A 284,177-nucleotide genomic window follows, 5' to 3' on the forward strand; every position below is an offset into this window, starting at 1 on the left:
GTCACGTTAAGGAAACTACCTTTCTGCTGCGTGACTTCTTCGGGGCAAGCAGAGCTTTGTCAGTTCTTGCCCTGGCGCATTCTTCGCGTGCCTCCAGCTCGATGCGCTGCCTGAGCCTGGGCTGTCTCTGAGCAGAACAAAGGGCTGGGGGCCCGTCCGGCTTCTCCTGCACTGAAATCTTGCTGGTGCCGCTCTAATGCTGAGCATCTCCTGTGGCTCCCTCTGCACCCAGCAGCGGGGCAGGCGAGGATGGCTTCTCTTTAGAGAGAGACAACCTGCAGCCCTGGAAGTTGTCAGCTGCAAGTGGTGCTGAGGGCAGGAACTGGCCACGCACTGCTGGCAGCCCCGCTGCAACTCGCTGGAGGATCCATGCTGCTGGGCTTCCTGCAGCATCCAAATTTGCTGCTGGTGGACACCACGGAGGGGTGTGGGCTGGGGGTGGCTGCTCCTCAGGAGCTTGCCCACAAGGCTGGCATTCACAGGGCACGTTCCTTGAGCCTTTTTTGCAGGGGTCCGGAGGAGTTCTGAAGCTGGATGAGCTTCCGTGATGCTTTTCTCCAGGCGAGGCTCCCCCTGCTCACACATTTACTTGTTCCTGCTGTACTTTGCTACCCAGCTGGGGCCATGCCAGCCCCCTCACGGGTTCTGGGAATAACTGGAAGAAAGTGAAAAGGGAGCTGGTTATGCTTTGACTTACTGGGCATGCAGCATGCTCTTACCATCACCGGCACCGTGGTTGTGGCTTGGTTGCCCTTTGAAGTTCAGTGCATATTTTAATGGTAATAATTCTGAGAATTTTCTCACCAGCATACTAGGTGGTCCAGGACTAGCTTGGGTATGAGATCATGTCGGGGCTTAATCCCATATTGCACGTTATTCCTACTTTGCTACCACAACATAAACCACGAGTGCTCCTCAGAGCCACTCTGCTCAGTGTTGGCCACAACCCAGAAACCTCCCTCGCCCCTTGGGCGCTGGCGTAGCTCTCACCGCTGGAAACGGGCGCTGCTGACCTGAGCAGCAGTAACTGCCCAGTGTGGTGACTCCTGGCTGCTAGGAGTCTTTCGCCCTGATTCGACTGGCATTTAACAAATATCACCGCACCCCTGGCGATGGTTTAATCTAACTCATTGTGCCTCGCTAATGGATGTCACCCCGTGCGTTATGTGCGCTCAACAGGCCTCACTGCCCTCAGCGTTTGACACAAAGCATTTCATAACTTTGGGTAAAGAACGCTGGACATCATTGGAAATGCTCTTCCTTCCCTAGTTCAGAGCTGTGAGCAGTTCATTAAAAAGCTCACTTTCAGTGTCATAAAGCACGCATATAAAATTTCATATCCGAGCACGTACCAGCCCGGGGTTTCCCAAGCTGTTTGGAGGAGGGGATACTGCCAGCCTTTGGGCACCTGTGGCTGTGTGAGGCTGGGGAGTTCACCGCTGTGCTGTACTGGGTCGGGTTGGGCAGGGGGCTGAGGAGCAGGCTGGGCACCGGGGCATGGCGAGGCTGGGAGAGTCCACTTGCTGCTCCTGCTGTGCCCCGAAAGCATCATCATCGTCTGTGGGGACCGTGGTGATTTCCTCTTGTAGCTGCAATCCAGCTAAAAGGCTTCATTCCCAAAGATATCTCACAGAAAGCAAAACAGCCTCTAAAGTACTCTCACACACACTCCACCACCCCTCCCTGAGCCCCCCTGCTGCCAAAAGCCCCGCACGGCTGGTGCCCCCAAAATGTTAGTGGGCACCCACCTGGAGCAGTGGAAACCCCCCTGCAGCACGGGATGCGCTAACCAGCAGCAGGGCTTGTGCCAGGGCCCCGTTGCAGCCCCGACAAAGCGGTCTTATTTCTGCATATCTGTAAATTTCAGATGGAGGAATCATCATTTTTTAATGCGCCTGTCTTGCTAGCTTCCTTTTTGTGTCCTGCCGGGGGGGGAAAGTGCATTAATAAACTATGGGTTAAAGCTGCTGGTGTGAATTCTTTTTTCTTGTTCCTGATTTCTTGGAGATTAGCTAGGGATCTGCTCACCTATTTATTTGTTTAAGCTACCGCAGCCAGGCAATTTGCTTTAGTTTAGCTGGGTCACCTTCCTAGTCCCCAAAGTTTTCCGTGCCCCTTCATATGTTCAAGCTAAGGAACCGTAACCGTTTCCTTTGTTTTGTCAAAAACACACAGGATTTTCTCATCTGGCAAAGAGTTATTTTTCAGTTTTTAACAGTGCAGTGCAAACCCAGGTGCCATACATTATGGATGAACCTGGATGCAAAGATCTGGAGGATATTAATGGTATTACTTCCTTTTGCTCCAGCTACACAGCGAGGTGACTGCTCAGCAGAGATATTCCCCCTTTTATAGCCACCAGAGACCGAAACCAGGCCCTCTGCTTGTGCTTTGTGAAGAGATTGGATGCGGAGCCCCGGAGCTCTCCCACTTGCCGAAGGTGGGCGGCTGGAGCTGGTGCAGTTGGGTTGAGCGGGTGCTCCTGGGTTGCCTCACGTTTTTCCATAAGAGAAAAAAAAATCCTTTCTTTATATTTCTAATATTGCTTCTGATAATTAAAACTAAATTAAAAATGTAATTTAGTTGTCAGTGAGCAGTCTAGATGGTTATTTGGCTTGTTTTATTCATCTGAGTCAAGGCACGTTCTGTCGATGCTGCAGCTCGGAGCAGTCTCATTTCCCAGACCTCTCCCATGTGAGCGGGACACGGCGAGAGCTGTGCTGGCAGCCCTACAGTCAGTGCTCCTCGAAAGGAGGCCATTCCTCTGAAAACACAAATCATTAATATGCTTTCCTCTCTGTATTTTGCAAAAGAATATCTAGGATATTTTTCCCTGTGCATCTTGCTTTCTTGTCATTTCTCAATCTGCTGTCAGCGCAATGATCTCCGTCCGATTCTTTCCATGGCCGTGATCAGCGTGCACATGATCCTCATGGTCATCAAGAGAATTACTTTCCAGAAAGCAAAGTGTGCTCACCGAACGGCTTTAAAAATTGCCCTGCCTAATAGGAATTACTCACAAAGCTCATTAACATTTCAGTTCTCAGTTTGCATAAAGGCTGAAAAATATAGGTGTGCCAGATGGAGTCTTCTGTGCATTAGAAGTGACAGAATTCTGACTTCTAACGCTTCAGATGTGTGCTTATCTTCCTGAAATTGTTGGGAAAGGGCAAACGTAAGGAAAGCAGCTTCAGCGTCTCCGTACCTGGAGCTGGGATATAGCATGGGTAGATAACAAATAATGCTTGATGACAACGACACGTGCCATCTAGAGGGAGCAGCACTAGCAGTGCTGGGGTAGTGCTGAGGATGTGCCGCCAAAGCCCTGCACTTGTGCAGAGCCTCTCCTGTGGGTTCAGAGCACGTCACAAGGACAAGTCAGGCACTCTTTCAGTGTGATCATTATTGCACTCATATTACAGATAGGAAAGCAGGAATGGAAAAGCCAAAGGCACGTTGCATGTTGTTAGGAGGGCTACTGAAGCTAAATTAGCAGCCAAGTGGTCCCCAGCACTCAGTTCTTCCGTGTGAAGGGCGGGGTCTTCACCGCTGCCTTCTCAGGCTGCACAGCTCTGTCCCTGAGCTATCCATACTTCCCCTCATGCCACAAGGACAGCAGGAGGGCATCAGAGTGAAGGGAAGCTCTCACGGTCCTAGGGTTACAGCTACGAGCCTCAGCCGTACCCACAGGTGCAGTGGAGCTGTGCACGGTGACAGCCTGCATTTCTTGTGACATGCCGTCATTTGTCACTCGTGTAAAATTACACCAGACAAGAAATGTAGGGTTTTATGTGTTTTACTTGTTCAGTGCTTGGGCAGATAAAACCCATGGGATACAGCAGAAGAAAATCAGGCCACTTTATGCTGTTAACTACCTAATTTAATTAATGTTCAACCCAACTTCAGGATAATTGGGTTTGGGGAAAAAAAAAAAATATAAAAAGAAAAAGAAAAAGAAAATATACCTTTATTAAGACATCAAAGCATCAAAGTAACAAACTATAAGCCTTAGAAGCAGGTGAGGCTTCTGTAGGTCACCAGATATGAAACCCAAAGCAGTCACAGACATCACCCAGTGTTAGTAACCCTTCCAGTATCCAGGGCCACAGCAAGGATTTTCTGCTGATTTGAACCACTGCCGCTTCAAAACTGGTTTTCTAGATTTCTGCCTGTAGAAGTCAGATCAAAATTGGGTTTCAAAAGCTATTAGTACAAAGCATAAAGTTTTGACCTTTCTCAGTGTTTTTTTTTTTTTTTTGTCTTTTTTTTTTTTGAGGAGGAGGAGGAAGGATGATTTTTTTTCTATTATTACTTTTTGAGAGTGGCTTGTTTGCATATTTGTTTGCTGAGGGTCGGTGGTGGCTCTGTTAGTTTGTACTAAGCTGCTAATCATGCCAGCTGAAACAAGCCTGGCATTCCTATGCTCCTCACAGAGCCTCCAGTTTTGCTCTATCAACACTTTCCTTAAGTGCACTGCATTAAGGATGCCGTACGGCAGGCTTCCACCTGGAGGCAAAGCCTGCTCCTGCCTCCCCCTCCTTACTCGAAACCTGAAGTCTTCTCACATTGAGTATTTAATTTCCCTTTGTTCAGGATAAAATGATATGTAAAGTGTGTGTTGCCATGGATGCGGGGCTGCGTGCCGAGCGATCCTCCCCTTACCCAGGTAGATTTCAAACAGGATGTTCAACGCCAGCCAGCACCGCAGCACGGATGGGCTGGGGTGGGGAGAAACAACTTGCAAACTGAAGTTCCCTTAGCAAGAAAGCCTCTTGTTGAAACAAAGCGAGCCTTGTGCCCCCTGGGTGCTGCAGGGCTTGGGCTGGGTGTGCTCAGCAGCACCCGGTTCTCTCCCTCCCCTCCTCGGCATCTCACAGGGTGTCTGAAGCAAGTGCCACAGTCTGCAGCCTGCCCTGCTTTGCCCTCATCCTGCAGGGGCCAGGGATGCAGCCTGGTATTTAAACATGAGGAGGGGTGCTGAAGGGGATGGGTGATTAGGGGGTTTACAGCCTTCCCCTAACTTAGTTTTGACCCTATTTTTTCCACGCATTGTACTTGGCATGGCTCCATGTCCTTTCCTTGCAGCAGCAGTATACTTGTATCACAGCGTCAATTTGTCGTTGTAATTACCCTGGGCTGTGGCCTCCACTGGCCTGCTCTAAAATCATTTAATTTAAGTTTGTCTGAAGAGCACAGCCCTGTCTCCCTGAGCTCGCACCCAAACTGTCTCCTTTTGCTACATATTCTCTATTCCCCCAGGAGCGCATGGCTACGGCCTGCCCTTGCTCCTTGCAGCCCAGACCACAAACTTCAGTCCCGTCCGGACCATAAACTAAACACCTTTTTGATTTATTTTTTCTTTTTTTGGGGGGACCTCCTGCATCCTGCTCCTCACCCAAGCTCCCCACACGTCCCTTAGAGGCGGGCAGCGTGCTGGTGCCTGCAGCCGCCGCTCCCCCTGCTTCACGCAGCGGTGCTCTTCTGGGCCCTCCGTCCTCTGTCACTCCTGGGAGCCACCACAGCGGGAAGACGCCTTCTTTTTTCTTTTTTTTCTCACTGGAATGGGCTTTAATAAAGCTATTGTATTTGATCAGCGGCTTAGGAAACAATAATTTAGCATAAAAGGGAAAGATCATTAATGTTCACTGAACCTAGCACTCTGCTCCAGTTTTTGCTGCCCTAGAGAGACGGAGTAAACTCTTTTTCCTTAATTGAAGACTAAATAGAGTACGTTTCATTTTTCATCCCCAGCACTTTTTCCAATAGGCTTGTGATGCTCACTAATGCGTGCTGAAAGGGGTGGACCGCCTGGCGGCAGGGGAAAAATTGGGTGGGAGGGCTTGGAGCGCATAAAAACGCGCTCGCTCTTCATCAGACGGCTCCCCTGGGCCCTCGGCTTCCTCCGTGACGAGCCTCAATTTGGGGGAGCCGAGGAATCGGGATGGTCCTGATGGTCCCTTATGCCTCTGAGAGGAGGGTGATGCCCACTCCTCAGGGGCACAAGGGTTTGGGGACAGGAGTGGGGGCTTGCACTGGTGTTTGGGTGGCACCAAGGCACGGGCACCACGGGGCTCAGTGTGCCACAGCCAGGGGCGGCCCCCGCTGTCGTGACAGGGAAATATCACGAGTGGGGAAGCCATAAGCCTCCCTTCCTTCCCTCCCGGCCGCGATATCGCCGCTTTAAGCCGTGTGAGGCTGCCGGCGGAGGTGGGGCCGTGCCGTGGCTCTGCCTCACAGCAGCCTCCCGGCCCCGCCTCAGCCCGGCCATGCCGCGGGGGCCGCCAGGGAGGGGCCGGGGACGAACTCAAGTGGAGCCCGGGGATAAATCTCTCTGGTTTTGCCTTCGGTCTCTCCTGGCAGGAAGAAATGGTCTTGTTTTCTGCCTCTATCAGTCACGGCAGGGGTGTGTTAATGGACCGCTGGGATGCTTCTTGGCTCGTCGGAGCCATCCCGCCGTCTGTCTCGAGTATAAGCAGTCCCTCAGGGCGCTCGCCGCTGATGCTGCTTAGGAAAAAAAAAATGTATTTGGGAACAATCCTGCCAGCGTGCCATATGGTGGAGTTTAGGGTTTCCTCGTTTGGTGACTCGGGGCACCTGTGTGAAAGCATTGTTGCTTTTAAATTTTCTCTCTTGCTGCGGTTTGTGCTTGTTATGTCACGGGCTGGTTGCAAGAGGTTTCCGGGGCGCAGGGTGCAGTACCCGCAGCTCTGGGGGCTGGCACGCCACAGGCACCTCCAAACCTGGAGCGAGAAAGCAGGGAAGAAGCAGAGGAAATTCACCAGTGTTTCTGTACTTAGGAGGTAGCTCTCAGAGGCAGGAGGAAAGATAATGCTGGGACCACAAACCAGAAACCAAACACATGCGAAATGGGATTTGGCACTGTTTTGAGACTGGCTGGTGAACGGAGCTTAGAGCTTCCCCGGAGAGATGAGTGCTGTGGAGTGAGAAAGGCTGGAGGTCACAGTATTTGGTGGTATGGTGAAGGAGCATTCACCGGCACCACAAGATGTGCTATTAGGGCTGATTGAGATGCACCCAAAAACCCACACGTTGGTGCTGTTGTTGGAAGCCCTCAGCGCTCTTGTGAGGAGATCTCCTTCCCCACCTCCCCTTGTCTCCAGTGAGGCACCACATGTAGCCTGGTCTTTGCCCCAAGCTCACTTTGAAAGGCTTCCATACTAGCCCTGACCACCCCCATGGGCCCACAACTAACCTTCACTTGCCAACAAGCAAAAGATTTGCTTGCCAACAAGCAAAAACCATGGCCTTTGGTGTCAAAACAATGCAAAAAAGACCACAGCTCGATGATCAAACCCAGTCATCTCGCTGGGAGGTGGGCTGGCAGCTGGGATGAGCAGAGAGGCCCTCCTGTGTTCTTCCTGCACCTCAGTATGTGAGTAGGAGGGGGGTTGTTGCAAGGGGTGTCTGTGAGGGGCAAGGTTTGAGAAAGTTGCCTACTGTATGCATTGCTTCTCCCAGCCTCTGAGCCATCAGGCAACTCTAAAGCCAAATACTCCTCTGATGAGGGGCCTGGGTTTCCCCTGGTGTTGCTGATAACTATTTATGCAGAGTGGAGGAGCATCAGCAGGAGAGAGACCCAGCACACCAAGCGTTAGAGCTCTCCCTTCTCTTGAAGGCAGGTGCTTAAATGCCTTTAGGATTAGGTGGGGGGTTAGGATTTACTTTTTGGATGTAGGCATTTGAATCAGGGGTTAGTTATTTAAGCTTCCCTCTAGCAAGGTCTCAGCACATTTTTCAGATTCTCTTCTGTTAAATGCTGTAGATAAAATCAGAAAATGCTCCTGCAAAAAGCCTCCCTTAGACTGCCCCAACTCTTTTATTTGTCAGCAAGCTGCTGCCTCTCAAATAAGAGTAACATTTTTTTTTCTTTTTTTTTTTTTTTTTTTCAGGGAGTAGATGAAGCAAAGGAAGCAAATATTTCAGGTATTCCTTAAGTACTTCACACTTCACTTTTTCTCTCCTGAAGCATGCATCTTTGATTGCTTCCTTAATTAGTACTTCTTAAACCTCTCTCTGCTCACATTTATAAATAAATCAAAATATAAATGCAGAGTATTAATTTATCAGGCACTCAATCTGTGTTCCAGAGAGCAAATTTAACACCTGTACATGAAAGGACTGAGTGCCTCCCACAAGCTTCTGAGCCACTGACTTTGGTGGTGTCTGTGGAGCATCCATGAGCATCTCTCAGAGCCCTGCTTCAGTAACAATTATGCAAGGAAGCCTTGAGAAAAATGAATTGCTTGTGCAGTTGCATTTAATTTTCATTCTAGCAGGTCTCCCAGTTCACTTGGCAGCCTTTCTTCCTTTTTTCCTTTCTTTCTTCTTTTCTTCCTTTCTTAATTCATGCTTGCTTGCTTTTTTCATTCTTTCTTGGTCGTTTTGACTGAACAAAAGCAGTCCCACAAGGGCAGGCTAATGTATTCATAGTTTTGCTGCAACTTGGCTGATAGAATAAGCTGAAAAATTGCTGCCTCCCATTGTTTACGGAGAATCTTTGTTGTGCTTTGTACAGTTGAAATAAGTTCTGTCTAGTGACCTCTGCTCTCTTTCCCTACAGAACAGAGCATGTTACACTGAGCCTGGTCACACTGGAGATGGTGGAAAGGCTAAAGTTCAAGTTCACAGACCCCAAAGTAAGTTACTGAAGTGATTGCTTGTTTGAACGTTTGCTTGCTTGCTCTTGCCTTTCATTCTCCTTGATCTAAGCGTAGTATATTGTTAATGCCTATTCGAACATTGCATTAAGCTCTAATTAAGCCTGCCAATCAGAAATAAAGAGAAAGCAGGCTTCTAATATGCCTAGTGGTAAGTCACATTTTCCCCTTCAATTTTCTGACTACGAACATGCTACTGGTAATTGTGGGTTTGTTTTTTTTTCTCTGTACAGCAGACAAGCGCTTAATGAACTTTTACCATAGTGTTTACCTCAAGGGTCAGCTTCAATTATAAAATTGTTTTGAACAAACATCACATGGAAGGTCCAGACTTTGCCAGGCTGTAGCTAAGGTCGTACTGGAACAACATAGAGAAGTCAAAGAAGTTGTTTTCAACTTTTCATGCAATGTCAGAAACTGTCTTTGAAATGTCTCAGAGGAGTAACGTGATCAGGTGGAGTTAATACGACAAAAATGCCTGGAAGGTCTTTTTGGAAATAGAAGAGAAGGTGTAACATGCAGAGTACCACATCCTGTTTCTGCTATTGGAGCAAAAGCTACGGATGGTTACAGCTAGAGTAAATTCTAATTTGTTAACCAGAAACCAATAATGGCAATATCAAATGATGTGGCTGTTGAGCTTCCACTGAGGTCTTGGGATACTATTTATAAGCAACCGTAATAAAGGGAGGTGGCTTGTACTCCACAGCAGATTTGTGAAATGAAGCATATTGATAGAATTGAGATTACAATGGTTTGTACGAGAAGCTTTTCATGATTGAAAGGTGACGGGATCAAACATTACATAAAATTCCCAAATATCAGTCAGTAATTGTCTTAATTTCAGGAGGACACCAGAAGTTAGGCGCCTTATTTTGATGCAAAAAACAGGATAGAATAATAGTATAGCAAGACTAGAGCTTCCAGCTAAGATAACCCAATAGATCTTTCCCTGATTGTTTATTAACCACGATGATGGTTTCTGTACTTCTCAGCTGTTGAGCATTGTACTTTAGTGCTTGTAAAATTTGCATTGTGTAGAAATCATGTAGCAGGGGTAAGCTGATGCCAGACACCTGAAAGGATGGGGAAGAAAGTTGTGACTGGAGACATATGACTCCTCGAAGTGCTGTCCTGCTTCATGGACTTTAATAAGAGATCTCGGGCTAATTAAGCTTTAATGCTGTGGGTAGGGAAGGCTGACAGCTCTGCTCTAGCCTGACCCATGTCTCAATGTGCTTTTGTGCCTGCCTGCTTTTTTTTTTCTTCCTTCCCCTGCTGTAATCCTTATGGAACATCTGCCTGAGCCAGAAACAAATGGCAGCTTGTTCTTGGGATGCGGCGTCCTTGCTGGTATGCTCGGGTCCTGAAATCCTTCAGCGCTTTGTTCCTATAGTGCTTTTTCCCCTCTAGCTCCACGAGACTTGATTAATCCAAACGCTGAATCCCGCAGGCACTGTAGTTATTTTTAGCATTAACATTCGCACTCTGCGAAGGGTGGATGAAGATTTATGATTTTGTCTAATATAAATCTCACAGCCTTTCCTTTCGTTGCTAAAAACTTGGATGGATTCCAACAAACACCCACCCTCCCACCCCCCAGTGCCCAAAGTTGCCTTTTATTTCTCTAATTAAAAAGTTACCGGGGCAGCAATTCTGCCTGGTGACCGTGGGTCAGAGCAGGTACCACATTTTGAAGTTGTGCACATTTAGAATTTCCACTCTCACTTTTGGCTGCTAAAACTTTATAAATCTTCATACTGGAAAGAACCTTTTGAGTGCTTTCCATTTTGAGAAGGGAATGGAGGTTGGAGGCCAGAGAGAGAAGAAAGGTGGCTTAAACAGAACCTTCCTGGTGGAAACTTGCTTTATTTTCTACTTCACAAGAATTTTTTCAGTCTTCTCTTCCATTTCCTCCTGTAGCAAATATTTTTTATGCTTGACTTTAGCTGGTACTGGGCTTGCTGTTCCAAGGGCACGGGGAAAGGCTTTTCAGTAAGAGATTTCAAGAATTAATTTGACCAGACCATATTCTTCCCCGGTCTGTGAAGAAGGCGTGCAGTGAGAGAGGCTCGGTGCTGATGGCAGAGGAACAGCAAACTGCTGCGTGGTGGTGGCTCTGTGATCATTTGAACCAAATCCTTGTAGCTGCACACGTGATGCACTGCATGCCCCGTGCAGTTCTCTGGCAGGTGGACCAAGGCACAAGCAGCAGCGGGTGACCTGTGCTGGAAGAGGCTGTCTGCTGCCTGCTCTGGAGCCTGCTGCTTCTGCCAGCAGTTCCAGAGACTCTCTGCTGGTGTTCTGCATGCTACTCTTCCTGGGCTCTGCACATCAAAGCACAACTGGGCAGTTACTGCCCATGGCAGTTCTTCCCACCCATTTTTCCAAGCCAGGCGTGCCTTACTCCATAGCTGTTTCCTGGCGCACCTAAGTCTGCTTTCCAGTTTACACCCCAAAACCCCAATTAAAATGAACTTGAAGTGTCAGTAAAGGCAGCTGTAATTACCATTTATTTTCCAGCACGTGCTTAGGCGTGCAAATGTGCCCAGCTGTGCCAGCTGGGACCTGCTGCTTTCACCTTGTGTCCTCCTCCTGCTTGCAGCCTCTACTACAGAAGCTTGCAGCATTGCTTTCCAGACACCGTGAGGGCTGTACCCTGGGGCTGCGGGGGCACAGAATGCTCCTTGCTGACAAAATCAGGTGCTGAAGAAAACTTGTTACTGTCTAAATTACTCTGCTTTTCTGGAAACTAGATTTCCCTCTTCCGTGCGTTTTGTGAAATCTGCATGATTATCAGCAGTTCCTTGCAATCTGCCTTTGCAGCAGAGCTGCAGGCTTTGGGAAGCTGTTTTGTGGCTCCGGACGCAGCAGCAGTAGCAGCAGGAGAGCATCCCAGCTTTTCCTTCGCAGGAGCAGGGAGCAGGGTGGCTGTGCCAGCCGCCGGGAGGGTTACCAGCCAGGGTGTCTGTAGCTATACATTTCCCCATACAAACATGAAATCAATATGCTGCAGCAATTAACTAGACTTCATAAACTTCAGCTGGCAAGCTTTCTGGAGGCGATTCAAAAAGGCAGCAACAGTTCCTGGCTTGCCCGAGAGGGAAATCAGCTTGGGTTATTTCTTTTCTTTAACTGGTGAGGAGGACATAGGCCAGCTGAAAGGGGAGAACGCTTAATGACCTCGTATCAACCTCAATTTAAGGAAAAAAAAAAAAAGAGAAAAAGAAAAAAAAATAAAATAAAGGACCTTCTCTGTATCTTCTTCTGTGCCTCTGTTACAAGTGTACAAGTGGAGAAAACAATTTTCAAAAATCTGAATAGAATTCAAAAACAAAAAAAAAAGAAAGCCTCTACTCCCTGCCATCACCACCACCTCTTTTTTGTAGGCTTTAGTAAGTAGGTTCTAGTAACTATTTGTTTGGCAAGTGGTGATTCATTTGCCCAAAGATCTGAATGAAGCAAATGCTGTTTTGACAAGCAGAGCCAAGCTGTCAGGCTCCGTTTCCCTGCAGGCAACTGTACCTCGTGCTCCTGGTGCCAGACGATATTTGACATTTAATTTAAGACCCTCGGTGGCTGCATATAAAAGTTTACTGTGATAACAGTGATAAAGCAGCCGAGTGTCATATTGTTATATTTGACAGTCTTTTCTTCCGCTCTCCTAGTTCATCCCCATGCTTGGTTTGGGCTGAAGGATCGGACTTGAATTAGGAGAGGAGACTTAACCCTGAATTTTTATGAATTGCAGAGACCTGACTTGCAGATAATGAGCTAATCATGAATCTTACTCTGGCTCTGAGATCTCTCCCTGTCTTACCCCTAAGATGCCACGCAGAATTTATGCAGAGAGAAAGGAAGGGGTTAGGGATAATGTCAGCCGAAGAGAAGGACCTTCTGTTCATAATTCATTCAACTACTCATCTGCTCACAAAGTAGCACGTACTCTATTGATCAGTAATGCATTTCCCACAGGAAAAATGGCACTAATAGTATCGACAAGGCTGTGTTTGGACGAGGAGAGGGAACTGGATTTAAATGCATTTATTTTTTTTAAATCATCCTGGTCCACTTCCATGCCGGGGGCACGCTGCGGCTGCGCAGGCTGAAGTAGGTCAGGCTGGCTGTGCCTGTGGCCGGATGGCTCCCGCGAGGAGAGGTCAGGATGCTGGGGCAGCTTTTCAAAGCGCCTTCCCTCGCCGGTGACACGGCCGTGTGTCTGTCTGACTGGGCAGGAGCAGAGGTGATGGGCCTGGTGCAGCAGGTCGGTGGTTTTGTCCTCAGATGAAGAGCTGGTTCCTGGAACAGCAGGTACAGCACCACAGTGAACTACTTTTTTGTTTTCTTCCCCTGTTTGAAAAAACCCTGCTACCGAGATCAACACTAGTGCTCTGTCACTTGTGTTAGCTGAGCGGGGAGTAAATGCCACGGTGAGCTGTGCTTTTCATGCGGTGATTAAAATATTAGCAGTGAGTCTGTGCTGAAGATCCTTCTTGCGCGGCTGCTGGTGGAAAGCAACTGGGAGGGAAATTCTTAAGGGAAGAAAAAATGTTTTACAGTCTCTGGGATCTAACGTGCTTCCCATGAAGAAGTTACAAATTCAGTCCTACAGCAGCAGCCAGAAAGAGGATATGGATGATGTTTGAAGTCTTTCGGTTTAAAGTGAGTGGGCATGGCACAGCACGGGGGGATGGATTTCCTCCGAGCAGAACAAACAGATTCCACATCAGTGCTTAAAAATAGTGCCTGCCTGCACGAAAGCCCCCAGCTCCTCGTGTCACTTCCAGCCACCCACTTCCTCCACAATTGTCTGGAGTGCAGTTGTTTCTCTCCGGCTTTTAGCAGCTGATGAGGAATCTGAGGTTAGAAGATAGCTGTTGCTCTCGGGGAGCACTGGGGCTGCCTTGGGGTGTATGAGTAGCTTCCCGGCAGCTTCTGCTCCAGCATGCCCCCGTGCCCCCTCGGTGGGCTCTGAGAGGGTTGCTGACAAACTGGGGCTGCTTCTGGAGCAGGAGGCAGAGACCTACCAAAAATGCAGATGGATAAAGGGAGCATCAAAGTCTGCCCTTCCCTTGGGGCAGGATCACTTGCATCTGCCATTTCCAGCAGATGTTTGTCCGACCTGCTACAGAAAGCCGTCAGTGATGGAAATTCCACAATGGCCTTGTGAAGCCCATACAAACCTGTTGCTATCATGAGCAGCAGAAAGCTCTTCCTGATGTCTGTCCTAAATATTCCTGGCTGTAACTTAAACCTGCTACTGCTGGCTCTTGAATACTGTTACCACTGCAACCTTCATTTTTATTGAATAACCACGGCAAGCACTTACTCCTTATTAACAAGTGGCTTGCTCAGTGTCCACACTTGCAGAGGCTCTTCATATGAGATGCTCTGACATGAATGACAGGTTAATTAAGTAAAATGGGGGAAGGATTGGAGGAACCTGGCCACAGTGATCTAGAATAATCAGCTGTGTTACCAGCATTAGTTAGAAAATATTTTAGGTCGTAGAAAGACTGGACGATAGTGTAATTCACTGAAACAGCAAAGCAGACAGAAGATGTTTGCCAGTTTTCAGTGTAATCAGACTGCTGTAAGATTTTCTTCTCCGCCTGAATGAGCCATAGAGGATAGTGGTCCAAGAAATGTGTGAAACTAGAGACCTAGCAAAGAGGTCTGGAAGGTTTTTTTGTTTGTTTTTTTGTTGTTTGTTTTTTTTTTTTACCACTTGATACAGCCATGGGGAGCTATGACTCACAGAGAGATAGTGCTTCAACGCTTGTTTTAGAGCTCTGTGGCTCTGGTGTGACTGAACTACTAACAGCAGCATCTGCAGAGGGATGCATTTAGCACCCTATTCCCTTTTTAGTGACTAATATTTGCAATGAGGAAATAGGATATGTAGTTATTAAATTTTATTTATCTCTATTTTCCCTTCTGGAATTATCTTGAATTCCATTTAGTGGGGAAAGTAAGCAAGAAGTGAACAAATGATGGGGATATGCGGTGTAGTTTTTGTCTTCACTTGTAGCTAGACCTCGTTAGCGGGATATAATGTACAAATCTCTGTTACCATTCGCCTGCACTAGCAGGCAGAATGATGGAAGACCCAATATTCTGGGCCTGTTCCCAGGTAGGATGGTCAATATGATACCCAAAACACTCACTAGCCTGCTCTCCTGCACTGGTAGAAGCTGAGTTTTCAGCTTTGTGAACTCTGACTGCCTTGTTATGCTTTAATCTCATCTGCTACTGTCTCTAGACTTTTCACCCTTTCTTTAATCTGAAACGGTCACCGGTCACCATCTGTGATCATAATCTGCTCATTCAGAAAATAAATCCCTTCTCATGCTTGTAAAAGTACCTTATCGCAATCATCAAAGGAAAGAGAAGTCACCAGAGCACTGCCTCTTTGAGAGCTGTGAGGTGGGGATGGGTTGTTTTGTTTTTCCACCCAATCTTTTCTGTTAGCCCTAAAGATAAGAAAAAATTTGTGTGGGGTCGTAGCTCTCAGGGAGCAGGCTGGCAGAGAGCAACTTGCTTTTCAGCAGGAGTTAGGATGGACTGTACGGGAATTTGGGGAACAAAGGTTAAGTGCCACAGAAGGATGTATGCACTGAGAGCAGGTCCAGGTGAGCAGGGGATGAGGAGGTGCTTATCGGGAAGGGACAAGAGCACACAAGTGTAACAGGGGCTGTGGGAACGATGCTGGAGGGTTTCTCACTGCTGGCCCTTGTGCTTTGGTGGCATCTGTGGAGCAGAGCAGGAAGGAATGGATAATCCCACACAAACCTCCATCCACACTGTTAAACTGCACGGGTCTGATGTGTGCATTTAAACGTTTCAGGTGTTAATTGTAAGGTGACTGGGCAGCATCACACTGCAAGCCCGCTGTACAGAGATGCTCTTAGAGCATGCATTTCTGTAGCATTTCCTTACAGGGGTTTATTACTTCACAGAACAGAAACCAGGACCAGCTCCAGCATATTAAATAAATGGATATGCTCTAGCAAGATACAAAATGTTGGCCGAGCATCTACAGAAAATGAAGTATTCTTTAGCTGTGTTGAGAAAGGACTGTGATACATTAACCCTCTTTTATAGCACTAATCTACCCGGTACTCCAAGCAAGTGGCCATCAAAAGGTAAAGTACACATTGTGCTAACGAGATGCTACGCTGGTGTTAGGAGCCTTGTTTCTGAGGGTACTAAACTGCATTTTAAACAGATGATCCTTGATATTTGTGAAGGACCGTTCCTGAAACTTCTGAGAGTGGAGGATGTGTTTTTCTTTGGCTGCTTTTTACTCTCATGAGTGCCTGGAACAGCAGCTGAGAAGTTTGTTTGTCCTACAGTGTCAGCGTCTAAAACAGCTCGGGGGGTTATCCTGCCCTCTGTCAATGACTGCACAAGGTGCAAAGCAACAGAACAAAGTACTTGAGCCTGGAGATCTGAACTCAGCGTCTTGTCATCCACAAACTTGATCTGACCTGGGGAAGTCACTCAGACTGTGCCTCCGTTCCCCTAGGCTGCTCAGCGTTTGTCATTTTACAGCACCACAGTTGGGGCAAAGGCCTCTGTGTTTGTCCTCTCCAGCCTTGCAGTTGCTTACGCAGCTGCTGTGTGCCTCTCTGCCTGTATTACATGATCTGCTGCTTTTAAGTGAGAGCTTTCCTTTCTAGGAAGTGGAGTGATTGCAGTCTTGTGGGGATGCAGCTTCAGGTTGGGTATAAACCTTCCTTTGCACAGCCAGACTTTAATATATTTTTAGAATCCAAATAAAAAACTGTTAAAGCACCATTTAGAAAAGGCAAAACTGAAAAAAAAAAAAAAAAACTTGATTGCTAAGTCAGGTATCCCTCTGCATTCCCTTTTGAGCAGCCAACAAGTTGTACTGCAAAAGAGACAGGGACAATTTGAGAGCAAAACAGAATTTGGTGTCATGATCACTTGCTGGTGTGTTTTCAGCAGGGCCAAGACCCCTGTCCCTGCGTTAATTCTCTCATTGACTCAGGGGATGAGACCTTTGGGAGAATTTGCCCAGGTACGTGGAGGTGGTAGCTCAAGGTGGCCATGCCGTTTGGTGGGGAAAGGAAGAAGTACCTCTAGGTGACGAGAGGCAGGGAAAGCACGGCCTCTTGCCTCTCTTTGCTGGAGAGGAGAAACTGTGCAAGGAGCCAGAAAGACAGTGGGGCTGCGTGGCACTGAGCAGCATACTGCTGGGGATTTCTCACTTTCCTGGCTGGGGATTCCCTTGGTGAGTGAGGCCAGGCACGGATCTGGTGGAGTAGGGCCCAGCAGTGTTTCCTCACCTGCTGCTGGCATCTCTCTGCCTTCCCAGTGGTGGAGCAGAGAGCTCAGCAGAGTGCTGGCAGCACAGATCTGGCTCTTTCCATTCCTATTTTTTTTTTTACAGTTATTATTTGACAGGCTGCCATTGTTTTCTGAGGAACACAAACAAGGAAAGGAAGCTGCATTATTTTTCCGCTGTTTACAAAGCAATAAAGCTTGGATGGAGCTTCAGTGAGTAGGGAAAAGGTGCTTCACTAGCTTGAAGGCTTTTCTCCATGACATTGCAAAGATGGATCCTTTCCAGGGAGGTATCGGTGCCAGGCTTTTTCTAACAAAGAATGGGTTAACCTTTCAGTCTGGAAAGTCCCAGGTAGCCAGCAAAACGGAGAAGACTGCCTGCTTTTTCTCCATGAATGTTGTAGGTATGAGTATCCTCTAGTTTCCCCAAACACCGCGGAATTTAACTATGCAACAGTTGGAGAGTAATGTGGCAGCCAAAGCTGTTGAAAGTTGCAGCAGCCCAGCTGTAGCACTGGGTGTAGGTAGCTCTAACGTGTAAGGCACGGTGCTGGCATCTTGCTGCCGTTTTCCTGACTTCTCAGGAAACTGCTTTACAGCAGCCTTACTGCTTACAGAGCTTCCTGCAAAATAGGAATCATACTAAAGCCCAGATCAGAAATACATAGTTATTCTGCCAACCTCCCTGTGTGAAGCAAATTTCTAGGTATGTGCTGTGTGAGCATCTGAAGCTTCAAAAACAATTAGCTGATGAGCAGACACCAGTAAGTACTGCTGAGAAATACCACCAGCTGACTAGTCTTCACATTTTTATCACCCCTTCTAAATGAATGAAGAGAGAAACTAGGCTGAAAATAACATGAGGATTACAAATTATCTCAAGGCATGGCCCTTACAGTAATCAGGTTTTATTTTGGGAAGGGTATTTTTGGCATTGGGTTCCAGTCACCTAATTAAACTTCTCAAAACAACAACAACAAAAATGCATCGCCACAGCTTTGGAAAGCAGCCGGATAAATCTACTAAGAGCAAATGCAAAAATTCCTGTTCCAGGCTTGCAGGCTTCAAAACCTGGCTGTACAACGCTCCAGCGACTGCCGCTGCTGTGTGGGCTGGGACAGGGCAGGCCCTGGCTGGGAGAGGACGATCTCTTGCTCTTCTCTTTTTTTTTTTACCGCCGTCCCCCTTCTTTTCGAAACAGTGACAGCTCAGATGAGCATCCGAGATGATGCTCCCGACTTGATTCTTATTATTAAATCTCTGCCTCCAGTTGCACCTTCACTTCAATCCTTACTCCGTGAGATGAGGTGCTGAGTGGTTGCCTTTGTACCCGGCAGGAAGGCTGGTTAATAGGATGAGCGCTTCTGTGGCCAATGTGCCAGTTCGGCTGTCTGCGTGCGCTGCTTCCTGCCCTTGCCTCTCGCAAGTTTTTGCTGGAGAACGCCCTGTGAGCAGTTTTCAAGGGAACTTTCCCTGCAGGCTCTCACTGTTATCTAACCCTGTTAATTAAAAGGAAAACTATAGCGTAGAAAGCTACCTGCTGGTACCAGCCTTGCACGTCAATCGGGGTTAACCTGCGCTGGTTCAAAGACTGATGCCTGCGGATGGCATCTAGCACAAGCTGTAAAGGGTGTATTTTTCCTCTCTCTGGTCTAATTGCAGTAAGACATTTTGGTAGTACATCTGTTCAGACCACCTCAGCTCTCTCTCCTAAGCAGTTCTCAACTGATGATAGTGTTACCAAATTGTAAATATTTTGGCTGGAATTTTCTGCCTGGGATATCTCTCTCACCATGATATTATTTTCAGGTTATATTTACATTAAAACAAACAAGCGAGTGTGACCTGGCAGCCTCCTTCTCTGCAAGCTGCCGTGCCCCAGCTGCTTGGAATATGTTTTGGGGATTTGTTGGTGGAGCGGCCCTTGGGCTCACGTGTAAGCATTGCCCCAGCTGTAAGAAATCACCAAGTGTTATTTGTATTTGCCATATCGTGTGTATGCAGAAGTGATTTCAAAGTTTTGTTGCTGAACTCCAAGGCCGCCTGTTTGCTGAAAGGCTAAACCTGTGCTTTCGCTTAGTCCTGACCAGCCTGCTGGGGAGCAGAGCAAGCAGCTGCAAATGTACTGCATGCACGATTTAGAGACAGGAGAAGGAGGCAGGTTAGGAGGATTCAAGCACTTAAGAGGATAGAGGACCTGTTTTCAAGAAATCGTGCTCTATCCTTCCCTCTGGAGAAGAGCCCGTCATTGCTATCAGCCAGGATCACACTCCGCTGCCCAGAGGTGGCAGCCTGACTCTCCCTTGCTCCTGTGGCATATTCCTAACTATAAGTCCAGGAAGATAACCCAGGTTTTCTGCTGGATCAGATCCCTGTCATGGCTCCCCATGAGGTGACGAGTATTCATGGCATTTCAAAGGATTCAGGAGAAGTGGGGGAACAGGGCAGCACTTCCCTGCAAGCAGATGTCCTGCAGAACCTGTTGCCAGCGAGTATGTCTAACAGGCTGCCTCGATCCTTCTCCAGTTGGTCAACACACAGGCCAACTGTTGTTTGTGCAAGTCTTTATATTTGCCCAAGAAAGGAGGTCTAAGAGCAGGTTGGTAGGCTAAGCACTGCTGATAGCCAACGAGGATAGCATTGTGAGGTCACATTATGGTACTTTTTTTTCCCTTAGTTCCTTTTGTAGTTCATTTTGATTTTAACTTATATATGAAACATGTATTAAAAAGATCACTATTGAGGCTTCATGCTCAAACACTTGAAAGAAAAATAGTTTTGACCATAATGGACATGCTCTGAAGATGAAAGGGGTTATGGAGGGATGAGGGTTGCTGTGTCCTTTCTTGTTTGTTGCAGAGGCTTTTTCATAAAGAGTGAGTAGAGGGTGCAGGGAAAAAAAAAGTCTAAAGGTATGGCTAGAGCAGTTATGTTGATCATTACAGTCAGTGATTTCCCTTTCCCCCAAATCTACTGGATGTCTCCTTCTGATTAGTCTTAATTGAAGCAATTCTATTATTTAAACATCATAGTCTTCTTTTTACATTTTCAAACCGTTCAGCTTTGGTAGTTTCACAGAAGCTCACACAAAGACTCTCCTTTTATGTGTGCCTCAGTTCTTTAAGTAAGAAGGGGACCCCGCTGGGAGGTGATGTCCTTTTGTCCAGAACACTGAGTCCTGATATTATCACTCCATTGTCCTTCTAAGAAGACCCTGAACAGAAGAGATTTTACCTTATATCCTGCTTGGCTCAAGTACATGTAGGTAAAGGAGGAAATTAGATAAAAAGTTCTATTTTGCCAAGTCTGATTCTGTTCTTTGTAAGTACAAGACAAATAAGATGGTCTCTGCCCTGAGTACTGAAGACCCCTCTGATGCAAGGTCACACTCCTTTTGTTTGTGATTTCTTTCCTGAGTTTAGGTAAGTTTGCAAAATGCACGTAGTACTATAAGATTGCTACACGATGCTTTTTGTGGGGTGACCCATGAAGATAACTCAAACTCCATCCAAAGAGAACGGTGGTGTGTGCTTTCCTAGTGGTGTTTTTGTGTGGAATACACTGTGTCATGACTGGTGGAGACAGCTGAGTGGTTTTGGATAAGAAGCTGGTGTTGGTTTTACAAATAAGCCTTCTGGGACTGGATTCTTAGGTTCTGAGATGACTTCTAAGAAAAATACGTCTGTTTAGTACTCCTGCATGCATGTAGAATTAGAGTGGTCATGCTGTTTTTCCCTGAAAATTGCTTACTTTTGACCAGTGAAAAAGAATTGGTACTGGCAAACCTAGTCCCACCACTTATGTCTGGATACAGCATCTCTGAGGTTCACCTTGTAAAGGACATCTGATGTGACATCTGATCTTTTGATAGAGAAGTCTGTGTTCAGTTCAGGGTAAGTCCTGGTGTCTCTGGAAGCTGTTGCTTTTCTCACAAATCAGCATCTGAGGCTGCTTGTTTCTAGGACATGCTGCAATGCCAGTGGGAGGAAAAGTGGTCATGGTATATGGGCTCTGGACAGAAACTTCTCTTCAGGCAATGTGTTAAATGAAAAAAAGGTTCCTGAGTGCTCTTCATGTTTTGTGCTGAGCAATTGGAGAATCTGTTTGTAGGAGTCATTACATGAAATTCTTGGTTAGAAACAGTTTTTCGAATAAGAGACTTACTCAAAGCCATCTGGGGGGTTTTGCAAGGCAAGTGATTTACATCAAAACCTCAGCCATGGACAAAACAAAAATGCTTGCTTTGGCTAGCACTGTAACTTGTTAACAGGAAGATATTCTGGATCATGAGGATGTCTCCTTTCTGACTTCCCTTGGCCCAGGTGGTAACAGTGAAGGCCCACAGGATTTCTCTATTTCTGGGGCTCAGGCTGGGGCCTCAGATGCCACGGACCTTTAGGGGCTGGTTCTGGCTGCCCATTACCAACTGGTAGTTATTTGTTTTTATCTCCCCTTGAACATGTGTTTTGCTATCCAGTGCTGTTAGTTCTGTTATCTCAAGGAAGTGTTTCGTTGCATAAATAATGTATATTAAGGTGAGAATACAAAATACCTTTTATTGATGTGCCAGTGATATGTATATGGCAATAGTACTGAGACCTCAAATTGAGAACAGTGTGGATTTCTTTGCTATGTATGTATCATTACATACAGGTAACTTTTAATTAATTGGAACACAAAGGACGTGCCAAAGTGGAAAAGCAGTTAGAGACTGTTGTATTTTGATGGATCCTGAGAGATGTCCTATTTGGGAGGTGTGAATTTATGCACTGCGTTTCAGGCTCCTGCTCAGAAAGTGAATATTCATCAGGATTAGCAGATCCTTCTGTATGAGGTGTTGAAGTGGGCTGTCAGCGTAATGAACGTGTTGTGTTGTTCCTGGTGCTGAGGCTCGTTCCTCCATCTCCACTTGCTTCTTAAGAAGCGTTGGTTTATTGACGTGAACCCGTTATTACCTGCTGCGGCCTATATGGGCAGCCTGGGGCCGACAAGATGGACAGGGCCGCTGTAGGCCTCGTGGGTGACTGCCAGGGCCACGTCCCTCTGTCAGTCCAGGGCAGAAGAGATGTCCTTTGAGTAAACAGAGCTGGAACAATTAGAGATGCTTTCAAACACATAAACATTGCCTGATTTGGGTTTGTGTGCCTGAGAGCCTCTGCATCTCCCAGCTCTACTGCTTGGCTAGTCTGAGATGCTCTGACCACAAACCTCGTGCTGGTGAGCATCTCGTGCCTACAGACCATAGGAACTTTGCTGGGGTTTGCTGGTTAGGATGCACAACCTGCCTCTGCTTGCTTGCATGATTTCTTCTAGGACAAGATGAATAAAGTGGATTTTTCACCAAATAATTTTTTCGTAGGCAAGGTAGGAAGCCTTGAACCCATGAAAGAAGGATACAGTTTTGGGAAAGTACAGCTACTGTAGCTGCTCGTAACTTCTTTTTACTAAGAATCTAACTTTTATATTACTGTTTGAAACCTTCCTGGTTAAAATCAAATTACATGAATGAAATTTATTTTTACTGCTTTTAGCCTTGTTGTTTGCAATTGAGGTAAATTTGGAAGTGGACACTACCTGGTAATTGAACTTGTCACTTCAGTTAAGCCTGGGTAGGTCTAGCTTATCCCACCTCCACTATCAAGTAGTACATTAATTCTTAGAGAGGATTTTGTTTTCTGGAATCTCTTCTTCACTGATACAGTGGTCATCCAACTCCATTTGTGATGGTGTTTGACAGGGAACAGAGAATCAGAAGTAAAATAGAGTTTAAAATTTTTACAGGTTCTGTCCAGATAACACGTGTTGGTGTTCCTCTAGGTCTGGTAGCAAATCCGTGCTGTATCCCATGAGCCATGTAGGCTGTGTTTCTAGAGGATAATCAGGATTCACTCAAGGAAAGGGGAAAACGAGTTTCAGGGTGAAACAGACTCCTTCAAGACACAGTCTGGTATGCACTCTGCTTAGAGGCTATGTCCAGGAGTATAGCAGAAGATCAGTTATCAGTTTCAGGTGTGCTTTGTCTGCATCCCAGCTGTCCTTTGAAGGGAACAGTGTAGACTTCATTAAAAAAAATAATAAAATAAATTTGATTGAGGATATGCATTCTGCAGAAATTAGATAGAGCATGGCAGCTGGTCTGTTAGGAGGAACAGAGTACTCCACTTTGATTTCAGCTAACACTTCAGTGATACAAGCAGCAGCCACTGCTTCCTGCAGGTCCTCAGTGTCCACCTGGCAACTTTGATCACTGTGATGACAGACATCTAAAGGCAATCAAACGCCCACGTTCAATGATCTGCTCTGCTCAAACCTGAGATAAAAAAAAAAAAGTGGATTACAGCAGGAGTCAGCAAAGCATTTATTTGGATGTCAAAGATGCGGAGTCTTCTATTGCTTGTATCATTGAATATGTTCATAAACACCACTAAGTATCCAGGGTGATAAGCCATGATGTGAGTAATAAGGCAGGATAAGTTATGTGGTTATCTTTAGATGGCCACATATTTCTAGTGGTTATGAGGGGCAAAAAGCCAAATGTCTTCAGACACTTAATACAGGATTTCTGGTGTATCATACATAAAATTCTTGAGGGATGCTGTTGCTTCATAAAAACTGAAAGAGTGCTTTATCATTTTTTATAACTCAGTTGACAAATAGGGACTCCCAGCTACTCAGAGTTCTCCCGATAGTCCAATCACTTCTCTGTAATAACGCTTTCTGAAAGCAAGAGCTATTGTAGATGCAGTATTGCATGTGTGTCCCTTGAAAAAGAAACAATCTAGTTGTTATTATTACAGCCACCATTCTTAAATCATCTAGATCCCCCAAGGCCTGCGTATCTGTAAGCTTTCTCCTCATCGCCTGGATCCTGGATAGTTGGTAGGTAGATCAATGAGGGATTTTCCTTCTTGTCTGATAGAGTATCCTACTGCAAGCCAGAATTTGCATATAGATTTGATCAATTACAGTTTGAAGACTTCATATGCAGAATTCGGCTTAGGCCCATTGCAGATAAGAACAATAAAGTATAGGTCTGAGCAGTCCGTACTCTTATTTGCACAAGGCAGCCTTGATATTTAATTCCCTTAATATTACAGCTCTTCACATGGAGGCTATAAGTCATTTTGAGTAATTGCATGTCTAGAAACTCGATTTCTGGCACAGATACACATATGGAGAAATTCCAAAAAACCCTAACAAAAAGAAAATGAGACCTTTAGAAAACAGAGCTAAACAAACGAGAGGGAGATAGTAAGGCTGATCATCCTGATTGTGTGGAGATAGGAGCTGCTCCTGGTTTTTGAGAGCTCTGAGGCTGTATTTTAAAGTATTACCTTTTTGGTCTCGCTGCAGTAAATGATGCTGGGATGTGCTAGAGAGTGGTGGGTGAGGAATAGTTGAATTTTCTCTTCAAATCTGTTCCACACAGGAGGGCTGGCAGAGATGTATTAAATCTTCACTCAAAATAATTTTTCAGGGAGCTGAACCAACTGGTTTTCTTGTTATTCTGCAAATAGGCCTATCTATTAATCAGCTTCCATTAATAAATTTGCCCTTAGAGCTAGCACTCTATATAAACAGAAACCTTTCATGTCCCGATGTTATCCTTAGTTATGTTAAGGTTTGCGCTTGTATACTAGAACGTATGTGTCTTTGTGTTTTGTGTTTGTTTTTTTTTTTGTTTTTAAATGTTTCCCAAAAGGGAAATGTTATGCTTTTATTGTCTTTTTTAGTGCCTGCCCATTTCAGTGCTAAGCATTGGGTATCCAGCGTTTGGGTCAGATAAACTGCCATCCAAAATTCACTTACAGCTAGACTTCAGGCCCCTGGAGAAAGTCTCATATGACACCTCTGGTTCTATAGTCCTGGGCTGAATCCAAAACACAAAGATGTTTAGGAGAAACTATGGTTGTGACAAGGAGAAGAGAAACTTATCCAAACTTTTGGAAAATGTACAGATTGTATTTTTCTTGTTAACTTCTAAAAACCCTGTGATGTGGCTTCTGTTTTTTCCCTGACAGGTTTGACTTTTCCATGTTAATCATTTTACTCCTCATTTTGTTTTCCCTTTTCCTTCACTCAGTGAAAGCTTCGTGAAACACTTGCTGTTTTTAGTTTCAGTATTTGTCAAAAGGTGAGGAAAATTGTCCTACTTAGATCATAAAACAGTACAATTGCTGGATATGCACATATCAGGCAGGGCTTCGTCGTTCCACGCCAGAGCTTTGAAGTCTGTTCTTCACATGGGGCTCCTAAATAGATGTTTAAATTAGTGCTAAACCCATAAAGTGCCTGTTCGCATGCATGAATATCTGTGGTCTCAGTATGGAATTTTAATTTTTTTTTCATGCAGTCAGTCAGAGCTCCATAACCCAAATGAGTACCTCATGTGCTTGGCATTGCATAGTATAGATGCTTGGTAAGAATCCAAGAGAATTTACTGTTCGGGACTGGTATTTCCTGAAGGTTCATATTTTTCAACTATCATCTCAATATACACACTGTTAATTCACATAATTCTTTTAACTCCATCCTCCAAAACTCAGCTCTGCTGAAATTGAGTTCATTGGACATTCAGTTCATTGGTGTTACAGCAGGGATGAACTCAGAAACTCAGATTTGAAAGAGCCCAGCCAAGTCTGACTGAAACATTTTTTAATGCTCCAGGGAGAAATTAATTCTGCTCAATCACTTTTGATTCACCTGAAACATAAAGGGAATTGCAGACACTTTAATAGCTGAATTGAAAGACTGTTGAGTCACCATTATATCTCTGTAGTCTTTGTTCACTTGCTATTTTGCAGCTGCTTTTACTGTTATTCACTGAGTTGCACGGAAATCTCTGATAGTGGTACTATGAGATTTTTATTTCCCTGGCAGTAGGAGAATCACAGTGCTAATCCAAATCATTACGGCTAGCACCAGGGGGCTTTGCATTTAAAGAGAAGGTTGTACGGTAGAATCTGTAGCAGCGAGTGACTGTCTCCAAGTGGTAAGCAAGGTATCCTGGTTTTGTGTATGAAGCTCTGGATACTTTTCAATTGGCCTGTAGAGGACTTGCATGAAATGTGCAGCATCTGGAGTTTGAGACTTTAGGTACCTTCATAATATAAGTAACTAATAACTTAGTAAGTGGGTGGTTTTATCTCCACATTTTGGCCATGTGAACTGATCTGGATTGTTGTCTCTCATGCGCAGGCTGTGGTTCGTGAGCAGCACCGTGAACGAAGCTGCCTTGTCCTGCTCATTTCTTAGCGGATGTGCTGGCAGAAGACTTCACACATCCTGCAGTGCCTTCTGCGCTCCAGAGTGGTACACAGCCCAGCGTGCCGAGGGGAAACAGAACTGGTACTTTACTACCTTTACCTTACTACATCTGGCTAGGAACTGTAAAGGTGTTTGGGTCAGGAATGGTTTTACCATGCAGGCCACAAGCTCTCCAGAATGCAGGCATGGGCTTGCGTTAGCAGGTACGGTGCACTAACGCCCTTATAATTTTCTATGCCACAAAGAAACAACTAAAAGAACATTCAGAGGGGAGTTTTCTGTCTGACTGAAACAATAAAGAAAAGCTGATCCTTCTTTCTGCTCTTCTTTCCAGTGGCTATAAAGAGAGGAGCAAATTACAGCAACTGTGCGCTACACAAGGTCTCCCAATTACCCTCGTGGCTACAGAGAACCGTAACAGCTGTGTTATACAGTAAGTTCCAAAGACAGTTTAAGCAATTTGTTGCTGATCACTTGTGTAAAAGTGGATAATGAAGCCACCATTCTGATCTAGGAGTTTGATAATTAGTGTATTTCATCGTCGCATTTTATAATCAGTTTGTGCAGCTGTGAGAGTTTAAAGCATCTTGCATCGTCAGGTGGACCTAGTGCAGCTTTCCGACAAAGCTAACTGGTAGGCTTATGCAGGAGCCTGCCTGCTCTTTCCAAAACTAAAGGAGGAAATCATTACATGCCTCGGCACCTCGGAATAGCTATACCAGTGTCTCACTCACTGCCCCCTGATGTGTTAGCAATTGATGTTCGGATTTTCTTAGGCTACATATAGCCTTTGGTAAGGTCCTAAATATATTTGTCTGGGGTCTCCTTTCCTGACTGTGCAATTGAGGATGCAGAGGGTTTTTATTATTACTTATTGTTTTAGAGGAAAGAAAAAAAAAAAAGAATTTGCGGGGGTGGGGGTGGAAGCAGCAAATCTCTTGAATTTTCTTCTCTTCATTCAAATAAGACTCTGTGTGTGACTCTTGCAATGATGCCTGCAACCCAGACTTGAGAGTCTTTGTGTTAGCACAGGCAAGACAAAGAAATGGATTGCATGCCTAGATCTTGCTTGCGCTCCCCTCTGAGGTCAGAATTAGAATGAATTGTAAACAAAAGTTACAGTGTTTCCCTTACCCATTTCTCCTTGGAGAAAGGAAATTAAGTAAGAGACTGCATAATAATGAAAAGAAAACCAGATTTTACAATTCTCTTTCTTATAGCCAGCAGTCTGGTGAATAGTCTCAGAGAAGGGATTTGCTTTTTAAGGGCCTAGCTCGTTCTTAGCTTGACCACAGCCTTTGTGCTTTGCTCTGTATCTCAGGTCCTTTGCAATACCAGCCTACCACTGGTTGCTGACATCACGTAGACAAAGGTAAAAAACTTGTGGGATGCGTGAACATACCCAGCCAGATTTCTGTCCTGGCCCTGATGGATGGCAAAAAGCTAGCAATGAGAAGAGAGAGCAATCTACCTTATCCTAGTTCATGTAAATGCAAAAATAATAGTAATAAGAAAATTATCTCTAAGCAAAGGTGTCTTAATGGCTTTCAAACTGCTGTCCACAAGGCTTCAGTTAACCTACCAGGTAAATGCTTGAAGTGATCTGAGGTATGCTGTGTGTGTTTAGTTGGTTAATTTTGTGAAACATGTTAAATTGCGTGATGGCTTTGGTTTATATAATATAATTCCTTTCCAGAATGTTTAAGCAATTATAAATCAAAGCTTGCCTAGTGCAGTTCTGTTGCTCGGCTTTTCTCTGGGTGAAAGGAGTGGGGAGGTGAGGAAAGGTTGTTTTTAGTGTGTGCCTATTGCAAAAAAAATAAATAAAAATTGTTTGCACAGATCATGCAAGGTCATGTAATTCATGCAGTTATGATGTCCTCTACTGTATAAACACCCTGTGTAAGTAATCGTGATGTCTTCTGTAACACGTATGACTTTTAAGAATGACAATTGCCTTCTGATACTTGTTTGACACCTCTGTATGTTTGTTGACTTGATTGGAGTTCGTTCTTATTACAGCGTTCTGTAAGAGGAAAGAATCTGTCCTTGTGTTTTGCAATATTTAAACTCTGCTATGAGAAAGAAATGGGATCTCTGAAATGCTGGGTATCGTTAGGCTCTTGTGTATTTACACACCATCTGCTTCGGTACACAATGGATAGCTGATCAGCTCTTTTCTGTAGCAGGTGGTACTGTGGTGCTGCTGGGAGTGGATTATATCATTCCCAGTTCTTGACTGCTGTAAAAGGGAAGAAAACAGGGCTTGAAGAGGGTGTACATGTATTTAAATTCTTTGTAAACTGCTGCGATCATATATTGTGCTATTTAAATGCAGTACTGAAAGCATTTGGCTCGCTTTTAGGGACAAGGTTTAGTGGTTGGTACTGGTGGTAGGGGAATGGTTGCACCAGGTGACCTCAGAGGTCTTTTCAAACATTAATGATTCTACAATTAACTCCTTGATCCAGTCATATGCGAGTCTGATGACCTCAGATATAAGAATGTAAGGTCTTGTCTCTCCTCATGACAGCAGGTGGTACATACTCCTGTTGCTAAAGTGCTTGGTTCAGAAAGAATGTTTTTCTGAAGTGCTGAACCTAACAGTCTTGTCCTTCTCCTTTTTCCCTGGCAGAGCCAAGCTGAGGAATGCAGGCAAGAACACTTAATTTGTTCTGCTTTTCTCATCCTACCTCCTTTGATACCAGCAGTTCAGTTTTGAGAGCAGATGCTTTTAGAAAGTTGAGTGGGCCAGCGGGGACTGGTCACAGCATTAATGCTGAGAAACCAGATCGTTGTAATTCATTTTGTGCCAAGAGGTGCTTGTGGTTAAAATGCTCAAATGTTTGTATCTAAAAGCATGCTTAATTTTTTTTCCTTAGCCCATGCTATGCTTCCAGAGCTCCCATTAGCTTTGGCTGGACCTGTGCTTTGATTTTTGTTTATTTAGGATCCAGCTTTAATTTTCTTATGCTCAATATACACGCTGGCTTTATTTAGGCAGGATAGGAAAAGAAAATTTATAACCTCAGATGAAGTAGGTTCTTGAGCAAAAGAAGTAAGAGAACAAGACACCGAAGAGTTCTGGCATTGTTACGTTTGTTAAAAGAATTATGTGCTTGAATCCAGATGGAGCCTGGGCTGCTGGCAGAGGGAAATGTCTTGCAGATGATGGCCCTGCAGTGTTTGAGGTAGCCATGGTACAAAGGCAGAATTTAGCAGATAAGTTTCTCAAAATCTTACATGTTTGTGGGCATGGGCTCCTCTGCTTATAATCAGAGTTAAAAATAATACAGTAGGCCAGAAGGAATGGAAGCTATAGATGCTGACCCATTGGTTACTAGAATTATCTGTAATATGTATTTAATCTGAAATTCTTTCTTCTAAAATTAGGAAATTAGTGAGTGTGTGGATGTGAGAAACAAGCGTTGGCTGTGCTTTGTATTGCTTTGTTTTATCCTATTGTTTTCAGCATCTCCAGCCTCTTATCTGTCTGCTTACAGAATTGCTTGTGTACCAGTCCATCTGCTAGGTTGCATCTGGGAAAAATGGGGATTCATCTGGACAACATCTGATGCAACACTTGGAAGGCATTTGTTTACTTGACTAATGTCAGTTCGGCAGCAATATTTAAGCTGCAGGCTCGCAAGCTGACATACTGAATGGTTCATTCAAGTCCTTTTCCCACATTTCCGCCAAACTTTTACAAACCCTTTCTGTTCCGCACCGAAGCTGTCTGTTTGAATTCTGCATTGATGCCCAGTGGTCTTAAATTCCCCGGGGAAACTGGTGGCAGCTACAGACTGCGAGTCCAGCCGAGGCTCAGCAGGATGCCTCCCTTCCTGGGGACCCGCAGCCCTCCGCGTCAGAGAAATCTTGAAGGTCTGTGCTTTTGTGGATGCTGCGGTAGGAATGTGTCAATGAGGGTAACCGAGCGATGGAGAAAAAGCAGATCTTCCTGTTGATCGTGGGGCTCTTGGTCTGATAACATATGTTTTCATGTCATCTCGAGACCGAAGCCCGGAAAGAGGCAGGAGTGCTAACCTCTCAGAAGCCAGTGATGGAGCGCTGCCTCCGCAGAGCTGCCCTGCTATGCTCGGCGGTGCTAATTAGTCTGCGTCTGCTGAGCTTCCTTCTGACTCGGTCTGTTCTAATTAACACTTCCCCGTAGATTGCTGCTGAACTCCAGAAGTCTCATTCATTTGTGACACACATTTCACCATCCCGAGGAGACAAGTATATTTTGTTGACAAAGGTGCCGATAACGCTATCGGGCTGCGGTTTAATGCGTGCTCCGAGATGGAGAGAGGCGACAAGGCAGCCTGAGTGGGGGAATGGTGTTAAAAATAACACCGAGAACTGCAGCTGCAGTTCGTCTACCAGTTTGGGTGGTTTGAGCCCCAGACTGTGCAAGACTATTTGCTACAGACAATTATATGAAGTGTTTATTCCTTCTGTCCCTGCCTCTTCACCCTATGTACCAACATTAAAGATGCTTTTGTTAGAATGCGAAACTTGAGAATTATATTTAGAAATATACACACGATATGTATGTTTATATAAACACTGCATACCAACATAGGCTCTCTCTCTGTAGGCTGTGTTTGGAGTCCATATATCTTACTTCTAAACAATCATCAGGATTTACCATATTAGTTAAATATACGCCTTGAAAATGGAATACGCCTGATTTTTTTTTCCAAGTCTGCCTCAGAGGCTACCTTGCAATGGATTTGAGAAATAATTTGCGTGTGAGGCCTTTTATATGTTGGCTGTGGCAGCTGTCAGTGGGGCTGTCTGCTGCAGTAGAGCAAGGAGTAATTGCAAAAGGCAGCCTGGCTCCACAGGTACTGCTGAGATGGCATCAGTGAGGAGGTCGGGTAGACGGAAGCCAATCTGAAAGTGGGAAGTGCTGACCCAAGAGCCAGGGCATTTGGTTTCTTCTTACCTTTCATACAGGCACCTTTTCTTCTGATGTCCCGGTGGAGAAAGGGCTACAGCACCAGCCTTCTGGTCTGAGTGACCTGCTCTGTGTAAAAGTGCACACCTTACAGGTAAAACCTTTACAGCCAGTTTGTGGGGTGGGCGCTTCCTTGGCGTCCTTGGTCTTCCCCCTTCTCTGCACCTTGTGTTGTTGCCTTCTACGTGGGCATTGTGTTTTACTGCTGTGCTGTAGCATGACAAAAGCTCCTCTGGAAATGCAAAAGGCAATTTCTCTGCCTTAATGGCTAGCTCAGGATGCCTTTGCTTTTGCCATTTATCTTCAATCCTCCCTGCAACATAACAAATGGCTTTTCTCACAGCATTGTTTTCGTCAACCATCTCTGTGTTGGTAATGCTCATACACTGCAGTGTGCCAGGAAACAATATTTTCCTTCCACGTTGCTTTTTTTCCAGACTCCAGCAGTAGTTATTCTGAGCACCAGCCACGTGTCTCTAAGAAAGCTGAAGGGGCCAGTCTAAATTAGACAAGGACAAAATGAACCTTGAGCACTGGTAGAGCATGTGCTGCACGGAGCCTGCACGGATTCTTCTGAGGTTTAGTGATATTGGACTCTAGTGCTGGGTTTTACAGCCACGGGCTGCTTTTGCGGCCTCATTTACAAAGACCCTTCAATTTTATGTATCAAGGACGATCCCTGTTGTTAAAATGCCTTCCAAAAGTGACTTTGGGCACCCATTCAACCCTGGACTGCCTTTGGGGAATGCAAGCTGAGCTAAAGCTGTCTCCATTACAGTAAAGAGGTGTTAACAGGATCCTAGCAGAAGAATAAATTACAAACCAGAACAATCTGCTCACCTTACACAGACCAATACTGCGCTAATAGCTTAGCTGGGCCACTGGGGAGTAGTTGTCCATCGTCTTTCCATCTGCCCTTCTTCTGTCTCAGTTTGATTAGAAATGGCTTGAGTGGGGGCATATTGATGTGACTGGAAATGGGGATTTAACTACTGCTTAATCATCTTTAAAAGGGTTTTGCAAACAATGGGTTTTAAGAGTGGGTGTTTAAACAGGAAGCTTCCCGTTTTGAAGCAACATTTTAGTTTCTTACCGTTCTTCCCAAGTTTTCTTTCTGTTCAGCTGGGCTTTATCTTTTCCTTACCTTGTATGAGGGGAAAATGTTAAACTCTGGGAAATGTCACGGAAAAGCCTACCAGTCCAAATACCCAATCTTCTTGTGGGGATGAAAAAAGGCAAGTGGTTTGCTTGATTTGAAGGCAAGTAAAGTATTTACTCTGTCTTTTATATATCGAGAAGTAATATCACAGCTCACAGGCTCCCTATAATGCTCGTGTCACTTTTCCTGTTCCCAGTGGAAGCCATACTTTACTTTAGTAATAGAATGTATACAAAAAAGGCACAAAATAGTTGGAAACTCAAATGATAACATCTTAGCAGCTCACACTAGCTAATGCAGAGAACTCCAGCGTTTCCTGTGCTGGGACTCCTCATGGGGGGGAATAGCATGGCCTTAAAAATACCGCTGCTGTTCGTTCAGAGCCGATGGTCTTTCTCATACTGGGAACAAAGTTCTGATTCCTCGCATGCTGTGGTGAGAATAGTGTAATTTTAAAATTAAACAAATGAATTCCCAGTTTCCCTAGGCATACCTAATGGGAGACTTTGGCTTCTCTTTTCGCTTCGCTGTTAGCATTTTTATTAGAGATAGCTGACATGAGTAACGCGTTCACACTGGTGACCCGAGCAGCATCTATTTTGAAGTACGTATTTCATTAGTTCTTGTCTACTGCTGCTCAGTGGACACACAGAGTGCTTCTCCAGGCACTTTGTGGCACAAAGAACAGCTGCGATGCTTCAGCTGTTTCTTGCTTTTTTTTTTTTCAGCTTACGGATTCATTGCTCTGTAGTTGTGTTATCTTAATTTCTCTACACTTATGAAGAGACACAGGCATGCGGTGTGGGACTAGGGAGGCATGGGGTATGAGAGCACACAGCCACTCATCGTTCAGGCATTCACATAGGACTGATGTGAAGTCCTCCTGCAGTGCAGATAAACTCAGTCCTTTCGTTGCTTCTTCTTCCCCTACGTAAGACAAAAGAGTTCTGTATAAGTTTAGGCAGATCTTCTGGCTTTGTTTTTAATAAAGCAAAGTAGTAACTGGTTTTGAGAATAAATAGCTCAGTAATCACAGCTCTCACTCTGTAAGCTTCAGCATGTCTCTGACAGGCTCTTGTTCAAAACAGAACATGTGAAGTGGTCTGTTAATAATTGCTTATTGTGTTTATTTAGCGAGGCTATATTAATTTATGATAGCTTGGATTTAACAGCAGTCTTCTCTGTACATCCTCACGCTTTCATTTTCTGCTGGCATCTTTAGTGGTAGCCTACATGCCACATACTTTTTTAGCATACCTTCTGCATGTTATTTAGAGAAGGGAAGGAAGGTCAGCTCAGAACAGGCAGGCAGCAATAAAAACCCAGGTAACCACGCTTTGGTCTGTGCTGTATGACTGAAGTCACTTCCCGAAAGACAAATCTCGTCTGCTTGAGAGAGAGCCAGGTTTGTGAATGGTTTTTGGGGTGCCTGAGTACTGCTCTGGAGCTGAAGCTGGCTAATTTTGAAGGCCATGCTGTGTGGAAACGGAGGGGCTACTGCAGCTTGCGTCTCTCGTGGGAGCTTTCAGACGCGCCTTGTGGACGTGGCTGTCGGTGGAGACCCCACAGCGGCTGGGTAGGGAAGAGGTTGGGCGCAGGAATTAAAACTACACGGTAAACCTCTGTCTCTGGGTACTCGTGGTGTTTTTTTCAAGGAGCTTGGCTTATGTCAGAGAGCATCTGATAATTGTTTATGAAATCCTTGTTAGTAAGAACGGCTCCGTGCCCTGAAACAATATCCCTCTAGAGCTGCTGAACTCAGTACGAGAACTGACCGCCCTGCAATGCCTTTAAGAGCTGCGGTGAGTGCCTTGTGGTGCTGCTGGCATTAGCATCTGTTGGCTCGTGATAGGCAAGCAGCAGGAATCAGTGAGCTACTTTCTCAGCCTGATTTAAAGGTAGGATTTGACTGGGGAGTCAGGATATGATGCTCCTTTCCCACCAAGCAGCCGGTTAGCTGACTGAAGTGCTTTGCTCTGACCTAGCTTTCTGTTTAATATATTTTCATTTTAATAGTCGAGCAGAGTTTTAGCTATAAATGATCCGGCATTTCATCCAAAAATAGTCAATACATCACCTGGGAAATTAAAGCCCACAAGTTCATGCGGGCGAAATGAAAATCCTTGCAGAGCGTCATGTTTTTGTTGTTAATTTTATTTTTGCCATGGATGTGATTGACTCTTCAAATGCCCAGGCAATTTTTTACGACCACATCATTTCCAGTCTTCGAATGTTGTTCAATCCCCTTTGCACATAATTAACAAACGCGATTTTGCAAGGGCTCTTCCACTTGATGACCTGTCAGTAAGGATGGGACAAACGTCTCTAATGAGGATCTGACCCATTTTAATTATCAGTGGACTCTTTTGATTTGCATGGGCTTGGTTGTGAGGCTGTTCCTGTTAATAGGCATCACTGAAGCAATTGTTGGGATAGGTGGGCTGAGGGAGGTCTGGGTTTTACAAAAGCCCAAGAAAATAAATAATAGAGAAGGGGAGAGTGTTTTACTTTAGTGCCCAATATTAAACATTCATGCTGTTTTCAACTTTCTCTACTCCTGCTGGTATCATATGGTTTGCAATAAAATTTCATATTCGTTTTACGACGGAGCCCAGATGGCAGACTTTGTGCTGACCAAAAAAAATGAAAAACCAGATAAAATCACTTAAGTTTATCTGGGAGCTTACACTGTGGCATCTTATTCAAAACACTGTTGTTCTGTGCTGTATGGGGAGAAGGCCTAAGTGAGGTCTTAAAACCATGCATTTTTCCTCAGTAACACAAAGTAGTCTGTATCATTCTGTGTTTTTCCCTCTGATGTAGTTTGGTATTTAAAAGCTGGGGAAATGGGATTAAAAAAAATAATAAAATTTATCTTTCAGTAACAAGTTAATGAGTCAGATGCAGAGAAGAAGCTCTGCTCAAATACCTTTATACAGCTGGGGTGATGCAAAGCTCCTGCGAGCCCCCCCCAAGGATCCCCCCTGTATTGATTTGATTTCCCCAAACAAAGGGTCTTCTACGCAGGGGGTACAGAGAGCTGCAGGACTCTTAGAGGAAGGCTGCCATTTCTCCTGTCTAATTCAAATGCTGCCAAAAACCCAAAGTGGTGGCCTACATCCTTTGTTTTTGTTCTCATGTCCTGCCCCAGGCCTTATATTTGCTGAACTAGGGTCTCCGGTCATGGCACGCTTTTGTTATCAAAGCATTACGCATTTATTGCAGATTGAAGCACAGAGAAATGGCTGTATTTTGCACACACACGGTGTCAGTTTTGGCTTCCCGTTTCACATCACCATGTTGATTTCCTCAAAAAGATCTTCGGACAGACAGGTGGGAGCCAACCACCATGGATTTTTTTTTTTTTATTTGAAGACACACCAAGTTTAAGGAGGGAGCTGAGTGCCCTTACTGAGCACAGGTGAGTCAGTGACAGTGCTGTAGGTGCAGGATCACCCTGCCATCCTTCAGCCACAAGCCCTCTGTCCTCTGCAGCCTGCTCCATCTGACTGGGGAGCGCAGGCACCGCTCTCCTCCTGCCTCTGCCCAGCAGCATCCCCTCCTGCCAGGCTGTGCCCGGGCACCAGCTCCGCTGCAGTGCCCTGGGGATGCCAGCAGCTCCCGCTTCTAACACAACAGGCTCCAAACAGGCACAGCCTCCCCCATGTGCTGTGGGTTTGATTTCATGAGATAAACTTCCCGTCTTTCCTTCCCCCCTCCTCCTCCTCCCGGAGTTGTGCCGCTTGACAAGAAGCTGTTGGAATCTGGAGAAAAGCAATTAATGATGGAGTTGGGGTTTTTGACTGACATAGTAATTACGCTGGAAAATGTAATTTTCCCTGCATATTAGAGATGGGATTATTTCAAGGAGATCTCATTAATGTGCTGTTCACCAACAAAGAGCCCGGTAACCTCTCTCTTAATAAGATTAGCGTGGGGGTCATAATGCAGCAGGCTGCTAGGGCGATATATTCAAGCTTTTGTTCTAAAGAAATAAATTACCTTCTGCTGTCTGGTAAGGGCATGCGAGGAGTAGATTTCATTTAAAAAGACGGAGACGTGACATTTACTCGTTCCGTGACAGCAAGCTGATGAACCCGTGCCCACTCCCTTTGCCCAGACGCCGTGCATCAGCAGTGAGTACTGGGAACTGAGGGAGTCCGGGGCAGCGGTTGGAGGACAGGGAGCTCCCCCAGGAGCCCTCACATCAGCAGCTTTCCCCCTGAAGGCGTAGCCCTCAATGCCTGCCCCTCTCTGTCTGTCTGTAACATGGACAATAGCTGTCCGGAGCTGGTCAAAGATGAATTGGTGTTTGAACAGCTCTCCAGCTCCCCCGGTGAGATTACTGCTCCCCTCATCGGGCAGCACGGGTGCTGCTGTCGCCTGTGACCTGTTGTGCTCAAAAATGTAATGGGAAAAGGTGCTTGGTTTTAGTTTGATCAATGTGTGAAAATTCAGGCCTCTCTGGGACACCCTGTAAGCACTGCAGATGCTTCCTCTGGTAGTGTAAGCCTTCCTCCTAGCTCTGCTGATGCTTCTGGGGTGGTTTTGGGTGAGCCAGAGAGTGACACTGCTAAAAACATTGCCAGGCAGCTTTCCCCTTCCTGACTCCGCTCACATCTGTCTGCCATCTGTTTTCATTTCATCTCTGCTGTGCTGCTTGTAAACATCCTCTTGCAACGTCCGGGGCACTGACAGCCTGGGAGCTTCCCCCTTGCAGCCTGGGAGCGATGCTGACCAGCGCTGAGCAGGAAAACCAGCTGGTATTTATTACTGGCACTGCTGGCCTGCAGAGGCATCTCAGCTATGGGTCAGGAATCCTTCTCATTTTGCTAACGGTGCAGATGAGAGTCCCATCCCACCAGTGTCCTATGATAACCCTGATCCAAGCCAGCCCTGCCCCAAAAATGGAGTGGTGCCAGCTGGGGGAATCTTGAATGTCACTGTTGGTTTTAGTTGAAAGGTTCTGGTTCATTGTAGCAGAGTGCAGTGGTGTAAAACCCCTGGAGAGTTTGCCAAGGGGATTCAGAACCTCTCTCGCGTGCAAGTTGTGTGTTTAACTGCTTTAGAACAAAAATAAATAAATAAAACTTTGCTTACCCTCTTGGTTTCATGATATCTCGTTTACCTTTCAGATAATATGCAGCAAAAGAAGTAAGGAAACAGTACTTCAGATTTATGTAGGTTGTAACTCCTTCGGCACAGCAGTAATGAGCTGCGGTTAAGTATATTTTGATGCCATTTACTTCTGAGCCACATAGCACCAAGTTGTCATGTTTTTATTCACGTGCATCCATGGATAGGATGGGTGCAACAAATTGCAGAGTTGTGCCGCTGCTGCTGCGTAGTGTACTTTGGGATTTGGGCAAGGTATTGTGAGTTAAATGTTACTAATGTATGGTTTGAGCCAGGGAGAGGGTGGAATGCCTGAGAACATCATTTTGGTTGACTTCATGAGCTTAGAGCACAAGATTGTCTGTGTGCCCAAGAAATGCTTCCTGAAGGGTGTTTTAATGCCTAAAATACTAATATCTTGCTTATCTGTTTAGATGGTAAGATGGTTAAGTTAACAGCAGGGTGAAAGAGCCCTGAAGTGAGCAGAGGAGGGCTTGCAGTCATCTTTTTAGTGCCACAGTTACATTTCCTGTGCAGGAGAGAATAGTTTTTCTCTTATTCCCCAAATACCTTTCTCAAAGGCCATGATGAGTTATCAGCTCAGAGTGGAATGGCTGCTTATTCATTTTGGAGATTTTCAATATATTTGTGTCTCTCTGTTGAGTGGCAAATAGGATTTTCATACTTCTGGGAAGGGAAATCATGGAAAGAGGTCTTGTGGCCTCAGTATTTTATTGCTTTATTTTAGCCGGTTGCAGGCACACTGGAATTCCAGTTATGCTGTCGTGTCTGCTCATCCTGCCTGTGCTAACAGCACTGAGGACTGAAGACTGATGATCAGGGATTCCTTGGTGAACCTGGAAGGAATTCATAGCCAGCGTAACTTTTCACCACTCAGAAATCTCAATTCCAGATTTCAGAGGCTCTTCGTTCTTCCTACTAGTGTATCATACTTAGGTCTAATTGAAAAATAAATAAAAAAAAAAGCAAAGACTCGTGCCAAACAGTAAGTAATGCAATTGCATTTTCTGTGTGGATAAACCAGGCCAGAATCTGTGTCAGCAGAGATAGCAGTGAGTTTACTCCACTTCAGTGGGTAAACAAAACCACCGATCGTGTTTCTTCAGTTTGAAAGCTGTAAATATTGCTTCATCGCCTGCTAAAAAACTGGAGTGTCTGTGGTTTAACCTAGGATTTCGCTGTTCAGGCCAATTAACTCTGCTGCTTTTTGTTGGGCAGTGCTTGCCTGGAGTAAAAGCGCGTGTCAGTGCTCCGCTGGACAGCCGCAGGAAGGAGTGAGAAGGGGAGAGGCATGATTTCAGTGAGCTGTCGCGCACTAAGGTTAGAAGGGAATGCCTGGCCATCTCTGCTGGCATCTCCTGGCTGCTCTTCTTGTGCCAGGGTCATGGAGCCGTCCTCTGGCAGGGAGAGCTGTGTCCTGCCAGTGCAGAACCAGAACTGTCAGATTCTCCCTCTGCATCAAAAACCGGGCACAAACAAGAGGGGAAATAAACCCCAGGACGGAGCAGGATGGCTTCGTGGTTGCATTTGGAAACACGGTGGAGACCTGCATGGTGGTGCCTTGTTTTCTTTCACGCTGGGTTTGGAAGCCAGCAAAAAAATCACAAAGGAGGGTGCCCTGCTGCTGCTGAACTCTCTGCAGCAGTAATTTTGGATATTATCGAGCAATAGCAGCCGTGGCACAGCTTGGGAGTGAGTTTCTATTACGGGCTGCTTTCCGTCTGCCTTTTCAGAAATCCACGAGAGCACCTCTTTGGGCTTGAGTGCTGCGTGCATTTTTTCTACAAAAGCATTGCTGTTGAAGCAAAGTGAGTTTACAAGCATGAAAGCAGAGCTGCTGAATGGAAGTCTCTGGTGTGTTAGCACCCTGTAGCAAATACGAGGAGGAGATGTTTTCAAGTCAGTTTACCGAGCTCCTGTGAAATTACTTGTGGATGGAGTCACATTTTATAAGCACGCAGGATCCTGAATCACCCATTTCCCAAAGCAGCTTTCAGCAGGAAGCCCACGAACTTCTCCAGAAATTTCAAGGCACTTGCACGCAGAGATTGCTGCTGTGTATGAGAGCTTGAGCCTACGTGTTCCTGGCATCTGAGCTTTTAATTTTTTTAAATAAAATTGCCAAGGTCGTAAATGCTGTTGCTGTCAAAGCGCTCTCAGGAACATCAACTTAAGACAGCGCCAGCAAATGGTTGTTCCCTTTTCAAGGACAAAAAAGTAAAGGGTTTCGAGCTCTTTTTCAATTTATAGAGAAAGCTTAAAATGTAGCTCCATCACCCTGTTCTGGCCTGTCAGTGATAAAAATGAAGCTTTTCATCATCAGAACAGTAGGAAAAGACATTTATGGTGGCCCCTGTGTTTCCTGCAAGCCCGGGGAGGCTCACGGGAGCTCTGACTCCTTGCTCTCCGTGGTGAGGGCCGCGGGGTTTGCAACGTCCATAAAATGCTGGGGCACTGAGCCAAAATCAACACCGGTGGTACTGAGCAGTGCAGCCACCCAGCTTGTAGCAGCAGGGAAGCAGCACAGGCACGGGGCAGCTCTTCCCTGCCTGCCTCTGGCTCTTTTGGGGTGAGAAGCCCCAGAGGGTGAGCCTGGGTGCCCACAGGGTGCCCACAGGAGCCGCGCACCCTGAAGGAGGGAGGAGGAGCAGAAAGCCATGCCAGTGGTTCCTCTTCCCTGCCTTCTCTTTTGAAGACAGTTTGTGCTGTGAGTTTCCTATGCTCCGTGCTTTGCTGATGTGCTCTTCCTGAAGAGATGCCCTTTGAACTCATCCCAAACCCCTGCCTGAAGGGTTGCAGGGTATGAAGCTGGGATTGCCCCACATTCGGCATTTCCAGGGGAGGCTTTGGATGCCTGTCGCAGGGAGTGTTTCTGGCTAGCGAGTCTGTGCTTGTAGGCTCATAAACTTCCCTCGCATTTTTTTGCACTTAGGTGAGCTTGTTAGCAGCCAGGGCTTTGCCTTGGGGAAGATGCCTGTGCCCTTTGCTGGCGGATTTGTTGTAGCAGTGGGAATGAAGCTCGCGTGCCTTGGACCTAACCCCATCTGTAGATGAACAAACGAAGAGAAGAGATTTGGGTTGAATCACAGGCCTTCATCCCTACACGTAACTTCTCAGAGACTGTGTAAAATTTCCCCGGGGGTTGTGAGAAAGCATCTCTCTTCAGATGCCCAAAAACGAGATCGGACAAGGCCGTACCAAGCATCCTACGGGGAACGCTTCTGCTCTGGAAGTGCTCTACGAGACGTACCCGGCTCGGGTTCAGAGGTGGAGAGAGCTCCGTGGCCGTGCAGAGCGACTGGAATTGCACAGCTGAGGGGCTACAAACCACACGTGCTTGTGTTCCTCTTGGAGCCTCTGGCAGCAGCCTGCCAGCACGTGAGTTTCTCTTCAGTTCCCGTGGTGCACCCATCGCCTTGTTACTGCTTTTAGAGCCGAGGGATCCAGCAGCACATTGCTTTTTAAATGTCCTGCCATTAGGAACGCATTTGCGATTCATTGTAATAGCACTAATCATAATGAATTCATTTTGTGCTCGCGTCTATGTCATCAGCACTTGGGATTGTTGGTTTTTTTTTGTAATTCACATCAGTAAATGGGCATTAAAAGCATTATCCGTAAGCACATCGCCTCGCCAAGGGAGCAAGGGGGAAGCGTGCGAGGGGATTGGGGCTTGCACAATCCCCCGTGTAGCTGGGAGGCTTCTCCTGGCTGGAGATCAGCCCCCGGCCCTCCAGGACTGATTGACTGCTCCCCGTGACAGCTCGGGCCTCACTCACCGTGTGCATACACCAGGGGCACGGCTGGGTTGGTGCCGTGGGCGTTCCGCTCTCGTGTAGCGGCTGGCTCAATTTAACGGGCCGCTTACTGTGTCTGATACCTGCTTTGAGTTTCTGCGAGCCGGGGGAGGAGAAGGAGCTCCTAATTCATCAGAGGAACCGTCCCCTTCCTTTTCTGCAGCCTGCTCTGGGTGCTTCCCCTCGCATCAGCGGGCTGGCGGCGCGGCGATAAGCCTCTTGTCACTGGCTGAGCCCCGCAGCTCGCTGATGCAGAATCTCTGCTCGATGAGCCGGGAGAGAGAAATAATTTGGTGGCAGATGCTTGGAGCTGAGGCATCACCGAACATCCAAACGCTGCTGTGAGTCGGAGAGAGTGGGGAGGGAACAGAAGGGGAGAGGCGTGGGGGGACCGGAGCGCTCCTGCAGACCCAAGTACAGAGCCAAGTGCCAAAGGGAGGCTTTTAAATGTGTCTGCAGACGTAGACAAGGTTAGCTGCAGGAAGGGTGGGAATGTGGAAGGCCCCGTTCCCTGTTTCTTAGCCCTTTTCAGGATCCTCTATTCTTTCCCCACATCTCAGTAGGTGGATCTGAAAGCAGGAGTCCTTGGTGCCACTTGACCGTCTCAGAACCAAGCTATCCGTGCCTTCACACCTCAACCAGGTGGTGCTGGGGGTGTCCTGGACGCTGAGCCACCACACGGAGCAGGCTTTGATTTCAGGTTGGAAGAGGGAAAAGATGAAAAGCCAACGAGAGACCCGGTTTGAACCAAGGCAGCAAAATTAGGGAACGCTGAGCTGAGACCTGTAGGCTCTTTTGATAACGCAGTCACGATCTCATCATGAATAAAACAATGCGTTTCACCTGACCAATTCATCTAATAAGGACTCGCCTCCACTGGGTTCCATCATTTTTGAAGTAATGAAATCTCCGCATCACCTTGAAAGAGATAATTTGACCCCGGTGTTTATATGCACGTACACGAGAGCAATTTCTGGGGGGCAGCTGGCAGCTCTGTTGCTGCTTCTTTTCTTTTTTTGATGCAGGAGAAAGGCTCCTCCTAAGGTTTATTGGCTCAGGCAGCTAGCTGGGAGTCACGATCTTGAAATGACTCCTCTGCCCCCTCTGTGTTAGGCACTTTTTCCACACCACAGACACTGCGGTGTGGTTTGGGCACAATCGCTTCAGGAGCTAAACTGCAAAGAGGAGTCCTTAATGCGCACGGGGAGCATGTGGATGGGGGTGAAAGCAAAACAGCTGCTGCGCCTCCCATATAGATTCTTAGTTATTCTGAAAGGGCTTGGGATTATTTCCTCGTGGCCAGGCTCTTAGAGGCACTGTCCTTCATTGCTTTTCGGGTGGAAATGTATAATGGCTGATAGTCTGCTATTCTGGCAGAGGCTGGGGAGCTTCACTAATTACCTCAGATGAGTTTCAGGCAAATCGCATCTTCAGGTGGAGATTGTATATGCCTGTATATGGTGGTTTGTTTTCATGAATGCTTTTTATGATCTGTTTTTATGATCCTGCAAGGGACAGAGGAGCTCAGCCAGGGGGCCAGTTTGCAGCCCACGTCTTCTAGTTCAGCAAGTCCTTTGGTGTCAGTCTGTAAAGACACGGGATCCGAGCACTGCATGGAAGCCCTGCTGGAGATTACCGGTGGGAGGTGAAGGTGAGGCCAGAGATGTGCAGGGGAAGGAAAATATCAGTGCTGTGGTGACAGCAGCGTAAGCGTTGGTGCTAATTCCGGCAGGATCTGTGTTTGCCTTAAGGTCAGAACTGTTAACAGCAATCAGCTCCTGCAAAATACCTGGGTGACCTGGTAGCACCGGACTGCGAAGCCTGCTGAGAAAAATGTGTACCCTAATTCATCCCACATGTCCCCAGGCACTGAGGTGGCAAAGAGCAGCGTGGTGTTTTTCCAGCCATGCTCACAGGTGGGTCAGGTAGGGGGTGAAAATCAGAACAGAAATCTCATGGTGTTGACTCCTTTTGTTGCATGCTTTTTTGTTTGTTTTCTTTTAATTCCCACTCTGGCTTTGCTCAGATGAGCCAAGCTAGCTTCAGGAAACCACGCTGCAAGAGGCCCGGGGAGTTGCTGTTTCGCTGCTGGGGATGGGGCTGCTTTGGTTGACGGTCCCACCGGGGCAGTGGGCTACGGGAAGCGTGAGCCGTGGGTCCTGCCAGGGATGGGAAACGAACGGGGAAGATGGCATTATCCCAAAATACTTCATATGCTTTCTGGGGAGGCATTTTTCTAAATAAGTTCTAAGTGACTCTCCCTGTTTAAAGAAGGGTATATTTTGCAGGTATGTGTAGTCCTCACTGTGTAAAAACCAAAAGGCAGCGTCTCTCATTGGCATAGCAGAGAATCCTTTCCATTTGCCAGCTGCATTTCCCTCTGGCTTTCTTTGGCCCAAAACCTTCGCCCTAGCTGGCCTGGTGACTCACCGAAGGTGTGCTCCTGCGTCTTCGTGCCTTTGGGATACAGAAAAGGGCACCTGTGGCTGTCAGCTCCACTCTGTTTCATTAGTATTATTTGTAGAAGTGCTTCCAGAAACGGACCGGAGATCTAAGGGGAGAGTAGCTGCTGCCTGGAAGGCCTTGGTTAGCAGGAATCCGCTTACTTCAGCAGGAGCTTTGGTTTGCTTTGGTTTGGTTTCTGAAAAACAGGAGGATTTGGCCAGTATAACAGAAGTCTCTTGCCAGAGCAGCCAGCTGAGAAATCGGTCAGGCTGCGTTTCACTGTCAGCTGCTTTTTCCAGCTACATCTGAGCACATGTGTCTTCTGAGCAGCATCGCTGGTTCCTGGAAGCAGCACTGCACCCGGCTGGCCCCCGGAGCGCCCAGGCTGAGGACTCTGCTGGACACACAGGCAGCAGGATCAGGCCTGGGCTAGCTTGTTGCATCTCAGCTCGGTGCCTGCACGCGTGTCAGTACTTCAGGCAGGGTTTGCCGTCCGTAATTGTTGCAGACTGCTGTGGTTCTTGGCTGATGTGCAGGCAAGCACTAGCAGTTTTCCCCCAGCTACTGTCGTGCATAAACGCAGTTCAGTTTTGATCAATAATTATTAAAAATGAAGACATGAACAGTTGGCTATTTTAATCAGCTTCCTTGTTTCCATTCTGATACCTAATGGCTGTAGGGAGGTAATTTGTTGTCTGGTCTAGAAATGGAAAATTCTTGCAGGCTGCTTTTTTATTTATGGTCCCAGATGGGAAGCACTCAGGTCCTGAAATCCCTCCAGATGTCTCCGTGGCACACTTTCCCTGACTCTCCTGAGGGCATATGAAAGAGGGAAATCTACATCCTGCATTTATCTCTACGTGCTACCCCCTTGCCACTTTCCTCATTTCCTTAACCACATCTCTTGGATACTTAAAGGTGAAAAAAGTCCTGCATCCCTCCTTCAGTTTTTCTGCCCCGCTTGCTGTATGGTGTGAGTTGTCAAAAGAGACATTTGCAGTTGCAAAATAATCTCCTATGAATTGATGGGACCCCAGGGAGGCATTTCTGTCTTTGCTGTGAGCCACGGTGCTGCCTGCGTAGCAGATAAACACGGAGCTCACGCCTGGCCACGGGAAGACGTGGAAGGGTTGGTTATGGAGGCAAGCAGCCAGCTGACTTCTGAAACCTAAACAACATCAGATTGCAGTGCTGAATGAGAAGTGAAGCCACCTGAGTGGGTTTTGTGCTGGGGGGTTTACTGCTCACTGTCTCCTCTTCTCAGTGTTTTGGGCAATTACACTGGAGGAGTCCTGTCCACACCAGATGATTGAACTGTGGCGAACGTGACAAATGGAGAATCTCAGCCTTAGGGTTCCTCTTATTCCATACGGTGATTCCCACTTTCGACATTAAAAAAATCTATTTCAAAGAGCAGAAATAGAATTAGAAAGTGGTGCGAGCAACTGTGTAACACGGAGATGGCACAAGTAATACTGGAACAGGAAGAAAGGTTGGAGGAGACTTTAATAAAATCTTTATCAGTGATCTGTCCTGGAACCAATCACACTCTAATATTTTTATTAGTGACTTTGGCTCAGAAACTGGAGAGAGTTCAAGGAGGGAGCTTTCTGCTGCTGACACAAAGTTGTGAGGCACATCAGTACAAGGAAGATTGAGATACGGTACAAGGAGAATTGGATGACCTTGAAGATTAAGCAGTAGAAATGCTGCAAAATTGAATGGGACAAAGCACAGGGTTATTCACCTAAGGATTAAACATAGTTCACTCTGATGTAAACCAGATTCCTGAATTAGAGGGGAGTGAGGCAGAGAAGGATGTGAGTAGCTTGGTGCAGGTAACACTTGCTGCGTTTCCTTTGTCTAAAAATTCAGTTGCCTTATTACAGGAAAGGAGCGGGTTAATCTTAGGCAACGTATATTTCTTCGAAAACCTGATCTTTGCAGCATGAGATGCCAATGTGACGCATCTGGGGAAAAGGCCAGAGCAGTTGTAGCTGGAGAGAGAGAGGTGTCGACAGCGAGAGGCATGAAAGCTGTGGAGTGTTTGGGATCGCGAGCACAGGTCTGGTCACTCACGTTCCAGAAAAATGAGCTGAGAAATATGCTCCGTGGTGGTTTATGATAATGAAAAGGTAATGCAAGGGGGGGATGATTTGTGTTGCCTAGTAAAACGATGGCAGAGAGGCAGTGTGATTGCTGTCTGTAAAACCAACAGGGGGTTGCCCTGTGTGTGGGAAAGGAATAATTTAAGCTAACAGACAGCGTTGGCACAGGAACAAATGGGCACGGACTGGTGATGAATGTATTTAGGCTAGAAATGGGAATAAACTTTCTGGCCGTAGGAAGAGTGAGTTTCTGGAGCAGACCTCCAGTTCGAGAGTTTGGAACAGCATGATTTTGTTCCTATCAAAAAAACAGAGGCAAAAATTTGTCTAGTTTGAGACGGAGCTTAATTTGGACAGGGTGTTTACCTGTGGCAGGAGAAAACAGGGCTTGGGAGGAGCCTCTGAGCCCTGGGTTCGGGGACTTGTGTCTTTTATCCCAGGATGAGTGAAGAGTGAATGCAGTTGCCCTGTGTTCCTGGAGATTTCAGTTTAACATGCATAAAGCAGCATCGCTCTGAATTTGTGCTCAAGGGCAGGGTTTGACCTGGCTTGGAGCAGCTCTGCAGTGACTGGGCTTCCAGCAGACGTGGTGATGGTGGCCTCAGCACCTCCTGGAAGCTGTTAATACGTGGTAAGTCACCACGGTAAGGCTCTAGAGAAGTGCATCTGTGTCAAGCCAGTGCATCAAGGTGTGTGGTGTGTTTCTGGGGAGGGATGGCTGGGAGTGCTAGAGGGGGATGTGGGCTTTTGTTTTAATCTTCCTTAGCCCTCTTTCGGTAGTTTCCTGTCTGTCTAGCTTTTAGATCACATCAAGAAATTTCACAGCTCCCCGTTTGCTAACGGGTATAATTATAATTGCTGTAATACAGTTTGTAGGTGTTCAGTTTTATAAAAGAAGGAGGTATCTGAGCATGAGCCAAGGGCAGCCTGAGTACTCCTCTGATCTGGAGAAGTCAAGTGATTGTTCCTGGGAAGAAGACCAAACACTTAGGATTTAGCAAACAATTTATTTTCCAGGCATAGTATAAAAAATAATATTAAAAAATCCCATTTATTCACGAACAGTTTTGAGATAAAAATGAGGAACGTGTAGAAATAATGATCACAAATCTCTTTCCTGTCGCAGTTCCTCAATAAAGCCTTGCTTAGTCTGCCTTTGTCTAACTCAAACTGATTTCTAACACTGCAGGCACAGCTCGTACACTGTCATTTCCACCATTTTGAGGAATCAAATAGGCTGACATTTGATGCAGAAGCACAGCTTGGTCACGTCTGTGTGCTGGAAATCTATCAGGGCCCTGAATATTGTAGAAAATGCACTTTCAGGCAGTCATCTGGTTGAGTCCCTGCATTTTTCCCTTAATACTGTAGAAATAGACAAAGACGCCGTCTTTGTGCAATAATTCATTTTTCTTCCAGCCCTGTGTCGGCAGAGGCAGCTTTCCAAAATGCTGAACTCAAAATTTCGATGAGCGCATTCTTGTTCCAGCAGAACACCAGACGGGAGCGGCGCAGCATGGGGCTGTCTTTCACGAGGCGATGAAATGTCTGCTTGTCAGCTCGCGGGTCACTTCTGTCGGGCAGCGGGAGTGCATCCCAGCCAGCCTGACATCCCCAGCACAGGGAAATGTGAGGTGGGCAGCTCTGCAGGGGCAGCAGCATCCTTGTGGGCATGCCAGGACCTTTGTGGTCCTGCTTGTCTCCTTGGATCTCCTTGAAATGCCTCTGGTACAGAGTCGTGGCCAGCTCGGTCTTTCCTCCTCACGTTTGGATTTTTTTACGCACACCTGTGATACAAACTAAAAACAGGAAGCTGGCTTGGTTTAAGAAAGGTGTCTTTACACAAACATTTGGTGAGTGGTGCAGAAGGTGTTTGCCATCCCTAAATGTGGCAGCTGCCCTTGTCCTACTGATGCAGAACAGCTCAAGTGTTCCCCCACATATTGCAGTGGGGGAGTGATGGCTTTCAGAGGCTTCAGAATCCTGGTTCTTGTAAGAAGCTGAGACAGAATAGAAACAGCACAGGTGGTATTGGTGTTCCTAGGTCCTGTTTTTTAGGAATCATTCATCATAACACTGGATGACCCAGCAGTGCTACAAAGGTACTGAAACTATGGAAGTCAGACTGAACAGGTGAATAAAAGCAAGCAAGCACCTACCTCCCTGCCAGAGCCCCTGCGTGTGCAGCTTGCCCTGATAAAGCAGCACGTGTGTGAGTTCTCAACACTGACTCCACTGGGAGGAGACCGGAGTCTCATTAAAGAATTGCAAAGGCTTCATGAGGCTTAAATGTCTCCTGTAAATCCATTAGTGTCCATATATAATTTACTCTTCACGTTGTTCTTTCAGAGCTGTCAAATATCTTCGGCGGTATTGCACTTTCTTTAAAAACCAAAACGTGACCCGATAGAACTACTTACACTTAGAACAGTGAAACTGCTCTTTCATGAATTTATAAAATGTTTTTAATTATAAATCAGTGAGTAATTACTTTGCCTTGGCAGTCCAAGAGAAAACCATTCAATTGACCTCATCTGCTTGGCAAAGCAGCATCCGAAGGAGAAGCGGTATCCTCAGCTGAGACAGCACCACTGAGCACCGCTGACAGGAGCAAGCAGTCAGTCTAACACAAACAGCACAGGGGATAACCAGAGCCTAAAGCAATGGGGCGTTGTAGATCCCAGCAAATCTTGGGGCAAGGAACAACATGTTGGTGGCCTAAGACGATGGCAACTTAAAATGAGCAATGCGAGTTACCTCTGTATCTCCTGTCTGCTGCTGGGAGAGAGCCTGCTGGCAGTGACTTCTTCCCGTGATTCATCTGAAAGGAGTTTGTGGCATCCCTAAGGCCACCAGTGAGATGTGGATCTAGCTTGTAAGAAGAAACTTGTTCTAGCAGACACGGTGTGAGGGAGAGGGCAGAGGCTGTATCACAGGGAAAATTCCTCCGGGCCCAGTCAGAGGTATGTTATCTGGGGAGTGCAAGCATCACTGCTGAATCTGTGAATTTAATCCTTGGGGGTTTTGCCCTTCTTCCTCCCCTCCTTTCTCATTGTCCAGTCCTGATTCATTTCAGGGTATCCGCATGCACATCGCAGTCTCATCCCAAGAACTTGCTGTCAGGCTGTTAAGAGCCTCTAACATTGTCTGTCTTTGTGAGGAGACGGTCAGATCGCGTGCACACGCAAACGAGCACTGCCACACGCCACGCTTGTGCTGCGGCAGCCCATAATAAGGCAGGCCTTAGTCATCCATCTGCCTTTCATAGGGGATCTTGCATATCTATTCTCCTATTTTCCAAAAGGAACTGCAGGCAATTAAAATCATCCTGAGGTCTCCCTGGCTTCCTGCTTCTAATCTACATTCTCAAGAGTGAATGAAAAGTGAGAAAAAATTGTGGTTGGCCCCATACTTTTCAGAGATCTGGAGACGAAGAGCAGGGGAGAAAAAGAAATGAGGTGTATTTATAAAGTGAAAATTCAGAATATATTCATCTGACATTTCAAGGTCTTACTTGGGCAGACACTGATGTAGAGAACAGGTATGTGCCTGCTGTCCCTTATTTCTCTTTCCAGCCCCTTAATAAGAGGCTACAATGCTGCAATTGCTATTCCAAGTGGCTTTAATATATTTTTTACCTATTTTATCTTATTCTTTTGCTGAAGATTTTTAATGGAGTTGTTTTTATGTCGAGCCATATATTTTTATAGTACTTTTCCGGATTAAAAGAGGAAAAATGCGATGAAATAGGCTGCTAGCTTAGGCTAACGAAGGTGGGTTTGGTCGGCACTCACCATCCCTGCGGCTGGGGCCAAGCAGGCTCTTACCTCTGGAGGCAAGTGCATGTTCTCTGAGCCTGGTGCTGTGGATTGGAAATGTCCCTTCTGATTATTCCCCTTCCAAGGGCCTGCCTCAGGCCATTTGCTGGAAGCTGAGTCCCCGCGTGGGAGGCTGCTGTGTGCGGGGCCTCCATAAAGCCGGGCCCTGACCTCCCTGAGGGCCTTGGGCACAACTGTTGGACCAGCAGTCCCATTAAGAATGCTTGCAGCAGGCCTATGGGTGAAAGAAATAGCCTTTATGTACTTTATTCAGTGACCATTTGTTTCCAGGGAGCGTGCCCTTGTGTACATCATTCCCAGCTACACAGAGGTGTGTAACTGAGGTGCGAAACCAGGGCCGCGCGACATCTGCTGAGTGAGGAGAAACTGCTGCTCCTGTGCGTTGGTTTCCTTCCGATGCTGAGCGGACACTGAGTTAGGAAGGAATCCAAAGGAAATGGAGCTGGTTTCTGTGGTAAATTGTGCCTCATATGTGACCAGGAAAGGTGTCGCAATCTGAATTTTCCTAAGCAAGTGTGAAACCTCTGGCAAAGGAAGAGGCAGATAGAAACACCACTTCTGGGAGCTGCAGAGAGTGATTTTATCATCGCCTCATCCCTGAAGATACCTTTCCCAGTGACAGCCCGAAGAGAGGCACATGTGCTGTCCCTCCAGCCACTTTCCCACTTGTGAGCGAGGTGCGGGATGGCTCCGAGAGTCCCTGACCTGTGAGCGCAGGGCTGGAGCTGCCGCCTCTGCCTCAGACAGCTGTGTGGCTGCTGCCTCCAACAGGACCGAGCTGAAAACAGCCCTGGTTAGCTCACACAAAGGGAAACCTCACGCTTCTTTCTTTCCTACAGGCTGTCGGGGCTGCCTGCTTTCTCTGCGAGATACATAATGCATTCTCCTCTATGAATATTTCACCTCTTCTTTTTGCTGTTTTCTGTCGGGGAGTCGTACTGTGCCAGCCATCGCGGTGCAAGCCAGAGCTAGGAAATTAACTGCGTTCAGCAGCCCTACGCGGACATAAAGCTGAGCCAGCACACGGGGCAGGTTTCTGTTAACCCTCCTGTCTCCAGTCAAAGGTTTTCTTCTGAACGGGTGGGAGGGAGGCAGAGGGGTGATCTCTTTGCCACACAGAAAGCGAAAATTGGAGCTATTGGAAGAATTTACTGAAACTCCTTCCTTGAAGCTACGCACACATCCATCTGAGAAAGGGCAGCGTGCCTGACAGAAGCGAAAAGATTAGTCCCGGATGAGATTTAGCACAAAGCAGTTGGGTAGATTTATTAGGTGTACTCTCAAACGTGAAACTCGTGTGTGAGCTGTGGAAGTGCGTGGCTGGCCGACCCTGCGGCTCTCAGTACTGTCTGTTGCTTCTGCTTCAGGGCAGGCCGTCAATACACATAAACTGGCTGAAGTAAGGCTTGCAGCTAAAGAGATGGGGTGAATTTCTACCCCAGCTGCCTTGAAGATGTTGCCCCCCAAGAGGCTCTTCCCGGCGTGGCTGCTCAGCACCACGGCTCAGGATGGGGCCTCCAGCTTCCCCTTACCAGCACCCGACCCCTGTGTACCTAGGCACGGGCACAACCATTGAAGGACATGGCCAGCAATAAAAACCTCTGTTAAAGGAGTAGGAAAGGCAACTGAGATGGTAGCATTGTTATGAAATGGGGATTCCACATCTCTACAGATGGTAATTAAAATGCAGTAGGTTCCTGGAAGCGGCTCTGTTTTCTAAACATGAATTGCTTTGTACTGAGTGCACTTTCTACAGCAGCAGAGACTATAACTGCTGAATGGAAAAGTAATTAGCACCATTTCTATGCATGCATTTAATGGCTACACAGTAGTATTGAGTACAATAGGCACGTTTCTGCAGCAGTAGCACGCTGCAGAGATCCCAGTGTGTACGTACACACTCAGCCCAAGCTTCGTGTGGCACAGCCCCGTGTGCTCACGCGCAGTGGACGGCGACATCCCTTGGGTTTGAGCTGAGCTCCGTGGTTTGCTGAGAAAGGTGAGCTGGTCAGCAGCATCTCAGCTGTGCTAACGTGATTGCAAATCATCCAGGGAAAGACCCAGCAGAGGCAGAGCTGCCTGCCTTCCACCAGTGCTTGGGGTGATGCTCTCCAGCTCTCTGTAGCCACCGCAGCAGTCAGAGGACCAAAAGTCCCAGAGCACCAGACCCGGCTGTCGCTGACAGGACTTTCTGCAGCAGGCTGGGGGTTGGTGCCTGTGTTGTGGCTTAATGCGGGGGCATCAGCCTCCAGGCTGTGTCAGCAGCGTGTTTCAATGACTCTAAAGTCAGGCATCAAACCAAGCAAATGAAGCTGCCATTGTGGGCTAGAAATTGATTTCAGGGGTACAAAATGCAACTAGACTCAGAGCACGAACTACACGGGCTGGTGCTCTCTGCAAGTGCTAATTGGGATTCTCCTCACTGGGGCTTTGCTTGCTCCTGCTAGTTTCCATTTTCTTCTCCCTGCGTGCCCTAATGAGGAGTGTGGATGTGCCTGTGGCCCTACAGCTCAGCTCCACATCCACCTGCTGCAGACACAAGTCCACTTGTGTCTGTCTGCTCATTTGTGGAAGCAGATTTCCCCGTCTAACCTCCTTGGTGCTCGAGAAAGAGCAAACCAAGCTCTCATTGTACCTGCCTCTTGGAGAAATCACTGGACAGCCATGGCTGTGTCTTTGAAAGCGAAAGGGCTGCCCAGGTTAGGAAATTCTCAAACATTAGCTCAGCATGGCTGAGCCGGGGCGCGGGATGGTGTGTGAACCCATTCATCATCGCGGGGCAGCTGCCAGCTCGCTGACTTTAATTGGGGCCTTCTAACATTTACGCTGTTTGGAGGTTTTTTCGGTGCTGCTGATAAAGGATTTCGTTCATCTCTCATGAGGCCGTGGAGAGACAGCGGAGGTGTGAGCTTAATTCAAGGTTGCTGAATGACTTGCAGCTACTGGGGGAAATTACGTTACTCTGTATTGTTTTCCTCCTGAAATTGCTGCCTTGGCTGCATCTCTGGCATTTTTGCATATCTGTCTCCTCAAATTTCCTGCTCCTCAGACCACGCCACCCTCATGGCTTCGAGTCGTGGCATTTTTATTGCAGGTCCCGTGGAAGTGAGCAGTCTCAGCAGCACAGCTTTCCCACCTGCCTCTCTTGAGAGGCAGAGGGGGGTGGAAAGCGTGGTATTGCCAATGTAATGGGTTGAAAAATTGCTCGTCTGAACTTAGATTAAAGCTCCAGCGATCGCCTTTAAAAGCTCATTATACTTGAAAGAGCTCCTTTTGCTCACTGTGATGTGTCTGTCTGGGGGCACGCTTCGGTGCTCGCCGGGCCAAGCCAGGCACAGAGGTGGGAGCTTCCCCACCCACGTGCAAAACGTCCCCTTCACCCCTTCCCAGCCCGTGGGGCAGCTCCGAGGCCTTCACCTGCTGCCAGTGGCCTGCTTAGGCTGTGTCTCCCCATGGGCTGTGTCTCTGTCCCCTCTGGGGAGGGCTTGTGCCCAGCTTCACCCGGCTGTGTAACTGCAGTGCGAGAAATATTCTGGCAGCCACCTCCCCCCTTTGCACTCGCTGTGCTGCAAACTCACACCAGTGAGCACAGGTGAGACAGGGGGGCTGACTCAGGTCTCTGAGCATACCTGCTCTGCTTTCTGTGCCATTAATCCTATCTTCATAACTGAGTTAACGTGAGGGTAATCTGCCCCCCTTACCACAGCTTGATGTTGCGTTGCTTTTGCATCTGTTTGCTCTATCGGTTCAATTTGCAGCCCTTTGTCTGCACCGGGTATCCTTTGTAGGTCAGCTGCCATGCAGGGAGCCTACATTTGTGCAGTGCTTAATTGGTCTCTCAGCTCTTTCCCGTTCTCTACTTTGTTTTGCTTACAGAGCTCAGCCTTTCCCTCCCAGTTCTCCTTCCCAGGAGAGGAGGCAAGATGATGATGACGACATCCTCAGCTGATGGATGAGATGGATGCTGAGGCAGCGATTTGGGCTGCAAAGGAGACCTTGCAGGTATCTTGCACTTCACTCACCAGCCTCCCTCAGTGAAATGAAGAATCAAATGTTTCCTGTCATTTGACCTTTTTCCCTAGGACCCATGTTGAAGCGATGGCTGGGAAGCCCCCCTCTTCCTGCCCTCACCGGGTCTGTAAATCAGCCTGGGTTTGTTTTTTTGCTGCGTCCCTCACCACACAGTACGTAAAGCAGCATGACTGGGCTGTGTTGACTTCTCGGAGTTTCAGAGAAAAGAAAGTAAACATGAGGGTGCTTAGCGGGGGATTTTGTAAGGGGTTATGTTAGCTAGATTTCCAAATCCTCCAGAGTTGGAAAGGGTTTTTGGAAGGGGCTTAATTCCTTCTAAAAATCCCATCCTTACCTAATACGTGCTAGTTAGCAAACAATACTATAGACCTGATAATACTTGATGTGATGAACGATCTGGGGCTTATTACTGGAGCCTAGGGCTAATCTCTTCACCATGTTCATGCACCTTAGCTCCTCTTACATTCTGGGGTTCTCTTCTTGCCATAACAATGCTAACAGATTTTTTAACGATAATGAAGTTGATTCACATCCTGGGAAAAGCGCAGCTCATTCCTAGTTGATTAGTCAGATATTTTTAAATCTTTCTGGATTGCAAGTAGCAAAAGGAAAGGCAAACAATAAGATCTCACTTTAGGTTTAATACCAGTGGAGGCTGTGGATGCAGTTCAAACTCTGTAAGACTTCTGGTGGGAGAGTCTGACAAAAGACACTTTGTCTCCGTTGGAACAAATGCCACCGAATGGTGGAATTTATTTCTTAATTATTTTTCCAGGGCCCCTCTGTTTCCAGCATGCTCACAAACACTTCACATAGAGATTTGCTTCTTTGGAATGGCATGAGGGGGGACTAGCAGTGGGGATTTGCTTTCTATGCATGGCATGGTTTGCCTCGTCTGCATGAGCTCTTTCTTGTTCCTAGGATACACTTGCTTGACTTAATTTATGGGCTTGCTTTATTATTTTTTCCCTTTGGCTGAGATCTGTTTTGACTTTCCCACTAAGCTCCTTTCTGAGCAGGGGCAAAACCAACAACACTGAATTTATTTAAGTGGAATTAAAGGGCAGTCCTTGTGCTGAGGCTGGGTCTGGGCTGCTAAAGCATGCTCAGCCTCCTGAGGTGCTAAAGAACCTCATGTTTCATTCAAAAGCCAATTGCGCTGAATAGCAGAGAACCACTTCTAAAGACTGCAGTGGGGCTCTAAAACCAGCAGCACAGAATGAAAGAGGGGGCTTTAGAAAGCCATGGGATGTAAAAGAAAAAGAAAAGAGTTGATCAACCAGGTTAGATTAAGGGCCCAGTTAGTTTTGTTGCTCCAGAAGCAAAGTTTGGAAGATGACATAGTCCGTCTGCTCCTATGGTTCAATAGTAACTGGTAAAAGTGGGGGGATAGTTAATGCATGTTTAAACATTAAGAGCCTTTTTTATTAATAAAAATGAAATTCACCTTCTTGAGTAGTAATATGAATTCCAAAAAGGAATTTTTCTGTACTGAATTATAAGTTGATGGCCCTTGAAAATTCAGCTGCAGTTTGGGTCTTTGCAGACATTTTTCTTGTTCATATGCTTGCTGTGTTTTTATTTTCCTTGTTCCTGTTTAAAATGAGAAGCAAGCTAACGTTTACATCAGAACTGTGTAGAAAAGCAGAGGCTGAAGAAGAGAGCAGAGCATAAAAGCACCTGGCCGTGGTGAGCACAAGGGTACCAGACGTGTAGGAGGCACACCTGCCCCAGCCACAGGCGGTGTTTCTGCGGGTATTCAGAGCTGGCTCTGCAGTGTGATCCTGATGTCAAACCTCATGCCGTTGGCTGGCAGTCTCCTGGTGTAGCGTTGTTGTATGGGTGGGCACAGGGAACTCTCTGTGTCGGTGGGACAAAATCCCTTTCTTTTCTCCGTGTTCTTTTCCCCCAAAGAGAAGAGCCAGAAGCAGATCTCAAGAATTTACATTTTCTGCCTCTTGGCCGTAGGCTAGAATTACTCTGGGAAACGCTTCAGGGAAAGATGATTATGTCTGTTTATCAAAATTCAGCCTCTAAACAAACAAGGCAACAGGTAAGGCAAGTTAATGAAACTTCCAGCCCTGCCCTTGGAGGGCACAGATGGCTGCAGAGATCCAGTAACTCCAGAAAGTCAAAGGCTTAAAACCGCTGCTCGTGCCTGCAGGTGGTGGGTCCTAGGTCAAAACTGAAGCTCGCTGGTGGGGAGTGGCACAAGAGAAAGTTGTATTTCCCACCCTGTGCTACGCCTGCTCTGTAGATAGAAGCTCAGCCTCCGGAGTGGTTACTCCTGCCTTTCCAGCTGGCACTGGATTAACTTGAAAAACTAACAGAGCCTTTATAGAAATTATCTCCAGAGGATCCATCTGATGGTAAAGGTCCCCGAAAACTACTGTTCATAGCACCTTTACTACAACCACATATGCTGTGGGTTAAAAGTTTTTGACCTTGTCAGATGTTGGTTGTGTGCAGCTGGGCTTGTGTTTGTCTCTTCTTATTAAGAAGGTTGGAAGGGGAATGAGAGGTATAATGCAATACATTATTTATCTTGTAAGGAAAAAATCCAGTGTGGTCTCCTGAGCCTTCCCTTGCATTTTCTACTTTATCTCTGCTTGCTGAAGTCATTGCTGGTCCTGGTATTTTTACAAGTAGTGAAATTGAAAGCACACAAATAAGAAAGGAACTACACAGAAGAGAATGACTCTTGTTCTACTCGGTGCAAGTGAATTTAAAGAGATGATGACTGGATACATCCGTGTTCCCAGAGGAAGAAAGCCCATTTACTGCATTTGACTCTCTAGGAAATGTACTGGACATTACACACACGCCTGGAGATCCTTACTCTTGATCACTGGCTGGCAGGAGTTACATTAGAGAACCCAAAGCTAGCTCCTGTGAGGCAATGCCCATATCACAAGCTGAGCAGGCGTCACAGCCAGCATGCAGGTGTGTCTACACAGCAAGGCAGAGGAGTGGTAGCTGGCCTAGGTAGCAAAAATGAAAATGTAGCATTACATTTGAATTACATTACAATGAAATGAAGCATTAATGACTTCAGTGTGAGCTAACAACCGAGGTAAAGACTGCAGTGCTGCAGTTTGCACACACTGGGATTTTGCTGGGCCCTTCGTTAGAGTGTGCCAGCGGGTCCTGGTTTCCAGTCTCTGCTGGTCAGAGAAAAGCTACCACAGCTGGCACCCCCATGCCACAGCCAGCCCTTTGCTTCCTAAGGAGACCCTCCTGTCTGCCCTGAGCAGCTGGCGGGTCAGTAGGGTGCTCAGAGAGGGGTTCATGCAGATGAAACTTTTATAATTCCCAAGTCAGTTCTGCTGTGGGGTGGTGTACAAGTGCGGACGAGTTCTCATGGTGGGCCTCCACCAAGCAGATCATCAGCTGGCCTTGGGGATGGGAATTTTGTGACATTCTTAAATCACAAAAAGGTTCTTAAATCACAAAAATGGCAGGCAGAGGATTGTGGTACTTCACTGGCAGGTGCCATCGGCCACATGAGGCTTACTTTGGGCTAGGGCTGTTGTTTATGCATTTTATAGGTTTGATAACAAATGATCTTAATTTCTTCATTTAAGAACACTACCTGGGGAGCCCTTCTTATCTTTGTGGGCATCAAACTTACCCTGTAAATCTCTTCTTGTTTCCCTGCTTGACTTTTACTTCCAAAAAAAATTATTTTCCCTCCGTGGAAAGCTCTCTATTAAGTCTCTGTCTGGTGATGAGTACAAGAAGTGTCTTGAGCCACACACACCTGCGGCAGCAGACACAGCTGATGTTTCCTCCTGTTCCTTCACTTTGACATGTCTTTGGTTTGCCTAGAAAATGTGATTTTTTTTCCACGTCCTTCTCCTTCAGGAATTCGCTGCTTGTCACACCTAATGACTTACTCACTCGTCACCCTTTTTTTAGGTTGACAAATATCCTGCAAAGATAAGACAGTGGCCTTTGGAGATGTGGTGCCAGTAATTAAAATGAAGAATGCATTACAGTAAAAAGTAGAAACGTGGGTCTAAAAGCCACACTGGTATTTTTAGTGATGGGAGTAATTGAGGATTTCAGTTTAATAATTCAGTGCAGCTGAGATTAATAAATGATATGAGGTAGAAACGGTCTTTCAAGAAGAAGAATTTCGGAGGTAGAGGTAATGGTTTAATTTAGTATGTCCTGAAAGATGCTGTCTGAGTTACTGCATAATAACTCAGCGCAGTCCTAAGACTTCTGAGCCTGCTTTGTAAAGGGAGGAGCACGGATCCGAAGTGAGGACTATGCCAAGTGAGGGAAGCCATCTCGGAAGAAGCCAAAAAGCCTGGAAACCCCAGCCTGGATGCTGGTTCCCTCTGTAGCCTGCAGCAAGTCGCAAGCAAGCAGCAAGTTAAAAGGTTGCGTGCATTGCTGGAGTCCAGTCCTGCAAATCTTACAAACACTATAAACATGCTTCTTCCTACACGTAGTCTCCCACAGGGTTCATGGCCTTGTTATCTTTGTGAGTGCTGTGCCGGAGAGCGTTCGCAGGTTAAATCCCTCAGTTTGCATCGAGTCCTGCTCACCCAGGAGATCTGGTGTTGAGGCTGTGAGCCCCATCTATTTACATTCCTTGGTTTAACAAAATTTTTTGAAACTAAATAAACTTTAGGCTTCCTGGCAGTGACTCTGATGCTCAAGTCTGGAGCTTTCCACAGGCTCAGGATTAGCTCTGTGTAGCCCGCGGAGCTGGATGTCAGGACAGCTCCTTGTGTATCCCTTTAAGCATCACGGATATGTTTCATGAGAATTTTTCTGTCTGTTGTCAAAAGACGAAGGCTGATCGCATTCCCCATTTGAGACGTGAGGCCAAGCAGCCCTGAGGTCTGGCTGTGAGGCAGGCTTAAAATCTTCTGCTACAGAATAGCCGTGTGTTGGTGCTGTCCTCTGGAAACATGAAACGTGCTGCTGCCCTGTTCCCCTGTAAGGATGCAAACGTTCCTGGTTGTAAAGCAAGCTGGCAATCCTAAGTGCTTGCTGAGTCACAAGGACTTAGGAAATTGACGTCAACTTCTTTTTCGTGGCACACCATCAGAGCTGCTTCCCTCTTTGTGGCCAAAACATCAAGGCAAGTAAGTTTCCTCAGGTCTGGCCATTGTGATTCTTGTGTTTCCAGCCTGTTGGGCTCCATTTTTGGCTAATTTTTACTAGAATAGCCTCCGAAGAGCCGCGTGCGGTATGCAGCAGCAGCATGCAGCAGCCCAGACAGCTCCTCCCTGCCCCGAGCTGGCTCCAGGTGGGGGACTCCGCTCACAGCTGCGTGTGGGCTGATCCCAAAATACTCCTTCCTTCCATGTTCGTGCCTGCCCTCCGGAGCTGCCGTCCCTGGTAACAACGAGGCCGTCATCCTGTCTGAACATAACAGCCGTGCCACGGTCAGAGGCTGGCCCCAGACCAGCGATTTTGCTCCCCTGCCAGAAGATAAAAACACCGCCCGACAGCAAGATTCACTCCGGCTCCCGATTCAGCGAGATGCCTGAAGCATGTGAACGGCCCTTTGGGCTTCTCCCTGCCATGGTCTTGGTGTAGGCAGGGTTAAGCTCAGCTGCGTTATCTTGTTACACTCAGACACTGGAAAAACCATATTTCCTGTCTGTATTTCAGGTGGGTGAGCTACCCTGCAAACGCACCTTGCAGCTGGAATGCACATGTTGTGTGAAGTGTCTAGCGCTGACTTCAGCGTGCTGATTATACACATGGAAATTATTCATGCTTTCTCCCACTTGCTCCGCAAGGTTCACTGTGTACCTTGTTTATATCCCCAATTTTCTGTTCAGCACAGCGGAGGAGGGGAGCCCAAGCTCGTAGGCCACCCCAGTCCCTTTGAAGACTTGGAGGGGTGAATTCATCTGTATATCATGCGGAATTTACCAAATTTCCGTACATCTGTTTCTCGTTTTAATTTCTAGAATAACTTGAAATTATACGAGAAGGTTGAGGGAGACAGTGGTTTCTGCTGTAGCTACTCAGGTAGTGAGATCAATGAAACTGGTGATGGGAAGGAGGGGGAAAACCGGGTCCTGAATATTTTAGATTGAATCTTCCCCTCTCTCCTTACAGGGTCACATTCAGTCATCGTTAATTGGGTGTACTGCAGCATTTGGTGGGTTTGGTTGCTTCTTAATTATCTGCCTGACTGTGATTTTTTTCTCTAAGCCTAATTCTTTAGCTTGAAATAGGATAAATTTCAAAGAAAATAATATTTTGAATCCAGAATCAATCATCTCAACTTCTCCTAAATTAAAATTTGCCTAACATAAAAGACCGCAATCTAGAAACTGCATATAAAAACCTGTAATTTGGACAAAGAGGCACCACAGTAGTCTCAGGGAGAGTTCCAATCTTTTTTACAGCTTTTTACTGTCTAGGACACCTGATAAAGCTGGAAGCAGCAAGTACATTAAATACAGCACAATGGCTTATACAGAAAAGCCCAGGGCCTCTGGTTTATTCATTTTATCAGTTTAAATCGTATGATATTTCCTGTGATTGCTACAGCAGGTACCTACAAACTCCACGGTGCCACGTTAGTCCTTCAGCATGAAAATCACTCTGTTTCCATTTTGCTCCTAGACCGTGCTGTTTAAGCAAAGATGTATGGCTCAGATTTGGACTGAATTATGGTTTGATTTGTCGTGGCCTGCATTGCACTGCCTGCAGAAATAGCGAGCAGGGCTCTGTCGGGGCAGCAGGCAACAGCCTCTGGGATGAATCAGGAGCAGAGTAAAGCTGATGGGTCACTAACCCAAGAGCAGAAATAGCTTCCTTCAGGCACGGCTCGTTTAGGTGGTGTCCCCAGGTGAGTAACAGGAGCAGGAGGAGAGGGGCCTGCTGTTCCTAGGACGTGGGTGTAACTGGATTGAGCAGGACGGGTTGTATGGATCCTTTTGCTTTTGGTCTTCAGATTCTCTGTTTCAGCAGCTGTCCCTAACTGCAGTTGCATACCTCAAGCAAGGCAAGGCATTGAGGGCTGTTCTCCCTGCTGCTGGCTCTGTGGCATGAGTGATACCATGAGGAGAAACTGAGGCACAAAGTCTCTGTGATGGTCACAGCGAGGAGCAAAAAGTTGGGCCTTTGACTTGTTGGGTTGGTTCCTTCAAGAAGATGGCTCCAGTGGTCTGCTCCCTTGTTCTCAGCATCAACACACAAGTTTATCAATAATGTTATTGCTCTTACCTTAGGAGCATGGAAGCCCACTCGTTATCTGGAGCTGCACAAGGACACAGCAGAAAGATGACCGCTGCCCTGCAGAGCCCTCAGCCAGAGCCCTCCTGATGGCACGGTGTGCTCAGCAGCAGCCACACAACTCTTGTCTGCCTTGCTCTTGCTTCAGGTTCACCATTTACACAATACCAGAGGAGAGTTTGGAAGGAAAAAGCTTTTAAAATGGTGCTGTTTATACCTTCTGATTCAAACTTGGCAATATTCAGCTTGGCCACTGTTCACTGCTAGTACTTCTGGCCTACAAATGATGTTGCCCAACTTTTTTTAGGCGTACAGATCTTAAATATCCCCTTGTGCTATTGAGGTGTTCAGCACAGGTATGCGTATTTTTGCCTCCCTGCTGAAAAGAGCATTTCCCATTAATATTGCCACTAAAAACAGACAAACAAACAAACAAAAAAACACCTTCAACTTGCAAACTGGCATGAAATGGAAGAGCCGCAGTGGAGATTTTTGCCACTTCTTTGTAGATATTATGAACTTGGCTTCTGAGACTGTTGATTTGAACTCCAATTAATTTCTGTAAAGACCACAAATCAAGTCGTGTCATAACCAGAGAGCATGGTGCGCTATCATTATTGCTGCAGTCTGAATGAACCTGAGGAGGGAGGTGATCAATCCCAGCATAATTGCCAGTGTCACCAATTAATTGTTCCTGAGCGGCCGAGGGCCTTTTACACTGGCAGCATGTCAGTCTCAGAAATTGCAAGGCGATGCGGCAGCCCTCAGGTGGGATGAAAACATGCTTTTGAGCAATGTAAATTGTTGGCAGCGGGCTTTGCTTTGAACGTGTTGCTGCACTGCTCTGATTTCACTGTGCAGGCAGAGGTTCCCTGCTCAGCCTGAACCTTCCCAGCACCGTCAGGATCAGCCTCCACTGAGCCCCACTTCAGCCCCGTGTTTAAGCAGGTACTTAGAGCTAAGCAGGTGCTTAACTCCTGGTGAAATCAAAATTAGTTGGATACTTAAGGGCTTAATTTAGAAATTACCCCAGTGAAACCCATCCGTGCTCCGGCCTTAATCACACGAGTTGCAGGGGAAGGCAATCACGCAGGAGCAGCACCTGGGCTGCCAGAAAATTATCACAGTCTATACTCTCCAATGAGAGAAAACACAGCATATTATTTATAGAAGGTTTTAAAATATTTTTATCACTTTTTAGAATGAGGGCTGGCCTGAGCACGTTAGTAATTGTGGAGTTAATTCCAGCTAATTGGAGTTAATTCCAGCACTGATCTCCGTGGGCCTCTGTGTCTCCACCTGTACAATGGAGCCCATAAGGGGCCAGCTGTGGCAGCAGTTTCACTGTAACCTGTTGCTCTCTGCAAGCCCTTGGTTTGGTTTGCATTCAACCTTTTTCCTTACTCCCATCTGCTGAACACGAATCATTCATGCCCCAGGCTTACGGAGCCAAGGTCACTTTTTCCTAACATGACTGTTTAAAAAAACTCAAATTGTGTCATGTGGCATCAATTTAAACGCAGTTCCCAGCTAATTAGTCCGGTAAAGTATTTATATTTGCAAACAAAGAATAACTATGATATTATCCCAGTGGAGATCTGCAAAGGAATTTGGGGAATGCAAATGTTGATAATGGTAGTTCCTGTGCTACAGTTAGCCTGAGGGCCAGACGGCTGCCCTGAAGCACACCCCTCCGGGTGCCAAGAGCTGCACACAGGACAAAAGGCACAGATCCCATTGCAAGGGGAGAGGCCAGGTTCTGATGTCCTTTCTCTGTCAAAGTTATCACAGGGTATTTCCCAAAGAAAGACCAGGAAGAATCCCAAGAACCTTAAATAGATGAAGACTGGTAGGTTTCATTTCTTTTTCTGGGAGAAGGTTGTAACTCTTCCCCCCCCCCTCTCTTTTTTAACCTGCGCCTGAGTTGCTAACTGACCAAATCTAGTAAGATAATTTGGCCTGGTTGTGCAGATACACCCCCACTCTTACTTCACAACACAGATTTTTAGAAGCACAGAACAAGCTGCCTGTCCCAAATGACCAACAGTACGGTGTCGCTTTGGTTAGGCTGTGTTTCAGGAGGCACGCAAACAGCCCGTCAGATTGAAGTACTGTCAACATCAGCACTATTTTTAGTGGACTTGGAGACTCTTGAGGGTGAAACAAGCCTTGTTGTAGAAACGACTTTTTCAAAAAGGCAAATTCTGAAGTGGTTTTGGTTCTTTTTGCTTTTTCTGGATCTGTATTTGGAGCCTGTGTCCTAAAGAGCTCAGAGGCACTGGCTTTCAGCTTTGCTTGCTCTCTGAGCCCATGCAGCAGTTACTGGAAAGTCAGAGCTCTGGGGTGGCTATGAATGAAGCAAGGAATGTCCCCTCTTAATGACAAAGGTAGAAGGGAAGAAGTATTGCTTGAAATAGACCCGGTAGCAAGCTTTCAGTATGGCTTAAGCACTGCTGCTCCCATCATGGCTGTACTCACTTGGCTTCTGCTCTTGTGGGCTGAACATAGACATGAGCCTCTGCAAGAGGTTTGTTTCCAGCTGCAGGCAGCCTAAGAGTCTCAACCTGCTGCTCCTTAATTATCCATTGTGTTGGAATGAGGATAAAAACCCTATGTGCCCTTGCAGGATGCTCTGGGTCCTGAACTTGAAGTCCTGCAGCACTCTCTCCATCCTGCGCTGGTGCTCCCAGGCATCTCCTTCCCTCCTGTCCCGGCTCTGTAGATAACCCCAATAGGAGCTGACACCCTCCCGACGGCCACATCACTTCTGTTTAAGGCACTGGAAGCTGAACGCAGGCTGGCAGCGCTCACCCTGTTCCCTCACGAAGCCCTCAGTAAGGAAATCTCCAGGCGAAACAAAGCGGTTTGAGGAGGCTCAGGATTCACTGTGTCCAGTTTCCTTCCAGCCATTGCATCAGACAGCTTTCTGGAGACTTGATCTGATTACACAAATCTAAGGTGCTACTAATCGCTTGACACCTCTCTGGTCTTTATACGTGAAATGGGACTCAAAGCAGGGGAATTATTGGCGTGCATGAGAGCACATTTAGTATCCAATTTCCTCTGCTGGCTAGGAAGCCCTACAAGATGGTGCTCCTACAGCGAAGGTGCCACAGATACATGCTGCTGTTGCTTCCTTCCCCTAGGGCAGTGTGATTTCTGGTAGAGCTTCCCACTGTGAAGTACTTTGCACAGAGGTGAACATGGGCTGAGGAAGAAATGGAGTGCTGTGAAAAGATGCCCAAGGCACCTCATTACCCCAGACCAGCAGAGCAGCACCACAGCCAAGCCCTGTTTGTACCCTGGTGTACAGAAGCACAGAGGGGAGACGAGAGCTGATGAACCTTTTAATTTTATTTTAATAATAAATTTTACCTTATCTGGTAGAGCTGCAGACGTTATTCTGAACCCTCCAAATGCCAGATCTTTGTTTAAAACTCACCTGCTTGCTTTACCTCCCTGACAGCTGATGGCTCTCATAGGTCACAGAAATCATCTGCTGTGGCAATGCTCAGCCTGTGCCTCATGCAGGCTGGCAGTAGCGTCCTGACATCTGCTGTCAGTGAGGCAGGCAGAGCCTGTCACAGGAGGCTGCAGGGGAGAGCAGTGCCAGGCAGAGGAGTCACGTTCACCTCTGCTTCTGCTCCAGCCAAGATGGAGAAGAAACATGCTCCTTCCCCTCAGGCAGCTGGAGGGGAAAAGAAACCACAGAGGACCACAAAACCATCGCAGGACAACATCTGCCAAGCCTGTGCTCTGCCTCTAGCAGGCGGGGACACAAGCAGATGAAGATAATGCTGTGTGGCAAATTCACATCAGTTGTTCTGCGGTCTGCTTTCACATGCAAGGAATTAGGTGGAATCCTGTGTGAGATCAGAGCTGACAATTATATTTTAAAATGGAAAAGAAAAAAAAAAAGCCCACAGAATGTTTTAGGGACATAACCCTGCTCATCCTGCTCCCAGCCCTGCCAGTGCTCTCCCTCCACCAAACAGGGCTGAGTGCCTGAAAGCCACCTTTATGCAGCTGGGGCAGCTTTTCCCATCAGGCAAAGCTTTATTAAGCAGACAGCGAGTGCCCAGCTTGGGAGCTCTTTTCTTAGGCTGTGGTTTTGAGGACCTTTTTCCCTAGTTACATTTTATGCAAAAATACGATGAAATCCTGAGTTTTTATTTTTTTCTTCAGGGATTTCTCAGTTGATAATAAGCCTTCAGCCTGATTCTAGCAAGAAGCAGGCCCAGCTACCAGCTGGGGTAGAAAACCTGAGGAGCGCACTTTGTAAGCCCCTACCCATTGCAGGTATGTGGTTGTTTCTCTTGGAGCGGTCTGTGAACCAACCCCTAGACAAGGTTTTTTAAGAGCTGGTAGATAGTATATTTCTGTAGCTTGCAAAACTGGCAAAGGTAAGCGAGAATTGTTCATTTCAACAAGGGAGAAATGTAGAAGTGGTGTAAGCAAGTGTACCTCCTTGCAGGAAGCTTTTGCCTTCTGTAGCTGTAAATGCTTATTGGGGAAAGAAGGAGAAGGTAGCAGAGAAAGCTGACCACTCTTTTTGTAGCAGCCTTATATTTGCAAGCCAACAGCAAGCAAACTAGCACAGACACCTGCCTTCAATCACTGGCTCACAAATATTTGAATTGGCCCTGCAGGCTTGTGCTCATCTGTCTGAATTAGCAGCCAAGGGAAGGAGATGCACCTCTTCATGTGTCCTTGGTGTCCTGTCGTCATACGCATGAGCACTTTTGTGATATGGGAGTTTATTTTTGGATGTGATGCTCCTTTCATCTGCGATGTTGTGCCTGTGTGAGGGCAGCTTCTCAGCACGGCTAAATGAGGTCTGCTCTCAAATTCTTCATTAACTTTAACCTCACTTGCTGTTAGAGGGGTTTAATTGTGATGTGGTTTAGTGACAGTGTAACTAGTGGTAGGGAGAAGAGGTGGACCCTGCCTGGGCTCCCACTTTTGCTCAGTATCCACTTTCCAGGGAGTGTTCAAGCTGTGCCTGAAGGATGCCAGGCGCCTCTGGAAGCTCTCCAAGGCAGCCTGTGGCACAGCTGCAATTCAGCAAAGGCCAGGGTGCGTGGTGTGTGTGTCTCCTTGGTGAATAAATTCACTGCCTTTCAGCTTTCCCCAAGATTAAATGAATGTTTAATAATTACTTCTTGCAAGGCTGACAGAGAGGAGTGTTGAGAGGGGGCAGATTAAGGCGATGTTAAATAGCAGGTCCTGCCGCTGGAAAGCTGAAATGTGATTTAGGCCAACAACAGAGAGGAGACCGCCCACCTGTAGGAGGGATGCTGCGAGCTGTGGAGAATTTCAGTGCAGCTGCTGAAGCTCCCCTGCTTTGTACTCATCGCTTTGGGCCGGGCTGCGTGTTTTTGGGGACAGCAAGAGCAGCTGCCCTTTCTGTGGTTGTAAATTAAGATGTGGTTTGGGGGTTAGCTTCTTGTTTTCTCTCCTACAAAGCTGCCCACCAGTGAACAGCTTTCTCTGGGTGCAGAAATGGACCCATGGGGCAAGACCCAGCAGCTGGGCCTTGCCCTGACTGTGGGGCTGCGGCCTCCCAGAGCTGCCGAGGATTTCCTCCTCTGTGGGCTTGGGCCTGCTGAGATTGTTTATGACCCCTCTGAATGGGAAATGTGTGTGACAGGGCAAGACAGAAACAAAATCGAGTCCAAAGAGACACAGGAATGGGGCTTGTGGGATTAGACCAGGCGGGTCTGTAGGGCTGTATCCCGCCCTGCTGCTCCCCTGTCATCCATGGTGCTGAGGGCCGTGGAGCACCCGGCCCTGGCCACCACCTCTCCACAGGCCGCACCTGGCAGGGTCTCAGTGCCTGTGGTGCTGCTTCAAAACTTCAAATTCCTTAGACTTTGGGAAAGCCCAAATTCACATGCTAATCTCCGGGCCCCTGATGATGCCAGAGTGGAACTCAAAAGGGAGCTCAAAAAACCCCTCACAAACTAAACAGGTTTGAAAGAGCAGCAGTAATGAGCGGACCGTGTTCGCAGTGGGTGGCTCTGTCTTTCCTGTGTAGCCAAATGTCAGAACCACAGGCAAAAAGATTTATTGCTGTACAGTACAGGGGGAGGCCATGGGGAGCCACAGCTCCTCCTTGCTGCTGCCAGCCACGTGGGGAGGGTGCCCCAGCACTGGCTACCGACAGGGCATCCCCCCTTCAAATAACACAGGATTGCACTGCTAAGTGCTAACAGCTGAGGGCTTTCCACGGGGAAGTAAATAAATGAGGAGCTGCCCCCTTCCCTCCACCCCACTTGTTGCAGAAAAACCACCCATGGTGTGTTTGGGGGTGGAGGGTTGGGAACAAGGTCTCTGATGTGCAAGTCTGAAGAAATTAAAAATGATTAATCCCTCCCTGACAAGGTGCATGGCAAACTGCTTTGTCTTCAAGTGCCAGAAGAGGAATCATCCCTCTTGAGAGTGTGCCCAGCTGCTGGTGCACGCAGTCAGGGGCTGGGGCTGTGCCTGCCATGCCTGGCCTTGCCCTGCTGCTGCCATGGATTTACGGTCTGACCCAGGTCCAGAGCGCTGCTTCATGTCAGCAGCTGGCTCCCCAGGGGCAGTATCCATGTGTGTGGCCCTGGGTAGAGGCTCAGGCAGATGGCTCCTGTCCCTGATGAGCCACACTGCAGAGACAGAGTGTCCCGGAGCAGCCACAGATGTCTTTGGTGCTTGGAGGGGGGGAATTGAGGCACAGAGCAGCGGCTGCTGCAGCAGTGTCAGAAGCAAATCCTTGCCTGCCTCCACCGGGAAGGACAGGAGCAGCATTGCCCTGTGCCCAGCTCTCGCTGCAGGCAGCTTGGCTGAGCCTGGGTTGGGTTCCTCGTGCCTCAGCACGGCCGTGGCCCTGTAGTGCCCCCAGCCCCCTTTGAGCAGGGCAGCTCAGAGGGTGTGCTGGGATGGATGTCAGCTCCCTCTGAGCTCCTTTCATCACTCAGAGGTGGTCATTAGCTGCCAGACCTGAGGGCATCTCATCTCCCACACCGATTCCTCTCCTGGCTGCTGATCCGGGTCATAATTGCTTCATTTTTTTTTCTTCCCAGGGCCAGGCATGAAGTAGACTGAAAATGAGTAGAAAGCTGGGGTCAAAGGAGGAAGAAGTACAAACCCCCAAGGAAAAACATTTCTTGGTTAATGAAGTGTGAATCCAAACGCGAGGGAGGGGATGAGGACCAGCAAGCTACCAGGCAGTGTTCATTAAACCTGTGAGTACTCAGAGATGTGATGAGGGCCATGGTCCACAAAGGGGCCAGCCAAGAGGGAGACAGTCGGCTGCATTGGGGCCGCTCGCCTCTTGGTTTCTCTCCTCCTTCTCTCCAGTTTGAAAAGGAGGAGAGGGGTTGGGATGGGGTCGGTCTGTGGGGTGGCTCACAGGTTGACGTGGTGCCTGTGAGAACAGGGTGAGCCATGGGGGCTGTGAGGATATCAAGGAGCTACCAAGGGGTAGCACAAGCATGTCCCTGCTGGGTGGGGGTGATGTGGGGGTGCAAGGAGAGCCCTGCCAAGCAAGGCTGCCTCTCGTGGGCAGGGGGGCTGCACAGCATGGCCTGTCACACAGCTGGCAACCCAAAGGGATGCAGAATAAACCTTTCCCATCCCTCTCTGTTCTGAATCTTGTGGGGATATCAGCAGAGAAAAACAACCAATACTGAAAGGATAGGAAGGGAGTGAGAGCTCCCACTAAAAGGCAATAGATTTCCAAGTGAAAAGTGTTATTTCCATGGCTTCCTCCCCATCTGCAGAGCAGACAAGACAAATATGGCCTCATGTTCACAGGTGCTGGGCACCCATAAATCCCTCCCGCTTTAGCGGGTGCTGCAGATGCTCGGTTCCTCTGCAGAACAGAAACCAGGTCATAAATCTCTCCTTCTACCTGCGTCTTTTTCAAACTTTTTAATTAAAACTCTGCTGTCTATTGTTTCTGGGGTCTGGAAATTAATTGTCATTATTACGGTTTAAGGCACTGTTGCTCAGATCCTTTTGTCCTTCAGGTGTGTGGTGTGATCAGAAATCTGGAGCATACCTCATCCCTGCTGCCTTAAGGGAAAAAATAATCCATTTTTAGAGTTCACCTTGCAATGGTCATGAGCCTCGTTAAGCTCGGTGCTGCTGCAGCTCCCCTCTGATGGCTGGTGGTATTTCTGTCAAGTTCCCTGTGTAACTGTGCTAGACCTGCTCTGCTACTGCTGGGAAAGCCAGGCCTGTGAATAAGTGAGAACAGAGAACCGGGCAAGTGACATGAGGTTGGTTTTCAGTTTGTGAACCTGGATGGATATTTTCCCAATATTTTACGTCCATCTTCCACCCTGACTTTTCTCCCCACTGCTAAGTGGCCATGGCCATGGCTCACTCAGCTGTTTGTGGTCTATTTGGTGCATAGCCCTCACTGTCTTCTGTGTTTCACCAGAAGCAGCTGGTGAGCAGCACACATCAACACACACTGGGCCACTGTGGCTGTATCTTAGTTTCTTGCCTGCTTTTCTGTGCGTTGTGGGAGGATTTCTGATCTGTGTGCTCTGTATTTCCAGGCATGCTACATGTTCACAGGCACACACATTCAGATGAAAGACAGTTGTTTAATGCATTTTCTGCATCTCCATCCAAAATCCAGCAAAAATAAACATATCTCGAGAGTAAAAGATCCCTCGGTGTATGTTAATTGCAGCTCTTCCAGATGCAGCTTTTCTTCACCAGCTTTTCCCTGTCACTTTGCTCTGCCACCTTCTGTCGCTGCTGGGCTGCTCCGTACCCTCCTTGCAGAGACACCAAGCGCAGGATGGAGCTACTGCTGTTCCTTAACATCCAGTCTCTTTTGACATTGGTGATTCCTGTGACATGGCAGGGCTTCTCTGGAGTGAAGGGCCAAACCACACCACTGTTGGAAGCCCTGTGTTTGCAGGGGACATGTTAGCATTGCCCCGTGCACTGCTCCCACGGGCAGTGAGGGCAAACGTGGCACTGGAGCTCTGTAGCTCTGCCCATCTCTATCTGATGTTGTGGCTGTTGAAGAAAGCATCTAGATCTGAGCAGCAGCAAACAGGTTTCATCTGTTCATGTAAATTTTTATAAAATGCTTACAGGGGAACAAGCAACAGCTGTCGTTTACCCTGTGGTTCATATGTACCAGCACATAACCCCTGGGAGAAGGGAATGCTGTCACTCTGGAAAGCTCTGTGTTAGTAAATTTACATGGGAAAGATACGAAGGAAGATAAAATATTCTTATCTGTAGTTGCAGGAAACCAGCCTTGGTGGCCCATTGAGTCCCTTCTCTATACTCTTTAAAACCTTCAAAATATTTGCCTTGTAGCCTGGAAATGTCCTAGCAGCTTGTGGAAGAGAGGAGCAGAACGCCATGGCTGCCTGTGCCTGCGCCTCCACCCGGTGGGCGGCTCTGTAGGGACACAAATCATTTAAAATACCTCTAACGCAGACTGCTTTCTTTCTTTTTTTTTTTTTCTTACTAACTAAAATGACTGAAAATGAGCAAGATGTGATCCTTGAGTTGGGGTTGCAACTCAAATCTAATCAGCCAAGTCATGAATTGGCAGCAGTATGAAATGAAGTCAACAGCTGATCAAATCATCAAACAAGCACATACAAGATTTGAGTAATGAAGCCACACAACATATGGCAAATTTCATGAAACAATGAGCACTGCTCTTCCTTACTCCAGCTATGCTTGTCACTTGCCCACGCACACTTTCTTTCTCCTCTTCCTTATCTCTCTTTTTTTCCTAGGAAGTAACTGGAGAAGTGAAGGTAGGTTTGTTTGTTCTGATCCAGTAAGGACCACCTGTTGATGAGGGATGGGTTTGGTGTAAAACCACCTAAGGAAATAGGAAGAGCTTGCAAAAAGGGGCAGTTAGAGTTTATTCTTGTTATTATATACACCGTAATAGCTTTATTAGTTGAGACTATTCCATAAGATAAGGTCAGGGTTATTCGGAGAAGCAGGATGGGGAATCACACAAAGTGTCCGCTTTTCTTGAGAGCTTAGAAAAGGCCCTGATGCATTGCACCCCAACTGGCTGCTGCAGCTTTTACCTGGGTTTAGCTTTTACCAGATCTGCTGCCTACAAACAGCTCGGATGCAGCCAGGACTATGTGGGCTGTGCTGGGGGGTAAAGAGCAGCAGCACAAGTCGGGCTGGAAACCTGATGGCCATCCGTGGTGTAGTTTGGCTTGAGGTGTTTGGTGTGGGGGTATAACGAGATACCTTGTGGTGATTAAGCTAAGGAAAGTAGGTGCGTGTTGAGAGAAGAGATGAATGTATAAAAAAAAGAAAACCAACATAATTTGTCCTCAGCCACCCTCAAACTCTTACTGACCTAACCAGCAGCTAGCTGTCACAGTATCTACTTTTCTCATTGAAAATTATGTCAGCTGTCTGTGCATAATGCTTCCGCTCTCATCCAGACGAACAGAAGTGTCATGCACGCACGTGTGTGTGATCTCAAGGATTTCAGATTCCTGGGGAAATTCAGAGACAGAGCATTTAGATGCTCTATGCCTGCCTTTGTACTGCTGGTGTAGTTTACAGGCTCTCACTGTCACAGTGAAATGCAGCTTAGCAAAGACCCCTCGGCAGTCCTAGCTCCTGGACCTGTGGGTTGTGTGCTTGTGTGTCGAGCTGGGTCCTGTCCTCCTGTCTCACACTGGCTGGATCCTGGGATGCATCTAGTGATGGTTCCCAGATTGCCACCTATCCTCTGTGGGTAAGAAAGCACAAAGACCCTTTGGCAGGTGGCTCCTGATGGCCATGGGCCCAACCAACTCATCAATGAGCGGTTGTGGGTGGGAAGCTGCTCAGCCCAGGTGCTGCTGATGGCCTGGGTGAGCTACCTGCCCAGGGCTCTCTCATGGCCCAGTGTTTCAAGCAATCTGAGCATGGGATCAAGTGGCACTTGAGCTGGGTGAATGTTTTTGTGGTGAGCCCATTGGTGTCCAGGGCATCCGTGTCCTTGGTTGTCAGCTGGGAGTTCTCCAAACCCCTGTTCAGCTGTGGGGATTTGAATTTGTATTAAGAAGGATGGAAAGCCAAAGGCTCCAGGCGAGTTCCAAAAAATGCCAGATGCTCAGTGGGTTGATCCATCATTTATTTCTAGCATTTGTCATCCTGGAGTGACTCTGCTGTGAAAACATGAAAAAGCCAGGTCCCTGCTGACTGCAGGGCAGCAAACTCGAGATTCAAAGGCATGGCAGTGAAACTAAATAAAATAAACAGAAAGAAGGCAATAGTGCACCAAAGGCATCGATCGCAGCAAGAAAGTTTCAGGAAGTTGTTATGAAGGAGGTCAGGAATGTGCTGGAAACTTGGGTCACTGTCTCAAAGACAACTGCAAACGAGCCAAGGTCGTTGCTACTGCAGGACAGCTGGCTACAGGGAAAAAATTGGGTGTAGCCCTGCTTCCTGCTGCTTGGGGCCTTGTCACCGACAGCCAGGGGGAGGACAGTCATTTTTGGGGTGACCCCACCTCCCTGACCACCACTGCTGCAGCCAGGCAGGGGATGCTCTTGGTGCAGAGCAGTGGCTTGTGGTGTCCCTCAGTGTTTCTACTTCTCACTAGCATCACAGCCTGGCCCTGGGCTCTTATTCTGTGTCCACACCTTTGCTACTTCAAAATAGTAAGGCCATAAATTGCTCCCCATCATGTTTGCAGAGGGCGCGTAAGCAGAGCTCTGCAGCTTTTGGAGACGGATAGTCTTGTTAATAAGAGGGGTGAGGTGATGGTGTGCTAGAAAGATCTCCAGGGGTGCATTTGCCACTCTTGGCACTTGAAAGGTGATGAGCTGCTAAATCAATCTCCCAAAAATATCACTTAGGCCAAAGTGGGTTGGTCAAAGGTGGTCAAAAGAGTTTGCAAAATGGTCCTTCAGGCTTACACACTGACAGATGGAAAATATAAGGTAGAAGAGAGTGGGAGCAGAGATTTTAAAAGCCATGAAGGGGCAGCCACATCAGCATGCCCAGCCACTGCAGGCCTGTCCAACTGTAATGCCATCTTCTTCAGCCTCTTTTTGCACCTGAAAAAAGAGGTTTCACTTGTGGAGAACAAAGGTCTGAATGCAATTTGGATAATTGTGTGGTGGAGGGATAGAGCTTAGGTAGGTGAGATTGGTAACAGGGGAAGAAACAACCTCAAAGTGCTGCATTTTGTGGTCACCAGCATCTTTCTCTACCTGTGTATGACCACTGTGTTGACATTTCTTGCCTGAAGTCCTGGCCAGTTCAGAAGATGTTTACGGGCTGAGGGCGCATGCCTCTCTCCAGGGTGGGTGCAGGCATTTCCTCTGCTGCGAGGCATCCGCCAGCTCCTCCAGCAGCACGGGGCTGGGGCTTCGCCAGGATCCAGTTGCCATCTGCAGGAAAGAAGAGCATCTCCCATCTGTGCTGGTATGAATTGTTCTCTGTTCCTCCCACTCCAGTCTTTGCTGCACAGGTGTGCCGTGCTTGGGCTGCAAAGAAAAAAAACACACAACTTTTTATCTTCTTGCTGTAATTGTGCTTTGTGAGTGTGTACAGCTGAAGGGCAATGTGCACCTGCTGGTGCAGCCTTCAGACAGGCCCGTTTGCTCTCATGTTGAAGTGGGAGATGCGAGCAATGCCACATTTGGGCAGCTGTTGCGCGGAGGAAGCGCTGGTGTCAGCTTGTTGTGCCTTGCTCCTGCAGCCTGGGTAGCAGAGGAGCAACCCACGCCGAGCTGGAACTCCTGCCAACAAAAAGCAGTGGCCCGTGGGTGAAATCCGTCCTCTGGGGCTTGGAAATTGGACTCTTAGGCAACCCGAGTGCTGTGCAACCCTTTCTGCTAGGCAGAGGTGCATTTTTCTTTTTGTGTGAACACAACCGAAAAATCATCTGCCTTCAAAGGATTTGTTGTCAAAATGCTTTCCATCTGTGCGGCATTCTGGTTGTTATTTGCTTTGGTCTTCTGCTCCTGAGGGGTTAATGAAGACGTGTGTCTCTCCTGGACTATTTCTCGTCTGCAGAGGGGCTGAAGATGCAGCTTTGTTTTTATCTATGACAATGTAGTCAGATGTCCTGATGGCTGCAGGCAGAGCTGGAAGCAGCTTACCAGGCCAGCTGATATATCTCCCTCCCGATGCGAGGTTCATCCTTGAAGGGCAGTCCTCATGTTTTAATCAATATGATATATAGGAGCTTCGATTACTTCCCTTGCTACCTCCCGCTTCTCTGCTGTTTGCAAATCCTAGAGCTGGCTGGAAACCCTGAGAAATTTGTTCTGCGTTCGTAGCGTTGGCAGTGTGGGGAGGTCTAGTTCTGGTTGCAGTTAATGCCTGGTAAGAGCCATGCATACAGATTGTTTGGAGGTTTGCTTTTAGGCTCTGGCCAGGCTGGGCTGCTCTGCCACAGCGTGGCTGCCGATGAACACAGGAATGTGTCCTTTGAGTTTTGCCTCAAATGGTGAAGTTCAACAGTTCCTGATCCCACAGAGGCCCAAAGTGTTACCTTGCTGCTTACGGAGGTGCTGGGCCAGCATCGAAACCTCCCCAGTGCACGTGGTTGGTGCAAGGTGTTCATTCGTGGAGCATCTCTTAAGTAATAATAACACAAGGTGTGTTTCTTAAAAAGAGAGCAAGGTCGGGTTGTCATCAAGGAGAGCCCCATCCATGCTGCAGTGCTGGACACCAGAAAGACAAAATTTGTATGACAATTTCTGCAGCTGCAGCTCGTGAGGACCACGGGCCCTGCTCCCAGGCTCCGTGAGCAGCACGGACGATGAGGGTGTTTTATCTCCATGGGAAGATTAATGTCAAGTGTGAGGATTAGTTCTCTGCAGCGCAGGAGATTAAGTTTGGATTTTGCAAGCTTTCCCATTATCGGCTTTCTGCTGGGACGATCCCCACGCCAGTGGCTCGCCTCGCCATTTCCCCCAGCTCGGCTGGTGCTGGTCGGCGGGGATGTTTGGGGACTGGCCTGTGTCTGTCTTCAGACCACATCGCTCTCCTTGCAGGCTTGGTCTGCGGGACCCCACAGACGTGTAACCCAACCAGCAGCGACACCAGGAGTGTGCAGCCCCTGCCCTGTCCCCTTTGAGCCAGCACTGAAGCAGTGAAATCTGAGAGCTGTAAAAAATGCGTTTTGACTTGAGTAATCAAGAAAGTGTCAAAGGAAAGGCCCTGTTTTATTACGAGCTATAAAACACAAGGAAAAGGCCCCATTCATTCTCGCCGGTTTTATTTTTAATAGATTTACTTAATGGGTTGGTGCAGAGGTAAATATATGTGTGCATAAAGAGAGCTTCAAAACGACGGTGCCCATACTAATGACCCCTCACAATGCTAAGAAAAACAGAGCGTGTGAAAGTGCAGCTAGCTCTCGATCTGTCAGGCCAGTTTTTATTTTGCAAAGCCGGTCTCCAAACCCCAGTCTCCAGCTGTAACTCCTTGCCCTGCCTCCCGAGGCTTCCCCTTCCCACCCCGGCACCAGACCAGCAATCCCAGTACACGTGATGAAGACCAGGGGAGCACGTGTAGGAGCAGCCTGACCTTCTGGGCAGGGTTTTAGGGGTTTTCCTGGGGGGCAGCAGGGCAGTGCCCTCGGTGGGGTGCTCGGCTGGCGGTGTGGTGCTCAGAGCACCACCACACATCTGTGTCTGCTGAGGTAATGTGCTGATGTGCCCTTCCTAAAGCAAAGAAAATAATCTCTGCTAACCTCTCGAGCCCTCTATTGTTTACTGGAGAAGGCTAATAGGAAAAAAGGAAGGAGACAGAAAGAAACAAGCCTTGAAATGAAAAGAAAATAATTGCATTGGATGGGATATGAAATCAGGGACAATATTTTTCCTCCCTGCTATAGGCATTTATTTTTACTAGTCGAGTGCTGGGATAAGGAGACATTGTTCTCCTAACGCAGTCAAAACAAATGTAAGATTCTCAGTCTGACATTGGAAATGACGGATGCTTTTGCAGAAGGCTGGACTGGGGCAATCCAGCTCAGTATCGCTGTGTTCGCTCACGTTTAACTCGCCTCCTTCACGTCCACATAGAAGAATCCCAAACAGGCAGCTCGGGGTACTGCCTGTCACATAAATGTGAATATCTGTGAATCAGAGCAAAATGCGTACAGAAACAAAATGCCTTAAATCTGCAGTATTATGTAAATTTTCCTAATTGACTTTGTTAATCAGTAGGGCTTTAGGAGCTACGGAGAGCTGTGTGCTTGCAAAGGAGAGCACTAAGACCCCGAGCTCAGAGGGAGCGCGCTAAGGAAGAGACTCTCTGGGAGAACAATAACTCAGCCTTCAGCTTCTAATAATTTTAGAAAAGATTTCATGGCCAAACACTCGCATGTTGGGGATTACCTAGCAGCAAATTATATGACTGTCGGCAAACCAAATCGTTTTGAATAGGGACGAACGAGGCACGTAAGCTGAGTCAGAAAACTATTGTTAACTAATCGCTTGTCTGACCTTAACTGCTCCCTAATAACAGCGTGTAGATGCTGGGTGTCTTAGATAAACGCGTATAATAATATAGTGCCTGTTACAGAAAGACCAGCAGCGCCTCGTATTTAGGCTCCTCAAGTTGAGAGCAGCATTAAGCCCTGTGAGATGGAGCCGGGGCTGACGGCTGTCCTCTGGTTATCTCCCTGCTGCGGGATGGACCAGGTGGGACTTGAGGTGCTGCTTCGGTCCCCAGTTCCCCTCCAGTTGTCCTCCTGGAGCTGGTGTCCCACAGCCCCTTTCCTCCCATCAGGGAGGTTTCGGCTTCTCCGCTTTTATGGGTTTCGGCCACCTGAGCCCTCCTGCTGAAGAGCACCCGGCTGTGGGGGGAGCCGGCAGGGGCAGAGAGGCTCTGTGATCACCTCAGGCACACGCGGGGCTGTTCTCCCAAGCACGTCTGTCGTGACAGCATCGCAGGGGCCTCGGTCATGAGTGAGGCCTTCCTGGGGCCAAGCACGGCGCTAGCACACCGGGGAGCGGTCGTCCAAACAGACAGAGAATAAAAGGGAAGTGATTGCAAAGAAATTCTAGGGTTAGCTTTTGGCTCCCGAGAAGGAAAATGAATGGAATAGGATATCCTTTTGGTTAGCTAATATAACTCGTGCTGGAAAGGGTTGCCAGCACTCCAGTACTCTGCCAAGGCCGAGACTTTTTGGGGTAGTCTTACAGCACGAAATTGTTTTCCCATTCCTGGTTGAATTCCCCCTCTCTCCTCGGGATGCAGGTTAAATTCAAAGGTGTCTTCTCCATTTTTAATAACCGTCTTGTTTTTTTCCAGGTGTCTGCTTTTGCATTTCTCTGATGTTTCCTGTGGGGATTTTCCTCCGCGACTCCCTGCGATGACACTCAGGAAGACAGACTGCTAAATATGAATCACAGATGCTCTGAAGAATTCCCTGACAGCGCTACCAAAAGGGAGGTGGAGGAGGTAAGAGTTAAGGGCAAAAAGTAATATCACAGTGGAAGAGATTTTTTCAATCCTACATGCTGCAGGAAAGAATTTTGTTAATGGAGTGTTACAGTCTTTTGAGTGTGTCCCTTTCCCAGAAGGATTTCTTGGAAGCTCGTAAGTGCCTTCGGTAGGTCTTTGCATATAGGCCATACGTCTCTTGTGTGGAGGACGTGGAAACTCTAGCTCCTGCTTCAGAGCAGAAGGGCAGACCCTAAGCATTGGTTTAACTCTTTCATGTTTTATTTGGGATGGGATTGATGCAAGGTCTATTATAACATGCTGGACAGAAGTTGACTTGACGTGGTGATTTTAAGCTGTCTGATGTTAATAGCTGCTTGTTTGTGTTCTTGTTGCCTTGCTTCCTGCTTAGTTACCACGTGCTTTAAAGTATTGTAACGGACCTGATGTGGGATCAAGTCATTAACTCCTTCCTTCTCTGTACAAATAAGAAAAAAATTATGCCCTCCTGCATTGGTGTGAGATGAAGACAGGAGATTTGTCATGATCAACTAATGCTATTGCTAGGATCCCTCTCACTCTTGAAAAAATACTTTATAATTTTTTTCCTCATTTTAAAGTCTTCAACTCTGTTTGCCCTAGATTTTTCCCAATTTTATGTTTCTTTACCCATCCATTTTCTATAATTTATAATCCTGATTGATTGTATACCATACAAACTTGTACTCAAATGTGTTTCTAAACTGGAGCTTCTGTTTTGTGCAGAAATCAGAGCAGGGAGGGCTGTCTTTTAAATGACACTTCTTAGTCGGTTTTGGGCCAGTCTAATCTGACCTGCCACACCTCAGTGCGCGTTGCAATTTAGCCATTAATACTGTCAAATTTAGAAAGAAGAACTGACTGATTCAAACATGAGGCTTTGAGGTGAGGATTAATAAAGATAGTTCCCATTTTCATGCCATCGCAGCAGGTCCAGCTGCCAGCATTTCAAACAGCTCCACTAGGGCCTGACTTCCTCTAATGTTTGCAAGCTCAGGGCAGTGCTCCCTGTTTATGTCACTAAATTTTTACAACTAACCCAAAGGAATGCCTATATGGCGCTCTAGTCACCCTTAAGAGGTTTCTAATAGTACACTGAATAAATAAATGCTCAGCAGTTAACAAATAACCGAAATCAATCAACCCGATGGCCATGTACAGGCAGGAAAAGCACGTGCTAGGTATTTGTGCAACATCTAGCGCAGGACTGTAAGTATAATACAAACAGTAATGAAAGTATTTCAGGAACATTAGCCCCAGCTTCTAAAAAAATGAACCCTTTGGGCACATTTTGTGCTCCGATCCAAATTTGCATTGGTTTTATATGAAAAATAAAATACTGTAAAACTGGAGCGACAGCTTCTCTAGCAGTGGTTCTGTGGTCTTCCTCTACACCCATGAAAGCTGTACCCTGTCTCTAGAGGTCAGCTGGACAGTCTCTTACATGATGCCTCGTGTACTGTGAGTATGGAGTATGGGCAAACACAGCTTCTCTCAGTCAACGACACAGCATGGCACATTTCACAAACATCAGCTGTCCCGCAGTGGAGCACACACTTACTTCTTTTGTTGGACAGAGAAGAAGCAGAGGCTTTTGCAGGGGGAGATGCACAGGGCAGGTGAATCTGCTGGCAGGAGAGTTTCAGGTGTGACTGCACTGCTGCGGGTTCTGGTTTGCAGCACCATCATGTGTTTTGCTGTTGGCCCTGCTGATGCTCCCAGCAGCCTCTGGACCTGCAAACCCCTTTGTGCTTCTGGTGTGTGAAACAAATACCAATGCACGCGCAGGAGAGGTCACTTTGGATTTCCATACAGACAGGTTTTCCTTTTTTTCTTTAATGAGATTTCAGGAGAGGGCGAGGGAAGGTGGCTGATGGAACACTATTATGGAGCCTGTAATTGCTTATACAGCTCTCCAACCTACCTGCTCTAAGAGGAGTGTGAGGGAAAAGGCAAGGGGCTGCTGCTCTCTAGAGTGTGGTGGGGAAGGGCAGGGACACAGGGGGGTGAGGGATGGAGAAGGGCTCTTCTGACATTGCATGTGTAATCTAATCTAGGCCATAATCATTTCCTACTGGCTCAGCATCAGTCACATCGTTAGCCTAACGCTGAAATTAGATCTTGCCCGTCAGTGACATTTGCTTTCCTATCTGGACCATCTCCATACTGCAGCACTTCCTGGCTCAATTCATATGGGACCAGCAATCCCAGTTATGTCGATCCAGACATAGCAGAAAGCTTTTACTGAGCACTCCCTGCAGACCAGGGAAACCATCAAAGTGAGTGTTTCAATATGCCATTGCTCTCTTGTGTAAAATAAGAACAACTTCACGTTACAATTTGGGGTCTTACGCCCTTCCGACTCCCTGCATTGATCACAAACAAGCAACAAAGACTAAAAAGGGATGTGAAGAATATCCCGTATCGAAATCCATGCTATAGCTGTGCCTATGCTGCATGCAGTCTGGGTGAGACAACCGGGCTGCTGGGCCAGATTCCTGCAGCTGTTACTCCGCTTCCCCTGCTGGCAGTAGGACCACAGAGACGCAGTACTGCTGGCCCCTGTACCACACCTCTGGCCATACAAGCCTGGGATGTGATCTTACTTGTTCAACTCTGTTTGGCCAGCTTGTTTCTCACTTAGCAAGACTCAAAGTTTTCAGAAGTTGTGGCAAGGAAACGGGAGGTGCCCTTTCCTCGGATCAGCGCTATTAGAGCCACCACAATGACAATGCTACAAGCACTGAAGTTTTCCCTCTGTCCTGTGCCCCAAAAATGACCCGTCATTCAGAACTCCTTGTAATAACCAGAGACTCCTTCACACTTATGAAAATCAGAGAAATCTGGACAAGTTCCTGGTTGGATCATAAATTTCTGCTGAGTCTCCTGCACTGCCCAGGGTGCCGACAGGTGAAGCCTAGAAGTGCTTTCTAGGAGGACGTTATCTGTGAAGAGCAGTAGCCATTGAAAAGTCTAAGCTTTGGACAAACCCCAAGTTCCTTTTGCTGCTTAAAAATGGAGCGTTTTAAACATTTTAATGTAAGCAAACATTCGATTTACTCTTGGTAGCAAACACAAAATGACTAAATTCACAATTTAAAAAACACCAGCAGGGTTTCCAGTTAGGAACTGCAAACGCCATAAAAATGCTCTTCTCCCATCATCTTGTTGCCTTGCATTTCAGGAGGGCTTTGAAGAGCCAAGATGGGTTCCCTTTTTCACCTCTTATCTAATCTTGAAGTCCCTTTGTGGTCAAGACCGTCTTTCAAGCTCTGGGGAGGTTTGTCTGATTAAGGACCTCAGGGTTCAATTCCAAAAGAATAAATTTAAAATCCAGCACTCAGAAAGTGCAGTTTAGCTCAGGTCTTATTTTCGCGTGAAGGTTTTAGGATCCTGGCTATTCCATTCCCTCCCAGCCTTGTATTTTTAATGACTTCTCTGCTTCTTGCTGCGTTCCCTCTACCCTGTATACAAAGGCATCAGTGTGAGATAGATAGCACAAATATTTTGAGAAAATATTAAAAAAATAAAAATCCCACATCTGCACATAAAAAGAGGCTTTCATGATGTGTTTTTTCATGACCTGGAGCAAACGAGAGACGCTCAGCTTTTAAAATAGGTGTTAAACCAGTGCCATGAATTAAGCTGTCAGACCTTCAGGTGGCACAGATAGGTGGTGTAACATTTTACTTGAGCTGGGGATTTACACACGTAATGCAGTTTTATGGCATTTTCCTGCAAATTGAACCAAATTGTCATCATCCAGACGTATCGATTTGCCTTTTGTTATTTATTTGTTAAAACCTCTTTAAGGGACAATTGGAGCTAAACTGCTGTGGTCCTGCTAGGGGATGCGTATTGATCTGGGCATTCATTTATTGATTATCTACTTTACTGCCAAATAATCCTCTCTTGTTTGCTTGTCTTCACCTGCTTTGGATTCTGGAAGCAGACTGGAAATTTCACACACTGCCCATTACGTTAATGGGAAGTATTGATATGCTAATTGTCCGGGAGGTGAGCAGAAGAAGTGGGAACCACATAATCACCCTGCTGCTCCACTTCCTGTCTATGATTACTGATTTTACAATCATTAGCTGAAAATATTGACATGTTGGGTAATGAATAAAACTCACATCAAAGAAACAAAATTACTTTTGGAATTAAAAAAAAAAAGAAAGCCCGCAAACACAATGGATTTCTAATCAGTCCTTCCAGAAAATGCGACTCCTCGGAAGGTCAAGTATAATAAAACTGCGAGCTGAGGCGGTGAGAGGGGTGGGGGTGAGGAGCTCGCAAACAAGAAGACCTCTGTCTGGCTTTGTAGCTAGGAACTGTAAGTACAGAACCGCCTAATTTATATGTACATTCATAAATACGCGGAATGGCAAGGAGGCAGGTTTTTGAAAGTGCTTTTATATTGCAATTGAATCTGCTAGGGTAGTCCCTGCTGCTCCAGAGAAGGATTAAAAGGTAAAACAGGCATTGAGACTTTGCATCATCATCTCTGATTTTGAACTTTGTCCTTTGCGTCAGATTTGCTGAAATTGGGACTTTGCTGGGCTTGGGGAAGTGGCGTAGGGATGTGGAGTTGTCTGGATGGACTGGGGCAGCCACGTGCATGGGGTGGGCAGGGCAGAGGAGTGTGAGGACTGCTCTGAAAGTGCTCCAGATGAAGTTTAACATTGGTTAGAGTGAAGTGGGGAGAAGGGAAGCCAGCTGTGTCACGGTGGGCAGAGCGATAAGCCCTGCTTTTGGGCAGTGCCCTGGGATGTGCTGCTCCCTGCCATGGCTTTGGCAGCAGGGGAGAGCTCGCAACCCAGCGCAGCCTGGGTCGGTAACTCTGGAGCAAGCGGTGCCAGCATGGGCACAGTTTGTGCTGAGAGCAGAAGGACAGGGCTGAAGTTGTGAAGGCCAAAGTTATGCCCTTGGCATGGAAAAGGCGAGGAGAAGGGCCTTGGCCCACCCCAGGTCCCACCATCAGAAGGATGGGAGGCAGGTGGAGGAGGCCTGGCAGAGCATGGGGGCCTCCCATCTCCTGGAGGGCAGCTCCTCTGTGCAGGCCTGTAAGAAGGGCCTAGGCAGGAGACAGAAAGGTTGGCTGTGCAAAAGAGAACAACCTCTGCTCCGTCAAGGGCACAGACAAACTGACCTAACAATGCCTTTTCCATCCGTAATTCCTGAGTCACACACAGGGAATGCCACTACAGCCACAGCGGGGCCAGGTGGGAGCTGCGCGGCAGGGGGCTCTTTGCAGGTGGGTGATGGGCGAGGAATAAAATGAAGAGGAATGAGCCAGAGCTTCGGGGCCTTCCCTTTCCATCGCACTGGGACAGAAAGCCCAGCAGCTAGTGTAGAGCAAGGAGTGCTGCAGTTTCTGTGCATTTTGTAATATGCAGAGCCCACAGCCTGGGGGCTCACGGAGAGGAAGAAGGGAGGTTAGCACTTAAGCTAGCTGAATTTGTACGAGCAGAACATCCCAGATCAGGTCTGCCATAACACACTTTTTTCTGGATGCTCATTAAAACCCTCTCTGCACACAGAAAATAGAGCAGGTCGGATCTGCAGAGACCAGAGCTGGCGTTAACCATGTGCGTGCCCCAGGCAGTGCTCTGGGAGCGGGCAGGCTGGGCACGGTGCCTCTGAGGTGCTGCCCCCAAACCTGGCACTCCTGGGGCACCAGGAAAGGTGCAGCCAGGTGCCTCCTGCAGCCGTGGGCTCTGCTATCCACAGTGTGAGGGGATGGGGAAGCTTGTTGCTCTCTCTGAGCTTTGTTGTGGTTGGGTTTGCTTTTCTGAAAGGGCTGCCAGTGGAATTGCATGTCTGAAAACAGTTCCTTATTTTTGTGATGGGTACCAATGCATCAAGGCATACAGTTTTTGCATGTTAAGATGTTATCAGAGAAGCGTGTGAATGATATGAGGGAATCTGAATGCCTATTATGGCTCCTCCTTTGAAAACTGATCTCCAGCTCTGCTTTCTAAAGAGAATAATGTTGCAATATTCAGGAGAGCTTCAAGCTTGATGCAGAGCTAAAGATCAAAACACTCTGAAGCCATAATGGAGATGAATCCTAATGGATAGATGGATATAGGGTGATATGCTAATACTCCTGTTTAACTTGATAGATGTTAATGGTGATGACAAATTGATAAATGTATTTGGATCTACATTTATCATTTTGCTGCAATATATTAAGAACAGGATTACTATTATTTTGAATCCATCAAAAGCTGTTGCTAAGCACAGTGCCAAACTCTCTGGCTTCCTAAGTGGCATTCAGTCATATACAAAACATTGCAATATATTATTACAAATTTTTATCCTTAATTAACATGTTTCTGAATTTTCATCATCATTTTCATCAATCCTGTCAGTGGGCATGACACATATAAATGACTAGAATTAATTTTTTTTTTCAAAGCACTATTTCCAGATTGAAGTCAGCAAGTTTAGATTGCATCTACAGGCATTATTGCATTTTGCTTCTGTGCCTCAAAACAGTCCAAACGCCCTAAAAAATCAACCGCTAGGTTATAGGAATGACTGTGAAATTAAATAGGAGTTGTATACAGAGCTGCTTAGAAAGGAGAAATGAAAAAGATCTGAGCTTCAGCTTACAATGTGCAGAGTACCATTACCTCCTTAGCTCCTGGAGAGGTCAGGTGCTTGTGGAGGTGCAGGTCCTCTGCAATGTATTTACAATTTGTCCCTCAGAGTAAGGACTGGCACGTCTGCCAATGCGAGATGAAGACACTCCACAGTCTGCTATAAGCTAAAGAGAGTAGTTCTTCAGTTAATAATTGGCAGTCATTAGCTATATTTCAATAAATACCTGCATAATTTTACGGTGGGAAACCCTTTAAGTTATCTGATACCTTTCATGCAGGCATCTCAAAAGAATATGTAACTAAAAGGGGTTTAAATCCCACGATCCTGGTGGCAGGCTTGCAATACTAAGCCTAAATGCTTGACCCTTTGCAGCAAAGTAGATCGGAGAATGAACTTAGTGCCAAAGCCAGATACCCTCACACCTATCCTGCTGTCACCAGACACCCAAACTTTAAGAGTTTGCTGAGGGAACACCTGACTTACTCAGAGAGATGGGGATGTTTATGAAGTAGAGGGCTGATGATTTCATTGCAGAGGGTAAAGCTGCATTTGGAAATGAAACACCAGCAGCACAAACCCTGCATCTTTTAGAGCAGTGAAGGAAGCACCAAAAGCTTTGGCTGGTAGCAGTTGTGCTCATATAAACGAGCCTCTCTGACAACTTGGCTCGGAAGAAAATTTCCCTTTCTAGCCTTCAGTCCTCATGCACAGAGCTACAGTCAGTGGCACTCTCCTAATGGCTCTTGCCAAGCCCACAGGCCAAGCACAGCTCTTCGTTACTCTGGCATCATTCACTGCGACGCTAATAAGAGGAAGGAAATAATCTTTTTTTCAGGGTGCATCTCCTTGTTTGTTCGGACCATCTTTCTCTGCTGGTGCCCTGCATTAGGCTCAGGGAACCCAACCGCAGTCTGTGCGCCCTACAGTCACCCCTTTCTCCTCGCAGCCCCCCTGTGCTGCAGGCTGCCTCAGGGCGCTCCTTGCCCCCATGTCCCGCAGCAGAAACCCCTCAGGTGCGGAGCGGGGCCTCGGGGCGGCCTCGGCGGGGCGGGGCGGCAGCGGGCGCCGCCCCCGGGCCCTGCCACCACCGCCACCACCGCCTCCTCCTCCTCCTCCTCGCCCCGCTCCTCCCCGCCCCGCTCCTCCCGGCCGCCGGCTGCGTGGGGGCCGGGCCGGCGGCGCAGCCCCGGAGCTGGCGGAGCGGCCGGGGCCATGTGGCTGCTGTGGCTGCTGCTGGGCTCGGCGGGTGAGTGAGGGCGGCCGCGGGGGGCTCGGGGGGAGGGAAGGAGGGCGGCGGGGCCTCCCTGCAGCGCCTGGCGGGCCGGGCTGGGGGCTGCCGGCCTCCCCTGCCCTCCCCTTCCCTCCCCTCCCTTCCCCTCCCCTCCCTTCTCCTCCCCGGTGGGAGCCCGGCCCCTGCTGGGGTCGCCCCTTGCAGGGGGTGAGCCCTCGGTTACGCGGCGCGGTTTCGTTTTTTAAGGGGTGTTTGTTGTCGTGAGGAAGTTTGGAGCCTCCCTGCTCCTGCAGCAGAACTTGGCACCGGGGGGTGCAGGGGGGAAATTGCTGAAATTGGGGAACTTCTCAGGCTGGGGGCCCCGCTCACGGGTATCCCAGCAGAGCCGTACTGGGGAGCCTGCAGGAGCAGCCTGGTGGTGTTTATCTGCCTGGTGTTGCCTCCTCCCTCACCCAGCCCCATCACGCTGCCAAACCATGGCCCAGCCGCTCGCAGGACGGATGGGTGCCCACCTGCTGATAGGACCTGCGTGCAGCCTCCCCATCAGGTTAACACACAGGGCTCCGTGTCCCCAGCGCCCTGTCTGGGCAGGGGGAGGCTCCCCAGACCCCAGCCCGTGTCCCCTTAGGGCCCTGGGCACGCAGCCCCAGACCTGTTTCTCATCTGGGACTCAGCGCTGCAGCCCGTCCGATGCTCTTGCACAAGAGTCGGGCTGCAGTTGTTTAACCAGAGCCCCTGGCTTACTTTGGGGCAGATTCAAAGAGTTTTCTGAAACTTCTTGAACGCCTTCAGTTTTGCTTTTGAAGGCCGAAGCATTGGGTCTTCGGGGATTTCTTAAAAATGTTTCTTCCTCTGTATGTTTTGGCACCCCCGTAACCTCCCCGCAGGGACAGCTAGTTGGTCTTTGCCCAGCCTGCGCTCTGTTTTGGATTTTAGTTTTGATAACTCCTGAAAGTATTTCTTTCCTTTTGAGTCTGTTTTGGGTACGGATTGGAAACTTTGAAGCCCTGGGGATCCATTTCAGTTAACAGAAAATAAATGCTGATTCCAGTCTGCCTAAACAATCGTTCCTGGTGGCTTGCACAAGTAACTGGTGGCTTGGTTCGTGTCAGTGAAGACTCGCAAGGCAAAGTTCAATACTTTATTTGCATCTTTTTTCTCAACAGTGTAGTTGGATTGAATACTGCTTTTGCTCCTGGAAGACCTTATCTGCATGGGAAAGGTTGTATCTTGTCACGATACCTGGTGTGAACTCACACAGGGCTGGTTTAATTTTACTGAGGGCTGATTAGAAAGAGATTGTGGATCTGCGGCTGCAACCTCTGCTCCCAGTGCAGGAGCTCCTCGCCTGCCTTGCTTTCTTTTTCCACTCCCTACCTCGTTTCAAGTCCTATCAAGCTCCCACATGCGAGCACACCCAGGCTCTTTCATCTCTCTGTGCTCTTGCCCGTATACCCAGGTAGTGCTCGGCTCCAATCCCATCCCTCTGCCGTCTTAGTGCCGCGCTCAGACCTGGTTCCCAATGCTTTACGGTGGCTCCGTGTCCTCTTGGGGGTTCCTGGATGTGGGTTATGTCCATGTACTTAGGAGTCACACATACTTAGCTGAATGAACTGCTTTAAAAAGGTGTGATTACAAAGTGAGCTGAAAAGGAAGACTGCGTTTCTTCTGACAGCTACAAAACTTGTTCCTGTGTGGGTATGAGGTAGTCTTGCAAACTTCAGCCTTCAGCAGGCCGGGCAGTCAGACTGCAGCACACAGCTGGAATGCCTACGTGTGGTCTCTGGGATGTCACAGGCCATTGCGAAGACCTTTCTAAATATATGGTATAGGTATTATACCTCTAAAAATACACTCAACCTGCTCTGCTTTAGGGGGAGGCTTTTTTGTTCTGCTCCCCCCAGTCTTTTGAACTAATGTTGTTGGCATCCAGACCTTGTTCCATACAAAGCGTGAACGTGCAGGGCCACGTGTGCTGTCGTCACAATGTGCCACTCCATCTCAACAGCTTGGAAAAGAAACGACACCCCCAAAACCAAGTAGGGGTGGAAAAAAGCTGGGGAGTAATGCTACCCCCTCCGTACTCTGCATTGCAATGCCCGCTAGCTTAAAACTTCTGTACGCTGTGAAGGAAATACCTGAGATTTCCCTGTGCAGGTGTTCATTTGTGCTGAGGTACAGAAGTGCTGCCTTGGCGTGGAATTGCCTTGCTGAAAACCTCCATGTGCCGCATGGGAGCTGAAGAGCTTTACAGCTCTATTGCCTTATAAAGAGAGCAAGAAAACCACTCTGTACTTGGAGACACACGTCTGTCCTGTGTGTACAGTACATTCATTTCATATTCTTGATGCAGCCCTCTTAAAAACTCTCAGACTGGGACTAGTGAGTCAATAACCAATATTTTCCTCTTTCATCACGCAGGGAAGCTGCAGAGGGGTGTAGCACAGGGGCACGGGAGAGATGAACAAGGATTCCTGTAGTAGCTTTGGCAAGTCAAGAAACTTGCAGCTTGGCAGACTAATGGAAGAGAGGTGTTACACAAGAGGTGTTGGATATTTGCTGGAGGAGTAAACCCGGCTGCAGGAATGGTGAGAGCAGCTAGAGGGGCTACCTTGGTGACAAGCTCCACGTCCCTTCTGGGGGGGATGCCTGGGATTTCTAGCAGGAGACGGGGCCCACAGGCAGGTTCTCCCAGGTCACTCGCTGGTTATGGGGCGTTTGATCCCTAAAGACTTCTTTTTTTAGACAACTGGTACCCTGCTCCTTCTGTTGCTGTCCAAACCACCGTGTGGTCTGTCGCTGCTCCCTTTGCTTTTGGGGTGCGAACAGTTGCCAGGCTCCACTTTTGTAAGTACAGCTTTTGATGCAAGGACTCAAGTAAGCAGATGATTATTTAGTGAGTTTCACGTTAATGTCAGGGACTTCTGATAATGGCAGGGAAACAAACCTGTCCTTGACAAGGGGTTTGTAAGTTTCCCGTTGCTGCTGGGCTATGAGGAGTTGCAGGGCCCAGGAGCTTCCAGCCACCCCGCATGAGACAAGGTGATCTCAGCAGTAGCCTCGGCTGCCTGGGCTTGGGAGGCTGAAAGTCTGGCTGCGATGTTGCAGTCACATATTGGGATAGGAAGTGGAGCCTGTTAACTATAAAGCAGGTTGCAAAAATGCACCTTTTATACAAATGGGGAATAAAATGTTTAAGCTGACCATCAATCCACAGAGCCTGTTGCACCAAGAGGCTAGCAAGCTCTTTGGATGAAAAAAAATCATGGTGATAGTGTGACGCGTGTTGTGACAGCAGGAATCTGGCATCCCACTGCCATTTGCATGTTGCCTGTCTACCAGGTGAGGAGTAAAATGGCTCCTCCCTTTGCTGTAAATGTGGAAGGCTGTCTGGGAGGTGATGGTTTGCTAGACAGCGATGGTGGAACGAGCAGACGTTCAGGCATCCCTCTGTTTCAGGGCAGTGGGCTGGCAAGGACTGATGCAAAATTAATTTATCACCTGGGGACAGACTTTGGTTTCTCTTTTTTGCTTGTTTGCTTAAGCCAATAAATCTGAGCAGAACAGCTTCTGTGACACCCTGTCCCGTGCTTGCTCTCTGTGCAGGCAGAAACGTAGCAAGCCTGAAAAATCCATAGCGTGAGGCCTGTAGTGATGATAGCCATGCTTTAAATTTCAGTATTTCTGTTGTGGGAGCTACGTGATGACTTTTGCGAGCTGGTAGGAAGCCTTGGAGGCTGTCATTGCTCAGTTGCCCTACCTGTTGCAGACAAGCTGTGGACGTCCTACCTTTGGTGGCAGGCGCTCTGCAATGAGTATTTAAACTGGTGTCTTCAGAGCCTGAACTTGGAAACAATTTTGTTGTCAGCAGGTATGTTTTGAAGGTGAGGAAGGAAAAAAAATAATCTACATCTTAGTAGCTGGTTGTTCTTTTTTTGTTGTTTTTGTTTTTTATCTTTTAAATATTAAAGCAAAACTCTCCTGCTCTGGCAAGATCTCCTAACAAGATATGCTAAGATGCAGAATGGAATATTTCAAGTGAAACCAGTTCTAATGATGAGATGCATTTTGAAGTGTCTCTAAAATGAAAAACTGAATGACAGACTGCCCTTTGCCTGAAATGTAAGTAGATCATGGCTGAGGGTAATTTTATAGTCAGCCATTAGTGTAATCAGTTTATCGTAAATTTACTGAATGCTGAAGAATTTTTGAGGGGGAGCTTTGTATGTCATTATAAACAACAACAAAAAAAGGGCAAACAGTTCTGCAGAAAAACATTTAACTAAATTAACATCTCCTCTAATGAAACTTTTAACTTACACATGATGAATGGAAGATTCAGTCTGAGAGTTTTACACTGCTTTTGGTGTGGACTAAGATTGTGTATCCAGATCCTTATTTGACAAGTAAGAACTTGTTAAGCTGCAGTAACTTGATCATGTTGAGTCTGCTATTTTATTTTTTTTTCTAATGGATCTTCTTGCGCGGTAAACCTGTGAGATTAGGAGCCAGTTCAAGCAAGCCTTGTGTTGCATGCAGTGTTTTCCATCAGGTCAGAAGGGTCCTTTTCAGGGAAAAAATGATGATGTAATGCTAATTGGTTTAGGTGTGTGTTTGTGTGTAGTTTAATTTGCACATGTGAGGTAGTGAGGAGGTTTCTAAACAGAGCCACTGCTCTCTTTGTTCATGCTTGTTCTCAGCTGCTGGCACAGATAGCTGCATCTTGATTGCAAAGAAACCTGTGGAGTTAGATCTCTGATTGAGCTGCGGCTCAGAGAAACATGCCCTTCAAAGTCTGAGAGCAGAGAGAGGCTCCCTGGGAGGGCGAGAAGTGTGTGGAGGGGCTGGGGAGAAATGTGGTAGGTAACCCGCGTGGCCCAGGTGAGTGAAATAAGCATGGAAGCGATTTGCAGGAGGGCTGCTGGTCAGCACCTTCACTTTTTTTTTTTTGTGTTTCTCCTGCAATGGCCGGACCAGCTGTGAACTTGAGCACAATTAAAACACACTGAGTAGAGCTGCTTTGTGCATGAGTAAGCAGCGGTGTGAGTCGCTCAGTGATACACCTCCGGGTGAGCAGGGAACCGAGGTGCAGCGATGTGGCAGTGGCACTGCTGAAATCCTCTCTGCTGTGAGGGTGAGCCTTCGCCCAGGTGTGCAGCATCAGCTAGGGCTAGGGGCTGGGGAACCCCCAGCAGATCGGGGAGCTCCTGAATGCCTGGTAGCCAGGGCATTCCCGTTTTAAAATGGGTATTGTACCTCTCAGGAGGCCTGTGAGGCTTCATTTATTAACGATCGTGAAGTGCTTAGGCTGCAGATGATTAAAGTGTGCTGTTGTGTTTTTGAAATACCATTTTTTCTGTAGGGCCCAAGATACAATTATTCAATTTTTAGTGGTGTATCTTTTTTTTTTCTTTAGCAGAGTTCCTGATTTCTTTCTTCCTTAAATTAAAGAAAAAATCCTCAGGTTCCACACCTTGCTGTGGGTCTCTGCTGTTGTGATGTTCCCTGTCGTCCTCTTAGACATTTTTATATTTGATTTGGTTTATTATGAGGGGGGAGAAATAAATGGAGATTTGTTTTTTCTTTGGTTCTGGGTTCTTTTTATTGCAAATATCGTTTGGAGACTAACTGGACCAGTCAAGGTAGGTTAGATGAGGTTTACTTTGAAATAACTGCATTTGTGGGATGAAGAGTTCACTCAAGAAAATGTTACTTAAAATTGGTTTTATGGGTTTTTGATCAAGAACAGCAAGGTTACTGTAGCAAGTAAGTTGCAGTCCCATTAGATATTGAAGTGTGAATTCTGCCTGCTGAGTTATCACTTTCTCCTTCCTGCCCTGTTTCCTTCATTCCACGGAGTCCTTCTCGCTTTATATATATTGCACAAATTTATTAGCTAAATTACGAGCAATTAAGATGACACACACCTACAGCTCCTGGCAGAGCCCTGTTGCCAGCCAAATCTGTCAGTGGAGGACGGGCGCTGTGCTGGGCAGAGCACCTCAGCTCTTAGTGCAGCGCCTTGTTCTCCGGGCTGTGCTCCTGACCACGGCGTGACTTTCACACAGGTTGTTGTATTTTTTGGTTTTGGAAAGCAGCTCTTTGTTCCCAGCCTTCCTTCGTGCTATTGGCACTGTGGATCCCTAATTTTTGCCAGGAGCTATGTGCTGCAGGTAACTACAGACATGCTTCTGAAGTGCAAAATAGCTCATCTCCTTGACATGTTCTGTCCACCTGGTAGGAGCTGGGGACAACGTAGGTAGTGTACTCAACACTGAGTTTTTCTCAGGTATTCCTCTTCCCCCTCTTTCTTCTTTTTTTCGTTGTTGCTGATATGATACAGATTCTTCAAATGGAAGAGTTTCAGGTTTAGCATAACATGAAACGTGATGTAAACACGCTGACATAATTATGAAAATCCATACAATTGGCAAGTTGCATGTTGTTTTCCTCTTGTAAGGCAGAGCAAAAGCTGGCAACTGGTAGCCTGGAGGGCTCTGTGTGCAGCCCGCTGTGCCTCGTGCTGACCCTGCGGTTGGTGCCTGCTGGTTCCCTTGGCATAGAGCGTGGTCGTTGCTCCCATGGTGGTGTTTCTGAGTTTGGGGGCTGCAACACGGCCTTCTGCTCTTCTGCTGCTGTTCTCCTGAAACAAGAGTAAGTTATTTCAGGGGCTGTGTCTTTCCATAAGCTTAACTAGCGCTCTACAGCTAAGCCTAGCTGCTATTTCTTTGCGAATCCGTTTCTTGTCAGATTACAACTTTTTTCCCTTTCTCTCTCTGCCTGTATCCCTCTTCTCTCGTTCTGTAGCTGCATTTTGATGACTTAGCCTCCCTCTGCTTCTCTCCATCCCTGAATCTTCTTACCTCCCTCCTACATGAACCTTGGTAACCCATCGTCTTCTTTCCTTTGTGCCTCGTGAGTTCACCCAAAATTGTACCTGTTGGTGCTAGTTGTAGGCACAGGCTTCCTCCTCGTTCCTCTATACTTGCTTTTAAATGGAAAGCTGACACGTACACTTGTTGTTCCTATACCTATGTGCTAAGATTGTATATGTAGGAGGGCAATATGCTTCTGTCGGCCTAACTTGCAGCTGGGAGTTGTCTTTCCCTTGCCTCCTGGTGCTCTGTGGTGCACACTGGTGTCCCAGTTCGTGTTGGTAGTGAGCAGCACGTCGAGACACCGCCTTTACCAGGCCGTGCTCCACTTCATCTGCCTTCCGATTTGGATCTCACACTGTGTATTCAGCAGAATGTGGTGTCACTGATAGAGGAACCTTTGACACACAGGATGAGCTTACAGTGCTGAACCTGCTCCTTTTTATCCATACTTCCCCTTACCCAGCGCTCTGTGAGGGCACAGGCTTGGTGCAGCTCCTGCCGTGGCTGTGCCTGGCGGTGTTTGCTCAGAGCAGGCTGCGGGGCCTTGCTCTCCCTGGCTTCTCGATGCTGTTTGACAGGTGCATTGTGCCTCCTGAGCAGATTAACGAATTGCTCGGTGATTAGTTATGAAGTTCAGTTAATGTTTACTTGCCACACAGCGCAAGGTGTGCCTGTCTCAATGGCTCAGAGTTCTGTGGATGTCAGCACTGCTGGAGAGGCTGATACCGAATGTGCCAGACCGCTTCCTCGGGCTGCTCAATATGCAGAGAATCCCTGCGTGGCTCGGTGTGCCAAAGCACATCAGTTCTTCGTGGATAGATAAATTAATAGACTCGGCACTTAAAACCTCGGAAGGAAACACGTTGCAGCAATGACAATGAGCTTCAAAGGCAAACGAACTCCTTCAGCTTGCTAAGCTGTCTCCTGTCAGTGGCACAAGTTGCCCTTGTGGCTAGGGCTGAAAATCGGCAGTTTCCAGAGCCAGGTGGGAGTGCAGGCTGCTACAGCAAATGCTTGGTCTAACTGCAACCTGCATCACGTGCGCTTGGTCTTGAAGAGAGCGGCCGTCGACCGGAGGAGTTCAGGGCTCCCTGAGGTTTGTCATGATGCTGCTTTTGGGGCTGGGGATCTGACAGCCTTCCATGACCCAGACAACGCTAAGAAACGTGCCTTTTTGGGGACCTGGCATGTTATGAATCAGAGCCCACAGCGTTGCTCGTTTGGGTGGCTGGGAAGGCACAATACAGACGCTGAGATCGAGATCCGCTCAGGCTGGCAGGATGCAAATGGCGCTTGGCAAATCCTGGAGTCTGGAAGAACTGTACTTACTGCTTAATCAGTTTTAAAAGACTGTGTCATTAAACTAATTAGGCATAATTCAAAATTGGCTAACAGAAGCAACAGCAGTGTGTTTGTGTTGATTGCAGTCTATTCAAACTCGAAATAGGCTTTTTTTTTTTCTTTTAAGACAACCTTTTGAAAGGTGGAAAGAAGGTGGAGAGGGCCCAAAAAAATCCACGTGGCTGATGTTAGTTATGTGTCTTAATGAAGTGCTGGCTGAATTTCAAGTGCAGGATTGTGACCAAAATAGAAGCCTCTCTGGAACAACAGGTAGAATTGTATTAAAGCAAAAACAAAAACATGTTGAACTTTTAAATGAATAGAGCACTTGCTTTACCGTGTAACTGAGGTCTCGCATGTTAAACCTGCCCTTTATTTAATCAAGTCCTGTTGGAATTCTAATTTACGTTCTCTAAGAAATTTTTGTTTGCTGGCCCCTACTGAAAAGGTCAGATCTACCCCCACTTGTTTGGCATTTTCAATCTTGTGGATGTACCAGTTTGGATGTCAGCAAGCGTGAAAGCAGGAGAAAAAGGATGCCCTGTAATTTTTCAGTCTCTGAGCTCAAAAACAAACCACAAGTATTTGTCCCTCTTCAGTCAGCCTGAGGACTCCCCTGCTGATCTGCAAGCAGTGCATGAGCTTCAGGAACCAATTCGTTTTTGCTTCTTGAAGAAAGAACCACCAGGTGCAAAGAACAAATCGGGAGTGTGCTTCTGGCCAAAGATCTGTGTGACTAACAGAGTGACAGAAGATGAAAATGGTAGATTTCCTGGTGCTATTTATAAAGTTCATAAACTCACAAATTGGCAGTACCTGTTAAACCCTAAAAATCTTCCATGAGGGGTGTTAGCTTCTGAATTGCAAGTTTGAGGTAGAGTGATGTTCTCAGCTCTTTTTTTCCTATAAGGACTGCTGGCAGCATCACATTCTGGCTTTTTTTTTTTTTTTGAAACATTTTTCAGTTGCAACCTTTATCTTCCAAAAGAGAGTCCAGAACAGTTGCAATGACCTTATTTCATACTTGAATTGCGTGTCCATTAAGGATAAGAGCACAATTTTTCTTCCTCCTTCCAATTTTCATAAAACATAGAAACAAAATATTTTATAGTATGCTTTCCTCTTTGCACTGCAGCTTCATGTGAACTTTTGAAAAGACTGTCCTTTAAATAGCTAGGATATGAGTAGGTATTTCATGGAGAACTGCTGATTCGGGGTTCCTGGCTGTTTGCTCTCCTGAAGTAAGCTATTACCAGTATTTGTCTCTTAGTTACCTGACCAGAGACCACCCAGATTTAGGGGTACATGATGGCATTGGCTTGCACAGCTATACCTGGTCATCAGGCTCACCTTGTATACGAGGTAGGAAGTTCCTGCTGCTGTTGCACAGACTATCCCTGGTAGAGACAGCGGGCATTTCTGCTCCGATTCCTTGAATCAGCTTTGAAAACTTCCAAGCTTTCAAAGTTAAGGGCTCGCTACTTGCTAATGGCTGCTAGATGAGGTAGACTTCAGAGTCTAATCGGATTGGGTGTCCTTAAAATTTCTAATGGGATCCTTGAAAATCTGCCAAGGGACTATCTAGGCTTTCTGATGAATTGTTTTAATGGAGCTCTGGCTTGCTATTTGGTTAACAGTCTTCAGCGTAGCCTCAGGCTGCTTACTTTCCAATTTTCTTGTGTTATCTGGAGATAAATGTCCACCTTATTGGAGCTTAATAGCCAATTAGCTGAGTGAAATAAAATCTGAAAATACAGAAAGCGGTTCTGATCACTGGCAGGATATTCTCGTCCTAGCTGAAGCTGAATCTGGAGCTGCTTGCCTGGTGACTGCCGCTGCTCCTTGGAAGTGGTCTCAGGAGGAAGCTGTGTTCAGCCTGTAAAGCACGGCTTAGCTGATTTTTCCCTGCAGTGCTGCTGCTTCATTTGTTTGCTCATCAACAGTTGCAAAATTAGACTGGCCACCTCGGTGAGCAGACTTTCCCATTTAAGAAGCAATCAACGTGACTTCCTCTGGGTCTGAATAGAGCCCGAAGAGACCTGCATAAGGCCTGTCAGATCCTGTTAAAATTAAACCTGCATGGCTTAGACTTCTGAAATATCTGGTGATTATCTCTGCTTTGGGCAGGAAGCACGTCTGGTAGGAGATACGTCAAAGGGAAAGTGCCTTGGGAAGCAGAGCCCTCCTTCCACCTTTTCAAACACACAGCTCCTTGTACCGGCAAGGGCCAGGTTTGCAGACTCGAGCATTTCAAGGGACTGTATTCCTGTAAGAAACCTAACTTGGCACAGATTTAGGAAGTATTCCAGTGTTGGTTCAGTTTGGAAGGACTGTGTTGGCCTGTTTTGGAAAAAATGTGCTATTGGAGTGCTGTAGTGAATGTTTTGGTTAGAGAGTGCCTGGAGTGAGAGCAAGCTCAGCTGTCAAAATCAAACCCTCGTGTAAGCAGCCATAGGAGGAGCCAGTCATTGCATGTTTCCAGGGTGAAATTGTTTTGGAGAAGGTGAAACACACAGATTCCTCCTCTGTTTCTAAACAAGCTTCCCAGGTTGTTCCTTTCTCCTCCAAAGCACGCCCAGCATTAAACATAAGTGAGTGTAAGTATGTACACGTGCAACAGAAAACCAAAAATTAACACCATAGCAGGGGCCCAGTGAGCACAAATAAAAGAGGGCAGTTAATTTCTGTCTGTGCAATGACTCTAATTTACCAGGTTCAGGGCTCACTTCCCTCTAGAGTCACTGTGCAGGCGGTCTCGTTGGTACTTGGGCAGGTGGGGGCTCAGGAGGTGAGGTTGGTGTGTTGTAGGGGGCTGCTTGTTTCTGAATCACAGTCCCTGAACGGGGTTTTAGCTGCATACCTGCTCCCAGATTTCTGCATACGCCTTTGCATGTTTACTACCGAGGAATAAATTATTCAGGATATGGCTGTGGGCTTTTGATATTGATACGCTGCGCTTCTTTATGATGCTCCTTCAAAAGCAGTTTGCTTATTTGGAAAGCTGCTGATCAGTGTATGTCTTCAGGTACCCATCTCCTCAGCATCTGAGCAGCATGGAAACATAAATTATGGATGCCTGCAGCATTCCCGTGGGATAGGAGAGCATTAGTAATCATTAACAGATAAAGAAAGCTGAAGCCAAGGAAAGCAGAGTAATATGATCACACGAGACATCTGTGGTAGGGCTGAACCCTGTCTCCGGCCTTCTCAAATTCCACCCAGAGAGCTGCCCTTTCCTGAAAGGGATCCTGTCGGGGAGGCTGGGCTGTGCCGCAAGTCCTGGCATTAATCTGCCTCCTCTTGAAGTCACAGCGCTGGCATTCCTGCCGGGGAGCAGGTCAGGAGTCGGCACACTCGACACAGGTCAGAGGAGATGGGGCTGCCGGCCTGAGGGGCTGAATCCGCCCTGGGCCCAGCTCCACGCTGCTTCTGAGGGTGAAGCTCCAGGAGAGGCTGAAATAAGCGAGCATAGCAGCATGTGGGGCTGGCAGCTCCACAGGTTGGGTAACAGGGTGTGAGGTGAATGTCCACGTCACCCGCTGCCTGTTTGGTTTTAATGGTACAACTAAATAAAGGAGCAGGAGTGAGGTGTGGTGGGAGTGGGCAGAGTTCTCTTTCCTACACTACTTCCATGCATTAGTGATGGAAATGGGCCTGTGGGGCATTGCTGGCAGCCTCAAGTGGCTGGCAGGACTTTTTTGAATCCAAGACTCAATTCCTTATTTTTCTACTGGGCTCGTAGTTGTATTTATTTGCATTACCCAAAAAACAAACAAACAAACAAAAAAAACCAACCTAATTTGCAGGCATGTTCTGCACAGACTTGAAGTTTCTTGAAATAGTAGGGCTTCAGGACCACCTTCTCTTCCTCAGGGCAAATCCTGCCACTGAACATATGTTGCAGATCACATTTTAAGTGTCTTTTTTTTTTTTTTTTTCCCCTGCCTTCCCTTTCTGCTGCCCTTTCCTTTGAACAACAGTCTTTTTCCTCTGAAAAAGTGGTAGGTTGTAGTATTTACCGAAATCACTCAATTTGGTACATGACGCACTCGCAGTGCCTCTCTGAAGTGCGAATTTTTTTTTTTTACAAACAGGGAGAGTGGGACACAAATCAGGGTGTTGTGTGATCATGTACAAACAGAGCTGAGATAACAGCCCGGAGATCACGGCGATCCCTGGCAGGCATAACGTGAGGCGAGGCCCTTGCTGTGCCTCCTCGTGCCTCGCCTCAGAGGGCGGTGCCGCTCACCCACCTCAGTTCCTTTGGTTTCATGAACGCTGGGAAGTGCTCAGTTCCTCAAAGCGAGCGCTATCAATAATTCATTACCACTTAATTGCCGGAGCTGGTTTCTGATTGATTTGGTAAGTGGGACGTGAGGAAATGGAAGCGTCCCCTGTCAGCCTTGCTCCGCTGCGTTGGCAGATGCTTCATGGGGGAGTTGTGGAGTTGTCCACGTGCCTTCTCAGTCTTCTTCCTTGCAACTTTTATTTTTATTTTACCCTTTTTATGTGAGGATCGCACTTCAGATCCCCCTGTCAGACATAGCCTGGGAATCAGGCAGGTTCTCCTTCCTAGCCATCAGCATTGCCCAGCCGTGCCAGCCTCCTGCATGGAGAACGGCAGGTTTCTCTTCTGGCAGCAGGTTGGATGCTGGAGAGGGGAACTTTAAAAGAGATGTCCAGGAAAATGCCTGGTGCTTGTTTTTATTAGCATAGGGTGGTCTCTGTACCGTGCAGGATATGGAATAAAATAGAAACGAGGAAGCGGTGCGGTGTGACCATCTTACACGCCTAGAAATGAGAGGTAGGAAAGGACTTCTGGTTTGTCCGAGTAGTTTATTCCCTAGTGCTACTGTAAGCTTTCTTTTTCTTTTCCCAGCTCATTGTCCTGTCCAAAGGTAAGCGGGTACACCAGGACGTGAATCACGTTATCTTCTGATCGCTTTTAGTTCGTTATCGTAGAGAATCTGAACTGCTTAACACCTGGCACAGGACTCAGCTATGTGAATCCTTCCCAAAGGCTGTGCTGTGTCCTAATAAATAGCACAGTCTCCAGAGTATGTGTTTTATCTGAGTCTGGTTTGCCCAGGAGGCACTGGAAGGGAGTGTATTGCTTTTTTTTTTGATATGAACTTACATAGATTCCAAACAGATCTAGCTCTATCCGAAACACACATCAAGAATTATTTTATGATTGTTTTGTACATCTCTGAGGCTGTGTGTCCAGATTTTTCTGCTCTTCAAATGAGCCTACACGAATGTGTTTCAGTGGGTCAACTCCCTGCTTATGTGTCGACAGCCTGATTCTCAGAAAGGAGTCTTTGTTTTCAGGTGTTCAGGTGTCTTTAAACTTCATGGAAATGACAGGGCTGGAGAGAACATCATTGTCACTGAGCTGCTTTGTGGGATTTCCTAAAGATTACTTCATTTCTTCAATTTCCAGTCAGCAAGTTGTCTTTAAAAAGTGTTGGCTTCTAAAACCATATTTCAAAAGATGAAATTTCATTGAAACGGAAGGAAGTTAATCATTTCAGCCAGCTGTAATTTGTTCTGTTCACACAGTGTCACTCTTACCTCTCTTCAGGGGAAGAAGAGAGTAATTGGACATAAAAGGTGCTGCTGCTTTGAGTGAAGCTGCTGTTAAAACTGGGAGTTTGCCTTGCGTTTGGTGTGGATGGGATGTTGCAAGCAGGTGTGCACCTGCATGGTGTGTTCCTAAAGCTGTGGACAAGTTTTAGCATTGCAGTATGTTTTCCCTACCTTAGTTTTCCTTTATATTTTTCAGGTAGTTCACAGGATATAGAAAGGCAAGATTTATGCATGTTCATGTTATAGACTAAATCGTGTTCGAATGTGTGAAAATTAGTTGCATAGGAGGCTAGGAAGATGGGAAAGACCTATAATAATCACATTGCCTTTTCTTTTTCTTTTTGAGTGGTATATATTTAAGTAAAATGAATTCAGTTTATTAATAGACCTTCACACGTTAGCCCTTTCTTGAAGGGACTAACCGGTGAACAAAAGAGAAGCCCTGTTGCTCAAGCAGAAAGCAGAGTAGAAGAGCAGTGCTTTCAGTATAATGGACAACTGTGCAGTTAGTTTTTCCTGCAAATGCTCCAGTTACATGGCCATTAGCAGTTACATCATTAATGAGGCACTGCTGAGGGAAGCCACTTTGGGCTCTCCCCTCTGTGTGGCAGGAGCCCCTTCCAGCCGAAGCGGTGCGAGGTGCAGACCGGCTTTCCTTGGACTCACAGAGGAGAACAGGGTGAGTTGTTGGTGTCTTTCACACACCTTGGCACTTCTAGTTCTTGAATTTTCTTCTACATTACCATGACCATGGGGCATCCTCTTCCATGCAGGCCAGCACGGTTGTCCAGCCAGGTCGCTGCCTCCTGGCCGTGCTCGTCCCGTGCCCTGGGCAGTGCCGTGTGTTGTCTCCCACAAATGTCAGGGTTGGAGTAGCCGTCCTGTTGAGTTGCTGTGGCAGTGTGTCACACAGCATTAGCCTTTCTGAGGACCATGAGGAAAGGAATGTTTAAGAGGAGAGCGTCCCTTTTTTGGAAGCATCTTAAAGGACGGTGACGTTTTTCTTTCATACAAGATTAAAAAAGGTCCCTAATTCATGGTCTGTGTCATCTAAACGCAGGATTCTTCATCTCAGCCAAGTATTTTTGCCTTTGTAAGGTTGACTTCTGTGCTAAAGTACTGATCTCCATGCACTTTGTGTCACTAGCATGTTACAGAAGTAGAAGTGAAAGGTAAATTTAGGGAAGATTATGTCTAATTGTGCTAAATGAAAGCCCCCTCCTACTTCCTTTGTGGGAGGAAAATTGTTGGTGCTTAAGTCTGCTCCTTTTCACTTTTTCCTATTTGCCTTGCATCTTGCCTGAAGTATTGGATCTCTTTCTTAAGCTTTTAACTGATTTTCAGAATTCACAGCAGGGTCTGCTGCCTCAAAGAGCTTTGCACCCTACCCATGAGGCCAGTTTCTGTGATCCTAATGAAGCAGATTCAGAGAAGAGAGAAAACCTCAGTATCGATGGTCTCAGTTTACGAGGCTTTTTTTTTTCTTGTCTTGAGGAAAAAAATCAGTTCTGGTGACAGCATCGACACTTGGATATGATGGCTGGCAGAAATGCAGAGGCACGAGACCTTTGCCTTTTTTGCTGCCAGCCTGTGTGAAGTGGGGTGTGAGAGGCTTGCTGGTGGTCTGGCTTTTTTTTTTTGGCAGTGGCTGTCAGTCTAGCACAATCACCTGCAGAGTACCCTTAAACCATCCATTATGTACAGTTCTCTGAATTGTCTTCTGAATTTCTTGTAAGGTGTTGTAATGTGTGGGAAGGACAGGAAGGAAAGTGCCAATGTGCATGTAAGTGGTAGCAGAGAGCCGTAGCCAGAGCTAGCCAGTTACTGGTTTGAACACAGTTGTTAGAAAGAAAATGCGCTCAGGTTGTCCTTTATTCCAGACGTGTCTCTTCCTTCTTGCCTCATCTTTCCCAGATTTGATAGCTGCTCTGCAGAAATCTTGGCATTGCTCGGCACAAGCAATTCTCTGCTCATTGACCTAAAAGAAATTACTGTTGAAACTCAGCAGTGCACAAGCTGTGCTGCCTTTGTCATCATGCAGTAAATACAGTGGGTTTTCTTGTTATTATTTCTAACCAGAGGTAGGGAGAAAAATAAACAAGCTTTCCTGAAATGTGATATACCTTTCTTTTAATTCTGATTAATCAAATAACATTCTCTACCAGTAAAATAAACACAACGTGTGAGACCCACCCAGTTAAATTTACACCCTGCAATTTTCAGACATTCATTGCCACTAAATGGCTGGAGTGACTGGAGCCAAACACACCTGCTTTGCAATTACATCCGCTGGGTTGGTATTTGTGGCAATGCCCAGCTAAGCCAATGAGATGCAAAATTAAAAATTAACCCTTAATGGCAACATGCTGAAACTGCTTCTTCGTTAGCATAGTCATTAAGGCATTGAGGAGCCCTTTTTATGGTCCATCTCAGGAGCTACTGCAAGTGATGACGCTTGCTTTCCTAGATCCTTGAGAAAAGATTGGGAAATCCATAAACTTAATGGATCCCAAGTCTCAGTTTGGTTTTATTTGAAACTAAGCACATCCTCACATCCTGTTACGGAACCAAGCAGATAGGCATTTTGAGATCAAAAACTTCAATATTGAATATTTAGAAGTCATGTCTTCTGCCAAGGTATCTTGAGTTCCCTGTAATATTATTGACTTTCGATTTTGTTGAAGGTTTTTGCAAAATTATTGAGTCAGTTCTCTCCAGGCCCCACCTGCAACTGCAGGCACTTCCCCAGCTCATCGGTTTGCTTCACAGCTCCTGGCATTTGCCAGTTTGGTGTTGTGTGTCAGGACATGCCTTTGCCCCATCTTCCTTGGAAAGTACGCCTTGCAGCCTGCATGAATACGACAGATGCCAGGGGGAAGGTGAAGCTTTTGGGGATCGTTTAACCAGCAAAATGATGCATGAAGTTATAGCAAGGTTTGAGAGATTCCCTGCATTTTGGCACATTTTAAGAATACCTGATGCAAAAAAATGTTGAGTGAAGTCTTAAAAGGTGGGAGCGGTTTTGTAGTTAACCAGAAACTTGTTAATTTGTGTTAACTCACTGTCTGTCCATCCTACTAAAACACATCCAAGTTTGGAAGCTGTGTGTGGTTGAAGTGAGGCACCCAAAATATATGGATAATTCTTCCTTAGCTGGAGTGTACTATGAGAGTTTTCAAGATTTTTTGTCTAATAGGCACCTTGAGTGTGGTAGCATAACTTTTTTCTTATTTTTTTTTCTGAGGCCAGGATTGATATTTAAGAAGCGGGTACTACTTTTCTTTATTGGATACTGTTCAGAGGATTTTAAGAAATAAAGGAAATGGAGTTGGCAGGAATCAAAGAAAAAAGTGGAAAAAGAAGAAAGCTGTTACGTCACGCAGACTAAATCCTGAACTGTTTCTTCTGTGGCTCCAGAGACTTGGGCCAGAGCTCTGCCACAGTTGCCTCCAGCTCTCTAGGGGGAGTGTTCAATTTTCTCATTTCTTTCTCAAACTTTCTCAAAAGTTTTTATGCTTTATGCTAAATCTTTTCTGCTCATCTTTGTCCCAGTATTCTTCACTGTGGTGTTAAACGTAGCAACTGTTGAAAGAGCCAAAATCCATGACTGCATGTATTGCAAACAAGCCCGACTTCACTGCAAGCTTGAAAGCATTTTGTAATATACGGTACGCATGGATGGTGTCTTGCTGTGGCAGTGTTTGCTGGGAAGAATTGGTCACAACAGCCTCCCAAAAAGATGGCACACCCACACTGCCCACCCCACATTAACTTCCCCCTCTGCCTGGGGGCACTGCACGGGCTCCGCTGTAACGGAGAAACATAATTCCTCTCAGCTTCTGCTACAGCGAGTAAGTGAAATAGATAAGGTGAAACTAAACTCATGTGAAAGGAATGAGCCTCTCACTTCAATATAATCCCTGCTGTGTATCTTCCTAACAGCATGTTTCCCATTGACAAAATGCAAATGCCATTTATTTTTCTGCTATTGATTTGCTTATAGAAAGCAGCAGCAATCTAATCCATGCAGCAAATTCTGAGTCGCTTTATCTTCTGTATATATTTTTATTATTACTGCATAGAGCACATCAAAGAACTCGGTTTGAACGGGAGAAAATCACATTTTAGATAGGTGGTTATAAAAACTGTTATTTTTCACTTGAAGTGATTATTTTCTAGGTCTCTGGTAGTGATTATGGGAAATTCCCAACTTCAACTAAATAACCAGTTGTATACATCTGTCATGCCCATGTCCCATCCTATTCTCCCATTTAACTTGCTCTGAGGCTTGCTGAGTGGAGGGCACAGGACCAGAGCTACCAGAAAGGGGAAAATGTGCACCATCTTTTGTAAAAGAAACCTCTGAAGTCTAAAGTAAAAGCTAAGTCTCTTTGGATAGACCTGGGACATGATGTTTGAAGAGGCTTGGGCCTTGTGATGTCTTGCTGATGAGTCAAACCAGTATGGGAGCAGCAATCTCCAAAATATTGTGAGAACGATGTGAAAGTCCTATATTATCTAAGAGTGATGTTGGCTGTGCCATGGCTTGCCACGTTTTCAGTGTAGGGTGGCTAAAAATTAGCTGTTGATAACCCAACCTGGTGATCCTCTGAAATCACGGCTCTGTTTTTGCTTGTTACTTCAGAATTGGTTTTTGGAAAGGTGCTTCTGTCCATTTCTGTTATCACTGTGGCTGGAGAGGAACAGTTTGCCTTTCCCCTTGAAGCTTCAAGCATACTCTCAGTTCCCCTTGCACCGTGTTCTGTCACCCAAGTCATGTGGCATTTCCAGGTCCATGTTTGGCCTTTTTTTTGGTCTCATCTCTCTGTTGGATTTACATCCCTGTTTGAAGAGGTTTACCTCTATTTCCAGCTGATGTTCTTTCCAGGACCAGCAGTGCCCTGTCTCCACAGGTAGCGCGCTGCCACAGGCACCTAGCGCAGTCCCTCTGCTCCTCCCAAACTGTTGCCTTTCCTCAGCTCTGATTGCCTGCTGCTAACTGGTCCCCTAACTTTAGCAGTCGTTTCTACGTATTGTTTGGAAAAACATTCTTGTTCCTCTTCCAGGCTTTTTTAGCAGCCTCAGGAGAGAGGTTTCTGGTCTCCTTGTTTCTGTTCTGAGGCCGGGACTTCAAAGCAAGAGCCGCGTTGCCTTCCTGGGGCAGGGGAGCCCGCAGATCTCTCTCTCTGCACTCAGATTAAAATCTTGGTTATCTGTCATCAATCTCCTCACACTTGGAAATTAGCTCAGTGCTGTTGAGTGAGAGGCTATGGGCTTTTTTCCTTCTCGTTAAGGACATTGTCACTGTTTTGTTTTTGTCGCCCTGGCCTGTCGGGGACAAGGCCTCTCCTGCGCTGCTGGGCCCTGAGGCGTGCCCTGAGGCGGGCCCTTCTCCTGCCAGCCCACAGCCACGGAGCTCCCCTTGTTATCACTGCCACTCATTGTCCCATGCAGTTGTGCTTCACTGATGTGCAGTCAAGTCCTAAGTGAATAAATTAGAGGAGAATATTATCAGAAATTCATCATTTTGTTTGCTCGACTGCCTCTTGAATCACTTCATGCTTACACTGAGTTTGCTTTCAGAGCCGGGCACGGTGCCCTCTCCCCATAGCTGCCAGCCTGGGTAAGGTGTCAGTGTGGGATCCCAGCCTCCTCCACCTGTGGGCTTACTGGGACACAGCACAGCTCATCTGCTTCTGGCACGCGGCTGTCTGCCTTGCTGGGGAAGAGATTTTGATGTGCAGCTGCCAAGACGATTATTGCTCTTGAAAACTGCTCGCTGCTTAAAGAAGAAATTGGAGCACGGTTGTTAGGGACAAACAATTTTATTAGACTAAGTGATGTCTTTGGGGTTGAAAAATGTAGAACTAAGAACTAGAGGCTTTTGTGATATCTTCATTCAGGCTTGCTGCCACCTGTATAGGAGTTTGCGCAACAGGATATCAAGAAGGGAAGATGAGCTTATAGCCAGGGAATGGGGAAAAATGGGCTACTGAGCTCTGATTCAGATCAGCTTAAGCTGTTGAGGAGATGTACCTTTAGCTAGCTAAGCACAGCTGTGTACAAGCAGCAGCTATGATAGGTTTGCCATTGTGCTTCTGCCACTAACCAGCATCATTCTGTCGTGTCATCCTTTGCTGTGTTTGGAGTCTAAGGTCTCTGGAGGTGCACAAGTTGTTTTGTTCTTCTTGGTGGGAGAAATATTCTTCTGCTTACCAGTCATCAGTTTCTCTGAGCCACTTACAATGTGTAGCTCATACTTAAACTGCTTTCACTTGCAGAGGTTGATCCTGTGTGTGATCGGTGCGGTGCTCTGGGAGAAAGGAGAGCAGAAATAATGAATGTTCTTACGAGTGCTCAGCAAAATGATATCTCCCTAGCATCCTTCTGATTGAGCAGATAGATCAGCATTCTCCTTTGTTACTGCTTTTGCTTTCTTTCCTCTCCTATGTTCTTATTTCAGATTCAGGCACCGTTGCTTTCATATGCTGGGGTGTAGAGAGGGCTAGTGCTTCCAGTATGAGCTACCAGCACTGAAGATCTACAGTGCGTTTTATGCCTGTAAATTACAGCACACTGAAACCATTCGATGTAGTGAAATGCTCCTAGAGCATCTGTAATAAGAGTTGTTTTGTTTGTTTTTGTTACTGTCCTTTACTGGTATAGGTTCACAGGTAACTGTTCCCCCTCCTTGCCATTACTTCTCATAGGAGCATCTTTTAAGTTACTGTTACATGGCACAACAGCACAGATTGAGCTAGCACTTGAAAGTGGGGAAATAAACTAATACTGAAATAAGTTGTTTTCTCCAGACCAAATGGCCATAGGATTTTTCTTACGTCTGGTGTAAGCCTGACCTACCAGAGCCTGTTCAGCTAGGAAGGCTGGACGTCCTAGAGTTTGCTAATCGTCATCTGTGAAGGTGCCTAAGTACAGGTAATTCAATACATGTTTTTAAGCAAGAAAATGTGGTTAACAACAGCATTTTATGACCTGTTGCATCTGTGTAGTGCAAAAAACACTGAGAACCAACCTTGTAGAAGTAAGTCTCAAAGAGCAATTTAAAACCTTTGATCTTTGAATATAGTGGTTCAGACGTTGTGACTGGGAAACTTAAGCCTAATTGTTCTAGGTAGGTGTGTTGTTTTTCTAATTTTATTTCTATTGACAATGCAATATTGTGTGAGGGGAATTTAAACTTAGCCCCTTCCGATTGTTAGGAAAACACAGCAGAGAAGAGCTCGGCCCTTGTTGTTAAATGGAATTCCCACTCACCAGGTTTGTTGTTACAGGCTATTTGGTTAATTTTGGTCACTGAGTTCACTTTTTCTCTGGATCTGCAGACCTGCTAAGGTGGTGTTTGAAAATTGTTTCTTCACCTACTTGTCTCAAAAGCATGTACCCAAACTGCACTGATGGGATTCCTCCAGGCTTTGCAGCCCTTCATCAAAATCCCTAATATAATTTCTGTTCAAACTTTGTTCTTCTTCTTTTTTCTTCCTATAATTTAACTGAACAATGTATTTTACTATTTTCTTAATCTTAGTGTTCACGTTGTATGAGATTTACTGTCCTGCTCTGACAGCTGTCCCTACCGGTTTACACAAGCTTATGATTTACACTGGGCGATGCTGTCGGAAGTGTTCTGCTGCCAAGGAAAACGTAAAACAAAGAGGGCTGTGTTTGCTGGGAGAACAAGTAGCTTGAACCTAGACACAACAGCAGAAAGTGACTATATACAGATCTGTACGTAGCAGTTTGGTTTCATCACGCATGAATATTTAAAGGATTGATTTATGGGTGACTGCTCAGGCCCTGTGCTGCGAGAGCATTTTAAAATTTGATGTCCTGTTGTGTTTTGCAGACAGCATGGAGTTGTCTCGGTGGTCTGAGAAATAAAGGCAAGCGTGTATTTAATTTCTTAGGGAAGGAAGATCCTTGAATAAACTAAGACTCAGTGGTAGTATTCTTCCCCCCTCTAAGATGTTTATCTGTTGATAGGAGCCTGTTTCTTCTCTCCCCTCCCTATCAGTAGGCCAGGCAAGATTAGTTCTCTGACTTCCTGCTCTTGAAGAAAGGAGAAAAGAATCGGCCTGGAAATCTTATCGTGAGGTGGATGTGGACCATGAGTATGTTTCACTCACCATATCTTATCAGCAGAGAAAGCAGCGAGATGAGACTGGTGGAAGGAGATTCCACGTGAAGAGCTGCTGTAGATAGAGGAATGTAAGGCTGCCCTGACTGCGAGCACTGTCGGTGTGCCCAGAAGGGGGGCTGCAGCCTCTGTGGTGGGTCAAATGGTGGGGGCCAACTTCCCAAATGGTGGAGGCTGGGAACTTGAGCATGAGGTCTGCTAAACTGAGATTTTCTGTAATAGTATGGGGGGAGTTCGATATGAAGCTGTGATAAGATCCAGTTGTTTGGAACATAAACAAGAGTGGGATTACTTACTCTATACACTCTCTTTATGTCTGTGCCCTGTAAGAGAGTAATTTAGGCTGTGGTTTCAGGATGACTAGTACCAGATGAGCAGATAGTACAGGCTCGCTGCAGACAACCTATCTGTTCAGTTAGATAACACGCAGCAGCGTTGGCTCTGGGAGGACAGATGATGTTGAAGTGTTCACAAAGTTTACAGTTTTTGCTGCTCTCCCCATCAAGCTATACAAAGTTGGGTTGATGATGAACCGGAGCATGGAGCTGGTGTGGTGGCACTCAACTTCCTTCTCTCGGATGCTCGGTTCCCCCTGGGCTTGTCTCTGGGGGGCTGCTCTGTGCACTGGGGGGCTGCCTGCTTTTGTTCAGCTGCACTGCTGGAATCTCCTTTGTGCCACTGAGCGTCATCTGCTCTTTTGTGAGAGGGGATGGTAACCTGTGGGTGAGATGAAATGATAAGAGAAGATTGAGTGTTCCGTAACCTGAAGAGGATGGCTGGTGGAATATATTCTTTGTGTTTCATATTATTATTATTTTATATTGTGTTAACTTTCCGTTTAAGTGCCCAGAGATAACAGAGACTTTCAGCTCTTCTGAAAATAAAAAGAACACGTAATTAGGGAAAATGTTTCCAACAATTAACATCCTCTGGATTGGAGGGTGCTGTGTAGGTGCCTGTGCCAATTTGCTGTGCCGTCATGGTTTTCACAGCTTGCTTAAAATCACTCGGGGTGGAACTGGAGAGGAGTCTGGGAAAGACAAAACAATCCTAAATTTGGAGCATTGATCTTGCTCTGGGGGTGTGGTGCGTGTCTGGGGATCTTGCTGGGGAATGCTCCTTCTTCAGGGTGTACCCAGCTCAGTAATCTAAGTAAGTAGTTCTGCCTCTCCTCCTCTGTTGAAACTTGTGCTAGTTTGGGGCTGTGGATGCAGTCCTTGTTCACTCTGTGCTAGCAGCTGATAGCCTGCTTTTCTTCCACCACACTAGCTGTGCCTAGAGCCCACAGACCTGGGAGATGCATTATTGCTGCTGTGTACTCAAGCAGCTGCACTGCAGACAGACAAATACGGGGGCTCCAGGGAAATGCCCAGTGCCCCAAATATAGGATCCAGCCACCGAGGCTGTAGGATTAAAATAAACTTGTTCACCTCAGCTCCCTTTCTGCACTTGGTGTTGCAAGGAAAAAGCAAGTGGTTGTTTATTAGGGAGTGATTTAGAGGGCTATATTTAATTCAGGATTTCACATGGCTGAGTGCTGAATGGCAGCCACCTGCTACGTGGAATGTGCCAATTGCCTCAGCTAGTACCTTAGGATGTTTAGAAAGAGATATCCCTGTTATATTACCTATGGTGGAGCTGGTGATGTGTTAATTGCCCTCCAGTTCAATAAAAGGTGTCTTGCTGTGAGGAATTAGCAGGTCAAGGATGGGCATCCACTAGAAGACTGACTTCCTCAGCGCTGTATTTCTGTATAAATTGAAAAAAGCTACCCGTTCCATAGAAATGCTGTTTGCATTGACTTTGGTTTGCCTTGGAAACGTTTGGTGTTTTCATCAGAAGTCTGCTTTCATCTGCTGCTTTGGCTGGGCCTGATCTATTTTTAAGTCTTGAAAATGCTGGATGCAGAACTTACTGCATCTCAGAGATCACAGCTGGAAAACTGAGGGAGGGGAAGCTGAACCGAAACGGTGAGCAGTTCCTCGAATTAATCACTAACTTACCTGCTGCTCCAGCGAAGAAACATTTTTGAGAGCTTGTATTGCAGTGGAGCTGTCAATCTGTCTTTACAAATAACCCTCATAACTTCTGATGTTGTGTAAGCAATGTAATCATCAGGCAGTTTAAATGAGGATAGGGGAGGATAGGGATTAAAATTGTTCAAGGGGATTTGAGTTGTCAGATAATCACTGGCAGGTGTCCTTTACTCCTGACAGATGGCTTAGGTGTTGTCAATGGTTTCACAGCAGAGCAAGAACGAGCTTGTCTTACTCTTTACTTCTCAAAGCCATCCTGAACGTGCACGGGGATGGTTTTCTTCTCTTCTGGCAAGGTATGTTTGCAGTAGCGCATAGGAAAGCAAATCATGCCGAAGACAAGCGTTTATGGGGATCTGTGAGATACACACATGCAGCTGCAAACAATTGTTTGGGTGATATCAAAGGTGTTTATGTAAGAGATGAAAAATAAACTTAGTTCTTGTTAGTGTACGTATCCTTATCTGCCGGTGCTGTTAGTGGACACTTATGCTCCATGTACATGGATCCAGCATGGAACGTGCCTCTTAAAAGCTAGTGTCTTGTTTTCATTTGAACAATGGGTAAATTGTAGAGAAGAGGTTGAGTAACCCTGTCACAGACTTTGGGCAGCTGCACTAGTCCTGATTTCGGTATGATCTCAAATACAACTCATCAGTACTTTGGGTTTCACTGAGCTGTTACACCGCGTCGCCCTTAACTCCCCCGGTGTTCCCTCGCTGACCACACACCTTTGCAGCCAGTGAGGTTTGTGCGTGTGTGTGTTAAACTGAAGTTGGTATGCGAAACGTAATGTGTGGAATTTCTTCATGCTCAGCTTTTGAGTTTCTTTGCTGGATGCATCTGTGTTGGTAGACATCTGCAAAGGAGATGTGGATTTGGCGAGTCAGATGCTTCATATCAACACGAAGAAGTATGAAAAGATGCATCTGTCCTCACCGCCTAAATCCCCAGAAGCAACTGGACCTGAATGTAAATATTTGTAAATAGTTTTGCAGTCTCTGAAGAAACAAGTCCTGTGATATCCTACCAGGCACTTAGCACTGCTTGTTTGCTGTCTGAGATGACTGAGGAAGATATAAAAACAGCTGTTGGAGTCTGCAGGTATCTTAGAATCAGAGAGTATCCCGAGCTGAAAGACCCACAGGGATCATTGAGCTCAGCTCCTGGCTCCACAAAGGACCACCTCGAGTTTCTTCCAATAAAAATAACAAAAAAGCCCACAACAGAATATATATCCCTATGTTAACTAAAAAATAACATTTTTTAAAAAGGTTCGTAACTGTTAAGTCATGAACTGAGGTTTTAATCACAAAAGAGGAAGTTCAAGTAACTCCTGTCGTCTTTAGTTGTGACACTGTTTGCTGGTGAGCAGGTACTGGAGGTGTCTTTTTGATGTTGTCTTGTTGCAAATTCCAGCTACTGACTTGTTCTAGGCTCTTTCTCATGTTGTTTTCACAACATGTTGCAGATCTCAGTGGAGTGAGGACAGATTGCTGATGCGCTGCCATCAAACCGGGTGTGGATTTACACCAGGGAAGGGAGCGATCAGGAAGAAAGGAGGAATTCATTCAAGTATGGAGCGTACTGTGCATCCTGTGTTAGGCAGGTAGTCCTAAGTGCCCGTCCAGCATCACAGTCACACGCCAGCCTGGATCAAAATCAATCTCTTCGTGTTTGGGAAATTTTGCAGAGATCCATTGAAGGTATCCAGGGAGGATTCCCACAGCAGGCACGTCAGGGGTTTGGCAGTGGAGTTCATCCACTTCATCCTCGGTGACAGATCTTCTCTGTAGAGGCTGAAGTTACTGCCATCATTCATGAGGATGCTAAACCCATGAGTGTCTTGTATTTCTTCCTCAAAAGCTCCTTGGCCAGAATGACTGCCTGTTCTTCCTGATTACGCTTTCTGATACAGACACAGCAGTGTTAGCAGCAGCGATCTGTTCTGTAATGTGCACTTCTTTGGAGTGCTTTCAGGTAAAGTGTCGTGGTTTTTTTTTTTTTTTTTGGTGAAAGATATCCTTGACTTGCTTTGTTAATGTAGTGTGAAGTGTTCAGTGTGACTTGTCCTTTTATTTATTTATTTTTTTCCTCTGATTCTCGTTTAGCAAGTATTAAATATTTAGATGCCAGCGTTTTTGGAAGTGGCTGCTAAAACAGATTGGCTTTCCTTACTCAGTCCCCTTCAAAGTGAAACACGAGTCCCTTTTTTTTCATTCAGCCCAGATGGTATGCTTTTTAAAGTGAGCAGTGTGCTGCAGTGAAAATGGACTACTTCTTTCCCCTTCTTCCCCTCCTCCTTCACTTAACCAAACACATCCGTGCAGCTCATATTTGGGCTGAATTCAAAATTAGTCAGAGAGGCTGCAGGGTAAATATGTCAGCTATTGGAAAGCCAGCTCTGCCAGATTGAAGGAATTTCTGCCCTGCCAACGAGCAGCGTAGCAAGTTGGCTGCACAGAATCTGACATCTCTACAGACCTCACCAGAATCCTGCTTCGGTCCTCCAGAAGAGGGGACGAGGTGAGCTAATCCTGTCCCTTCCCTGCAGGTACCTCTGCTCCTCCCCACGTGCTCGTACACTCAGCAAGTGGGCAGGAGCATCGCATTCCTGCGGGCTGGGAGGTGATGGCCACATGGAGGATTGCCTTCTGGGCCCTGAGGGCTTTTATATCCGATAGGGGAGGCTTCCAAAGTAAAGGAAGCAAAACGAGCTGTAGGATTTAAGCGGTTCCATGTGTGCCATCGCTCTGACAGCGCTTTATCCACCTTTGTTGGAGAGGGAGTAACGCACGTAGCCAGTTGCTGGGTGCATTGACTGGGACTGTGAAATTGCTCTGTCTGCAACCTGCGACTCCATTCCAGCAGCAGCTGAAGGTTACATTTTAAGAGAAAGTGCTCGTGCTTTGAAATGGGATCGAGTCAGAGTTCAGCCTTCCCATTCCGCGACAGAGCCTGCGCAGGGCTGTCAGCGAGTAACTTAATCTGCCTGTATCTTTTGTTTCCTGTTTAGTAAAAAGGTTAGTGCTCCATCCTGACTGTAGCAGAACATTCGAGGATATATTTATCGTGTAACAAAGGAAACATAAACAAACAGCTTAATTTTAAACAAAAATTGGTATCTGTTCTTGGCATGCCCCTTCAGTTCAGTAGGGCTGGAGTACAGCCTTTATTTAAAGGTATTGATGGCTTTTTTGGGGCATTGTTTCTGGGTTGGAGTCTTCTTCTTTTTGAGACCTAAAACATTCTTCAATGGTTTGGCTCGGTCTACGTTTTTCATTAAAGAAGCACGGAGATGCAGAGACCGTGCTGAAAGCCTTTCAGGCAAGACGCAGCAGCAGATCTGCCAGGAGCTGAACTTTGGTTGCTCTGTGTAGGAGGTGTTAGAGTCTTTGGAAATGCATCCAGTTATCACGTTGTCTCAGGAATACCGCGATGCTTAGAGGGGAAGACGGTTTTCTAGCTAGGGCAGGTCTAGACCTGGCATCTGTTGTTAGCTAGCAGCTTGCCCAAGGAGGTCTTACTGGAGTGTTGACAGCAGGGGGTTCAGTTTGAGAGGTGCAGCTTGCACATGGAAGTGGAGCAGGTTAGGGGAGAGCTGTAGGCAGGAGGATTAGACAAGAAGCTAGCAAAGAGCAACCACACGAATGAGAATGGCACCTTCTGATGGTATTGCCTGAAGGTGCTGCTGGTGCTCAGGGTTTGAGAGAACTAAATCCTTAGTGATTCTTAGTTTGCTTGTGGCACTTGAAACACCTTCAGTTTACAGCAGAGGTTTAGTCTTAGCTTGGAAACTAGTTTTGTCAATCTATATCTGTAGCATTTGCAAACTTGTAAGCTTGCTCTGATGGTCACTGTTTTGTCAACTACGTGAGAAGTCTGCCAGTGGTACCATACTGACAGGAAAGCTTTTTTTTTTTTTTTTTTAAGAGTGGGGAAGGAGCTTAGCTTCTACTCCTGAAGCTCTTGGACGTGTTATAACGAAGTTAAGAGTGTGGCACATTGGCTGTGCCTTTCCATGGCAAGGAAAGTCCCGATCTCTCCCGTGTCTGGATGTGCTGAAGGCAGCCCTCGCTGTGCAGTGCCGGGGGAGGTTCCTGTGGTTGCAGGCAGACGTGGTGTTAGCCTGCTGGGGGGTTGCTAACGGGAGGTTGGGGAACGCCAACAACTTCTCCTTCTGTGCAGCTGCTTGAGAGCGGTGATTGTGGCTGGGTGATTACTTATCAGGTACAGGTCAGTGACACAAAGAAGGATTTGAAAGTTCAAGGCCAGGTTTGAGGAAAACAAAAGCAAAAACCCACCCCACGCTTGTGGGTTGAATGTAAAACTGCAGCACGCAGTTACCAGTGATGCTGTAAGGCTGCAGATGCCCAGGGGTTGTTGGTGCTGTATCTGATCAGCATTTCCTTGCAGGACTAGCCAAGGACAAACCTTTTTCATTGCTGGTTTAGGGACTGGGGCATGAAGAAGGGCTGGGCACGGCTCTTGCTGTGTTGCTGCTGAGCCAGAGCTGAGTTTCCCCCGTCCTCACCCAGAAGCAGCCTCTCTGCGTCGTGGCACAGAGCAGATCCACTCTTCCTTGGGCAGAAGAGGAGTGATGCAGAGAATGGAAGCGATAAAAGCAAAAAGACACGAAATTGTCAGCTGCGTAGCCTGGGCTTGCTTTTTGCTGGCTGTCGCTTTCTTCCTTCAAGGTGCTAATAGCAGGAGCATTGCACATGGCTCGAGGTGTGTGGCCAGTGGTTAAGGTTGCCACATCTGCCTTGCAAGCCTGTGTTTCCACTTCGCTTCTGAATTACCTTGTCTTTCAACAGCTCGGGGCAAATTTCCATTAAGGTGTCTGCTCTGTGCTGGCAGAGTCTTAAAACATCCCAGGAGAGCCAGGCATTTGCAAGGAAGGAAATTTGAAAGGAAATGCGCTGTGTGGGGCAGAAATAGGCATAAAAATACTTTCCGAAGCATTCCTGTCATGCATCTTGTGAAATGGTGATGTAAACCTTAGCAGGGTTGCCTGTGCTAAGGGCAGAGTGTTTCACTACGCCGTGGGGGAGCCGTCTCCACCTGCCTGGGTCCGGAGCTTCAGGAGAGCCTCGTGCTCAGGGGCACGCTGCTTTGGCAGCACATTTCTCCAGGTACCGTCTGCACCAAACCCCTTCCCCTCTGAGCTGCAGGACTGAGCTAGGAGAGGCTCTTCCCTGAACGTGGTGGGGCCAGCAGCCGTGAGCTGCCAGGAAGGGTTTTATCTCTGGTTTTTGGTGGTATGTGTGCTTGGAGCACACTGCCTAGGACTAGCCTGGGCTATGGCAGAGGAAGGTGGGAGAAGGACCTTTCTCTCACCCTCTGCCTTGTCTTGCTGCTTCCCTCCAGATCGATGCCTTGCAGTGCCATTCGTGCTGCAGTTGTGTTGGGAGTGTCAGTCCTCTTGCACAATCTCCGAGCCCAGCCTGCATTTTGGCCCTGTGGATGAATCTCTTTGCCTTATTAAAATATTTGTGCCATTAACTTCCTTCCCTGAGGTTTATGTTTCTGTAAGCTGTGTTCCCAAAACAACCAAATTTGGAGGCACGGTAGATGGAAATTACTGGCTGGAGCTGTTACAACATTAAAGGCAAATCTATTCTCTTTATCTCTTGCATCCTCCTGCTATCCCCTCTCTACTTGGCAGCCTCTCCAATGTGCCAGTTGCCTTACTTGCCTGTGGACAGATGTGTAGCAGGGCATTAGGCTAAGACCAAGAAGCTCAGTTCTGACTTTGACCAACAGCCCCATGTTCGAAACTTAATTGGAAAGCTGGTATGAATTAGTCAATGTGCTACGTAGCTCCTAGCCCTTGGGTAACAACAGCAACAAAAAACACCAAGTAATTCTGCAAGCTAAATGCCCATCTGACAGAAGCACGGGAGTGTGGAGCTGATGTCTTGTAGCCTCATCTGTTTTACTGAGGAATTAGAGAGCTTTTTTAGCAAGCCACTTTGACCTGAGGATATGCAGAAGGCTAAACATACGTACCCAGGAGGAAAATAGCAAGAAAGAAATCAGTAAAATGCAGAGTGTGACTGGAGAACCGGTGAAATCACGATTTAAGGAATGAAGTGCTACCAAGTACTGTATTTAGGATGCTGATAGGGTGATGAAACAAGATAACCGGCGTCAAGATTGTTTGCCTGAAGTTTGTTCTACTGCTGATCAACATCTTGCTCTATGACTGCTTCTGCTGTCTTTTCTGAATGCCCTGTAAAGTTTCTGTTTCTCGTTGTTGTTGTTGCAGAGAGCCAGCTGTTGCCTGGGAATAACTTCACCAATGAATGCAACATTCCTGGAAACTTCATGTGCAGTAACGGGCGCTGCATCCCGGGGGCCTGGCAGTGTGACGGGCTGCCAGACTGCTTCGATGACAGTGATGAGAAGGAATGCCGTAAGTGACCCCTGCTGTGACCTTGGTGTGCCTGACACCACAGGGCTTGGCTAGGTACCAGTACTGGTGTGTTTGGTAGTACACTTTAAGCAAGCAATGAAGTCACTGCCAGTTTCTTAATTTCTTTATCGTTTGAGGAGATATAAGGCCCTTCCTATTGTTTCTGGTCTTTAAGGTTCTGTAAATTGGCCAATTTTAATTCAGTGCTTGGTAGCAGGTACCTAAAACCCTACTCACAGATGGATACACTGAGACAGGCTTGACCTGTGGCTCTTCCAGTGGAAGACTGCTGCCCTGTGTGTTTGCAGGGATTCAACATAAAGGCCTACATAATAAAGACCTTCGTCGTGTACTGCTCTAAATTGACCTCCGCAACCACCAAGAGAAGTCCCTTTTGTTTCAGATTTTAGCTGTATCCTGTTACTTGTGTTCCATTCCTGTCAAATTGTAATTCCTCGCCCTTTGAAACTTAATAGTAACTTTCTGCAAAATAAAGGGAATGAATTGGCTCATAATGTTTACATGTTTTAATCCTCCCTACAGTGCTCCCAGTTCTAGAGAGCTTAAAAAGGCTTTGTGATTTCATCTCTTTGTTAGCACTAATTAAGTTTTAGTTAGTATTCTGCATCATTTAGTTAGCATGAAACTTTCTGGGCTATGCGGTATACGCAGACAGCAAAATTATGCTGCAGCATAACATCATGATATGAAACCTGGTTGGGAGGGAAAAACCCTCAAATGCCATGTTCTTCTAAAGTGTCTGAGAAGTAAGTTAGTGCTTTTTGTCTAACAAATGTTGCTCCTTTACGTGTGTGCTTTACAGAGGTTTTTATTAATCTTAAGCCTCCTTGAGAACCTTACCTTTCAGCCAACACGCTTCAAGGACGTCGTTAGCTTCACTTGTGGAGCAGAATAAAGAAAGAATAGCTTCTTCCAAATTCAGTTTAAATGCTTGCTTCTTTAATTTGATGCCTCACCTTTAATTCCAATTTTCCGTCCCTTTCAAAATAAGGACTCTTTAATAACCATGCTGTGGAAATCCACATACATAGTCCTGCTTTAAACCACTGTGCTTTTTTCTGCTTCTAAGGCATTAAAAGTATCTGTATAAAATATCTGATCCTTTGTAGTCTTTCTAAAGCATCAGACCTGTGTTGCAACATTGAAGACAGGTTAATTTATTGTTGTTGTAAGGATTGATCAGTTGTGCCTATCTTTTTAAACCCTAGCAGAATTGTTATTAGGGGGAGCTTTGACAAGAATAAAAAATGTCCAGAGTTCAACGTGCACCTTTCGGTCAGATGTTCTGATGACAGCAGCTGCGTGACTTGCAGGTTCCTTATTACCTAGCTGTTGAATATGCTGCTGGCATGGCTTTTGGTGTGCTGCTTAAAACGAGCTGAATGAAGGCACTTCTCTGTATTCGTAGGATGCAAACCCAGAGGTTTCTGTCTGTCTCCTAAGAATATTGTCATCCTCTGCCTTGCAGGAATTTCACTTCTCTTTGTTAGACTAGAAAATCATAATAAAAATTTACAGTAATCTTAAGGAAGATTTTCTTAATGAAGACTGGGCTGGACGTTTGCTCATGAATCAGTAATGGGAAAATACTCCTCATGACTCGCTGTTCGGAAGCCTTCTTACCAAAATCAGTTGGGTCTAGTGAATTGCAGGCAATAATGAACATAGTAACTGACAATAAAATATAAATAGCTGCAAAATGACAGTTCTTACAAGTTATTCTTGTCATGACAGACTCAAATAAGCCTTACTGATCTAGGTTATGTTGCAACTATGAATTTCTGCGGAATTTTTCTTCTTTGGGTTTTTCATTTAAAGACCATCAACCCACTCGATTAGCTAACAGTTTTCAGGACGAGCATCCTTTTGATCATGCCCAAGTTAATGGAGGTAATTAGGCTGCTCTTTCTTCTTCACATACATCTATCTGCTCTAACTGATCACCTTCATAAATGTAAAATTAGCATGGAAAAGAGACAACGGAGAGCAAGGGATTCATATCCTGTGCTGGCTTGCTGTTAACAGGTCAGATAAGCCAAAACAGAATGGAAATACTGCTCATTTGAATCTCCAAGCAAGAAATTAATATTCATGCAAACAAGGCTCTGTAATGCATCCAGAGAGCTTCAAGCTGCCTGTTTTGCATCTCCTTCCTCTCTGTTGTACTAGGCAGCTTTTAACAGTCCCTGTTTGTGGGGTGCTACACTGAGTGCCTCCCCAGAGGCATGGGGTGTGTGTGTTTGCTTTCCTGTTTAGGACCATGTCAGTGACCACAAGGTTCACAAGAGAAATGATCTCGTCACCAGGGTCCCCTTCATTGGCAGGTGTGGCAAAGGGGCAAGAGCTGTCCCTGGGAGGCAGAATTACGTAGTTATGGAGGAGGCTGGAAAGGTTTCGTGGTGCTAGTTGTTGGCTTATGTCTGAGTTCAGGAGGCTGATTTTCTGTCTCAAGGATGGATGATCCTTCTAACCCGGGAAATAGCCCATTTTGAATCCCACTAAACACCTAGACCTCTAGACTTGCTAATAGCCTAAGAGGGCCAATTCAGTCTCTTGTATAAGTGGGTATAGTGGGTGCCACAAAAAAAGTTTGTGCGGCTTTTATGATGAATTTTGAAAATGGGCCAGCTCTTCTGAGATACTCCTATAGCTGTCACCAACCAGTCTCTTACATGGTGATGGAAATTTGCATCAGCTTCAACAACTCAAAAGTGGTGGTAGAGAGTTTCTAGGTCAGAGCTAAGCACTGAAAGGCATTTTGTTTGGGAACGGTGGTGGATGAAAAATCACTTCTCCCTCTCTCCAACCTGTGCCAATCTGTAAAGAGAGGCTCATGGATGAATTGAGGCTGGAAAGGTTTCTGGAGGTCTTTTGGTCCAGCTGCCTGCTCAAAGCAGGACTAGTGTGGATGGATCAGTCTCCTAGAGCCTTGTCTGCTCAAGGGCTGAGCATCTCCAAGGATGGAGAGTCCACAGCCTCACTGGAATCCTGCTCCAGAGTTTGTGTATCCCTACTAAGATTTTTTTCTTTCTTTAATATATGATCACTTCACAGTGATTGAAGCTGAAGCAAGCAACTTCTAAAGATAAGCAGTGTGGTTAATGTGCAGGTCCGTAGCATTGGGGAGAGAGAGGGTGTAGGAGCCTAAGAACTGATCCTCTGGGCTGCAGAAGCAGCAGTGGGAAATTGAGGAGCTTGGCACTCAAGATGTGAGTGTGTCACGTCTGGCTGTGTCGCTGCACCAGCAGCAGTGGTTAGCAGTGCCAAGTTGCTTAGGAGAGGGCAGCCGTGCCTGAAAGTGCTGTTCTAGGATCGCAAGGCTTGAGGGACGTGTGTGTTTGTGTGTAGGTAGAACAGCTTTATTTCATTTTAATTGTTTTAGGCTAGGCTTTGTTACCTTCCTCCTACCAGGATAGGGCTCTGCTTACTACTGCGTACCTTGCGGCAGAAGCAGAGCCCTTTGTTTTCCGCTGAGATGTTGCTTTGCATCAGCCGAGCTGTTGATAGTGGAGACAAAGCCGTAGGAGTTGCATTAGCAGCACGAGATGGCTGAGTTCCCAGTGTGTTACTACCCTGAGCCGTGCTTTAAGCTGCTTTGTCTGTGATTCCTCATCGACTAACTGCTTCACATTTAAAGGCTTTAACCCTGCTTTAAAGTGTTTGTGTGTGAATAGGAGCTTGCTTGCTGGATTCAGACGGTCCTGCAGGCTGATATCTCTGAAGTGAGCTGTGTTTTGGCGTGCCCACGGAGGCAGTTTCACACGTGTGCTGCCAAGTGCGACGTCCTTCCCTCCCTTTTGGGTTGCTGTATGGTTGAACACGGGTGCCCAGCACCATCTGATGAGTTCCATTACTGTGCCATTTCGTTCCATTTGCTGCCCTTCGGAGATGAAAACTTACAACTCTGCGGTTCTGCTTTTTGTTTTCTGCAGCCCTGGTGTGAAAAATGCTGGTCTGGGTGTGGAGGAGTTCTGCAAAAGCAGGGTTATCAGTGCTTGGTCCACTCGTGGCTGCCCTTCCCTCTGTTCCACGTGTGCTTTTTCTGTCTGCTGCGTGGAGGACCTTCTCTGTGAACCACGTCACTTTGCTTGTGGGTTTTTTCTTCATCTTCTGCCTTCGCCAGAACCCGTACCATCTGTCATGTTCCTGGCTTCCTCTCTGCCCTGACCTGTGCTCAGTTTAACACTTCCCATGCCAGCTGTCTGTACACTGTTTGGCACGCTGAATATCTTTACTCTTCCTTCTGCCATGGTGACTTGGCAGCAGAAAAGCTTCATCCAGTTTTATCCAGGCAGGAGGGTTGAGAAAAGGCTTAAGAGGGAGGGAAGAAGCTGAGACAGGGACTTGTTGTAAATGAGAAATGCCTCTCCTTGAAGCAGAGCATCTCTCTGGCTCTTCCTCCAAGCCACTAACTGGGCTTGGAAAGCAACTGACCATGTCAGTGTAAATGTTCACAAGTATTTCTTGTTCTCAGCAGTGCAAATAACTTCCTTCGGAGCATCTCCCAAAATGGAGAACCTTTTTGTAAGTCGTTCCCCCAGCTCTGCCACTTCTCACCCGTTGGATTGTTGGCTGGCCTGCAAACTCGCATACTGCTCGTGCAGTTCTCCTCTGAATGCTGGTGGGCTTGTAGTTGCTGCTGCTGGTGCTCTGTAGCTGTGTTTGTGATCTGTAATGGTGGCTGAGGCTCCTCTGGACAGGAGCAGAGCCCTTACCAACAAGACTTCCCTGGGGAGCGTGCAGTTGTTGACTGCACAGCGCCTGGATCCTGCTCTGGCTGTATCCCAGGCGTGCGTACACCTGGAGCGTGCGCTGGCACAGGTCTAGAAGATCCAGAGTTACACCTGAGAGAATCTGAAGAGGAAAAGCCTAGAAATATTTTTGGACATTTCGAAGCATTTTGAGGTGAACAGAGTATCTGTAATGCTGTCCGATGTTCCTGCGGGGCGAGGCCTCCATCCCGCTGCTGGGAGGGTTTTCTCTGGGAGATTGGGGAGTACAATACTGTTCTTAGTTCAGCTCCTAATGTACTCTGTCATCTTTGTTTCCTCCTTTCTTTGCTCTTTTGTACTCCTTTGTATTAGACTATTACGGAAAGAACAATGCAATCACTGAAAACGGCTTTTGTCAGCTAATGAGCAACAGCTAGTGGAGAGATGGCATGTTGCTGCCTTTGTCAGCTAACGAGCAGCAGATGGTGCAGATTCAGAGCATGGCACATCATCCGTGCTAAGTGCCTGGCATGACAGCAGCCAGAATGAGAGGTACCAAACACCCAGAAGTCTAGATTTTCCTTCATCGCTCTTCCAAAAGCCATTTCTTACAAGCCACGTCGGTGTGTTCAGCTGCGAGCAAGTCGTGGTGCACAGTGAATGCAGTGACCAGCTGTCTTAGTCCGAGGGCTGAAGGCTTTGGGGCTAGAAAAAGGTCTCACACAAGGGCAGCCTCGGGGCAGCGGTTTCTTGTGTTAGGAACTTACATATCTCATGCATTTCTGTTTCCAGTTGCCGCTGTTTCTTGCATCAACCATAAAGGCTTTGTTCTGAGAGATGGCAGAGCACTAGGGCATCACTGGTGCTTGTGAGACTGCTGCCAACAGCCTGACCTGTGCAAGCTGCTGGGAGCTGGCCCATGCAGGAACACCTGGGACTGCAGGAGGAAAAGGCTCAGTTTGTCGCCAGCAGTTCAGCAGCAGCAGATCTTACTCTGGTTGTCCTTCAGACAGTTGAGAGTCTTTACATGCAGGTCTTCTCTGTGGGGGAGAATGTCTTCATTAACTGAAGTGCTTCATGGAAACGGGGAATGTTAACTAGTGTTCCCCAGGCAGGTGTTGAGGCCACCTGCCAAGTGAGCTTCTGCTGAGGGTCCGCCTTGTCTCACCTGATTGCAAAACACATTCTTCTTCAGACAGATTCTTCTTCCTTAAAAAAGAAGTGTTTTCTGGGGGAACTTCTTTGAGCAGTGTGTAGCAGGAGTGTTTTCTTGACCTATTTGTGTTTTTGTGATCGTAGCCATACTTCCATTGCCCTTGCAAGCATTTTTAAATCTTTGGCAGAATAATACTTGAGGTAGCACTGTAGTTACTTGTTCATTGCTGGGATGCTGGCATATCAATCCTTTATTTCTTCTTCTCTTGTATGTCTCTTAACCGTGTTCTTGCTTTATCCCTGTAGAGTTTGAGTTGTGTGTTTATATATAAACACAGTATATTTTCACACTCCACTCCGTCTATCTTCTCTATATTGGGTATATTTTCAGTTCCATGTAATCTATCTAAACGCACACAACATTTTATATAAATGTCTTACAGTCTCAGAAGACTTAATGAATCTTTTGGTGTTGTCAGGAGTGAGGGGGTGGGAGGTGCGGCACAACGACGCTTGCATCATTTGTACCTGTTTCTGTCTGCACTCTTGCTCTTCACTGACCTTGCATTGGTGGGGAGTTAGGCTGGGTTAGCAGTACAGTGCAATTTGGAAATACAGGCACCAGTAACTGTTTTTTAGTTTCCCAAAGGTTTCCCATGCGTTTTTGTTGCGACTCCAATTTAAAACCCACCTACCAGACAAATGTTTACTGCTCCCTCTGGTGTTCGCTTCCAACGGGTTTCACTGCTCAGCGTGTCCAGGAATGGAGTCTCTGCAGGGAAGTGTTCATAACAAACAATTGCACACAGTTGTGGATAAGACAGAAAAAGTCTTTTTGTAAGAATGCTGAAGGAAACCCACACTCTGCAATTAACAGCCCGAGTTTCCTAGATTATGTGCTGGATCTTTTCCTGGGCTCTGAAACCTTTTCAGTTGGAAAACCAAAAATCTTGCAGAACAAAGGCAGGTTTGTGCAGTTTTCATCTTCAGACCGGCACTTCAGATGTATGTTGACTGACTTAATTACATTCAGCTTCAACAAGAGGTAGTTTATGAAGAACTGTGGGTGTTAAAAGCTAAATGATGTCAGAGGGATGGAAGGCTTTTTTCCTCTTCAAAAAGCCTGCTGAAACTGAAGTCATAACTGATGAAGGTGCTCTGTGGTTGTGCAAGCCCAATGCAGGCAGCAGTAGGAAGGAGGAGGACTGAGAGAGAACTGTACCAGCATAAAACACATGTCATGTGTGTGGAAGTCTCAGGTTGGCATGGTCAAACTCCTTGTCCTGCCCTCTTGCTGATGCAGGGTAGGTTTCAGAAGAGGTCCTTTAGATGATTTGTGCTTCTCACTGCTTTAAAAAAAAAAAAAAAGTTTCATGGGGTTTACCCTTGAGATTAGGAGCATGCTTCAAATCTCTTCTATGGGAAGATTACACACTGGAATTACATTAAGGCACATTATGTACTCGTGTTTTTCCCTGTGTAAGTCTCAAAATTAAAATGGCGAGATGGATTGAATTTACTAATAAAGGGTCATTGCTCTTGACCCAAATATTTCTGGTGACAGTCTGGATTTATGTGTTTGTCCTCACCTCTCCTTACGCTTTGCTGTGAGAGCAGTCACATTCATGACATCCACAGCGCTAAGAATAAGTTAGCAGATCTACTAGCTGCTTTAAAAGATGGAGAGAAAAGGTCTTGTGGAGAACAGTGGGTTCTGCGATCTCTATAAGCTCTTTAATGGCTGCTTATTACCATCCTACAATTATTACAGCTGCAGTTGTTTTGCTTGGGGTTTAGCCACTCAGCAGAGTCAGCCTGATGAATGGCTTTCATGTAAAGGAACAAAGGGCACAAAATAACTCTGGCTGCTATCCTTTTAAATACCAGGCTTTAGGCTCAACGAGCAGAGCTCAGTGCACTGGAGAATGAGCTGCAGCGTTTTGTTAATAAGAAATGTCTGCCCAGTTCGGAATTAAGATCAGTAAGCTCTAGGGATTGTCCAAACCAGCCGAGATCTCCTAGAAATGCAGCAGCAGGCCAAGAGTCTAGAGTAGGTTTAATCCTACCCATCTGTAAAGGCTACTGACTTGGTGGTGTTTAATATATCAGTGGTCACCACAAAGCTACTCATAAGGCATCAGCTAAAGCTTGGTGTTAACTAAGGGTAATGCCTCAGAGAAAGAGGAGGAGAGAGACTTTCAAGAGACACCTTTGGATCCCTAGGAGTAAGATCCAGCAGTGCATGCCTTCGGCACCTTCTTGGACTCCCCATCATCTCACCTGCTGCAGTCTCTTGCTGCTAGCCAGGTGCACTTCTAGCTTCAAGGGGTTTCCATGGGTGGTTTCTGATAGATTGAGATTCTCTCTTGCTAGCTAACAGCTTATAATAGCGTGAGCTAATTAGTTGTGACGTGTGTCGTATTGAAGCTCATCACATTTTGGAAAAGATGGATAACAAATAATTGATACTTACAGGTAAGTGATTTAGCAATCTGTCACTTTTAAAAATGGAACTTCAGAATGAAAATCACTGTGACGCTTATGAGGATTTTATCTTAAGAGTCTGACACGATGCAGAAGTAAGTATTAGAGCTGGGCACGATGCAGAAGTAAGTATTAGAGCTGGGCTTGTGCTCTGTAGTTCTTCAAACCCATACCCGCCACTTCAGGAGGTGTGGAGTGGCTGTGACATAGCTCATGGTGCTAACAGGAGGCTTAGGTGGCTGCGACCTTCAGGCGTTGTTTGTGTGCAGTTCTGGAGATGTGACGAGCCTCTGCTGTAAGTGAATGTGTCCAGAGACAGCTGAACGGCTGATCTGTGTAAGCGAGGTAGCAGACAAGTACTGGCTGATGTAAAGTACTCTGCAGTCCCCCATGAGCATGAAGGAGGATGGCATAAGAAGCAAGATAAAGACAGAGAGATAAATATAAAAGCAGTATGTTAAAATAACTAATATGATTACAGGAACTACAAGACTTCAAAACTCAGTGTTCCTGCTAATAAAAGACATGTGAAATAGTAGAAGTATGAAGTGCCTCTTTTCTTTTTTCTCCTCTGAGGGAATTATCTGGAAATTTAACTTTCCATATCAGCTGGACAACAGTCTACCATTGTGGTCTCCTACTTTTCCATTCCATTTCTGTAATAAAGCCGATAAGTATTTTTTTTTTTTCCTCAACTACTTACTTTTTTTTGAAAATGTGGGATGAGAAAATGTAACATCAGGACCAGAATGAGTGAAGAGAGCTTGCAAACTGGAAAGCTCGTGCCAGTCACAGTAAAAAAAAAAAAAAAAAAAAAAAAAAAAAAAGCTGCAGCCAAAGTAGATTTTGTGTATTTATGTTAATGGAGTAAGCATTGTCATGCACTAGTTTTCCAGGCTGACAGATATTGTGCAAACAACAATCTTACAAAACTATACAAAAACAATCTTCAGTGGCCCAGTTCTTATTTACAGTCCCGTAATAATGTGTGTAAAAGGCTAATGAATCTAAGGTATTGCTGAATAACTAGAATCTATAGCAGGAAGTTAGGAGTTCTTCTGTAAAAGCACTTGTGCGTATATATGCACAGAAAACCTCTGTCTTAAGATCAATGCGTGCTTTTAGGCGTCCTTGTATTTTTATTTATGCTTCCTGGTTGACCTGACATATTTGTTGCTTAATGCTAATGCACCACCTGCAAATAATTTTCAGATACACCTCTGAGTTCCCAGACCCGGGAAAAACTCCTGGAGATCCAGGAAGGAAACCAAAGCTCCTAAGGAAACCCGGCTTCAGAGGCAGAACACGAGTTTTACTGAACCTTTGCCTGCAAGTCATCAGTATATCACGTTGTCACTGCTTAGCTTCCACTGCCTCACACAGAGCAATGTTTTGCACTGATGCTTAAAATCTGGGAGGCTTTCAGTAATCATCCAGCAGTTCTTCTGGCTGTAGTGCTTCTGATCTTTGGGAGACTTTGAGCTACACCTTGACTGTGCTGCTTCTAATGTCCTGGCTTCTTGATCAGTGCAATGCAGGTGCCAGCCCTGCTTGCTTATTCCCTTTGGAAGATTAAAAAAAATCCAGCTCAAATGACTGATTGGGTCGCTTGGTCTGAGTCTTCCTTCCAATTGCTTCAGTGGAACAAAAAAGCTGATGTGATGGAAGGGTCAGGAGGGGATGGGGAAGCATCTGGCCACAGGAGCAAGGAAGGACTCGGGGGAATCAGGCAGGTCAGGTCCCCAGCGCCCAGCTCAGTCCCCTCAGAGGCCTGCTTTCCCAAGGCTGCCCATGGCACCGTGGTGCTACTCTGAAGGCCCACAGGTATTACTTCCTTCTGCGTTTTTCTGTGATGTCTTATCTTCCAGAAGTGGAATTTCTCATAACAAGTTCTGAAGTGATTTGTGAAGTGTTAGACGGCAAGCCTGAAAGCTGAAAGAGAACCCTGCTCTCCCAACCTGCAATACATTTCCAACATGAGGCTGGCTTTGCCATTAAGCCGTTACTGTTTTTATGGACCTTAATTTTCCCCTCCAGCAAAATGCTCTTTCCAAAGCTGCTGTAGGTAAGATACCCCCAAGAATCCAGCCTGTATTACAGCACTCATGGGAAGTGAAGCAAAAAGGGAATTGGCTTCTGAAACCTCGCTGGCTGCCTTCAGGTGTACGTTCACTGCCACAACTCGTCAGCAATCAAATGTCAGGGCTTTGCTGGCATTCATGCGGAGTGAGGGGGGCAGGCACAGAGGTGCTGTATTTTATCTTGCGTTCATAATGCAGAAACTCAGCTGGGAAAGGAGAATCATCATCTTTGGCAAAAGGATTTCTTAACTGCTCTTTGGATGTGCTGCTCTCCAGGATGTAAAAATAGCTTGGAGTGCCATTTAGCCAGCAGAACCACTGGAATATCAGCTTTACTGAAGTTTTTTAGCAAATTTCTTAGATAGGTGACAAGCATCGGGATTCTTAAACAAAGCTGAACTTTAAACAATGCATGAAATGAGCACCTGCATTAATTGAGAAGATGCTGCAAGCCAGCTGCTAATCTTTCTGTCACTTACTGAGATGGCTCACAAACTTGGAATACCAAACTAGAATTAACTCTTACTTTCATTCATGATTAAGCAACCAAACACTTTGAGTTAGTTATAATACCGCTTATAATGAAGTAACCACGGTGAACATCTCATGTGAAGCTCAATTGCAGAAATTTACACATGAGTAAGGGCAAATGCAATAGCAACTAGCATTTGATGGCTTTTTATGTAAAGAGATCAAAATGGTGTGTGGCGCTAAGTATTTAATCCTCCTGGTGGTCCCCTCTAGATGGGGGTCAGTACATAGCCGGTTTGGAGAGCTTGGAGCTGGGGTGGGTTTGCCAGCTGGGAGCAGTCGGTGGCAGGATGCAGCGCGGATCAGGCAGCTACTGCCATGGATGGGGTGAGGGATCCAAGTCCTTGCCACACACATGTCCTCAGGAGTGTTTCCCCTGCTGCTGAAGTCCATTACTGCCTTCTGTTCTGCTTATACCAGTCCTGAACTGGCTTAGACTTTGTGTTTGTCCATGAAATTATTAAAGAAAACATTACTTTACTCTTTGACAAGCAAAGGCCACTGTCTCCACAGTACTCCAAAGCCTTCTCTTTTTCCCCTTTTCAAAGGAAGCAGCTGATTCTGTGGTAGCTGAGTTGTTTTTTGGTTTTGTTCTTGTTTTTTTTTTGTTTTTTTTTTTTTTAACTTTAGTATTTTTCTTTCTTACTATAAACTATAATGTAAATCCTGCCCACGTAAGCGGGTGATGGTTTATTAGGTCGGAGGCAACCTCTGATGTTTCCTGGGGGATTAGTTTCACTAATTTTTATAAAAATGTTGCTGCTTTTAAAACAAGCTGCTTGTTAGGCTCCCTTTCTGAGTCTCAATTAGCAGTTTCTGACTTGCAAGTTTTTCACATGAGTGGTTAAATAGGGAGCAGAGGTAAGAGTGCCCCAAGGGCTGTTTGTAGGTGCAACAAACGCTCTGTAATGGCTGTGTTTTGGATCAAAACTCATTAAGGTTTGTCTCGAATTGGAGAACTTCTGGTGTAGTAGACTTTTATGTGGATTTAATACTGGAAAATATTGCTCGAGTGCTAGCTGTTTTCTAGATAAGAAGAAGCAAGAAGAGGAAGTGAAACTTCTCGTCGTTCTGCAGGGCTGCCCTGCTGGAGGGTTCAGTGAGCCCACGGGTGATGCATTGGCGTGCTGTGCTGAGGTGGCTGCCCGAATGCAGGTAGTGGTGGCTTCCCTGCTGGGAACCAAAGTGAAAATAAGGCCCAGACAGCAATTAACCAAAGTTAGTATTAGCTGGGTTAGCATTTGTAGCAGTGCTTGAAGTGAAAGGCTGTCTTGGTGTCATCCTGCCTGTTACGTTGTGTTGGAAAATCAATCCTTCTCTGTAAATTCAAGTTAAAACCCATTTTTCCAAAGAGCGAGGAGAACTTGAAGAGATGGCTGTTCCTGTCTCCTTCACAGAGTTGTCACTGAAATGCTGTGTGTAGCTGCTCCTGGACCCACAGCACCGTCTGATGTGGCTGCGGCATCCATCAACACAAATTAACCTCAGGGATGCGTAAGGTGGTTTGCTATCAAAGCCAGGAAAACACCTGTGGCCAGGCAGTAGTGAGCATCCGCACACAACAGTTTCTGTTTAGAGAGTTGCTCTTGCATCTAAGTCCTCAGGTTTTGACGAGCTGAATAAATCCCCGGCCATGGCTGGGTTGAGCCGTGTGGGTGTGAAGCAGCACGCGGCTGTTTTGCCTGATTGCTACCTGGGGGGGTTCTGAGGCAACAGGCTGATTGCAAGGATGCTGATGCTGAAATGCCGTGGAGTTCACTCCTAGCTGCAGGTTGTCGCAAAATGTCTGCTGCTGATCTGCTGCATCCTGTTGTCCTCGCTCCAGATTGCAAAATGACTGAGACGCGTTTCAAAATAGAATTGTTTGTAGCGGTAAAAGAAGGAAATGTGCTTGTCCTAGTGGCTGCATCGTGTGGGGTATGTTACGCGCTATCTTTGCATCTGCTGTGAAAAGAAGGGAAATGCCGGAGGTGTGGTTGAGCTGGCTCAACAGTAAAGGTTTGTCAGAAAGTTTCTTCCCCAAAGCTTCATTAGCAAGACTGTGTACTGGCTTCTGTAAGAGAAAATTGACTTGTTATAAACGTATAATGGCTTCTTTTCAAGCAATGTCTCATTAGAGTGACAAACAGATCTAAATTTTACTTTCTCAAAATAGTAGTTTAGTATCTCCTCACAGTTACATAAGACTTTTTTTCCCCCCCAAGAGGTTGGCTGTACCATTTTGTCCTGGCAATATCCCTCAAATCTGTAGTCCATGACTGCAGTTCACTTGCTGATATATAGAGAAATCATTTGATGCCATGCTGCTCAATTGCCGTATTACCTATGGAAAGCAAATTGCTTGCCCATAACTGAAAAGGATTTGTTATAACCTTCTAATCAGGTTAAAAACCTTGTAGCCAAGTCAGGGGTGTCAGAATTGCTGTTGTGCAAGGATGTATCTATATGCAGTATATGGTTTCATAAAGCATATGCTGAATCTGTGTTTTTTTCCCCCCACTGTTCATCTTTTTGCTGAGAAATAATAAAATGGATTACACTTTTCGAAAAATACTTCTGTTTCACACTTGGTCCCCTAAAGATAGTAATATATTTTTCTGTTAATGCTGTAGAGCTGTGCCTGCAAACTGTCACACCCTCGGTGGGAACGTACAGCCGGTCCTGATTGGAAGTTACCAATATTTTTTTTTTTTTTAGAGCCTTAAAAGAAGGGGGTGGGAGGATGGGTTTCTGCATAGCATAAGGAGCGAGTTCACACACTCGCGCACATAACTGCCAAAATAGTTCTCTTGAACTTAAGTAAATCAATCTGGGGGGAACATTTGGCAAGCTTACACTGTGGCCAGCAGTTCTCTGTGAGCATCTTATCCCCTTCCTTCAGGTTCGAATTTCAGGAGATGAGAACAGCGTGTCAGTGAGGAGCAGAGTTTCTTCCCATACTTGCAGGAGTCAGGGGAGGCTGCTCCTGTGCGTGCCGGATCAGTGGCACCTTTTTCTTTAAATACCATGGGAATTCCATTTTGTTTAATGGAAATACAGATTCGTGTTAATGTTTCATTCCTGGGTTGCTTGTGCCATGACTAGGTAACAGCTGAAGACAAGAACCGAGGTGAATCTCTCCTTTTCCACCCTAGGTTTGGGGTGGTTTTGTGCTTGTTATAGTTCTGCAACAGATTTGTCATCTGGATCCAGAGTGGATCCACTCTTTGAGTTGCCTTTCTTTAGACACAGTTTTTTAAGTTGCTGGGTGTTTTTTGTTGTTTTTTTTTTTTTTTTCCTGTTTTCCAGGTGTGGCCTTCATTTCTTTCCCCTTCCCCTCAGCTCGTGGTCCCTCAATTTCTTAGGTTTGGGAGTCCTGGGCTCAGGAGCATTTGCCAGTTCCTTTGAAAACAACCAACTTCTCCCTTCTCTTTCCCTTGGCTGGTGATAACAGCAAGGCTAAAGAATAAAGAAGGTCAGATGATCCACATGCGTCTGTCCTTTTTCACCGCTCTTCTGCCATCTCCTGATACCCAAGTAATTTTTTATTATCCTGAGCCCATTTCAGCCAAGTGTGACAGAAGGATATAGATTGCAAAGATAATGATGTCCTTGAGAGCTTATCAAGACTGAAGTCACTGAAGGAGCCAAATAAGTAGCTGCTGTTACATAAAAGTGAAGCTTTTCACGTACCGATCTGCCTGAAAACTTGAGGCCTGTGCAGCAGAAGACACAATGATGCGCAAAGGAGAGGAAAACCTTTTTCATAACAGTCGTGTAATGGGAGTAGGAATTGCAGAAGAGTGCGGCGGAGAGTGCAGCAAATGGCTTGAATCCACCACAGGCAGGCATGAGCCTGCTAGATGTATCTGTTAGTCGTGAGGGAGCCAAAGACCTCAAGAAAACGGATAGCCTCGTTGTGTTCAGGGTAGCATTGCAGAACGAGAAGGTGCGTTTTTGCTCGGGAAGAAATAATTGTGTTTTCCATAGGAAGTTTTGTGAGCAATGATCAAACAGCTCTTGCCTGAATACCTCGGGAAAGCTCTGCCAGAGGACAGCGAGGATGTTAAATTGGAAATAAAGCAGAAATTCCCCAGTAGAGGTATCAAGAGTCTCAGGGTATGTGGCTTGGACTACGTCCTCATTTTTCCTGCATTTATACCCAGCACATGAGCAATACATTTCGTATTTGGAATTGGGCTTTGGAAGGCAGTTCTCTTAGGGAGTGAGCCTTGTGCCTACCAGCTGCTAGCTGTGTGGCTAGTGAGTCACAGCGGCACTTGAAACGGTCCTTTATCTCTTCAGGGTATCTAACATGAGAGCACCTTTGAGTTGGGATTGCTTGGTGTATGTATTATGCTTGCTGCAAGTATGCAGAGGTGCATTTCTTTTTTGTTTGCTGTTATTTCCTTCCTTCAGGGGTGAATAACTATATAATAAATTTAAAAAATAAAAATCTTGTTCTCTGGCTTGCTGTTTCAAGAGGAGAAGGACGAGCTAGGAAAAGGTTTAAAGAGAAAATTTTGAAGTAAGCAGTAGTCCAAGCAGTGCGTGCATTAATCAGTGTCCTGAATAGTCTCTCCCTCTTTTTGATGGGGTATTGGGATGCTTTGGACAGACAGACAATGCATTTTCCAGAAATAATGACTTCTTTTGTGGTCACTCCAGCTCCCTTTTCCTCCAGATGTTGTGAAACATTAAATACTGCTTATGGTTTGCCTGGTGTAGCTGAAGGGAACGCACCAGATGTGCTTGGGGCCTTCACCAGGCGTGCCTGGGGCCTTCTCGCCTGAGGGGAGTGGTGCGGGGTGGGTGGATTTTCAGTGGTGGCGATATTGGTCAGAAACTTGATAGCCTCCAAATTCAGACCCCAAATTGTGACAGAAGTAAACCTGCTTGAAGAAACAGGATGCAGGAGGTGCTAACAGAGGCAAACCCACAGCTGCTGCTGCTTCACCCTCCGTTTCTTGGAACCATTCGGGCTCAAAATACTCGCGGCTGAAGGAGGAAGCTGTCCAGAGGCAGCCGTTTGGGCTGGGGTGTGTTCTGTGATGTGGAGGAGATGCTAGCTTTTAGAAAAAGGGGAAGAAAAAAAAAAGGGCAAAGCATTGGGAACCTCTTTATGTAGGAGCATTGGTTGCCTGGTTGGCGTGTCGAATGCTCCTACGGCCGGCTTGCTTCAGTGCCGGTCGTGGGATCTGTTCCTGAAGTGTTTGTTTTGTTGCTTTTGTTTGAAGAGGTGGGGTATGGCACGGCCTCAGACCTTGTGGCTACTGAATTCTTTAGCTGAAATCAGTCTGCCACAAAACTCCAGCACGGGAGTTGCTCTTTGAAGCTGTGTGAAGCATTCAGGGGCTTGAGTGTCTTGGCTGAGGGTTTGCCATCGCTGGTGGTGTTGAGCACGGCAGCTACTTCAGAGTAATTTATCACCTGTTTTCCTACAAAGTAATGGTTCCTTTTTTTTTTTTTTCCCTAAGTAGACCTTGGATCTTGGATTCTCTTCAGAATGTGTAGTACTTGAATATCTGTAACCCAGTGATACATCCCATTTTACACTCCATAATCCTAACTTAAAACTACTGGTATAATAATGAAGAAAAACATGTAACAGAGGAACTTGTAGGAATTTGCCTTGGGAGGCCACTAAATCAAGCAAGAGTTACTGTAGCTGTGGTTTGAAGCTGTTTATATGTACTGCACTGAGTGATGGAAGATGGCTCTGCTACAGCTGCACTTCGTTTTTATCCCCGCAAGAGAGGTTCCCTTCCAAATTAAAACGAAGCTGCTTGTCCCCATTGAGTATACTTTGTGTTGTTGTTTTGTCTGTACTTCTGTGTTCCCTGACTTTGTCCTGACCTTATAAAACTGCCCACGTTGTCGGATTGGTATGCCATATGGCTACATAAAAAGACTGCCTGCCACCGCCATCTCCAGATCTGTCACATCTCAGAACCTGGGAGTTGTAAACACGTCTTGTACGTTTGGTGTAGAACTAGGGAAAGAAGGAAAAATTTACACAAAATCCCTGAAGTTAGAGAGCTGACTTCTTTCCTGTTGTTCTCGTGTGAGTGGTCTGCGTGCGGCCTCACGGCCTGTTGGCGTGCTCCGTGCTCGCCTCCCTGCCCTCAGCCAGGCTCTGCTTTCCAGGGCACTTACTGCAGGGTCTGTGCAGAAAATCAGGTTGTGTGCTAATCTGAAAAAAAAAAAAAAAGGGAAGGAAGAAAAAAATCTAAATTAGGTTCAATTGTCTTTACTTTGGGAGTTGTTTTTTTCTAGGCTGGTGATAACACAAGACTGCACTGGTGCTTGCCTTGAGCAATGTGGAGGAAGCATCTGCATTACTCTTGCTCAGGGCAGTGTTCCCTTCTCCCTGCCATGAAGAGTTGCTGTGCAGTGAAGTAAAAAAATGCAAAGTGCTTGAGATCAAATGAGATTCTGTAATCATTTGTTAAACATGTTTTGATGCCATTGTTAGTATTTAGTGTTATGAATTGCTGTGTGAGTACAAAATAGAAATAGATGTGGTTTATGTCCTGAAGAGCTTTATAATGAAAGCCATACGATAGAGAGATGTACAGTAACAGATGCAATTCATGCAACTCATGTTCCCTTTGCACCCAATTTTATATAATTTTCTATAAAATTTATGTAATTTTTCTATAATTTTTCTATAAACTATGCTAAGTAACGGCAGTGTTAATTATAGCATTTTCTTTTTTTGAATATGACTTTTACAGCCTTAAAAGTACTTTAATTAAGGTTTCTTATATTTTGTCTTTTCACAAAGACTCTAACTCACTTCATATCTTTCTATTCCCCTTTCCCTCTCTGGATGCTTCCTGCATCTTTATATGCCTGTCTTTGCACGTTTCTTCCTCCAGATCCCAAATTCTCCAAACTTGCTGCCATGTTCATTATCCCTGTCTGCCTTGGCCTCTCCACGTGTAGGCTTCTCTGAGCACCCTGTACTGCTACAAAAATGTCTTTTAACCTTTGTAAGACATTTCCCTAATCTTCACCCTCTTTTGTGCCTTTCTTCTTGCAGCAAAAGCCAAGTCCAAGTGCGGAGCCACGTTCTTCCCCTGCGCCAGCGGCATCCACTGCATCATCGGCCGCTTCCGCTGCAACGGCTTTGAGGACTGTCCCGACGGCAGCGATGAGGAGAACTGCAGTAAGTAAAAAGCACGAGTGAGAGCATGTTTTCTTTTACCTTATCTATAGTACACAGAATGGAAGCCTAGTTAGCCTTTAGCTCGAGTCAGATAACCTAGGTGATGTGTGCTTTCTTTGCTTTTTTGAGAGAGTCTCTCAGTTGCATCAAATGTTGATAGTGTTAAGAAAATAAGTCAAATCTGCCTCAAAAGGAAATGTAAGCTTTAATTCTCACCTCAGAGGAGTCTCATCAACCTCCTTGCAATAATCACTGCCTTACCTTCATCTTCCTTAGGACGTGTGTGTGTTCTCTGATCCTGAAGCACTGCTGTTTGCAGAAGGAAAGCTGCAAATCTTCCCTTCCAACCTAGTTACTTAGTTTTGTCAGGCACTGGCACTGCCTCCTACAACTTGTTACAGGGTGTATTTTCATGGTTGTTGGTTCAGCAGCTCAGATGAGACTTATGCAACAGAACAACTGTCTCTACAACAAGCAGCTCAAGACTGATGGTAGGGTGACATCCAACTGCTTTGCAAACCACTGCATTTTATAATGGCAGATGGCCTAACTAATGAAGGCAAGGTTTCACCTGCTTTCATCTTGGTTTTGGTCGTGTCCAATTTCCACCTACACATACATAAACACTGTCTTTTTCATTAGTATATTCTCCACCTCTTCTTCACTGCATTTTTTTCCCAGTGTAAGTGGATGATTTCTTCAGCAGTGTTTTTTTTTCCGGTTAATTTTAAGATGTTTTCTGAGCCAGTCATTGCTACAGGATGGAGCCTGTGCTATTGCGTGCATTGTCAAGCAAAATCAGCAACGCTCTCAAAATGTAGCCTCTCACTGCTGTCAGAGATAGAGAACCATGTGTGAAATCTACATCACAAAAACAGGGCTTGCCTTAAAAAAAAAAAAAAAAAAAGACATTTTAAGGATCCAATCAGTAGGAGTGATCTTTTTCTAAGGTCTAGCTCTGTTTTTTTTTGTACTTAATGTCTGCATATTACGTTAAGACCCATTTGTGATTTTGAAATGAGATTTAAGCTGCGTGTTTGCTTTTAACAGGTTCTCTGTGCTCAAATGCAATTCACATTGGGCAAATAGTACAAATATGACAAAATTGTTTAATTTTTATTTTCCCTTTTCTCGTCACCGAATAAGATTAATTATTTGTTTATCAGAACATTTAGACTTCTCTGTTTATACGTGTTACCAAACAACAAAAAAGCAAAGAAAGGGTTGTTTAGTGAAACAGGTTCTTGGAAGGAGAAGCAGGTTCTCAAAGTCTGATGTGCCTGCCAAGACGCAAGCTTGAGCTCCTGAGTCGCTCAGCAGCTTGCAGGGAAGTCACAGCAGAGATATCATTTGAAGTACTACTTGACTTGGGCTGAAACCCTTGCGTGTGGCTGCATAGATCCATTTCCATCTGTAACTCTAGCAGGGATTTATCACAGCAGTAAGGAAAGGTTACGTTCGATCCAGCAGCCCTGCTGCTATTATCAGGAGCTGGTAAAAGCCCTGATGTTGCGTGGGTCTGTAGGCGGAAGCTCGAAGCAAATACTTGCTCATTCTCCTGTTGGAGCAGGCTGGGTTTTTCCTTTTAATGTCATTTAAAGGTCAGGAGGAGGCCAACAGACACTGGCTTTCAAAGATAACAAAAGGGGCAGTCTTTGCCGTGATCTATCACTGTCTACTTCTTGGAGGACTTGCCTTTCTTGTTTGTGTGCTTCCCCCACATGTTGAGGTCCCTATGGCAGCGTGAGCATCCTTTAAAGGTGCCATCTGTTGTTGGTCCAGAGTGTTTTGGCTCCTGGGAGGCTGTGGCAGGGAGATAGCACCTCTACAGCGGGGATGAGGGTAGTGGAAGAAGATCGAAGGCTAGGGAAATTACACTGCAGTCATTGGGTTATACTTGAACAAATGGGTTATACAAGCGTGCTTTGAATATCTCTTAGGTAGTGGACAGACAAATGACAGGTTTCAGTTTAAAACAACCACCCTGGAGATAGTTATGAATTCCTCAATTTCTCATGTGCTTGTGGCATGTAGCTCCAACAGGGCCTTTCAGCTGATAACAACAGGCCACCGATCTTCCTTTTTCTCTTTGCCATTTAAGCGCACTCGTGGTATTTTCCAGTATACCTGAGTGTCTTGTCACAGCTTTGCTTATGTAGAGAAACAGCGCTGTAGGCCCTGAAGTGACCTGCAAATCAACATGCTCTGCAAGTACACGGCAGTTCCAGACCAAAGGAGATTTGGCATGTTCATAATAAATGTGCTTTTGGGGAGCTGGAGGAATTGCCCAGATGTAGGGAGTGTTTGTTATGTATACTGCAGATTACATGCGTAGCAGACTTTAAAGGTCTTTTTTTTTCTTTTTATTTTTGAAAGACTCTTTAAGGGCAGTTCTTACTTTAAGGAATAAAAAAATAGGAAGCCAGTCAGTATTTGGGAGCTGTAATCCCCTTTGTTATTGTGGCAGAGAAGCACTTTGAAGCAGACAAGGCATCTAAACAGCTTTTTAAGATTTTCAGTTGGAATGCTGCAGTCGGTTTCAGTCACCTCATTACCAAAAGTTGGCGGGAGTTCAGAGAAGAGTGACAAAAATGATTAAGGGACAGAGAGATTGATTTATGAGGAGATATTAAAAACTGCTAAATTATGCATATCTCAGCTAAGCCATGACTACGCAGGAAGATAAGGCTATCTACGCTGTATGTGCAGGGTGCAAACATTGTTCAAGGAGGGATTACGTAGTTATGTATGCTGGGGGATAGCTAAGGGTAGAAGGATGGAATTAGGAAAGAGAAAACAAAGATGAGTATCAAGAAAATCTCCTTGGCAGTGAGACACATTGAAGCTGTGATGTAATCTCCCAGAAATGCTGAAACTGTGCTGCTTCAGGTTTGTAAATGAGACTAGACAGAGCAGTAAATAAGCTGTAAGGTGCTAGGTTTGCAGTGGGTGAAGAGACTGCTCTACCTAAATGAGTCTGCCTAAATACTGCTCTGTTCTTACTGAGCGTGCATTCACCTAACTCACAGGGCCTTATTTTCCTGAAAGGATTTTCTGGGTGTGTATTACCCTCAAAAAGGAGTTTCAAATTCAAACTGAGAATTTGAGAAGTGTCAACGCTGCCGTTGTATCAATTCCAAAAAGCAAGTTGGAAAAAACAGAACCAGTGGTAAATTAAACTCTACACAGCAGTTCTCAGCCGGGACTGTTGGCTTATAAGACTTGAGCTAAACTGAGTTTGTCATAAGGGGAAGCAAAAGGCAGTGCTGCTTTCAGTTTGTCTTCAGGGTGAACAAAAGCTGAGCACAGTGCTTGTTACAGGGACTCTCATGAAAGTGAACAGAAGGCTTATCACGCTGTGGGTGGACTAAACCTCTGTTAATTCTAATGAATCTTGTATGAATTAGAAATTTCATCTCCCTCTGCTCAGAGAGACAAGGTGTGTTTGATTGCCAAGTTACTCCCACGTGTTCAGTGGATTGACCAACTGTTGCATTGTGACCTGTTGTTGTTGATTGCTTAACGGCTATTTCACTGCCCGATAGGAGAGTCTCTAATGAAAGATCTCACTTTCTCTTTTCACAGCAGCAAATCCCTTGCTTTGCTCTACTGCCCGATTCCACTGTAAAAATGGTCTTTGCATTGATAAAAGCTTCGTCTGCGACAGTCAAAATAACTGTCAAGACAACAGTGATGAAGAAAGCTGTGAAAGCCCTCAAGGTAGGCACAGGGTTTTCATTCTAATCTGCAACATTATCCCAACCCCAACTAATGCGGAGCAGGCACAGTAGAAAATATGATTCTGTTGGCTTGCTCTGTGTTTGCTAGAGCTGTGGTTCCCTGATCCTGCAAATGAGTGAAACACCGTGCATGTTTGTGTGTATGCGTGTATTTCATTATCGGTGTTCAGAGGACTGTTATCTTTCTCAGATTAATAAAAATGCACTTCTGCTGGAAGTGTTTATAATCTGTCATCCAGAGCTCGCTGAAGTTGCTGGGAATGCATTTAGTGACTTCCAAGAGAGACGGATTGGACCCGGAGGGATCAATAATACAACTTCACTTTGAGGAAGTTTGGTGCTCTGTCTGTTTACCATGAGTAAGTCCATGCAGGCTTAAAGCTTTGGGTCCTCGTTGCTCAGTTATTTTCTGCAGGGTATGTTTCACTGTGGGACAAGACTACAGTGAAAGAACACATTCCTACCCATTTTAATTTCTGTTTTATGAGGAGAAAAAAAATGAAGTCAGGAAAAAAGTTTTTACTAATGACTGAAAATTGTTTGTATTGAGCCTGGTGAGAATCTCAAAACACAATCTCTGGCATTTTTCTTTCTTTTCAACTTTTGCTCTATCTCTGCATACAGTGTTCCCCGCATTTGTTTTCTGTAACTTAGTACCATGGTGCTTTATGAAACATGAAATATATATGAATGACCTGAGGGTGACGAATGATGTGTATCAGGCATCAGCTGCTAAACGTTTTCATGTCTGAGTTACTTCTGAGAGACCAGAGTAGAAAAAAAGGGAGACTGGGTCGATGTTTGCAGGGATATCGCAGTGCGCTGGGACCTATAGAGAGCAGGATACATGAAGGGAGAGATAAGGCAGGGTATGAAAGATGAAATCTGAGAAATTGAAGGAGAATTACTTCAATATTTAGCTGCACTGATGATTTAGTCCTTCATGAAAGAGAAAATAATTCAGAGCTCAACACGGTGATAAATATTCTTGACAACTCATAAGGGAAGAGGGAAAACAAGCAGCAGCGATGTCAACAAAAAAGGGTTTACAGCAGTGGTGTGTGATGAGCTCTGCTGTGTGGTTTCTCTGCTTAACCTACGAGCTCTGTGTTGGGCTCGGGATGTAAAAGCTGACTGGGTCAGCCTGGTACTTGCCCAGCTTGTGTCACGTCCCGGAGACGTAACTCAGCTCAGAGAGAGCCTCCTGCGCTGCAGTTGTCTTGGGGAAAGGGAAGGGAAAAAGGGCTTGTGCTCTGTATTGCTACTGCAGTAGTGCTGCTGTGCTGAGGGGTGAATTGTTTTTCACTATGGGCCTAGGGCAGCCTAATAAGATTAATGTGTGTGGTAAGGTTTTGTTGGGTTTCTGCTTTTTTGGCATCGGTAGCTTAAAGCAGCAGTGTTCTTTTCCAAGGTTGGGATGGCTGCTTCCTCTGCAGATTAATTGGCTGGATTGCCTCCAGGTTGTTTGTTGTCATGACAATCTGCTTTTGGAAGTGACTGTCAGGCTCAGGAGAAGAAAAGAGCTGTATTTCATGAAGCCGCTACTTTGTCTTTATCTTTGGTCCTTCTGGAAAAGTCAGATTAGTAAAGGGGGTTAAGCAAAGCAATTCTGCCTCCTTCTATGCATGAAAGAGCCCCCACACAAGGAAAAAGGAATTCTTTCATTAGGACCAGAGCAGCAAGGAGTTGTTTTTATTTATGTATTAAAAAACAAAAACACTCAAAGGACAAAATTGGGAATAAGGAGGTTCTGAGGTGAAATTCTGGTTGTGGGGTGCGTGTGGGATTGTCTCTCTCCTTCGGCAGTTGAAGAGCTTCCCGGAATTGCCATTTCCCCATCTGTAAGTGGGATACGTTTGTATACCTGTCTTTCAAAGCGAGGATTAAACAGTGTAATGTGCTCAGCTTCCCATCTGAATGTAAATGAAGATTCCCTCTGGAGTTCGCAGCTATGGGTATGTCAGTGCTGGCTCCCAAACACACCAAGTACTTTGTGTTAATTGAGAATTAGAGGCTACAGTGGACAGTCTCTTTCATTTCTCTCAATTCTTTCTATGGTAATTTATAATTACCATAATTATGATGAGTTTTGTGTTAACACAGCACCCAAGAATCCTGGTCATTAACTGGAATTTGAGTGTTCTAGGTGCTTAGGGACAGAGCAAAGCAAATCTGTAGGGCGTTGTAAAGGCAAGATGGAGGATTTTCTTTCCACCAGGCATGTTATCATGTCAAATGTAGTAGCTTTAATTCAGTGTAATTGAGTGCGGTCTGACATAGGAGATTGCCCTTGTGTGCTACTTTCCTATCTAAAAAAATGTTGATTTAGCAATCAGTAAGCTTTTGAACCACTCCCTGTTGTATGATAGTGTCATTATCGCCATTTAACAGATGGGGAAGAAGAGGCACAGCTCAGCTGAACACAGCGCGGGCAGAGTAACATCCGGGCTGGTGGCAGAGCTTCATCTCTGCTTGTCTGCTGCAGGGGAATGTCGTGAGGCTTAATCAATGTTTGCAAACTGTTTAGAGATACTATGATAACATGTGGAATAGAAGTGTGAATTATTAATTGGTACTTTGCTCTCCTTCTGCTCTTGGGTATACTGACAAGTTTTCTAAATTAACACCCCTTCCTACTCCTCCATGGACTTCAAAGGCCTCCTTTATCCTACTGTCATTTCTGGAAGGCTCCGGTAGCATGTCTGGTTGGGTTGTGTCAGGTGCTCCTTCACTCATAGACTTCGTTTCAGTCAAGCACGGTCGCTCTGCAGGCTGGAAAAGAGGAGTGAAACCCCCTTCTGAAAAGTGTGTCCCATGTCAAGGCCAGGTCAGCACTTCAAAATGCACCCTCCTTGATGGGTACTGGCTTTGCTTGAGTGCTGTGAGTTGAGGTGAGCCTGAAACTGTGGTTTTATAATGATTCCTTTCAGTCAGAAATAGGGGTGGGTTTGTCTGGGGACAGAGGCCCCAAGGCAAAAACAGGAGGAAGGTCAGATTTCTGGAAACACGTTCCTGCCCTTCTTTCTCCTTAGCACTTGTTGCACATCTTCAGGGTGCAAGCAAGTGCTGCATATCTTAAAAGGGTCTGTATGTCATGGGGGAAAGGGTGAGTTTAAAAACTTAAACCATGACAATCTAGAAGCAAGTCAGATGATTCTGCTCTCATTCCCAGCATGGGTATTTTACCCTTGGGCTGCTGTGGTAATCCTCAGAGCTGTTCCTTTAGTCCCACCCCAGCCACACTCCACTTGTCTCTGGTGTCCAGCACTGAAGTTGAACGGCCAGACTTTTCCCGTGGTCTAGTCTGTGGTACGTTCATCCAAGTATCCGCCTGGTTTTAGGACTGGATCTCCATCCACTTTTTTCCTCTTGGAGCTCTGAGTCCCTCTCATGCCCTGACTCCACCGCTGGTGGTAACCCAGCCCAGCGGCCTTCTGCCCAGCACGGGGGATTCCCCGCTCTCTGCCAGCCATCCACCAAACTAGAATGGAATTCCTTGTTCTTAATACTATTCAATAAACGTGCAAATTTGTTTAGCTTTATGGTTACCTAGCTTATTCCTTTAATTGCTTTTAATCTGAAGGTGTTTTCACAGTGTTTCTTCCTTAAAATTCTCCTCCATTTTGTCCTGTTGGGCTAGAAAGATTTAGCCCCAACAAAAGCACACTGGCTATTTGAATTCAAACTCCTCTTCCTTTCACGGCCCTTCTTTTCTTTCCTACTAAGTTTGCTAAATACCTTTATTAGCCTTAACCCTGTTGCCTAGGAAAGAGGGTTTCTTTGCAGCCAGTCCACAGTCCCTGGGGCTGGGGCTGGCTTCAGGAACGTGGCCACAATTGGAGCTCCGCAGTTGTTGGCAAACAGTGCCGCCGCGGTCAAGTTGCACACCACGTGTTTTGCAGGTGCCCTACATTTGCACATTTGTGCTACATTTCTGCAATATATTTGGCAACGGCCACTGTCGCGCATGTGGATGCTTCCTTATTTAGTTTTGTGTATTTTTAATTGAATTCTCATTAGGATTTTGATGTACCCCAATATTCTAAAACAAATTTAGAAGCGTACGCAGTTGCCAGAAGTCTCTGATCTTTCTTCCGTGGCATATATAAATTGCTTGTGTAAAAACTGGCAGCATGCTGCAAATTGAAAAATCTGACCGTGTCAAACAAGCTGACAGCCAAGTGGAACAAACACTCCAAATTTCAGTGATACAACACAATACAATACCCGACCTATAAACACCACAAAACAACTAGCTCTCAGAGCAACCTGCTCCGCGTGGAGCTCGTAGCCAGCCCTTTGCAGATGGCAAGCAGAAATCCTGGAGTTCCCCAGTGCTGTGGTATCACCTCGGCTGCCCAAAGCTGGGTCTGGCTGCACGCGTTTCCCCTTATCGAGTCTCTCTTTGTCTCATTATTGACTCAGTCTGTAAAGTGGAGCTCAACTGGCAATTACCGTGTGTCAGCTTAGTCCAATTCAGCCTACAGCTGGAATTTAATACTCGGAGGCAGACTGAACAGAAGCACAAACTTACGAAGGGATACAAATAAAATGTCACTGGATGTTTTATTAAATCGAAGCGGTGCCTGAGCATATTTAGCTCTCTAATAACCCTGTTTTATAACACTTGCTGGATGGAAGTCATCCTGTCAACCATGTGTTCTGTCTTTTCTCCATTCCCTGATCAAGTTCAGGGTGCTGCTTTCCCTTTTCCTCTCCTCGTGAGATTGTTTGAGAGTGTTTTTGTCAAAAAGCAGACTGATGCCTCTGTGTGGAGTAAGGTGAGCTCCAGGATGCCCACGTTGGTACTCATCAGTACTGGCATTTTGGACGGCTGATCAGTTCGCCTGTGAACTGGTTCCAGCAGTGGGTTTCACACCACAATCCCCGCTGCCTTTCAAGCCAGGCTTTTCCTTTGTAATTTTTTTTTTCCATTTAATTTGAACAGCAGGTAATAACACAGAGGTTTTAGATGGCCCCAGCCCAGTTCAGAAGCATGGTGACTTCTGAGCAGGGCAAGGAGAGGAATCCTGACATGACTGCGCATGGGGGCTGTGCAATTTTGGGAGTGTAAAAAGCTGCAGCAGGGGTCACAGGGAGAAGCCTGGGCAGCTGGTACGAGTGTGTTCGAGTTGCTGCGCCTTGCAGCTCCTGCAGCTTGCAGGGATGGGGAAGTTTGGTGCAGAAGTGGCGTACGTGCCTGGGGAGGAGCATTGCGGTGCCCCTGGGCACTTTGACCTAGCGTTTTGGCAGAGTAACAGAAGTGCCAAAATGTTAGCCCAACGCTGTTGGGAGAGTGCCTATTGCACTAAAAGCAGATGTAATGTATCCACAGACCAGCAGTGACTTCAGGTCTCCAAACTGGCAACAAAACTTTTATTTTTTTTTCTAATTTTTTTTTTTTTGGTAGCTGGGGCTGAAATTGAGGTTCTCAAGCTAGGTTCAAAAACAGTGCATGAAGGCTGTAACCATGTATCAGCGACTTTGCTTTCAGCCAGAGGCTGATTAGGGAATTGAGGCTGTGAGTGGCATGTTTTTTCTCACCTGTGCAGAGACGAAATAAGAGCTCTTAACAATTGTGTCCAGATATTTTTATCTTCGCTTTGTTACATGTGCCTCATTAACAGCTCCAGAAAAAGGTGATGACATGAGTATCCAGTTTCTTTGCCTGTGCTTCAAAACTTCAAAAACAGGTGATAAAATGTCACACTAGAGGAAGACAAGTTTAAAATAAAGGACATTTTTTCCCATTGTTCTTCAGGCTAATTAAATTCTCCCTTGAGCTCTCATTAGTAAAAATCAATTCCTTTCAAATACTATTTCCCCAAGATTTTAACAGCATGTGGGTGTTTGAAATACACCATACGTTTTGGCAATGTCATGCAATGTCCTGGCTGCTGAACTGCATTAACTTTTCAAAGGTGTCGGTGTCATTTAATTGTGGGGAAGGCTCCTGTTGCAGAGCAGTAGGCACAGCCCCCTGGTCTGTTCGCTGGCAGAGGAGAAGATCCAGATGAAAGGCACACAGATTGATTTTTGACTCTCTGTAGAAAGACTTCAGTTTCAGGTAAGGTGGAAAAGGATTATAATGTGTGTATTTAAAACGAAACCTGAATTCCTGTTAGCACAGTTTCAGTACCAGGAGGATCTTTTGTTGTTTTTGTTGTTGGAAAAAGTCATTGTCATAGCAAATGGGAGAAAAGGGCCACAGCAAAGGTTTTGTGGTTTAGGGCCACCGCACAGATTTTCTGGTTTAAGTATTGAAGAGTTCTCACTAGCAGAGTGAGTTACCTTGGCCACCTCTTCATTTTCTAGCCCTAACCTTCATTCATCAGACCTGGCTGCTTTAATTCTGCTTCCGAGCCCAGCCTAGAGCTGGTCTGCACGGCTTTCCTGCCACGTCTGGCCCATCAGCCCTGCACCTTCCTCCGGGTGGCAATCCTTGGTCTTCAGCCTGACTGTTGGCGTTGATCTGAGCTAGCTGATAACGCTTCAGCATAAATCGAGCTTTGAGACCTATCTGTGTTGGCCATGGCAGCAGAAAGTCTAATGCTAATTTAACCTCCAGTGCCTTCACAAATCTTAGTTTGGCTTTCTTGTGTCTGTAACCACTAATTAGAAATGATTTCCTAAAGGGAATGACAGGGGCAGCTTGCTACTTTAAGAAGTTTGTGCAGGAAATTGAGCGGAGAGCACAAGAATTTTCTTGCTCCTTAGGAGTTGAGTTGTTCTTTTTGTCAGCAGCAGGATTACATTGAAGATCAATTTTGCTGCTCAGACCTGCGTGAGCAGGAAGAAAACATCCCAGAATCTTCTGTGTGAGGCTTTTGGGTTTTGCTTTTTATTATTATCATCTTTATTTTTATTTTTTTTTTCCTGCAGCTGCTGCAGTAAAGTTGGTGGATGTGGCTCCTAAAATGTCAGGCTGCAATGCTGTCCCCAGCTGAAACTAGTTTTGCACATGGTTAAAATCTGTATCTTTTCACAGCTTCGGTTGTATCTGGGAATAATTTGCGACATGTGAGCTCTGTCAAAGCTCATATGGGTGTTCTTACTAAAATGTAAAGCCACAAGCAAGTCCACATGACCAGGTGTAAAAGTTAGTGTCTATAGGCAGAGGTTGCAGCAGTTTAATACAGAATCAATTATGTAATTGACTTAAATCAGCATGATTTCTGTGTAGACAGTCCCCAAGAGCAGGGTTACCAAGGTCTGTTGAAAAGTTTTACTGACATCTGCTCAGCAAGAATAAAAGCAGTGCGGCTGGGTCAGCCAGATGTCTCTGCAGCTAGAAGCTGTGCTGATGCACTGCACTTGCCTCGTAGGAGAGCAGTGAGAAATGCAGAATTGCCCTCAAAGGCAGAAGACCCTGTGTTGGGGGGACCTTGTTAGGTCTGGACAGCTCGTGTCTGCTTTCTTGAGAAGTTCTTGGTTAGAATAATTATGTGTTTTTTTTGTTTTTTTTTGTTTTTTTTTTTTTTTGTAAGAGGCTTTATGTAGCTGGCATGGCCACAATTTTACCTTGCCTTCCAGAAAATACAACTTCACACATTTTAAGATAAGGGAGTGGGAAGCTGTATGTATTTGAGGGATACCTCACAGCTGTGTTGTTATTAACATTGTTAATAACAATGTTGTTATTGTGTGGCTACTAGACATCTCCACGTCTTTCTGGAAGAAGGAGTGGGCATGAAAAGCTGGTTCCAGCCAGGTCAGTGGGAGTGTTAACTTTCTGCAGCTGAAGCAAATGGCTTTTGTGCCTACTGCAGGTCATGCTTCAGTTGCTGTACCAGTCTGCTGTGTTCACTGTGGAGAAAAATTGCTTCAGGGTGATGTTTAAAACCTAAAGAAGTTGCCAGCTGGGGTTCCAAAGAAAGGTATTTCACGCTGCCTGGTCTAAAACTAGCAAATGAAACTTGATAAGCAAATGGATTACCACCACAAATAAAGTTGGTTGCCAGACTTCAGATTAAACCAAGACTGATCTCCAGTCAAGCATTTCAGTACCTGTAAATCTGTGAAGGATGGGGCTGTTGAATTCTTAGCTTTACCTTCTTCGCTGCTCTTGCGTTAAAACTCAGGTCCCAGAGTCTGATCAAGCTTTCTTGGAAAGCTGGGCACCACAGCAGGCTTTCTGCCTACTGCAAGTTGTGAAGTGGTGAGAGACACCATGCCAGTCTTCAGTCTGTGTGCTGCTTCCTCAGCTTGCCAAACTAACTCAAGCTCCCATCTCACATTACCAGATATTCTGTGCTAATTTGCTGTAAAAGATTACGTTAAAAATCCATATTTATAAGGGATGTTAAAAACATAAAGCAATTACATGGTTTTCAATTACATAAACATCAACATGCAATGGGAATTAGAAGCTGAATAATTAATTTTCTGTTCATTTGTAATACGGAGTTTATGCAAACAGTAAAACCTGGAGAACAAGCAGAGGGAGGAGTGCAGAGGGAACAGCGAGGGAGTGCCATCACGTCTGGTCTCCAAACTAGCTTTTAGTATCTCTGTTCCAATCCAGATCAGATGTCCAAGTAGATTTTGGCTGCTGAGGAAAGCAGCGATCTGGTGAGAGCATCTGGTGAGCACTGGGTGCAGAAAGTTGTGTTTGTACCTGTCCTGTTAAAGGGGTGTAGCTGATTAACCGTTACGGGCCCGGTTGGATTCAGAGTACTGAACCAGTCGGACATTCACCAAAACTGGGGGTCCGTTCGGACATTCACCAAAAACGTAATAACCACCTGGGGGTCCGTTCAGACATTCACCAACAATGCACTAACCGTCTGGGGGTCTGGTTAGATTCAGAACACTGAACTATCACGGATAACCACCCTCACCCTAGTCACATTAATGAGAGCTATCACAATGCAATCAAGTATGGTTTATTACAGCAACAGATAATCAGGTTCTTTTGGATTGCCGGTGATAGTGACTATCTGCAAAAGCAAGCTAGTATGCATGAAATACACAGGTGTTACAGGGGTTCTAGGTGCGGGTTCTAGGTGCGGGTTCTAGGTGTTCTAGGTGTTCTAGGTGTTCTAGGTGTTCTAGGTGTTCTAGGTGTTCTAGGTGTTCTAGGTGTTCTAGGTGTTCTAGGTGTTCTAGGTGTTACAGGTGTTACAGGTGTTACAGGTGTTCTAGGTGTTACAGGTGTTCTAGGTGCGCAGCCTAGAAATAAACGCGTTAAAAGGATCAAAGACTCTATAGAGATTTATAAGCAAATATTCAGATCTCACCCAAAGGCGTCCCAATGGGGGGGGAAGAGAGGCTCAGCCCGTCGACTGATCCCAGGAGTCAGGAGGTCCTAAGGATGTTGTATGTCCTTGGGATGGTATCTCCCCTGACGATGGTATCTTCCCTAACATCCCCTCTCTCTTGGGCCAATTTATATTATTTTCTATCTTTTAGGTGGAGCTTGAGTGGCTCTAGTCAAGCCTATCTTAGTTATGATTGGTGTAAAGTTTTCCCGTTTCCGTTTAAAGTAATAGGCTCCGAGAAATTCAGAGCGCATGCTCAGTGAGGGGTGGTCGCACCTTGGAGGCGGGTAGCTTTTGGGATGGAGGTGTGTTTTGGTATTATAATGATATTATAATGAGCAAAAAGTACACTAGGGTACAGCATTTGTCAAAACATGACAGGTCTTTGGCTTAGGGTGGCAAAAAGTGCAGCTTTGTGCACAAGAACAATCGAGGCCCCACCTGATTACAGAGCCTAGCCGTGGTGTCTCCACTCCACTCTACGCTCCGTGGTGTTCCTTAGAGCTAGCACACCAAGTTTCCCCAGCGCGATAGCATCTAAGGTTGGGAGCCTAGGGAATGCTCAGATAATGCAGTTATGCCCTACCCTGAAAGCCTCTTCAATGCTGTACCTTTTCCTTAAAAGTGTGAATGTTAGTTTTATTTTCCTAGTTACTTCAGGCATTTACACCACAGTACCTACACCCTGTAGTTAATTAAGTAGTACTTATATTATCCTGGCTGAAGGTTTGGAAACTAGGGTGCATTTCTCATGTCCTGAGCACAGAGGGAGCAGCAGTGACAGCCGCCTGGGTTCTTCCTCCCGTTGACCTGGTTGACTGTGGGCATTTTGGGTAAACTTTTGTCGTATGCCTTATCTCTGTTTTACAGAGGAAGAATGCCAAACTTCTTACTTCTGAAAGCGTTATGAAGGATTATAAAGTAATGTGAGGAAAATAAATATCATGAATCATTTCTGAATATTATCTGTCAGCTGCTGTGCACCTGCAAGTCACTGTGAGGTCTGGGCATCGGTGCCAAATTACATCCTCCCAGGCTTCAAAGCAGGAGCTTCAAGGTCTGCTCTCTCCCTTACCTTAATTTATTTTAATAGCATTATTGCACCACAGTAAATGCAGCAATTACCAACTAGTTCTTAAGTGGAAATAATTTTGGGAATCCGATGTTCTGGTTAAGAGGTTAGGTAATATGTTTGACTGTACTAAAACCTCAGGGATTTCAACGAGCATTTTCCATTTGTTCAGCTGCTTATTCCTAGATCCTCATTTCCCTTTCCTTCCTACGTGCTGAATAGCTAGGAAGCACCAACCTCGTTGTAGTGAGGAAAACACTTCTAAGATTTCTTGAGATAGGCTCTTCCATGGTGGATGGTGCTCATGATTTACCCTCTACAAATGAAGACTTAAGGTTTGTCTTCTAAAGGACAAGTTTTAGGACTGAGAGTTTTCTTCAAGAACGCTTTAACTGAAATTTGAAGTATTATGCCAAATGATTTTGAAGTCCCTGGTGGCTGGAGCCTTGCTGACTGGTTTGTGGGGAGATGGCTTGGACTAGGCTTTAGGGAAAGGGATCTTACATGCAAATATATGGGAAGCTTTGCAAGGCACTGAACCATGTGAGAAGCCATAGCTATAGGAATATTTTACGGGAAAGAGAATGCCCTTATGGTGACTAACTTGCTGTCAAATTTAATTTCCCTATTTTACACTCCAGAAGTAGAAAACAATAAACATATGACTTGAAGAAAACAATGCTGTGAGGGAGGTTATTTCCTTGGTTAGGAGCTGGATGACTACAATCAACCAGGAAGAGGCAGGGGGGTGAGAAGATCCTATGTCCATTCAAAAGCTAGCAAATTCCAACTAATTTTTTTCTGCTCTTGTTTATGCTTGCTAGTAAATCCAACTTTGGCTGACCAGGCCCCGGAGCAGGTTTGTTGGTGATCAGTTGGACTGAGAGAACCGTAAGAGTTGGGCTCAGACAGCAGGGTGGCTGCAGCAGGTACGGGAGGACTGAAGCAGCTGCTGTGATAAACGTGAAACAAGGCAGTAGTGTGCAGAGCCTGGCTTTCAAACAGGATGGAGATGATGGGAAGGATTTAAGTTGTGTTCCTAGTTTATAAAATTGTGTTTTGTGTTACGAAAGGATCACTTGTCCTGTAGTCTTGCCATTTGCTCTTCTGTGGTATCCAGCTGATACAGCGTGAAGACTGAGAGGGTGGTAACAATCAGCCCTTACACCTACCCATACCATTGTTTTTGTGATGAATCAGATGCCAAGGTTTACATTCCTGAGCCCGACATCTTATTCTTTCCATTGAGCTTGCAACACCCGTGTGATTGAATCCCTGAGTGTTTGTACAAGCTGCTGCTAGGCTCTCTCTTGTCTTCCAGCCTGCCCTTTTCAGCACTTCTTGATTTATAAATCCCAGGAAGTTGATGATTAGTTGGTGGCAGCGAGAGATCAGATTCTAGTTATGACTGATAACTGTAAGAAAATATCCAGAGAGTACTTTCCTGGCCAAACTGGATGTAATTCAGGCCGCTGTACGTGAGGGAATCTGGCTGGAGGTGCCTGAGGAAGCACACTGAGGCATTCTCGTGGGCTGCCCTACTGCAGCAAGGTGCAGCCTGATGCCTTTGCAAGCTGTATGGCTTGTCGGAGGTGGAAACCAAGCAACGTGGAAAAACATTTGAGAAATGAGCTAACCTTCTAATAATGAATTTTCCAATAAGATACAAGAATGCTTTTGTTCTCTGCCTTTCTTATCTGTACATCAGTCTTGAGTTCAATCTTTCCTGAAAACCTAGTATAAATACAGAGCAGAAAAAACAGACTGAACATGTTCTTCCAATTTTGTGTTCATCATTTTAGATGATGTCAAATTTGTGCTTCTCTCTGGTTTTGTTTATTGCATTCTCTCCTATAAGCCATCCCAACCATTTCCTCTTGTTAGTTTGCTTTCTTTCTCTCTCCAGTTCTCGTCACGTTTTCTTCATGTGCTTGGTTTTGGCTTTTGTTGACACATCAAACAAGGGGAACTCTACATTAAGCTGAATTCAGACTTCGGTCACCTACACAGAGTTAAAATACTATCAAATTTTGTTGCTCTGTTCAAGTAAATCTTTCCTATTCAGTACTTATGTTCTAGTGTCACCCTGGAGGGGTAGGCGGTGGTGTAGGCTTTGAACACACAAATTCAGAAAACAAAAAAAAAAAATGAAGAAATCATACATCTCTGAGAAGACTGGATAGAAATTCCTTTATTCCATACAGCTCTCTGATATGGAACATGTCTCTTGTCTCTGATATGAGTGCCAGATAGTGGCCCTCTGAGAATATCATCCAGCTGGCGGTATTCATAGCAAATGTGCATCTTGTTTATAATTTCAACAGACTTAATGCTACAAGTTCAGTGGAGTCTGTAAGTCACAGGTAAGAGTAGGAGTCAATTCCTGATCCAGTTGTGCTAAAGCTGTTAGAGCAGGAATTTCCTTTCCACCTGTTTTACCCCATGATTTGTACTACGTATGCTTTATTGCCTTGATTTATAGCATTTGTCATCCGACACTGCTAGCGATTCCATGCATGCGGTTTGCCAGGTGGGAGCAGCCTCCTGATGCTTTTGCCATTAGCTCTGAGCTTTGGCAGCAGTGTTTTCCTGTAGGACACCGGAACCCAGCACGTGCAGTGGAAGGGGGAATCTTGGAAGAAGCTGCTGCATTAAACTTCTGTTGGAGAGGGAAGTTTCCACAGGAACTAGGCTAACAATCTACCTCCTGGGCGCCAGCTGGGAGCGACCAGTTGATCAGCCCTCTGCCACATGCAGCGCATGGCAGCAGACGAAGCATTGCAGCAGTTGGTGCAAAGCAGGAGCTGTCCTATATCAAAGGGAAGAAGGTGAGGAGACCCTGCAGTATGGCAGAAGGCAGGCTCCTGCTGCAAGTCATCTTGCATCGTTCGTCACGGCTGTGCATCCATGAGTGATGTGTTGGAATAAAATCTCCCCTGGGTTTCTGATGTTTTTCAACCACAAGTCTTCTTCATTTGGAACAGGGTTGAGTGCTCTGCACTGCATTTCCCTAAGCTTTTCCATCTCTGGAGCTGATTGAGGAGAGCAAAAGGGGGAGAAAACCACCAACAGAGGAAGTCATCCTTTTTTGCTTCCTTGCTGTTCCAGACGCTACAAGACTGCCTCTCCAAAACAGCTGCATTAACCTTATGGCTGTTGCCTCTGGAAGTGTAATCCCAACAAATTCTTCTCTCTCTCCCGATGTGTTCATCTCTTCTCTTGGCTGTTTGAAGGGGTTTCTTTAGCTTTTTCCTCTTCTCTTTCCTTCTTGTCCCTTCTACTTCTATGCTGCATACCTCCATCCCTTTCACACAGGGAAAGGAATGTCTCTCTTATGTAGGTGCTGTGGTTATGTTTCAGCAAGAAAACCAAAAGTTGTGATGGTGGATTTTTTTCAAAGTACCTGTTCAGATGTACAAATAATGCCAATTTTAGTAGGTTCTATGCTCCTAGGCATATCTGAACACACCACCTTTTTATGTAAGATACAGATTTTTAAAAAGGAGGTAAAAAGCAAAGCACTGTAGAAAACTTAATGCAGGCAGAACTGTTCTCCGCTTGGGAGAGCACCAGTTTGAGCAGACACCATGTGGACTTTTGTTTCACTTCCCTCCTAGATAGAGGCTTCAGAAATGATCTCCTCTCCTTGTCAATTCCATTTGCCCTGTGAGCGCCGCTCTGGCAGGCTTTGTGCAGTGCAGGCTTCAAATCCTCAGGTAGTGAGGATTTCATTGCGGTTCCCAGGTGATTATTCTACCTGCAGTTCTCACAGTGAGCTTTCCTGCTCTGACTTCACCTCTGCTCTAGAGCTCCATAAAACTCTTTGAGTATCACATTCCCTGCTTGGTTTCTGGGCCCCTACAAACCTGCAGTGCAGGTCATTTATTGCAGATAGGGAATGACTCTAATCTTTACCTTTCCTTTCTGTTTTATATGGAGAACAAACTCTCTAGTTCTTAGATATACCTGGAACCCAAATCAAGGAATGGATTTACCTCAGGTTTTGTGGATGAAGACTGATGTTGAGATTAAAAACCACCGCCGCACTACGTTACTTCCACTCTTACTGTAACCCATACCATGAATGTGCACCATGTGTTAGTGAACACCCATTCTGCGTGCGTTTTTTATGAAGGTCTCAGGCTGGTTGTTGCTGACGTTTGCTAAATTACTCTTGCAAGAAGATTCTGCTTGTCCTGAGACAGGGTCAGGTAGGACTGAGCATGCCTTCTGGCTTGCTAATTTTTCAGTGGTGAGATCAAGCTGAATTCATGCCCACTCTGTCATTAGGAACCTATTAAGCTGTTGCTCTCTGGCTTCATCTTTAAATGTGGACCTTACTGTTAATATTTGGTGTGTGGTTCGTGATGTCCTCATTGCTTTCTGTCCTCTGTTTTCTGTTTTTGTTTTTTCCCAAGTCTCATATGTTTGCATAGGTGCATCATTTCAGAGGAATACAGGAGGGATGCAGATGTTATGACTTCATTTATTTATTACACTGTTTGGGCTTTTTTGATCTCTGGATCTCAAAACAACATTCAAATAAGGATTCTCTTTCATTTTTCTTGGCACTGGTTTCTCTCCCCATGGATGGAAGTGACTTAAGTTGGTTCTCACAGTCAGTGACTGATAATAAAAACATGACTCCACCCTCAGTCTAGTTGAATTTATAACCTATTTCTGTTTTGCTAGATCTCAATTTCCAAGGCCTCCTTCTGCCCCGCACAGCTTACATTTAGAGTTTCAGGCTGAATGTGTGCCCTGTGGGCCTGGGAAGGGGAAAGCTTTGCTCAGGGCTTCCCTTTTCCATTTTGCTTGGCTGTCCCTTAGCCAGAGCCCACCCCAGTGCTCAGCATGGAGGTGCATGGGGGGGCAGGGTCCAGACCCTTGTCCCCTGCCTGGCCAGGTGGTGGCCAGGTCTTTCCTTGCTGGGGACTGTGCCTGGGGCTGCAAGCTAAAAGCAGCAGCTCTGCGGCAGCCCCAGCAAGTCCTAAGACAGTATCTATTGTCATAGGCATTTTAAACTGCATGAAAACATGCTTCCTTTCTTCTCAGGAAGCACATGCATGTCTTACTTGCCAAGTATTGCATGAAATGTCCAGAAAGAAGATCTGGTTAGGAGGAGACCTTCCTTGGGAGGGTAGGAGAAGAGGAAGATAGGATTTGTGGGGTTTTGTTGTTACATTTTGTTTTTGTTTTGGTTTACTGCTTTGAAACTACACCTATCACAGTTTATAAAATACTTAAATCTGTCTGCCTACTGGCTCATTAGTTTCCATTTCAAACCTGGATATAATTGACGTAATTTTATAAATAATGAAAAAAAAATAGAAAGTGTAATACTACTTGAGGGACCTCGTTCTTCAGAGCATTATGTATATCACTTTCTCTGCCAGTTCCTTTTGCAGAACGGTTTATTTGCAGCTTCAAAGTATTTATACTGCTTAAGAGCAGTGTTAAGTATCTTAATTAGCTTGGAAAATGTTCTGGGCTTTTTTGTTCTTTAATATATTTTAAAGACATTTTCTGTGGTGAGACTTCAAAGTGCCACTTCTGCAATTCCTTTGACTGTGCAAGTGAGCTGTCACATTCTCCAGAACTGCAGCTACCTGCTAGCATTTGTTTTGCTTTCAGGACATCTCATCAGATCCTTTTTTTGCAGACAGGCCCACAAGCCACGTTTGAAAGTGTCAGGAAGAGCTGGTGCCACATCACTGAGCCATTTATAGCAAAGAGGAGGGAGAAGGCTGGAGGGAAGGCTGTATGCTTTGTTGGGGTGCAACATGTTAATGGGCTGCGTACATCCCCCTTGTACATTGCCCAAAGATAAAGGGACACCTGCCCAGAGCCTGGGGTCGGCACAGGAAACCAGGCCCTGTCCCATGCTTTGGGGGCTGTGCTCACCCCTCCAGTCCTCAGCACTGTGCATTTTGTTGTTTCATCCTAGTGTTTCATTGCCAGTTGGCGAGCTACTGGGAGATTTTAATAAACGTATCACTGCTGGAAGAATACACTGGAGTGTTAAGCAGAAACTTCTGAAGTGGTAAGTGGGCATTAGAAGTTGTCAGAGGGAGTTCCTGGGGCTGTTTGCCACTAGAGATGGCAGACAGCCTTTGGGGAAAAAGCAGCGTGTGGTTGGTGTGTTTTTGGCTCCATTGGTGCAGGAGCAGTACTGGAAAAAGCAGAAAAGTAAACATAAGTGGGAGATGAGACCCTTTCCCACTGTGCTGGCTCAGGGAGAGGAGGGCGAGGATTTCAGGGCTGTCCTGTGGCAGGTAAGTGTGGGTGGCGAGTGTTGGCATGCTCGGAGTGGGCGCGTTTGCAGAAGATGGCGTCATCCTGGCTTTTCCCAATTCGTTCCGTCCTGTAGCTTAGCCACGTGTTCTGCCAGCCCTGCAGAAAGCCATGGCCTCTGCTTCCACCAGTTCACGAACCTCACAAGGAGGAGGCAGCTGCCTGCTGCCACTTGGCCGTGCTCACTGTTCGGGCTGTGGTGCCGGCTCTGCTCGAGCCCCGCGCTGTGGTGGAGGCAGAGGCTGTGCCCGCTGAGGTGGGGCTGGCACGGCGGCAGCGGGTCTTGGCAAGAACATGGTGCTCGTTCCTACAGGTCGTAGTGATCTTGCTGTACTGACTCACAGTCAGGTAGATAAACCTATTACTGCATCTTTTTTCATGTTGCTTATGTTTTTATCTGTCAAATGTGTGTTTTTAAAACGCAGTATTTCGTGTAGGCCTCCAGAGCCCGGGCTGGTTCTCTCCATGCTCAGTTGGATGCCTTTTGCTTCCAATTTTTCCTCGCGAACTACCAAAAATTAATTTAATTAGAATAACTTGCTCAAAAGAAACGTGTTTGGAGAAGTCCAGAAGGCTAAGTGGGAGTCTGAGTGCTCTGACAGAAGCCGCTTTGCTCTCGGTGAGCGCTTTGTGCTGTGGCAGTTCTGGTTTTAGGTAGCTTGCCAGGCGTGTTGCGTCGAGGGCAGTGGGCACAGACGTTGTAATATGAGTCCTGTGAAAAATGCCCAAAATTAACTGCAGATCAGGTATTGAAACCTTGAAGTACAGGACTGTATTTCAGTCAGAATGAAGCCTTTGAACGTTGCAGAACCTTCTAGCGCGATGCTGAGGCTTGCTCTAAAAATGGCTGCCTAATCCGCAGAACTCCTGTTTCTACTGTTCGCAGCAGTTTTCTTTTTCTTTCCCTTTCTTTCTCTCTTCACACCATCACGTGCATCTCAGGAAACTCATATACCCTAATCCTATGCTTGGCCCACGAGACCCAGTGAGCTAATAACCTGAGAGTAAATTGCTGTAGCAACTGCATTCACAAGTATCACGAACAGCTTCTTTAAAGTGGTGTTTGATTACTTGAGACACAGGTTTCAAAACATTAAAACAGCTTAAATAATTACTTGGCTAAAGCAATGAAGTTCTGTGAATAAATTTCATTTTTTACAGACCTCATTTTTTTCCTTTGCAGAAAATGGACAAGAAGCCTGTATTAAAAAGTAATTAAATCCGCAACCCAAGCAAGACAGAAAATTCAAAATTTAATGCAAATGCAATTTTTTTCATTTTTTATATGATTGTTGCCCATACACACACACACACACAAGTATGCACATCATTAGCATTGACAAAGAGCTGATGGTTAACTTTGAAATTCTTGGTTTCCAGGAGTTTATCTCACAATCTCATTATGGAAATGCATTATTTTTTTTTAACTTGAGCAGTTGCCATGAGAATAAGTGTCTGTCTATAGCCCTGCATAGGATGCATCCTGCAAAAGCCAGGCAGAACTATCTGTTCTGTTGAAAGGGAGTCATGTTGCTTTGATTTATAATTAATCTTTAAGAATCTAAAGCATCGTGACAGTATAAAACAAACAAATCTGACTGTCTGACAGTGGTGGTTGCCAGATGAGGCAGTGTCCCACATTGCATTGTATGCATGGCACTGAGGCTTGGTGGACTGCTGCTGTGTAATTGCTAGCTCTCCTGAAGAAAAGGTGTGTGGTGTGTGAGGCCATGCTTTGGTTGAAAATATGTAAAAAGGAACATGCTTTAAGAACGTCTATCTCTGGCTATCTGGTAAAAATTGAAGAAAAAAAAAACAACAAAAAACAGTATTGGAGCCTTAATTTTGCCATACATATTCAGGACGTGTTTGTGGGGAGGGTGATACTTGACAAAACCTTATTCCCCTCACTTTTGAAGGCCAGCTGTGCTTGTTGTTGGTTACACAGCTGATCAACATGAGGAGGACAGAGGGTAACTGCTGAAACCCAAAGCCTGAAGCAGGGCAGTTGCTGGAGCTCCTGCTTAAGGTAGTTGACCTACCGAAAGGTAGAAGAGAAGCCTTGGTAAAGTTTACTATGTGGCTGTTTTCCTCCCCTGGAAGTATGCTTTTTTAGAATGGATCTGAACAAACTTCAATCAGAAAGGAAAGGCAGAAGTAGGGATGGTTACAGAGAGCCGGCAGGGGCAAGTGAGTAGGTGGCGGCCTCAACAAAACACCCACCACCAAAAACCCTACACCCTTAGGCGAGATTGTTGCTTGGTATGAGATAAGATTTTTGTGTTAAAGTAAACAGTCTTGTTTGTCAGTGAAGAACTTTCTTCCACCTCTCTGTTGTGCCCTGAAGATGGGGTATCTCAACGCTAGAAGACTTGTAGTTTGGTCGTTACAGAATATTTAATAAGCTATGTATAGCTAGAGATGGCTATCCATTTTCTAATATGAATTCTTTTCATTTTCATGTGTATATATATTTCTCCAGTGCAATGAGAAGGCTTAAACCTTAGAGTAACATACAATACCTTGATGATTACTCAATATAATCTCTGCAATATCTTTATCGTGGTTTGGTTTGAATGCTACTTTGCTATTACCAGTGCTACAGCGCATCCTTCTGATAATGCATCTTCCTTCCTTCTCACACCAGCAAGGTAAGGACCTGAATTTTGTTGGCTTGGTCTTTGCAGCCAGATGCTGCTAATAATACTGCTTCAGAGGTGAGCCATCCCAGCATCTCAGCAAATTCAGTCTGGCTGTCAGCACGGTCACCAGCCAGGGCTCTGCCTCATGGAGTAATATCCTCATCTGTGACGGGCACAGCCCTGTGGGAATCAGCAGATCCGGATCAACTCTGCTGGTGGTGGTTTCTTTTGCATGGCTTCATGGCTTGATTCATGCATATGCAATTCACCACCATGGATTTTGACATTCAAAACACTTTTTTCCTGGTCTGATATAGTCATTGCTTTGAAATCTGAACTAATGTTTGGACTGCTTCCCGTGTTTTGCCCCAGAGCTGGCGGTATACCTGTTTCTTCATACTTCTATTACTTGAAAATGGGCCACTTCAGACACCTCCCTATGTGAAAATTGAGCTAGATCTTTCTTAAGATTAACCTTAAAATTAGAAACTTTGCACTTGAATGTCTAAGTTGTGTGTAATTTGCCATGACTACAAGCACATAGTCTCTGTCATGGAAAGGTGAAACACACCGAGCCATTCCTGAATAAGTCTGTCTGCATTTTACCAGTTTTGTGCTCCCATTGTACGGGTAAAGAAAACAAGGTTCTGTTTTGGCTGGGGTTTTCTAGTGTTTTATAGGCACTGTGTGACTATGTGTGGTGGTGTCATGCTGTGTGTGACTGTGCTATCTGTAATGTATCTGTGCCATGCCAGGCTTACACCATTTATACGCGCAGTTTCTGCTTTGCTACCAAAGGCATCCCATACATTCTGGGTGTGGTTTGTGTTTAGAATACTATGGCACAGGGAAGATCATTCTTCTTTGGACTACACGTAGAAAGCTCTGGAATAATATGATGGTTGATTTCCTATCGGAACAACTTGCCATCTCCTCTGTCACTCCAGAGGATAATGTTTTCCCTTCTGGTTCCCATTACTGTAATTAGATGCATTCAGAGCATTCTGTTTCTATCTATTAACAAGTAACCACGTGGTTGATTCTTGGCTTGCCAAGCAGCCACTTTTTCCAAAGGAAGCATGTATTTTACGTGAGTTTTCAGAGCAGCTATGTAAACAGAGAGGCACAGTAACATGCAGCTTGCATGCTAACTTTTGGACTTCTCTGAGCACTGCCTCCTTGTGCACCTCCCTAGCTTTCTGGTACTGTAATCACTGGTTCCCATGCTACGCTGCTTGCGTGGATGTGCAGAGCACTGGCTGTTTGACTTGCCAAGAGATGTTTTTGTATCATGGGGATTTTCTATTGATCAGGATTTAGTGGGAGGCTGACTTGTCTTTCTGAACAGATCGCTCGTGTTGGGGAAAGCTGCTGACCAAGGGTATTTTTAGACACTTAATAATCCAGAGAATGTACTGTCAAATATTTTCAGTCTTTTTTTCTTTCAGTTGGTATCACGTCAGGTTAACATTCAGCTTGTTCAGGACGTGGCTGCATCTATTGGCACTATTAATTCTTTGTGTACTTTGCCTATAATAATTGCCCATAAAATTTTAGTGGCTGTGATTATTTCTGTACCCTCTGTTTCTTTCTTTTCCTGATGGAAGTGGGTAATACTGCTTCTGAACCACAGCAGAATTGCTAAAAGTAGTCAGTAGTTCTTCAACAAACACACACACAAAAAGCCCCTGCTTTTCAGTCCCAAAGAATTAAACTCGATGCCCATGGATAAGGTATGGATGATAAATGCAGCCTGCCTTCAAACTCTCCTGTTTCAAGTTGGTCTCAGCATTAATTTTGGATTTGTGTGCTGCTGCGGCAGCCAGCAGTACCTGCTCAACCAGGAGCTTTGTTGTTAGTCTTAACGCTGAGTTTAGTCAGCTTGAGGAGGCCAGGTGATACCTATCCAGCACGAAGTCTTCAAGCACAGTCACTTACTCATTTTCAATGAATTTCCTCAGTGCAGCGAGTTTTATTCCAAACCAGCACTTTGTATGATGTGGCCAAGGTGGTTTTGATTTCAGATTACTGTCTGCGTCCCCAGGAGCTGCACTGGAGATAGAGCTGCTCAGCAGAACGTGTCTAATCCAACACACGGGTATTTGAAGCTACACAGATGAGCAGAGGTTTGCCGCATGTTCCATTTACTGAAATCCTGAGCTGAAATTGTCCTTCTTGCCTGAAAGGAGGAACCCTCCTAATCCTCAGAGATGTAAAGAATGATGATGTAATTTCATTTCTTCATCCCTAACTCTCCAGTTCATTGTGGCTTCAGGATTTGTTGTGGTTTGTGATATAGGCCAATGGCAAGGGAGATGAGAACATCTCTGCTGCTCCTGCCAGCACGGCCAATTGCTTTGCTGATGGACTCCAGAGCAGGGTGTCGGTGATACGTCTTGTGCTCGTTGTAATCTGCTGCTGTATTGATGCTCTGGCTGTAACGATCCCTCCGTACGAGCCTCTTTGTGGCTGGGAGTGTTCCTTTCGAGTCTCGGTGGAGCCCAGCTCAATGACTGCGTCTTCCAAAGGATTTTACAAAGGAGGAGCAGAGCCTGTGGCAGGGGGCTCAGCATCTGTCACAGCTTGGTGCTGTGACTCGGAGCGCTCACCGGCTGAACGCACAGGGCTCTGCCTCGGTGCTGAACTGCTCAGTGCTCATAAAGGAGGATCTGCATTGTCGGCAACTAATTTTGCAAGTCAAAAAAGGTGTCATTTCTATTTTCAGAAAGACTTCTGTTATGGTAGCTGGAGTATAAATATAGGGATGATCTGTCAGTGGGCTTCTTGGCATAGCTCTAATTGTCACCACAGATCATAAAGGTAAGGATCAAAGAAAGCGTCCTTGCCACTTGGGCCATCCTAATCAAAGGACTGAGAGATTGAATGCAGTTCCTTGATCATCTGTGATCCTACAATGCGATTTACAGCAGGTTTCTGCCTTGATATTTCCTTTTTTCTTTTTTTTTTTTTTCAAATTTTAAAATAAGAAAAGTGCTCCTGCATCTCCCAAAGATGTAATTGGAGATTATATAAACTTTTTGTTGATTGTTTACTAGGGCTTTCTCTTAGATAATGAGAGTTGCAGCAGTCCAAAAAGTTGAGATTTTTAACATTATTCTATGACACCCAAACCAGCGTATTCTAGCATTGACTCACGTTTGCGTGGTGCTTGTATCTAGCTAGTTGTTGAAGGATGAATGCGCTAGACATCCCAGATTTATTAGTGTCTCTTAGTCATCATGTTGCTGTGTTTGTTCAGTATTTGCCGAATGACAGACATCAGCAAAAGCAAGGGCAGCGTTTGCCCTGTCCACCACAGATGCAAGCAAAGCACAGACCTGCCAATCTACTAACTCTTTTTCTAGCAAAAGTTTGAAAAGAAAAGGGGCAAAGAAGAGCTGCCTTTCTTCTTCTGAAAGTAACGTGCGCATCCACAGCTCCTAAATGGCTAGGTTAGCACACCTTGTAGCGATCCCCAGTTGTGTGTGGCTGTTCTGCTGCAGCAAGATGAGAACTTCAGCCTGTGTTTGGACTTTACTCTTGATAGATTTCGTGATGCCCATCTTCAGCAGACTCTCACTTGATCTTTGATCTTCATAAGATTGTGACCATGGGTGCTGTTTTACGTGCACATTATGCCTGTGTGGGTTAGAGAAGTGGGGCTGCAAGTTTAGATTTAACGTCATTGTTTTTACACTCCTCTCCAAGCTGTCAGAAAATAATGACAGGTGATAAACACACAGTTGTAAGCATCTGATCACAGGCACTTAACAGATTTATTATTTGATTTAGTGTTTTCAAGAGGCAGAATAAATTATTTTTAATTGCCAAACCATTATGTTAGTAGGAAACACTTTTGTTCTTTGCAGTCCGAAGATTTTCTTCCAGCAAGTATCTCTTCATGCTTACAACCATCACAACTGACTTATTTTTGACAGCATACATATAAAATAGGTTCATCTCTCTCCTTATGGGCTCTTACAGGCTTTACGTGAGGAGGAGAATCATTTATGTAATTTTAAGCTTGAAAGAGTAGCTGTAATTTCAAGTAATTAAAAAAGAGGGGAAAAAAAAAAAACACCCACCAAAACTCTGTTGTAGGTAATCAGTCAACTGAGTGCTGACAAAGGCAAAATCTCCTAGGCATGCTGTTTGGGTAATGCTGTTTGCACCTTAATGTGGTATCCAGATCCTGCAGCAGGTTACCTATTTGCTGAAAGATTGTATCTCTGTCTGCTTTTAGCAGCAGGTTTTGTGTTACCTACACAAGCTGCAAAGCAAGAAATTACTGTCTAAATAGAGCAGGGCTACTTAGAAATGGGAAAAATGCATTTCATTGAATTTTTTTTTCTAAATGAATTGTGGCAATATCTTGCACTGAGATCTGAAAGCATTTATGGCAGTGGTCTTACAATGCCCTGTAGGTGCATTTTAGTAGGCTGCCTGAGCATTAACATCTGGCCTTCTAGGATCCAGAAGGACAGATAGATGCTGTCACAAGTTCACCTACACACTTGATGAAGTCGATGAAGTACATGTTGGGAATCCTTTTGTCTCTTGGATTTACTCTTGGAAAAGGCTAAGAGCCAATGCATGCAGTTTCCCAGGGCATCTACTGCAAGGTGTGTTGGAGTAGGATGATGATTCGTGTGCTGGGATCCTACTGTATGTTTTGGGATTTCATTCAAGTTGTGCTTCTGCTAGCAGATTATGTCAGTGAGAGCACAGAGCTTGTGTATGTGGGGTTTCCCAGCAGATAACAAAACTTCATTACCCAAAATGCAAAACAGAACTGCTGTCTGACTGCTGCGTGGATGAGGTGGGGGGATCTTTCTGCATGTGCAAACACTTGTGTACTTGTATCACTCGGCTCTTAGAAGCGCAAGAAACAGATGTATGGAGTTTCCCTTGCTGATCAATACAGCCTGGTGCTAACTTTTTTATCCTTGTTTTTAACACGACTTTTTTATCCATTGTTAATCCTCTTAAGAAATTAGAGGACAAGAAGATCCAGTCACCTCTGAGTTCCTAGAAGGTTACACATGAGAGTTGTATGGAGAAAACATGGAGACAAGGATACTATACACATCTACATTTTGATCTCAGAATACTCACTTTGATCTCTAAATCTCTCCATAAAATGTTTTTTATTCGCATCTAGCAAAATATGAGAACATACCCTATCTTATCCCATTTTGTATTTATACGTTTTCATTTGATATCCACCTGGCAGTTGGTAAAATAAGTATCAGAATCCCAGAACATAATTTAGTCACTGCTTTGCTTCCACTCTGCGAGTGAATAATGATGAAGTTTGTCAGTTGTCTCTTATTCTCTGTGCAGTTTTTTTTTTTGCTTACAGTGGTCGGAAACTTAAAGATTTCTCTGTGTTTGAGAGAACGAAGGGCTTAGGTAGGGCCTATTTTTGACATACAGTTCTAATGAGTCTAGATATTTTTGTCCTCTCTTTCCAATGTAGTTTTTCATGGGTTTGTGGTTTGTTTGTTTTTTTTTGCTTTTGTTTTGTTTGTTTGTTTAAAAGTTGGTGTGCATTAGAAAGGCAGATTTTAGTTCTTTGAATGGTTGCCTTTATTAAGGCACTGCTCATCAGGAGGAGAATACCTGGTAGCTCGAGTAACGCGATGCATTACGAAGGGATTCACAGGATTCCTTTTCAAGAGCTAAGTTTACGCTCATTCAGGGCATCTCTTACAAGTCAATGATATAGAAAGAGCGGATGTCTAGTTTTAAGTTAGTGAGGAAGGGCCAAAACTTGAAGTAAAACACAAGATGTAGCACAGAAGAAGGTGGGACTGAGGTTTTTTTTGTTTGTTTGTTTTTTAATTTGACAGGATAGCTTTTGTTTTGTCACAGCAGCAGGGGAGGAGTCTCACTGTTAGTAATTAACAGCAGAAAGAAGTGTCTGGTGTTCCTGAGAAGGCTTTTACTTACAAAGCAATTGCTTTGTTGGTCTCTTGATAATGATCATGTTCATATGGTTTGGGTACATGCTGGCTTCTGTTTTCCTGAAGGTGAAATACGCAAGCCCCTGGGAGTTTGAGGGGTGGTGCAAAGGCTGTGGAGGTACCAGGGGACAACGACTCCTTGCTCTAAGCCCTGATGATCTGAAGGCCGTATGCTTGCGGTGTTCCTGTCCCCCCTCAACTCCACAAAGATCATCCTGAGCTTGTTGATTGTTTTTCTAATAAATACGTGGGAAGAAGCTATTTTGTTTCGGCACTTACAAAAGTTGCTTGAGTCTGCAAGGACAATTAAAAGTCTTCTTCCATTCTGAAGACACTTCTGAAGTTTATATGATTCTGTAAGTACTGAAAAAGAAATAATATATAAAACACATCGTGCAAAACATATGTAGAACATGGGAGATAACGCAGTTCATTGATGTGAATTCCATATGCAGTGCTGCTCATCAACCTGCTGCTGTTCAATTACTTTGGATAACCAAGTGAAACAGTCCTCAAGTTACCCAAATTTGCCATTGATCATTTTATAAGATGCCAGTAATTATTTATTGGATAAATGTGATAGAAGTACAACCTCTGCTACTTGAGATCATCAGTTCAAAGACACCAGTTGATGGAAAATCCAGCAGAAAGGGTCAGGACACTGTGTGAGGTGAAAAGATTACCTCAGAGTATCATTTTCTAAATAGAAAAGGCCAAGCGAGAAGAATAGAGGTTGCAACAATTAATGGAATTTATGGTAGTCAATGACCAATAAAGCAGTTAGCTATTACTGCCTTTCCACATGGTAAGCACACTTTCAAATGAGTATGATTTATCACGGAGCTTCCCTACCTATCTCTGTAATACTAAGCGAACCAACATCAGCTTGGTCATCAACTCCACGGGGAAGGCTGGATGCTGGCGGTGACAGCAGTTGTTTGGGTACTGGTCGTGTGTTGTGTCACTTTGGTGGGACACCGTCCTGAGCTCCTCAGAGTCTTGTGGGCTTAGAATTGCCCCTTCCTTGAAAAGCGGTGTATTTTATAAAGCCTTATACCGTGAGACATTTTGGGATTTGCATTTCTTGATTTCTTTCAGTGTCTGTAGAGGTGTGGAGGGAGGGAAGAAGCAGAAACAATGCAAAGAATACCTACATTAAAATTTCACTAATGCCAGATAAAGTTGTTATCTTCATAGGCAGACCTGCAGCGTGCAGCGGTGCCCCCCCCCATTTTCATTTCCCTTCAGTCAATGAGAAGAAATGCCCGCAGGAGCATCCCCTTTGCTTTGAGGGGAAATGTGCTGAGAGGAAGAACCATTACGTTACCTCTCTTGCAAACGCTCTTTTCATGGGCCAGGTGAATTTTGTCTTATAGAGGAGAACTGGTTGAATCTTTTCCTCATTTTTCCAAAATTAAGTATCAGTCATCTTGAGACAGGAACAAGTGTTGGGCATTGTGAGATGGAGCTCTGAGGTGAAGGAAAATGGAGCTGTGCAGCTTTGTCTGTGAAGACAGCCTAATAATCCTACCAAATGGTAAGTTAACCTCATCCATACGTGTACGTACTGAGCCTTAAATAACCATTTGACAGCTCTTGGGTCACTTGATCTCAGCAGGAAGGAAAGAGGCAGCTTCCCTTTCATCATCTAGATTGATTTTGTCAAAGTCTGTCTGTCCTAATACCCCTTTCCTAACTGGAAACTATTAGCTAACCTGTAGGCTGTAAGGCTGGCATCACGTGCAGATGGAGGCTGCCTTATTTTAACAGCACGGGATGTTAATAAACTTACATTTGCATGAGTCTGAAAAATGAAATGTCCATCTCACTTCAGGCTTCAGCAAGTGCTCTAAGTTCGATGCCAATATTGGAGCATGAAGCTCGTACAAAATACTAATCGGTGTGACAGTATTTGTTCCACTGTGAGAACTTGTCAGCTGGCCCCAAGGTTTCTGAGTGTGTAAGTAGTTTAAATTGCTTTGTATTTGTCGCTGAGATGAATTTTCCAAGACGGGTTGCCCCAGGGGAATCAATATTAGGATTACCAAAATGTTAAGGACCTGCTCTCAGCATAACTTACTCTGTTTGAAATGGATAGCAAGTCATCTGGTATTGTTGTAATTAATACTGTGTAAATGAGATTAAAATCAGCATCAGATTAGTGGCTAATGGGAGGCCCCTGATTGGAGCGAGTGTGTCTTCAGGGGCAGGGGAGAAATCCTCCGAGCCAGCTCTGCCATGCAAACCCCTCTCTTTGTTCTTTCCCACGTTTGCTACCGTGCTTTGTGCCTGTGCCTGAACTTGCAAGCTCTCATAACCTAGAGCACTGTGATACAATTAAAGAGCTCTCCTTGGAGGAGAGTATTTAAAAACGGCCTGCTAATCTCCGCTAGCAAAGATAAACCTGAAACCAGAGAAGATGGTTGAAATGTATAGCTATTAAAGGGTAGACCTTACAAAACTTCCTACCTAAGGGTGGTGAAATTGGTGTGTATTTATTTGTCCTGCTCTCATATCAAGTCCCAGTTCTGTCTGCTTTTTCTCACAGGCTTGCTTTATTGTTCTTCGCTGCTTGCATTCAGGTTGCCGTGCAGCTGGCTGACAGATGAGGGGGAATTGCATTTGTTTTTCTTTGAACAAACTGTATTAATTAAAATGCCTCCCACCGGGTTTGCCGTTTGCTGTAAGTAGCACATATCATTAGCTTTTAAAAACCAAGCGGATCATAAACTTAAGGCTGGCTTTAGCCTAAATGCTTTCTGATTCAAAATGCATAACCCCGAGGCAGGACACTAAACTTGGACCTGGGTGTCCCGCAGAAGAATGTGGGCTTTTGTTGAGGGGGAGGAGGCTGTACCCGCTGGAAGGGGGAGAAAGTTGCTTTTTAACCAGCAGAGTAGGTTAATTGTTTGACCAGAGCAAACAGAAGTGAAAATGAGAAAGGAGCAGACTGTTAAGGCGGCATGGTGTGCCTGAGCCTTTCTTACTGGAGAGCAGAGTGCCTGGGAGGTTTTCTTCCTGCCAAAAAGAGCTCTGTAATAAGGAGCAGGCTTTAACCACGGCCAAGTCGTGGCTTTCAAAGTGCAGGTCTGTGTCCCGTTTCCAGCCTTTCACCCTAGGTTGGAATATCTTTCTAGGCAGGTGAAAGAGCTTGCCTGCCTCTTTCTAGGACATTTTAATGGCCGGGAGTTTCCAAGTTACTGGTGCGGTGCAAGGAGGAGCGTGCCAGAGCTGTTCCTGCAGCGTGAGAAACTTCGGGTCCCATGGGAAGAAATGGATTGGTTTCTCTGTGGGCCAGGAAGGGGTGGAAGAAAAAAATCAGGCGTAGCTGGTCTGCAATAAGAGACCATGGACATGGAAACGTGCTCTGGGTGCTTCAGGAGAAAGTGTTGTTAGGTACAGGAGGAAGGCAGAGGCTCGGGCTGTGTCTGTCCAGCATCTGGGGTAGCGCTTATTGACACGACTCCTTGAACTGCTAAAAATAATTGTGCCGTGTACAATGAAAGAATGAATAGCAGCTTGCTGCTGCTGGAAAAGAAGGCATTTCTAGGTAGTATTTAAAATGCTTATCTTACACCAGAAGCCCTAGCACGGAATGTATTGCCATGGCAAACGCCTGTACTTTGTGGCATGCATTCCCTGAGTGTCAGTAAATAGAAGAGATGAAATTTGTCTGCTGGGCTTCAGATTAAGAGATGTTTCCCTTAGTTAAGGAAGTATTGGCCTGGGGTGATGTAATGCAGGATTTATTTTTTTTCTGCTCAGCCCACTATAAAAAATGCACTGCATTAGGAAGGATCATTAAAGAAGGATGTGCAGTTCATTAAGTGAAGTTCTTCATATCCGGTTAGCAAAGGAACAGCAACCAGTAAGCAAATGAAGAATTGTACCTGGAGTTTCAGCCAAGAACTGCCTCAAAGACAAAGTCATAAAGAAAGTTTGTTGCTGATCTGTCCCCTGTTGTTTAGGGCCACACTGCTGGTAATGGAGACGAGAAGGACGCTTGCTTTCGCCACCGAGGCCTGGCAAATAGTTATTCAAAAACATAAAATAAAAATCTGCATAGGTTAATGGGGATGAGGTGTTCTGTTTCTGCTCCCGTTTGGGCAGGGCAAAGCAGTTTGTCATCCGCCTCACACCTCCGTCTGGTCGGGGTGCTCCCAGCAGGAGTTTGTTTACCACAGCCTCCCAAGGTGCAGCACTGCCATGCACAAACAGGATTAAATTCCACCTGAAACGGAGCATTTGCATCCACTCGCCTCAAAAAGAGCCAGGCTAAGCTGCTTTTCCCTTTCATCCACTATCACAGTCAAATCTTTGTCCAAGGGTATGGAACACATTGCTGCCCTCATCCTAAGGTGATTAAAACCAATATGCTTTAGGAGAGAGCTGTTAAGTGTGTGTCCTCAGGCTGTTTGTGTGGAAACACTCTTTTCCTTCCTTTCCCTTCTTTGCAGGAGAGTATTTGAGAGTCTTTGGGCTGGCGAGGGTGAGACAGAGGCAGGATGCTGCAAAGATGGCTGGGCAGGAGGCAGCTGGGTATGCCAGCTTGTGCATTTGTAGGTTGCACTGCGTAGAAAACCATGAGCAGTCCTTGGGTGAGAGACCAGAATTGGCATCTCCTGCTTCACAGGTGAACCCCTCTAATTGCCAGGCCGCACATCACAGCTCAGGTAGGCTCGGTAGCTTTGGGGAGATCAAAGGGCACGGGTCTGAATTCCCTTGAGCAGTTCAGATCCCACAGGCCTGATATCCTTTGCTGTCAGGTGCTGGTGAGGGAGAATAGAAAAAAATAATCTTGTGTTAAATGTTGAAATGCTGCCGTCCTCCTGTGGAATTAGCATGCGATGAAGAGCAGGTGAAGTACCTGTTCTGTGCAATCAGCTTCGAGTTTAAAGTCTTTGTATAAAGCTGCCGTATTGAGAAGAGGGCGTGCAGCACAGAAGTTCTCATTGATTTCCCCTTCACCTCTACAGATTGTTACTTCTCTACTAGTTTAATTATTGTCCTGGGAATGGTCTCCTGCTGCTTATCCTTAAAGCGTCGTGGTTTAATTACCAAGCACAGAAAACCCCTCCTTTACTGAAGTTTGGCAAGTCACTTTCAAAAAGATGCAGTTTTTTCTATTCTGCAAAACCTGATTTATTGGTTAATATCCCTCGGAGGATGTAGAAAGCGTCATCCGTTATGTTCTGTGGGGCTTTGGTTTTTTGTTTTTGTCTAGACAGTGTATTAGAGTAGGGTTATAAAGATACTCAGGAACATCTGCAATTTGTAAATGCGAGAGGGCCGTGTCACTAAGTGCCTTCTCAGCCGCTGTCTGTTTTCCGTGGCGCACGGATGGTTTTCTTGAATAGAGGCAAATGCCTGCTGTTATCTCCTAAACAGCTTTGGTGTTCAGCTGCTCAGGTATCAGTGAGCCAGCAGTGGCTTTTGCTGCTTGGGTCCTGCCCAGAACCAGAATCGCAGTCTCCATCTGATCGAGTCTTTTGAGATTCTCGGTCCTGAATCTTAGTGCAGAAGAAGGAGGCAGATGTACGTAGCTTTGCTTTTACAGAGGACTGGAGATGGGTGAGGTGGGTTTCAGGCTGCCAGCAGACAGTGTGGAAGTCCCGTTTGGACATAGGTGAGGAGAGAGCAGAGCTTTTTGTGATCGCGTTGGCCTCGTTCTGCACGTTTGATGGGGAGCACTCCTTTGCACGGATGCTGTGTGCCTTGAAAGACTTCTGTCCCTCGGGTGCGGTGACTCTCACTTCTGGCTTGAAGCTACTTCCTCGCTTTCCCCTTCTTTTTTTCTCTTCTCTGTAGCACCTGCCATCCTCTGTGAGAGCTCAGGCTGTTTCCCTTGGAGTGATTTGACCCCTGGCTGCGGTGCCAAGGTGTCTGTGTGAAGCGGTTGCTTAGAATAATGAGCCAGAGGAGAAAAATGCCAGTCAGAGCTGAGGATGTTGAGCGACTTCTGACATTGAGCCCGCTCCTACTGAAGTGACAGAGCTGGTGCTGAACAGGCCATTTCCCTCTAACGGTCCTCTTCATTTATTTCCATCAAGTGCTCAGATGTCATAAATCTCAGGTGTATTTGTACTCACTTGTTAAAGCAGCACTTCTCTGAGAGCGCGGTACTGCTGGGAATGGCATTTCACTGTGCCGGAGGGGACAAATTCCTGTGTCCAGCAACTTGCCAAACTGAGGATTTTCCATTTGACTGAGGTTATCCCGCTAACCTTCACTGGGTCTCAAGGGGAAGCAGCCTCTTTCTAAGCCGCAGCAGCAATTAAATCTGCATACCTACTTGACCGATTTGATATTTAATTAAAGCAGAAGTATTATGGTGGGTAGTTGAGATAAATGGCAGTCAACATTTGCCAGACTGACATCTGATTTTTTTTCCTTTTTTATTTCTGAGGTTTTAAAAATGAATCTTATTATAGTATGTAGTTAGTATAGTGTGTGCATACAGAAATCCTTAGAAAATACGGACTAGCCTGAAATGTCCCTGGCACCTGTTCTCCAAGTTTTGAGTAGGATGTTGAAGGCTCGCTACGTGAAAGATGAAGTGTACATTAAAAAAAAAAAATAAGGAAGAATTGCACACCAAACCATTGGTTATGTTTTTGTGTGTGTCTGTGTAATGCTATTGCTAACTGTTAGCAGAATGAGGAAAAGCTATTTAAGAAAATGTTAGACTTGATTACAAAGCTTTGTGATTTTAAGTGACTTGAAGTATTTAACTACAGGCAGTCCATAAAGGTATTCAACTGAAGTTAATTTTGCATCTCTTTTTACATTCGACATGGTAAACAAGCAGGGGTTTTTCATCATTGAATTTCAAATTATTTCTGGAAGAGAAATTGTCACTTTGTGGTACTGTAACCAGGTCTAGTTTGCTCAGAACCCCCTGGTTCACAATGCACACGTGGATCACAGCTTCAACAGCTCGTAGGGTACAGAGGCACAGAACAAATACCAGGCTCATTTCCTGCACTGGTAAGGGATCGCTGATCATAGCTCTTTACAACACTTACTGAAAGTGTTTTTTTGGCATTCTTGGGCTCTTGACTTTCCATGCTTTTCTTAATTACCTTTTTAATTACTCCCTGTCTACCCTGGGAACTCGCTATTTGCTCTACACTGAGGAGTTTTAAAACAGGGAATTCCTTTCGGCAATTAAGGTTCCACCTTCCTTAGGGTAGCAACTCCAGTGACTACAATGTGTGTGTCTCCCTGAAGTGATGAAAATGTGTTTGTCTCTTACTGGAGTGGTGGCCCAAGGCTGCTTTACCCACGTGCCCCCTCATACAACTTTTTATTGACTTCAGCACTACTGTCACATGCTCCAAGAGGCAGTTTCCCACACAGGAGATGGGATTAAGTGTCTGGGATCTGATTTTTGCTGCAGAGAGGTCCTGAAACATTCTGGTTTTATTACAACTGAGGTTGCTTGTATCGATTTTTCTTGATACCTCATGTATTGACATCGTGCTATAACTAAGGTGTTCCTCTCCAGCACTTTGCGTCTTCACTCTTGGTAAGTAAAGGAAAAGTCAGCAGTAATGAGTCCCTTCTGTCAGGATAGCTCGCCCTGCGGATCTTCACCACAAAAGACAAAATTTACCCATGGAGCTGAGTTAGGTAAATGGCCTGGAGACTGTGGAGGAGTAAGGAACAAGTGCTTTGTCTGCAAATTTCTCTTGTCCTTTTGAAAGCCTACTATCTGATGAGACATTGTCAAGTTTTCTTAACAGAAGAAAAAACTTAAATTTGATCAAACCCAGAAAGAAATCCTTTAGAATTAGGCTGGCGAAGATATTTGAAGAAGAGAGAGGCTGACTTTTTTTGTTGTTTGTTTTTCATTGATGAATTATTTTAATTGGCCAGAAAGTTAATGTTGACATTATTAGGTAGCAGGGATATGGGTTTAAATGAAATAACCTTGATAGCTGGCTGATTCTCACAGGGCTGTGTGGTGCAGGCATATTACTGGTCCTGTTTGACCACCAGTTGTATTATGGAAACCTCTGGGGTCCCCATCTAGGGCTTGTCGTAGGCAGCAAGATTTTATGTTGTACTGGGTCCTTCATAAAAGGCCTATCCCAAATCAGTACACCACCACACGTACAAATGGAGCAGACCACCCCAGGAAATGAGGAGACCCTGTTAAACATTTGCTTATAGCTTTGAAAGACTTAAACTGTTTATTTAAAAATTTGCCACATGGAACATGTGTTCCTAGGCAATTATTTTTCTAGGCAAAGTCAAAAAAAAATAATCAGTCAATTATTTTTCTAGGCCAAGCTGGAATTTGGCTTTCCCATTTGATTCTTCCTTCCCCCCGCCTCCCAAGAGAAGGAATATTTTCAGATTCTCTTGTTGAACTGGACATCCAAAATCATTAGTCGCCCTTGAAATATTAGGCAGACTGTTTGAACCACAGACAAGAAACAAAACCAGCGTTGAGCTTGATGTAAACTGAGTGTGGCACTGATGGAGTAGCTCGTGTCTCGGGGGATGACATGCTCATGCATCACATGAGATGGCGAGTGGCAGTGGGCAGGCTGAGTGTGCTTTGAACAGCACACAGTAAATATGTATTAAGCTAACAGTCTCTTACTTTAAAAGCTAAAATTTGCAGTGCTCCGTGCTACGTTACTAAAAGCAATTAAAAGAACATTCTGGTGTATGGCACCATCAGAGGTAAAAGCACCAGGCTTACAAGAATGACTTGGTTTGAGAAATTTTAATTTTCAATTAAGCTTGAAAGGACAAAGTGCAAAATTAACTAACTTGCAATTAATTTCAGTAGTAATTATGTAAAAAATTCCAGGCATACAGAAGATGAGAAGCGTGGCATAATTAGTTGTGGAGGTTTTTTTACTCCTGTAATTACAGTGATGAATATGCATGAGGCTGTTTGGGGAAGGGAAGCACAGCAAGCAATTGTATTTAATTAAACTTTTAGCTGGCTTAGTTATGAAGGCTGTTCTTTGTTTTAATTCCTTCAGAACTGCCGTGAAACTCGTGAGGCAGGGTAGTTGCACCCCAGAGTGTGAAAATGGCCTTTTAGGATCTGGTTTTCCCATGTAGAGGTCTCTAAGGTCATCGGTCACTTCAAGAGTCGTAGGTAACCATTATGTTTTAATTCTCCTGCTCTTGAAACTTGTGTGAAAAAATCAAAGCAAATTGCACCGTTTCATTGTTTGGGTGTTCAGAAAGTTCAGAGAGAATGCCGTAGTGTTGCACAGGTGAGTGCGAGTTCAAGGAAACAGCCTGATCTTTGAGAGCACCAGGAAGGAGTGACTGCGCTTCACTCAGTGATGTTGGGATCAGAGTCGGGCCTTTAGCCTCCAGAGGTCTTTTTGATGGGGTCCTTATCTACAGAAATAGAAATTAGCTGAAAGATTAAAGGAAAATGGCTTGGAAAAGGAGAGAGGAATCATGAGGAGCAAGTGTTTGTGTGTGTTTTTCCCCGATACTTTCCAGATGTTTGATATGTTCCACTTAGTCTAGAATCTGATTTGATTTTATTCTTTTTTTTTAGTATTTTCATTCCTAGTACACATCCAGTCAAGTTTTTAATCTCATATGTAGACATGCTAACTCAATCTCTGTCTTGAATGATGGACACTTTAGATTACATGATACAACATACAACATAGTGCTGGGGAGGGCAGCTCTGAGTTGCTTGAGAATAATTAGGTTTGCTTTAGAGGAAAGCAATAAAACTACCTCTTCTGTGGTAGTAAAGACAAAGTAAATCCCTATAAAAGTATGTGTGGAGAGGAGGGTATGTGTGATGGAAGCTGAGAAGTCCTGCTTCTGATCCTGATGTTGCATTCAGCAGCTTCAGGTAAGTCACTTTATCAGTGGGAGCCTTGCTTTTTAGGCGGGGAGCATGTTTGCCTATCTTGTTGCATTGCTGTAATGCTTTTGTGATTTCTTTGTCAATACTTGAAGGAAGAGTACTATAAAAGAACCAGCACAGTTATTTGCATATGCACTATCAAGGAGTAGCAAATGGTTTCGTGTCTTACAGTTTGAAATTACACGTCCCAGCTATTACAAAAGCTGCTCCCAAGAAGCTTGTCCCACATGATGTGGTTATTCCCCAGCACGTAATTCTGCACACTCAACCAGCTTTTGTTTATAGTCAGGCAACATTGTGTCACCTATTTACTCTTGTATCTGTGAAATGGATTGTTAAATTTGTCCTGTATCTATTCCCTCTTGCCCTTGTTGCCTTTATTTGTGGTCTGCCCAGCAGTCTAAAAATGAGTCACCCAGCTTCGTTTTTATAACCCATGGCTATTATAAATACTTCAATCATGTCTCCTCTTAATCATCTTTTCTCTAGACCGAATAAATCCTACATTTTTTCTCTTGATATTTAAGCTCCGCTTCCCCATTCATCATCTTTGTTTCTGATGCTGTACTCTCACCAACCTAATTCTGTCTGTCTTCAAGTAAGCTGGCCAAAATAGGATGCTACAGTTCAAACGTGGTTTCATTGGGGTTTTGTGGAACCATGCAACAATACTTTAATATCCTTTGCTTGTGATAAGCCAGTTTTCTATTAACCTTCTTTACCACTGCTATGCATTAGACCAAGAATCTGTCAATAAAGGTTCATTTTCATGTGACACATTCGCTAATTCAGGGCCTTTTAAACTATGCTTAGCTGTACTAATCATTATTATTTGCCTCCGGTCCTTCCATACAGAATGTGAACTGTAAGTATGCCACCAAAAACCTCTCCATTTGTCCTTGCGTGCAGTAATTATCTTGACATTGTTATTAATAATTATGATTCCTGCTTCTTAATGCAAACGTTAAAATACATTTTTCTTTCTTGCGTTGTACACAGATGCTTTTCATATCTGGGATTGCACAATTTAGTATGACTAGTTCAGTCAGTCAGCCAGGGTCAAAGGGAAGATAAATGTTTCCCCAATCTCTGTGGAAACAAAAAGCAAGACTTCATCTTCAGTGAGAACAAATCTGGCACTCTCACATTCATTAGGCTGTGTTTGTCAGTGCTGAATAAACAACCTTTCATCAAATGCAGCAATTTTCTTCGTTCTGTAATTAAAGATATTTTTTGCTTAATTTATTTATGTGAAAACTTGCTGAAGTGAGACCAAAATTTTTACAATGCATATTTCACAAAGAGCAATGAAGGTTCTGGAGAAAGTCCCAGGTACTATAATATCTTGATTTACTGTCTGAAATGTTACGCTGGATTCATCTACAAAGGAAAGATGTCCAAGTTTCCTTTGCACATGAAAGGAGGAGATGAGCTCCTTCTTCCTTTATTAATGCGTGGTTAGCCTGGAAGGCTTGTACAATTTATAGGTTTGTCAATGAAGTATGAACTTCCACTGAACTTGGCAGTGGGATGAGATCATGCAACAAATTAAATAAAATTATTTAGGAGAAGATCCATGGTCATTGTTAGAGGGGTTTTTCAGTCGTTTTTTCTGTTTCTCTCAAGACAGATTTGGCAAAACTAGTGCTGGCTTGTCAGCTCGCTCGGAAAAATAACCCGAATTTGGGTATTGTGGGGTGTTGTGGGATATTCACTTGGCAGGGTCTGTTGTATTTTGGGCTGCAGGCTAGCAGATATATTCAGGACTGTCTCAGGTCTCAGGGGACCTTCAGAGAGGCATCTTGACCATCGTTGGCTGACCTAAAGTCATCTTTATCTCCGTTATTCTTGGCACACGTACCTGCTGTGTTCTGAAGGTCTCTGAAGAGACCATGTTCTGAAGGTGATGCAGGTGTGGGGTCTCTGGAGGTGATCTACTCTCATGCTTTATTTTCTCTCCTTGCCACTTAGAAAGCTGCCTGTGACACCGAGCTACACGCACGGCTTAGGAAGTTGACAGGAGGTCGCTGTGGGGCTTGGCCTTTTGGGGTAGGTGGCTCAGATACAACCTGGCTTGACTGAAAGCTGTAGGATCTTTGATATTCTGTAGAAAAACTTTGGGAAACTCTCCTAAGGACATAAAGGGATGTTCATCCACGTGAGGAAACCACAAGAACAGGCAGGGCAACCAGAAATCAGAGAGCATGAGGCACGGAGGCACATGGTGGTATTACAGCTACTGCAGCTCAAACACAAGGTAGCAGCTCTAATCAATTAGACGTATGAAATAAAGATGTGATCTCTCTTTTTATTCATTCGGGACACTTCCCTGCAGCTTTTGAAGGCGCTGAGTTTATATTGTTAAATCAGGTATTTCGATTTTCTCTCTCATTTCAAACCCACACCAAAATGCTTCTGTATTTGAAAATATTAAAAGCTTAATTCCCATGTTTTCTTCAGCTTGAACAAGCCTGATTCTTGCAACCTTTCATGGTAGACTGTGTCTTCAGGACGTGCTGTTCTCCACCAAACTGTCTTCTTGTTGGTTTTTATTGGTTTTGTTTGTTTGAAGTGCGATGTCCTGAGCTTGCTAAATCCTCCAGCAGAGACACCCTGCGAGAGCTGAGCAGCGTTGGGGTTGCATATTTCATCGCCAATTAACACCTTATTCTCTGCTGACACCTGACTGCATCTGCCCCAGACCATTTCAGCTATTATTTTCAGATCGTTTTGAATTTTAATCTTGTTGAGCAGGGCGCAGGTAGCATTGCCTAACAGTGAACTGAGTAAGTGTGTTCTCTCTGCTTTGCCATTTAGGTAGGTACCAAACACCAGCAGGATGAGAGCAGAGCCCCTTGGGCCCTTCTGAAAAGCTGCCTGGTTTGTAGTGAGCCACTGGCAACCACAGCCTTTGAATGGTCCCCTCCCACTCCCTATTTTCCCTGTCACATTTTCTGATCAAGTGAGATTTGAGCAGATGATGAAAAGCACAAGTTTATCTTCTTCTTCCTGGTGTTAATGCCTTCCAGATGCTCATTGATGTCCCATTTGTACGCTCTCACTTTCAAAGGCAGTTTTTTCTTTCTTTTTTCCACCTTGCTTCACTTGCTTCTCTTTCTCTTTCTTTGATTCTATTTTATTTCTTCACTTTTTTTTTTTTTTTCAGACTTTGCTGTCTGTTCTGTGACTTGGAAAGCCAAACCATACTATAACTGCTGTCACAACCAATTGTTGTCATCTTTGCTGTTGCTTTTTAGCCATTATTTCCCTTTTTTTTTTTTTTTATAATATTAAAGGAAAGATTTTGATTTTGATTTGCAACCGAGTATGACATTTGTTGAGACCTTTTTAGTGGTCCATCTTGAAGACAGTGGTGCTTGTAAGGAAGCACTGATTATAGAACAATTGGGATGCAAAGTTGGGGTGTCTCCGAAGCGCAGCATCCTGTCTTGGCATGAACTGTCTGCCCAAATGCGCTCCGTCACTGAGGTCTTGCTTTCCTCTTTGGCAGGCAGAGGCCAGGGCAGCCTGCAGGGCTCTGGCTGGAGAGGTTTTGCTGCAGGTTTCCTATGTTGCATCCCAGATGCAGTCAGTGGAGGGGTTTTGGGTAGGTACGAATGGGTGATGTGTGGTGTGCTGGGATGGTGTCTAGGTGACCTAGCAGGTCTTGTCTGTCTCTGCTTTCTGCTTTGTTTTTTCCTCAAGGTCACATCCTGCTAACAGTTCCTAAATTGTTAGGACATGTGGTGGTGGTTTTACAGCTCAGCGCCGCACAGCTGCTCTCTCACACTCCCCAAGTGGGATGGGGGAGAGAATCGGATAGGTAAAAGCGTGAGAACCCATGGGTAGAGATAAAGACAGCTTGCTTGGTAAAGCAAAAGCTGTGTGCACAAGCAGAGCCATCCCAGGAATTCATTCACCACTGCCCTGTGGTGTGGGGCATCCCTTCGGCCAGCGTGGGCCAGCTGTCCTGGCTCTGTCCCCTCCCAGCTCCTGGGGCACCCCCAGCCTGCCCGATGGCAGGGCAGCTCGAGGAGCTGGAAAGTCCTTGGCTCTGTGCAGGCACTGCCCTGCAGCAAATGAAAAGTGGGTGAGTTGCCACCACTACATGTATTTTCATCAAAAATCCCAAACACAACATTGTGGGAGCCACCACAAAGAAAATTAACTCTGTCCCAGCTAAAACTATGACAGCTGCGTGGACTGCTTATCTGTTAACATTTCTTCCTCTTCACAATTCTAGCAAAAATGGGATTCGTAATAGTAATATCTGAAACAGAGCGCGTGGACTTCAGACTAGCAGTTCTTCAGAAAGTAGATCCTTTCAAATAGTCCTTGAAGGATTAGACTAAATTTAAAAGCTGATTAAAAAACTTACTTTGCAGTGTATCTAAATCACACTTAAGCTAGCAATATTCCTTGCAAAGTACAGCTGACTCTGCAGGCTCCATAAACCCTGCACCATGTCTCTTCAAGCCTTATTATCCCTCTTACACACCAGCTGTCCCTACCAATACAGCATCTAGGAAGAAGTTAATGTGCATGCTCTCGCTGAGCAGCGTGCCTCTCTTCTCACCAACCGCTGGTAGAAACTCTGTAAAATGCAATTCATCTGCCTGTCCTGGGCAGCATCCCACGTTCAGCTTTTTCCAGGCGTTTTGCTGAAATAACATGCATTTTTTTGCAGGCATGTGGATTTAGATCAGCCATGATAGCAGTATCCGTTTGGCAACATGGTGTAACCAAGCTTCAGGGGCAACAGGTGATAAAAATGCAAACATTTAATCTGCTGATTTTCATTCTAATTAATCACATTTTTGTTTTGACGTGTTTTGTTGTTTTCTTCTTTTTAGGTGCTAAAGCAATTGCAGGGAATGTCAGCTGAGCGTTTCATGGCAGCTTAGATTCCAAACTCTCAGGGTCAGACGGGAATAGGAAAGGCAAGCTCACCCATGGCCTTTGATAAAACTATTTTCCTTCATTCTTTCAACTTGAAACTGCGTAAGATCTCTCAAAATGAATCTAGGTAGTGCGTGCTACTGTGCTGGCAGGGAGCAGAGAGTTGATGCCGTGTCCAGGCTCTTACCAACCTCAGGCTTCTGTTACGCCAATTAACCTTTACAGAAGGCAGGACTCTGCACTTATGCATAAATTTTCCAGTGTTCCCAAAGATATGACAAGTGAACTTTCCACCAAATACCTTTATTTAGTTAAAGAACTAAAGATGAACCTGATGTTGGAGACTGACTTTGAGTCCCCTTTGGTCTTCCTGTTTGAATTCCACAACTCTGTAAACTTTTCAATTGAAACATTTTTTTTTCTTCTTGTTTTTATGCTGTTTTTAATCCAAAATATTTTAGAGCCTAGGTGATTATGGATATTGCCTCACAAGAACCTTGGTGACCTTGCTGAGGTTTGGTCGGGGGGTGTCCTGGAGACATCTCGTACACAGGTGACAATTTTGTTCCAGCTGTAGGACCAAGTGCTTTCTGTTTCATTATTTTTCACGTTAACTTTAAAGACTATACAATACTACTCATTAATTGTATGCAGAGGATTACACAGATAATGCAGATAATCAGAATCTGGACTCTTTGTGCAGCTGGGGAATGCTGCTTGTGACGTGCACAAGGCAAGACTGGAACATCTCCTGGGAGATGGGGGGGAAGGAGCAGGCTGTGGCACAGGATCACTGGCTTTTATCTCCAGTTTGGATGCAGTGCTGGGGCTGGGGCTGGTACCTGGGATGCTGCTGGTTGTCACAAGTCTTGACAAGAGCCCGTTTGTCACACAAAGAGAGCACGGTTTTTCTTTGAAGCAGTTTTTGCTTTATTTGATAAGCTTGGGCCAGCAATGCCATGCATTTCAAAAGAGCCTTAGATGCAGTGGTGCTGTTTGACATTTTCCTTCTCCAGAAGTGTTTTAACTAGGTGGCTGGGAGGGGGACAATGACAGTGGAAGCCCCTTGAGCTTTCAGTGCATCAGGCTCTTGCTGAGGGACATCTTTCTTTCATAAAACGCTGTTAGGAGAAATGTGCAGTAACAAACTCCTTGCCAGTCCCCTTGATTTTGATATCCCCTTTTCAAAAGAGAAAAAGGAAGCCAACAGGAGCAACTAAACCCCTCTACCTGGAGAGGAGGACTTTGGTAGGAGAACGTTCATCCCTTTTGTGCTCTTTCCCTGCTTTTATGCAGTTTCTATTCTGACTGTGAATTAATAAGCAAGTGACAGCAGCCTTTTGGGCTGGTATGTCCAGGAAGTGCTGCTTAGATCAATGTCGGTGAATTGCCTTCCAGTAACACTTCTTTCCTCCTTGGCTCCCATCCAGGTGCCAGGCCTGGCCCTTTTGTTTCCATGCTCAATGGCACGTTTGGGCTTTGCAGGTTTTTACACTGCTGTCAAGTTAATTTTAGAACTTCAGTTGCCATGGCTACTGCGAAGTATTTCTTAGTTCTCTACTTATTTGCTCAGTTTGCTGCTTTTTTTTTTTTCTTTGTTTCTTTCTTTTCCTTTTAATGTTTAAACTGCGATGTGTGAAGTGCAGTGGAATAATTATCCAACCCTGCAGAAGATAAAAAGGAGGGCACGTGAGAGGTGAGGCTCCTGATCCTCAGGCTGATGACTCAGCTGCTCTTTCCGCAGCTGCACTGCCTTGAAAGCGTCGTCAGGGTGAGGGGCTGCAGTCTGGGGAGGAAGGCATGGGTAATGGACTCACTGTGATGCACTGGTTTTGCTGACTAATGCTGTCTGGAGGTTCATCTGTGCTTTGCTGGCCAGTTGTACGTCTGTCCATGTGTGTTTGTGTGTCCTCTGGCTTAGCCATCGCCTTAAACTCTGCTGGATGATGGCCATCATCTTGCTCAGAGCCTGGACAGGACATAACACAGGGAAATCCTCTTTCATTACTAGAGCTTCAAGGTGCTACCCTGATACCAATAACGCTTAAAAAAATATAATTATGAATGGGTAAGAAGCTTTCCATAGCAAGATGTCCTGCTCTGTTTCGGCACTCAAGGTCACGAGTGTCTCTTCAGTCATCTGAAAGAACAGGCAAATACAGAGCACGCAGAGCTATTTAGGATTCTGATTAGTATTTGAAATGCTTGCACTTCTGCAGAAGGTGTAGTTCTCAGTTCAGAAGGTCCTGAGAGCCCTTCTACAGACCAGGAGCTGTGGGGCAGTCTGCAGGGTGGTGGATCAAGACAGCGCAAAACCAAAACATCCCATCCGTGCATAGCTTCTGTCCCTCGGAAAGGGGCAGCAGTGCAGAGGGGCAGTAAAAACTACATTTTGCATGCTCTTATCATCACTGTATCCAGCATTTCTCAAATACCACGGTCAGCACAGGCTGAAACACAGAACAGCCTGGGGCCCTTCCAGGCCAGGACATCTGTGCAGTTCGGTGAAGCCATCGCTCTTGGAGACATACCTGGAAGGAATCGGGGGCTTCAATCTGCTCATTCCCTAGAAATCTTCTGCACTTGCCAGGTAGCTAATAAGGTGTAATCATACTGTGTTATTTTGGCCAATACCCACAGCTTGTGTCTGTTCAGCACATGTAACACCTCTATTAACAAATCTCCTCTGTGCCTGAAACAGAGAAAGCCAAAGCAGGACAGGAATGCTCCTCCTTCAGTGCAGTTGAAAACAAATCCTTCTCTCAGGTGTCTAAGGGAAATATGAGGCTGTTTGGGGGAGGGAGAAGAAACAATAACTGAGCATGAAACTGCATGAAGCCAAGGGCCTGTGCTGTCTGGAGGAGACTGTATTTGTAGCTTGGAAAAGGACAGTCGGGGGAGTTAGAAAATAAATGACAAGGTTGGAAAGGTCATCACTTGGACAAAGAATATTTTGGAAGTCCAGTGTGCAAGATCTATTTAAGGCTTGTTTTAGTGGGACATCAAGTCATCAAAGATGAGAAATTCCAGGTTTGGAGACTTAGCTGGACGCCCTGGGAAGTACTGCAGCACAGAAAGTAAATGTAGGGTGGGGGCTCTGCCCGTCTGGGTTTGATTTCTGTCGTCTTTCACCTTCCAAGCTGCAGATCTGCTCTTTAACCAGTTGGAATTTAAATGTGTTGTTACAGTAGCGTCTTTGTTGGAGATGGACCGTGACTTGTGTTCATTAAGGCTACAGATGTCTGCTCAGATTATGTATTTCAAAAGCTTTTTCTCTGATGAACTGTGAAAAGCCAGGCTTGAGCAGAGAATTGCGAAAGATAAAATAATAGCCCCTCATCCCAGCGTCTGGCAGGCTTAATGCAGTTACTCAGATCTTTTTAAAAACTTTGAGACAGCAAATTTGTTCACAGTCAATAAGATGGCCCTCTGAGCACAGCCCGTTACGTTTCCTTTATCACTCTTTTCCTAAATTATTCACAAAGGTTTTTACACTCCAAAAATCTCCAGTCTGCAGATTCAGCATTTCCCAGGTAATAAGGTTTAATAGGCATAAGTGGCATTGATAAACTGTTTATACGTGGTGTGATTAGAAAACATAGATCTTCTTCAGGGAAAAAAACATGAAAGAATAAATACGCCATGAATTTCAGCTAAATTAGACTGCCTGCTCACCTCTTTTTTTGGTGAATTTGCATTTAATAGAAGAGCAGACGAAACTTTTAAAACCTGCCTGGATAAGACCTGCTGCTTCTGGGAGAAGATGACTGAATTCAGCTCAGTGACTTCTGCGATGTGTAAACATTTGCTGAAAGTTACTGGAGCAGAACGAAAGGCTTGCAGCTTCTTTCTGAAGCAGTATTGCATGTCCAGCTAAGATTTCTCAGGTGTTGTGTCTCACCTTCTCCCTCTAAGGCACACAAAATGTGTCTGGCTTCATACAGCAGTCTCAGCTTCCCGTCATTCCCTTCCACACCCCTGTGTGCTCTCACACTCCGCAGCGAACTGGGATGACACATTTTGGAAGCAGCTGTTTGCACCCCCTTTCTCTCTGTGCAAAGCTTTCTCCTCACAGTCAGAGGCGCTGTCAAGGCAAGGTTGTAAGAGTAGAGGTATCATGTGTACCTTCCCTTGTATTCTGCACGTTAGGGGTACAGAAAGGCTGAGGCACTGTGAGGGCATGAGAGAAGGTGCTGAATCACCGATAAGTTACTCATTTCAACAGGATTGGCTAATAGAAGAAAAAGCATGCTCTAAATGTTTCGTGTAGTCAAAACTGTCTTGTAGTTCTGCTGCTTCCAGGTGCCCTAGAGATTAGTTGTCTCCTTCCAAAATAATGTTCCAGAAAGACCATTAAGACAAATTCATTTCTTTTCTTTGCACAAGTGTTTTCTCTAGGACTGCAAGTCAAGCACTGATGACAGGCTCAGGTAACGTTACTTTCATCTTTTACAGCTTTTCATTTCATGATTTTGCTAGGGAAGGAGAAGCCAAGATATAACTTGGTCTTGGTTTAAACTGCACCACAATGGAATACCCCTGGACTTCAGTTGTGACTGTCTTTTGCTAAGAGATTTTAGGATTTTGTGTTTTCAGCCAGGAAACTCACCTCCGAGGCAAGAATAAGTTTGTTTGTGTGGTGGGAGAAGAAGGTATTTCAGTGTTAGTCAAATCTTTCAAGGCAGAGCTCTGTTTCTGGGGGTACGGTGCACTCTGTGGGTATAGAAACTGCCTGTTTGGGGAGCTGGATTATTTGTGTGGGGAGAGAACATCTCAGGCCAAGTACTCGGCACTGCCCTGGGCTCAAGAAAGAGCACTTGACAGACGCAGCCTGATTTTTTCCGTCTTCAGAGGCTGTATCTGTACTCCTCAGTGCAGCATCACGTTAGGCATGCACAGACTCTCTGAGCTGATGAGATGCTGAGTTAGATCCCCAAAGCAATACCCGCAGTGCAAACAAAGCCTTCGCCAGGGAGCGCTCTTCCAAGCTGCACCGTCTTGGCCATGCTTGTGGTTCAGAGAGATCTACGCTGCCCTTAGACTGCTCTTCTTCTCAAAGATACAGTGAATTAAGTGGGAATATGAGCAATAAATCTAAAATCCTGAAAAGGAGCAGACCATTAGTGGCAAACAACTGATTATCCACAGTGATCCCAGAGATTCAAACCTGAATGTTAAGTGCAAACTTACCCCACATCTTTGTAAGATGGGCAGGTTGCTGTTGTGTGAAAAGGACAATAAAACCAGATGAAACAAATGCGGTTTTTATTTTTTTCTTCAAGTTGTCCTAAAGCTGTTACAAGATCCCTCTTTAAGACATCCGACTTCTGGCAAAATGTCTTTAGATCTGGAAGCTTTCCATGCGGGACCTAGAAGACGCTATCCTAAGCAGGCAGATAACCCGAAGAGTTTTGAAAACAAGTTGACACACACTTCACTGCTCTTTTCCTTCCCTTTTAATAAGATGGTGATTATAAAGAGAAGGGGCTGTGTTGCTGCAGAGTGATCCCAGGGTAACTAATTAGGTCTCATCAAGTCAGCAAAGGCATCCTGTTCTCAGTCCTATGCCAAGGCACCGTAACTGGTGAGCCAAGCTGAGTGCAAGTCCTGTGCCGTGTTACTGGGGTGTCATGACACGTTTACCGTCCTTGCACTGGAGAATCGCAGGCGGTGGCGTTCATCCACGGATCAATCCTTGCAAATCAACTCGGTGCTGTCTTCATAAGGCTGATCCCTACGCTGGCCCTTGTCTGTGGTATGTGACAAGCCTTCATGGCTCAGCTGGTGAATTTAGGCAGCGTATTAGAGAAGCCCTAGCGGTATGTGATGAGCTGTAATTAGATTTCCTAGTGCATGTACGCTCCTTTCTTCCCCTCTGCTCCGGTGCACATTCCTCACGCAGGCTTTGTTCGCTTTGCTGAGCGAGGCAGAGCCCTCGCCTTGTGCGGTGACAAGGAGATCTGCTCTCTTTCCAGCACTGTTGTGTGGGGGAATAAATTTATGGTGTGACACTAGATATCATGAAAACTGGATGATTCTGTGGTGAAATGTGGCTTGCAGCTGGCCCGCAGAGCAGCTCTCTGATCTGCAGTTAGTGTGGCGTCATCAGTAAGGCACGTCCACTCGGAGCAGTAGTTCCCTTTGTAGTCAGTCACTGGGCCAGTGGTCATGCTCTCTTAGTTCTGGTAAAGTCTTTCTTGCCCTTCTCATCCCTTCTAACTAAAAGCTCTTCTGTTCTGCCAGGTATGTTGTGTATCTACTTCATTATTTTGTTGCTGGAGAAGTTTGTAAGTGGCTCAGCTGCAGTCGTGAGTGACCAAGAAATGTTTTCAGTCGATAGGTGAAAGAAAGGAAAAATCATGTATTAAGATTTACTGTCCCGGCCTTCTGCTGTAGGGAATGAAAAATCTGGATAGGTTTTTGTAGTTGTGTGGATTTTGGAGGGTCAGGGGGTTGGGATTTTCTGTTTGTTTCTATTCAGCCTCCTGTTTTTGCTTGATTGAGGAAGGCGAACGGCTTGTGTCAGAATAACATTGCTATTTTTGTGACTGTAAGGGGTTACAGCCTCCACAAAAATGGAAATTCTCCAAAAAGAGAAGGTGATCCTTAAACGCTGTTTGGCTTTGTCAGCAGGGTGCTGAAGTGGAGTCAGGAGAACGTGGTTGCTGGATCTGGCGCTGGTCTGAAGTGTGACAGTCGCATCGGTGTGTCTGTGGCATTTTGCTTCTGAGTCTTTCCTCCTTTGCATTTTGTTGGCTTTCTTATTTTTTTTTTTTCCCTCCTAAGATTTTCATGCTGTTCAAGATCCACGTGGATGTTGTCCAAAGCCAGCCCATTACCTTTTATTGCTCTGGGCCAGGAGCCTGGGTAGAAATTCCTTCTCCTGTATCGTGACTCCGAACAGACCCTATTTTAACTTTTTATAACACTTGGTAACTGCTGCTTCCTCAGCGCTTCCTGCACATAAAGCGTTGACTGCGTGGTGTGTGAGGGACCTCTTCTGATCTGGTCTTCATCTCTCATCATCAATCTTCCCTCTACCGCTGCTGTTTGCAGCCATGCTCCTGCTCCCTGGCTCTCTCTCTCACCTTTTCCAACCTTTCTACGGACCATTTCCGTGTCAAATTGAAGCTCACTTGTGTGATCTGTCACGGCCTCAGCTCCAATCATGTTTGACATTTCCTCATTTTGTTATACCCTGACCCATCTTTTTAATTTGTTTGTTTTTACCATTCATTTCCTAGACTGCACACTTTGCTTTGAAGCTTTCACACCTCTTACTGGTATCACAGCTTACCAGGCAGACAGCACTGTTTTTGTCTGCAGTTCCAACACCCTTTCTCCTTTTGCGTTTCTTCCAGCAGGAGGTCTGCTGATCACAAACATCCAAGTAAGCACACCTACCTGAGCACCTACTTGTGTTTTCTCTAGTATTTGTTTTGGACTGCTAGATCTCCGGGGCGGAGCGTGTAGTTCCTAAATTTTTTTTATAAACTCCACGTAACCTTCAGCTGCACTGCCCGTTATCACTAAAATTAAAGATCGGGCTCTCAGATCTCTGATTCTAGTGTGCTTTGCAAGGTATAAAGAGCTAAGGTAGCGTGCTTGTGTCCCAGAAGTGGATGTTCTAACCTGTGGAAAATAGTTACGATTGATAGGCAGGGCTGTGGGAGATACTCTCAAGGTGGTGCACGTTTCATACCGGTGTGTATTTTCCCGTTCTTCTGATTCTCTCTCGCTGTTAGTTTGTCTGCAGGCACTGAATGCGAGTGAAGATGGATCAAGTGATGGCCATCCAATCTCTGAATTGCATGCGAGTGGTTTTAATATGCTCATTTTCTTTCCATCCAGAAGAAGAAAGGAAAACTTGCTTTGTCATACAGCGTGCTAATGGGAAGCACAGCGTAGGCTGAAGAACACAATTTTATCGTGAAACTTACCTCAGGCTTCCTTCTCTTGTCTTGCAGAGGCTGGCAGCGGACAGGATTACGTGACCTCAGAAAATCAACTCCTCTACTACCCTAGTATTACGTACGCCATCATCGGCAGCTCCGTCATTTTTGTCCTCGTGGTGGCCTTTCTTGCCTTAGTCCTGCACCACCAGCGAAAACGGAACAACCTCATGACCCTGCCGGTGCACCGCCTGCAGCACCCCGTCCTGCTGTCCCGCCTGGTGGTCCTCGATCACCCACACCACTGCAGCGTCACGTACAACGTCAACAACGGGATCCAGTACATGTCCAACCAGGCCTACCACAGGCCCGTGGATCTGGACTCTCCGCCATCTTATTCAGAGGCTGTGCTAGACCAAAGGTATGTACATGGGAGCCGATTCTGTTCTCACCAGTTTCACACTGCTGGTTGCAGCTCTGTGAATGTGTACTCATGCTTCTTGTTTACCCTTATTATTCCTTTTGATGGAGGTACTGTGTTGCTATTCTGTCAGGTCCCCTTGCTCTTATTAGTATTAAAGGCATGTAAGGCAGACGTAGGTCATGCTCTCTCTGCACGTGCAGTTGAGCACTGCAGGACAATGCAAAGAAATGTATCGCTTCTCTCATAGAAATGTCCTGTGCTGGTCTGGAATCAAAACATGAAAACTGAGTTTGGATTTTTGCCCAAAGCCAGCTAGGCTGCAGGACATATTATTGAAAAGGAAAAAAAAAAAAAATGACGCTGGAGATGAGTGATAAGTATATGAAGTTGAGATCTGCATTTGGCATCAAGAAACTGTGTTGTCCCTCTGCTCTGTACCACTTCCCCTCTCACCCACAGAAAAGAAGTACTCAAATAGAAAGCTCTATTCTTATTTTAAGTAGCTGAAAGTGCTTTGAAGCTTTGTGGGTGTGTTACTTTTTGTAGCAGCGATACTGGTTTTATTTGTAGGTCATTAACCTTTGTTTTAACCCTATCTGTAAATCCTTTCCAAAGAAAACTGCTGAACTGACATCCTCAGTGCACAAAAAGGGCATGGTATGAACTTGGATGATCCAGATCGTTCACTTGCACTCTGTCGGCATTCTTTAGTGCAAACTCTGGGAATGATAATATAATAATTTATGTTCCTTTTCTCTGCTGCATTTGGCAGCAGCTTCCTTGTCTTAATATTGACATTCATAATAGTGATATCTTTTCATTAGTAAGGACAACTAAATGAGCAGCAGTCCAGATTGTAATCGCTTCGCACCTGGGCTGATACAAACCATCAGCAATTTCAGAGCTAATTGCTCCCGAGACCTCACATCAGTCTGCTAAGCCCTTCAGTCCCTTTACTTGTTTACTTCCAGAACCAAAAAAAACAATTTTACTGAATCCAGTGCTCATTTTGTCTATGCCTACTTAGCAGTTGCTCTTCATGTGATATCATGACAACAAAAATAATTCGTCTTGTGTAGAATACAGTTCATTATTTATTTGTAGACTGTAAGCCATTAATCTCTGTCACTTAACAGAGGTTTCTTCAGAGCTCTCTTGTGTTTATATCTATATCCATAGCTATAAATCCAGCACTAAATTTACTTACTTTCTCTTAGAGTGCTTTCTCAGGTTGTGTAAATGTTACAGAGGGAAAATCTCACCTCTTGCAGCCCTCTTTGAGGGTGAGCCAAGACTTGTTCGTAAACACATGAATGAAAATCCGAGTGTGGCTTGTTAAGCAGGAAGTCATCAGCTGTGTTGCATTTTGACCAGAAACCTTGGTACCTGATGGTGCTGTGGAGGTTTTGGAATGACATGAGTGCTGTAAGGCACCGAGGTCTGTTTGAGATCACCTGATAGGAGTCATCACAGAAGTGCCAAGAAATACTGCTCGTTTTATTCTTAACTGAAAAACTCTTCCATACTCCATGCCACTGTTTTCAGTAACTCTCACTGTGTTGTGTGTCTTACAGCAGACCACCTTGGTTTGACCTTCCTCCACCCCCTTATTGCTCTGAGTCTGAATCCCCTAATCAGCCAGATCTTCCTCCTTACCGCTCACGGACGGGAAGCTTGGTGAGCACAGACACCCCCGTGGCTGGAAGCCCTCAGGGCACGGACAGCAGTTGGAGAAGAGATGTCCATGACAGCATGGATGGCCACAGGACTCTTCTTGAGAGGACAACAGATCCAAGTGATCCTCTGGTCAACCATGTTGATGAAAGAGAAGTGTAACTGCTCCAGCTTGGATGCCCAGTTGGGATGGGCTGGAAGGGATTTACTTTTTCTTGTCTATGTTGGTTAATCTGCTGTTTCTAAAAGGTTTTGGGCAGGAATGTGTCTCAGTGATGACTTATTTGAATCCATGTTAAGTTAATTTTTTAATTCAGCATTTTGAGCTCATCAAAGACAGAGCTGGAGTCACGTCAGCTCTCCACAGTATTCTTGCAAGCAGGTTCCAGTTCAGACTAGCAAGAGAAACAGTGCTACGTTGAAGAACTGATGCGATGTATTTCTTGGAATGTGTACTGTATATGAATGTATATGCGTGCATGTATAATGTATACAGATGTTGCACACAAAATCTATGCCAGAGAACTCTTGTTTGCAGACTGTCCGCTGCCTTGTGCGAGCCCTTTCTTCCTACTGTCAAGTGCCAACTGGTGGTCGTTGAAGCACAAGAGGGGCAGTCTTTCACCTTGGAGGTCTGAAGCCCAGTCCTAGCCCACTGGCAGTGCTCAAATTGCAGAAAATGCTACAGTTGACCCTTCTCTTCTTGGCCTGGAACATTCTCACTCTGAATGTAATTTTCAAAGTTTAAACTTGTGAGGATGCAACAGAACAGCTCTCTAAATGAGCAAACAAGCACGTGTTGTTTTTTTTTCCCAGATGCTAGTATCAAGGCCAAATTTTCATGGACTTCCTCAGGAAAATCACAAAGGTTGGCTTATCAGTCAAATTTCACGGCTGAGCACAGAGGCACTGAAGCTTCTCAACAAACCAACGCAAGACTTCTTTTCAAGCATGGCAAAACAACATTGCTCCATGTGTTTCTTCTTGGACAAACAACAACAAAATACCACACACACAAAAACCCAGAACGCTTTTCCAGCTAGATCTTAAACACCAAAACCATCCTGAAGCAAATACCCAGCGTGGAAAGCTTCAGTGTGAATGACTAGTTTGTTAATCTTTGAAATAACTCAAAGCAGGTGATGTAGTGAAAGGTTTGGGGCTTGTTAGCATCGTCTAGACCGTGCCTATGTACATGAACGGATACACATGTTTAATACTCTATGTATGTAAGTAGTGTATTGCATAGGTTTACTTCTGTTTGTACCTGTAGAACTCTAAAATTTCAAAGTTTCTCTTACGATATTCTCTATGCTTTTTATGGTTTGCCATTATTCATATTCATTTGGTTGAAATTCTGGTCTTTTCAGAAAAACATTGTCTTTTTTTTTTTCTTAACTCTTAGAGTGTTCTCCCATGAAATGTGTTTCAGTGCACAGTGTTGAATCACCCTTGAGAAAGCAACTCAAAGGTAAAGGTGTTCAGAGGGAAGGTAAGCTGTGAATTTAAATGCCACCGCAGTGCTGTGCTTGTGCTTAGTATACAGAAAATAATGCACTGCCTTTCTCTTGTCCAGAGAGAAATTGGCCTTGAAAAATTATTTCCACTTGTGTATTAGGCACATTTCCCACTTCTCTTCCATGTAACGAACAGTGTCATTAAACAGGATTTTCTGTTTAATGGAAAGGACATAAACTGTTTTCCCACAACCTCTGCTTTTTTCCACCGTATCTAAGGTAAATTATTTCCCCCAAAGGTTAGATGTTCAGGACTCAAGAATTCTTGAGCATGGCTATATGTGGAAGAATGTCTCAAGTTCAGTCTTAGTTTCCACACATAAACCTGAACTGGTTTTGTGATATTTTTTTTTTCCATGTCAACTGACATGGTATGTGGGAGGCAGGCACCAGAGGGATTTACAAGCAGAGGTCCTTTAGGAGTGAGATGGCACTGTGGGGAGACTGTAGAGCTCTAGAGCTTATGGTCTTGGCTTACTCTGGAAACAAATTAACAGCAGCCTTTTCTTATGGTCTTAGGCAGCCTATCCTGCAGTGCACCGGAGAAGCAATCCTTGTAAAGCAATGTGTAGTACTGGGGCAGATTCCACTCATGGTGGGAGCTCAAGCAATGCAGTTATGCTGTCCTGCACAAAGCAGGACCTTTCTCATTAATCACTCCTTGCAACTCACCAGGCAGGCAGCTGTTCCTGTCACACCACAGATGGTTGTTCTGTGTTCTGCAGGTGGGTTAAACTCAGGTACGTAGCTGAATTTGTGGCACAGGGGTGAGCACCAGGCCCTGGCGCCGCCTTGCCTTTCTTTCGGGTTCTGCTCAGCCTTTTGTAAGAGCTACATAATACAGCCTCAGAACTGGCCTTAACATTTTTCTGTTGCGGTTTTTAAAATGTTTTATACTTTCAACTGTACTATTGAAAAGTTTGCAGTGGTTTCGTTAGAGTTTTATGTTTCCTGTTGAAGTGCCCTAAAGCTACACTAGTGAAACTAAATCATTGTGTCCAGCATAAATCATGTGGCAGGTAGCCCTCAGGCAAGCCTTCTGTGGGGGGCTGCATTTCACCATGTGTGTTCAGAGTCACCAGGGTGTGTGCAAACCAAACATGTTTGCCTGTGGCATCTGAAAAACATTGCCTTGCATTGCTAGGATGTAGGAGAAGAGTGGACATAGCCTGCTGCTTCTGTCTGTGTCAGTCACTGTTATACATGTACATATTTATATATATAAGATGCTCTTTCAGGCTGTATATATTCATGTAACTTTTGCATTAAGATAATCCATTTGGACTTTACAAAAAAAAAAAAAAGGAAAAAAGAAAAAAAAGGAGGAAAAAGCATTCTAAATGGTGTGACATTTTCCCTTCCAGCTAAGGGTGTATTTATCTTTGTACAGGAATCTTTTAGTTTTTATGCAAGTTATAAAAGGAGATTGTGCCTTTCTGATTGAATGTTGATTTGCTGGGCTGTTGACTACATTCCTGGGTGTTGTTACATATCATTGTCTAGAGATCCAAAAAGAGAACCAAGTCTTGTCTTCCTCTCTCTTGTTACTGTTGGGGACCATTGACCTTGGAGGAGTACAGGAGCTCAGTACCTTGTTCCAAAAAGGACATGCCAAAACTTGAAGGAAGGTTTTCATCTTACTCCAGTTTCCTGGTATGTAGAACAGATTTGCTAGCAGGTTGCTTTGGAAATTGCTGTAGTATCACACAGAAATTGTTTATAACGTGTCACTTTTGGTAGTGTTAATACATCTCTATACTGCATTATTCAGTGGAATCTTTGGAGAAGCATGGTAGCAACAACCACGCTGATTAAATTAAATATTTCATTGAAAATCCTGCAGTTCCTTGATCTTCGCCTTGTAAGGCTGAAGCTAAATGTTCATGAAATACCACGTAGTAGGATTTCTTTTCTGTAGCCAGTAAACTTGGAATTAATCATTCCATTGTTTGCAATTGCTCTTAACCTTTGAGTTTGAGGTGAGTCCTCCAGGAGCTTTCCTTTGTACTTAATATTTAAACAAATGAATGGTCTTTCAAAGATCTATTCTCGCACAAGTAAAACAGATTAAAGTTTTCCTCCAGAGCCAAATTCTGGTTCCATATCTGTGTTGAATAGTGACCACTGGAATGAGCAGTTCCACTCAGAGCAGGGATTAATATATTTGATTTGTTTCAACAAAACAATTTGAAGAAACGACTGACTGCTTGAGGTAAATGAAGGAATTAGGTTTAGCCTGTTAGAAATAAGATTTGGGTTATTTAAAAAAAAATGAAATTAAACCTCAGAAGTTCTGAGTGTGTGTAACCTCTGCTGAAGTCAGAGTGCTGTGTATTTTAAAATTAGGCCATTAGTGAATCTGCTTGGTAGTAATCTGAAGTTCCTTGTAAGGCAAATTGCAATTTACCTCTCTGGTGCTATTGTGCTAATGGAAAATTGGCAGTAGTGTTTTTAAAAGAGAGCCTCTGAATAATTTTCTATGCTCTTGTCTGCAGTGACATACATGACAACACTGACTGCAATGCGATTTTTAAAAAACTCTGCATTCGTTCTTCTCCTCCTTTTAAGTCAAATCAGTTTTATTTACACCACTTCACTTTGATACAGCTAATAGGGCCCTCGTGATAGATTTAGAAGTTGGGTGGAGGAAAGAGATGATTCTCATTTTAATTAATGCTGCAGCTTGTTAATCTTGTGCGTTTTACTTTTTAGACATCTTAGAGAAGACAAATGGTTTTAGTAGATAAGAAAAACTATTAATGATGAAAAGGATAGAGGGACACTGGTTCTGAATTTAATTTTTAATGAATATTTAAAAATGTCTAAATGAAGGAGGGATTTAATGCTGTATTTTTAAAGTGGTGATCAAATGGCACGTACTGTTTTTAACTGTTGCTCATTGGTAGCTATTTCACATATGATGCCGGGAACTAAAATTGTAAGACAAGTGCTCTTCTTGCAGTTTGTACTAGATCTGAAATGTATTGTATCAGCACAAGGCTGTAACTCACTCGTGGACTAAAATATGTGACTGCAGAAAGAATTTCAATACCATGCTGGATTCTGCTCGAATGTATCCAAGTACAGGATTGTGGCCTTCATTTGTTCTTTTTTTTTTTTTTTTTTTTAAACTGATTTGAGGTTTTTTTTCAACTTGAAATTGAGATCTTATGTAAGAGCTTTAAGGGAGGTTGTATGTTGAAACCCAACCTTGTCTTAAACTTTTGTAAACTGGAAATATTTGAAAATGTATTCTGTATTCCTGAATAAAGTCGGTGTTTTAATACTGTTCACAAGTGCAGGTGTCCCCTGTCTCATCAAGTCTCGTTTGGGTTAGCATTACAGCCGCCTACCTGAGGTAGTCTCCAACTTCTGCATTCCTTGTGAAGTTTTGATAAATCGGTGTGGGTTTTAAACACTATTTTAAGAAAGGAAGTGATAATGGAGACCCACATGTGCATATGTGTATAAAAGCATACTGATACGTATGTCTCATATTTATAAAGATGAAAATTGCTTAATTTCTTTCTTATCTTCCCATTCAGTTTGTGGTGTCAGAGAGGAGGCCCTGAAGCCCTGTTCAGTTGCTCTCTGGACTGTAGCAAAGCTCCGGAGACCTTGGCAGAGCCCGGTGCTCTGTGTTGGTGCTGCATACAGATTTATCAGCAGAGCTGCAGGGCCTTTAGCATTAGCTTCTACCCCCCTCTTTCTGCCTGCCCCTTTCCCACCACGTGCACCCCCGGTACAACATCCCTGTGTATCTCCAGCTCCGCGATCCACGTGCCAGCCACGTGAGCCAGGATCAAGTTGAGACGCTTTGTGGAGGGTTTGTGTCTGGCTGGAGTCCCACATCGGGGCGCTTCCCCCAGCACACGCCTGCTGCGAGCACCGCCGTCATCGTGGGAACTGCTCAGCCCACCAAGCCCAGACCCACGTTGTGTCTGGATCGTAGCCACTCTTCCTGCCGAGGTACGTGATTAGCCACACTCCTCTCAGAGGGCTAGCGTTAAGAAATACCCTTTCTATTACAAAGTTATTCTCACAGTCTGAAGAAAATGGCTCCAAATACCATGTCAAAATATTTCTGTCTCAAAAAGAATATGGAGGCTGACATATTTCACTTCCATGACTCATCTCCACTCTCTACCTTGGCAAAGGCATGTCAGTTTTATCATTATCCCAGTTAATTAAGTCACATACCCTCACCAAAATGCTCAGACAGTAATCTTTGTTTGACACTGGCAAACTGCCCCCAAAATAAAGAGCGGTGGATTCAGAATTCACTCCAGCACCGCAAGGGAGAAGGATCTGTTGATGCTGCCACAATGCGTCCTCTGCGGGGGGGGAGCTTGGAGCCGGCTCATTCAGTCATGTCCCAGCAAGGGCTACGCTTCAGAAATGTTGATTCAGAAGACAGCCGCTTATGAAAACAAATAGCATGCTCTCCAGCTAAGCTCCCTGATTAATCATTTTTATTCTTTCTGCTTCCAATTTATTTAAAGACCTTAATTTTTACACCTCAAAAATTAAATATGCAGTTTATTTCAGCAGTGATTTTATGGCGTCTTTTCTTGCTGATTTGTGGCAGCCTCCTAATCTTTCAGCCTCGGTTATCTATTGGTGAGAGAGCTAAGAGGCTTTTCACCTTTTGGGGAGCTATAGTCCAAAATGATGTGCTGTTATTACTTGAAGTAGAGGCGTCTTCATGTGGAAATTCACAGCTCTTCAAGTGCGCTTTTCAAAGGAGAGTTGAGGGTATGCATATTGCATAAAGCCCTTTGGAAAAGTACTGGATTGATCTCTCTAGGGAATTAAATTTTCTGTTTATCCACAAAACATAGTGTGAATAGCTAAACTGAAATGTGATTCTTTCCTTCCCAAAATCCCAACAGTTCCTTAAGGCCACATGGAGGGGACTGCTGCTGATCCGGCCCTTAGCATTTCTGTGGGAGTGCACCCAAAGAGTTTCAGTCCTACAGTTGCTGAAGACCACACAGAAGACCACTTTTTTCACTGAGAACTGATTTGGGACCGTCAATGCCTATGTTCTTCTCAACAGCCAGTGTAGAGGCAAGTACTTTTTCCTCAGTAGATCTCACCTAAGATTAATTCATACCAGTCACCTTGAGGTAAAAACAAAACAAAACAAAATCTCATTACTTAATGCCACAGCCTGTAACTCCTTCAAATTTAAGTGTGGTCATTTCTCAGCACAAAACCACAAGAGCCTTCATCAGTGTAAGAACAATAGGGGTAATAGTCTAGTTTGACCCAAAAGTGCTCGTTTCAAGAAAAGCACCCTGGCAGTGTCAGTTTGATTGAATGAATGAGTGGTCTGTCGCATTTGTGTGGAATACCTGCTGTTTCCTTGACAAATGTGAGCCATGTCACAGCACAGTGATGAAGAAGTATGATGTTTTATTTGACAGAGTAGATTTTTCTTCTCGTTTATTTGTGACAGGGTTATCTTAGAAAACGCTGTTTGCTCAACAATGCATCCAAAGTAGCACTTGCTTGCACAGCTTTGGGGTAGGGAGAGGAAGATCTGGTTGGTTGGTTGGTACATGTTAAACCTCCATAGGGGTTATACATCTCCATGCATAGGAACACTTATGAAGTGAGAGACCTGAATTTTTCACATCACAGATGAACCATCTCCTGTGACTGCTGAATGTGCAATGAGAGGGACAGTACAAAATTTACTGCACAATACTTTCTAGAGAGGGGCAGTGCTCTTCATATAGCCTTTGCTGTGTATTGTGGCCTCGTGCTGTAGTGGACCATGGATGTGCTCACTGAAACAATCCTGATTCAGGTCACAAGGAGATAGCAGGTACATTTGAGAGGATTTATTTGCAATGGAGAAGGCTGTCTTTCCAGTGTATCGTTATATGTGGGAGGATTTTTCCCTTATGTTTAATGAAAACTGGTGTTTCCAACTTGTCTTTTGTTTCTATATTCTACCTGTTGTACGTGAAGAAGTATTTAAATGCTGCACGGTAAACATGTTTGCAAACTAAGAAAACAGCATTGATATTTGGCTGTTTTCTGTTTACTCAAATATGATTCAAAGGTGAGAGCAAAAATTCTTCATGCATCTGGTTCTGCATTTATTGGTATCCCCTGGTAGGCTGTGCAGAGCAGAGGAGCCAGCAGAACCGATGAATTATCCAGAGTGGATTTGGAGAATGCTCTGCTTCAGAAGTAATGGAGCTGGCTTAAATACCCGCTTCTGAGGTGTCATGTTAGATATGCTGGTTAAGACATGGATTAGGTGAAATAATACAGTACCTGAGCTTCTACAGAAAGAAAAGAGCGTGCCCACCTGAGAGATGGAGCAGGTTTTCCTTAGCAAAGCCTGTCTCCAGAAGCTGCTTGGCCCCAGGCTTCGAAGTTCCTGTGCTATGAGCCCTGGTGGGCCTGGTGCTGAGACAGCAGTCACAGCTGTGAGAGCTGTGGTTGTTTTTTTGCAGCACATCTTGGTCTGTCTGGTATGTGAAAATAACTCTGGAATGATTGTCACCTTCCTTCAGGAAGCTAGATAGAAATCCTCTGGCTTCTTTGCTGCAGTCATGCTTCTCAAGCAACTAACTGCTCTTGTTACTCTTACCAGCTGACTCCTCTTTTCTCTATTGCAGGGGTGTGAGAAAGATTTGCACTCTTTTGTAAGTGAGAACATCTGAAACAGGGACAGATAACAAGATTGGTTTGGGGAACAACAAAACTGTCATCTTCCAAGATCCAGCCTCCTGACCGTTGGGTGTGCTGTCTGATCCAGCCATTTATAATCTTCTGAATCCATTCAGTTTTACAGAAGCGTATCGCTTGCAGATTTAAGAAAAAAGACAAAGGGAAGTCTGGACCTGCAGGTAACTCTTTCAAGTTCTCTTCTTTTTCAGAAAAATTAGGACAGCAGTAGAAACAAAAATTTAAATTCTGTATTTTTGCCTAACCTCTAGGTACTTGTTTGCATTATTTATATTTGCAGACTTACTGAAACAATTATTCTGTATAGCTCTGCGTGGAGGCTTCTGTTCTAGAATAAGTTTGCAATTAATCCTGAGTAGGTATTTTGGGAGGTTTCCACAGGTTAACAAATATGAACGGACTGTGAACATCTCCCAGAAGGAAGCTAGGGTGTATTGCAAGTGGCACGCCATAAATAACGCTGATATAGATGCAAACTGCACTTTGTGTGTGAATCGTAGGGTTATGGGTGCAGGGGCAACACCTTGCCAGATGACTGATGCCGCCAGCTTTTGCTTTACACCATTGGAAAGGGAGCAAGGGGGGAAGTAGGAGGAGGAGATGTTGTTTTTAACCCAACTATATAGGTAGCCCAAAGTGATATGGGAAACTACAGAGAGAAGAGAGCGACCCGGCTGCCTTTTATGCTGACATTTGAAAAATGAGCTCAAGATAGAGCTTTGAAGGGTGGCTTGGTGATATTATTTAAGAAAAAGAAGAAAGTCCCCACTTTCTTTCCTTGATACCAGTAGTGAGAATGAGATGACTAACGTGTGGGGGAGAGAGTGGTTTGAAATGATTTCTGGATTTTTTTTTTTTTTTTATCCTTTGAAAATTTAGGTGAAGTTAATTATGGAATGGCAGCAGTGTCTGATCTGAAGCAGGCGCTTTCATCTCACCTCCTGCTTTTAAAATCGCTGCGCTCTTATCTCTGCTTGGAGGAAGGGGCATGGTGGGGAGCGCCCCGGTGCTCTCATGGCCTGGTGGTGGCTGGATGAATGAAAAGCCTTGCAAGATCGGGGCCATTAAAGACTGCAAGCAAAGAATTAACAGGAGCTTAGGAGCAAATTTCCCATGGTGATGGTGACCAGAGGAAGAAAAAAATGTGGTCTGCAAAAGACAAAGAAAAAAATACAATAACGTAATGAGCACAATTGCCTAAATACTGTCCCAAAAAGGTTCTGTTTAAAAGGAAGATGAAGCAGGCAGGAGCTTGGAGATGCGATGGGTGTTTCCCCTAATCTCTGTTCGCAGTCTCAGTCACACAGATGCTGACATTAACCCTTCCCTTTGTTAATCAAGCCTCGGTTGCAACTATTACTCGTTATTAAGAGCCTGCCAGTGTGCCAATAGCATTTTTCGTGTGTATTAATCTGATGAAGCAAGCAGAGGAGCTCAGTTTCCAGCACAGGTCAGGTGTGGTGTGCGGCACGCAGCAGCGAGGGCTGAGGTGGGTGTTGTGGGTCAGGGCCCCACAGAGCTGGTGCTGCCACGTGGCGTGCTGGGTGGCACCAGCAGCTTCAGGGTGCCAGGATGTCTGAGTGACCCAAAGTGTGACTGCATAGGCACACCTGAGGACTTCATGTTCTTTCGAAGAAACAGACGCTGTTTTCAATGGAAGCAGAGGCAGAACTGAGTTTAGACAATCACCTCCAACTGGTTCATCCCTTGCCCTGCTGAGCTGTGCTGAGTTGTCTTTTGATGATGATTGTGACCTGCTGCCCTACTTCTGAAGTAAGAAAGCCTTTAAGTAATTAATCACTCCTGGGATTTTTATTTTTCAGGTCACTGAGACAAGATCAGCATGAGAGAAGATCATGGACCGCTGGATGTTTTCCCACTGAGGGTTTCAGGCGTCTTCCTCTTCCAGTGACTGCGTATGGCAGCTGAGACATGGGGTAAGCCAGTCTGAAAGCCCTTCACCATGTCATGGGATCCAAGCATGCCCTTAAACAGAAGCAAAGTGGTTCATCTTTACCAAATGGACCGTGACAGATCCAAAGGGAAAGAGGAAGAAGTGAGAGGGAGGAAGGGAGAAGTAAGATTTAGGTGGTGTTAAGGCTGTGATATCTCCTAAAGCTTGGAGCTGTTGCTCTTTAACATGAAATGTTGTCATGAACGTGCTGCAGTCCAAGAGCAACTGACTTCCCACTGCCAGCCAAGCAGTGAGAGGCCTACAAAGGGCCCCCAGAGGTGGTGGGGAGCCTTCCCTCTTCTGCTAGGGAAGTGTCACTGGGTCTGTCTGCCCCCATCTCTGTTTATTCTGCGAGTTTAATGAAGGAGGCCCTGAAGAATTTCTTGTCATACTTGGGCCCATGGCTAGATCTCTGTCAGCTTCCCGTTGCGTTGCCCCGTGGTGGAGACCTGGTGCTTCAGCACGTGCTCAGCCTGAGGGCTGCGGTCTGCCATGGCAGTCCTTTTACATCTGCTTACGGGACTGCTGGGCAGTGCCCTGCCGACAGAAGGTGACTCAGGCAGTTAAAGACCATCACTGAACTTTTCTGGGACGTTCTCACAGCCCAACATCTGCCCGTGGTTCTACCAGAACAGGGGATGAGGCAGCCTTGTATGGATTTTGTACTGTCCTGTACAATGGGTTTTGTCCTCTGGCTTGCAGCAATGGAGCTGGTCTGGGCTCCTGCACTGCTGTGACTTGACCAGCTGCTTGGTTCTCCTGTCCCACCAGAGCTATCCTGCCTGTCCTGTCTTTAGGTGGCCTGTGGGAAGGAAGCAAGCGTCTCTTCAGAGGCAGCAGGTTGGAGAGGTGTCTCCCAGCAGTACATCAGCTATGGCTTGGTAGCACCAGGCATCCCTGGGGGTTGAGGCACTGCTTACCCTGTCTTAATGCAGGGATTTGTCATAGTCAGCAGCCCGTGCAGATAGAAGTGGGAGCATCCTTCTCTGTAAGAAGCCCGGGTTCAGGCTGATTATCAGCATGTTAGTTACGACGTGTTTGTGTTTTTCAAGTGTCTTGTCTTATCCGGTAGGAAATTATAGCTTCGGCTCTAGTCTGGTGAGTCTAGGAGTCACAGCCTAAGGAAGAACCTTTCAAATCCAGGATCTGAAACTATAAAACATCTGGGATGGTTACTGCTGAGTTAATGGCCCAGTGAAGAAACAAATCACTGTGTGCCACTTCATGCTTCTCATCTGCCTGATCTCTGTTTTTCCCCGGCAGTCAGGCTGCCCTCACTAATCAAATGCAATCCAATATAATCAAATGCAATGCAATAGTGTCCTTTTCCTTCGCAGGCCGGGTTTATTTTTCATCCTGTGCTACAAGGGGGCACATGGACATGAGGCTGAAGTCATTGCTGTCCATCTGGGTCAGCAAGAAATGACTCGGATCTTTTCCTAGATCAATGAATCGCCATCACGTCCCTGCAACCTTGCACTCCCTGCAAGAGACAAGAAAAATCATCCTTTGTCTTCTGTGTGGCACTGGCACTGTGGCTGAAAAATGCTCCCCTTTTTATGCCTGCTTATTTTATGGCATTGTGCATTTTTCTCCATGGGCTGTGACGGCCCTCTCGTTAATCTAATGAGTGCCCGCCCGTGAACCGCCAGCCCGGAGCGCTCGCTGCTAGGTTTGACCCCAGTGAAGGTGGGATAGAAGGGCTGGTGATTCTGGGATGGTGTCCAGCAGGAACACCGTGCTTCTCTGAGAGCTGAACACTCGGATAAATAAGTGAATCCATCGAGGATTAGCCTGGTTATTTACCAGCCTGTCTTTGAAACATGTGAAGCATTTCTTCTTTGGTCTGCAAGTAGAGCAGTGATTCTCAGTTAAAGGTAAAAGAGGAGGGGAAAGAATCGAGAAATTGGCATTGGGGTGCTTTTAGGCAGGTCTCTGAAAAACGTCAAAGAAAAGCACTTTGTCATTTTCCAGTCGATGATGTTGCTTCCAAGGCTATTAATTGCTGAATGTTGAATGCCCTGCTAAATACACACACCCCACAGATGAGGCAGCTAATGAAACAAACAGATGGCGATCCGAATAGAGTAAAAGTACATAATAAAGATGTGCTTTGAAACAGCCAGACAGAGCAAATCATGCAGGAGGTTGGGAGAAGGAAGGTGATGCAAAACTGAGAACAAACCACCACCACTCCTCGTGTTATTCACCAACTGGACCAGCATGCAAGTGGGAAGGTGTTTGATGATTTTTCATAATCTGATATTAAAAAGAGATGTTTTGTTCTGTCCTGAAAGTGTTGGGGTGATAGATAGGGAAATAGAGGCTTGTCCAAGCACGGGGGTCAGGCAGTGTCTGTGCATCTCGCCGCTGTCCTGGGGGCTGCGTGTATTCACAGTGACATTTGTTTACTTTCTATTTTAACATCGCCTGGGGGGAAAAAAAATTGTTTGCCTCCATTCCCAAACTAATGCAATTTGAAATGTTGTGCTAGAGATTCTGGGAGGCCTGGGGCAAGTGCTAAAACTGTGACCCTCTGGATATTAGACGGTGTTATAGCAGGCAGAGTATCTTTCTCCCGGAGTCAAGCAGAGGGCTGGGAGAGCATGGCTCCTGGGCTGGCTGCCTCCCTCCCTCCCCTCTCCTGCTCCCTCCTCACCATCTCTGGGCTGTCCCTACTCCGTGCCAGCGGGCAGGCTGGTACTGCAACGTGCTGGCCTTCCAGCTCTGCTTTCTGGAGACAGCAGAGCGCTTTGTGAGCCATGTATTAAGATTTATGAACCTCCGTGAGGAGGCAGAATGACAAGAAATAATTTACTTCCAAGTCCAAGGTAAAGGCAGGTAGTGGGGAAGCCCGTGAGGGATGCTGTTGCTGCTCACCCCAGATGCTGTTGCATCTCCCCTTTATGGCCACTTTCCTAGCTCCCTGCAGCCCGTTTTGCTGGCCCTTCCCACGGTGCTGGAGGCAGTTTCTGAGCTGCTGGGCACTTTGGGAAGTTACAAGTGGTTCGCTCGGACTAGGATGAAATTCCTCAGGGTGGGAAGAGGTGAGGTGAGGTGACACCTTTGTTTCAGGCGTAGCTACTAAGGCTGGGAGGGAAACAATGAGATTTAAAAGTACGTTTAGCTCCAAATTAACCCCTCCCTCATCTGCACTCAGCTACACGCAGGGTGACAAGCAAATCAATAGTCAAGACAAGCACATCTCCAGAGCTTTGTTATTTCAGCATCTGACATTGTGATACAGCCAGTAAAAATTAATTGTTCCCTTCTGTTGGCTGAAGTCTCCGCAGCACCCTCATTAGCACACAGCCAAATTTTTCTTTGTTCTGTCTTGCTGGACTAGAAATCTGTTTTGTTTGCTTGGCTTTTGTTTGCTGTGAACAAAAGGCTTCCTCGTGTCTCTTGTGCCTCGTTGCACCCCGACGGGTGGAGGAAGGCAGAGCCGTGTTCAGCGCCTCCATGATCATCAAAGGACAGTTTTGCAGCCTGCCTGGAAGCATCACCTTGCACCTTCCCCTGCTCTGTGGCAAGTTCCTGATTTGTTCCTGCACCCTTTTCTCTGATCATTACAATTGTTATGATCACATCTCCCACAGAGGAAATAAATAGGAGCCCCGGCTGCCCCGATGGCCCAGCTTGCTGCAGCTCAGTTCCATGCCAAAACAACTGTGACAGCTGCTCACTCTCGCAGAGAAACTTTAGTATCACGTTGTGCTTTCTGCTAGGTTTATTGAATAATAAATATGTAACTTAAGAGCAAATTCCTCTTGTCCTCGGCACAGCATCCACTGCTCTCTCTGGAGAGGACTGAAACAACAAGCTAGCCCTGCCTTGAAATCACGCAGACTGCTGTGCAGTCCCTGGCAGAGAACTGAAGCATTTCAGCTTCTGTGAAAGCGAGGAAGAAGCGATGGGTCCGGCTTTCATCCTCCCGTACCTCACAGGCAGAGAGAGGAGCCACAGCCTGAGCTGCGGGAGCAGGACAGGACCAGTGGCTTCTGGCTGGCGTTTCAGATGCCCGCATTGTCCGTACGCCCTCTGGAGAAGAGGGGTCACAACAGGGAGATCTCCCAAAGCACCCACGGGATTGGGAATTGCAAAGTGTGTTCCAAAGGGTGCTGCTGCCCTGTGCACGCTGAATACACCAGCACTAAGGCTCGGCCTCCCGACAGGCTGTGTCAAAACTTAGGTTGCCTGCTGTGGTTTTGAGGACAAAAGCTGGGATATCGAGCACCGAGAAATCTGAATGTCTAGGCCAAAGCACAATTAAGGCACGGTTGTTTTTCATTACAAGGAATTAGCTTTTTGCTGATGTGTGCATCATGAGCCCAATACTGCTGACAGAGACGGGAGAGCTGGCTTCTAGCTAAAGCGAGGTCTCCGATTTACCCCTGCTTTCGCTGCCTGCCACGTGCAGCACAGTGGCAGCTGAGGCATCCAAGTAGCCATCAATTAGTAAGAAGTGTTGCCACCTCTTTGGAAACAATAGGGAATCATCACAGTAATGCCTAAAAGTGAATTTTGCTATGCTTTAGCAGACTCTTGGTTCCCCAGCTCTGAGTGTGGTAAAACCTCCAGGGAATGGTATTAGAGGCTGGTTTTGTTGCCTAGGCTTTCCTAGAGGTTTGGGTGTGGTGCAATGGCTTTTAACCTCTTCATTTAAGCTTGCCTTTCTTAGACAAACCTTTTTGTGGTCTTCCAGAGCCTTTGCAAAGGGATGGGACCATGCAGAAGGACTCCAGAACAGCTGGGACCTCTCCAGCCTTCCAGAAGTGTTCCTGCACAGCTCCCCGAGGACGTGTGGTTGCCCTCTGGGATGGCAGGTGAGAAGGAGCCTCTGCAGTGCAGAGAGGAGTGCTGCTAAAAACCTTTCACTGAGGTAAAGGCTTGGGGGATGTCCGTAGGACAGGTGCAGTGGGCCTGGGAGCTGAGCTGGAGTCCAGGAAGGCAGTGAAGACGTGGCCAATGTAAATCACTCAGGTTCTGTGTCCTCTCTGCAAAACCTTCTCATCTCAGCGCCTTTGGCAGGAGGTGTCTGTTAACAACTACACAGCACGCAGCTTAAAACGTGATGGTTTGTGCGGGTAAAGCCTGCTGTGTGTTTGGAGAGGCTGCACAAGAAAGGCTTGGGGCTGCAGCCTAATGCTAACCCGTGGGAGGTTGCAGGTTGTTCAGGGTCAAAGTGGAGGCAGCGTTGTTCATCAGGTGGGTGTGAGCGGTTCAATTTCACTGCGCCCTTTCAAGCAGCCTTGGATGCTGTGAGGGGAGGCAGGCAAGGAAACTTCAAACATGTAAAAGGCTGCTGAAAAAAGGGAAAGGATCATTTGTTCTCCCACTGCCAAGTAGAAATTGGCTAAAAATTTAGATCCAGGCTGGCAACCTGGGAACATAACTTTGTTTAATAATTTTAAAAAGTAGAGGGGCACGGGGTTGGGAAGTGTTTAGTACCAGCTCAGAGAAAGAGGCGTCAGAAATGACCTTTTATCAGTCTCCTGCTGGAGTTGGTCTGTGGAGACCATCAGCCCAGCTTTCTGCCAGCTTTGATGTGGAGAGATGAGAGATCACACTCATTCACTGACCCTGTCCTCGTGGTACATTTGCCGGGGCGTCATTTGTGGAGAGACTTTCGTGCTTAGGTGCTGTTTTGCTGTTCTTTCTAAACTTTCCCTTGCTTCATGCCTCTCGGCTTATGGTGTGGAAAAAACAGAGAACTCTCTAAGCAACCTTTCAGTAACTTTGAGCAGTTTCTGGCCTGGCCTCGTGACACGCAGGCAGCTGTTTATTTATAAAGGAAGCTATGCAGACATGGCAAGGAGTTGGCCGTTGACCCTTGCAAAGTGTTGTAATAAACTGGTGATGGAAGAAGGATAGGAAAAAATCAAAGCAAGTCTTTACATCAAAGGCAGAGAGAGGAGCTGCAATTAACATGGTCAGATGTGGGAGATTCAGCAGGGGAGAGAGCCAGTACCAGAATCTGCACTGATGTCCCCCCTGTCCAGACCCTATCAATCTTGCCAGGGAATTTGACAGGCGAGGAAAGTCAAAGAGCAGCTGAGGGATTCCGAAATCAAAGGACTTTGAAAGCTGGATCAGAGAATGGAGCGCGATTTCCCCATCTGCTTTGAATTTATTGTTGCTAATGAGGAAGCAGCCTCTGGTCTGAGCGAGCACGCTGGACCAGAGGGGTCACTCGACATTTCCATCACATTCAAAGGAGGGTATCGGGGGACTTCTTCCTCCACGTTAACCCTTTCACAGTTAAGCACATACAAAAGAGCAATGTAAAGTGAGGTGGCAGAAGGGGAAATACATGTTTACTGCTTTCAAGTTGACCAAAGAGGTCAGTGGGGTCCTGTTTGGGTGCCTGACTGCTGGGAGCTCCTGCAGGCGGAGCTGAAAACCCCAGCACCAGTCCCTGCTGCTGACCAGCTCAGAAGCATATCTGTTCCTTCTGCTCTGTCGCTGAAGTTTGCCATGCTCAGTCTTCTCTGCAGAGCCAAAATTACAGGGCTGTGAATCCGAGACCTGCAAGTACCTTTGCTCTGTACGTGTAATTTATGCACAAAGCTGGGAATGGTTGAGCCGACCAGGTATTTACATCCAGGCTCCCCATCCCCTTCAGGTCAGGTGCTGTCCCCTGGAGCAGAATGTGTGTGACCGGGGCAGGCCTCTCTCCTCCGCCCCCCTGCTGCGTTTTCTAAGCAACGGGGACTGCACAGTGTGTGGGTGCAGGAGCAGATGAGAAAATTGGCTGATGAGCCTGAGGCAAGCATTGGAGCTAATTGTGAGGCCTCTCGCATCCCATGGGAGTTAATCTTGAAATTGGCTGTTTTACATACCAGACGCTGACCTCTCCATCCCAGATTCCCCAAAACCTTTCTGTGCTTTTGCTGCCCTTTGCTGCCCACTCATGCTGCTGCCATCACATTTGATGTTCCCTGGCTCCTCCTGATAAAGTTGAAGGCACCAAAAGCCGCGGGGATCTGCTCGCAGAGGTGGTGATCCTTGCCCTGGGCTGAGCCAGTTGTCGCTTCAGGCTGCTGCTCACCTGCAGGGCAGGAGAGCTGGAGGAGACTCACAGAGCTGCAGATCTTCAGCAGGGGACAGAGAGTGCAAGGCAAAATGTTGGTGTGAGAGCTGACTCCCTGGCATACTCAAGGAGCTTGTTTGTGCAAGCTGCTGCTGCAACAGGGGCTCGGTGGCTTGCACGCAAACTGCATCTTGTCCTGAGCGCTGCAGAGCTCGGAGCCCAGCTGGCTGCTGGGGTGGATGCTGGTTGTGAACAGCTCAGGGTTTGGGGCTGGGAAACTCGCAGTGTGGGTGCTTGGAGTGGGTTCACCTCCTGTGAATCCTTTTCTATTAAATTTTCTATTAAATCGTATTAAAACACAGCATGCGGTGAGACACATCAGCCCTGGCCATTCAGGAGGCACAGCACGGCCTCACCTGGCACTTCCAACCCAACCAGGTCCTGTCTGACTGAGGCATGGCAGAGGCAGCTCATTTTGAGAGACAAAAGTGTCTTCCCGGGCTGTCCGATTCTCTCTGGCTCCCTCTTCTGAAAACACCGTGAGTTACTTTTCATTCCTTTCCTTTCCTTTGTCTTACAGAAAGAATCTTTGGGTGCTGTTGTTCCTGCTTTAGTTCTTTGTTCCCCTTACGCCGTGCCGCTGCAGTGATGTGCTTATCACACTCCCAAAATGCGCTGATGTGGACGCTTGCTTAAATGTAGTGGACTGAGTGGCTGAACCGGGAGGTTTTGGGGAGCTCAAAGCCCTGGGCTGACGTTGCTCTTGAAGGAGTCACCCACGAGGAGTCCCGGTTTGCAATCAAACTCAGGTGCATGACAGTGGCTGCTGTGCCCTCTCCTTCTTACTGCTCCTCTGAAAGACTTTCCCTTTCCTGAGGTATTTCTTCCCTGGTTGCCTCCCCGACTGTCAGGGTGTGTGGTTTTAGGGTGATCCATCATCCAGCTTCAGCAGCGCCGTGCTGGGTCTCTTAGCAGCGCTGCTGAGGCTGGATCGGTGGATTGCGGTCATGTAGGAAATACCAGACAGAACAAGGTCCCAGGGTGGATGCAGGGTGCCGTGGCCATTGGTTGCTGTGATATTTAGGATTATGCTTTCAAGTGAAACGCTGGGAATTAGCGAGACAATGAGTTTTCAAGGACATTGTGTCTAGTGGGAATGTTTAAACCCAGCAATATCCAGTCGATAACGTAACAGGATTAAAGCTTGTTGCATCAGAATCAGCACAATTTTGTTGCCAACTAGGAGCTAGGCACAAAAGCCCTTATGCAGCAGTTAATGGTCTTATCTGGAGACCTTCCTGCTTACAGCCCACTGAATTGCAAACACCGACCGACGATTTAAAGCACTGCCTGGCGTCAAAAGCTCCTCTCTGAGCTGCCGCCCAGTTGGTGCTGCTGCTGCACCAGCTGGAGGCAGGGCTGAGTGACCCAGGCACCGAAACCGTGGGCACAGACACGTCCCGTGTGCGCCCAGCACTGCCTGCCTCGGGGGGTCTGACCTTTCGGGGGCAGGCTAGGATTAGTGGGGATATTTTCAATGCAAGCTGTGTTCTTTCTGGTGATCTATAGGTATCGATCCTCCAAGCCAAAGGTTTTGCGAAGTCTAATTTTGGCCAGGTGTTAGCAATCCGTGGACGTGCTTTGAAAGAGCAGTGTGCTGTAGGCCAGAGGTGCTCGCAACATGGCAGGGGGCGGCTTGGTCTGTGCTGTGGTGTGCTTGGGGTGCTCCCAAAGATGTGAGAGGCAGCAGCAGTCTGAGGGGCTGTTTCAGGGTTTTAAAAAAAGGTTTGTGACATTTTCTGCCCAAGTCGAGACACGATAGATCTCGAGGGGATAGCAATGGACCCGTAAACCTCTCTGTGGGCCGGCCCTAATGAAGGACAACACCTGAGCATAGCTGGTTCATTGCAGGCCTTTCTCCGTCAGGTGTGGGATTTCCAAACATCGTAAATGCAGTAATAAAAGTGGGTTAATAAGGCAATAAATGGCAATCATGAGGTCCCTGGTTGACTACAAGAAGAAAAAAAAGAAGTCTATATTTATTTCCCTGCTCTTCTCCACCACTGAGGTGCTGCTGGATCTGCAGGCTCTGCAGGCCCCTCCTAAAGGCCTGCCCAAGCTGTACTGCCCTCCAGGACAGATTAATCCTGTAGCAAATCCCACAGCAAGGGCTGGAAAACCAGGCAGCTCCAACCGAACCACCCTGGGCAACAAGGACCTAGCTGTGTGGATGAAATTTGTGTCCATGAGTCAACCTTGGATCATCCAGGCTCAGAGCACTCGGAGGCACCACAGCCCCCCTGCTCTGCAGGGGCACATGCATCACAGGCAGGAGTACTGCGGGAATTCAAATACACGAAATTTCTTACAACCCAGCCAATTCATCTCCCCAGTCACAGACGAGTGAAAGGAGAGGCAAGGCTAAAGCACAAAAAGCACTGGAGGCAGGGAGAAGAGCAGGGGCTGTATTCGGGGGAACCATCTTGGTGACTGCTGCTTGCTGAAAGCAGCTGCCAGCTTACCTGGAAGGTCTGAAAGCGAGATGAGGCAAACGGGGCCTCTTCCGAAACAAACAAATGTGCTGTTCCTTCGCTGTGGCCTCTATTCACAGCTTCCTTCTGAAGCTTTTCCATATGAATGAGGTGGAAGGACAAACTTGTAAAGTGGGTCAGGGAGAGGTGAAGACTTGCTCTCAGCTATAAACCCCAGCAGGACACGACTCCTTTGAAGAGCATTGTAATAATGATTTAGGTTTAAGTTCAGGAGTCAAAGCCTGTTGTATTTTCAAAGCTGTGTGGTGCTGTGCTTCTAAGGAACCGGGGAGAGTGATAAATTCTGTAAAACACTGTTTTCTTTGTAGGCAGCAGAAAATAATTTCTGCTGCCTGCGCTGTCATAGGGAACACAATGCTCTGGCATTGACATCTTTTTCTTGGCAGTATGCTCAGCACTCTTGTAAGTCCCTTTGCCTACACACTTCAAGAGGCTTAATACCAAGCAGATTGGTTAATTATCCCATCTCCCCTAAAACAGGTGTGACTGGCTTCCTACCTGCTAGGCAGGAGACAGAGATCAGGTGAGCCTTTGCACAGACAGGCAGGCAGCTCAGAAGTCTGCACTTCCACTACCACCGAGGCTGCCCTCTGCAGTTTTCCTGGGGCCCCAGAGGTGACAGCAAGTCCCCAGGTCCTGCATGAAGGCCGGGCCCAGCACTGCACACCGCTGCCGTGCCTGGGGAGCTGCAGCTGCTCCCCTGGGCCCTCTCTGTTCCCTCGTGCACAGCTCTGAGCAAAACCAGGCTGAGAGCCGGAGCTGCAGCCATGCCTGCCATCAGAACCAGCCCTATGCTAGATGGTGCTCCCTCCCCAAACCCTGCTAATGTTAAGCTGCCTCTGCTTAACGATGAGTATCATTAGTGACCAGGGTGTTTATTTTGTATGCAGTCATCATCCCCAAAGCTATTTCCCTCTCTTTGGAGAATTACCAATAAATTGAATTCATCACCTGGAAGTCGAGTTCATTTTCAGTCACTAGCAGACTTCATAGCTCTTTTCATTGCTTCAACGGAGGCGTTAGGAGAGTCTGTGTATTATTTTTTTTTAATTTTGAATGTTGGCACTTTCCATTTATTATTATTGAATTCTCGAAATGGGATGATGTCCTTTCAGTGCCAGAGTGCGGTCTGCTCTGGAGTGGAGGATGACAGTGCGTTCTGATACAGAAAGATTTGTTGGAAACGTTGGGGAAGAAGAAGTACACGAATTACTTCTCTTGTTGGGAATAGTCCTGGGATCCCTTCATCCCTGCAGGCTGGGTGAGCCCAGAGGGAGGGTTATCGCAAGTCTGTCAGCAGCATCTGAAGTTCCAAGCAAAGGGCTCCATGCCTCTGAAAATGGGGCTGCAGCTCCGCGAGCTGTCTCTGGGGACTCAATCCATCCATTACACTGCACAGATCTGTCTTACTTATCTAGCAAAAGATAAAAGACCACTGCTGTGTCAAGCAACGAGCAAGCCTGAAATCTGATCCTGAAATAACTAAACTGTCGTGTTGATGCATCACAAACAACAGGCGGGATCCGTGTTGTTATTGATGGCAGTGCTGGGGGCAGCAGCGGCACGCTCTGAAGGCGAGGTCTCTGCCTCACAGAACCTGCGGTCTCAAGAGGTGCTGGGCAGACTGGGACGGAAGAGAGGATGACAGTTGCACCTTGGTTAGATTTTTTACTTAGGTTTGCTTTTATTTCTTTTTTTTAAGCATAGGATAGGTTTTTAATTTGTTTCTTGCCTGAGGACAAGGTAAAAACGTGCACAGCTTTCATTTCACTTCCAGGGTCTTTGCTTTCCTGGGAGCTGTCACCACACCCACAAGGGCGGCTTTGAACATGGCTGTTTCAGTGCCTTGCATATTAGCCAGGAACTTCGAAGTTGGCACCAAAATGAGAAACGAGGTCACTGGAAAGCGATGGATAGAAACGGTAAATAAGATTGCTTACAGGGCTGATGTTGCAGACGAGTGATGGTGATGTTTGAAGTTTGCCATCTGTGCCCAGGCAGAGGAAAGCATTCCGAGAGACAGATGGTCAAGGGTGCTTTCATGCCGTCCTTTTCAGAGAGGGGGGAAAAAAAAAAGTTGTCTTTAAATCCTTTAAATCCACGTTTCAGCTTCATGTTATGCAGTGCACTCAGTGGTGGTTTTGTGTTTCTTTCATTTCATTCTGATCTTCTGATTATTTACTTGTCAGCAGACACGTCTGCACAGATGCCTTCAGCTGTCTGTTGACATCCAAGTCAAACTTTTAGATTTTCCATGACTTTCTGCCTTTCTGGTTTAGCAGAGCATGGACTAACAGGGAGTGTTATTAGTGGATTTTCCCCAAAAATAATCAAAAGTGAGGGTCAAGTGTCTTTGTGGGCAGATAAATGAGGGGACTGCAGAAACAGGCCTGGGAGTGAGGCTCTGAGGCCTAAATCCCACAAAGTGCTCGGGAAGCAAAGTACTTCTGACAGCGCGTAACACGCTGATTCTGCTCCTAAATCTGCAAGTGAACTTTATTATCCAGGCTGAGCTGTGCAGAGCAGAGGCAGGGCTCAGCACGCCGTGCTGACTTGTACAGCGCTTTGTGTGGAAGCGGCGATGAAATTTGCCTCAAGTCTTCCAGGTACAGAATGGGGGCTCGGACACCTCTGGAGCTACAGGCACTGATGGAGTTGTAAAGACGTCAGCGTTGCCAATTAGCCCGATTCCCTGTCAGTGCAAAGGCCAGGCGGGGGTGTACTGCAGCCTTCTCATTTAGGTTTCTTATCTCATTCTTACAGCGTGGTCCAGAGCGTCAAAGCAAATTCGATATTTATTTTTTTTGTGAGGAACTAGAAAGCCTGCTGCCAGGCCCGGATTTCCAATGTAAAGTTTTGCCTGCATCTTATTTGCATGGCTGAGTTATAACACTCTAAATTACAAACAGAAGCACTGGCAGACTCTGGCTAACAGCTCTAATGGATGCTATTATATTTCTGCTGCTAGCTGGCGCTGAACCTTCACTATCTCATCAGCATAAAGGGACGCTGTCAACTTGAAAAATCGTGTCTTCCTTGGAGGGAAAAAAAGCTATACCTACAATTGTTCCAAGCCTTGCAACAGCAGTAACTAGGAGAGAAAAAGGAGGGGAATGAGATTCTGGTTAATTGTCTCTGCTCCGGGTGGTTACTTGGGGCATTTGACAGCACTTTTGGTGAGTCAGTGTTGCTGGTGTGCTTTAGCACCTCCTCTCCAACCAGCCAGACGATGCCTTGATGCCTTTTGGGGAGGGAGATACTGTTGTCCCCAGCCTTGTGTTAACACCAGCAGCAAAAGCAAGGTGAAGAAACATCAGGAAAATGTGCACATACACAGAGAACAGACATCAGCTGTGTAGGACACCATTCATTGTGCTCAGTACAGTACAGGATTCAAAAATGGTCTGCAACATGCCTGGGTGTGAAGGAGCTCTCCCCACAGCCCCTCATCTGACCTCCTTCTCCAGACATGGTTTTTGCAGCACTCTTTGCTGCCATTTAGCGACAGAACTGGCACTGTTTGAGCTGGGCCAGCTCTGACATATTCCAAGTTGTCAGCGTCTCTTTAGATACAACACTTATCTTTTCCTTGTGGTGCCAAACCTGTCCCTGGAGGAATTTGCATCTAACCTGGCTTTAAAAAAAAAAAAAAAGGAAGGATTCCTGCTTCTTTGTGATAAATGACTGGTGTGCTGCAGGGAACCATCGCCTGCTGGCATCCCATGGAGCGTGCTCTGCTCTGCTGGCATCCCATGGAGCGTGCTCTGCTGCCTCCCCCCGCAGCGGTGGTAGCAGATGACAGACCTTTTGCTAACCTGTGCCTGATATCCCTGTCGCCTCTGTTTTGCTGCTGGAGCAAATGGCTCTGTCGGGGCTGTTGCAGGCACCGATTGCTCCCAGCACAGGCTGCTGCTGCCTGCGGGAACTGCTGTGGGACAGCGAGGGGAGACCAAGCTCGCCATCTGCTGGGAAAAAGGCGTCTATGCGTCCAGCAAAGTTTTGTGTCCTTCCTTTCATTCTCCCTCTTTTCTTTGTCAAAGGCTGAGCTTGTAGCAGAAGGTGTTTCTCAAACGTTTAAAATGGCAAGCGCTGCACAGTGACTGCCCTTTGGAGCACAGGAAAACAACAATAGCTACAGCAGATGATCTGGTTGCTGCCTAGTCACGGTAAAACAAACACCTCAGTTTTCATTGTTGTGTGTCGCTTCAAAAACTGGTGCCTACCATGAGGCTTGAATGGATATCTATGGATTTTGGGGTGTAACTCCAAAATTCATGAACATGTTCTCATCAGGCTTTCTACAGAAGTCCCTTTGCTGAGGTTTGCGAGGTTTTACTCACCAATGTTGTGATGCGGGTGTAGTGCCCGTAAGCAGGGGGCCTGATGGATGCAAAATGTTAGAGTTGTTTGAAAAGGCTGGGCAAGATTACTGGATGCTGGGGCGGCGGGGGAAACGCAGGTCTTCTGCTGTAATGCTGCAGGACTGTGCTCGTGCAGTGATGCTCCTGATGTGGGTGTTGGAAAGTGGCAAACCAACAAGGGGTCGAGAAGTTAGAAAAGGAACTGGGGAGGTGGGATTTCCCGTGCTACTACTGATTTACTACAACCTTGTGCACCTACGTTTACTCCCTACAGCTTAGTGAGATTAATCTTGTAAGGAATATGTGGTAAAGATTAGCATAAGCATTAACTTTTGTACTTATGTACAAAATTACTTTTGTAGGGTTTTTGCTGTTGTTTTTATTGAAATATTCTTTAGCCTGTAAACAAAATTATTAGGACTCAGAATTACTACAGTCATAAAGCAGCTGAGGAAATGATGCTGCTAAATAAATATGTTGTTCCTAATACCAAGAACTGACATTAAGCACAGCTTCTGTGATATTTGAAAGAGTTCGTTTAACAAGAGATCTCTCTCAGATCTGTTATCAAAAAGGCCTGTTTCAGCCCTTATCTGGTCAGGGGGCCTGTCTTATATTGTTAAATATAAACTGTTATCTCCAGTGAAATAATGAGATACCCAACGTGTTGTGAAACTGACATATTGCACTAGAGACAAAACTCCAAACGTGCCATTGTGTTACCAGTAATGTTTTAGAGTGAAAGACTAACACCTCAGTTAAATACAAAGCAAAAACTTTATAGGTGATAGTTTGGGATGAGCTTAAATGTGCAAATTTCACACGTTGAACCCAAAATTTAAACACAGAGTAACTATTACAGCTTTACCAAACTATCATGAATCTTGTAAATTCCTCTGCTACTTTAAAACACTGTTTAGAGAGCATTATGATTCCTAGTTTCGACAACTGATGGCCTTTTTCTTATGTTCTTCATGCTTTCACCCACATCATCTATAGAATTTTTAGCCTGAATGCCCTAATGTATAATTTTTTTTTTGTCACTTTGTGGTAAGAAGAAGCAAAATTTAATTTTATGAAAGTAGAATTTCATGTTTCAAATGCTTTTCCAAGACTTTGATACAGCTAGGTCCAACACAGTGTCTGAATTATGAGTTTACCATTTAAATTGAATGTGCATACTTGTATTTTACAAACAAATTTCTCACTAAGAGAAATTTTCTTAGAGATAACTCATTTTTACTTTGCTTGGTGTAACTGAGTTTTCACTTGACAAACAGTGTATGTGTAGGTGGTGTTTTTCTACTCATCAAATACTGGAGTTTTTGCGCTCCACTTCACAATGAGAGCTTGGGTTTTCCTAGGAGGAGGAGTTCACTCAGGTGATTCACTTACGACAGCTCCATTCTTTATTAATGCCCTTGGACCAGACTTCTCTAGAAATGAACAATCGTGGTGACCCCATCCAAGGGAGATGCAAACTGTAAGTACACAATGGCCAGTGTGATGCTGAAAGGCACAGAAAATAGAGCTTACTCTGCTTAGTTGTCACAAAAGCAGGGGAATTTCACTGTCTCTAAGCATAAGGGAAAAAGGGAAATCTGGAAGAGAACTAAGCTAAAGAGGAAAGTGTTGGCACAGGAACAAGCCAGTAATAAACTCACGCTGAACACATTTAGGCTAGCTTTCCAACCATCAGCAGTATGTGGAGGGAGGCTAAAAAAATGGTTTTAAGAGAGCAATCATGTTATGGAAAAAAATCAAATTGCCTGGAAGAGCAGGCATGCTATTTTCTATCTGTGTAGCAACCTCCATAACTAGGACTTTAGGAACATTTAATGAACTACTCTTGCTGGTTGGGTAATGACAATCCTACTCAGCCTCTCTTATTTTAAACATCTTTTTCTGAGTGGTAAGTCTCAGCTCTTCTTCGCAAATGTGCTAAGAACCAGCAAAAAATGCCTAACACTTCATGTAAAGCTTTGAAGGCAAGCTCTCTTGTAGCCTCCTACATCTTGAGCTAGAAAATACTGGCATCTCCTTGCAGAATGACTTGAGAAATACCTCTTGAAGTCATTAGATATTTGGCATACCTCTGATTCAGCGGAGAGCCTCCTTTATTAAATCTCCATGAGCACTTTTTAGCTACCTGCAGATAGAGCTGATCAGACACTGGGACAGCCTCTTCAGTTCTAAGACTTTTCTTCACAGCTATTCTATAGTTGTGTAATGGGTTTGTACGAGGACTGCACCTATCAGTTCTTTATTTCATTAGTCCTTACACCATTTTGGCTTTAACTTCAAGATTTACCTCAAAGTCTTCCTGTGTATTGACCTCCTCTGCTCCTCTAATATTACGAGTGCTTCATCTCATTATTCACCTCCTCAGTTGTTCCTACCTTCTAAAATAAATAGCTTGATATATTTGAGATTTTTAAGGCTACGCTGGAAAGCAACAAAACTTCCTAAGATTGAAGAAGTCGGTTATAAACATCATCCATAGCTTGAAACTTATGGAACAGATTCTTGAGTATCTGTCTTGTCCCTTTGGATTTCCCTGTTAAATAGGAAGTTTACTGGGTTATCCTGACAGTGCAAGTGTTACGATCTTCGCTAAGTGGACCCTAACACAGGGCTAATACCCTAATACAGCTTGTGCATCAAGCTGTATTACCTCAATCTTCTAAAAGCACTGGCTTTATTTACATCTGTATTCTAGCCGGTGGGGAGATGTGTAAAAATAATTAACAAAACATTGTAGCTTATGTACACATCCCACTTGATTTCATGTTTGCAAACACGAGAGATAATATTTTGTCTTGAAGGAGAGCCAAATGTTTTATGAAAGGTGGGACTTCACCACAAACAAAGCATTTGGATACAGTGTTCCAGTTCGGTGCCTTACACCAGATCATCAGAGAGGTGAGTCTGCATTTTGTTCATTTTCTGTGCTTACAGATGGGGAAGTAAAGGTTTAGGTCAGGGTCGTTATCTGTACCTAGCACAGAGCTAATATGTGTGCTAAAAGGTGCCCTGTTACTAAAATGGGATAGAAAACAGTTTAAAAGATGAATCCATTTGAACAGGAACTAAAGAATCCCTCTTCAGCAACAAAAGTGAACATCCATTACATCAGCCTAGAAACCAGGCACCATCACAAAAAGGCTGAGATAACCCAGGACAACATCTCTTCTACGCAGAAAAGGACTCCAAAAATCAATTAGCAGTTCGTTTTTTAATTAAACGGAGATTTATACAAACAAATAATCAGAACACTTTGGGGAAATATAGGCACCAATTGCCATAGAAAGGTTTCCTACATCTCAGACAAAGGCCATCAATTCTTCACTTTCCCAGTCTGTTTTTTTCTGCAGGGAAAGCAAAGCCCAAAGCCTAATAAACCCAAACATGAATTATCTGAACTCCTTTATTCTTTTCAGACAGAAGGAGGAAATTACTTGCTGCTAAAGATGTACAGACTAGTCATTTTGCAAATGGTGCTATGAAGCTGATCAGAAGGGAATGTGTTGTAGCATAATTGCCCTATTTCAAAGCATTATCCTGTAATAACAGTCTGCAGCATGGCTGTGCTTCATTGAAAGGGAGAGAGTGCTACATCTAGCATGCACCTCAGTGCATGCACATTCCAGAGGGAAGTACCCTCCTTGTCTGCTAATGCTGGAAGGCAGCCCATTAACCAGCTTGAGCCTTTTAGATCCTAATTTCAGGGCAGGGAGATAGCTGCAACCAGTGAAACAAGTGCTATTTGCTATTTCCAATTACGACCCTTGTGATTAAACCAAGCTCTGAGCCCTTAAATCCTTTTCCAAAATACAGACCAATTTTTGTTCAACAACAGTATGAAAACACTTTCTGGCACCAGGCCAAAGGAATGTGCAAGTGTTAGCTTTTCAAAAGCTATCTTATTAACTCAAAAATATTATTGATTTTTTTGGGGGGGTTAAAACAAACCGTGTTATACAATGCTGCAACGTAGGAAAGCTGTTGGTGTAGAATACTTCCCTTCCTGGTTGCTGGAGTTCATGTCCTTGGGTATTCATTTGTTTGCAACAGCAGAAAGTTGGTCCCGGATCCTTCCTAGACCTTCTAACATAGTGTCCAGTGTTTCTTTACTCAGTTCCACAGTCAGTGCAGAAACAACAGGACTATTTCCACATAAGGCAGCATCTTCCTGAATCTGAAAACAGGAACGCAGTTGTTAGGTGTATGAAAAATCCATTGATGTTTTTTCCAGTGCCACTAGGAAAGTCAGTGCTTAATGGACAGATTAAGAAAAACTTGGCATCTAGCTCCATCCTGAAGCCCAGAGCCCATTTTCTTGCTGTCAGCCTTACCCGTGGAGTGCACTCCCTTTAGCAGAGCGCCAGTAAGCACATTGAGCCGTGAATGTGGGGGAATTCTGAAGAGCCTCATGGCAGGAAGCCACATCCCTATCAGAAGCATCTTAGCAGATACCCCACACAACACGTAATCACATCCCACACACAGAAATTAATTGTTCCTCCTCCTCTGAAGCCTACCCATCCCATTTTTACTGGTTTGGGGGAATCAAGAGTTCTGTAGAATATGAGCATTAACTTTGGCTATACTCCCCGAATGACAGACGGGGACAGTGATGGAAATTATTAGTAATCAGAAGACATCTCCCAACTAAAACATACTGCTGAGTGACTTAGAACTAAAGGCCAATGGCTTCCCTGTAATTTATCTTTCTTTCTGTAGAGAACAATGGTGGCTAGGCACAAGTACGCTGCTTTCTCTCATCATCATGCAAAGAAATCTCTCCCTCACCACAAAAACATGGCTTTCATTGCAGAGATCATTCCCAGGTTCTGCTGTATGTCAAAGTCACCTCTGAGAAAGTCTGTGAATTGCTCAGGGGCCTCACTGCTCCTACCCTTCAGGCAGTAAGCAAGCACCAGATGCCTGTCCAAACTATTTTGTGCTGCCACTGGTAAATCAGGTGTTGGACTCAGTTATTTTGGTCCTGCACAGGTCCTGACATTACCTTTAACTGCAGCAGGCAAGTAGGGACTGCCATTCTGTTGATTGTGTCTGACGATGTCTTGATGTCCACCCTCCAGTCCATGTCGACCAGCCGAGGCAAGGAGACTGAGGGATTAAAAAACAGGGATCAATTAGGCCTGGCAGCACACGATGCCTCCAGAACCCGTGCCTGTCACCATACACATGCCTCTCTGCTAACAGAATCCTGCTGGCCCTGTGAAAAATGTACGGCTGTAGTGCTACTACCTGGCTTCACATCATTTTTATGTTGTAATAAGCCAGTCAATAAGGCCTCCGCGTGACGCTGGAATAACAAACAGGATTCTCCATCATCACAAGCAAGGATGCTAAAACGCAAGACAAGCACAGCTAAATTCACAGAGCAGCTAAAAGAAGGGGAGCAATAAGTTATCTTCACCTCTTCATACCCTGCTTGCAAGACTCAGTGTTTAATCATGAGTTACTGTGGGACCTGCTATACTCTGTTCTGTAACTGGCAAGAAAACATGTAGGAATCTTCTTAAAAACCAAGCAGTACAGAACTGGGAAACCGGAACCTTCACACGTCCTGCCAATTTGTTAAAAATATTGTAGTTTCGGTTCCATCCTAGTTAGATCTCGCATAAGAGAAATCATTCAGGAGTCTGATGCAATATCGACAACCATAGTGCTGGGGCTGCAAATTCCATCAGCCTTCCAATGGGAAGGAACAGGTCCAACTTGGCTGCCCTGCCAGGAAACTTGTGCAGCTGGCCCTTGCTGAGAAGAGATGGGGACAGTCACTGGTGATGGCATCTACTTAATGGAGTACTGCACATTGCACTACAGACCCTCGTCATCCCCACTTTGCAGCTGTTGCATTTATAAGACACACAACACCTCTCGCATCTTTTTTAACTCTATTTTCTGGTAAAAGCTGAGCTACGCTTCTTGCGTTCAACAGTGCAGCATCCAATTTCCTGGGCAAACCAGTAACTTCTCACTAGAAGGAAGTCCACACTAGGGACATGGGAACAATGGCAAACCCTCTCAGTTTGAAACAGGCATTTGCAGCTAGCAGGCTTAACTACTGTGTCAGAACAAATGAGAACCAGGCACACAGGGAAACATTGTTCCTGTGTAGCTCAGGCTTTTGAAATGAGTCTGAAAGAAAGGTTGGACCAACCCCATAAAAGATGTGTAGAGAGATGATCGTTTATTCTTAAACTCAGTTTAAAATCTCAGCTGCGGTGCTTGCTAAGTTTGAGCATCTTTGCAAAGCCTTGGCAAATAACTGCTGGCGGTCAGGTTTGGTATCTATTTAAGGGTATCAGAGGGGGATGAAGAAGCAAAGACTAAACCTGTACTGAGTGCTGCAGAAAGAACTGTCCCAACAGGCAACTGCAGCCTGCCTGGATTCTGCATGCCATAAGGTGCTAGTTTCCTCCCTGAGGGCTGATCCCATGTGATCCCAAGCCTTCCTTCTGCTTCCTGGTGCTCAGAGGAATTTGTCTTTATCAGGGGAAAGGCTCCTCCTCCCCTCAGAACTCCAGGGGGCACTGCAGAATTGGCTGCTTTGCTCTTGTGTTTGGAAGAAATTCCAGTTTACAGTCCATCAGGACCAGCACTTGGCAGTATTTGCAACAACATAAAATGCATCTGTTTAGTCTTGTATGTTAATTTGCAAAGATTGATTGTTGGCAGCTTGGAGGGACAGGAAACCATCCACATTTTCAGATTAACACAGAACTATCAGTTGGAATGTTGGTTCTTTAAAGCACTGCCTTGGCCCCTGTGTAAGATGTGTTGGATATTTCATGAATATAACATTAAAATAATCCATCATTTCTTAAAAAAATAAATTACAACAGGGCTAAATCTAATAAATACAAAAACACTTCATCTCGAAGCAAAGCTCCAGGAGCCATACACCCAGCCTTGCTTCTCCTTTGTGCAGACCTAGCTCGTGTGTCGCTGGCATGTCATGCTTGTTCTCATTTCCTCTAAGGCATGATAGTGTTAAGGATACAGGAAAAAGCACTGCGTGTCTTGGCAACGCTAGAACAATGTTTAGACTAAGCAGCTGCTGTATTTACTGTACTAGCATTATGCAATAGTTTCCTCCCCCTCCCTATTTTCTACCATTTATACTATTAAGATTTTTGAGGGACAGTGGTTTTCCGGGTCTTGCTATAGTGTTTACTTCTTGGACATCATCTCATCTGCAGGCTAAGAGAAAGGCCAAGAGGATCTATGCAGACCTCAGAGTACTCCCGTTATGAATCAGCTCTCATTTCTAAGTGCTACGGCTGAAAAGAAAACCTCTTAAGGGAAAAAACAAACAAGTATAGCTGTGTGGAACACTTAACTAGGAGGTTACTCACTGACTGATGCTACTGATAACATTTGCACGGCTTAACTACATCACGCTTTAGAAAGGTGAGGAAAAAGCAAGTTACAAGTGTGCCACATCTGGAAGAGAAAGAATGCACAGAAGTGACTGAATGTGCACAGATAAGGCATTCCCCAATACAAATGTATGCTTTGCAGCTCATTGTTGTTGGCTATGGACATCATTTAAAGACCTGAATTGGGAGGTCAGAGTGCTTCATATTCAGAAGTTCTGCAAATACTTGCCCCATCCAGGCTGCATTCTGCAATGTAGCAACAGCTTGAGCATTAAGTGAAATTGCTAGAGGACTGGAAACAATTTAGCACAGACCTGAATACAAACTTACTGGCCTCTCCTACGCTGAATGATGCCCCAAGCATACAGCTTCATCTAAGGCAAAGGGTGCTATCTTTGTGCTGCGCTGCACTGAAAATGCTGCGATGCACAGTGCTGAACTCCAAGCTCGCTCAAATGACCTCAGGAGCGTTAATTTTATCAGAATGTGAGACGCTACTTACTCTGACTTGCTTGTGCTTCATTCCTCCAAGCAGAGCTGTGAAAAGAAGGGAAAAAATGGTATCAGCAATGGGCTCAGCCCGCAGCGTGCCCAACACGGCCAGAACCAAAACCCCGTGCTGCCAAGCACCCACGTAGCAAACCAGGCGAACCCACCTGAACTTCCCAACCGAAAGCGGCCGGTAACACTCACACGTTCTCCAGGATTATCTTAGTTAGGAGGTTCTTCAGGTTTTGGTGGAAGTCTTCTGGAAAGAGCGCCAGGACATCTTCCGCCCTCGTCAAGCCGCGGTACACGACGTGCCTGGTGAGGCTGTGCAGGGCGGCCACCAGCTGCAGGACAGGCAGACGGGAGAAGGGGGCTCCAGCCCGGACAAGGAGCAGCCCCCTGCCCCCTCCACCCCCGCGGCTCGCCTCCACCTCGTACCCGGGGCCACGGCTCCTACCTGCGCCGCCTCCTCGGGGCTGGCGGCGATGGCGGGGCAGGCGCGCTGCGCCAGCGGGCCGAGCCCGGCGGGCGGGCTGGAGAAGCAGTCCTGGCACAGCTGCCGCACGGCCTCCTTCGACGGCGCCTGCCGGGAGCAAAGCGGGACGCGCTCAGCCGCCGCCGCCGGGCAGGGAACGGCCCCCGGCAGCGCCGTGGCGGCGGCCCCGCGGCCCGCTCACCTTCAGCAGGCCCCGCAGGGCGGCGAACTCCCCCTCACGCAGCGCCGCCATCTTGGCGCCCTCAGCGGGGGCGGGCGCCGCGCCTCAGCTCCCGCCCCGCCGCCATCTTGTTGGGGCGGGGCAGGGCGGGCACGCCGGGCGCTGTAGTCCTGGTCCTGGTCATGGTCCTGGCTTTAACGCGGGATAAAAGTGAAAAAACAAAACAAAACTGAAAGCTGTGAAGTGTTTCAGCCTCAGCTCCCCGTCCGTAAAGCGAGCTGCTGTAGCAGTTATCGGAGCTGAAGTGCAGGATAACGTTTTGCACCGAATTAGCGTGTGTCCTGCGTCAAACTTTACAGACCCACACTGCAGTGCCCTTTCTGAAATACCTGACGTGATTTTTATTTATTTTTTTTTGGTCATTTCTGTCAGTGCAATGAAGAGTGAAACCAGACCCAGAGTTATACCATGTGTAGCAGCTTAAACCACCTCACCACAAGGGTAAGGGTGGCACCGAGAGGTCTCTGTCTGGCTGCAGGCTGCCCTCACGGTGTGCTCCTCGCTGAGAGGAAAACCACCTGGCACAGCCGCATCAGGATGGCATTGTGCTGGCCCAGAGCTCACGTGCTGCTGTGCAGCTCCAAGGAGCAAGAACACGTGCAGAGCAAACCAGCCTCCATCCTTCGAGAGCCTGCAAGCGTTTGGGCAAAGTCTGCTCTGCGGCATGCACAAGGTAGGATGTGCGCCATGCGAGTGGTGCATGGCCCGGGCTGAGGTCAGAGCCTCGGGTACCTGGCAGTGCAGTCGTGACCTGTGTCAACAGTGAGATTGCTGGGGTGAGAGCAAGCCCTAAATTCTCCCTTCTCCCACTTTTCCCTCTCGGATGTAATCAATTGTTTACTGTCAGTGCAAATCCCTTTGTTGGATGCAGAGTTTAGCAGTAAACATGCTGTTTTCAGCCAGTGGGAACTGGAGGCAAAAGATTTATCATAGCATTGCTGTAATGATATGGACCATTACCTTAGTAAACTGTGTGCGTTTTACACTTTATAAAAGATATTCAAATAAATCATCTTTCCGAGAGAGAAATTGTCTCTTTTTTGTCTTGTATAATTCACAGCACATCTGGTGCCAGGATATCTGTGTAATCTATGGGCTTTCTCATCACCTTTTCTGTCAAAACATCTTCATTTTCATTTGCATTGTTCTCCTGTAGGCAGAATAATGCATGGTAAGAAATGCTAATGGGATGTCATTTGCATTGGGCTCCACAGGTTTGGCAAAGTAAAGGGATTCCTATTACTTTCTCAAGCTGGGAAACCTTGAAGAGCAGTAGAATCCAAAGGGAGAGTATTTTATTTTCTAGCATTTTTCGTGAGGAACAGGAAATGAGTCTCAGGGGGAACAATTCTGGGGGTATGAGTGTACCATCTGTGGCCTCTTCAAATTACTTAGTATGATTGATGAGTTCAGAGAGCTGCAGTATACTCGTGCTGCTTTCTCTAGCGCTGTGTTACCGATCAGGTTAGCCCAGTGCAGGCAGTACATTGTGGAAGGCTGAAGGTCGGCCGTATGGAGTCTTCTGAATGGAGATGCCTTCCTGGGAGAACTGATGTGCTGCTGAACGTAGGTGGTAGGACTGAGTGGGCAGTGAGCCTTGTGGATGCCATTTGCTTATCCAGGTGGCAGAACTGTGTAGCTCCTTACCCTGATCGGAAAAGGAAAAATAGCTACACGGGATCAGATTACAGGAACTGTGACATTGTCTGTTCCTTCCCAAGAGGAAGAACCTGAAAGATTTGACGATGGTCCCTCTTCCACTGGTGCCACAGCTGTCATTTCCACCTACACAAATACAGCAGTATCTGCAAGCTACATGTTAGAACAGACCAGAAGGTGAAAGGAAGGAGGTCCTCGTTTTTGTATGCAAAGTAAGCGATCTACACAATTGCATCGCAAAGGAAAAAAATGTAGCAGTGGTTAGAGGTCAGGATTTAAGAGCCAGGGAACTGGAATCATGTTTTTCTGATTCTGCTTCAGCTTTCACATGAAGCCAGGTAGCTTCGTTTTTGTCACCCAAATGACAGGAAGGTAACGTAACTTCTGTGTCATGTGAAGCCCTGCATTAACAAATGCGGGCATTTATTAACATCAGCAGTGAAATTAGAGGTTGTGAAAGCATAAACTGGATGCAAGTGGTATAAAAAGGCAGCACTGTGTTACAAGCTCTGGACAAATAAGCCTAAAGGGAAACAAGAGAACTGAATACAGGATATCACTTAATCTTGTAATTGTATCATTCATCTCTTAAATTCTTCCTGCTTGTTTTGTTTACAAACCCATAAAACCAGCATTTTCTACAACCAGAGGTAAGCAGAATTTTTCTAACTGCTAAAGCTTCTGAAATGCCATCCCCTGCTGAGGAAGACAGTCACCAAGTTTTGGCAGGGCTCTTCTAAAGCAATCACTTTAAAACACTTCCATAAAAGTCAGATTGATTTTGATGCCTAGTTAAGGACTTAATTGTACAGAATAACTTTGTCAGACAAAGAGGTGGAGGGATGCAAAGGGCGGCTGGGGGCGGGGAGCAGAGGGAGTAGATAACTGTTACTGCTGTGAAGAAGGATAGGCAAGGCAAGGGAGAACATTTACCCGTGAGTCACATATTCAGAACAAAGATACTGCCTGCCAGTAAGCACTGCTGGCATCGTGCTGTATTTGTTCTTCAGTCCTCCTCCTATTGTTGTCATTTCCTCGCTGTGGGGACCTTCTAATTATGAGGAAATAACGACAGGTTTGATTTCATATCGAAATCAAAGCGCTCCTTGTGTAGCACATGGGTGGTCAGAAGCCAACAGCAGTGCTTAGTTAACATGCCTTATCTGAGGATGAGGAAAGTTTTGTTTCGGTTTGGTTTGGTTTTGTCACCGTTTTTCCTTCCTTTCCTACTGTCTGTAGCTGTCCGCAAGGACCAGGCCTCCAAAGTCAGACTTCCTGAAGCAGCAGAGGGTGAAGGGTGAGGTTGCATCATGTAAGAGAAGCTGGTCCTGTGATCAGTGTGCTTATCACGAAGTTTTTGAGAAACACCAGCTCAGTTATCTGCTCTGCCAGAGGCAATTCTCTCTGAGTGTGAAAAAAAAATCAGTTAAAGCAGCGAGGCAGCGTGGATGACCTTCCTCGGTCTTCTCACAGCCCTTTTTTTCCATGATTTCACATCTGCATCACCCAGTGGGACCCAGCTGAGAGCTCTGAGCCTGCTGATGCTGTTGCTCAGCACTCTGCAGGAATTGGCTTGGCTCTCAGGCTGCTGTTTGTCCGGTCACTAAGCTCCGGAAAACTAAGCTCTGCTTCTGTGTAGGGCAAATTCACTTCTGCCTAGGCCTGGGTGATGCGGCTGTAGTGATTTGGAGCTCTCTTGGTTGAGCCAGCCTGGGTATCTACAAAAAGGAACAACAAAAACATTTCAGAACTTGTAATTCTTATGGGGAGAGAGGATTGGTGACCTTCTTGGCTGGGATTGACTTGAATGAGTAGGGAGAAGGGAGGTGAGGTGGGAAGGGATGGATTTGGAAGGGTAGTTGGGAGGTTTCTGGGGGGAATTGGAGACTTCCTGGGGCTTGGAGTAGGAGAATAGTTATTCATTTGCCTTTTCAGTTAAAATAGCAAATTATCTTTGTTTTCTGTATCTACTGCTACCTGGCTAGCAGGCTTCATGGTCATGAGAGTCTTTGTGTCCTCACAAATTCGTGTGGTTGTAAGGGAACATGGGTAATTACAACGGGCAAGAAGCAGCCCCAGGGAATTGCCTTGTTATCAGAAGCATAGGCAGCTCTCTCCACTGGTCTCTGAGGTATTTAAATATCTCTGAGGTAATTAAATATTCCTACCTGGAAAATACTGGGAGGAAAGATAGGGAAGTTGCTTGTCTGCCCTTTTTTTTTTTTTTCTTGATGGAGAGAAACTGCTGACCTGTTTTTCAGAGAAAGAGAGAGAAAGGAGGGGGAGCTAACGGGAAGAGCTGGGTATATCTCACGTATGAAGCACTGCAAGAACTATGTGTATTTCACATCCAAAGTATTTCTCTTCTACAGAAGTCAGCTATGGTGACAGAATAAATTCCATGAAACCGCAAGACAAAATCAAGAGATGGAAAACTGAATGGAAGAATTTCAGTAAGTCTGTGTAAAACATGCCTTGTATTTTTAGACATAGCTATATAACTCCAATGACAGATAAACACTTTGCAAAAATGTCATCTTTGTTACAGTCCATCAACTAGAGTGAGCACCCAAAATAAATGTAGCTGAGAGGGAATGTGTTGTGAGGAAAAAGTCAGTCTTGCTGTTCCTAACAAGGTAAAAAATAGACATAATAAAGCAAGCAAATAACTTGACAAAACCCATTTTGCCAGCTTTTTCTCTCTCTCTCTCTTTTTTTTTTTTTTCTTTCCTTTAAGATGTAAAAAAGGAAAGGAATAAATTTAGCTTCCTTACAATTTTTGGTTGTAGAACTTTAACCTTTTACGCTCCAGGAAAAGATGCTGACAGTTCTAGCTCAGTTTGGCTGTTCAAGGCTCCCTCAGAGAGAAATCCTTGGGATAATAAGGTTCTGATGGGAAAAACGGTTAGACTTTTCCCTGCATTTATAGCCTATATTCGTTGGAGCATCTGCTGCAGAACAATGGTTTCTTCTTTGTGGGCTTTCTGCTGCGAGGCAGGGCTGTGCTGTATAACCGCACCCTGCTGGGTGTGTGCAGCTTCCCTGCTGCAAGGAAAAGTGAAGCTGTTCTCCTGCCTTGCCTAAAAAGAGCTCCATAGTAGGTGATTCTGGGTTACAGAGCAAGTGAGATAAAGCGTGAGAGACATCTTTTCCTTAGTTACTTCTGCATTATTTGTGTTTTTAACAGTGTTTCTTTAGCAACAAATGAACAAATAATAGGAAAGAAATTTTCACAGAGCATGCATGCATACTTGGGTTTACTACTACTAGCTGCCTGCTTCTCATCATATTCTCCAAACAGGACTTTCCTGAAATGTCTCCAATTTTCTGAAGTCCCCTTTATACCATCTTACGTACTGATGGATGTGTTAGCCTCTCCATGCCAGGGCTAGGACAGAAATTTCTTTTACTGTTGTTGTTACTGGGAATCATGCTTAGATGTTTTTTTCTGGTAGGGCAAATTTCCCCCTAGATGTTTGGTTACTTCTGTACTAGTGAACTAAACAGTGACAAAGAACATTCCTAAGGCCATTGCTGTTAAATTTCTCATGCTGTTCTTGGCATTGTTTCCCCTCGTACTGACTGTCACTCTCCCAGGCAGCTCCAGGGTTTGGGTCAGGAGTTAGCAGGGACTAGGAAGTAACCCCAGTGAGCGGTATGTGTATGGCCACCCAGCCAAAGAGGCTGAGAGCTACACTGATGAAAACTGTCCCATGTCAGTTGGTCTTTGCAACAGAAACCACTCCAGAGCATGTTTAATTTACTGGCAGCATGTTTAATTTACCAGCACAAATCGAACTTTCACATTCTTATCTTCGCTTCTTTTGCTCCAGTTGCAATGAGCTTTCCAGAAGACTTGGTCTCTGTTTAGTCCATCTAACCCACGACATGAACATCAGTCAGCAGAAGCTACAACAGTCCTCCTAAGCTCCTGTGCCTAAGGGCAGAGAGAGACTGCAACACATAAGCAGGCATGAAAGGTTAAAACCCAGGACTTTAATCTTCCGATTATGAAACCCATGTTATTTTAGGCATGTTGGCAGAGCTCTGTAGGGGAGACCAACAGTGCAGTGTGAGGCATTTCTTCTACCCGTGGGTTATCAGCCCGCAGGCTGACTACATGGATTAAAAATAAAATAAAATAAAAATTGTCTTGCATTAAAAAAAAAAAAGAGAAAAGAATAAGGAAAAGGAAAAATGGGCTTTGCCTGTACCTTTTTCTTTCATTTACATTTGTGTCACAAGCTAAGAAGCTGGTACAGCATCAACAGCATCCTAATGCCTATAAGAAAAATCATATTCTTAGTAATAAAATTGCTTGTCCTTTTCTAAATTGGAAGACAGAGGTCCTAGCTTTTAAATTAATGCAGCAGAGGCATGGCATCGTGTATATGTCAGTTGAACTGGAGGTAGGCTACATGGTGACCAAGAGACAATCTCTGTACCCCAACCAGATGGCAAGTAAGTCCTGCAGAATTTCAAGGCACAGGATTTTAGGATGGCCACCTATCTGCCTGTCAGCAGTTACCCACTCACAGAGGAGTCATCAGGAGAAATGCCTGTTTGTGCAGCATCCACTGCAGTGCAGGCTGACACAGCTTCAGGACACCTTTGTCACCAGCCAGAGGACTTGAGGGAATGGCCTGGAGCTGGGACAGGGAGGGTCAGGCTGGGTGTCAGGAAAAGGTTCTTCACCAAGAGGGTGGTCGGGCAATGGGACAGGCTCCCCAAAGAAGCTGTAACAGCACCAAGCCTGCTGGAGTTCAAGAAACCTTTGGACAATGCTCTCAGACACATGGTCTGATTTTTGGGTGGTCCTGTGTAGAACAAGGAGTTGGACTCAATGATTCTTGTGTGCCCCTTCCAACTTGGGATGATCTGTGATTCTGCAGTTGGATAGGAGATACTGCATGGGGGTATTTGTGCATCAGGCATACCTTCCCTGCTGGCAGTGCTTCTCTAACAGCTGTATCCTATAGAGGGTGAGAGGCTTGGAGCTATGATTTCTCAGGACACTACAGCAAGATTTGTTACAACTTGCCTGACAAAGTTCTTAGATTTCTCCTAGGTAGAAGATCCACAAAACTACTTGTATCTGCTTCTGTGAAAAATTTTGAGATTTAAAGATAGAAAACATCAGGCGAGTACTAAGTATGGCTGTCTTTTTGAAACAAAGCAATTAAAATATTGAAAAGTTATGCAAATAATGCTACTTGACAGCAACCTTTGAATGTGCATTGATTTAAAAACCTTTGCAGGCACAAAACCAGGGATCTTGTACTGAAGTTCAGAGACATTGATTGGTCTGCATGATTCAGGAAAAAATCTGTATTGATCACTGCACCTGACAGATAATCCTTGCCTTAAGGACTTGTCTACGTTCGACTCTTTTCCTCTTGAAATTTCCACTATTTATGTCTGTTGGTGAATCCAGATTTTGGGAGCATAAGAGTAGGGTAGAACCGTTGGAAGCACGTTGCTGGCATCAGCAGTGTTGGCCTGACTCTGCATGGCTTTGTGCCCTGTGCATTGTCAGTCTGTCATTTGTTCCAGTGGCTAACAGAGGTCCAAGCAGTGTAGAACTGAGATCTTTCCTGGTCGCACTGATGTGGCATTTGGCTCCAGCTCTGCTCACTAGGTAGCTGTCATCCTGACAGATTTTGAATGTTCTTATGAATTTTTTAGGGATGGACTAAAACCACATGGTTATTACTCAGGTTTGTACTGCTCAGCGTCAGTTCTCAATCAGCTTTCCCAGATGACAGTATTCCTTCTTCCCTGCCCTCTGTGCTGAAGCAGCCAGCGCCTTCCCAGCTTCAACTGCTGATACTTGAGACTCTTCAGACGGGACTGCTAATTAGAGGATGAGACCACTGCTGACAGATGCAATCTGTAAAGCTCTGTGCTAACAGATACTCTCCATGTGCTGTGTGTGTGGACACTTGTGTGTATTAAAACTGGAAAGTGAGCAGCTTAGCACTCTTGTGAAGAAGCCACTGCACATTAGTCGCTCATCTAAGGTGTTTTCTCCCCCCTGCTGCAATATTGTCCCTATAAAATTTGATAGACCGGTCAGACTGTGTCAGTTCTTGCGCTTATGAATGTGTTCAAACAGCAAAGTATCATAAGAGCTAAAGGAAGCTGAACATTTTGCAGCAGAAAGCATTTGGCCAAGCATAATACCGAGCCTTTACAACTTTCCTTATCCAAGATCTCATCCAGACTTAACAACTATGCATTAATGCTCACAAAACTCCTGGGAGAAAACTTCATGCAACGTATCTTACAGCAGTGGAGCTTCATTTGCTTTTTTAAAGCTAATTAAAGCATTCTTTGAAACATTTTCCCCGAGGTGTTCGCAACCCCGACAGTGTAGCAGAGTCAGTACTGGCAAGACAGAAGGGCAAACCACCAGGGACAAAAGTGAGACATTTAATCTCTCTTGTAAAAACAAAGAAGCAAACAAACCACAGAGCTGGCAAAGGATAAATACAAAGTTTAAAATTCATGGAAGGGGACATTTCTCTCCTTTTAAATACATTAGCCTGTTGCTGTCGCTCAGCGTGACTTGGCCATGCTGAGGTTGGGCGGTGAAGCAAAGGCCAACACCAGTTTGGGCTCCCGGCCTCCCCCTTTAATGTGGCTCCTGCCCCACCCTGCCGGTCACAGTATGGGGGAGAAGGCAGAAAGGGAAAGGCTCGAACCTGTCAGAGTTCATTGGTTAGCTGCAGCTGCCAGAAAGGGCTCCTTCAAGGCTGATATGTAAAACAGCAAAACATAAACGTGCTGTTCAGTTGCATGGTTTCTTTCTTCCAATAGAGGCACTTACCTCCAGCAGGCAAGTGGTTAGTAGGTTCTGTCACTGGAAAACATTACTAGCAGGAGAGTAGTTTCTGTGTAGACAGTCCCAGCCACTCTGGTGACCTCTGGCCAGTTTAGGCCTCAAAACTGAGTGAAACATCAAGGGCTGACTCTGAGAATGCAGTGATGCCAGTATCAACAAACAGACTAGAAATATTTCATCAGTTTAAAATTCTGTATTCATTACCAAGTCTTGCTACAGCACAGCCCTTTGGAGTCAGCTGCAGGCACAAGCCAAGGTTATGGTAATGCAACCTGTAACTCTGCTTAACCATTTTTATTCTGCTCAAGTTTCTTGCTTTCCTTCCACTTTTCCAGTCAAAACCCCACTTGATCACCGTCTCCTGCATTGCCTGCCTTAACCACTGGGTGCCGGGGGGCCTCCCAGCAGGGAGCCTCTCATGCTCTAACTCATCCTCCTGGGATGGGAATGCTGCCTGCAGGTAAGCAAAGGCTTGTGAATACACCAGTGCAGTGTTCTTCAAAGCGAGATGTAGGGTGTAGAGAGCACAGAACTACTCATTTTGTAATGTGAATTGCTTGTAAATTTGCAGGGCACTGTACAAAATGCTCCAAGGAAGAGGCCAGTGTTCAAGCACTTCACCTAGATGTGGTTGTGCTCAGTTTGTGCTTGTGATAAACGCAGGCTGTTAGGTGTGCTGTGGGCAGTGGCAGAGAGAGCTGGCCTCACACACTCATAAGCTTCAAGAAACTGGCTGGTCTTGTGGCTTAGGCTGCCTGCAGAGCTGTGAGGTAATGGCAGCTGGAAAGTTGAGATCTTGGCTGCAACAAGAACCCCATCAGCTCATTTTGTGTCAGAGCAGGTAACAGAAGAGTCACTTCTTTAAATTGCATCTTAGTAAGGAAAAGGATTCGTATCCCATTATCAAGGAGTCAGTCAGGCCCCTATGGTTGCAATTCCTGCTTTTTATTGGTTTGAAATTGTGATTACATAGGGCTTATTTCTGCCTTACGGGTTGGAATTGTCTTTTTGTTCTGTGTTAATACATGTATACTGACCAGTTCAAAGAAGTCCAAGTTTAAGCAATAAGAAATAATAATCAAGAAAATCATAAAACCTCAATTTATTTCAACAATACCGTCATCACACATATGAAACAACAACAAAAAAGAAAACAATCAAAAAGAAGTTTCTTTCTCTAATTGCTTTGGGTGGCTTAAAACCCAGACAAGATGAGGTACACCCCATACACTCAGAAAAATCTCTGTAGAAATGCCTCAAAACAGACAAGAAGTACTGTAAATACTAAGAAACCAGAATATAAATGATATCCTTCTTTCTTCTGCTCTACCTCATCACAACCACATTCTTAAATTGCTAAGGCATCATAAGGGTAAATGTCAAGGTAAATGCTGTAAAAATGCCCTTCCCTCTGTTATTAACATCGCCATGGACTATTAAAATTAAAGGGCACTTTAAAACATAATTGATTTTTCATTATTTATCTGCTATTGCTTAAGTGTGGGTAGTGAATCCCCAGAGGGAGTGTTTCATATATCCTAGATATATCAGATATTTCGCCTCTGGCCTTTTAGAAATAGCAGAAATGTAGTGGTGTTTGTGCACCTACAATTTCAGGACATGAGCCAGCCTCTAGCAGATGAGACTACAAAAAGATGCTTCCTGTAGGCAATCTATTTGTTACTGTCTTCTGCCAATTTTTATACGTTTTTCTAAAATATCTATTTGTGACCATGTTGTCACTAATGCTGTGGTGAATGCTATGTCCACTCTGTCATGGAAACTCCTAGCTCAAGTTATCCTGGGGCAAGAGCTGACTTTGAGCCTCTTGAACCTGCCATGGCTGGCCAGTTGTGTCTACAGCCTTGGTGTTTATGGCTGTTTGCACACATATACTGGGAATAAAGGCTGGATAAGGACCGGGGCAGTACGAAACAAAATGGTTTTATGTAGTCAAAAGAAGAAATAATTCCATTTCCTTACTTGGTACCGACCATAAATTAAGAGCACATTGTTTGCTGTGATAGCTCTATAATTTTGTGCTTATATTTCTGGTCACCTCAGAACAGCAGAAATTATCTAATTAGTTTAAGACTTCAGATTATGTTAATGCCAAACATTATGCCACAAACAAATTGAATTCCTGTAGCTCTCTGCTGGCCTCTTACCAATGGGATAAGAAATATGAAATAGTACAAAATAATTATCTTTCTTTTAAGGAAAGCTCTTCGAGTGGGGCATGTGAGGTACATGGAAAGAGTCTTCACCCCCAGCCCACAACATGTACTACACAGTAAATGAAGCATGTTTAACAGAAATTAGTGCCAACTTTCACCAGAAGAAGTACCTGTTACCATTGTGTATGCGTTCGTTGTACCTCACAGTCCTCATTGCCAAAAATGTGGTTTGGATGGAAACATAATGAGCTATGTTTGAAAGCACGGGAGCCCTCAAACTTGCATTTCTTTTGCCAGCATTATGCCTGCATTGGGACTGTTTTAGTCGAAAACAGGCTGGAGTTTTTTGGCGAGCGTTCTGCAACAGGAAACGCCAAGCAGAACAGCCAACAGACAGCTAAAATACCAGCACAAGTGCCCCCAGGGCCAGCAGGGCGTGAGCTCTGCCCTGGAGAGCACAGTGTGGTTGGTGGAGGAGAGCTTCTGTGTGTGAGCTGCCCTTGGCAATGTAACACGGGGCTGCTGTACCACGCCTTGGGGAGCTGAGGCAGAAATTGCCCTGTTGACTTTGCCTGGGTCATGGAGAAACCTGGTAGCAGACAGAAAAATAATATTAGATTTTTTTTTCCTGGCCCCACAGGGACTACACTTTTACTAAGCAAACACAAAAGCTAGATTTGCCCCAAATGTAAAGTATTTCATTTCACTTCAGTCTCTGACAGCTTTTGATGTCCATTTTGCCTTTCCTCTGCAGGAACCAGTACAAGTTCTGTCCTGCTTAAGAAAAGGAGCAGACTGGGAAGAACCAGGTACATTAAGATAAAAACCAATGTGCATTTTCTGAACTGGGGGACGCTGGCTCTACAATGGCTACAGGCACCGAGTAATGAGAATGATTAGTGCTCTTGGAGCTGAAAACAAATAAAACTGTTTCCCATGTGTTCTTTCATGATGCTTCAGGCAGCGCTGTCCTGGCTGCACACACCGTGCTGGCTAAGGGGGAGAGAGCAAGCTGGTGGAGATGGGAGCTGTCATTGACCGATTATTTTTTGAAAGCACAAAATTCTTGCTTTGGTTACTAAGCCCCATTGTTTCTCACTGACTTAATGTTATTTAATTGTTGGTTTATTTATTTATTTTTATTCAAAATGTGTTATGGATGTGGCTATCTGTGGTGTTTCAGCAAAAGGACCATGCAGAATGGAGCTTGCAAAAAAACCCATTCTGTTGGGACATGCTATATGTAGTCCTGACCCCTCAGCTAGGTAGGTTGATGTGATAGCCTGGATCTTTTGCCATGCCAAGCGGAGCACCTAAGTATTGGTGTGCTTGTTGTTTTGTTTCCTGCGAGATGGTACATCCGGCAAACAAGCTGACTTCATTCCTTTTCCCCACAATGACAGCACTGTGCACTTGAATGAGGCCACAAATCAGCATCAACAATGGGATTCATGCCTCGTGGTACCAGAGGTTGCACTGAAGGGGTGCTGATGAGTGTCGCAGCCTTAAGAATGGTGCAGCTGAACCTAGAATTTTGTTGTTATTGTTTTGTTAATCCTTTATTTTTTTTAATGCCTGTTGTTTAAACCAAACTCCCCAATATTTCTCTAAAAAAACATCTGCTTCTTACAAGTTTATAAAACTACCTTAGTTGATAGGTAAACCCAGTGCCTGTGAGCCTAATATCATCTCTAGGAAGTCATTCCTTGGCTTATAGCTACTGGTGTTGCCCTGTCATTGGGTACTTGGTTGCTTTTACCCAAGCCACGTACCTTCACTGTGAAGGATTGTGTTGGCAGAGCACCCGCTACCTGGGAGCAGGAGTTCAGAGAAGACAGCTGCAGACATGGCTTCATTGGTAGAGTTTTTCTCTGGCAACTACATGTTTGCTGAGGATTTGTGTCAGCTCAGAAAGAGGATTTATTCATACAACAGAAAGGCTGTACATTGGTAGCTGACATTTATAGTTTCAGTGTGTCTGTATAGAAAGCTGTGATTACACCAGGCAATATAAATATAGTAGAGCAAACGAGGTCTTAACAGACTCTCCAGTTCTGCCTGTAACTCTTCACGCCAGTGCTACATGGGAGCACTACTGCCTGAATCCTCATGTTGTCACGATACTTTGCCAATACAGAGTGATGTAATGTTGTGCAACTTCATTATGCAGTAGCACAAATACCGTGGAGCTGTAGCAGTGCTTCCAAGAAAAATTCCTTCCACCGGGAAACATGATACTTAAATCAACACAAGCCCAGGTTTTTGGTATTAAGTCAAATTAGCGACACCAGCTATTCTGAATCAGCGTGTCTGGAAGTGATGCAGAGTGAATTCTTGTACCCTGGGATACAAACCATTACAGTTTAGACAAGTACAGTTACTTAGTCCTTCAGGAGCTGTGCCCAGAGGCAAGAGCTTAAAACCAATCTGAAAACAGCAGAACTAAGCATGTGTCAGTCATTTATGCCTTTTCTCTACATTGTGGTTGTAACCTGTAGAGAATTAAGGTAAATGTGGGACAGAATATCAGAAACCCTGTTGCAGCAGTCCTGCCAGAACTACTTATGATGCGTCCTCATTGGTGTGAGAGATCTCATGTCTCCTGGTCAGCTCCATTTCCTGTTTTGTTTTGTTTTGTTTTGCTTCTCGGGCTGATTTTGGAGTGCATGGAATAGATTATGTTGCAGTGAAACTAAACTGGAAAGTGTTCTCAAGAAGTGTACTTAATGTGCTCTGACCTCAATAGGTACTCAGCCCAGGAGACCCAAATGAAGATGGTTTGAATTAAAAAAAATCTTCAGTAACTATAATGTGGATGTCAGATCCTCAGCATCAACTCTGTAGCTCTGCAGATTGTTGGTCTACTGAACTTTACAATGCAGATGTAACCTCATGTGATTTTCAGCAGGAGGTGTGAGAGCCTGCAGCTGGCCTCTGAAAATCAGGCTTCTAATTTTTTTGTTTATCTCACCCATGTATGAAATGGACTGAGTGAAGTTTCTGTTCCTCCATTTAGTCATCAGTGAGGTGGTGTGTACACTGCAAATGCCGTGTCATTGCTGTAAATGTAGAAGACATTCTGATAACAGTGAGGAAAAGGTGTCACACTTTGTATTTTATAGCCCCAGAAATATTTTGCAACATATATAACTGGTAAACACTTGCAGTTGTTGCAGCCACTTCTGGAGTGGAACATGTCAGGTGATTTATGGCACACAAAATTGCACTATACTTGTAGGAAGAGAGAAGAAAAAAGCAATTGCGTAAGAAATCCTACCTCCTAGGTAAAATCAGCGTATTGCAGCCCAAATTGGATTTAGTCTAGTATTGGCCTCTGCTTTTATAGTAAAAGTCAGTGTGAATTTTTGAGTACTCAGGATCCTCCCTGCTATGTGTAATTGGGAAATACAGTGTGGAAATTATCTAACTCAGTAAACTGAAGAAAGGGTCAGAACTAGAAAAAATGGGGCAGTAAGCAAAAATCCTTGATATTTTTCCTGTCTGCTATTCTAAAAACAAAGAAATAATCATTTGAGATACTAGTTAATGTAAGGACTTACATTAATAAGTACATATTAAACAGCATGTGAAGAAAGTGGGATGTTGATTAGTTATTAAATATATTATTAAATATGCTGCATTTTCAGCAGTTCATTCTTTTTTTTTTTTCTTATTAAGCAGAAGGAAACAGGAAGCATAACTCTTTTGGTATCACCGCTGTTTTGAGTTTGATTCAACTAGGAAAGAAAAGTCTGGAGTAAAAAAAAAAAATAATTAAAAAAAAATAAAAAGAAAAGCCCTCTTTCCTTCCTGGAACAGGAAATATGAAAATAGAAATAGTCTACTTCCAAATCCTATGGAAAGAGGTGAAAATATCTCTTTTTTTTGCCAAAAGGATTCTACATTAGTTCTGACAAGTCAAGTATAGTGACCTAATCCGTTTCAGCTGTAAATATGCTTATTTGCTTTTTTTTTTCTTAAGTGTCATAGTAAACACTAAAGCACACAGAGATCCTAACTATCCTGATTTTCAAGATTGCTGTCACATGCTCTCAAACAGTGGTCTGTGAACCCTGGACCACCATCCCTCCGTAAGACATCTGAGTACAGTCCGTGGAATGCTTGCTGACCTCCACCTGCTGAAAGCCAGTTTGCGTTATCAGTACTCCAGTTAAAGTAACTACAACATATATTTTTTTCTAAAATAATAGCATTTTATTAAATAGATGTCAAACACATTATTTATTAATCTCCAGATTGCTAAACACCAGCAGCATAAAAAATGTTCCAGAGATTTCCTGTCCCCCTTTGTTATTTTCTTCCAGAAAATTAGTCGGGCTGTTAATTACAAAAGGTTGAGAACTGCTTTTCTTACGCTCCAGGTTTGGGCTCCAGTATTGATTCTGAGTTAGAAATTTCCTGTCCCAACTCTCTCTGTTCTCTTGGCCAGCTTACGTAAAGCCATAGCTTGAAAAACTGATGCCTTAGATTTTCAGATGTCCAAGGGAAGCTTAATTTTCAGAACCAGATAGATTTCTAATCCAAATAGGTATGCCTCAAATACTGTGCAGTTCAAAACCCAAGCATCTTGAGCCTCAAATTCTAACATTCTCCTTCCCTTGGAGTCATGATATTTCCCATGTTTGTAAAACCATTCCTATTTCTCAAGATAAAGGAGCAGGAGTGGATGTTTGAATTGTTTAGGTCTGGTACATGACTTGACTAAAGGAGCAGTCGGATTTATGGGGGCTTGAGGAAAAGATGAACCTCTCCCAAATGCTAAGGCCAACTCTCCTCTCATCTAGTGCAGGAAGATTTCTTCCAGAATACTTTCTTACTTGCATTCAGCAGCATGCATTCATCTCTTCCAAATACAATCTACATGATTAGCTGGAACTGAGTCACCCCCAGCCTAGGGCACAGGATACAGGAGGATTTTATTACAAGTTAGGTTTCCTGGAGGGAAGTCCAGTTAAAGAGGAGGCTCACATTCTCCCCAGTCTATTGTTCAGTCAGACTGGGACCCTGGCCTTTTCTGTTTATTTATCCAAACAGCCCCACCGCCTTGCATACTGTTCTGTATGTGTACAGTAAACACTGGAGGCTCACTGTAGTGGTAATAACATGTTGCAGCTATAAGCATCCATATCTTCCTAGGGTCAGCTGCTCATCTGGGCTCCTTCTGCCCTCCCTTCCCTGTTGCCAGGCTCACACAAGAAGGTACGTGCATACAGCCTGTATCCTGTGCGCACAGACTTTCTTTCCCCTGAGCACTGCTGCCTGCTGGAACTTTCATCAGATGAAAAAAATACCTTTCTGTCAGCAAAATATCTCTTTCAGGGGTAAGGGAGGTGACAGAAGAATTCATTGCTCAAGTTTCTGTATTTATTGCAGATTTTGGGGGGTTAAATTTATGATTTGTATTTATATAGAAAGGGACAATGTGGAATTGGATTATGGTCAGTTAGAATCAGCTTCACCATCTTTGCAGTTGAGGCAGTGACTACATGTTTGGCGACAACATTGCTTATCTCATCTTAACCCAGTTATTTCCTTTTGCCTCCTCCCAGAATCAGGTGCCATCATTGTGCCATGGAATTTTCCTCAGCAAGACATCTGCCCTTCACAGACTTGGACAACACAGACATGGAAAGAAATATGTCTGCAATTGTAAAGACAGAGTGAATGAAGAACAAAGAACATCCCTTGCTAGCTTTCATTTGGCTAACACAGGTAAAAATGGTGGTGGAGATCCTTTCTGGCCATTAATATGGTACATTGCCTGCTAACTAAACACAGGGTACCTGGGGTCCTGGATAGTCTGCCTGAGCTGAGATTTACGCACTTAGACAGGTTGCCAGTTTTCAGTTGCTTGTAACGACAGCAAAATTAGACTAACCAAGAATCTCTGTCACTGGTAGAACTACTCATTTATAAACAGGTTGACATTCATGGTGAAAGTCGGATCTGTCTGACGACATGTAACTGCATACCTTTCACTTTTGCCTTTCACTTTTGCCTTTCACTTCAAAAATCCTGCGTAGGCCTGAACATCACCTCTTTCTCAAGGAGCAACCCCATGCACTAGATAAAGCCTTACACAGTATTTCTTCACGAGGAGAACAGGTGAGCATCAGTCTATTGCTATTTACATATGTGCCCTACTTGATAGAGCTACTGACCTGTGATGTAACGTAGTGCTAGCCCAAGCATTGCATTACTGATGTCTCGTTAAAGGTGTTTTTTCCACAGTTCAGGACTGTGCCTTTCCTTAGCTGTGACCTCAGCAGGTGCACTTTGTGTTGCAGAAAGAGGATGTGAGAGAGGGCATGTGCTCAGGGCATAGTACGCTTGGCACTGGTGAGTGATAATCCAGCATAAATTACTGTCTAATTGAACTGGTTTTGCCATTTGGATTTCACACATTTCAGCAAGGTGTGCAAATGGTGGGGAAGGGAGGCCATTTTATTTGTTGTATTTTTTTGATTGCAAAGCCTGAGTGTTGGCCTTATGTCTGTTCTAGTGAATTGGCACTGCACACACACACACAGACTTGGATTTCCTTTATGAATAGCTGAAATTCCAGTCTTGCCTGGCACAAGGGTAAGTTTCACATAAAGAACAGCCTCTGTGGAGAGTTTTTGAAAATAAATCAAAAACCTGAGAGACTGAGAAAAATTCTGAGAATTGGAGATGTGACAAACCGCATTGCCCAGCTTCTTACTGGCACGGTTAGGATACGACTCTCATCCACACAAATGTACAGTCCTAGACAAATTCCACAGCTGGCACTCAAACACCCAAGTAAGCTCTCTGCAGGAGAGCATGTCTGTACACACAGCCATTTGGCCACCGTGCAGTACTGCTCATAAGCAGTACGAATACACGCATATGGGCTTCTTTAGTTCCATACATTCATCCTCGCAGTCACAAGCTGGGTTCCACAAGCACACAGGCCCCACTAGCTTACAGAATTCTCATACGCAGAAGATTGATGCTCAGTCTGCACCCTCATTTAAGTGAAGTAGCTCTTCTGTCATGTTATATCCTTTCTCCCCTACAAATACTACCCATCTCAGCTATGCTGGTGTAGTTTATAGCTTTTTGCTACAAAAGAGCTATCTCATAACAATAGATAATTTGGGATCAGAGGTGTCTGATAACAGAGAGGAATACTCCTTGGAGCTGTCATTCACTTGACCATCCCTGTAGTTTTCACAAGCCATGCATATTCTGGGGATTTGCATCTTACTCCGTGTATTCAAATGCAGCCTGTCAGTCAAATCCCTCCCTTTGTGCACCGAGCCTTCTCAGCCTCTCTGCTTTAATCTTAAAACATAGCCTCACTCATCACTTCTGTGCCACTCTAGAGTATCTATATACATAGAGTTTAACTGGTCAAGAAAAAGGGGTATAGTTGCAGAGTTTACAACACACTAACTCTGATAGTCCCTTTCTCTTTGAATCACTGAGGGTTTTCTTCCCTTCCGTGCCTCACCACAATATGCTCTCCCACAGCATGACCCCTTTCCTGGACAGACAAACTAGGATCCTTTAGTTACTAAAGGCGTTGTCCAGTTTAGCTCGAGTAGTACTGCTAAGTCTGGAAGAAAGGACCTGGCATTTGTAGCAGGAGTCAAGAGTAGAAGAGAAAATAAGCACTGAACTAAAAACCAGTAAATTCAGACTGTGGCACCTGGCTGGGTGTTGTAGTTCCTCCCATCATCAAGCAAGTTCCAGGCATCCCTGGGAGGTGGGGATGATTTGTCAGTGACTGTTCTAGTTCAGCAGCACATGCCACGTGACAACAGATGAGAAACCTGCTCAGAGTGGAAAAGGCACGTCTGCCCATCATCCCACCGGTTGTGGGAAGGCTAAAATACACACATCTGAGCCACTCTGATCACTTCTGATGCAACACATGACTTCTTCTTGGCCTCTGACTAAGCTGCTCCTTGTGCCAGTCAGCTCAGGAGGTGAATGTGTCCTTCTGCTGTGTTCACACAGAATCATTGACTTCAGCTGGCTCTCAGAGCTACATAAAAGCACAGCAGTGGTGCTGAATGCATTTAGACATTTTAAGGGAGAAAATCTGTACTTCTGACTGAGAGATCTACCCACAGTAAGTGGCTTTCACCACATCGGAATGCTTCTGTCTCAGCCATTTTATACCCACAGAGCGTAGCATGGTCAGCGAGCAAGATGTGGGAAGTAAAAAAAAGACAAACCAAAAACCAACAGATGAATCACAGCAAAGCAGGGATGAATACAGGAAGGCACCTTAGAAGCCTCTTGTTACTAGAACTGTGTGATTTGGCGTTTGTTCACCAGTAAGTCATCTAACACCTAGTGATTCACTTGTTTTGCCATAAGAAAGATGCCTTATACCACATGCCTTATACCACGTGCATACTCTTTTGGGTGTGCAGCTCTGAAAGAGAATATAACCCCAAGCTGCTGCCAGCAGACAGCTGATACATGAAATGTCAGAACTCTGTGCAGCTGGTACCCGAGCCATTGGCCACCTTGCCAAAATTACTTGCTGCGGTGACCTCTCTGCTGTCACAACTGGCAGGTCCTGAACGACCTGAAAGTGGCCCCATAAATCAGGCTCACAAGCAGGCAGTGCTAGCAGCAGAGGAACTTGTGTCGCTGCTTGCTGGGGTCTTCCTTGCTCTAAGGGCACACGCTGAGGATCTCAGCTATCCTGGGCTCTGAGGCTGGTATCACTCATCAGCTCTGACTAATTTTACAGAAAATAGTTGATTTGGAGTGGGTAGAAGTGAGGTATGAGACCTTCACAAACAGTTCTCAGTGAGGCAGGCAGAGACACTGTTACAAGCATGGTTCCTCCTTGCCAGTTTTGTCAGAAGGCAGAGGAAGGAGAGAGCGAGTAGAACAGCAGGGACTTTCTTTGGCAGGGCTGAGAGCTGTGGTGATAAGCAGAGAACTGTCCAAGAGAGGGATGGAAAGTAAAAAGTATCACACCCGAAGTGAGAGTCTAGGGCAATGATATTTGTAGCAGTACTCTGCGTGGGTATGAGTGAAGACCCGTATCATTTTTGATAGCTGAAGGAGGGGGTATCACAGTAATTTTGATACGAAGTGGCAAGTCAGGCTGAGATGTATTGCTCTGTGAATAAATAAGGACATTATTTGAAAGAAACCACACAAAGTATCTGGAAAATGTAGGCATTGTTCAAATATGAGAATCTAGAGAGGAAAGGTCTGAAATGAAGAAGCAGAAGGGTCATATCTTATGTATATATATATAATATTATAAACTAGAAAAAGAAGTGCTAGGACTGGAATAGAGTACAGCCATGCACTGGTAATTAATTTTTTCGGTGTGTTATTACCTGGAGACAAGATGAAGGAAAAGTGACCAAAACAAAAGACCCTCCTTCAGGAAGATAAAATGATGAAGCAATTAAGGAGGTAATTGCTCCAAAATGCAGGACAAAAGGATTTTACAAGAGGGCAGCAGTGTGTTTCAGAAATGGCCAACAAACACTTCAGAGGTGGTGGGAGCTGAACTGAGGATTGACTGAAACATGGCATTTTGAAAATTTTACATAACACTCAGGTCTAGAGTATCGAAATCAGCTTTGAGAGGATTTAGGATGGATGTGTAGGATTCTAAGTAATTAATTTAAACATTTAGTTTACTAATTTTGGGGATAAAAGCCACAGGGAGATGGAGATGCTAAAGAGACAAAGTCGGGGGTGGGATGGGAAGAATTAAAGCAGGAGGATGGAAAGAAGGGTTTGTTCTGCTTGCTCATCCCCTTTGGAAATTTATAGTATGATTTCTAACAGAGGTCAGTATAAAGCAGGCTTGTTGCCACTCTTTTTGCCTGACTGTGATTCGTGGTATGACTGTAAAGCATCACACACAAACATGCTTCAGTTCTTTTCTTCATTTAGATCTTCTCTCCCTGAGGGCTGGTTTGTTTGTCTTCTCCATCGGAGGTTTGCCACTGACGTGACAAACAGCACTCCACGGAAGAGTAAGCTTTAGAAACACAGAAATTGGAGATGGAAAATTCCTCTGTAAAAGATCAACTAGCCCACTGTGCTTGGTAAGCCAAGGCATAAACACTAGCATTGTGCTTATTTAAAATACCACAAGAAGAAGTGTTCCTGAACAACTGCTCCACCAGGTAGTGCATCTTATAGCCAAGTCATTGTAACAATACTTATCCTAATCTTCGGTGTCTCATTTCATCCTCTTTTCTCCTTCTTCACAATAACAGTGCTCTTACTTCTGCAGACTCCCACGGTGCCTTATCCCATTCCTGATTTTTGTAGCATTGTGTCCTATACCTCGTGCACAGCACAACCAGATGTGTTTAGCTCTTTCAGCTCATATGACAATGTCTGTAAATCAGTCCTTATCACTCCTACTTTCTAAAAATGTGTTCCTTTATATTTGTAAATGCCCGTCTGATGAGATGTTCAGAACTGAATGCAATATTCCAGGAGATTATACTATAATACCACTAACACAGGCCTTTGTTACAGCTTCTGTTTATGAAGCATACTGCCCATTGTGATTTTTTGCTATTTCTGTTCACCCCCAATCCACCCATCATCTCATATTACAGGCATGTCTAATTTACTGTCTGCTGTCCTGCTAGTTTAGGTCACTTTCGGTGTTACAGCTTCTGAGAATCCTCCTTCCCAATGAATAGTTGTGATTTGAATTATTTCTCTCCAGATATAATAGAGATGCATTTTTTTTATTTCTGTGGAATTAGGTATTGTTTCCTGAACCTCATTTGTGCCAGAGCTTTGAATTGTAAAATTAGTAGAATAATGTACTCTCAACCCCATGCCTTGGAGATGTTTCCCTCCCTTTGCTTCTCCGAGTTTGAAACCATAAAAATTGCTATTAACAAAGAACTAAAGAAAAAAAATATGATCTTTTTGCATGAGTTCTTTGAGCTTCATAGCATCACTGCTACATGGAGTTTCCTCTCTGCTGCTCAAAGAGAAAGGTGAAACAAATTGTTAGACAATTTCCACCGTGTCACTCCAGCACTGCTACACTCATTGTCCTCACAGTGACTGCGCTGGGATAGGAGGTTGCTGTTCGCAGCACATCCCCAGCCATCTGCCCCACACTCCTTGCTAGAATCTGCAAGTTAACCTCAAGCATAGCCACTCCCTAACCCTCTTCTATCTAAACCATCCACTTCAGTGGAAGGCAATTTTTTATTGCTTGCTTGCGTGCTCTCTGTCTCACTTGCTCATTTGACAGCTAGAGCAAATGCGTGCTGTCCCAGCAGATGGCAAGGGAAAGAGACCTTTGGTGGCTAGAATAAGAGCAAACTGAGTGATGGCAACCACTTAACCTGGTTCAGCTGCAGCCCTCAGACCCTTGAAAATCAGTGCCAGAATTAGGAATGTTTTTCAGATGTTATGGCTGTCCTCATTGCCCTGCTAGACCACACTGTGTTTTGTTCCCCAGAACTCACTTCTGGGAAGCAGATCATCTTGAAGACCTGTCAGATCACACACACAAAGCCATGGCTCTATGCTGTGGATTCTTCCCATCATCAAGTGCATTATAAAACAAGCCAATTAAAGGTCACATCTGTTAGTCACAACTTTTGTGGTTTGGCTCTTATTGAACACCAAACTGTGTGAGAGCAGGACGTGTGTGTGCTTGAGGCTGTCTTGCTATCAAGCGTGCTGCAGAGAGGATGTGTGGTGTCAGGGCAGAGTGTCAAAAAACAAAATTAAGGCTGCAGCTATTTTTCACATATCCGTTCAATCTGAATGTTAGTAGCAACATCTTTGATGTTGTCAGTTTGCTTGCTTTTCAGTTCTTCAGGATGATGCTGTAGACTTGAGCAAGGCCAAAGAAGAGAAAATTCCTTGCACATAAAGTGAAGAACAGTTCATTCACACCACTTCTTGGCTCCAGTGCTTCAGCAGACATTTGTAAATTATCACTTATCTGTGCAAAGCAAGGATCTTTCTTCAGAAACCATATTATTTTCTTTTTGGTCTCACCAAAGCTTAAAGAGAAAATTGAGCTACTGAAGGTCGTTTTCCTCACCTCTCAATCTAGCAGACAGCTCTTTTCTCATCAGATCCCTTCCACTGCAACTCCGTCCCACTCAGGTAAGCTTTAGGGCAGGAGTTACCTACCTCTAGAAGTTAGGTGGGTTGTTTTGGGCAGCACCTTTCATAATCAGCTGAGGCAGAGAGTCATTTCCAGAGGGCAGTTCTTCCTAACCTAACAGAGCTGTCTGACCTACGTGAGGTGAATTACCTCTGGACATGCCTCTTTCCCCACTAAAGGGGCCCAGACAAGTAGATTACAAGAGGTTTTGTGTACTCTTAGGTAGATAAAGTTGGGTAAGATGAATCCCAGTGTAAGTCTTTTATCTTTCTCTTCTGTGCTAACATTTCTAATGATCTTTCTTGTCTGTCCTTGCTGTGTATTAAAGTCTACCCAGTACATACGCTCCTGCGTAAGTGACAAGGGCTGTCTCCTTTACACAGACACTGAGGCCTTGCTGCTTCCTAAAGAGTAAACTAAAGTGGCTCCCACCTTCTTCCTGTTGTGGTGGCAGGGATCTTTTCGTCTCTTTCCTCCATCTTCTCCCACAAGCGGGAGTCCAGCCATACAACAGGATGCTCACAGTAAGTCTGTGTTGTGGCAATGATGTCTCCTGGTGGTAGTCTTGAAGCTAGAGCCCCAGGGGTCTGGTAAACGGCTTTCCCCTCCTAAACGTGGGGTCTCAGACCTCTGCATGTTCAGGTGTTCGTCCCACACCTGAAATGTATTTTCAAGTTGTGAGTCATAACCATGTGAGTTTAAACCTGGGGAAAGATGCTGGCTTGTACACTTTTTAAAAACAAAACAAAACAACAACAAAAAACTAGCAATTTTACTATGCTCACATAATGTCAGAATCTGAGATCTGTCCCAGGGTCTATACTGCTTTTACCTGAACGTTTATTTCTCACACCTAACTTCTAAAGTTAGGTAACTCCTGCCGTAAAGCTCTTGCTTGTTTTTTCTTGCAGCGTTTCTCTCAGATGGAACACACCGCTGACCAGGTACGTGAGGTCACCATTTGCTTCGTGTCTAAATTCTTTAGGATCTTTGCTGGCCCACAGAGAACAGTTGAGCTGTGATAAACCACACCCTTGCCTCTCCAGTCTCAGAGCAGCCGTCACTTCCCGGCCCTATCACGAGCCACCGATAGGAGACCACCACTCACACTCCATTTCTGCAGTGCTGTCTCTGAAAAATTAGCGATTGTTGGCTTGAAAAGCAGATGCAGAATGAACGACAATTTGTGCTTTTGATTGCTGGTGGATTACCAGAAGCACTAAAACTTTAAGTGCTGGATAGACACCGGCTGTCATCATGTGCCTCACTGCCCTGGGACTGGAAGCACGTTTCTGTATGTGCTCATATAGCTTGTCAGAAGGCAAGTTCCAGGTTTTCATGTTCATAAGAATACCTCCGATTTGTGCAGCTCTGGCAGTACCAGTGGGCAGTACGTAAGGTTCGCAGTGCCTCAGTGACTCTTTGTTTTACACATCTGGAGATGGAAAAGGAGGGACAGCCTCATGAGAACACCACTCCTACAAGGACGTGTGGCGAGTGGTGTCATCTGAGCTCCCTGCGTCTGCTTCCAGAACGACTCAGAGCATCAGAGGATCCCAGCACAGGCTGGTGGGTTAACCCAGAGCTTCCAGAGTAGCACCAGCTTCTCTGATGTTCAGAGCAGACCCAGCCCTGTTGTAAAATCATGGTTTGAAGACATAAAACTGTCTGCAAAAACAGTGCATTGGGTTGCCAGGCATCAGCAACGCTGCGCACTAATTCACATAATCCTCTTAAACACTTGGAGCAAACGACACTGTCCTATTGATTCGGTCTTCCTCCTTCAAGCACTTCAAATCTCAGCACCTTAACCTAAGGGTTTGCTCTCCAAAAGTCACTGTGACTGCCCGAGTTATGCGTTTGATGCAACTGCTTGCTGCTTGCACCTACTCGTGTCTTTTCTTTAATCTCGTGAACTTTTCAGCAGTTTCCTGAGCGATACCTGCTGCAGACGGCGACGGCTGAGCAGCTCGCACTGCCACGGGGCTGCAGGAGGAACCCCAAAAGGTAAGGCGAACCCCAGCACGCCCCAAAGGCACGGCCACTTCGTGCGACCCGGCACGGGCCCCCAGCCCCCCCAGCCTCCCCGATTTCTTTCCCTCGAGGGCTGAGGGATCCAAACTGCGGGGTGGGAGCCCGGGGATGGGGAGGGAGCCGCTGCCGCAACCCCTCGGGGGTGCCCGACCCGGCTCGGCCCCCCGGCCCGGCCGCCTTTTGTCTGGGCGGGGAGGAGCCAGCAGAAGGCAGATCGTAAAAAAAAAAAAAAAAAAAAAAAAAAAAAAAGAAGGGCTGGCCGGGAGCCAGGAAGTGTAAAAATCCTGACCGGTTGGTGGCAAATTTCGCCAGATCGCGGCGAAGATCGCAGCGCGTCCTGCAGCCCGCGGCGGGCGCGGAGCGGGGAGCGGAGAGGTGCGGAGCAGCAGCACGGGGAGCAGCAGCACGGGGAGCAGCAGCACGGGGAGCAGCAGCACGGAGCAGCCAGAGAGCAGCCGGAGAAGCCAGAGAGCAGCCGGAGAGCAGCCCGGAGCAGCCTGGATCAGCGCCCTTCGCTGCCGCCCGCCCCGCAGAGCGGCGGGGTGAGTGCGGGGGACGCCCCCGGGGTCCCTGCGGAGCGGGGAGCGGGGGCAGCGCGGCCCCAAGGAGGGGTCGTGCCCGGGGGGACCCGTGGGAGGCGGCCGGGCCGAGCCCAGCCGTGCCGCCGGGGCAAGTTCTCCATTTAAAAAAAATATTAAAAATAGCCCCTCCGGCTCCACGGTGCTGCCGAGTGAGTCATTTCCAAACCGAATGTCTCAGTCGCAGCCTTCCCCCCGGGAGACACAATAATTCTGAAACCGGGGGTGAAGGGAAAGATATTTTTTCCCTCCCCTCTTTTTCTAAATAGATTGAATTAACGCGCAGCCGCTGCGGAAGACAAAAGCCGTGAGCAGCGGGCTGCCTGTTAAAAAAAGTGAGGCATAGCTCCATCCTTTTCCCCCTTCCCTCGGGCCTCTCCCTGGTGGCGATGCCACCCGCGTTTCCCTGAGAAGCGCTGGGAGCCTCTGTGCCCAGAGCTATCCGTTTTTGTGGACGAAATCTGCTTTCTGTTTGTTCCTTCGGCTGTCAAACCCGTCCCCTGTCCCCTTTGCTGCAGGATGTCAGCTGCAGCCAAGGGTCCTGCCAGCAGTGACCCCAGCCGACGCCGCTCCTGGCTGTCCGTGCTGGAAGAACAGTCCAAAGCAGGGCTATTTTCTTCTGCCTTTTCCAGTCATATGATGATTTGTTCATGTAAGCAGGCTGTCTCGAGCAGAGGGACTTTTTGTTTGTCAGCAACAAGTGCTGAACGTATTTATAGGCGATGCTGCAATTCTGTGGTATGAGAGGTTTCAGTTATGCAGAACTCGAAGGTACCTGGATCAGAGTGCAAGGGCTGTTTACATCTTTCATACAGCGCTGTGTGTGCATGCATATTTGAAGCATACACCCATAGCTCTTATTTCACGGTGAGGCAGCATGTCCTAGATACAGAAGCTGATGTGTAGGCTATGTAGTTTTGTTTTGTTTTGTTTTTCTAAAACAGAAGCTGCAGTCCGACTGTGCAGTAGTCACCAATGGTACAGACAGACCATGGGAGACAAGGCGCTGCGCTGTCCTGATGAACTGGCTTTCCTTAAACTCGAAAGCCACCAAGCTAGGGGTAAAGTCCTGTCCTCTGACCCCTGTGAAGAACTTTGTTAGTGCTTTGGCAACAAAAAATGACCTAGAGCTGAAAATATGTACAGTAAGATATGCCAGCTATTTTACAGCCATGTGAGAGATGTTGGGTTTGAGGATACGATCTGTGGCAGTAACCCAAATCTAATGCCACTGCTGTCCTGGTAAGTAGAGAACTGCGATGCAAAAGCACTTTGCTTTCTTTTTTTGCTCTTTAGATTCAATTTCTTTTATTCATGCTATTTATATGCCTCGCAGCCAGGAGAGACCACTGTGACTGATTGACTTGTCTCACAGGGTGCAGAGCGCTCAGGGATTCCCGCAGCAGGTCTGTGACTTTTCATTCAGCTGTAACATGCAGGAGATTCATCATCTTAAAAGTGCCACCAAAGTGCTAAACTGAAGGACGTAAATACAATTATTTTGTGTTCCAAAACACACAAAAAAAGCAGACTTAACAGCCCATGTAAATGAAAATTTCACAGTAATCTAAGACAAGGTATGCTCACGATACACAGCTCATAGTCAACATATGGCATTGTTGCTAAGATTTTAGTGCCGTGGACTTTGATAACATAGTGGAGGGAGGAAAACGCTTGGGCTTGGGTCGAAAATCAGCTGCTTTTTGTGAAGCAGCAGGTAAAGCTTGGGAGAAACTTTTCTAGAGGTGGATTATTCTGTGTTTGCCTATAATGGGGCTGTTCTGAATCTCTGATTGAAATAGCTGTCCAGTCAGGTAGGGTACATTGCACTGATGGGACTGCAGTGCCGAAGGTGGACAGGGGAGTTCAAGCATACAAGCCCGTAGTGAAATCTCTTTTTTTCATGTCAGTTTAGTAGTGTTTCCTTCTGGTAGTTTTACAGCAGCTTTAAGGTGACAATTTAGCTGTGTATCACATTTGTCTTCAGCCTTCAAGATAAAATTCTCTGTAATTATTTTCATGCAGTATGTTTATGTACTGTTTAATGTCAGCTCAGACTCTGATAACACTTCCAAGGTTCACTTTTAAAGCTCAGCTGGAGCACAGGTAGCATCAACTGACTCCATTACTCCTTCTGGAAGAATTTGAACACCCTAAATTTCCAGCAATGAAAGACACAGAGTAGGTGAGACAGATAGTTAACATTTTATTTGAGAAATGAATAGATGTAGCTTCCTTTCTTCTGGAAAGAGTGGAGGGATGGGAGTTGAATAGATCATCAAAGGCTTAGATATAGCAGGCAAATATGCTCTAGAAGGGTATCTTTTAAAACTCATTTTCTGGGCATCTGTAGTTTTTGTGTTCTTCCTTTCCCTCCGTTTCTCTCTCTCTCTCTCTTTCTGTAATGTATGGCCTTTTGTATCCACTGTTTCTGCTGATGTGAATTCAAGCATAAATATACATTGACTAAGTATGTTCTGGGTTCCAGGGCTTATTCAGTAGGGTGTAGCAACCCATTCTTACCCCGTGAGATAGGGCTAAGTGTAACTCAGGGGAAAGAAGATTGTGCTGAAGATTTTAGCAAAAGCTGTGTGATACAAGACCTGGCTGAGGGTGGGCTGTAATGTAAAATCAGGCTACTTAACTACTGTGTTTTGTAGTCCTAGGGTTAAAAATATGGGGTGTACTTCTGTTTCTAACAACAACAGTAGGAACTTTGAAAACAAACAAACAAACAAAAATGAAAACAAAAGGAAAAAGTATGAAGTGCAAGAAAGCACGGGGAAGATAGATTGTCATTCTACTTGCAGCATAGACAGTTCCTAAAGTAATTGCAGTTGCTGATGTTTTGTTTGGTCTTAAAGAGGTGTATCTTGCCAGCTTCCTGATTAACATTCCTAGAAAATTAAACATGTCATTGCATTTAGACTGAGACAACTTTTTGCTTCCCCCGAGGACCTGTGTTCTCCCCTCCGCCTCATCTTTTCAAAATGAGTGACCTCCTGCCTGGTGCCTTTAGGAAAGCATTGCCGTGGCTCTCCTTTGTCTGTTCCCCTCTAGTAACTTTATGAATTAGTGAATTTCACTGCATTTGACCAAAGAAGGAAAAGTCTAAAAGGATAATGTTTCTCTGAGCTTTGTGAAAGCGTTTTTAGTGCCTCTGCTGAAGGAAGGGCTCTGGGGAAGGTTATCCCCTCCTGCACATGTGAAACCCAGGAGGGAGCGTGATGTGGGAGATCAGGCCTGGTTTAGTTCTGCTGCTCATGTAACTGGTGAATATGAACAGTTTATTTGTTGAACAGCTACATTTTTCATTCCCACAACAGCCCAAAGCTTCTCCATATGGCGAGCAAAACTGCTATGGTCTCTACAGACTGCCAATGTACTTTATAATTTGTTTTGAAATAGTTAATACAAGTATTTCCTGATTTTTGCAGCAGATGCTACTGGGGAGTTATTGGAAACAGGTTGAAGCTGCTACAAGTTAATTTTTAGGTTTGAAAACACATTTGTCAATTCAATCTTAAAGCCTTTGCTACAGCAGAAAGCCTGATAGCTTGCTCACACTGTTGTCATTCAAGTGATACATTCCTGGCCTGCTGTGCTGCAGGAGGGATACACTTAGTGCATCTACCAAATGCTATTCCCGACAGTGGAAGGAAATAACTATTTATGTGTGTGTCATCCTTTTTTCCTGGTATAAATGTTTTCATGCTGTTGCTTGTTCCAGTGTAGCTGGGCTCATTCAAAGTCATTCTGGTGATCAGCAGAGTTTAAGGCTTCTAGGCCTAGGAATAAAATAGCCCATTGAACTTGCAGGCAGCTTTGAGGACTGAGCAACTTGGAGTACTATTTTCTTATTACATCGGTTATGGTTTTTAGGGGGTAATCACATGAGCAATATATAGTATAGAACTGGAGAAAAAACAATGGTGACTTTAACTTTTCTGTTGGAAGCTGGCTGCATCGTTATGGGTGAAGCTCCGTAGAGGGATGCAGATAGGCTTTCAGTTGATCAGGAAACGGTGATACCTCTCCATTTGTTCCCTCTTATCCCTTCCTCCTCTCCTGTGGATGTGGTTCTTATTTAACCAAAGACATGAGTGTATTTTTTCAGTCCCAATTCAGTCCATCAGTTTTATCATTCTGAAACTGCTACGTTTCTGCTTCTTGCCTCCCCTAACTAGGTTTTTGGTGTGGTTGTTACTTCCATGGGGAGCACAATAGTCTTCAACCAGGTTAAGTCACTTGTTCATGCATCTCATTCAAATTGGTATCTAACTTCACACTGATCAGCTCAGTGATTCTTACGAGGTGTTCTCTTCTATTTTCCACCCAAGCATTTCAAAGCGTTTTATGAATGTGTGGAGCCTTTTAACAGCTTTAACAATTTTCTCCATTTCCGAATGTGAGTTCAAAGAATTAAGTATGGTGTCTAAGATAATACAGAAAACCTGTGATAGAGAACTAAGTAACTTTGTTGTCTTAGATGCTACTCCTATGTTATAAGATGCTTCTTTTTCTGTATGTTCTTTCCTATGACTTGATCTCTTTAGTCCACATTATACTGGCTTGTTCTGTGCCAGTCCTGTTTTCATATATATATGTTTGTAAGAAATTGTACAATCATTTGTATAGATTTGAATTTGTCTTACTTCTAACAGGCTGTCAACTCCAAAGGGGCTGCAATGGTCTCCAAATTACAGAGAAGCTTTTCAGACTGTGGTGGGCTCTAAGCAAAGGTTATTCCCCCTCCTCTTCTCAGATATTTCCTCTCACTCTAACCAGAGTTTCACTTTGAGTTTCAGGTTTGCTTTAACCTCAAGGACTCAAAGCACAACTAAGTGGAAACCACGGAGTTTCTTTTCGAATGCTACATGGCTCTGGTACCAAAGCCAAGTTAGAGAGGTCTTTCTGTTGGGTAATTTGTTTGGGATGCATAATGAAAAATGACATGATGTGGCTCCAGTTGGAGGAAGGAAATATGCAGAAGGAAGCAGGGACCCTGGGCTCATTTGTGAGAGGTGGGTGAGTAATGGGAGGATAGGGAAAATGAGATCTTGTTTTGGGTTGTTAAAGAGTAGCAACAAAATTATGGCTATATGGGCACATAGCAGAGGGTCAAATACACTACTGGAAGGGGTGTATTCCCATATTTTGCAGTTGCCACTTTTTTTTTTTTTTAATGTACTTAATCTCCATACTTAAAATCTATCAGGTTTAATTAAGGATAGGTGAGCACAGTAGAACACCTCCAGACTCTTTATAGGGCACCAAGTTGCTGCCTTCATGGTGGGTGGCCCAGCAGAAGAAAAAATAAATTAAAAATTGACACCTTTTGGTACTGAGCCAGCTGCGGAAAGAAGAGGTAGATCAGGTGATTCCTCGCTCCTTACAACAGTGTGGAATCCTTTGAAAAGTTTCATTAAAGGAGCTTAGAGGTATGTGTTTCTCTGGTGAATAGGATCCTGGCTTGGGACGTGGAAGACCTGGGTGAGTCATTTCACTGGCTTTGCAGCTTCGTTTCCTCAGCCAGAAAATGGAGATAATGATTTTTACTCTCCTTATTAATAATCCTCCTAGAGCTCTCGATGAAAGGAGCGTTTTGCAGGGCTGAGTGGCCCTTCCACCCGGGGCTCAGCCTGCCTGCGCTGCCTCGGGGCTTTCCCATGGCGCGGCGTGGGGCGGGCAGGCATCCCCACGGCGCTTGGCACTGCGTGCACTGGGGCCAGCCGGGGCTGCGAGGCCGGGAGGTGTGTGCTGGGGCTGCAGGGAGTGCGCTTTGGCTGGCTGAGGTCCTGCCTTTGCCAGCTGGAGTGTGCTCCGAGAGTTTGAGGAACCGACCGGGTTCCCTGCGGGATAGCAGCTCGGGCACAGTCCGGTGAGATGCTGGGGCTGTGGTTCTCGATCGCAGCTTAACGCCAGTTTGTGCTTGCTGAAGTTCTGAGCTGGGCTTGGCACCGGGATCTCAGAAAGAGGCAGCATTAACATACGGGTGGAAAAAGCTGTCTTCTAAAGGTCGTAACTCGAGTCAGTCCTGCTGACAAGACTGCCAGACCTGAAGGCTGCCCTTGCACCTTCCATTTTCCTCTCTGAACTGGGAATGTCTCTTAGCAGGGGCTGTGCCCCCACTGCTGGCATGAGCACAACCCAAGATACATTGCTACGTATCTGAGGGGCTGCTAATATGACAAATTGTCCACGCTCTGCCTTGTTGTTCTGGGGTTTGATCCAAAACACAAACGCCAATATTCAGATTCTTATTGCTTTTGATGGGCTGCGGGTTAAGCACTAAAATTTTCATGAATCAGATTTCCAAAGGCGTAATGGCATGATGAGGATGTAGGAAAGACCGTGCCTTGAGACTGGGATCCAGCCTGCCTTCAAATACATTTTTAGACTCCCAGTAACCTCTGACATATATAAGACACATCTTCTGATCAGTACTGTCCAGAAGGAAATTTATTAGTTATGGGGTGAATCTCAATTTGCTCATCTTCTCTCTCTCTGAAAAGCAAGACTTTTTTTTTTAATTATTGTTATTAAGAATCGGAGCAACTGGGAGCTATAAGAGGAACCAAATGTGTTGCAAATTTAACGGTAGCAAATGCTGTCTGCTTTCTTAGTTCTTAGTTTCTAAGTTCATGTGTGTGTGTAGTTGTGATGAATTAAAAGCCTTTAAGTTACAGGTTGTGCCCTGTTTTTCCACTTCTCAGTACGGCTGTGTAACAAATAAATGAGGGATTTTTGTCAGAAATAGTGTTGGCTTGAGAATTTGCTAGCTGAACTGAAAAAAGGGTTTTGCCAATCACGTAGTTTGTTAAAGGTTTACCAGGCTGGAGGGAGAAGCAGCTAGTAAGAATCTAGATAGTCCTCTGTGTACTTTTGTGTCTGAGGTGGGGTGAAACTGCTCATGATGGATCTGTAGGTTTGTCAGATGTACGGTCTGATTTTTCTTAAGATTATGCTTCTTCCATGCCCAAAGTCATTACAAACAATTCTGGCACACGTTGCAGTATCCAGACTTGTAGGCCATCAATGTCACAATTGCAGTGTGGGGGCTTTTGGGTCCTTGGCCCAGGATTACCAAGAAGATTCGTAATTTGGAGGAAATGCTGCCAACCTATTCTTTGGGTTATACTTTTTTTGGTTAGAGACAGAACGAGGTGACAGAACTACCTGATCTTGCTTTTCCTCCAGACAGACACTGGTGTTTTGGTCTGTTGGAAGGAAAAAGTCTTTTCATTAAATCATTTCATAATGGATTCTCTGTTTGTTTTCATGGCTAACAGGAAACAAATTACAAAAATTCCTAGTTTGATGACTAATGTTTTTATATATGTCTGTATCTATCTGTGTGAGTGTGTGTGTTGGAAAAAGATTTGTCTCCTTGTTTGATTCCTCTATTGAAAGATTCAAATTAATTCTCAAAGTGTTTACTCAGATGTGATGAATTAAAAGTGGATAAAATTACATTGTTGTCAGATTGCCTCATAGTCCTGCTCTCTCCCTCAGTTTTGAACACTGACATCCAGCTCTGAATCATTTGCTCACGCCAAGACCTTGGTTTTACACAGTTGACATCTGCCTTGTTAGGGATTTAGCAGGTTTTGATAGCCGAGTTTTGAGCTGACAATCACAGATAAGTGAAAAAGAGACCGGGGTAGGACAGCTGGAAGAGAAGGAAGAGCAGTACATCGTCCTCTGACTTACAATAAACTCCTTGCCAAAGGTTTTTGTGCCCTTTGTAATAAGTGGTGAGAGGCAGTGCTGCCCGGTGGCTACAACAACTGGCATCCTGGTATCTCCCTTCTCTCTGTGGAAGTGATCCTGGTGTCTCCCTTCTCTCTTTTTCTCTTTTAGTAACTGTATCTCTAAAGCTTTTTCTAGTTCTGTGGTAGATAAATAGTAGGACCGTGATTATTAGATGCAGGTTTTGTTTTATGATCTTCTAAACCACTTTAATCTTGGGAAGAGGAGATGTGACGGAGGTTGGACTGAAGGCCTCTAGGAGAACAATAACCATTTCTGAATAGTTTTGCATAATTCTTTGAGAGTTTTCAGGGCAAACTGGAGAGGAGAATTTTTCCTTGATGTACTTAGCACTTTGCCTAATAGCGTTCATTCCCACTAGATGAAATAGCCCAAATACCACAAGAGCTTCTTACTAACCTGAATTAATGCTTCACTTGCCACAAGGCAAGTTTTCTCTCAGCAAAAAGGAAGAAAAAAACCCAACAAACTATTGAATGCACAGCACGGACGTTACCAGCAAACTGCTAATGGAACGTCCCTGCAAAAATGGAGCAGCATTTACAAGGGTGCCTCGTTCTTGGGAAAACTTTGAGTGGAAACAAGTTGCTGTGAAAGGAAGATCTGGTCTGATGGGAGTGTGGGCGACAGAGTGCTTCTGCAGCGACTGCCGAGAAACTACATCAGGTCAGGGTCTGGTTCGGGGGCTTTGTTGTAGGTGCAGGTGCCTGGGATCTGCAAAATGCAAACATGTTGTGCCAAAAGGCTGTTTTCCAGTAAACACTCTCTTACCTCTTTAGGAAGTTCTGAAAATAGTCCAAGCAGGCTGTGGGCATGGGGAGAGGACACTTCTTCTCACAGACCTTGGCATTTCGGTTCTGGTAACAGGACTGTCAGTTATATTTGGATACCATTTGGCTAGCTGGCATCCAGAGGAACAGTTTGCTATGCCTGCTATCTGACAGTGCCATTTTAGGTAAGACGGGAGAGATTTGTATCTTTGAATCCTGTAGAAATTAAATTCAGACTTTGGATCTGGCCTAATGCTGAAGATTTTTTTCTGAAATTCCTGATGAGAAACTGAAATAAAGCTGACTTGACAGTAACACGGGATTGCAGACTGCGAGGCTGGGAGAAAAATGGGGAAGAGAGACGTCTTATCTGCTCCTCACAGACAGGAGCTTGTTATTATCTGTCCGGGTGACTTTAGCAGAGGTTAAGGAAAACAACGTGTATGTTTCCGCGAGCGGAGGCAAGCACGTTCCCTTGGTAAGAAGTATTCAGGAAATTTGCCGGGGGGCCCCGCGTTCTGCTGATGTGGAATCAGTCTCGTAAATCCGTAGCCGAGCTCAGGAGGGACCTTCGTGATGGCATTGCTTCACCTCCGCACAGAGCGCGCCCAAGAATTTCCTGCACGGAGTTTGAATCTCTCTGTGTAGAGGCACGAGGTCTGCTCTCCTGATTTACACTTCTGAATTTAAACTGTCCCCTTGCAGCTCAGTCTAACTGAAATTAATAGAAATGCAGCTTTATAAAACGCTTTCTTTGCTGGGGATAAGGGTACTTGTATGCAGTTACAGCCTCTGGAGCAGGGAGAGGAGGTTTGAGGGCTAACACAGGCATCTTGACCACTGCTTTCTAGCCCTGTTAAGTTTCTATGCCTTCTCTAAAGTAACAAATACCTTATTATATAGCTCTGAAAATACATACGCTGTTTTCCCTGTATAAAAAATGATTGAAATAGAAACTTTACTGCACTGCTGGCAGAAGTCAGCTGCCACTCTTTCAGCTCCTCATGCTGTCAGCTTTGGGACTTCAAGATGACAAATACTGGCACGATCACTTGTTTTGCAGCAGAAGCAGCCATTACACTGACTCTGCCTCCCAGACACCTCTTGGTGTGTTATGAGAGACGTCTGCCCTCAGCTCTCCAAGGTGCTGTAGCTTTTTTCCTCTGACAATTTCTGATGTGGTTAGAATTGCCAGGCGAGACATTGCTGGTGGATTGAAAATGTGTGGGCAACGTGCAGTGAACTGAATATTGTTGCAAAATGCACACAAACAGGGCTGATTCGGTTGTGTTATTTTATAATTGTTCTTAGTTTGTAAGCGTTGTGGTGGGTTTGTTGTTGCTGTTGTTGTTTGTTTTTCTAATTGGAAGAGAGCAGCCACCAGGTCGGCAGCTTGCTGCCCTTTCAAGCAACACCTGTCAGGGCTCCGTGTGCTTCATGAAAGTCTGTCTGGGCTTTGTCATCTCGTGAGACAGCGAAGAGTTGACTAAAGGTCTACCCAAACCGTACTCAGCTTGTGGGGATAACAAGTGTGTCTATTTCTTGAATAGCAGCACGAATGACAGCACCTCACGTGCCTAATAAGTGAGGTGTTTGCTCTGTTTTCTTGTGTAACATCCCCGGCGGCGGGGCCTGTGGTGGCCGTGGCCGGGCTGAGGGCTTTGCTCGGCTTCACAGCGGGTGAGCAGAACCGAGGAGGCGATGTGGAGGCAGGGGAGCTGAGGTGAGCTCAGCACAACATGGGGCTGGGCTGGCCACGTGGGAAGAAAGCTGTTCTTTTAGATGTAAAACGGTTAATTACAGTTTGTGGAGTGCAAAATAATGTCCTGAAGCTGAGCAGGAGCTAAATTAGAAGCACTGTGCAGATACACAACATGCCTTCAGCTGATCGTATCTCTTTCCCCCACTGTGCTGAAGATGTAGTGGAAAAGAGAAGGTTTTGCTTTACATCTTCCATGTGCAGTTCAGTCACACAACTGTTTTTCTTTTTCTGTCTCTCTCTTTTCTCCCACATCTTCATTCTTCTAACTGCCGGCTGCATCTACTGCTTGTATTCGTCTGAAGTGGGAAGATTTTGAAGTGCAGAAGCTTTGCCAGAGTTTTTGTGTGGTTTTTATCCAAGTTCATTCTAACTTATTCTGTTTCTGTGGTTTACTTGGGGCTACGTATTCATCTATATGGAGATGATGATCAGAGGGGAAAGTACGGGTATTTCGTATTTGGCCAGCAACTACTTCTCGTTTTATAGAGAACTAAACAAAGAAAACAGTCCTGCTTACTCTCAAAATATCTGCTTGTCAGACCTCTTTCACAGAAGCTCCTTGCTGTATCTTTTGGTAAAGGACTGATAACGAGTGAGTTTTACTCCCTTGCACAACCCTTCTCAAAAACCATAGTGTTGGTCTTTTCATCTTTACTTCTGTTGTTCATATTTTGTCCCTTTCTTCTTTCTGATGCCATAGATTTCTTTCTCTCCAGTTTCTCTGGTTTTATACTGGCTGAATGGCTGATTGTGTTTAAAAACTATTTGTAAAGTGCCTCTGGCTGAAGAGTTTAGGCACCTCTGCTAATAGAAGTGGGAAGAGAGACCACGCTTGTTTTTCTGGCTGGCTGTTTCAGGTTGTTCTTTAAGGGGCAAGATGGGAAAGGGAGCTGCTGTTGAAGAGCTCCTGAAGATTTGCCCAAGTTGGCTGCTGGTGGGGTTAGGATATTTTCACTCCTCCTTTTTCTGTCTTACTCTTTTCCTTTCTCTTCACTTTGCAGGACTGCTTCAGTTCTTGCAGTGCAAGTTCATGTCACCAGCTGACGTGGAGAACTGCTAGCTGAGGCTGATTCTTTGCTTTAGTTGCAGGCTGAGTCCTTGGATTTGACGACTTGTTGATGCCAGTGAGATTCACACGTGGACCTTCAAGAGGAGAGACTTTCTGACAGCCCTGCTCCACTCCGCCTGACCCTATGACTGGGGGGTTCACCATAGCTCCATCCTTTGCTGTCCAGTTCCACAAGATGGGTTCGTTCAGAAGGCCACGACCTCGCTTCATGAGCTCCCCTGTCCTCAGTGACCTGCCACGTTTCCAGGCCGCCCGGCAGGCCCTGCAGCTCAGCTCCAACTCGGCGTGGAACAGGTGAGCAGCACCCGCTCAGGGCAAGCCCTCCCTGTGCAGCAGCCCCTCCGCAGGGACTGTGCCTGGCTGGTCTTTGTACTTCACAACATTTATGGCCAAGCTTATTTGTTTATAAGCACGCATGAGCTTCTGGCATGCCCAAGCTTTAACAGCATTTAAAACCTCTTTGGAGGTGACCAGTTAGACCTAGGAGCTTTTAGCCAGCCTTGGTTTTGGCCAGTATTTTTTGGAGATATTGTTTTGAAGCAAAACAGAATTGCTCTGTGTTAACAGTTCCTTTTTCTTCATTACCTTTTAGACGAACACATTGTTATTAATGTAACAGAGGTCAGTTTCTTAATGCAAAGCAGGCATTTACTTGCATATTATGAAGCTTTTATTACGGTCCAGTTCTTCCGGGCAGGTACTAAGCGTGTGGCTTCTACTTCTACCAGCACCTCATACCGACAGTCCAATCCTGCCTGCAGTGCATGTCACGCAGCAATGGCCACTGGAAAAATGATGTGTAGGGTGAAGTGTGAGGTGTCCTGAGCTGATCTAATGGCCTGCTGTTACCAAAGTTGGGTGTTCTCACCTTTCCCTCTGCTACTTTGCAGCAGCTCTGTGCTCTGCCCTTTCTCTTGCTGACCTAACTCAGCTTAATGATGTTGCACAGAAGCAGCCCAGCAAAATCCAGTTTTGTGCCAGGATAGTGACCTGAGGTCAGTGAAGTGTACAAGTGCCATGACCTGCTCACAAAAGGGAATGCCTGTCAAGGGAATGACACCTCCTCTTGTTGGGTGTGGCAAGCTTTTGGACCTGGCAAACCGTCCTGTATACTGTCACTTCATCATTTCCTCTACACCGATCCGAGAAGTATTAGTTAGAAGATCCTCCAACAGCTGTTACCACACCTTACAAGCATTAGCAGGGCTTAAAGTTGTGTCTGACTGAAGTGATACTGGCTGCAGAATGTGCTCCAGCACAGGCAGGATCCTGCCAAATGCTGCAGGCTGGGTGGCTCAGATAGTCCTGCCAGCATTACTGGATAATGCAATGTGATGTGTTTGGCAGATATTGCCAAAAATCTGTGTCTTCTCATAGCCACTAGCCTGCAGCACCTAGCAGAGATCCCCTAAATGATCTTTTAAAGATATATTGGTGTCCCTATGATGACTTTCCCTTGCTTACTCTAGGCACAGTTTAAGGTTGGTTCTGCTCTGTCTCCTGTGAGAGATGTAGGTAAATAAGAGTGATGATTTCCAGGGGAGAAAAAGTGGAAGTATTTAAGTGCAATTAACCTCTCCACCCCGTTATAACCACTCAGCTTTTGCTGGCTAGCTCACGTTGCTCTCTGTGTTAAATCATACTGGCGGCTGTTATTTATGGATGTTGTACTGTCTCGTTTCTTTTTTGGCAGCGTTCAAACAGCAGTGATAAATGTGTTCAAAGGGGGAGGCTTGCAGAACAATGAACTTTACACCCTCAATGAAAATATCAGGTAGGTTGCTAAAATGTGTGGAAAAATTGATTTTTGTTGCTGCTTGTTCAGTATTTGCTCGGTTTTGTTTCCTTACAGAACTGTAGTTAGAGGACATTGCTGGGAGGAAGAGGGGTGGGAGCAAAAAACTCTTGAGAGTTTTGAGCTATCTGCCCTCTTTTTTGCCATTGGGTGGAGCGAACAGCATGGGGCTTCTGCGTGATGTTTCTCCAGCTTATGTGGATGTGTAGCTTTGACAAGTAGAGGACATGTATTGACTTGGATTTGAAGGGTCTTGCCCCTTCCTAGGGAGTTTTCCTGTTCCAGCTCTTTTATTTCTTTTTTTTTTTCCTTTCTCTTTTATTATTTCTTTTTTTCTTTTTTTTCTTTTTTTTTTTCTTCTCTAAAGCTGAATTTCTCAGAACCACAGAGCATTTAAAAAGAAAGTTAAACACAGCATTTCATATAAAAGCTTAATCTTCATATGATGATTGCAGAGCAAGACCTGAAAATACAAACCCTGAAGATTAAAAAACTAGAATTCTAACAAACAGTTTCTAGCACTGATAATAAAAGTATCGTTTTTTTATTTTAGGCAGCTCTCGTGGTTATCTGTGGTTTCATTCTGATTATTTGGAAACTTTAGTTAGCAATAGACAGGATTATAGAGCAGATAAAGAGCAATCTATTCTTGTGCTGGTTCCAAGTGGTGCTCAGAGGAATATTGGCAGAGGTCATGAGTGTAGTCCATCCTTGCTGTCTCTTTCCAACTCCATCCATACTCATCCATCATGAATGTTGTCATATGGGTCTCAACTTCCACGTTTGTGTGCTTGCCCTCTCCCTATTGCATTTTAGCTGTGTGCCAAGTTAAAGTGTCTATTAGGGCCAAGCACTTACTCAGCAGCAAACTACCCCTTTCCCTACTTTCAACATAAATGCAGCTTGCAGGACATGAGACTCTGTCCTACTTGACCTGGTCCCAAAGGTGAAAGCTTCATAAAATCCCTTTTGACAGCTGAGTAAGGGCAGTGTCTTGTGCCCTTACTTAACAGTATTTAAGTATGTTCAAAGCAGAAGTCATCAAGTTAGGTTTAAGTACTTGGCAGCAGTCTAAATCCTCCATGGGATGAAGATTTCTGTATGTGAAAGGAAAACCAAATGTCATAAGGCTTTGGAAACACCCTAACCCACAGCCCACTGGCAGACATGGGGACTGGCTTTGGGTTTTGTGGCTCGTCTCCCAGGCTGCTGCCCGCTGGGGTGGCTGCAGCCTGCTTTCCCACCCCAGTGCACCCAGGTGCCTTCCTTCCTTCCCAGCCTCGAGGGGAAGAGGTATGCCGGAGAGAAACAGCTCGCTGGCTGGGCTTGGTCCCCGTGGTTGGACCTTGCTGTGTCTGTGCTGATCACTGAAGTCAGGCTGCACTGTCAAGAGCTGGGCGAAGAGCAGGAAGTTCTTTGTGAGACGCGTGTGCTTTGCAAGCACTTCTGGTGGTGGGATGGGAAGTTGGGCTTTCCACTCACAGGCAGCACTTGGAAGCACTCACCTTGAAATCCATGATTGATGTTCCTACAGGTGCTCTGAGCACTGCTTACGTCTCAAAATGTCTCTCTCTAAATAGGCTGCATAAGCATCCGAGCAGCTTGTTAGCCCCACACTAGGGAGCAGAGGACGTGCATCTGCACGTGTGTTTGTGCACACATCTGCAGCTGCGCACCTGCGGATCCTGACGGAGCTCCCAACAAAGTGTCAGTACTGGGCGCGCGAGGTGAGCTGCTGGCCTGACGCTGGGCAAGGAGCCAAAGCTGTCAGCCTGCTCTTTTGTGCCATTAGATTGAGCTGCTGCGTTTTCCTCCTTTGTATTCCTCTACTCAGATCATTAGTGGGAGTTCGCAAATGCGGTACTTTAGTAGTCACAGACTCTGCACAGTGCTTAATTGCTTGACAGTGGAGCACAGGAGAGTTTTAAAGTCATAATGACAGGCCCAGAGACGAGCAGGTGGTAACATTTTGCTCTGGATCGCTGCCACAAAGTTTTTATCTTGCTGTGATTTGATATCATCTCACTGGATACTTTTTTTTTTTTTTTTTTCTCCACTGCTCTGAAAGCTGGTTGTGACAGCAAGAGGAAATGTCAGCAATGCCATCAGGACGTGGGCTTTCAGGAACGAAGGGGTGACCTTGCCATGGTTAGGGGGAGACTGCCCCAGGTTCTCTCTGGAACACAAGCCTCTGGTTGCAGGTGCAGATGATCCAACTGAGGGAGCCAAAGTCCTGCCAGGGGCTGTGAATTAGCTGATCAAAAGCCCTCAGGAGTCTGCTGAAGCCAGTAGAAGAGAGTCTCACAAACAGGCCCTCAAAGATTTATCTGGTTCATCCATCTCATAGACATAGAAATGTGCTTTGGGGTGGGTGGGGTGAATATCACTGATCTGAGAGAGAAAGAGTAGAGGTGTGTTTACATCTGAATAATAAAGAAGTTTTGCAAAATGTTTGAGGGCGAAGCTCAGTGTCAGGAGCTGCTTTCACAGAAGGTTAGAAAAAAGAGCTGTAGCTTGTTGGTAAGATCCCAGCCTGAGATCAGGATGGTCCCTGACTCAAGCACTCTTGGTAATGCTTCACTTTGGTGAAAAGTGAAACTCCTAAAGCAGCAGAAAATGCAATGTTTTGCAGAGGGAAGTGTTGAGCACCTCTTACATTTTAGGCAGAATTTACTGCTGCGAAATTTACCATCACAGTTACTGAAAGCTGAAAGTTGACATGCTCTGAACTTTGTGAGTTTTTTTTTTTAATGCTTCTTCTGATTTAAAACAAACTTGTTTCTCATAGCAGAATTTTGAACTATAAAATATATATAGGGATTAAAAACCTTTATCATAGTCTGATTTAAGATCCAACAGTTTTTAATTAAAAATACTTGTTAGGAGTGCCTTCTGCTCGCATGTACGTAAAACAGTTTTTGTTAAATTCCTAGAACTCTTTTCTTGAAAACTGTGCCTTTTTAAAAAACTATTTTTTAATGCAGTTGTCATGGGGAAACTGCAGTTTCTGCTTGCATTGTTTACTTTGTTGCTCCTCTCCTTATCCACCCACCTTCTACTTCCAAGAGAAAAGGAAGTATTACGTTGGAGAGATGTGCTATTTTCAATGAAACGAAAGGTTGCTTTGTTTAAAGAAAAATCAGAAGAAACGATGAATTTCAAACTAAATGAAAACTTGAAGTTATCATCCCAGCTTTTTGTGGATTTGGGGGTGTCAGTGCTGTTTTTTTTTTCTTGTTCTAAGTGCATGGCTTATAAATAGAAGAGTTCAGGGACACGATTTCATTCCTTCATAATTTTACAATAGCTTTTGTAAGCATTAGTAAAAAGTATACTTAGATGTAAAAGAAATCTAAATGTGGCTACAATGACACATTCACATATATTCATGTATCTTTGGCGTGACTGGTAGTAAAGCGGGGATATGCCTGTTAGAAATGACCAGCAATGGCTGCTGCTTCATGGATGTGTTCCTTCTGTCTACAGACGGCTGCTGAAGAGTGAACTGGGATCCTTCATCACTGATTACTTTCAGGTAGTGTTACACAATTTACTTGCTTACTTTAAGATTTGGTCTCTTCAGCTTTGTAGCATACAGAACTCCTTATTACAAGCACGTAGCCTACAAGTTTCATTTCTGTTTTTGCACAGAAGGTCCTGGAGATCCTGATTTTTTTTTTAACATGGACCATATAGCCATGAGGGTAACTGTATGGGTGCATATGCTAAATTAGGAATGATCTTCCTTTGCACTAAAGAAAGGCTGCTAACAGCCTGCCACGGTCAAGAAGGAATTCGCTTATTTTTTTTTTAAGGATGGGGTGCCTATTCCTAGTTTCTTTCACTCTATTTCTGTAGTATAGAGAATTCTGGAGTAGGTTCTCTGAAACAGGGGCCAGCAAAGGGGAAGAGAAAAGATAACGGCTTTCTGTTTTGGAGGGGGCAGGGAAGGAAGTCCCTATCAGCAGGAAATCAACCTGGTTACTGTTTGCCTTTTAGTCCTATAAATATAAATGCAATCTATGAAAAAGCAAAAGATGAAGGATGAGGGAAGACCTAATCAATCACAAATCTGTTATTGCCTTTTCCTGATACTGTCCAGATAGACAGAAGTTCACGTGCAACCACATCAAAGCCCGTGTAAGATGATTTTGCGAGAATGCTGATGGCTTTCAATATTGCAAGTCGTTCTGTTGATTAAAAAAAAAAAAAAAAAAAAAAAGAAGAAGGAGGCTTCTGAAAACAAGTGGGATTTTTGTGTCAGTTTTATTCCCTTTGAGTAAGAAAGAGAGAATTTCAGTACTTTCTGAAGTGGCTGACACCGCTGTGTAGCGTGCCAATAGTTTAAAAAGGGGAAAAAAAAGACTTGTGTTGTTTCCTATCAGTATTAGATTACTTGATTTAAAAAAATCCCCCCACACTTCTGCTGTCAAGTGAGAAGCAAACTCCTGCGCTGGGGGTAGTTACGTTTCACTTCTTTAGGCCCTATCTGCACAAGTCATTTACTGGAAAGAGGCAGCTTCTGGTGGGACATTTCCTAGAATGGGAGCACAGCAGAGAGGTGGTGAGCCCGTGGTACAAGCCTGTAGTACAGTAGGCTGAAGTGGAAAGCTGCTGCTGCTCCAGCAAGCTTGAGTACAGTTGAAATTTTGCAGCTAAATATATACGTGGCAACTTGAAATCTGAAAATGCTTCATCAGGCACTGAGCTACTGCGGTGTTAGGCAAGGCGTGGAGGTCTGGAATAAGCAGAAAATTTCCAGAGACAGCTTTGTGCGTCTTGAGGACTGAGCAGAGCACGGGGCCGTGCGTGTTCCTGAGGGATGCAAGGTGCTGACGCACGACTGTTATCTGGTTTTCAAGATTCAGTGCGTACTGGAGAAGGCCTGGGTGGCTTCCAGCACTGACCAGATGCAGCTGCATTGTGTTGCTGTGCAGGACAGGTCCAGCGTGGCCTGGGGACCGGACGGCTCTGAGTGCTGGGGTTTGGATGCTTTTTTGTTCTCTTCCTCCAGCCTTTTTTGATCATGCCAGAGCCAGTGGTGTTAGCTGATGCTCCTTAGATCTGGTAGTTGTAGAGCTAAGGACTGAAGAGAGTGCTTGCTGCTGGGGGCCACGCTGCTGGACCTGCTTTGTGTTGCTGCTAGCAAGCAGGAGGCACCTGAGCTTGTCCTGGGAGAGGGAGCTTATCACCAGCACTGTTTCCTGCAAAAGCAGGAGTAAAAAAGTGCTCTTTCACCCCAATGGCAGGGCTGTATTACTTCACTGGAAGGCCGCAATCACCATGCATATACTCAGCACTGTGCTGTTGCAGTGGCCTTTGCCTTAGAGAGCTTGCAGTGAAGGGATTTGGCTGCAGTCTGTTCTGAATTTGTTTTTCTGTCAGTCTGTCTGCTCACACTTGTGCAAATACCTCAGCCTATATGGAGCAGTTCAGCTGCAGCTGCTGTTCTCCCACTGAAGTCACTGGGACTAAAATTTATTTTGGGGGGGATTTTTTTAACTCTACTTTAAAAGAAGTAACTTGGCATCCAGCTGACTTAGCCTGAAGCAAAACTCTCAGTACTGGCAAGACATGAGACAAACAATATAAGATAAAGGCTATTGTAGGAAATGAGCTTTTCTCCCCGCTCTGAGCTAAGAGGCAGGAATATTTCTGATTCTACACTGACAGCATGTGCCAATGGTGGAAGTTACCATTCCCTCCTGAACGTATTAGTAAAAATCCTAGGGCTGCGGAATGGAGCAAGGCTATTCGTGTGCCAAAGAAGAGCTGACAAAACTATTTCATTTGTCTGTGGATTCTGTTTCACTGTTGATGCCAGCTGATTTAAAGATATATTGCTGCACCAAATGAGCAATCAGCCTGTTTATTTGGCTGAAAACAAAGGAAAAAGGGGGGGAAAAAAAAGAAATATATATTTTTTCTGTTGGGTCAGCTACCTCATTTGGGCTCCCTCTGACAGAAGGGAGGTGATGGGAGCAGGCGACCAGGGTGGGGAGAGGAGTGGAAGCACATCTTTTGGCAGGAACTTCCTCCTTCATCTCTTAAAGCCTGTCAAGAAACTGTCCTGAGATCCAAATTTACTCTTCTTTTAGGCTGAAATGAACACTGAAAGATCTGCTCTCACGTGTAACCAGGCAGTTTTAAATACTCTAGCAGCAATTCAAACATCTGATTGGATCATGTAATACTTGGACATGACAAAATGACTAAATATTTTCCATTTCTTATGCCACAGCACTTGTAATGGAAGCCACTAAGCTCATTTTTGTAGAACACATTTTCCATTGTTTTAGAGTCCTGGCTCTTACATAATGTATATTTTATACCCATACAAACACTTTTTTTTTTTTTATAACCATTGATATCTAAGACTAAAATGGAACAGAGCTTTTTTTAGTGAGACAAAGCTGCTTTGGGGATCAATTTGAACTGATTGCTCACAAGCCATTTTCACCAGTGCTTGTGGAAATTACCAATTTTTAGCTCATGAAATTGCTAAAGGCAAGCTTAGGAATCTGATGAGGTTTAAGAAGTTGTTCTCTGTGACCAAACCTTCATCATACCAGAGTCTGGTTTGTATTTGAAAGAGAAATGTAATTCCTACAAGGGTTCTGGTGGAAACTCAGATGTTTCCTTCTGAAGGAGACGTGTGTTTATAAATCTGCTGCTTTAGCAACCCCATTAGATATACAAGCCGTATCCTTGGATCAGAGTCTGAGTGTGAATGCCAGAGAGCTGGGGCTCAGCACACTCGGTATTTGCTGCAGATCTGCCTTAACGCAGTGCTCCCACGCTCCAGGCTTTCCAGTGCTGATTTTGCCCATGACCTGATGCTGTCAGAGGTTTCCTGCTGCTGCCGAGGGGCACTCTGCATCCTCTCCTCTCTCTGCCCTGCTCAGTGACCCAGCAGCTGGCGGGCAGCGAGCTGAGCCGCAGCAGGGAGGAGTCCCCTGGTAGGTGGCTGGGGTTTGGAGGAACGTGGTGTACTGGGGACTGGGGCATCTGGGGCAACTGTAAGATTTTTCAGGTAGGTTCCCTTCATTTTCCTCCTGTCTCACCCTTGTGGTTATGAAGAAGGTTTCTGACATATAAAATTAGCAAGCATTGGTAAATTGATGCGTTCTCTTCCTGATGCTGCACGCAGCCTGAACCAGCACCTTTGGTGAGGATCAACTGTTTCTTTTCACTCTCTGGGGCTTGTTAATCTTGAAACTCACAGAGGAAAATGGAAATGTTAGCCATTTCAGTTAACTGCTGTAGCAGAACTGCCTGCTTTGCTCATGTTAACTCCAAGCTGTCTCCTCCTAAAGCAGAGGTACCCCATCCCTGCTGGGGGCTGCGCGTGTGGGCCAGGAGCCCACCGAGCCATTGCCTGAGTGGGCAGCTGAAGGAGGCGAGTTGGATGTGTTTGCTCAGTTCCTTCGATGAGAGCTTTGGCATCTCAGACACAGAAGTGAGGCTATTACATAATTTCCAGCCAGTTGCAGTGGAGGGCCCCAGGAGGCAAGAAATCTTGACTCAGAGCTAGGCCTGGCTTTCTGTTTACATGCAAAACCATATTAACCACAGTGTACAAGACTCATGTCACTGGGGTGTCAAAGTCAGAACAACAAGATCAGAGTGGATAACTGCGAAAGCAAGTGGCAACAGCCACAGCACAAGCCCTGACCCAAGTCAAAATCGATTTTCTGTCCCCCCTTAGCATCATTAGAAGCACGGCTGGAAGGGCTTCACGGGCAGCCAGCAAGGAGCTCCTCTGCCAGGTGGCCCCTTCCTAAACCCCTGCTGCATCCCTTCCCAGGACTCTAGCCTGGCCGGTGTCTCTTGATGCTTTTTCTCCCTTGAAAGCCTGCTTTTTAAAGTCGTGCCAGCAGCAGCAAACATCGTGTGTCCCTCTGTCTCGCCCAGTCAAACAGAAAGCTGTCGTGCGTGACATTTCTCTTCCTGGTGCCAGGCTCCAATTTGTGCCCTTTTCACCGTAAGGTGAGGAAAGTTGTGCGGGTTTTGAGATGACCGTGGCTGCTTGGTGCTTGTTCAGAGAGCACCGGCAGCTGGAGCCCCTGCACGAAGGCAGGAGGGACCTTCAGCCTGCAAGGGGCTGTTGGCTCAGGCTGCTTGCTGCTGTTGTCTCTCTCTGCTCTCTGGCTGGGCTCCCCTGGTCAGGCAGGCCTGCTCATTGCTTCTGCTTCTCCTGGCGCTTTCTAGGACAGAACTCACACGGAGCAGCTCCAGAGGCTCCGCAGCGACTCCCAGCTTCGTCAGCGTGAGGGGAGGCAGCTCGCCCCCTTACCGTGAGCCCAGCAGAGGACCCGATCCTGGGTGGCACTGGCAGGAGATGCACCTGCCTTCAGGCCCCGTGCACCTCTGCTCCGTGGACGTGCATGATTCACTGGGTGTTACCACACGAAACTTCCTGCGGGGCTGCACCCAGGGCTGTCCCGCAGCGGGGCTCCGTGCGGAGCCGTGCTCACAGCACCCCACTGCGTGGGCACAGGCATGGGATTTTCCTGTAGCCGCTGCCAGAGCGGGGACATTGTGGTCTAGGTTGCAGCAGTGCTGCCCACTCGTCTGCCTGGTCTGCTCTCCTTCTTACTCCCCCTGCTTCACTTTCTCTTTTTGTGTGGGGTTTCTCTTTTAATCTGTGTTTTGAGCACAGCTATCTCTAGAGTCTTTTTTAGGACATTATGTCATTTGTCTCCTGCAATTTATTCTCTATGTAGGATCAAAATGACCTCCCTACTTCTATCATCATTTTCACCTCTTTCTAGAAAGAACAAAATGGGGACATGCTCCAGGTATGAAATTCTGCAGCTCACAGCAATTTGCTTCTCTTAAACACTGGAAAAAACTTGGTATGTGCTTGTGTGCTACTGGCAATAACTGGTTAGAAAATACCAGGCAAATAAGTTTGGATGATGCTTTTTTCTCAAATTAATGTCAGAGCATCCAAGAAAGAGTGGCAGTATGCCTGTAGAGCCTCTAGAAGTGTAGCTTAACACTGAATTACTTAGCCCCAGTTGGTTCAAAGGGGGAGTTTGCATTTCAGAAATGGTGAAATGTTTAGATGATAAGCTTGTGTTTTGTTTTGTTTTCTTTTCTTTTCTTTTTCCATCCAGCAAGATCAGGTCAATTATTTCAAGTTTGCTCTGGACCAGCTTACTTCTGTTCTAAGCTTTTGTTTCTGATTAATGAATTAGTATCGACTTGTTAATATTAATGTGGCTTTTAAAAGTCATACTGGCTGTGTTCAGCCTGGAGAGCTGAAAGGAAACTAAAATTTCTCTGTAATTAAATGGACGTTCAAGTAAACTTTTTTCCCCAAGCATGGTGGCTTATTGGGAAATAGTAATATTTGGTTGGTTTGGGAGAATCCTGTTTTGCCTTGCTGAGGTTGCTAGTCCTGCTGCTCAGACAAGATGTGCCATCTCCTGGGACAAGAGATGTTTTCTCGATATTCTTCCTCGATGTTTTCTGTGGAGCTTTGTCAAAACCCACCTGGCTGCTGTTGCCCACCTTGTGCTCGAGTACAGCCGAGCAAGGCCCGCTAGCGGCAGGGCTGCAGCCCGGAGCAGCTCCTGCTGGCTCTGCATGAAGGTTTTGCTCTAGCCACATTTACGAGCGGTGGACCCGAAACAGCTCTTGTGGTTTTCTGCGCTTTGTGAAAACAGGCGGCTTTCAACCTGTAGGATTTCACCAGTTTGCTTTTACCAGCTGCAAAGCACCTCTCTCCCAATGCACCAGCAGCTGCGCTTCCCTGGGAGGTCAGCTCGGGGCTGTGCTTTGCAGGGCAGGCGCGAGAGAGCACACAGTGGGGCCAGAGCTTCGTGGTGGGGAGCCGAGGAAAGCTGCTTTGGGAAGGGAGGGAATAACTGCTTCCAGTTGGCCTGTGATTATTGCACGGAGCTGGGAGGTGGCAGCTGAACTTTTTCAGATAAATGCATCCTTCAGGCTTGCTTGGTGCAAGTCTTAACCTGGTCCTGCTTGTAAATGTAACATTTATTTTCCCTCTCAGCTCTGTGCCCCTCTATTGCCTCAGGAATAAAGCAGTAATGAGACACGTAACCTAGACAAGGTCTGGTGCAGGCCTCCACTGGGGCTGCATTTATTGAATTGTATTGATTACTTAGCAAGCCGTGTAGGATTGCTTCATGAAAAAGCCTGTCTTGCGTGATCTGAGGGGGTAATGTTTGGACTGAAGCCATTATTAAGCCCGTGACTTCAGTAGAAAAGACAAAGAAATAAAATTTCCAGAAAATTTTAAGATGGGGAGAAGGGAAATGATTTTTTTTTTTTTTTTTGGTCGTTGATGTCATTAAAAAAACTAATTCTCTGTTCCATAGGAAAAAGGAAAATTAGAGGGGATGATTGAACCATCTGCAGTAACTGTGTGCTGGGGAACTCAGCCTTTTCTTAGAAGCCCTAAGAATGAGATTATGCGACCCGTTTAGCACATGGAAAAAATGAGAGATGTTTCATTAAAACCATCATAAATTCTTTGTATCCGGCTAATGATGAATATAGCTATTTTTAATTGATAAAACAGTGCTGCCCCTGAAGGTGTGCAGATGTATCTGCTGGCAGAGCTGTAAAACACAAAAATGACTCTGAAAGTAGAAAGCATCAGTAACGCAAACTTACAACCAAAGTAGCTGGAAAATTGTGTCTACAGTGCTCAGGAAGAGTACGTAAATTGAAACCTAATGTTCTGGTGCAAACAGAGAAGGCATTCATATTTCTGGAGACGCACACAGGAAAATAAGCGTGACATCCTCATATATATTTATATATACCTTTTTATCATGTAATAGTTTAAAATGCCACATTATTAAAGACTAACTGTAAATTTTCCCTGCAGTATATAAGATCTGTAATTACCTCGAGCTATAGGTTGGAAAATAAAGGCTTGACATATTTTACTAATAAACAGAAAGCAGTTGGGAGAATTAAAACGCAATATCACTGCAAGCATTACCCTATTGATCAGGCAGAAAAACATTTACAGTGTAAGCGGCTCTCATTTTTTCTTTTTTTCCCCATATTTTTTTTTTTCATTCCAGATTTCTTCCTCCCTCCTTTTTCACACTTTTTTTCTTTTTTTTTCCTGGAAAGTTTTCTAAGGCTTTTTTTGTGTGTGTGTGTGTGTGTGTGTGTGTGTCCAGAGCCCGACACACATAGTCAATTATTTCTGCCATCTAAAATCTGAATGGAGAGCCCAACAATTTTCACCTCTCTTTCCAAAACCTTTATTTCTGCTAGAGAAAAGTTGCAAAATAGTTACCTTCCTTTAGCTGGCACAATGTTTGGAAGCACTGCAATTGTTTTCACTGCATCAACATCTTCATCCCACCGCTGCTGGTGTCCCTGCCCAGGAGCCAAGCTGCTCCCAGCCGCCTTCTCTCTGCAGCTTGCCCCATCCTTTGGCAGCCCCCTGCTCCCTGCTCTGGTGGGAACTCGGGCTTTCCCTTTCTCTCAACCCTGACCCCAGCCTTAGTCAAGGCTCCCAGGCGCTGCCCAGATGAAATGTTTCTCACCGACAAGTTCCCCTTGCTCCCCGCAGTTTCCTTTGGCAGCCTGTTGTCACCTCGGTGATGATGACTAAATCAGAAAATCGGCATCTGCAGGGAAAAAAAGAAAAAAACACAAAAAGAGTTTCAATCTGCGGATATCGAAAGTCCGGACAAGTGGGCTTTTATTTATTTATTTTCAGAAGTTTCTGCTGGGCAGGTGGGCACCTCTGCGTGGACGTGGCAGCAGAGACCAGAGCCCGCCCTCCTCAGCTGGAAACCACGCGTGACCTAGGACTTGCAAGCAGCTGCTCTGCTGTCCGTAGCATTACCAGAGCGCTGTGTTGGCAGGCGCTGCGTTTTAACCACGGTTAATGAGAGTCATTTGTACACTATTCGTGAGCAGGTTCAGAAGGTCGCATGCAAAAGTCCTTCGGGCTCCTGTCTCCCTGTAGTCGCCTGTGTGCAGAATGGCAATTTCAGCGTGTTCCCGTGCCAGACAGGACTGTTCAGGTCAGCTCTGATTCCTGTGCTGGAATCGCTGGTGTTGGTGGATGGGAGACTGGAAATTTTTAGTAGTTTGACTGCCCTGCACGGATAGGATTGCTTTTGCACTTGTGCCAGCAATAGGGAAGGTCAAAGTCTTGTGACTTGGATGGGCAATTCAAATACGGCTTCATCCTGTGTGATGACCCTAAAGTGCTCTGGTTTTGTTGTGTAACTTATTTAAAAGGAACCTACATTCTACGTCTAAAATGTTCTAAATATTTTTGGTTTCAAATTCCAAAAAAGAGAGGGCTCCTGCTAGCAGGACTAAATTAGCTTAAACCAAGCATGACCATTGACTGCTTCCCTCTTGGATGCACAGTATGGTATTTAACCATCACTGCTACTCACGGAGTTCACCACTGGTACAACGGGTGGGCAGTCCTCCCTGTGTCATGACTGAAGTCTGGAATCACATAAGGGGATTCCCGACCAGTACAGTGCATCCCGAGATGTTTCCTTACTGGTAGGACATATGGGGGTGTCTCTTCGGTCCATTAGCCTCAATCTACTTGCAAAAAACTTTTGATTAGAAACGTTACTTAAAGAAGAGCCCTTCCTTTTCTACACATTTCAATGATACCTGATGCTAACAAGTAGGACTTGTAATTGGAAAGTTTTTTGCTTGTTCTGGAAAGTGAAGTGCAAGCAGAGAATATCACAGAGCAATGTTTCTTTTTTTTTTTTTTTTAATTACTTTTCCCCCCTTCAGCAGTATCTCAGTTCAGTGTAGTTTCTTGTTGTAGGGGGGATGCGGAGGCGTGCTGCTCTCTTTGCTGGGGCTGTGACCTGCTTGTGTGTATCATGACCAGGCTGGTGCATGGTTACAATGGGAAGCAGCTCTGATGCCCAGAGCAGCAGCACAAGGGCAGGTTTGTGATATGGCAGCTGTCAGGAGGCCGCAGCACTGTGGCAGAATATTGTAAAGGCAATGTCCATGGGGGCTGAGAACAGATGTGCCTTGCTTCTAGGCTGATAAGGGGGCTGAGAGGTGCAACTTTGACCAGGTTAGCCATTAACAATAAAAGCCAGAGGATGAACATGAGAGAGCAAGAGACCTCTGGATATTGTGTGCTACCCTGGTATTGAGTCCTTTCAAAGGCTTTATTTTCTATCAGTATGATCTCTGTGGTGGGACTGAACCTTTGGGGATGCAGTAATAGCATGTTACCCTTCTGCAGCTCCTTCCTCTAGGATTCTCAGAGCATTTCAGAATAACTGATTTTCCTCATGCTTTTGGGAGAACAAAAAGGTGGGTATCATTTTTTGCATCAATTTTACATTTGGGGAAAGGAGACCTGAATACCTATCAGATATTTAGAATTACAGATATTAATTAATTAATATCTCGTTCTGTCTGATCCGTGATAGTTAAGACCATCTACAAAGACTGTAGCTCCTGCCTCTTTCTTCTGCAGCTTGACACGGCACACTGAGATGATTCAACTGCTCAATATAGGAAAAAAAAAAAGAAAAAAGAAAAAAGAAAAAAGCCTCATAGAAAGGGAGTAGGTAGGGAAAGACAGAAAGATGTGGGAGCTGAATCGGCTTACTGTGCGGGCAAGCAGTGAGCTAGTGAAGAAGGAAGTGGGACTTTATGGTAGCATTTGGCCTTTTGATCACCTCTGTCATATGGCTGAGGTGTAGCTAATGGGGCTGCACTCTAGGTTAAGAACCATTTTATTTTCTTGACTCCCTCCCCATGACCCGGGACAGGGTCTTTTTGGCAAACAGTGTGCAAAGCTCACAGTGAGACCAGGTCTGGTGGTGGTGCTGGGAGTTAGAGCTGTGGCATGAGTAATCGTTGGATAACTGCATGTGAAGAGGGTAACATCTGAAAAAAACACATATTCTTCCATGTTTATTTTAAATCTTGGAAAAGGCAAATGCGTGTCTCTCTCTTCTCTCTTGGCAGAACCAGCTCCTTGCGAAAGGCTTGCTGTTTATAGAGGAGAAGGTTAAGCTGTGTGAAGGCAAGTACAGAAAGAAACCCGTTTTGGAGTGGGCTCTTGGAGCGCCCTTTCGAATCACACTTTGATGTTTGGCCAGAGGAGATGATTTGCATGGCTGAAATGCCTGCAGCCCTGTCTGGTACCGTCTGAGAGGGTCACACAACCTCTTGGGGGCCAGGCTGCACTCAGTCTGTGCTGTTTATGGATGGTGGGCTGTTTGAATACCCGTGTGGCTGAAGCCACATCAGCCATGGCTTCACCACAAGAGCAGCAGTGTGTGTCCTGAGTGACATTTGACCCTGAGCTCAAATCAGTTCTAGGCTGGACACGTATCCTGCTGCGAAACTGTGCTGAGAGCCTTCTACCTGGTATTTCCCAATGTGATTCGCAGCTCTGCAGTCTGGCAGTTTGCACTCGTGGAAGCATGATTTGGGTTACAGCAACACTGTGTCATTATGCTTTAGAGAGCTGAACCAACAGGCCTTGTGTAAACGTAAAGAAAAAACGGGCACTGGGATGGGAACGAGGTCCTTCAGTAAAGAAGCCAACCACAGATGAAGTTCTGCCCAAACCACTGGGGCACAGACGCTTGCTACCACAGAGCCCATGGACCAAGGCCAGCTTGGAGCAGTGACTCCCGGGGGTGGCTGTGGGGGGAGTTAGTCATGCCCTGAATGCCTTCCTCAAGCAGAGAGTGCTGCTCAGAGCACGGCTTTATTCAAAACCAGGCTGCCGTCTGATTTGACCCAGTTTTGTAGCCTGTAGGGAAGATCCCTTGCTAATCGTCACCCTGCTGTATCTGGGTCATTAAATGCCAATCGATGCTTATAATTTCGTGTCATTATTGGCGCTGGGTTCCTCCACGCTGTTCTTCATCGAGGGAGCTCTCCGTTTGGCCAGCACGCTGTGGGACCTTGATGGAGCTGTGCGGTTGCCAGCCTCCTGCTTGGTGTGTGCTTCTTGGCACAGGCTCTGTAATGCAGGGAAGAAAAGCAGAATTGTGCATTTTCATGGACATGGGTGCCTGTTCTGCTGCTGCCAGCTCCTCAGAAAAGGCACCATGCAGCTTATCGTAGGTTTTGTTTTATGTGTATTCATATAAAATTGTTCTGATTTCTGCTTTAGCATGAAGAAGATCGAGTTCCAGCCTGCAATAAGCTGAGAGCAGCCAAGGAGTAGTTTGCAGCTGCTCAGATAGATTGGTCAGGATAAGATTTCCCAGGCAGACAGCAAAACCCCCTTCCTGTGCCTCGTTTTTGTCCCCAGTTTAAAGTAACACCGGAGCCACTTTACCTGTGCAAGCTGGCATCTCTGCAGGAGGTGACTCTTGTCACCTTTCTTTCACAACATGTAGGCTTGTTCCAGGCCTTGTGGTCTCAGCAGCAAGAATTCGCACGCGCTTCTCAGCTTGTGCTGTCTTCCTGGAAAATTTCTCCCGTCCCAGCACTCAGTGATGGAATCATGTTCCTGCTGCAGGGCATGGCAGTGTTTCACTGTGTCTGTTTTTCAAATCTCATCCTCTTATTTAATACAATTTTTCTTGATACAGCCTGTCAGAATCTCAGTGCCTGTAGGATTAGGATTTCTTGAAGGAACAAACCATTCCCCTTCAGAAGGAAAAGGAGTCTATGCCACTTCATTTCTAGCCCCACATACCAAAGCATTACAGTCGTGGGGAGGAGACAGAAGAGGGAGAAGGTTAAGAATTCAATTCATCTGTTTCCTGTTGTCTTTTTCATTTACGGTTGGTTGTTACGGGGGTGTTGGGTAGCTGCGTGTGTGCCTGGAGCTCCAGTTGTGAAGCTGGTGTCATATCTGAGAGATGCTTCCCTCTCAGCCCTCCTGCAGTCAGTGAGGTCTCTGCTGGAAAGGAAACATCTGCAGAAGCTGGTCCTGCTGCCTCTGCCCTCCGGCTGTGTTGTACACGACATGACCCATTGCCAAGCACACTGAAAGCCTGCATGGAAGTCTCCAGATGGGGAAAACACTTCAGCACACAGCAATAAGGCTCCCTCCAGTTGCAGTTTTGTGTGTGCTCCAGTTCCTCATGTAAGCTTGAGGCTGAGGCTCCAGACCTGCCTTGAGCAGCTGCTTCCCTTGCTGCTCCTTGAGTCTTGACTGCTTGGGAGCCCCGTCTGAGGCTCTGTGAAAGGTGTCCTGGAAAATGATTTTGCCAGAAAACTGATGTTATTAAACATGGGTCTGTATTTGCACCTGAAATTTCTGAGGGTTTTATTGAAAACTTGAAAAAACGTTGCAAAACTTTGGCCTTTGGGGTTGGAAAAATCCCCTAAAAAGCTCAGGGGTTTTTTTGGGCCTAAATGCTGAGAAACATACAGCTCTGTAACGCAAGCCTAAGAGAATAATTTAAAATGTCTATACAAACTATTATGTTCAGTAAAGCATTTTTTGTTAATAATAGGCTTTTGACCACAGTTGTATTCTTATTATGGGAGTCATGAGTTGCATAACGTAGTCTGCCTTCATCTTAAATATCCACTTACATTTGGGGATGTTTGTTGGAGGCGGATTCACAGGAGGGGTAACCACAAGTGGATTTCACTTGGGAGCCTTCCAAATTGCCACGTTTGAGGGGAGAAGCCCTGAGAGGAGCACGGTGGCTTTGTGGCTTGTCAGAGCAGTGGGGGAACAGCCTGCAGGAGTTCACGACTTCTGTGGCTGTGCTTGAGGCTGCTGGGATGCTGGAGAGGGGTTGGCTTTAATAAATGGTCCAACTCGGTTGCTGCAGGACAGCTAATGCTGGCTTTATGCACTGTTAGCATGCAGCCCTGCTAGTTTAGTCATTAGCTAATTTGGTAATTTAGAACAGCGAGATTACCCAGTCCTTTGCTGGGGAGGTAATGCCTCCTCTTGAAGTCATTCTTCCCACTTCTGTTGGAGCTGGTCTCACGTTTTGCTCGGAGCTGTCCTCTCTGCAGTAAGTGACGGAGCAATGCGTGGTTACACCCTTGTGTCCCTGTCAGCTAAGGCAAAGTTTGGGTTTTGTCCCCTTTCTGGGAGGAAACTGGGAACATGAAGGGTGGGTTTGTATCTCTTACCTGGGGACACAGAGGGCAGTGGGAAAATTCAACCTGATTTTAGTTTCCTTGTTGCTAAAGCTCTTTCTTTCTCCCAATCTCTGTTTGTGTAGGTGAGGATCGCATTGAGATCCTGTCTGAAATTTGGGATCACTACTTTACAGAGACTCTTCCAACGCTCCAGGCAATATTCTACCCTGTCCAGGTAATCTCCATTAAAATTCAGTCTTCAGGTGAAGCAATGTAACTACGATGTCTCCTAACAGTGCACCAAAGCTTCTGTTTCAGCAGTACTGTTTGTCTGGTGGCTATACAGGTCTCAAAACCTTTAAACTACATCTGGGAGGAAGCAGAGTTTGCACAAGTCAACAGTAGTTATCTGAGAAGGACTGCTAAAATCGACCAGGCCTTTTGAGCTGAGTTTATTCCCATTTGTCTGTCCATTCTCTGTTCTTAGCTAAGCTTGTACACCGAAATTATCGGGCTGTACTTTGTCTAGACTGAAGCTCTGGACCATTTGCAGTTGTAAGTTCTTCCATTGTTAAATCTCTGGAGCTCTGCATGACAACACTGACAATTTGTCTTCAGATTTGTTCCTCTGAATACTAGAACAGAAACCAATGTGTCTGACTTGTCCAAACTACTTTTGGAGGGCTTATATCCAAGTTGTGCCTTTGGAAAAGCCTCTTCATATAGGGGCAAGTAAGCTTCTGGGTAGAGGACGAATGAACAACTTTATGTAAGACCCATTTATATTGGATATTTTACAGCTGATTATTCCATTGGAGTTGTTGAGCTGTGTCAGTTTTTCCTGTAGTTTTGGTCAGGGTTTCCATACAAGCAGTCTGAGTACCTTCCCAGTCTATTTTGATCTTCTGTCCCATCAAAGGAGAAGCAAAAACGTACTTCATGAGTAGACATTCTGGGAAATGCTAGCTGCCTTCTCCTGACTTTTACCTGTTCCATGAGATGTGCTTTCTGGAGCCTTTTTAAAAATTTATTTATGATATTATTTTCCCCTTGTATTGTTTGAAAGGCAGCATGTAAAGCTCAAAGGTTGCCCTTTTTCTCTAATCCTATTAAAGCTGGCATTTCCTAAAAGAGCAAAGGACTTCTGTAAAGACAGACACTAACCTTTTTACTGTGTTTATTTTTATTCTTTCCTTGCTGCAGATGCTTAAAGGTAGGTGCTTGGCAGCTCAGACTGCACAATTATAACATCCTCCCTTTTTTTCTTCTCCTTTTGCAACTAACTCCCAGTCATAGAGTGACCTAATCTATTTATGTAGGGGTTTGTCTGCACTGCAGCTATCCGTGCACTGTAGAAACAGCTGAGCTAACTGTGTGTGATGTCTGCAGATGCTAATAATTCTTCCACTTATCAGAAAATCTCCTCTGGTGCTATTAAATGTCTCTAATGAGAAACTGAACAAAAACTACTGCACGGTTGGTGCAGCTTTTGGAAGTAGCTTGGTGGTGGTGGTGATGAAGCCGTGCGTATGGGATGCTGAGATTCTTTGAAGTCTTAACACAGATGCAGTAAGAAAGTCGTCAAAAAATCCGTGTCCAAACAATTTTATAGAAGCTGTGATGTTAAGGACGTATTGTTATTTTCTAAATGAGGAACTGAAAGGTTACAGACCACATATTTAAAGCTTTGCAAGTATCTAAGTCCTACACAAATGACTTAAACACCCTAAATAAATATGTCTAAGAATCTGACTCAAAGTAAGCTGCCTTAGGCTACAACAAAGGGAACTGCTGGTGCCACGAGAAACCGAATCATGATTGCTCTTATTCCAGAGCAGTGCCCTGATAACAAGGTTGGCCTTTTCCTACAATTAAGAAACTGTATGTGCCTATTTATCTGGTGCATCACCAAGTGTAAAAAGAGGTCATCTGGCAAATCCCTTTCACCAAGCTGCAGTTCTCCATGAGCTACTCTGGTAGCCGAGGAGGCCTTTGCGTTGTCGGTTCCCCATCACCTGTGACTCCCCTGCTGTAAATGCCAACGCCAATGTCAGTGTTTTGTTGTGCCTTCTGTGATCCCAGCAACTCTCCATTCAGAATGAAAGTAAGTCAGCCAAACTTGTGAGTCTGTTACCAAATGTAGTAACTAGAAGTAACTTCCTATCTCAGCTAAGTTTAAACCTGAGGCTCAGAGCTGTTGCAGAAATATGACCTTTAAGCAGCCAAGTTGGTTAAATTGCTGTGCAGAGGGAAACTGTGTAAACAGGTCACTGACTTTTATATAGTTTCAGCTGTTGATGTAACTACCTGGTGTGGAAAAAGAATAGCAAGCCTTGTTTTGTTTGGCACAGCAAGGTGTTTGCATTCTGAAATGGGATATGAACTTAATGGGACTAAACTGCGTGATATAAATAAAGCTGAAATACAGTTCAGAGATATGAATCCAGTCTTTTCTACACCTTGATGATTCCAAACATGCAGCGATGGTTTAAACAGCAGAGTGCTTTCACTGTGGCCAAGCTGCCTGCCAGACCACTTGCTTTAGGTCATATTTACATATTGATGAAGCTGTTAATTATGACATTAAACCCATTATGAATTAATGATTAACTGGTGTTAATTCCTTCCAGCTAAATATTTGCCTCGGTGGTTGTGTTATGGAGACTATAAAATGGCTCCAAAAAGGAGCACAGGGCAGAGATTAACAGGCTGGAGAGAACTAGGAAAACTCTTCAGGCTGGAAAGTGCTGGGCAGGGCTGGGAGGAAAATTTCTGTGTTAAGTGGGGCAAGAGGAAGTCATACGTAGGTGAAGCCTTACAGAAGGAAAGACAAACACCAGAATGCCCAATGGAGTCCAACAGTGTCTAAGTGTGCTAAGAAAAACTACAACGTCTTCATCTGTTAGCCCTGCTCACTTGTGTTGTTGATGGTAAAGGCCAAAGAACATCTTGTGGTGGAAATTAAGTTGGTTGCTTCCATTTTCTGTTCATTTTCTTTTTTTATTATTTTAAATTTTGTTAGTACAAGCAATCAAATTAGCGTTGTTCTAGCCTAAATCCTAACATCTGCAGTGGACTGCATTCTGGATTATTGTGTTATCAGCAAGGTCTAAAGTGCAGATGTTGAACAGAAAGAGGATCCAACACAGACCAGAGGTAGGCTTGGTCAAGGAATATTCTGTACCAACATCTTCCTCTACCAAATCTTTTGCGGTTTCTCAGCTCCAAGTGTCAAATGCACCAGCTGCAGCTGTCTTCAGATGTTTGTGACCAGATTTGCTGTCAGTTGGGTTTCATGAATACGCAGTCTTTTGGTGAAATACAGGTCCCTTTTTGGCTTCACTCCAAACCTCGTGGCACCTCAGATGAGGTGTTACTCCTTTCAGAATTTATGTGGGACAGAGGCTGAGCGGGAAGCTACCAAAAAGTGCCAAAAGTCCTCACACCGAGCAGCTGGGGGGCTTCACCACAGCAGCAATGGGCAGGATAGTCCTTTTCTGTCTGTATGCATGTATTTATCAGCGTGGTGCTCCCATGGCCCTTTACTAACTCTTGGGTTTTTGCCTCCTGTGTTTTTCAGGGTCAGGAGTTGACTATTCGTCAGATCGCTCTTCTTGGCTTCCGCGATTTGGTGTTGCTAAAAGTGAAGTTGGAAGAAATTCTTCCTCTGGTCCAGACGAAGCTCCCAGCTTCCATTGTCCAGATGCTGTTAATTCTGCAGGTGGGGAGCCTCTTGTTTGCTTCATCTGACTCCAGTAGTGATTCTTGTCCTTACCTAGCTGAAACAAATCTTCAAAAGGAGAATGTGGAAGTCAGAGGGTGTAATGAAGGGTAAATTGTGTTCTTATTTGGAAATGGTGAACATAGAAATGAGAGCTAAATTTGAATAGTTAATGCCCTGAACTTTCGTGGAAATGGGTAAGGATATTTCCGTGAGAGGGACAGATTCTGCTCTTTGGTGTTTGCATTTTCCTTGGTGCCTTGTCTCCCCAGCTAGGAACAGCCTCACAACTCTTATTTCCACATTGTCATCTACCAGCTTTGAATGCCTCTTTGTGACCCAGTTCCCTTGGTTTGTCAGCTTTGTAATGACCCGGTGAGTCCTACTCCAAGTCATGTAAGGGTAACGTTGGCTTTTCGTGTTTGAATTCCAGAGTGTCCACGAGCCCACTGGCCCTAGTGAGGGCTACCTCCAGCTGGAAGAACTGGTGAAGCAGGTGGTGTCGCCGTACTTGGGTTTGTGCGAGGACCACAGCTTCTCTGGTGGTACCTGCTTGCTTGGTAAGATGTGTGCACCATGCACAAGCTCTTTCAAACACTCTTACTGGGGTACATATGTCAGCTAACGTGTAGAAGAGGTCTAGAAAGGTGCTAGAAAAGGAGACAGTGCATGACTACGTGAGAGAAAGCAAAGGTTAAAGCACTACCAAGAAGGTCCTGATTAATATGTTTCTGAATGGTGTGGTTTTTATTTTCCCTCACTGAGTGAACTATAAAGGCCCCGCCACTGTCCGCACATGCCTCTTTCTCAAGGCCGTTGGGATTTTAAAGCTGCTCTCTCTGGTCCATGCCTGATGTGCTGCCCTCACCCTCTCTTGCTGGTGAGAGATTGCACCTGTTTCTTGTCTGCCTGCTCTCTGTTCCTGCTTGCTAACCTGCACTGACTGCCTCAACTTCTGCACTCACTGCTGCATCCACCACCCTTCCAGCCAGCTAAATTTTTACTTATCCTGAGAGATTACACTTGTGTTTTTTTTTTTTTTTTTTTTTTTTTAATTTCACGGAGTCTTTCTTCAATCTGAGGACTCTTTAAAAAGAAAATCTGTATTTAAATTGTGGATAGATGGGGCTAGGAGAGAGAACTGGCACTGCACTTCAGATAGGGCGTGCTTACTGTGGAAAACTTTAGACGTGATCCAGGAGCTCTGCTCACAATTATGCTGAGCAAGAAAGGATCGACCAGCTAAGGAATAGTTCTGGCAATACTGGTTTGGTAACCATGAAGATTTAAATGGAGCAAGTGAAGAAAGTTCCAGTCCCCCTCCTGTTCTGTGGCACTTTATAAGCTGCAGCCTTTACTTGGATACACCCATGGCAGCCCTAAGTTAGCTGAAGACATGCAGCCTGTCTTGTATTATGCCTTAGTAGCACAGGGTGAAGGATGGTCTCATGGCAGAAGGACTTTTCAGGACTCGGATGATCTGTGTCAGCTTTTGTAGCTGTTGGGCAAATAAATAAGATATCTTTTATACAAGTTAACATGGTTAGATTCTTCAGCATTGAGTTGCAGACCTCATCTGAGGCTAGATCTAGACCACAAACCCCCATAAATGTTGAGCAAATTTGTTCGGCTGTTTATGGATGCCTGCATGCTGCCGGGATAGTGTGAGGTGTAGCTGCCTGGCTCGTGCTGAAGTTCCTAGCCATCCTGGGTTCCTGCCAGCTGCACAAAGCACTAGTGTCATGAAACAAAAATCCACAAGAACTGGCCTTGTAAAGTTTATGTGCCTCAAAATCATTGTGCTTGCTTTGATTTTAGCTCTGATTTATTTGTGTATATTCCCAGGGTGGCCTTTTGCCCTTGCTCCACCCTGTGCTGAGCAGAAGGAAAGAAATAACTTGTGCTTGCATTACAGAGCATTGACAAAGAGCAGCACCTTTCTGCAGATAATCGTGTCGCTTTCAAAGTGCTCCTGTGGTGGTCGTTTCTTTTAGCAACTGCCATTTCTCATCAAATTTCTTTCTTTTCCTCTTTCTCTCTTTCTGTCACCTTTGTGCTTTCTCAGAACGAGTTTATTCTCCCGCTGGGCAGTCAGTAGTGATGGGAATCACATTAGGCTCCTTGCCATACAGTGGCTCTGTAGCAGCTCTTGTGAAACACGCAGTTGGGCCTCAGGTGTGCTTGTGTTCTCTCACTGGAGTCCAAACTGCCATCAGGACTGCAGCCTTCAAGATGCACGGGTATTGGGAAATGTGACTGAAGGAGGTATCTTGTCGTGGCTGCAAACAGACACAAAGCTTCGGCCTTCAAGGCTGCAGTATGTTAAACTTGATATAAACCAAGAGAGGAGTGCAGCAGGAATACGTGTGCAAGGGAGCAGAGCAGCTCGCAGAGGGGATTCGAGGAAGGCAGCCTCCCTCAGCAAAGTCACAAATTACAAAGTCAAGATGGGGCGTGGAGAAGAATGCTGTATCCCCAAACCCAACCCAGATACCAAAGGCAGGCTGCACTCTGCCCACTTTTACCTCTGAGCTCTCTTGTTACCCCTGCATTGGCAGGAGCATCAGGGTGCAGCTGATTCAGTTGGTTTGTGTTCCTTTTGCTGTGCTGTGGTGCTCTCCTGTTACCCACCCTTCTTGCTTCTGCCATGTAAATGAGCCACAACCTGCGTTGTAAGGATGTATGCCGGGTGGATCCAGTTGTCTGAGAAACAATGTCTAAAGTACAAATGGGGAAGAAGATAAAACGTTCACCCTATTTCCCCCACATATTAAACATAATATTATTGCTGATTTGAGGTTGCCTGCAAAAATTCCTGAAAAACTGCATGACAGTTCCCTTAGGAGAGCATCTTCTGTGGCTGTTGGCAAGGTGCACAGCGGTCCCTGAGAGGTGAGATGACTTCCTTTCCTCTAGAAGCCCATGGGAACCCGAGAATTAATGTTTGAGTTTTCTGCCAGCTCCTTTGCCTTCTGCACCACGATGTGGTTGTGGCTGAACTTCAGTCCCGGAGCATAGCTCTGGGCAGTGAGGTTTGGGTACGTTAACCTGAGATGCTTTTCTCTCCAGAGGACTACTCTGAGGACGATTTTGAATGAGAAAGCTCCTAGGACAAGATCAGAGTGCGTTATGTCAGCACTCAGCTGCTTTGTGCTGCTTTTCCTTTCAGACTTTGTCTACCTGGATGGAGTTCTGTGCCTTACAGCTCTTGTGGTGACTTGGTACGATGCATACATAGCGTTACAGAGGTGAGGCAGTGCCCCACTGCGTAATGAGATAAGAGAGAGAGAAAGGACAGGTGGCTCGCAGAAAACAAAGCTGGAAGGTGTCGCACAGTCTGATGCTTCTCGGCCATCGGTTCGTAGCTGGAGGTTGTGCAAGAGCTGCAGGCTATTTGAAATTTTACAGGGAACTGTGATTGCTCTATCAAGCAATTAAAGGGGGGAAAGTAAAGCAGTAAATGTATATTCAGAGCTTAGCTTAATTTTTATCTGGCTCTCATCATAAAGGATTTTACCTTTGTTGCACAAAAATCACCGGTGAAAGGCATTGCTTAATGCCTTTGCTGTTGTGGGGAGAAAATACCACACGTGGATGCATGTTCACCCTGATTCATGGGTGGTTTTGCAAGCTCAGCTGCAGTGTGCCTCCTCTGCCCTTGCGGTGTATCTGGGTTACGGTGGTTACTTCAGCCTCACGGAGCTCAGGGCCTTTGCTTTATTTTGCACACAGCAGGCAGCACAGCGCGCCTGTTCCCATGCTGCTATAGGTCTGGGGGGAAGAATACAAACTGCTGCAGTAGGTGATGGAGCAAGGGACACTTGTTGACCATTTTGCCACAGCAGCCAGGGATGTAGCAGCAGAGGATGTCAGGACCAATTTTCCAGTGTACGTGCCCACAGGGTAGCCAGGCTAGGCAGGAGTAATTAAATGTTATTGCTTCCTTCTCTGTGCTCGCTCTTAGTGGACTTTAATCTCTCAGGTCATCGGGCTCGGCTGTTTCAGCAGCACTAAAAGTTTACACACAAGCTGGCATTTTTTTTCTCACGGGAATATTTTTATTTATTAGGTGAACATCAGGCCATGGCCATGATTTTTCTTTTCCCTGTGTATCCCAGCTTTGTGGGGAAGTGCTGCAAGCTGTCTCTGTTTAAATGAAGCATGTTTTAATTTTAAAATGTGCTGTTTAGGAACAGAGAAGAGCAAAGATTTTGCCTTTGCCTGCAAAACCTTCAGTGATGGAGTCCGGAGAACGGGCAGCTTGGTGCATGGCTCAGTTCAGCTGAATCTCCTCAGGCCTCTCTCGCTAGCCAAGAAACTTCTGCGCAGCTGAAGGCAAGGCAGGACAGGCAGAATGGAAATGTTCATTTGTGGAATGGGGCATTGTGATGAACACAACTTTAGGAAGCTACTGGCCTCCCTTTAGCCTCTCAGCCCCAGAGCTGAGCAGGTCTGGGTTTGGCAGTGCCGGTGCTCAAAACCTCGTCTGTTCATTCTCTGAAGTGCAGCATGAACCAAACCATCCTAATGAGCACGGCTGAGAGCAGCAGGGTGAAGCTTTGTCATCGCCTGGCTGCTGCCAGTGGTGGGGTTTTGGCT

General features: G+C 45.4%; 3 protein-coding genes and 4 long non-coding RNA genes across 15 annotated transcripts in view; 5 read left to right on the forward strand and 2 right to left on the reverse strand.

Moving 5' to 3' along the window:
- The first annotated feature begins 7,444 nt into the window (after positions 1-7,444).
- Positions 7,445-41,480, forward strand: LOC137857748 (uncharacterized). Of its 4 annotated transcripts, XR_011097256.1 has the most exons (7): positions 7,445-7,640; positions 7,915-7,944; positions 8,582-8,657; positions 26,187-26,336; positions 26,590-26,688; positions 31,215-31,309; positions 38,238-38,706. It is a non-coding gene; the product is annotated as an uncharacterized lncRNA (long non-coding RNA). The 4 variants fall into 4 exon arrangements; XR_011097259.1 differs by lacking the exons at positions 31,215-31,309; positions 38,238-38,706 and adding an exon at positions 40,443-41,480 and having other exon boundaries at positions 7,450-7,640; XR_011097258.1 differs by lacking the exons at positions 31,215-31,309; positions 38,238-38,706 and adding an exon at positions 38,729-40,435 and having other exon boundaries at positions 7,450-7,640.
- A 20,109-nt stretch (positions 41,481-61,589) lies between these two features.
- Positions 61,590-64,921, reverse strand: LOC137857750 (uncharacterized). Its single transcript, XR_011097260.1, has 2 exons — positions 64,389-64,921; positions 61,590-64,154 (listed from the first exon to the last, which is right to left on the reverse strand). It is a non-coding gene; the product is annotated as an uncharacterized lncRNA (long non-coding RNA).
- A 108-nt stretch (positions 64,922-65,029) lies between these two features.
- Positions 65,030-192,315, forward strand: LDLRAD3 (low density lipoprotein receptor class A domain containing 3). Of its 5 annotated transcripts, none has more exons than XM_068684675.1 (8): positions 65,030-65,245; positions 68,011-68,172; positions 77,213-77,362; positions 115,497-115,643; positions 133,652-133,777; positions 137,363-137,497; positions 185,480-185,825; positions 187,403-192,315. In XM_068684675.1, exons 4-8 carry the CDS (start codon positions 115,556-115,558, stop codon positions 187,662-187,664), a joined length of 957 nt encoding a protein of 318 aa, XP_068540776.1. In that variant the 5' UTR covers positions 65,030-65,245; positions 68,011-68,172; positions 77,213-77,362; positions 115,497-115,555; the 3' UTR covers positions 187,665-192,315. The 5 variants fall into 5 exon arrangements, with proteins under 5 accessions (XP_068540776.1, XP_068540777.1, XP_068540773.1 ...); XM_068684676.1 differs by lacking the exon at positions 65,030-65,245 and adding an exon at positions 65,648-65,781; XM_068684672.1 differs by lacking the exons at positions 65,030-65,245; positions 68,011-68,172; positions 77,213-77,362 and adding an exon at positions 85,085-85,241.
- A 3,348-nt stretch (positions 192,316-195,663) lies between these two features.
- Positions 195,664-203,873, forward strand: LOC137857751 (uncharacterized). The gene is made up of 3 exons (XR_011097261.1): positions 195,664-195,888; positions 197,551-197,664; positions 202,387-203,873. It is a non-coding gene; the product is annotated as an uncharacterized lncRNA (long non-coding RNA).
- Positions 203,874-214,843: 10,970 nt separating this feature from the next.
- On the reverse strand, positions 214,844-220,365 carry COMMD9 (COMM domain containing 9). The gene is made up of 6 exons (XM_068684678.1): positions 220,209-220,365; positions 219,989-220,114; positions 219,736-219,875; positions 219,545-219,579; positions 216,657-216,760; positions 214,844-215,825 (listed from the first exon to the last, which is right to left on the reverse strand). The coding sequence occupies exons 1-6, from the start codon at positions 220,257-220,259 to the stop codon at positions 215,685-215,687; spliced, it is 597 nt and encodes a 198-aa protein (XP_068540779.1). The 5' UTR covers positions 220,260-220,365; the 3' UTR covers positions 214,844-215,684.
- Positions 220,366-224,232: 3,867 nt separating this feature from the next.
- LOC137857754 (uncharacterized) lies at positions 224,233-237,920 on the forward strand. Its single transcript, XR_011097262.1, has 6 exons — positions 224,233-224,359; positions 229,086-229,210; positions 231,682-231,736; positions 236,498-236,660; positions 236,972-237,053; positions 237,180-237,920. It is a non-coding gene; the product is annotated as an uncharacterized lncRNA (long non-coding RNA).
- Positions 237,921-244,885: 6,965 nt separating this feature from the next.
- The window catches only part of PRR5L (proline rich 5 like), a 42,951-nt gene continuing 3,659 nt past the window's right edge, over positions 244,886-284,177 (forward strand). Inside the window, exons 1-9 of one of the 2 annotated variants that reach the window (XM_068684679.1) lie at positions 244,886-245,067; positions 245,407-245,636; positions 257,061-257,340; positions 258,740-258,820; positions 262,328-262,376; positions 272,813-272,870; positions 276,001-276,092; positions 279,438-279,578; positions 280,012-280,138. In XM_068684679.1, coding sequence (XP_068540780.1) covers positions 257,171-257,340; positions 258,740-258,820; positions 262,328-262,376; positions 272,813-272,870; positions 276,001-276,092; positions 279,438-279,578; positions 280,012-280,138 — 718 coding nt within the window. In that variant the 5' untranslated portion in view covers positions 244,886-245,067; positions 245,407-245,636; positions 257,061-257,170. Of the gene's footprint in view, positions 245,068-245,406; positions 245,637-248,832; positions 251,166-257,060; positions 257,341-258,739; positions 258,821-262,327; positions 262,377-272,812; positions 272,871-276,000; positions 276,093-279,437; positions 279,579-280,011; positions 280,139-284,177 lie in introns of those variants that run through there. The other variant, XM_068684680.1, reaches the window with a different exon arrangement.

Source organism: Anas acuta, chromosome 5 (genome assembly GCF_963932015.1).
Source record: "Anas acuta chromosome 5, bAnaAcu1.1, whole genome shotgun sequence".
Lineage (NCBI taxonomy): Eukaryota > Metazoa > Chordata > Aves > Anseriformes > Anatidae > Anas > Anas acuta.

Bases quoted from the DNA above. Each gene is read 5' to 3' on its own strand.
- LDLRAD3 (XM_068684672.1), top strand. From the start codon at position 85,208: ATGTGGCTGCTGTGGCTGCTGCTGGGCTCGGCGG. The intron at 133,778-137,362 runs GTAAGTAAAAAG...CTCTTTTCACAG, and splicing joins CAGCGATGAGGAGAACTGCA to CAGCAAATCCCTTGCTTTGC. The intron at 185,826-187,402 runs GTATGTACATGG...TGTGTCTTACAG, and splicing joins GAGGCTGTGCTAGACCAAAG to CAGACCACCTTGGTTTGACC.
- COMMD9 (XM_068684678.1), bottom strand. From the start codon at position 220,259: ATGGCGGCGCTGCGTGAGGGGGAGTTCGCCGCCCTGCGGGGCCTGCTG. The intron at 219,580-219,735 runs GTGAGTGTTACC...TTCTTTTCACAG, and splicing joins AAGATAATCCTGGAGAACGT to CTCTGCTTGGAGGAATGAAG. The intron at 215,826-216,656 runs GTAATGTCAGGA...TCCTGTTTTCAG, and splicing joins CTTGCCTGCTGCAGTTAAAG to ATTCAGGAAGATGCTGCCTT.